The sequence below is a fragment of the Phodopus roborovskii genome, unplaced genomic scaffold, assembly GCF_943737965.1.
Source record: "Phodopus roborovskii unplaced genomic scaffold, PHOROB, whole genome shotgun sequence".
Taxonomy (NCBI): domain Eukaryota; kingdom Metazoa; phylum Chordata; class Mammalia; order Rodentia; family Cricetidae; genus Phodopus; species Phodopus roborovskii.
In genome coordinates this window covers 5,418,875-5,707,232 of record NW_026126648.1, presented here as the reverse complement: position 1 = coordinate 5,707,232, position 288,358 = coordinate 5,418,875, and the positions used below count along the sequence as shown (strand labels likewise).

The 288,358-nt window shown below is 46.0% G+C and overlaps 4 protein-coding genes and 1 pseudogene across 5 annotated transcripts; 3 read left to right on the top strand and 2 right to left on the bottom strand.

Moving 5' to 3' along the window:
• Nucleotides 1-19,785: 19,785 nt before the first annotated feature.
• Nucleotides 19,786-46,581, bottom strand: Sepsecs (Sep (O-phosphoserine) tRNA:Sec (selenocysteine) tRNA synthase). The gene is made up of 11 exons (XM_051174083.1): nt 46,417-46,581; nt 45,942-46,096; nt 42,947-43,065; nt 42,493-42,651; nt 41,199-41,352; nt 36,552-36,654; nt 32,201-32,330; nt 31,988-32,079; nt 25,770-25,863; nt 23,583-23,673; nt 19,786-20,404 (listed from the first exon to the last, which is right to left on the bottom strand). The coding sequence occupies exons 1-11, from the start codon at nt 46,528-46,530 to the stop codon at nt 20,098-20,100; spliced, it is 1,518 nt and encodes a 505-aa protein (XP_051030040.1). The 5' UTR covers nt 46,531-46,581; the 3' UTR covers nt 19,786-20,097.
• A 50,513-nt stretch (nt 46,582-97,094) lies between these two features.
• Pi4k2b (phosphatidylinositol 4-kinase type 2 beta) lies at nt 97,095-125,854 on the top strand. The gene is made up of 10 exons (XM_051174079.1): nt 97,095-97,385; nt 105,343-105,479; nt 107,789-107,989; nt 108,592-108,723; nt 110,033-110,186; nt 111,805-111,872; nt 113,655-113,754; nt 116,992-117,125; nt 118,761-118,820; nt 125,527-125,854. The coding sequence occupies exons 1-10, from the start codon at nt 97,139-97,141 to the stop codon at nt 125,698-125,700; spliced, it is 1,407 nt and encodes a 468-aa protein (XP_051030036.1). The 5' UTR covers nt 97,095-97,138; the 3' UTR covers nt 125,701-125,854.
• A 6,882-nt stretch (nt 125,855-132,736) lies between these two features.
• LOC127213627 (proteasome subunit beta type-3-like) lies at nt 132,737-133,379 on the bottom strand (annotated as a pseudogene).
• Nucleotides 133,380-135,017: 1,638 nt separating this feature from the next.
• Nucleotides 135,018-171,573, top strand: Zcchc4 (zinc finger CCHC-type containing 4). Its single transcript, XM_051174097.1, has 13 exons — nt 135,018-135,138; nt 135,309-135,427; nt 137,320-137,402; nt 146,066-146,341; nt 146,741-146,818; nt 154,240-154,312; nt 155,189-155,339; nt 156,588-156,688; nt 163,890-164,011; nt 164,233-164,308; nt 166,627-166,678; nt 167,122-167,266; nt 170,461-171,573. Exons 1-13 carry the CDS (start codon nt 135,018-135,020, stop codon nt 170,528-170,530), a joined length of 1,467 nt encoding a protein of 488 aa, XP_051030054.1. The 3' UTR covers nt 170,531-171,573.
• Nucleotides 171,574-177,020: 5,447 nt separating this feature from the next.
• On the top strand, nt 177,021-205,299 carry Anapc4 (anaphase promoting complex subunit 4). Of its 2 annotated transcripts, none has more exons than XM_051174096.1 (28): nt 177,021-177,230; nt 178,248-178,353; nt 182,584-182,716; nt 184,371-184,445; nt 184,561-184,587; nt 184,680-184,724; nt 185,303-185,387; nt 186,003-186,107; nt 187,423-187,506; nt 188,586-188,672; nt 189,544-189,608; nt 190,066-190,108; nt 190,226-190,302; nt 191,867-191,967; nt 192,046-192,097; nt 194,814-194,869; nt 195,069-195,115; nt 196,044-196,100; nt 196,402-196,458; nt 198,276-198,369; nt 200,285-200,382; nt 200,935-200,996; nt 201,077-201,115; nt 201,210-201,311; nt 202,443-202,517; nt 203,199-203,372; nt 204,395-204,518; nt 204,914-205,299. In XM_051174096.1, exons 1-28 carry the CDS (start codon nt 177,102-177,104, stop codon nt 205,187-205,189), a joined length of 2,475 nt encoding a protein of 824 aa, XP_051030053.1. In that variant the 5' UTR covers nt 177,021-177,101; the 3' UTR covers nt 205,190-205,299. The 2 variants fall into 2 exon arrangements, with proteins under 2 accessions (XP_051030053.1, XP_051030052.1); XM_051174095.1 differs by having other exon boundaries at nt 203,181-203,372.
• Nucleotides 205,300-288,358: the final 83,059 nt, after the last annotated feature.

The window sequence follows — 288,358 nt, the reverse complement described above, 5'->3', positions numbered from 1 at the left end:
AGTCACAAGACATGGTGGGGAAGACTACTCCACCGGAACGGGTCTCATCCTCAGGGGTCCCTCAAGAGTCGGCAGCGGGACAAGAAGATAGCTTGGTGTGCGGGAGTGTTTGATATACAAGCAGGAGGACCTGAGTTCAAATCCCCACATCCCATGCAACAACGGCAAGACTTGCAGCCTATCGCTGCAGGTGCGAGGCAGATTCACTGGCCCACCAACCTGGTTGATATGGTAAGCTTTTGGTGAGAGAGCCCGTCTCGAGGGAATGAAGCTACAGGATGCTCTTCACCATAGTAGGATACTGACGCTCTGGTCTGCAGTACAAGTCGCACTATCCAGGGCTCGCAGCCTCAGTAGTTGAGGAGCACCAGGAAAGGCTTTCGGGAACTAGAGGTCTCAGGCCAGACCTTGGAGGCCCAGGCCACTGGCTGTACAATGACATCCTTCCAGCACCCCCAAGATACTCCTAACAGGCCGCCAGGGTCAGGCGCTACAGGGCAAGGCCATGTGGATGAAGCACAGTGGCACACACCTGTAACCCCTGTAACTTGGCTCTGGCTAAGATAGGGACTGGGTGTGGCTTGGGCTCTAGTGACTCGGGGAGCAGAGGTCCCCAGGCCCCCGGCAGAGGTGATCAAGTGTACTTTTCCTTCAGAATTCCTTCCTGACCATTCTTCCTCGGAAAACAAAAGCAACACCTACCATGTCCAGAGGGCTCAGTTCCAGAGCACCTGCTCTCCCAGCATGATGGGGAAAGGCGGCTCTGATTCTGCTCAAAACGCAGGCTCCTCCTCATCTCAGGACGCCGAAGCCTCCCGCGGCTAGCTAGCTCCGCGCCTGGCATGTGGCTGACATTATGCAAAGGCACATATTTCGAAACATATGGATGCATGCATATGTGCTTAAGTAAATACATACGTATACATGCATATTTGTGCTAATAACATATAGACATATCTGCTCTAGTAAGTACATATGCATATTTGTGTGTATTCATACATACACACACACATAAACACGGGCAGAAAGATTGCCTGCCGGCCAACTAGCTTTCTTCGTCAGCAAGACTCCATGAAACCTTCAATATTATGCAAAGCACGAACTGATTACCAAACTGAATTTTGATGAAATATCTCACCATTAGTGGGGGGAAGATATGAAGGGAAACAAAAAAGCAAATACAAAACCACTCTCCATTTGTTGTCAATATTTGAATCTGTGAGTCCAACCAAGCGGGGAAACTTCCCATTTGAGGTGGGGTTGGGGAGGGGTGAGGGAGGGGTGAGGTGGGGTGGGGGGAGGGGCGGGGGATGGGGAGGGGAGGGGTGGGGGAGGGGTGGGGGAGGGGTGGGTGGGGTGGGGGAGGGGACCTGAAAGAGGACCATGGAGCGCATTTGTGTGGAAGCAGGTTGGAGCAGCAGAGAGATGGTTCTGCATTCCTTCTCCACCGGAAGAAAGCTACCCACACATCCTGCTTCTAAAGAGAAAGTGCCCCACCCTGTGACCCCAGCTCCTTCCTGTCTATCATGAGGGTCTCGGACAGACTCCCACAAGGTGGAAGTTTCACCGAGCCATGAGCATTTCCCTAACCCAGTGTGCCTACTCTCAAGAGAGGTGTGGTGGGACCTGGCTTGGCTCCAAGTGAGTGAGCCGTAGTTCCCAGGGCTCCTCCCCCTTCTTCTAAACTCGGGAGCCAATGGCCTAACAACTTGACAAGGGGTTGTCACCACACCAGGCTGCAGTTTCCACAATTTACCCCCTTCTTCTCCTCCAAAAAGAACTGGGGGCGTGCAGTGGTGGGGCACGCCTTTAATCCCAGTACTCAGGAGGCAGAAGCAGGTAGGCTTCTGAGTTCAAGGTAAGCCTGGTCTACAGAAAGAGAGAGAGTTTCAGGACAGCCAGGGTGACACAGAGAAACCCTGTCTCAAACAAACAAACAAAATAAAATAAAAACAAAACAACACACACACAAAACAAACAACTAAGAAGAACCTTAGCACCCCTGACTTCTTTCAACCCCAGCTTCCCATGCCCCTCTCAAGAATGTAGCTGTGCTTCTGGCTGAATTAGCAAGATTCTCAGCGTCCTGGAGATGAGCTACCCAAGCCTTGGGTACTAGTTTAAACTATACCTCAAGGGTCAGTGAGTTCGATCCCTGAAGGAAACAGAAGCAAAACTAATGTGGTCGGGTCTCTCCCGGCTTCATGCTCGCAAGCTGCTCATGGTCGGAAACATTCTCTGAAGAGCACACTCGGGCCAGGGCTCAGCAAATCAGCCTTGCTGATCAACCCTCCTGGGCAGAGGCGCGCACTGAAGCACAGGTAAGGCAGGTAACTTCCTTCTCCAAGGCCACGCGGCTAACATGGCACCCACATTCCTAGCACCCACATCCTAGACCGTGGCGCTCTCACAGAACTACCCGTTCCGTCTATTTTCCCGGGCTTAGCTCAGCCCTCTGTGATGGGGGATGAGGCGATGGGGAATGGTGTCTTTTCTGTTCATTTTCCCTGCTGAGTGATTTAGTTGTCTTTAAAACCTTCATAGTTGCAGATGACAACTGAGTCCCCATTTCTTAGCGTCTGTGGGCTCATCCTGGTAAAGAGTCCCCCTTGACTCTTCTTAACCCAGAAATCAGCCTTATACCCCTCCCACACCCCGGTGCCTACAGAGGCCACAGGCCCTGTGAGCTAGTGGACAGCCGAGGTTAAGTCGCTTCCCACAACAAAAGGATCTGTGTGAGGGTTGATGCCTCTCCCAGGAACACACAGAGTGCCCCGAGCCTTAGCATCTCAGAACATGACTTCTCTCTGACAGACTGCAGGTACCGTTAGCTGCATTACTAGCTGCCTTATAAAAGGGGAGCTTTAGACCTGGGTGCACATATAGGAAAATCACAGGAACCTGAAGGCGGATGTGGTGAGACCCACCTACAGGCCCAGGGCCCCCAAAGATGGCCAGTAAGCTATGAATAACAGACAGGCCTGCAGGAACCAGCCTGTAGCATCTTGTACTTTCTCCCAGAACTACAGGATGATATATCTTCTCCCTCCAACCCACCCAGTCTGAGGCCTTACAGGAATCTCTTGTCAGGTAATAAAGGAAAGAGAAAGCTCAGCAAGGGACAACTGTCAACTTTCCCCTCTCTCCCGGGAAAGTTGTCCTGGCCCTTGGCCAAGGCCTGGCGGAGAGAGTGAGAGGTAGTAGGAGCCCTGGGGCGGAAGGTATCCCATGAGCTTGTCTGTTTCAAACCTCTCCCGCCCAGAGTTCTCAACTCACAGGCACCGTCCCCAGAGTGGACAGACCTCAGAGGAGAGGCCAGGCTGAGTGACTCTCAGGAAGACACCTGACTTCCAGCCTGGCCCAGGTCCCACAGCCCAGCAGAGCAAACCACAGTTGACTGTGACAGTGCTGGGCTTGATGTTAGCAGGGGAAAAAGGGAGGGGGCATATGATTGGGTGAGGGTATGATTGCTGCCCAAGGAAAAGAAGGGGACCAGGTAGGGGAAGCCATTATCGCTCCAAAGCCATTGCCAGAGCGAGCGGCCCAAGACCTCGGAATGGAGGGCAGATGAGGGCGTTGTCCAGTGGTGAGGACAGCTGGGACAAGGCTGTCATGATTGATGGATTTCCCACACTTGGCCTCCGATGGCTTGTCACCAACCACCCCCCATGGGATGCAAACTGTCATCTTGCAGCTATGTTTCTTGGTGAGGATGTCAGCAGCCTCTGGGCAGGTGCAGAATCCTGCTGACCACAAGACTCCAGGCTGGGGCAGTGCTCACGGGCTGCTTGGGTCCCCTGGGTCCCTTTCTAACCTCCAGGTCCACGGACCCAGAGGTTTGAGCATGAAGAATCTCCTGAGACAGCTGGGAACCTGGGCTCCAGAAGCAGGTGCCACGCCACAGCCTCTACCTCCGAAAGGTGAACAAGAACAGGAGGCCAGCTGAGTGCCCATTTTCAGAGGGGATAGACAGACCCTGAGCTGGCAGCTTCCTGTGCACAGTCTGGGTCTGGGCCTTCTCTGCCTAGCAAAGATGGCCTGTGAACTGGATCCTGGTCTGAGGCTGAGTTCCCTGGGAGCTGGGAGTCGGGATGTCTCCAGTTCCCAGCCTCTTCAATCTTGAGGAATGGGAGATGTGCTGTGTGTGTCTCCACGGTAACTCCCCCACCAGCAGTCTGTCCAAAAGCTGAGAGATGAGCTGAGTTGAATACCAGAAGCACACATTTGCTGTGGAAGCACGTCGCTGCACCCAGCTCCTCGCCATCCCCTTGGTAGGTCACTGTAGATGCTGTGGGCATTCCCATCGAGGTATAAAATGTCTTTCTGCTGGGGATGACCCCCATCCCACCCCCGCATGGAAGCTGATGCTCGCAGAAGGGGAGGAGGCGCCTCTGGCTGGCCTGGCAAAAGCAAGGCAGATGTGAACTTGGCTGAGGTCTCTCAGGGACTTCCTTGGTGCATGGGTGTTAGGGGTGGGTCATTCTTGGAAGAACTGAATCTTGCTTTCACAGTTGGGAACAGTGGGACCAGACTCGCTCCTTCCAAGTTGGCAGGTGCAATGTGCCTCCTCCCCGGGGCCTCTCGCGTCCCTCTTGTCTTCAGTTTAGGAAAAGGCGATCGTTTCTGTGGTGGGGACATGTGTCTTCCCATCAGCATCAGAATGGAGTGGCCTGGGTGGCCAGAAGAGTCAGGGTGCCCACTCTGTGGATTTGAGGAGGACAAATGATTCTGAGGAATTAAGTGTGATCTAATCACTACCCGCTCCCCCCGTCTCCCTGGGGCCACATCTGAGTCACTGCCTTTGTTTGTCCTGTAGCAGAAGGCTGCAACAACCTGTCGAACCTCATGGCTAAACCATGGGACTCTGCTCAGGATGACACGCTGGACCAGCCACCCAACCAGCTTAGCCCACTGGCAAGATGCAACAAGATCTACTTTTAGACGGCCCCAGAGCTGAGGACAGACTTGATGCTTTTAGTGACTGGAAAAGGAAATCAAGAGGACCATTCTGTGACTTGTGGGAATCATAGGAGATTATGTTGTGGGACTAACTTTTCCTGCGGAAATGTAACACACACACACACTCACACTCACTCACACATGCACACATGCACACTCACACACACACTCACAAAGCTCACACACACTCACACGCACACTCACACACTCACACACGAGCTCACACACTCACACACACTCACTCACACACTCATACTCACACACACTCACTCACTCACACATGCATACATGCACACTCACACACACTCACACAAGCTCACACACTCACACAAGCTCACACGCACACGCACACTCACACTCACACACTCACACACTCACACAAGCTCACGCACACTCACACTCGAGCTCACACACTCACACACACTCATACTCACACTCACTCACACTCACTCACACATACACACGCACACTCACACACGCACACTCACACACAAGCTCACACACTCACACACACTCATACTCACACACTCACACACGCTCACACTCACTCCTACTCACCCCAGACAGAGAGCACATGACAGATAAAACCATGGCCACCACCATAGTCCAACTGAGTGAGCCAATGAGTTTTATTGGGATTACAGGAATATGGGTGAGGGGCCATTTACAGGAGCAGAAATGACTCAGTGACGGCTCCGTCACAAAAGCCACCCTAGCATGGGTGACCGCTCACAAAGGTGGGCACCTGGAGCACACTGCAGACTGCTCAGCAGGTTGGAGAGGGTCCTTTCGGGTGGCTTGTCTCCTTTGCAGCTTGGCTCACAGAGACTGCCTGGGATACTACTCTATTACTATGAAGGAGTGCATGGCCGAGGCAGCTCGTTTTCAAGAAAAACATGTGATTGCAGGTTTGCTTATGGTTTCCCAGGTTAGTCTATAACCATCACGGGGGGGGGGGGGGAGCAGTAGCGGGGAGGCAGGCTTGGCACCGGAAAGTGGCTGAGAACTCACATCTGACCTGGAAGTGGCAGGGGCCTGGAAAGGGCTTTTGAAGCCCTCCTCCAACAAAGCCGCACCTCCAAACTCTTCCTAAACAGTTCCATCAACTAGGGTTGGAGCGTTCAAACATAGGAGCCAATGGCGGCCATTCTCATTTAAACCACCAGAGGGCGTTTTGCATCAGTCTCTGCTGCTTACACACCTGGGGCCCGGGGTAGTGAATCTATCAGTTTCAGGGACTTCCTGAAGCTACTTTGTGTTGTTTACTTCCTAGCTTCCTGGAGATTTCCTGAAAGATGGGGTTTTTCCCCTTCCCCTTCTAGGACATCCTGTTTCAACTCCTCGTAAGCAAGCTGTCCTAAAATAGCCTGTCAAATTTAACTTTCCCTCCGCATCCTGTCTTAAGAAGTTTCCCTCCAAGATGCATGGTTAACCTTAGAGGAGACTGGTACATAGCAAGCCCTTTCTTCAGCACCCACATGTAAAGTGGGCCCCTGCATTTCTAGATTGTGGCTCTCAGGTGGCTACAGCAGAGAGGCCTCCAATCTGCCACCTGGCCCTCCAGAGATAACATCTTCACACAGTACTGCCCTAAAGCACTGGCTCCCAATCCTGTGAGCTTCTAAGGAAGCTCCAAGGCCAGAGCTGGTCTGAACCTAGGCTTTGTTGCTCATCACGGCACGAGTGGCCTCTGGGAATCCCAGCTGGGTCTGATAGCGTCTAGCGATGCTGAGATGAGGTGGGAATGTTGCCTTCAAGAGGGGTTGTTGCCTGGGAGTGCAGTCTTGGCCTCTAGGCCTGGGTTAGAGAACACAGAGGCAATTGTTGTAAAGCACGCTGCATGTTGTAAAGCACGCTGCTTGTTGTAAAGCACGCTGCATGTTGTAAAGCACGCTGCATGTTGTCTCTCTGGTAAATGCTTCCCACCTTGGAAGTGATGCTGGTGCAACTCTTAAACACCCCCGCCTTTAAGGCTGTCAGGTCTAGAAATAATTAGAACACTGTTTCTAATGAATTACCGAGTCTCGAGTCTTGGGTATTCCCTTCCAGCAACAGGAAAGAAGACAGTGCGGCCTTTACCCTGAACAAGCCGTCTCCGTCACCCAACATCTCTGGTACCTGGCTACAAAATTAAGATGATAATCCCAGGCCAGCCCATGACAGGTCACAAGCCGTCGAGAGATGCAAATGAGATATCGTGTGAGGCACTTTTATAATCTGGTGGAGAAATAAGCCAGTCGGAGGAGACCAGGCGATCAGGGCCCGGCTTTGTATGATTTGTCAGTCAAATGGGCTGTGGCAGCTGGTATCACCAGCTAGACGGGATACAGATTCACTGAGGAGACAAACGTCTAGGCATGACTACGGGAAGTCTCTAGAGTAGGTTGAGATGGGAAGACCCACGCTAATACATTCACTCCATGGGTTGTGGGTCCCAAACCTGAATGTAGAAACATTGGTCACTTTCCTGTTGCTGTTATAGAACGTCATGGCCAAGGCAACTTAGAGAGGGAAGAGTTTATTTGGGCTTACAGGTCCAGAGGGTTAGAGTCCATGATGGCAGAGCGAAGGCGTGAAGCTGAGAGCTCACGTCTTGTGCCCTAAGCATGGTCTTTTCTCTCTCTCTCTCTCTCTCTCTCTCTCTCTCTCTGTTTGAGATTGCACAAGCCTTGAAACTCCCCAAACCTATCCCCAGTGACCCCGTGACCCCGTGACATGCTCCTAAACCTACCTGAACAGTTACACCAACTGGGTCTCTAGACGATGAGAACGTCTCATTGAAACTGCACCAGCTGAGCATCAGCATGCACTTCCATTTTCCCACCATGCTGGATTGCTTCTTCAACACTAACACCGCAATCAGTGTCGCTGTCCCCAGCCCGGAAGCCACCTGGAGAGTGTTCCCGGCCTTGGCCTTCTTCAAGGGTGTGGGCTTCCTCATTTGGGTGATTTTTTTTTAAAAGTAGAGTTGGAATTCATTAAGATATTTAGCTGGGCAGTGGTGGCTCACGCTTTTAATCCCAGAATTCGGGAGGCAGAGGCAGGTGGATCTCTGTGAGTTCGAGACCAGCCTGCTCTACAGCTAGTTCCAGGACAGGCTCCAAAGCCACAGAGAAACCCTGTCTCGAAAAACAAAACAAGCAAACAAACATTTAAATATAGACTCAAGTACCAGGTTACTATATGTAAAGTAGCTAAGGTTGGGAGAAGGATATAAAGAGACACCCACATGGGTGTGGGCTTCTCGGGGGACAGTTACTCCTGAGATGAGTTAAGGGACTAGGGAGGGTCTCTGACTCTGGAGTCACGCTGCTCTTTCTACTCAGATTCACAAAATGAGATTCTATTGTTTCAAACCTGGTAAAAGTTACTTCCGGAGTGAGCCTTGGTGTCAAGCTTCTGGGAACAGCATGGAGAATATAGTTAGTTAATTGCTAAGGTTCCACAAAATGTAGCGAAGCAGTGGGCTCCAGAAAGGCAGCAACCTGAGGGGCGTGGTGGGCACGCCCATGCTTCAAGACCTAGAAAGAAAGAAGCACATCCCACGTTCCCAGGAGACGCTGGGGTGGGGTCGTTTTGCAAGGGGGGGGCAGAACCCTTGAGTGGTGTGTCATGGAGGCAGGCTTTGATCCTGCGAAGGGGGCTCACAGAAGCTGCAGTGAACCCTCCCTCCTCACGGGGGGGGGGGGGCAGCGCCACCTCCCCTCCTTCCCTCGGAACAGAGCTAGTCTGGAAGGACAGTGACAGAGAGATGCTCACTGTCCCCACTCCCCAGGCTGGCGCCGTGCTATGGATGCCAGCACGGTGTGACACTCAGCTCATCTTTGAAGAGCGAGACAAACAGAACTGGGCCTGCCGAATTGAGTGTTTATTCCTGCCATGTGCGTGGCAGTGCCGGTTCAGGATGTAACGGCATCTGCTCTCCATCAGTGTTAGGGACCATTTAAACTTCCGCAGCCATTTACTGGTTATGAACACGGGGGGGGGGGGGGAGGCACCAAGTGGCATGTGGCCCCACACCGGCCCCCTCCCATGTCAGTCACCGCCATGCTTAGGAAGCACGGGCTCCATGGGGTGGCTCTGTAAGCAGTGGCGTTGGGGTTGGTTGTAAGTCCTACTTTATTTTCCCTTTCTCCCCCCTGTAGGAACTGGCAGAAACCAGCTTGGCCCCAAAACACGGTGGCTGCAAATAAATGGAAATAAACAGAAAATAGACAATGATCATAAACACACACCAAAAACTGCTGAATTTCCCAGCGTTAAAAGGTCCATTTGCTTGGAGTTAGTAAATAAACCGAGGCGTATTTTCACTAGCCTTCAATCACAGCAGAAGTCATGCCCTACCCTGTCCGAGCGCCTCCAGCCCCCGGGAAGAAGGGACGTGTCCAGGCAGTGGACAGGACAGTGGGCTGGACACATGCAGACATCAGAAGCTGAAGCCACTAGGATCCTACCCAACACAGGCAGCTTTGAGCAGTTCTCCAAGTCCAGTGTCTTACCCAGGAAATTCTGGCCGGCTCTCAAATGCCCAAGGGTCCAGAACTCAGATTTCCAGGCAAACTCTTCCAAAGGGGGGTCTGATTTAGTTTTCTTTTGGTTGTTCTCTCCACAACCTCTCTCCTGTGTGTGTGTGAGAGAGAGAGAGAATGTGAGTGTGTGTAAGAGTGACTGTGTGTGAGAGTGTGTGTGTAACTGTGTATGTGTGAGAGTATGTGAATGTGTGTGTGAGTGTGTGTGTGTGAGAGTATGTGAATGTGTGTATGAGTGTGTGTGTGTGAGTGTGTGGGTGTGTGTGGGGGTGTGTATGTGTGTCTGTATCTAAGACAAGTACTGCCACCCCACCTTAACGGCCTAGTGTACAGGGTTCTTTTAGGAGAGTTGGCATTGGAATTCTACTGTTATCCAGGAGCGTGGATCCACATTCAAGGTCCCCTTGGGGTATAGAATAAGTTCAAGTCCAGCCTGGGCAACTTAGCAAGACCCTGCCTCAACAGGTTTCAACCTCCAGTATGGGGGTAGGCAATATCCCCTCACCTTGGGGCTATGTCTGGGTGGGGCCGTGAGCCGCACCCACAAATCAGAGAGGTGTGGCTAGCGGGACCGGTGACACAAAGCGGGACTCGTAAGAGCCACTCCCGTGGCTGGGGCGCACTGGTGGGCGCTGTGAGCGATAGGCACTAGACAGCTTGCTAGCACAAAGTTTCTATGCTAAAGTTTGGGTTATTTTTTCACTTTTTAAAAAACCTATTCAGGAACATCTGATAAACTCTCCCCACTAAGAAGTCCTTAACTGATAAGGGTGAACAGTTAGCTATTTCCAGAGGCACCTGCATTTCTCACAGCACAACAATGCCTTTTAAGACAAAGAAGAGAATCCAGCAGCAGCAGGAGGCAAGGCGTGGGAGGGAGCGTGGGAGGGAGCGAGGCCAGCTCCCAGACTGGGGCTTGTCTCCCACAGCTGCAGGCCAGTTAGCACGTGACAAATGCCAAGCCAACACAGCCGCACTGCATAAGACCCAATTCCGATGCTGTGTCATTAAAGATTCCGTGTGTTAACAGCCATTCACTAATAGCTACCATCGGACCAGGGGCTACATATCCACCCTCCCCTAGCTACTTCACACGCAGCAAATTTCACTGGATGCTTATCCCGGGAGGTCTTGTTACCCTTTCAGATGAGTCGAGAGTTAGCTTTCGGAAGGTCGGTCGCCCAGTGTTCTAGTTTGCTTTTTTGCTGTGGTGATAAAACAGACTGCCCTAAAGCAGTGCAGAGGGAGAGCTTATTTCCAGACCGTAGTCTATCACGGAGGGCAGACAGGGCAGGGACTGACACAGAAACTGTAGAGGAGTTACTGGCTCACTCTCTGCTAACTTTCTGAGGTAGCCCAGGCCCACCTGCCTAGTGATGGCGCCACCCACAGTGGCCTGCGCCCTGCAACATCAATCACCTCTCAAGACAATGCCTCACGGATGTGGCCACAAGCCAACCTGATGGAGACAGTCCCACAATTAAAGGTGCATCAAGTTGACAATAAAACCTAAGCAGGCCAACTGTCATTTGAGGCGGGGTAAGGCTGAAGGTGACCTCTCACTTAGTAGTCATTTCTGGAGATGCTTCACTGGAAGATTTGCCGTTTATTCAGGGTCTTTGGGTAACTTTGTCAAAAAAACGTGCTAACCCTGAAGTCACAGGACACAAGTTTAAAAATAGCAACTGGGGCCAGGTAGTGGTCCTGCACACCTTTAATCCCAGCACTCGGAGGCAGAGGCAGATGGATCTCTGTGAGTTCAAAGGCAGCCTGGTCTACAGAGTGAGTTCCAGCACAGGCTCCAAAGCAACACAGAAACCCAAACTCAAAAACAAACAAACAAACAAACAAACACAAGCAATGGGGATGCAAACCCACAACTTAGAAGATGAAGCCAGTCTAGGTGCTGAGCGGCGGCTCAGTGGGTGATGTGTTTGGTGTGCAGGCTCCAGGATCTGAGTTCAGATCCCAGAACCAACATAAAAACCAGCACAGCAGTTGTGAGGCGGAGGACAGGCAGGGTACCAAGGGCTAGCTACTCAACCAGTCTGGTCAAATTAGCAAGTTACAGATTCAGTGAGAGGCGCTGTCTCAAAACACAGCATGGAGAGTGACAGAGAAAGCTATCCAGAGTCAATCTCTGGAGGGCTTGCACCCCTCACACACACACACACACACACACACACACGCGCGCGCACACACACACACACACTGCACACATGCAGGCACAGGAGACTAAAACATGTCACGTCTGTGATGGCTGCCAAGTGAGACGCATCGGCTGAAGAACTATATAGATTAGTGGGGGGGAGGGGGGAGAGGGAGAGAGGGAGGGAGGGGGGAGGGGAGGGAGAGGGAGAGGGAGAGACAGAGAGCGTGCACACAAGCGCAGCCAAGGCAGAGGAGTCACCAGACGGATATGGCGTGCTTGCCAGCCAGGTGGAAATCCCCAGGCAATGTCCTCTGCCCGTTAGAGGACACAGCAAGCAGCAGGAGGCCGTGTGGCCCGGCCATGCTCCGACGCTGGCCATGACCGTGACTTTGATTTGACGGGCTACAGCCGACCCTGTAACAGCCAAGGAGACTGTCAGGTGAGGCCACTGCTTGCAGCTGGAGGGGAGAGGGCGAGGCCCCTTGCAGGAGGAGAGCTGAGCAGGACCCCTGCATCCGCACCTCAAGGCAAGATTCTGGGATGTATTGGAGATGGAGCTACTGGAGAGTTTCAATCAGACACGATGGGCTTCGCAGCTGCATAAATATTTAATCCCTCTTCAATCTTTCATACAATAAATAGCAGACTGTCGTGTGGCAGCTGCTGCTTAGAATATGAGCGAAGAGAACGCTATTCTGGTGGGGCTGAGGGCCGAGCCAGGGTCATAGGGGAAACAGGCTTTCACAAACCTGTAAATTACATGCTGTGTCAGAGCTTTGCTCCTCAGCAGGAGGCATGGTCAACAGGCTGGGACCACAAGGTCAGCGACCACAGAGGTTTGTGCCACACACAGCACAAGCCGTGACCTACTGAGTCAGAGTCTGCCATCCACAGAGCTCCAGGGGGCTCGAAGCCAAAACCACAAGGAAAGGGAGTTAACCAGGAGCCTGGGCTGACATTCCCAAGCAGAGAGGATGCAGAGCAGAAGCTCTGAGACAAGGTGTTCTGGGGGATTGAGAAGCAGCAGGCAGACCAGATTGGCTGGGCAGTGGTAAGCACGCAGGGAGGGGTCAGAAAGATGGAGGGTCTGGGGACACGATGGTTAGATGTGGCAGGGCCTCTGTGAACAGTGGGTACCTTCACCTTACTAAGTGATGCCGGCAATTGCAGCAAAAGTCTGAGCCATGAGTGACAGTGTGCTTCTAAAGGGCCACAGGGGCTGCAGAGCAGAGTAAGGAAAAAGTCTGTCTCTGTCTCTCCTCTCTGGTTTGGTTTTTCAAGACAGGGTTTCTCTGTGTACATCTCTGGTTGTCCTGAAACTCACGCTATAGAAAAGGCTGGCCTTGAACTCACAGAGCTCTGCCTGCCTCTGCATCTGTAGGGCTAGGATTAACGGTGTAAACCGCCACTGCCTGGTTTAAGAAGACGTCTCTTTAGGGGAGCAGGAAGTAGGTTCTGTAGTAACATAAGCAAACCCACAGACAGTTCAAACCCGTTACAGAGAAGGACACGGGATGATTCTAGGGAAGTCTTAAAAGTAGGTACAATACAATATTCCATATGGATTTGATTGGCAAGAGTGGCATCACTTTGTTGCTCAGGGTGGTCTTGAACCCACAATCCTCCTGCCTCAGTCTCCTGATTGCCAGGATTGCAAGAATGTGAGACCGTGCCCAGCTTTACATGACTTCTTGATGTACATATAAAATACGAGACAGTCAAGGTTAGCTCCCAGACTTCCGGCCTCCACAGTGGGAAGGAGACTAACTGAGGTGGGAAGGGTGAAGGTGAGCACATTTTGCGGAGAAAGAACCAAGAATTGCCTTAAAAGAACTACTATATATATCCAAAATATATGCACTGGGGTTGGGTTCAGCATGGCCGGTTACAGGTGAAAACATAGGAACCATGACCAACTGCCTTCCACAATGAAGTCATACAGAAACAGTTATGCTGGTAAGCCGGCTGCCTCCACCAAAACACATCTCCGCAGAAGTCACCTTGACGTGAACTTGCTCTGAACGCCTTCTGTGGAACCACTGTTTAATGATGCAAAGATGCGTAGCATCCTTTCATGTTGAATTTGTTTAACTCTGTGAAGCTGTGTTACTTTGCCTGCCTAAAACACCTGATTGGTCTAATAAAGAGCTGAACAGCCAATAGCAAGGCAAGAGAAAGGATAGATGGGGCCATCAGGCAGAGAGAATAAACAGGAGGAGAAAAACAGAGAAAAAAGATCTAGGAAGAGCACTCCCGGGGCGGGCCAGCCACCCAGCTACAGAGCAAACCATGGAGGGAGAAGTAAAAAAGTATGTAGAAACGAGAAAGATGAAAGCCCAGAGGCAAAAGGTAGACGGGATAATTTAAGAAAAGCTGGCTAGAAACAAGCCATGCTAAGGCTGGGCATGTATAAGTAATAATAAGCCTCCACGGGTGATTTATTTGAGAGCCCCCTAAAAGAGTAAACGACAACTACAGACTCCCCTAGGTTATAATATGTAACTCCAGGTGCAAAAAATAGTCAATACGCTTTAATATGTTTTTCAGTTCTCAAATGAAACTGCAAAACCAAAGAAAACTCTCTCTCACACACACAAACACACACAGACACACACCACACACACACACACAGACACGAACACACACGCACACACACATACACACACACACCACACACACACAGACACACACAGACACGAACACACACGTACACACACATACACATACACACACAAACACAGACACACACAGACACACATGTTTTGGAATGGATTTTCATTTATTGCTACAATTTAAGGTCAATTTTGTGACGTGTATATTTCTCCTTTTGTTTAAGTATCATTCAGAAATGTAATGTATAATGTAGTACAGATTATAGATAATTACCTATGATAGTCAAAGCTTAAGAGTTAAGATAGCTAGTTTTTCAAGATACACAGAGATGTATTTAAGATAGATAGGAATTCTTCAAACCTTTCAAAGACCTGCAGAATATGGCATTTAAAATGGTTTAGGGTTTTTCTTGACAATGAGACATAATTGTTCCTGGCAACACCACCTACGTCAGAAAGGAAGATGGACATTGAAGAAACTCATTATGGAGTTTGCTTCCAATATGGCAAGACTAGCCATTTGGACAAGATACTGCTCTTGTATGGACTGTTTGACTTTATGCTGTATAAACTGGACATGCAGGACCCACAGAAAAGTGACTGCTGATTCAAGATGGGCATTGCTACAGAGTTCCTGCTTCATGGAAGAGTCTGCCAGACAGTCTGCAGGACACAGAAAAAAGTGACTGACAAACTGCCAATACAAGAAGACAATTTAAAGTTTCCTGCTTTGCTGAAGAGTCTGCCAGACACACTATGGCCTATGGGCTGAAGATGGAAGATTACAGAAGAACTTCAGGTGACTGACAAAGGCAAGATGTCTCTGTCATTTCTAGAGTTTATATATTATCCTTCTGTGGTCTTTGAAGGAGTTAAAGACAGATAGTTATGGTTATAGTTTTCCTTAGTTAAGCTTAAAGATAAGTTACATATAGGACTTTAGACTCACAAATATAGGATAGATAATAAAATAGTTTTTTAATCTTGCTAAATGTTAATGAACTAAATATTGTTAACTGTGATTCTTATTTGATAACTGTTATGTGATATATTTTGCTATGTTAAGGTTAAAACCCTTCTTTTTATTTTAGACAGAAAAGAGATGATGGGAGATGTCATTCTGTATATGTTTCTCATACTGGTTAATAAATAAAGCACTGTTGGCCAATAGAAAGCTAGATAGGAGGGACTAGGAGACAAGGAGGAAATAGGAAGTAGTAAGGAGGAGCCAAGATGGAGAGTCCGGAGAAAGCAGTATGCTGGCCGGCTCCCCGGTAAGAGAAATACATAGATCAGCAGAAATGGGTTAATACTTAAGATAGAGCTAGCCGATAAGAAACTAGTACCTGGCCAACAGGATTATATCAAATACAGAGTCTCTGTGCGTTATTTGGGGCTGGCACAGCGGCAGGACAAGACCAGCGGTGGGCGAAAAAACCATACTCCATTACACACACACACACACACACACACATTAGGAGATCCTGGAAAACTAAAAGAAGTCACCTAAAAATCAAATCATTTTTGGACTTCCCACTGAGAATGGGTAAGATTCCCCAATAACCCACCTTAGAACACATTTTCATTAAATCTAGCACAATTTAGTACAATACAGCTTCAAGCAGAATGTTGGTCCTTACGGTTCATGCTGTTTCAGCCTCTGAAACATTTATTAATATTATGTGCATTTATTATCCATCTGATCCCCAGTCTTTAGGGAGGTCTCCATTCTACATCTGATCTGAGCAAGATCTGGAAATGGTCTACCATGAGTCCATGGTGAAGTAACAGGGAGACTCATACTCCCTACTAATGGGAAGTGCCTAATTTAAAAGTGCACAGGTCAACAATAAAATCTGAAGTTGATCGACTCTCTTACTTCAAATAATGAGTTCTTCAAGTGTATGAGCTTTACTGTGTGCGCACATGCACAATGGTCTGTGTATGTGGTCAAAGACAACTTGCAGCGGTCAGGTCTGCCACTGGGCCATCTTGTAAGTCCTTGATTAAATACCGCTAAGTGCCAACCTTCTACAGTCAATAACCATGACACGTGACTTCCTTTCCAAGCCAGACTTTTCCTGCTGACTTCTGGGCAAGCTGATACTGATGACAGAATTAAAAAGAGAGCACTCTTTTTCAGATTTTATCTGTAGTAATGCTCCTGTGAGATAATATAAAGTACTGTTGGTGATTTATTAAAAATTTAGTTCATGTAATAAATTATACAATTTATTTTTAAACAGTCTATACCGAAATATTTCTAGAAGTGTTTCTCCCTTTTGGTAATATTCAGGTGTGCATCATAGTCTCGTAGCCCTACCCCAGTTACTCACTCAACTCAGCCTTTCCTACCTTTCTCCCAAAGCTCTCAGCTCTTGCTGGCACCACTTGGGAACAAAAAAAGATGGTATAAATACAATCTGCAGAATATTAGCTGGAAAATTACAAAGACACATTAATTAGCTGTAAAATCATCATCTTATGTCACATAGACCGTGAGGGCATAATGAAAGTAAAACGTAAGGCGATTTACTAAAGGAGGCAGCGAGTCAGACCTAAGGACCAAGGCTGTCTGAGGAGCAGAACCAACAGACAGGCAAGGAAACACCCAGCACCTGTCTGGGCGACCCCTATCACGTACACACATGCACACACGCGTGCACACATGAATGCCCGCGAGTGTGCACACACACCTGTTCCTAGCATAGCCAATTGGTTCTTATCAAATTATTGAGATTGTGAAATTTCTAAAATTAACCAACTTCTGTGCATATAAAACTGGGTATTTTTCAACTCAATGTAAGGTCAATTTCACCAATGTAAAACACCAACCCATTTTGGGCTTGGCAGAAATTAGTGCATCTTAAATTTCTAGGCAAAGCAAACCTGATTTTGTAAGTACCACATATACATATATATATATTTAATTTTTTTTCTGAGAACAATATGAGATTCATGAATGTCTTTCAAAGCTATTTTCAAATGTTAGTCACCTACTTCATAGAAAAGATGTAAAATCGAACTTGTCGGGAGGAGGCACTAATTCAGTATTATCAGGGGTTTAAAAGGTAAGCACAATTGCATAATGCATAATTACGGGCTGGGACACGCTAGAAAAAAATTAATTTAAATCATATTTTAATTTACCATTTGTATACCAAGGGCCTATTGGTGGGGCAGAACTGTTTACATAGCTCATCTTGCATAACTTGGTTTAACTGTTAGCAGAAGCCAAAGGGAAGCTTGTCCCCTATCAGACAGCGAAATGCCCCAGCAGACTCTTTCTCCCCTGTGGTGTGAGTAAGCCAAATCAGTGATGGAACATTCTGTGATTCAGCAGACTAGTCCAGCCCAACCACTTTAAAGACGCCTTACTCACAAAAGGAGCTGGGCCAGGAGGACCGTGGTGGTGTCTGAGGCAACGCCTGTCCCTCACTGCCACAGCCTGACGGCACCAGAGGCAGACCATGACGCAGTGTGAATCAACGGGAGGGAATTAGGTAAGCTATACGGCGCTGAGGGAGAAGGCAAATCTGGTGACTAAGATCTAGTCTACCCTTTTAAAAAACAGTTCTGTGACCCTAGGGTCAAGCTTGGAGCGGAGGGGGGAGGACAGCTGGAATTTAAAACTACTTAAAAAGGAAAGGGTTAATAAGCAAGCTGCAGCAGATTTTATGCACCAGGAATAAATGTTATACCATATCTATCATTCACATGTGGGCTCAAGTGATTTATCTTCAATTGGAATTATTATCCATTCAGCAGCTGAAGCCAAGAACTGCTGATACTCGGCAGATGAGGAAGCATCTTCAGTCTCTGGACGCTGGCCTTTCTTGAGCAAAATGATGACCACACAATATAGATCACTTGTTCTAGAAAAACATTTTGGCCCGATGCGTAGGAAGCTGCGCCGTCAGCGTTCCCATCGGAGGCATGGCCTGACCCTCGGGCTCCTTGGAGACTGGGCTTCCGTAGCTTTATGAGGTCTACAGAGCAGTGCCGCATCCACCACGAAAACAGCACACACCTTTTCAATCCAGGATTTACTGCCGTCTAACGAGTCACGGCCCACAGAGTGTAGAATACATTCAGGGATCACTTAGGTATCTGGAAGTGAGCTCTTTATCTCCAGCCAGCCAGCCTTGACTTCCATGGGCATCAGTGGCTCCCACTGCCCAATTTACACACTCAGCATCTGGCTGGACTCACCGTTACAAACCCTCTAAGATCATAGATCATGCCCAAGAAAGACCCCTCTTCACACACAGCACAAGCAGTGGAGCCTTGAGGTCAGTGCACTTGGCCCTTTGTTTGAAAAGTATGTTTCAGGAGACGCTGATGAGTGCTTCACTTCAGAAAACTGGCCTCTTAGAAAAGCAGGCCAACCTTTACTAGAGGAACCCTCTTCCAGCATAATGCACTATGAGCAAATCTACAAAGGCATTTCCCCAAATCATTTCCCCGTGGACCTTCCCCGTGAGTGTGTCTTGGGTGGAATGATGCTGCACAGAGCTGGTCTGAGAGGCAGCTTTGACATCGGGCGTTGTCAAGAGGCTGCACTAATCCCTCAGTCTGCTTTTCATTTCAGATTAACAAAAGTCACTGTCAGAGCATCGGGCTCTGGAACTCTCTCTCTCTCTCTCACACACACACACACACACACAACACATACACACACAACACACACACACACACACCACTGCAAACCTACATATTCCCTTTCTGCCTGTATATAAAACAGAGCTTGCAGGACTGTTTAATTATATATAAAACAGAGCTTGCATCCCTGAGCCCCCTGGCAAGCACATGTCGTGAAGGTGTCTGAGCACACTACCTCGGGGAACTAGCAGTTCATAGAGGCTGCTTAAAGCCAAGACAATGGGACAGTTTTCAGTTGCCCGATGGACACGAGCAGGTTCTGTATGAAACAATTTATAACCACCTGTGTAGTCCTAGCGGTTATGGCTGTCTCTATGCAGTGGACTTGGTGACAGTCCCAGAGCTGCTTTTGGAATGCAGTCACACGTCACTGAGATATGATCTACAATGTATAATGTGGACAGCATGACATCATACGTAACAAGAGAGCCACCGTGTCACCAGGTGCTGTGTGTCACGGGGCCACTGACTCCCACGCAGCCTGTCACCAATAATGACGCCGGCGGGCAGCGCACGGACGAGGCGCTGCCCACAGCAAGTACCGAGGGGCTCACGCCCCGACCCACACCACTGCTGACAACTGGGAGAATCCTTTTGTGGAAAGCATGTGTTGGGCAACAGGTAACACGTTGAGCAAAACTGCTGGCTTCTACCATTTACCAGCTTCACTTTGGGACTGTATGGTGCTTATATAAAATCAAACCACGCTGCCCTTAGGTTTACATTAAGCATACGCCCTGGCTCTGCTTCCTTGAGGAATCCCTTTTATGAGCACAGAGCAGCTAAACAAACATCTAGTATTTAGCAGCACCAGAAACATCTTTCTCAATTCCATGTGATCAGAAACAAAAGAAATCTTTGAATGCCAGAGAATGGTTAAGAAGAACTCTGTATTTCAGTAAGAATTACATGTAACTTTACAGCTTATATCAGTAAGAATCATCTGAATTGTGTTACTTAACTAACATAACAATCAGAAAACATTCACTGTAATTGCATGTTATAACCTGTTAAGAATCATAAGGACTGAGGTATTAATCTACGGATAAAAACAGCAATCACCAGCAGCTAACCTCAGACCAGTCTCTTCCTTGAGAGAACATTCGCTATAAAATTCTCAATTCAAAAACTTTACATATATCCTTTAAAGTGCTTGTACGAAGTGTGGCAGAAAGAAACAGTATTATGAAGAAGGCCGCTGGTCCTTGTCACCAAGCACACTGTCCAGTTTCAAAGCCATTTCCTCAATGTCCACACCTCCAGCTCTGCTGTAATCATCGACTTCAGACGGGACACTTGCTTTACTTTGTTCTTTTCTTACTGTGTTTAAGCACTTCTCGAGTCTCTTTATGAACAAGTCCACATCCTGTGTCTTCATCCCGATGGCGGCTGCCGCATTGAGGTACGCACAAGGGTAGTTATCTGTGTGGGACATGAAGCCTTGGAAAGTGTGGCCACTCACAGTTTGCACAGACCCAACAGGCACTGCCCTGAAAGGGAAAAGATTTATCAACCCAGTGTGTCTGGTGATGTTATGAGATGCCACCCGGAAACAAGGCACCCACCTCACTAAGCCATATAACCACTGATTGAGAAGCTGAGAAACAACATAAACCATGACCCATGCAAACGAACAGTCAGCTGAAAATGAGATTGTAAAATATGACTGAAAAGCCCTGCCTAGTGATGGCTGCTTCTATAATAGGGAGCAAGAAGCTCAAGGAATATTTACCTCTTCTTCACAGAAGTGGTAAGTGGTAAGAAATCTAGTTTTGTGCCAAATCTAGAATCTGAATCAACTGTGTAAGCCAAACTGCTTTGTTTACTGTTGTCTCACCATCAACAAACAATTCCAATCATGAATTAGCACTATGTAATGAAAGGGCTCACAGTGAGACCTAGAAACTATGTAACTGCTTCAATGGGTGGAGGTCAGCAGCCAACAGCCACCAACAGCAAATGCATTATTTAAGGGTGACTTCCACAGCACCCGTAGACACAAGCAGATTGTTGCTGATCTTCTACTTTTTAAGAAACCAATTAAAGGCCAGAGGTGGTAGCCCACACCTTTACTCCCAGCTCTCAGGAGGCAGAGGCAAGCAGATCTCTGTGAGTTGGAGGTCAGCCTGGTCTACAGAGTGAGTTCCAGGACAGCCAGGAATATTATGCAGAGAAACCCTGTCTCAACACACACACACACACACACACACACACACACACACACACACACACGAAAAGAAGGGAGGGAGGGAGGGAGGGAGAGAGGGAGGAAGAAAGAAAGGAAGGAAGGGGAGAAGGAAGGAAGGAGGGAAGGAAGGAACCAATCAAGGTCAACAATCCACATATAAAGACAAATGGTGGCCTCTTACAAACCCTTTTTAAAAGCATCAAAATTGTGCAGCATACAGACAGTTTCTCAAGTTAAAAGCTGAATTGACCTAAGATTTACTTTCCTTTGAACAAGATGTCATTTAGCCAGCTGTGGTTACACAGGAAGAGACAGGAGGATCCTGAGCCAGCCAGAGTATATGCAAGACACTAGATCAAACAACACAAGGGTGGCTCAGTGGTTAAGAGCTCATACTCTTCTTGCACAAGACCCAGAGGATCCAAATTCCACTGCTGTAACCCCATCAGCTAGCTCACAACCTGCCTATGACTCCAGCTCCTCAAAGCCCGAACAAAAACCAAGTCCTTTAACACAGGCATTCTATCCTCTGCAAATATGGTGGTTTGAATAAGAATGGTCCCACAGGCTCGTATGTCTGAATGCTTGTCATCAGAGAGTGATACTTAGAAGGATTAGGAGGTGTGGTCTTGCTGGAGTGGGTGTGGCCTTGTAGGAGGAAGTGTGTGCATGGGGTGGGTTTTTGAGGCTTCAGAAGCCCAAGCCAGGCCCCGTGTCTCTCCCTTCCTGCTGCCTGTAGATCCAGATGTAGAGCTCTCTGCTCCTTCTCCAGCACCGCGTCTGCCTGCACGCCACCGTGCTGAAAATGGACTAAACCTCTGAAGCTATAAGCAAGCCCAAATTAAATGCTTTGCTTTCTAAAAATTGTCATGGCCATAGTGTCTCTTCACAGCAATAGAACACTGACTGAGTCAGCTAATCAGAGTAAAATGCTTTTATAGAGATGTAATGAAAGCATTTGGAGCAAGATATATCATTCTCCTCTAATGTGAAATAGCTGATTTTGATGCCCACGTACACGTGGGGAAAGCACGCTTCTCAGAAAGGCACAATTCTCTTAGTTCAGGGTTCTAATTAATTTTTATGGTCAACCTAACACAATCTAAAGTCAACTGGAAGAGGAAACCTCAGGTCAGGTGGGCTCATATGTGGGTTATTACCATGACTGCTAATTAACGTACGAGGGCCCAGCTCACTGTGGGCAGTATTATCCCCAGGCAGGTGGTCCCGAACTATTTAAGAAAGCTAGCTGAACATAAGGGAATGAACAAGGCAGAAAGCATCTTTCCTCTATGGTTCCTACTTCAGTTCCTGCCTGAGTTGCTACCCTGACTTCACTCGATGATGGTCTATGACCTAGAGTACAAGCTAAATCAACACGTTCCTTCCCAATTTGCTTTTAGTCAGTGTTTTAATCACAGCAACAGAGATCTAACTAGAACAATCAGAGTACAGTGTTTCCTTAGCCAGCTTTCCACCTGAAAGCGATAGCAAAGACGACTTATTTCTATCCTACTATTATAACATGACAGTTCTGAAGATCGTCTAAGAAAGAATTGGACAAAAATCTACACAGAAGCTGGGCCTTGCAAGATAGGAGGCTTGCAAGTTCTAGGCCTGGCTAGGCCATATACAAAGTTCAAGTTCAGCCTAGACAACTCAGTGAGACACTGAAAAGAAAGAGCTGGGGATGTGTCGGTGGGTAGGTGTTCACCACGCATGCCTTGCTGGGGATGCATCCGTGGTTAGGTGCTTACCACGCATGCCTTGGGGCCTAGGTTCAAGCCCTAGAACTGCAGCAGCAAAATCAGCAGCTGCAATGACTCCTCACCCACACAGGTACTGTGAGCAGAGTCCCGATTGGGGAGGTAGCAGCCTCACAGGTCTGCTACCTCCCTGCTCTTTGGCCACAGCGGAAGTCTCAGGCACAGCTCAGCACACAATGAAGGACTACGGATGAGAAGTCCTTGATTAAATTTTTTTATTTTAAAGAAAAGCCAACATAAGCACTTTCATTTTAATAAAACCTGAAACTCATTAAGTGGTGTGAGTGAGACTAAGGACTCAGATAAAAGAATATTTATCTCACCAAATCACCACGCAGCACAGAAAAGACAAGAAAAGTTGAAGAAGGAAAAGCCAAGAAAGTGGAATCTGCAGAGAGGTGAGCAACAAACCCAGGGGTACTAAGGCCTAACTGACAGCATCGTCGTCGTGGACAACTCTGTCTCCAGGCTGTCATTTGCTGCCATGAACGTAAACAGTGCCTTCCATTTGGACTTTCAAGTTCTTAGGACTCAGGAAGCGAAGCTTAGAAGGTATTAAGATTACAGTAGTCTTGAAAATCCACTAGGAAAACCAGAGGATGAAACCAAAACAGGTCACAAAAGCTGCAGATGTCCCTGCTGGCTGAGAACAGACACATACTGTGCCTCGAGGTGACAGCAAAAGCAATAAACTCATCTCTTCGATCTACTTACCTGGCTCCTGAAACTTGTCTGGTAAAAAGCATTGAGCCAAGCTGAGTGACAGCTCTGTCATGCTGTCCATCTAATGTCCTAAGTGTCATTGCTAGGAGAAAACAAAAGCAAGAACAACTCAACAAGCTTTTGGATTACAAAGACCACCAAAGACAAATAAAGATTAAGACACTACTTTCACCCATAACATAACAGCACTTCATGTACTCAATAAACTATAACAAGGACTGTTTCCACACAAACAATGCTAAGCAAACATGTTCACAAATCACGGACAAAATTTCCATATATCACCATGATCAATGGAGCTGCTAAATGAATCCAACTAAGCTCTAAGAACTTAAGCAATATGCATGCATTATATGTGTATCTCGGTACATATATGCCCAAGATCATACACAAATGTACAACTGTCCCTCTGAGACCTCATGCTTTCCAAGCTAGACACTATACAAGCACTGCTGTAAAACACCGGCTGGTTTTATGTCAACTTGACACAAGCTAGACTCGTCAGAGAGGAAGAAGCCTCAATTGAGGACATGCTTCCATGAGATCCAGATATAAGGCGTTTTCTCATTCAGTGATCAATGACGGAGGGCCCAGCCCATAGTGGGTGGTGCCATCCCTGGGCTGCTGGTCCTGGTTTCTATAAGGTGGGCTGAGCAAGGCATGGAAAGCAAGCCAGTAAGCAGCTCCTGCCTCCAGGATCCTGCCCTGTTTGAGTTCCTGTCCTGACTTTCTTCAGTGACAAACAGCAATTCTCAAGTGTAAGCCAAAAAAAAAAAAAAAAAAAATTCCTTTCTCCTCAACTTGCTTTTTTGGCCATGGTGTTTCATTGCAGTAATAGAAGAAACCCTAAGACAACCATTCGTAAGGAATTGCATGAAAGATTATAATCTCTATTTTAGAGATAGGGAAAAGGGATTGGCGGCTAAAGCATGGTAGAACTCATATTACCAACATGCTATATGGGCAAAGGATTAGGGACTTTGTACCAGGGTATTGGTGCCCACATAGGTCCTCCATGAATGCACATTCCAAAAAAGGCTTCAGTTATAAATGATTCCTTTTCCTCAACTAGATGAGAAGTATAAAACATATTCTACGTCACATATTCACAAACTAATTACGAAGCATTTAAATACTGAAGTATGTAAAGGTCAATTATTCACTTTTAAAAAATGCTTTTTTATTTGCCTGTTTGTGGGCATGTGCATGTATGTTTGCGTGCTTCAGAAGCCAAAACACCGTGTTAGGTTCCCTAGAGTTCAAGGCAGCTGTGAGCTGACCTCTTCATAGCTGGGACTGAACTCAAATCCTCTGGAAGAGCAGTAAGTATTCTTAACCGGGTATCTCTCCTTATTCACTTCAATAATCCCTGAAGTACTTAACAGAACTTAGTCCTTGTATCAGCAGATCAGCTCATGATACAGTTCTTCCTAACACACAGAGGCTGAGGAAAATAAGCACAGGCACCAAAAACACTATGATGGTGCTTCGTTAACTGAGAAAATTTTCATTATAAGATGCAAGCCCTAAATTACTGCCTGTATATTCATTCTGTTTACTATTGACTGATTCCTTCACTAGATAGGTTTTACTTAGAAAAAACTAAAGCATTTCTAAAGGCTAAGTAAACCTGAAGCTATCAATTAAAACTGGGGTGGATTTAGAAATATCCACATCATAGACCTGAACAAGGGGGAGCTCATGAACTCCAGTCTGATAGCTGGGAAAGCAGCATAGGACCCACTCAGACCCTCAGAACGTGGGTGTCAGTTAGGAGGACTGGGCAGTCTGTGGGCCTCTGGTAGTGGATCAGTATTTATCCCTAGTATACGAATGGACTTTGGAAGCCCATTCCACATAGAGGGATGCTCCCTCAGCCTAGACACATGGGGGAGGGCTCCAAATGATAAGACAGACTTTGAAGATCCCCATAGAAGGCCTCACCCTCCCTGGAGAGCAGAAAGGGGATGGGATGGGGACTGGTGGGGGGAACAGGGGGGGAGGGGAGGGAGAGGGAACTGGGATTGACATGTAAAACAAGCTTGTTTCAAATTAAAAAAAAAAATCATAAAAAAAGAAAGAATAGCATAATTAAAACAAGTCCACCATTTCTATAAATGACAACTTGCACCTGAGGGTATCTCAGAAATACTTTGTTTTATCAAGGAAGAAAATTACCTAAAGATATAGGGTTGTGAGGTGTCTGTAGCAGTCTCTCACTGTGGGCCTCTGCCAGCTTCTTCAGTTGAGTGGACAAATATACAAACATTTCCTGAAATAAAAATACCACATTTAAAAGTCAAATAAACACAACTCAACCTTGATAGAAGCTGACTGGTATGAAATGTATGCTATTTACCATCTCCCATGTAAGAGACTGCAAACAGCAGGCCGGAGGAAGGGCAGCTCAGCCCATTTCTAGTCTATGATACATCCCATCTTTGCAGAATGTTCATAGTTGATTCTTCAGAAGAGTTATTTTTTGTTTGTTTATTTGTTTTGTTTGGTTTTTGTTTTTGAAGACAGGGTTTCTCTGTATTGATTTGGAGCCTGTCCTGGAACTTGCTCTGCAGACCAGGCTGGCTTCAAACACACAGAAACCCATCTGCCTCTGCCTCCCCAGTGCTGAGGTTAAAGGCGTTGCCCCCACCACCTGGCTCTTCAGCATTATTTTGATGGGAAAGGCAGCATATTGTTATGTTGCCCAAGGTAGAGGTGACCTTCTGGTCCTCCAGTCTAAACTTCCCAAGTATGGGATTAAGTATACACTGACACGTCTGGAAGACGTGTCCATTTCTGGACACAACATCAGCACAACAGATGACTTCCTTCCAACTCTGCAGCCAGCTGCACTGTTCTACAGAGGTCCTTCCATACCATAATTAGTTCCCATCCTTCTCAGATGACCTCCTCCAGTAACCACTAAAAAAATCTCTTCGGTCCATTTAGTATGCAAGTTACACAGTAAGTGGAGGAAGTTTAGAAAGTATACTGCCTTGTGTTTGCTTTATGTGTTGAAACCTGGTCTCATCATGAAGCCTAGACTGCCCTTCTGAGTGCTGGGATTATAGATTCATGTCTCTACCTACAGCCAGAATTCAGTTTTAACTGTAACTAACATAAGGAGAGATATCTTTGTTATAAAGATAATCCCGAGGCAACTAAATCTCAAATATCATTAGTGTTAAAGTAACTCAATTTTTAAAAATTATTTTCAAATGCAGTTCATATTGAACAAATATTTCAGATTCTTTACTGAATGTAGACAGATGTTGTAACAGGTAAGCTAATACCACAAGTGCAATGTAGCAAACCTTACCCAGGCCATGTATTAGAGTACTAAATGTCCTATTACTGTCACCATGCTTTAAAGCCATCTTCCAGAAGATCGTGTGGCAATCCTACAGTAACACTGAGCTACTAAATGTCCTATTACTGTCGCCATGCTTTAAAGCCATCTTCCAGAAGATCGTGTGGCAATCCTACAGTAACACTGAGCTACTAAATGTCCTATTACTGTCACCATGCTTTAAAGCCATCTTCCAGAAGATTGTGTGGCAATCCTACAGTAACACTGAGCTACTAAATGTCCTATTACTGTCACCATGCTTTAAAGCCATCTTCCAGAAGATTGTGTGGCAATCCTACAGTAACACTGAGCTACTAAATGTCCTATTACTGTCACCATGCTTTAAAGCCATCTTCCAGAAGGTCGTGTGGCAACCCTACAGTAACACTGAGCTACTAAATGTCCTATTACTGTCACCATGCTTTAAAGCCATCTTCCAGAAGGTCGTGTGGCAATCCTACAGTAACACTGAGCTACTAAATGTCCTATTACTATCGCCATGCTTTAAAGCCATCTTCCAGAAGATCGTGTGGCAACCCTACAGTAACACTGAGCTCAGCAGGTTTCAGCTGACACAAAAAGGTGCTACAGAGCTTGTACTATTTTCTGCTACAGTTGAATCTATAACTGACATTTATTATAAAACACTTCTGTAATGGGAGAAATTTATAAGCAGCCCAAGAAAATGTGTATAGAAAGATCTTACAAGAAATGAAATAATATTGATTTTCTGTGTCCTTTGTGCTGTATTTAACTTAATTTTAAAAGACTCTCACTACAGATAAACGGAACCGTATACCTGAATGCTAATGTCAGCTATATTTCTAGAATAAAAATACAAAACCTTATACTTTTAATGAAAAAGAGCTGAATTATATCAAGCATTATCTTTTGTATGGTCTTTGGATTACAGAGTGATCTTCAGTCAAGAAACCCAACATCCAGACCATCCCTCACGAGAATGCAGATGTACACAGTTCATCAAACTTCCAAGAAAATGTCTTAGGCTATGTCTGTGAAAGGTGCTGTCAAGTGATGGGATAGGAGAAAACTGCGTTCCATGTCTGTCTCAGAAGGTAAAGAACCAAAGCACGAATACATACACAGCCACACACAGATGCCCACAGCTGAAGATCATGGTACTAATGGATACATAGATACCCACACACAGATGCCCACAGCTGAAGATCATGGTACTAATGGATACATACATACATATCCCCACACACAGATGTCCACAGCTGAAGACCATGGTACTAATGGATACATACATAGCCACACACACAGATGTCTGCAGCTGAAGATCATGGTACTAATGGATACATACATAGCCACACACACAGATGTCCCCAGCTGAAGATCATGATACTAAATATTGTGGTCTCCACTGTGGCTGCCACAAAGGGCCTACACACATTCAGCGAGGCTTGCCTCAGTGGCAAAAACACTGCTTTCAAGAAGCCGAGACCTCACATCTAGGCCCCAAATCGGACATTGACAAGAGATTCAAGAATTCCACTTTTAGGGCACAAATGTACTACTTCTTCCAAATTTAGCTCTGTTATAAGCACTGACAAATCTAGTGATCCTCTAGAACGTGGTTTGTCCTTTAAGCTTCAGCTCACAAGTTCTAGCCCGGGTCAGCCGTTCTAAACATCCCTCTTCTGTACCCGTCCAATCCAGCAGACGCTTGCCACAGTAAATGACGGTCCACCACCCCTGTCAGCAAAGTATTCTTCTACAGGGAGAGCTGGGCAGAATAACGGGCTTCTGTGAATTCAAGGCAGAAAAGAGGACAAGCTCCTAAGGCTGATCTTTCTTTTTGCATAAAAATCTCAAAGAAAACAGCCTCTTGTATTTTAGCCTCTCTTCTTCAATGGCCCTTCGTCTAACTCCTGGCCATTCTTCCCGCCACGAAGCAGATGCACTGATCAGGATGGGTTAGGGCAAAGAGGCTCAGTTCACATACAAAGTTCCACTCTCTGACCCTTTCACCCTTCAAAAGGCAAAGCTTGAGAAAGGGAACGGCTTCAAGCTGAGCTCTTGTCTGCCTCTCCATGACAAAGGTAAACCCTTCTCTGAAGAGATATAGCTCGGAGAAATAACCTCTAAAAATACCATTGTGGGGAATAAGGGCACAGAATAAAAAGAAATCCCAAGTTCTCCTTTAACACTCCTTTTTTTAGCTCACAGAACAGCAATAACATAAAAAGGCGCTCTCAATGATGGTTTATAAATAGCTCTGGCTGGCACAAAATAGCTTTGCCTCAGCTTCTGCACAGCTGAGGCAATAAACTACCGTGATGAACGTTCACAGCACAGAGAAGTCCATTTAGACATTAAAAAAAAAAAAGGCTTCATTTCTGCACCAAATCCAATAATAATAATAAAAAGGAGTATATAAGCTACATATACACAATTGTCATTATGGAGAACATCCACATTTCCACAGGAAGACCTACTGTGTGAAGACATTAAACAACAATTTCTTCACATGCAACATCTGGGTTCTCAGACCAGTACTTTAGTATTCTGTAAATTACTCCATTAGACATCCTTTGTTCTAAGTAATTCCATACAAAGAATTTTAAATAAGATCAATTAGTGCATTTGAGAGCCTCTGGGGTTTTAAATCCCTCCACTAGGTAGAATGGGAGGGCCACTGGATCAATCATCATCTTTAGGGCTCAAATGCCTAGCAAGAAGGACCGATCACTCCCTCGGTGCTGTATCAGTAACTGCAAACATGAGAAGACAGTGGTAAAACCCAACACACACAGGAGCCTGAGCAGCAATTCTGGGACTTGAAAGCGGCCAGCCAGTGCTTGCGCCAGGTCATCTTCTCATATCCCAATTTCACATGCAAACTGGACACAATCCCTACTGAGCCTGATGGACACTACATCAAAGAATGGATACAATGAACCAGAGAGGGCCAGTGACATGGCTGCACAGGCCGAGCAAGCCTGACCACCCGAGAATCCACAGTGGAAGTTCCCTGGAACTCACAGTGGGAGAGAGAACCAACTCCCGCCCCACAAGCATGAACCCACCACCTTAGGATCATGATGATGTGAATAAGGCTTCTCTAAAGACTTGTCTTCCCTGAGCCATAACAATATGTAATAGTGACTACTTTCATGAGCGAATAAAACTATAGTTTTATCCTTACCATATAAAAGTTTGTTGTCTGGGTTAGCAAAGTACAATTTATACATGGTAAAACTTCAAGTGTCCACTTTTCAAATGTTCACATCTCTGAATTTTAACAAACATACACAGCCACAAAGCCACGTCAACTAAAGACATGACTGTAAGACACCTCATCCCCCCCCCAACCTCCAGAACCCACCTGTTTTCTGTGCCTGTCTTCTACCTCTCCCAAGGTGACATTGATGAAACCACATGAGTCTTGTGAGTCGGGGTTCAGTTGTTACCACTTGCTCTTGTGTTACATTTGTTGTGTATCTGTAGTTGGATCTGTCTACTGCTAAGGACAGATGCACCAGTGTGTCCCCCGTCCATCAGATAGATGAAGGATACTTGCTTCTGGTTTGGGCAATTATGAACTGATTCATTATAAGCATTTACCTACAGTCTTTTATACAAACTCAAGCTTTTATTCTCTCAAGCAAACAACTAGAAGCAGATGAGCTGATCTGTGTATGCAGGTTCCACAGCTGCGCTGCATTTTATGTTCTCATCAGCAGTCTTAAGAGTTCCGACTGCTTCAGATCTTTGACTGGATTCAGGGCTGTCTGGTTTCTGGTGTATTAGTTTTGTTTTTGTTATTGCACTAGCCACTTGTGGTAAGTATGTAATGGTTGCTCACTGCAGTTTTAATTTGCATTTCTCTAATGAATGATCATGCAAATCTTAAGGAACATCCTTACAATTTAAAAAGTAAACAACTACTTTTCCATGGATTAATAGGGAAAGGAAGATTGGAGTAAAATGCCACAAAAATGTTAAACATCAAATCTATTTGAGGAGTAAAACTGTTAAGTCCATGCTTCAACATATGTGAAGTACACCAAAGGGTTACAATCGCTAGTTGGTGCCATTAGGCTAATATAAACACAGATGCCAGAGCTGGGGCTTCTAAGTATTCCTTGACTGGAGAAGGGTACTCTTTAATCTGACCCGACCCATCAACAATTACAGAACTGTCCCAAATGAAGCTTTCTGTTAGTTTGTTTTAAAAGATTGTATCTCACTACGTTGGCCAAAATTCCTGGGCTCCTAGTGATCCATCCTTCTGTCTCGGCTTCCTGAGTGGCAGGAACTAACTACTACAGGCCCACACCACCAAGCTTGTCCCTTTTCCCCCACAGCCAACATAAGTAATGAATCCAACATTTCAAAAATGATGGAGAGATTGATTATTCTAGTATAAGAAGGCGTCCGACTCCTATAGCTTACATCTAGACTAACCCTTCACACCACAACAAGCCTTCAGGCTTCCAAATCACTCCAACGAAAACTTTCCCATTAGTCTTTAAAGAGCCTCTGTGCAGAAGTGGTGATGGGTGCCTACAGCCCAACACTTAGGATACAGAGGCACGAGGACTGCCCAGTGGTTGAGGCCTGCCTTGTCGACATAAGCAAGCTCCAGGACAGTTGGGGCCACACAAGACCCTGTGCCGGGAAGACTGCGATGTAGGGAGAAGGCACGCAAGGCAGCTCCTCTTACTGCACCTGACCTGAGTGCAACCCCGCTCCCACGGACTGTCTCGACCTCCACATGCCACAGCACAGGACACGAGCGAGCACACAAACAAGTGTAAAAGGAAATCACTTAGTAAACACCAGTCACATAAAAAGGAAAGCCCCGCTACATTTAGGTGATAAATGAACAAATAATTCCCAATACAGACGTTTCTGAATTATAGCTGCTAATAGTGAAATAATGCACCTGAGTGATTCTTCAGCGTATCTGGACACAGGGTGGTTAGCTTCTATAGGACAGTTGGAGATGAGGAGCGCAGCAGCAGCTCCTATGAGTAGTGCACGGGTAAACAGCGGCACTCTCAAAGAGCAGACTCACCTTTCTCTCCTTTAACAGGCTCTTGTAGCCACTGCAGCCCAGGGACAACAAGGTGATGAGGACGTCTAAGGACGGCGAAGCTGAAGCTCTCCCTGAAAACAGACGGGCAGGACACGTGAGGGAGGACTGATGGGGAAGGTTCTGGAAATGAGTTCAGCACAGCAGGCTGTGTGTGCGCGCACGCACTTTTGTCTGTTAGTCATTCCCACTTACCTGGGTACATCTTGCTGATTTCCTGAATGAAGGAGTCATCGAAGCCAGCAATTATAGCGCCACCCACTGGAACCATGAAATTTTTGTCCAAGCTCTGAACGAAAACGTCGATTCTACCAACCCGAGCCCCCTAGAATCAAGTAACACGTGAGTCACATGTTGGTCACAAGGACAGGCAACAACTGCCGTTAACAAGCAAAGGTCACAGCAAAAATGATGTTGTACACAACGATACATACCATTTAATTTCCCTCCTACATTTACAAAGGCTAATTTTACATTCATTAAAAAGGGAGAATGATTACCCTAGGACAGTGCATAGATCCTTCTTAAAAAGCAGGGGAAGGGTGGCAACCTTGTTTGTGGCAGTGCAGCCCAGGTTTACACAGCTGAACCCCAGCTTGGGCTGGGTGCCCACACCCAGCAGTGTGCTGGGCTTTCACAGACCAACCACCCAACTCACCTCCATGAGGCAGGAGGGGTTTGATTGCCAGTGCAAGAGGCAAGCCCTCTGAAACAGCTTTCTACCTTACAGCTGAGGAAGAGACAGAGCATCCCTCCCTCCACGCCCCACACCTGTGACTTTTATCTGACAAGGCCTATGGTGATTAAACGGTTTTAAATACTAGCATCACAAGCTAACATACTACAGCTGCCCACAATGCCAGGAACTTAGTGCCTCTCTCCGGTGCTTGGGACAGTCTGCTATCTTCTTTCTGTTTTAGGCTTGTCTGTCTGTGCTATAGTGCTGGAGACTGCCCACAGCAGCTCCAAGCTCTGATCACAAAAGACAAAAGCCCAACCTTACGTTTATCATCATTCAATGGCAATTTCATCTGCATATTCCGGGCAGCACCAAAATCGATGCTTCTCCATAACGTGTGACCCTTGATGTTGTGATATCTTAGATGCTCTCATTCCACTGCAAATGAACTCCAAATGGAAGTCTAATACCCCAGCACAGAGCCGAACACAGACCTACAAGAAATGTGGAACCAAGTTCCGCTTCCCAGCCGACACACTATGACCTTCTGTCTAATGTGCTGCAATTTTCTCCTCTTAAAAAATGGAGATACCATCTAAATTTTAACTCAGAGTTTTTTTCTTTATCTGCAGCCACAGATTCTCAATCTGTATTCACAATCGACATTTCCATTAATATTATAGCCACATCTGACCTTCATTTTCACCCTTACTCGGCACTTTGGTATCTCAGGGAGAGTGGAGATCACAGATAGCTGGCCTAATCTGACAGACCACAGGTAGAGGCGAGGCGGCAGAGGCTGCAAGGGGGCAGACTACTCAGAGAGCGTCACCCGACTGTCTCTGCCTTACCCTTGCCATGATCCTCATTTCCTAACAAACTGTGAAGAGAAACCCACCTACCTCAGGAGGAGGGAGCAGCGTAAACACCAACAGAATAAATGATGGAAAGCACAGCGAGTGGTTTGGTGAAACGCTGCCTCAGCCTTCTGAGAGGAGCCTGAACCTCATCAGGAGCGGGGAGAGGAGCGGGGAGGCTGGGAAGGAGGGGTCAGGGCTCCAGAGTGCTACACCCGGCCTCTCCCCAGCAGACCACACACGCCACTGCAAGAAAACCCTACATCTCAGGGCTGCCCAAGGGCTGCAGGCCCACACTAACAAAGCTGCTACTAAGAGGGAAATGGAGAAACCTTGCAGGGCGGAGACTGATGGGGAATAGGAACTCAAAAACTACTGAATGCAGTAACAGTCAGGCATGTGGCTAGGGAGCAGCAACACTCGCTGCTGCAATTGTTAGTAACTGAAGTTACTGCTTCCCACACTGTGAACAGCACACTCCACTTTAAACGGCCGATCCCACACACACATTTTATAGCTCTACTATGTACCTCTCTATTAATCACTCCTAACAATCAAATGAGGCATTTCGGTCAACAGAACCAGAAGTGTCTTCTTCAGACCTCGTGTACGCAACAGAGTATCTCGTGTACTCAGAACCAAGTCATTCTGGAGCCTTTTGAAAATGCTAAGACCTTTCAATGATAACTGTTTTCTTCACTACTTATGACTACCGTGATACTGCTTTCTCGGGACTTGTGGTTTTAATGTATTGTATTTTCGGGAAATGTGGAGCCCTGATGTCAGGCTGCTACACAAGCTATTCTGAAGCTGTAAGACCTCGCTCAGGCCAATCACGTAAACCACTGAGCGCATTTCCTCATATACAAACAAGAACAATGAAAAGCACACCTCAAATTATTAGGACTAGTTTAAAAACATTAAACTAATCGGATGCCTAACACACATGGTGGGTCCTTGGTAAACAGTATTATCACAGCTGTGAGTCAAAGTTAAGTCTAGAATGTCATGAAATAGCAGTTAGAACTCAGTATGTATTTATGTTGTTTAAACCAACAACACCATGACTGCTCCTCATATAGGCCAACCTGCAGAAATATTTATCTACTACTTAAAGACTAGCTGATTTTCAAAGGTATTATAATACCTACAAGACAGCACGTGCATTTGGAAACACACACACACGCACGCACACACACACACACAGGTGACAAAGCTGGGTCCAGGAAGGGTGGCCCAGGGACACCTTTCACATCAGTGCCTCCCTTCGCCTTGCCCTCCGTAAGCATCCATCCCACCGCCCCCCCTCCGTAAGCATCCATCCCACCGCCCCCCCTCCGTAAGCATCCATCCCACCCCCCCTCCGTAAGCATCCATCCCACCCCCCCTCCGTAAGCATCCATCCCACCGCCCTCCGGTATTCAAAAGTAAGCTTCGAGTCCCAGAACCCTGGGCATTTCTCAATTAGGAATACCATCTGAGAGAATGACTTATCTGAGGCTGCAGAGATACCCCAGCAATTAGAGCAATTGCTGCTCTAGCATCAAGACCAGAATCCCAGCTCAGGAAACCCCTTTAACCCCAGCTCTTCTGATCTCCTCAGGCCATCTCTCTCTCTCTCTCTCTCTCTCTCTCTCTCTCTCTCTCTCTATCTCTCTCTCTCACATACATTAAATCAATCAAAATAAATCTTTAAAATAATGTGCGTGAAGACAATACAGGCATGTGGAAAGTATAAACATGAAGTAACAAGTTTTAAGTACTTGGTTAAATATTCATGTATATTTATATACACAATGACTACAACTGTGTGAAAAATAGAGCATTTGCAGAAACAGAAAAGTTAATTATAAATGATAGAGGTACTGATTTATAAGATAACTATGGTAACAGTTGCTCTCTGATCTCTGTGTGCAAGGTATGGCACACACGTGTATGCATGGACACACACATAAATACAGTAGTGTTTTTAAGTATTAGAAAATAAAGAACAAGGGGAAGGAGGCAATAAAAGTAAGTCATCCGTGTAAAGTGCCTTCACAAGTTCCAGCACAGAGCCCTGTAGACCTTTCTTCTGCTCCATTCACATCATACATGACCCACCTAACCTGTGAGGCACCCTCGGAAAGTTAAGGGACGATGAAAAGACCGAAGAGAAGGTCAGCGTGAGTGAGTAAAGATCATACAGCAGCAGCTACTAACACACTCTTCAGATCTTGCAAAATATTTAAACGTTTGTGTTGTTTTCTAAGATTTGAAAATCTCCATGTATTTACATGGTTCGTTCTTACTCTTCCTGTTTTCTTTTTCTTCTATGTAATATATAATCATTAATAAAGTTTTTGAAATACTACAATTCAATACATTAGAAAAGCGAGTATCCAAAAAAAAAAAAACAAAAAAACAAATCCCAGGAAGAATGCTACTGAAATATTCCTATGTTGATTTGGGGCCATCCAAAGCTATTTCTCAGGGGCAGGAGAAATGCTATTTCCCAGGGGCAGTAAGAATATTTGCTGTGCAACCATGAGGATCCCATGAACCTTCATGACAAGTCAGACATTTCAGACACACCTAAAACCCCAGTTCCAACAAGGGTGAAGACAGGACTACTGGGGCTTACTGGCTTCTAGCCTAGATGAGAAAATTTAACCCACAGGTTCGGAAGACACTCTGCCTCAGTGGGACAGGAGAACAATGGAAGGACACTCAGCACCCTGTCCTGGCCCCCAACTGCACAAACAAGCACACACGCATGCAGACACACAGGTGTGCATACCCTTACACACACAGACACAAGTACACCCATAAAATATATCCATAAACAAATCTTTAAAAGCTACTATCCGATTGCCACCATACTAACTAGGAATAATGGCTTTGACTAAGAGAGTACTGGATACAAGTTTCTAATGCTCCCCAAAGTAGAGAGCTAAATAACTTTCACTGTATTCGTTTGTAGGGAGAAAGTCATAATCCTATAGTATATAATATTAATATAATAATTCACCTGCTGAATGAGATGCATGCACTTGGAAGACTGTAATCCATAAGCGTTGTTGACTACATGCGGAATGTCATAATTAGCACAAATCACAGCCAGTTCTTCTAATCTATAAACATAAACATTTACAGAAAGACATACTCATACTGTGCTTTATAAAGAATTAGGGAAAGTTTCTGTTAACAGTCTAAAGGTATATCGAGGGGAGGAAGAGGAGGGTGACAAACTGAATTCCCTCTGTAGTATCTTCACATGTAATTCATCAGCCTGGAAATACACAGCAAGCACTTTCAAAAAACTTAGAAAACCTCTTAATGTTTCCAATAAATAAATGAGGGAAAGCTATTTACAAAAGCTTATGACTTGGCAGGCAGAGGCAGGAGGCTCTCTTCGAGTTTGAGACTAGACTAGTCTACACAGCAAGTTCCAGGCCAGCCAGGCTACATAATGAGACCCTGTCTCAAAGAAAAAAAACGAAACAAAAAGTTTACGATGGTAACTTCTTACATACAAAGCACAGAGATTAAATGACGCCCCACAAAGCTGGAACCCCCCTCTTCCTGCTTTTGAGTGCTCACCACACTGAACCCAGTACTGACAAATAATAAGCATATCCAAAACTTAAATCTTAAATCTTAAAAAATCCACTTTCAAGGAGACCTTAATCTTGGAAGGGGGGATAAGCAGGGTAAGACCATAACATTTCCATACCGAAACTCACTGACATTGCCTAACAACTTGCACTTGTCATTTTAAAAGTTGCTGGCTTTAAATCTACCCTTCTTCACTCTTTCGTCTGACACCTCTCCTATAAGACAATCTGAATGTCTAATTTATGTTAAGCATGAGGTTCCTTCTCGAAACCCTGAACTACTTGTGACTAAAGCCACCTATAAAAAAGTCACATCCTGCAAGACTATAACTAAATCCTGTGAAGCAATTATACTGACTTTAAAAAAAAAAAAAATTTTTTTTTCAGAAATAGAATTTAGTAGCAAAGCATTTTTATGTTTCTTTCCAAAAGGTATGCAATACATGGCACAGGGAGGCAGAAACAAATGGATCTCCGTGAGTTCAAGACTAGCCAGTTCTACATGGTAAATCCCAGGCCAGTCAGAGATACACAGAGACCTGTCACAAGTAAGGAAATAAATGAGTGGTATGCATGATGTATCCTAGATGTGAACAAGTATGTTTTAAAACTGTACATGGGAATAAGATCATGTCCACTTGTCAGACTTCCAATTCCCTTCCTTTAAGTATCATGAATTGTGGTTTGGATAATAATGGCCCCACAGACTCATAAATGGAGCGCTTAGTCATCAGGGAGTCACATTACTTGAGAAGGAATGGGAGATGTGTCTCTGGGGATGGGCTCTGAGGTTTCCGAAGCTCTAGCCAGGCCGAGTCTCTTCCTGCCGCCTGCGGATCTCGACATAGACCTTGTAGCTACTGTTTCAGCACCAGGTCCCTGCCTGCCACCATGCTCCCTGCCACGACAATAAACTCAGCCTGACTCCGTAAGCAGGCGTCTTTGTAAGAGTTGTCATGTCACAGCGTCTCCTCAGTCAGCGAAGTGCTTGCCTTGCAAGCTGAGGACCTGAGTTCAATTCCACATTTACAAGTCAGGCGTGGCAAAGTGTGCCTATAATCCTAGCACCAGGCAGGCAGAGACAGGACGATCTCTGGGGCTTGAGCGCTGGCCATTCTAACCAAAGCAGGAAGCTCTGGGTGCAGTGAGAGACCCTGTCTCAGAGAATGAAGTGGACAGTGATAAAGGGAGACACCCAAAATCAACCATTGGAACACACACACACACACACACACACACACACACACCATACACACACACCATACACACACACCACACACACCATACACACACACACCACACACACTATACACACACACCACATACACACCACATACACACCACACACACACACATACACCACACACACACCACATACACACACACACACACACCATACACACATACACACCACACACACACCACACACACTATACACACACACCACATACACACCACATACACACCACACACACACACATACACCACACACACACACCACATACACACACACACACCACATACACACACACACACACCACACACACACACCACATACACACACACCACACACACATACACACACACACACACCACAACCACACACACACACACACACCACACACACCACACACACACACACCACACACACACCACACACACACCACACCACACACACACCACACCACACACACACATACACACCACACATACACACCACACACACCACACACACACACCACACACACACCACACACACACCACACACACACAACACACATACACCACACACACCACACACACCACACACACCACACACACATACCACACACACAACACACACCCACACACATACAACCACACACACACTCACACACACACACACACACCACACACACACACAACACACACCCACATACACACCACACACACATACACACAACACCACACACACACACACACCACACACACACAACACACACAACACAACACACACATACACATACACCACACACACACCACACACACATATACACACACACATACACACCACACACACCACACACACACATACAACCACACACACACTCACACACACCACACACTCACACACCACACACACACATACACACCACACATACACACCACACACACACATACACACACACCACACACACACACCCAACCACACACACACCACACACACATACACACACACAAATACACACCACACACACCACCCACACACACACAACCACACACTCACACACACACCACACACACACCACACACACATACACACACACCACACACACATACACACACATACACACACACCACACACACACCCAACCACACACACACACCACACACACACACACCACACACACACACACACCTGCCTCACGCTCAATACCAAAATTTCCTCTGTTACTAACAAACTAGACTCGGGACACACACAATTCTTCAGAAGATAAAAGACACTTTTTTCACATGTGCTCTACTGAAAGAATTCTCTGAAAACTTCTTCCTTGAAAATAAGATAGCATAATATTAAAATTATTTTTAAAAACAACAAACTTGTAAGTAACTTTTAAATGATCTACATTAATCAGATGTGTTAATAGGTCATAAAAAAAGGTATTACATGCAAGGCAAAGCAGAAAATCGTTTTCTATGTGAATCCCCCTGTATTCTAAATCAGAAGCTAATTTAATAGCCACCAGAAGTGACACTCCTTTAATATTTCTTTTACATGGGTTTCATATTCAATACTTCCCAATAATTGACCAATAAAAACAAAGTAAATGCTCTGCCGTGCCACTAAAATTAAGACTATAAAATCAGAAAATCAAGTATACCAACTTTACACAGACATTTTCATAAACCTCACTCATCAAAAGCATTCATTACATCACACGACTGATGAATAACAAATGACAACTTGCTTACTACTAAATCCTCCTGATTCTTTTCTAACAGGCCTATGTGGAAAACAGTGTATCACTACACACACTGAAAGCATGCCTCAAAATGAAATGAAACTCCCCAGAGAAAAACCATTCAACTAACACAACAGCCACACACTTGCTGTTTTGGGAAATGAGGTTTACTTCTATTCCATTAAAATTTTCTAGTTAATAACATTATCAATATCTTTAATATTTCGATAGAATTTTAAAATGATTGGTCATTAATAAACTACTATAGAATATGCAATGTAATTTTAAACAACATTCATAGGCTCATGAATGACCCAAGGCAAATTTTCAAGAGCAAGGCTTCAATATGATCTTTTAAAATTTGCCTGTAAGATAACAAAAACTAACATGTGATTATCACTGCCAAACCCTGAGTCTGTAAATACAAAAGCTTAGCAACCAGAGTCCAAAGTCAACACAACCCTTGTAATTATTAGCACTTCTGTTAAAGATGTTGAAATAAGAGCAAACCAGAGTTCTGGCAAAAACAGAAATTTCTGTTAATAAACTTAAGCCCTATGACATTTCAAAATCAAAATAATCTGCGGCTATCCTTTAGAAAATGGAACATCTGCCACCCCATGGTTTTAATTTTCTAATTTACATTATCTTCAAAATGTGGACAACCACTATACACATGTAGTTTAATCTCCCAGTCAAAGAAATATAAATAATCCTAAAATATTTTATTTATAATCTGTTCGTGGTGGTAGTTCCTACTTAGCAAAATGAATTGCAAAGCCAAAGAAATAGAGATAAGGAAAACTATTAAGCCGGCAATTCACTTGGAAAAGCTTAAGCAATGAGGAAAATGACTTACAACGGCAAGAGCAGGCGAGTTACACAGACTAAGGTTTGGCTAAGCAGACCTCCACCTCCACATCAGCTGTCTTTCCTTGAGAATCAAACTTCTCCAGCACACTACAGTAATTCTCCCTACAGTCAACCTATTCCCTTAGGCCAATATATTCACTACTTACTACCAAATGCTATCCCCACATGCTTGAGAATTGATGGGCATAACTTATTCCACAGACCGGTGAGCGAGCATCTAAAGACCAATGTTCACAAGTCAGTTACCTATCAGGCACCCTCGGAGCAAAACAGGATGTCGTGGAATGAATGCACAGAATATGGTCAGGCCCGAGTTCCCGGATTTTAGCCTCCACAGCATTCAGGTCAGTACGCAGCTCGTCGCCTTCCAAAACATTTTCTATCACCACGGGTTCAAAACCTAACCAAATCAACCAGAAATCTAAGCATTAGTGCCAATTAAGTGCAAGATGACTCTAGAACTCTAAGAGGCAATGCAACTGCATATAAGAACTGTAAATATTTATTTGAATGACAAGCTTTTCCTCTAGAAATAAAGGCGGTGGCACAGTGTGGTAGTCTGAATACAGCTGGCTCCCATAGGCCCATAGGTAGTGGCACTGTTAGGCTTTATGGGAGTCGGTGTGGTCTCGCAGGAGGAAGTGCGTCACTGTGGGGAGGGCTTTGAGGTCTCATTATGCTCCAGCCTCACCCAGTGTCTCAGAACACTCTCTCTTGCCTGGACACCAAGGTGTAGAGCTCTCAGCTACTCTCCAGCACCTCGTCTGCCTACATGTCACCATGCTGGTAATGGACTGACCCTCGGAAAGTGTAAACCACCCCCAATGAGTCATGGTGTCCCTTCATAGCAATAGAAACCCTGAGACAACCAAGGCTGGCATTAGTCAGAAACAAGTCGAAAGGGTGTGAGGGGCAACTAGACACCAGACTGCAGCTGTAGCACTTAGAAAGGACAGGGGCCAACCGATTCTCTAAGTAAGGAAAGCACATGTTAACCAGAGGTCTACAGACGCTAACTGCTCAAGTGTTAGTAACCAAAAAGACTACTACTCGAGTTCAAGTTCTTCGGAAAAAAAAAAAAAAAAAAAAAAAAAAAAAACTATGAAGCCTACTTATTATCCAGGAACATATCAGTTTCACTTGAGTTTACTTTATTCAGAGATAGATAATAAAACCCATGTATTGAATAGATCACACACATAAACGTTGTTTTACCACCAAAGAAAATTAATTTCAGTTGCCAGGAGAGCACTGATCCATCTCATGGCCCAAGAGTCCTTCAGATTTTTAATTAAAATATTGTGCTTAACTAGCACATAATTAAAGATCACCTCACAAATAATTATGTTAATTTTAACAGTAAATAAGTATACATAATCTTACAAGTTGCTAAAACAGAATGTGTGCTAAATTTTATGAGTACAATTTCTTTAAAGTATGAATATGGTGCATTTAATTTTTCATTTACCTATCTCTATATAAAAATCTTAAGTTTTCCCATTGGGTGTTTAAAACATTACAGATACTGAATGTCTTTTACCTGCAGTGACCATGGACTTAAAGCAGGACTTCTGGTCTATTCGTGGCCATATGATATACTTGGCCTTTGGTCTTTTGTGTCGCAATGTTAAGAAACACAAGGTTAGACTCATACCGGTTGCCATAGGAACTACAAAGCAATTGGCCACTGAGTGAACACCTACAAATAAGAAATAAAAGCAATTTATAATAATAAAACCAAACCAAACCAAACCAAACAAACAAAACAAAAAAAACAAACACCCTTTTGGAAGAAACCATACACTTCTTTTATAAAATAACAGGGACTGTAACCCTGGTGTCTCTTCCTCGGTTGTTATTTTCTGTCTTGTTCTGAAATAGGTTTACACGTGTGCCCTCTCAGAAGCCACTCATACTGTTTCTGATGAGATACAAATGGCAGAAACTGTGTGCTGTCTACTCATAAGTCACATTATAATCGACACGACACATACCAGCCAGCTTTATGACATTAAGCACCAAAGAATTGGTAATTTTGTTCAATAGGCTAGAGCCTGCGGCTTTCGGTTGCACAGCAGAAATATCACCAGATCGTCCAATTCCATGGATGAACCTAAGCAAATTAAAAAAAAAAAAAAAAAAAAAAAAAAAGGATCAAAAACTTAACAAATACATTCAGTGTTCAAGTAATCAATGCACAGGTTTGCAAATAAGCAACCAAAACCTAGCAGAGGCAATTTTCTGATGCTCTACGTATACTTCAATTATGAGCCAATGTGGAATAACCTCCAAAGACAACCGTATCAATTTATTTTCTCCTGTTGGTCCACACCTAGAGATAACCTAATCCTCTCATGTATCTGAATCCCTCTGTGGGGTGTCCTTACTGATGTGACTGACCGGGAAGAACATAAAAAGTGAAAGTGATTGCCTGGGGACTCTAGGTTCTAGAAGGTGGTAAGAAGCACTAAAGTTCATCAGATTTCTTGGAGAGTTTGCTAGTGTGCACTGTCTCTCAAAATCCAGCTGCCATGTTGGGAGGCGCTCTCATCACAAGAAGAGGCAAGCTGAGCTCCCAGTCATGGAACCAAGTCATCTTTAATAGACTGCTGGCTCTAAACATCAACAATGTCAAATGTCTTAGCCGACACTTGACAACCACACCAGAAACCCAAAACACTCAGCTGATGAGCTCAGTTAACACACCAAACGGGGAGAAACGGTGATGGTTTTAAGCCATTTAACCTTTGGAGTGACCCTTTTAAAACCACGGTACAGGGAAGATCTTATTCCCTCTTTCCTTCTCTGACCCCAGCAGTGGGACAGATTCGAACCTGAATGAACTGAAGCTTCAGAAACGGTCCTCATTTGCTGCTGGCGGAGACAGTGGTCTTTTGAGATGGATCTCACTGGGCAGCACTGGCCAGCCCTACACTGTGGGCCCTCCCTGTTTCTGGTAAGTGCTGGGATTGCAGGCAGTATCACCATCCCTGGCAAAAACTGTCCCAATTTTTTTTTAAATTATGTTTCTTGAAATTGAGTGTACAAACCCACTTGTCTTCAATGGCTCTATACACTTACAGATGCCTCCGAATGCTCTTTAAAATAAAGAACTAATCTGTAAACTCCATCTCGTATATTCGTTTAGGTGAGAAACTATATAAGGACAGGATCACAGCGCACTAGTGATGAGCTTCCTAACGAGCACACCTTACGCATGAGTCTTCTACACACATTATACACGGACCATGTTAACGGGGCACTGTTAGACAAGAAACCTACATCCAAACTCATTATCATCAGTTCAAACTGCCAATGTTTCTATTAAAACAAAAAATCTTAGTATGCCTCAAAAGCTGCACCTTGATTTAAAAATCAAAAGGTTTTTAAGAGTTCATATTTCTCACAGAAAGGGTAGTAGATGGAAATAAGCAATAATATCCAAAAGCACTACCAATAATAACTAAATCATTTTTGTCAGGCAGTAGTGGCTCATGTCTTTACTCCTAGCACTCAGGATGCAGAGGAATGCCTTGAAGAAAATAAATAAATAAATAAATAAATCGCTTTTCAGAATGGATTAAAAAAAACTTTTCAAAGCTAATGCAAATAAATAATGTAATTATCTAATACACTTGTTCCTCTATGGATTGCAACAACAACAAAAAGGCACTTATAAAATGGAATTTGGATAATGATCAACCAAGCTTTCAAGTTCATTGCTCTCTAATAAAACCTGCAAGTTAAAAAGGAAATATGAGCTGGGCATTGGTGAAGCACACCTTTAGTCCCAGCACGCGGGAGGCAGAGGCAGGTGGATCTCTGTGAGTTTGAGTTCAGCCTGGGCTACAGAGTGAGTTCCAGAACAGGCTCCAAATCAATACAGAGAAACCCTGTCTCGAAAAACAAAAACAAAAAAAAAAGGGGTGGGTGGGTGGGGTGAGTGGATTTATGGCTAGGTGTGGTGGCACACATCTTTAATTCTGCCAATTTCAGAGACAGGAGCAGGTAGATCTCTATAAACCCAAGGCCAGCATGATCTATATACTGAATTCCAGAGTCTTTTAAAACTAAAAAAAGAAACTTTAAAAAAAAGACCCCCCCATTAAACATTCTACAGGGCTGTCTGAACTTCTACGATTCCAGAACCAGAGTGTCTTCCCTATGTGTGACATGTCACCTCCGTGACTATTAGGTAAATCCTTGTGGAATGGATGAGACTCTGTAATGGATCTCACCTACCCAAAGCCTATCCGGGGCTTCCAACAGGACTTCCTTGCTTTGCTGTAACTGGGCCTACCTCCATATTTCTACGAGTGTATTTTAAAAGTGTCTTAGTCTATTTTATTATAAGAATTTCATGAAATTTTTACCCCAGAACATATTTGTGTCACCTGTCACATGTATCTCTAGAGTAACTCTTACTCCTTCCGAAGTAAACTGTGGTTTTGGGGTTTTTTGGTTTGTTTTGTTTTTTCTATTGACAATATTAACCTTTTAGAACCAAACAGATCTACTAGTTTAAACATTATCAAGGCACAGCGCTGTTGATCATCAAGCGTCCCAAAGGGAAACTGACACCGCACGTCGGAACCTCAACTCTGTCACGAAAAAGCACCTGCTCGGAGTTCCCGTCTCCCAGTTCCAACTGGCTTCCATGCCCACTTGCAGAGGGAGGAACTTATTTACGAGTGAAAACTTCCTAAGGTCCTCCCACACCCACAAGGTAGGTGTGTGTGAGTGTGTGTATGTGTATGTGTGAGTGTGTGTGTGTGTGTGTGTAAGGTCCTCCCACCCCACAAGGTAGGTGTGTGTGAGTGTGTGTGTGTGAGTGAGTGTGTGTGTGAGTGTGTGTGAGTGTGTGTGAGTGAGTGTGTGTTTGTGAGTGAGTGTGTGAGTGAGTGTGTGTGTGTGAGTGTGTGTATGTGTGTGTGTGAGTGTGTGTGTGTGTGTGTGCGCGCGCGCAGGGGGTTTCAGAAACCAACGTACCTGTAATGACGACGAGCAACCAAAGCAGAGGCCACTCTCCCTTCCCTCTCTCCCACACCACAATTACCCAAGAAATTGTTGCTGTCCATGATCGCGAGCTCATGGAGAAAGAGCTCAAGCGTACTTTCGTCCCAGCCATCGTCTGGACACTTGCCCTTAAAGAAATAATAATAATAATGATAACAACAACAACAATACTAAACAAACCGCAATGCTATTTATACTCAGGCAAAGCACCGTTCCCCAAAAGCCCTCCTCAGTGGACGTGAACTTTTATTTTACTTTAGTGGGTTTGGCTCAGGTCGCACACACACCCAGCAGCTACGGATCGCTGGCAGCCGAGCGACCTCGCGGGGACGCGGCGAGCACAGGCGATCGAGCGCTACAAACCCAAGTCTCGGCGACGCCCGGGCGGCCTGTGGGTCGGGGCGCGTGCGGCGGCGTCCCCGGGCCGGGCGCCGAGGCAGGGGCATACCTGCTCCAGGAGCTGCTGCACCAGGTGCTCGTGCGCGCGCCGAGCCTCCCGGCCCTGCCTCACGTACGCCGGCGACACCCGCCGCTCGCCCGCCGCGAAGCTCTCGGGGTTCATCCCGGCGCCCGCCAAACCCACGCCCGCCGGGGCGACCCAGGATGCAGCGCGCCGCCCGCGCGGGACGGGGCGGCCGAGGGCCCAAAACACCGCAGGCCGCCGTCCTCCTCCGGCTCCCGCTTCCGCGCCTGCGCAGACGTCCCCCGCGCACCGGGCACACGCAGCGCGCGCACACCGCAGCTCAGCATCACCTGGGAAGACGTCGCAGGCCTTGAGCATTCCTGAGGGAGTTGGCGGGCTCCGTGGAGGAGAGCGTTGCCAAACGCAGCTTTCCGATCTGCTCCGGTCCCGCTCTTTCAGTCTAACCCACACTGTGTCTGACTGCAGAAGCTAACACCCACACCTTGATGCGTTTCTGCGTTTAGAGGAAGCCCTGCACTCCTGTGGCGAACTTGTCTCATGATACTCACTTTTTCTATTTTTTAACCCCCCATTTCAAATCGTGCAATAATCTGTGATAACTGCATCCTTCACCCTACTGTTGGAGGATGAGCCAAGTCCTGGAGCTTTCTGTACTTCATTTGGGTCTACACAATCTCTTTGGGAACCCTGTAACTACTATTACTTGATTATGAACATTGTATCTTTAGATGGAACAATTCACAGTATACACACACACACACACGCACGCACACGCGCGTGCACACACACACAACACACATCAGCAAGAGAGCAAACACGGCCTACAAATGCTACGTGACTGTGCTGTGTTTGAGGGGAGAAAACTTCCTCATCTCTGTTGGAACCCACAACCAAAATGGACGCGAAGTTAAGGGGCTCTGTGATGCACCCCTACCTCTTAGGCTGGTAGCCATATAAAAACAAAGGCTCGTGTGAAAAGAAAGGGTACGTGGAAAATAAGGAAAATGTTCTGAGAGATCACTGTGCCAAACCAGACTCCTTGCCCCTTAATAATCCTTGACCATATAAAGGTCACAGCTCTTCGGCCACTCAAAGACTCCATTGTACAATACCACTGCTGAGTCCCTTGCCCTTGGAAAGAAAGAATGGGGGGATGTGATTGGACCTTTAACTGAGTTAATCTCTGACCCCCTCCCAGGACAGTTGCTTGGGGCTATTAGATAACTTCAAAGGATGTCACATGTCTTTATGAAGCCACTCATTGTAACATAGACAAGCTGCTTACTCTCCCAAGTCAACATTAGCTGTGCAGCTTTACAAATATCACTGAGGTTAACTGAGAATCATGTGTAATCTGCCTAAATATAGTCTAGGAAAAATCTAAATAGTGCCCTGAGCCATGACCTCAGTAGCCTTTTTTACCATTTTTTTAGACTAATTTTTTTAAAAACAGCTTTTAGTCATTGTATGTCTGTTTTCAGGGTGGTCTACAATATTTCCTTGCCAAAATCTACAGCCTTTGAAGTCACTGAAAGGTATTTGATTTTGTTTTAACCTGGGTCAAAAGAAAAAGAAGAAAGGAAGGAAGGAAGGAAGGAGGAGGAAGGAAGGAAGAAAGAAAGGAAGGAAGGAAGGAAGGAAGGAAGGAAGGAAGGAAGGAAGAAAGAAAGAAAGAAAGAGAAAGAAAGAGGAAATCCTGCTGGGCAATGATGGGACACACCTTAAATCCCAGCATTCAGGAGGGCAGAGGCAAGCAGATCTCTGTGAGTTTGAGGCCACCCTGGTCTACAGAATAAGTTCCAGAGACAGCTAGGGCTACATACAGAGAAACCCTGTCTTGAAAATAAAAATAAAATAAATCTCAATAGTGACCAAGGCACATACTTTATGCAATTACTATTGTAAGGCATTGTCCCTTACTTAACTGCAATTCTGAATAATATATAATCTTTATGGAAAACTACACTGCCTTTGAGCTGAAAGGACCAAGAACATCCTCATATTTAAATTAGTGAAACTTTAAGATTCCTTGGCCAAAGGTACTTCCATTTCCACAAATCTGTATGGCTGTGTACTCCCTTACCTTAGGGACACATGGGTTATTTCCTATGAATCATTGGCTGAAAAATCTGTGAATTAGAGATTTCACCTCTAGTAATAAAATCTGCCCTGCCACAGTATATATAATGAAATATTGCCATGCTCAATACCTAGTCCTATTGCCAGACCACTGCCCTAGTATTCCCACAACACCTTCCCATGCAGGCTCTTCATCCTGTTCCTCAACGAAGACAGTTCATCTCTTGGAAGAGAGGAGAGACTGTTCTCGGGCCTCACTGGAAGGAATCTCGCTTAGTACAGTTAACATCAAATACAACAGTGGAATTCCAGAGTCAGTCTTTCACAGCCAGAGAAGCAATGCGGAGCAGCTACTGCAGAAGTCAGCAGAAAGGTTCCCCCAAAACATTAAAAATAGATAGAGGCTGGGCCAAGGAGCGCATGTCTTTGATTCCAAGCACTGGAAGGCAGAAAGAGGCAGATACCTGTGAGTTCGAAGCTAGCATGGTCTATATGGTAAATTCTAGACCAACCAGAGCTGTGTTGTGAAATCCTGTCTCCAAAAACAAAGAAAGGCTAAGAAGTAGTACTGTAAACCTGCCACAAAGACACCGCACATCACACCGATAACTGCACCAGCCGGAATATTTAAGAAAGTAAGAACAAGTGTATATGTCCATCAAGAAATGAGTGGGTAAAATAAATGAGTGTATATATATATACCTAGTAGAATTTTATGTGGGCATACAGGAAAGCTAAATTATAACATTTTCATGAAGATATATGGGGTTGAAAACTATTGTTGGGGGGAAGACAGATTCAGAAAGATAAATATTCATGTCTCTCTCCTTTTTAGATCATAGATTTTAATTTTTACAGCTATGCATATGTATGTATGTATATATATGTATATATGGAGGGGGTAAATATGGAACAAAGAAAGAGATCATGAAAACAATAACAACGAAAGAACTCTTAAGAGGGAGGTGTTATGGGGAGACCACTAGAGAAGACAGTTTATAGAAAGTCTTTATTCCAGCTGACTGGGACTACACTCAGGTATGGGACCCACGTGTAGCCCCAAGTGTATAGAAAAAACACCTTCTAAAGCTAAAACCACATTGTGTTATTTTGCTCAGCAGCTGCAGGGGAGGTTTTGCACATGCAAGCAGTTTAACAGAAGCCAAGGTAAATTTGCCAGGACGTCTTGGCCTCAAGTACCTAAAATAGACTCAGGTAATTTTCCATAGGATTTTCCATCAAGGAGATCAAATTCTAGCCAAACCCAAAATGGCCTCCTCAGTAAGAGTAGGAGATGGAGGAACCTTTGCACTCTTTCCCTGGCACAGAGGTAGAAAAGTGGGTAACAGAATGCATGCACCATGAAGCAAAGAAGGCTCTTGGAGGAAGGGAAGGAACACCGAGGCGGGGAGGCGAGGGATGGAGGAAAGGGGAGAGGAGGGAGCTCAAGAACAAAGTATGTATGGAAATACCAGAATGAAACCCACTTGTTCGTGTACTAGTGTGTATTTTTTAAACTCATGGAAGAAAGCAGAGCAGAATTCTGTCAGAATGAACGGTTAACCTGACAAGATACTTCGAACAGGATTTTAACGAGCTCCTTCAGAAACAGCCCATCTTCTAGAGCTATAGGCTACACAGGACCTTCAGAACGAGCTAAGGACCTCAAAGCAGATAGCTCCCTTTCCAGGCCTTAAACCAAGGTCCCCATCTGCTTGCTTTAGCTATAAGAGCTGCTCACCTCCTTCCCTTCTCATTCTAGATAGACCTTGGCTTTTGGCTTCTTTCCCTTTTATTCTCGTATTGGTCTGGGCCAGAACATTATTATTCTAATGCCATTCACTCCCCTAAGTCACAGGGAATGCCACATGGGCCATCTATTACTAGCCCCAATGATTGAAACACCCAAGCAGTTTCTGCCTCATCACAGGAGAGGGGAGGGAGTCCCAGCCACTGGCGATCACACTTGCAATGCCATGAACAAGTGGCCATAAACGATTCAGCATAATCGCCTCTCTATGTCCATCACTCCCTGAAAAGAGAAGATATCATCACAAGACCGATCAGACCAAGGGTGCCTCTGAATTTGAAGTCAACAACCTTAACAGGGCCAACTGGATCAAATCCCTGCCACCGGGAAGTGACTGGCTGAGAGCCAAATGTGGCTCTGGGCTGATATGAAGCCTTGGTTTCGACCTTGGGTCATGAGCCCCCACTTCCCCCATCCCTGACTCTCCCTGTGTCCCGGACTGAAACCGCTTTCTATTTGGAGAGGACCCTGAAGGGCTCTAGCAGGCCCAAGCATGGCAAATGTGGCTCTGGCCGGTCTTACCCTCCCCGATTCCCTCTTCCTTGCTAAACCGTGAGATTACATTCCAACGCTAGCCACCAAGGTCTGTGCATTTGGCCACTTCCTCTTCCTGAGGCCGACCACCAAGGTCTGTGCATTTGGCCACTTCCTCTTCCTGAGGCCGACCACCAAGGTCCAACCGTCAAGCCACCCAACCAAAATTAACCAACTCACCCAACACAGGGGTTTACTCTTCATAAACTGCCATTTGTCTGTGGGCCTTTTCTGGCTTCTCTCTATTTGGAGACAGTCCTCTGAATTTGCCCCTCCCGGGACAAATACCACTTCCCTCCCTCCCCTTTTTCTCTTCTCTCCCTTGCCCGCTGTTCCCTTATTTGTCCCTCTCGAGACGCCTTCGTGCTGAAAACGTGGCCTTGGTTGTCCTGTGCCGACTGCTCAGACACCCAACCCTATTTGCTTCATGACCATACTCCTTGCACGGTAGAAACGCTACTCCAAGGTATGTCTGTAATATTTTCCTCCTGTTCCAAATCAGAATCGGTCCCAAACCTAGCACGTAAGACGCCGCACTTCTGGGTGGAGCTGGGGAGGAAGGATTGTAGCAGCTGGAGGGGTTGAGGACAGGGGAACACAGCCTGTAGAACCAAGCGGGACTCAGGGGCTCACAGAGATTGGAACAAAAGCACGGACCCTGTAAGGGCCTGAGCCAGGTCCTCTGCGTATACCTTATGGCTGCGCAGCCTGGTGTTCTGTGGGGCTCCCAGCAATGGGAGTTGTTTTTACCTGCACTTGCGATCCTTTTCTTCTTGCAAGGCTGCCTCATCCAGCCTTGATGTGAGGCTCATTGCATCTTTTCTTTTTTATCCTTTCTTTTTTTCTTTCTAAAGGGACTAGAGGAGGTGCGGATCCAGGGATGGGGGGGGGGCGGGCTGGGAGGGCTGGAGGGTGGGAAAACTGCTCTCTTCCCCATTGGCTGGGTGCTTGCCCAGCACATAGTGTAACCCCATCCCAAACACCCCATCCTCCTGGGGCTTGAGATCCCTCCCCGTCTCTCAGTCACAGAGCAGGCTGCAATTTATTTTTATGATTTGTTTTTATTTGTGTGTATATGTATTTGTCTGTGTGAAGGTAGGGCATGTGTGGATGGGTGCCCCCAGAGGCCAGAAGAACGTGTTGAACCTACCAAGTTGGGCCCTGGTAACCAAAGTAGGTTCCTCTGCAAGAGCAATGAGCACTCTACCACTGAGTCCCACTTGGGCTAACCTAACAGTGCACAGGGCAGGCACCAGCTAGGGAGGGGCCGGGGACCAGAGGTGCCCAGCTTGCTTCCCATGAGGTAAACTTGTCTATTAAGGCACCTTTGGTATTAGAATAGACCACTTCTGTTTTATTTCTTGCATTAACTGCTAGCTCTCTGTTTTCTTTTTGAGCCCTTTGTAATGCCCGTTGTAAAGCCTTGGGATCTCTAAGGAAAATGTGTGACTCTGTTGTCCCCTGACAACTGGACAATCTCTTCAATCCTCAGGTGAAGTGGCTTAAGATTGGGGGCACCTGCCCTCGAGCACAAATCGTCAGGGGAACTAGAAGATTGAGGGACCCTCTAATGAAGCCAGAGCTGGCGAAAATGATAATGTCCCATACAAGAAGGGACGAGCCAGTGAGCCGGGGGAGGACTAAGGACGAGCCACCTTAAAAAAATTAGTAAAAAGAGCGATCCACTTGGAGTCTTGGTCCATTGAGGCATTTATTAAAACTAAAACTGTGCAATGGATATGGGCAAAAATGGTGTCCGGCCATCTCCAACCAACCGAGGAAGAAGAATTCAACTACTTCATTTCTGCTGCTGTCAGCTAAAGGCTGTTCCCTGTGGTGCCCATCTAGGGTTAGGTGTTTGAGATAAGAGAGCTGTGTGCACAACTTCACCTTTCTGTTTCGGTGGCCTTGGCCAGCAAGGACAGATAAGTGTATTTCTGCCATGAGTTTTTCTTTTAGCTTCGTGACCAGTTTAAAATCTTAAGCTGTGTCTTTTTTTGCCTTGTGGTTTGTTTGCTTGTTATTGTGTTGTTGTTGTTGTTGTTGGTCTGGAATTCACTATGTAGGCCAGGCTGTCCTGGAACTCAGAGATAGACACACCTGCCTCTGCCTCCTGAGTGCTGAGTGCCCCATCCAGCCCAAGCTGCTTGCTTTTAACTAAGCAGTGGCAGGCAGTTTGAGAAATGCTTGTTAGCTTTTGAAAAGTTTCAGCTGCCTTTTGGCGAATCCGTCTCCTGTACCCCGATACACCCTATAAAGCTAAATTCAAAATCTGAGGTTGAGGTGGGAATTCACTAACCCTCTAATTGTCTTCTACTCCCACAAAGCCTGACCAGCCGTCAAAACATGGACAGAAGCACACTCCAGGGTCAGTTCTGCATGGGGCTTATTCAAAAGCAATTATTTTCATTCGGGTCAGTGCCTCACTGAAACAGCCAGGCTCAAGATCAAAAGGCGGAGGGTTCAGAGCATGCCTTGATGTCCTAACTTTGTGATCTTGGGTAAGTGACTTCACTTCTCTGTACTTCAGTCCCCTGCCCTTTAAAGGAATCAGTGGGAATACCTTCTTTATACGGAGGTTTAAAACGCACAAAATTAACCGGCCTAAATAAATAGTAGGAATTGTTCTTGACTGCTTTAGCGGGGTCAGGTTTGGGTTCCATCTTGCAGAGTGGGCCTTGAATTCAAGTAAAAATATTTGGTTACTGTTATGGAGTTTGTGATGGGGGGGGGTATAAACTCAAAACAATCATTACGAAAGGATTTATTGATTAGCTGCTAGCAGGATGAACACTCCCTGAGCCAAATTTGAGATCGCTGTGAAAAGAAGGGCAAGCAAAGAACGATCTGTTCTGCCAAGTTAAGCGGCCCAAAACAGTTACAGAAGCCAAAAAGCAGTTAGTCATATCATAAGAAGTGGATGGTCATGACTGTACCTTTTGGGGGGTAAGGCCACTGAGTCAGGGTTCCTGGGAATTTATCTCCCAGGGACTGGAGTCAGAGGTGAGGATTGACTGTCGGGTACCAAGATCGATGCTTAGAATAAAACAGCTTCTTTAGCCATCACTGTACCTGATATCTTGCAGGCAGGTTTTGCACTGATGATTGCATGCCTCCTCTGGTAGCGGGCATCGTTCCTTCCAGCACCCTGAACGGTAAGTCAGCAGGACCCTAATGGGGCACCAGCTCTACTTTACCATGCTTGATGACGTAAGCAAGCGTTGTCTTCAGCGATTGGACCTAACTGTAAGACCCAGAGCCTAAAACCCATCAGGTCATAGGCCTTGGGTGAAGACCTAATACTATCTTTCTGCCAAGGAACATAGCAATAAAATGACTCCTAAAGACTCCTAAAGACACTGCTATGCTCACAGATCAGTGACTGACTCAGCCCTCAGGGGAGAAGCTTCTTCTTGAAGTAGATGGAAATTCACAGGGAGCCCCTCACCTGTTCAGTGTGTGGAGAGGGAGACACTTTGGAGTATTCAGTCTTAAACGGGATGTCTTCATCAAACAGCTCCCCTTGAAGCTCAAAGAGCAGAGTGGAGAAGGAGGCAGAAAGATTGTAAGGGTTAGAGGTGATGGAAATGGTGTCTTCCATACACAGCAAGACTGTATATGAACTCACCGAGACTGAGGTTAGCATGCACATCTGCAGAGGTCCACGGCAGACAGCTCACCGAGGAGACTGAGGCAGCATGCACATCTGCAGAGGTCCACGGCAGACAGCTCACCGAGGAGACTGAGGCAGCATGCACATTTGCAGAGGTCCACGGCAGACAGCTCACCGAGGAGACTGAGGCAGCATGCACATCTGCAGAGGTCCACGGCAGACAGCTCACCGAGGAGACTGAGGCAGCATGCACATCTGCAGAGGTCCACGGCAGACAGCTCACCGAGGAGACTGAGGCAGCATGCACATCTGCAGAGGTCCACGGCAGACAGCTCACCGAGGAGACTGAGGCAGCATGCACATCTGCAGAGGTCCACGGCAGACAACTCACCGAGGAGACTGAGGCAGCATGCACATCTCCTGCAGACATTCACGGCAGACAGCTCACCAAGACTGAGGCAGCATGCACATCTCCTGCAGAGGTCCACGGCAGACAACTCACCGAGGAGACTGAGGCAGCATGCACATCTCCTGCAGACGTTCACGGCAGACAACTCACCAAAGAGACTGAGGCAGCATGCACATCTCCTGCAGAGGTCCACGGCAGACAGAGAGGAATGGACATGGAGTCCCACTCCTAACCAAGATGCTATTTGCAATTGTCATCTGCCAGCCAAGAGAAAACCCATTTTCCTTTACGGAGCTCCACTGGGCATCTCAACCACATTCCAGCAGCGGTCCCAGCCGTGCTCAGGAGTAGGGTCAACACACAGAACCAACTCCCATGGTGGCTTTGTTTGTGTTTGTTGTGGTTTTGTGGACTTTCCATTTTTGTTTTGTCATTTCTTCTTACTGGTTTTTTTGTTTGTTTCCATTTCACTCTTTGTTTTTTGTTTGTTTTGTTTTGTTTTCTGAGACGGACTTTCTCTGTGTAGCCTTGTCCTGGAACTCACTCTGTACACCAGATTGGGCTCACTGGACTTCAAAGATTCAACTTCCTCTGCCTCTGAAATGCTGGGATTAAAGGTGTTTGCTACCACACCCTGTTGGTTGTGGGTTTTGTTTGCTTGTTGCTTGTTGCTTGTGTTATTTTGTCTTTTTTTTTTAGAACTAGAGAAGTCAAAAGCAGAGGAGGTGCATGCTCTTAATCCTACCACAGATGCAAGCAGATCTCTGTGAATTGGGGGCCAGTTGGTATACAGAGCTCCAGGACAGCCAGAGATGTTACACAGAGAAACCCAGTCTTGAAAAGCAAAACAAAAAGAAACTAAGAGCTAGAAGACATAAAGTTGGGTGGGTAAGGAGGTGAGGAGGTAAAACTTGATCAAAACGCATTGTCTGAAAGGAATAAAAGTGAGACAGTTTGCTTCATCTCATAGGCATGCAAGAATGAGCAAAGCCCTTTTGAAACAGCTGGTTTCCTGAAGGAGAATAAATGCAGGTAGTTCACAAGGCCTGAGTAAGGAGCTGTGCCTCATCGGGCAATGAAGAAAGCGTTTCAAAACACACTAGGGTCCTGGCCAAGGACAGGGAAAAAGAAAGTTCCGGGAGGAGGGTAAGTGAAAGAAAGAGTCATTGTGTGTGATGAAGTGTGTGATGAAGACAAGCCTGCCAGACCTTTCTGGGCCAGCATCAGACGCCAGCTTGAACTTCAAAAGTACCGTCAAACGCATCCTGCTTGTGGCATCAGCGTCCGTTCCCTGTCCCACCCTGACCCTGGCATTGACCATGCCACTGTGTCTGACCAACCAGATGAAAGCGGAATTGAACAAGGAGCTTGCACATAAGGGCTGGCGCTGCCCTTCCAGTAGGAATCTTTCTGCCACCTTGGGAACAACCCTGCTCCAGACTGCTGAATGGTGGGAAGCATGGGACTCTGACATGGGTCATGGCTCAGTCAACAGTCAGCACCCACAGCTAAAAACAACCTAGATTGAGCCTGGTCGGGGCAGGAAAAGCTGCTCAACTGAGTGCAAGCCAGAACGGTGGCCAGAATTAATGCCTGTATTTCAGGGTACCTTTGGATAAAGTTGAAAGCTTGCTGAAGGGGATTGGGTGATGGCTCAAGTACTAAAGAGCTTGCCATGCAAACTTGAGGACGTAAATCCAGATCTCTAGCTGAAAAGCTAGGTGTGGTGGCTAGCCTTTGTAGCCTCAGAGCTAGGGAGCAGGAGACTGGAATTCCTGGGGCCAGAGGCCGTCTAGATGAGTTCCTGGAAGTCACAGGTTCTCAGAACCAATAAAAGCTAGCAGAGATGGGGGGAAACACTCACATTTGGCCTCTGACCTTTACACACCTGCATAGACAGCGAGAGCACCCACACGTGAGTGTGCACACACACATACCAAACACACTCATACGCATTCATCTGTAGAGCTTGCTAGAAACAGGGAACTGTTAAAAGGCATGGGCGGGGAGCAACCAGAGCACGTGTAAAACGCTAGCTATCCTGATGACTGTGGATTTAAGAAACTCGAGACAGATCCTATGGGGTTCATCAAGGTGATTACCAATGTAGATTTGCCTTAAACAAGCTGACAAGTGCTTACTGGGGACAAGAGACAGAAATTTGTATCTCTGCCTTCTACTCAAGGGGTCTGCATCACTAAGATCTTATGTAGGAGCTGGGCCCCGTTCCAGAGCTCAGGATCCTCACTGATTATTTAATTAAATGTTTATTTAAGATTCACACATGCACGTAATATGTTTGGATCCATTCCATCCTTCATTCCCCACCTTCCAATGCCTCCATTATTCTCCCCCATACTTCCCCCCCCCCAAGCTCACGTTCTCTGTCTTTCACATTTAACTGAGTCCATGCAATGCTGCCTGTGTGTGCATGGGTGGGACCATTCACCAGAGCATGCACAGCACCCCAGGACCTTCACTCGGAAGAAACTGACTCTCTCTTTCTCCTAGTAGTCATTGCCAGCCAATGGCTGTTCAGCTAGGGATAGGACTCCGGGAGCCCCTCGCCCATCCACTCTGGGATGTTGGCTGGCTTGATCTTTTTCATGAAGTCTGTGAGTTCATGTGTGGAACTGTGCTGTTATGCTCAGCAAACACTGTTTTGCTGCAGACATCCTCTCTGGCTTACTCTCTTGCCTCTCGTCTTTTGTGATGACTTCATGGGTTTATTTGCCATTATTACAGCTTGACAAGCAATGTTTAACCTCTAAAACACCACCAGTGTCACACTGAGTACTTCATCTCATCCCTTTTCTCATGAGACGCCTCTGCCTTGATGCTTAGGCGTCTCCTTCTTCCTTGCTCCTGACCACAATTTTAATTTTTAAAAAAATCAAAAAGCAACCAAAAAAGCTGTGTATGGCAGTGCACACCTTTAACCCAAGAACAAAGGAGGCAGAGGCAGGAGGATCCAGCCTGGTCTACATAGACAGCCGGAGCAACAGTTATTTGTTTGTATCTTAAACAAATAAACAAATACATAAACAACGCAAACAAAATAGCTACATTTTCTTTGTAAAGGTGTGTGTGTGTGTGTGTGTGTGTGTGTGTGTGTGTGTGTGTTAGGAACTTTTACTAGAAACCAATGAGTACAGTTGCTTTTCCTGTGCAGGATTTTAAGCAATTAAAATTATCATATCATTTGTAGGGGTGAGGGCGGGAAGTGCACTTGCAATAGAACACATAGCCAGAGGACAGCTTTGTGGGGTCACTTTTCTCTTTCCATGTTTAGGTTGGTTCTGGGGATCAAGCTGAGGTTGTTTAGCCTGTATCCTCATCCGTAGACAGCATCTCTACCCAACAAGCCACCTCACCAGCCCTAGGCCTTTTGATTTGTTTTATTGTTTTGTTTTTCAAGACAGGATTTGACTGTGTATCCCCGGCTGTCCTAAAACTCACTGTAGACCAGGCTGGCCTCAGACTCACAGAGATCCACCTGCCTCTGCCTCCCAAGTGCTGGGATTAAAGGTGTGCGCCACCAGCGCCTGGCTAGAAATACTCTTGTAACACAAATAATAAAAACCCAGAGACAGATATTTGGGTTAAAGCTGAAGATCAGCAAAGCCAAACAGCCAGCCACTAGAGAGTTCTCTACCAATGCCCGGACCTAAGGGGTGATCCACCAAACCTCAGACTCACCAAGCTCCTGTCTCCTCCCATCTCATATTCCTGTCTAGTGCTGGGATTAAAGGCATGGGATCCCAAGAGCTGAGATCACCTTTGTGTGAGCTCTGTTACTCTTTTAGACTGGATCAATCAATTTCGTGTAGCTCAGGGTGACCTTGAACTCACAGAGATCCATCTGCTTCTGTCTTCCAAGTGCTAGGATTAAACATATGTGCAGCCACTGCTGTGGTCTAAATGCCCCCCCCCCACCACATTCATATTTAAATGGGATCCCTGTTGTTGTTGTTAGGAATTAAGAGAGGATTAGGTTGAGAGAGCTCTGCCCCTCCGTTAATGAATTACTCCATCTGAAGATTGATGGATTAATGGGCCAGTGGGTTACCTGTGTGGGGGTCTAGTTTTAAGAGCAATCAGCTCTACGCATGCCTTCCACCGCCCATGTGATACTGTTTACCGTGTCTGGACATGGCAGTGTGTCAACGTCAGTCCCTGCTTCTCAGCCGTCGACCTCCCAGCTCCCAGAGTCACATCAGAAACAATCCTCGTTCATATATGACTGGTACTCTGTTACTGTGACAAAAATGGACTACATCAATAGCAAAGAACATGTCTGGAAGTTTATGAAGAACAGAGATTTAAAATAAATGCTTGCCTTGACTGGGCACAGTGATGCACACCTGTAAATCCGGCACATAGGAGATGGAAGCAGGAGAAAATCAAGAGTTCAAGGCCAGCCCCAGCTACTTACTCAAATACCACATACGATCCTGACTTAGAAAAAAAAGAAAAGAAAAAAAAAAAAAAGACAAAATGCTTGTTAAACATCTTCCTTCAACTCTTCTGTGAGTAAAACTAAATTTCTGTTATTTCGGATGCTATGCAAATATTTCTCCCACGACACAGAATTGATATTGTAGGAAACCACACACTCAGCAAAAATCATACATTAAAAAGAACATTAAAAGGAATATTAGGGTTATAGTTTGACCACTAAAATTTTATTCCACTTTGTAACTAGAGTGTTAACCCAAACAGGAATTGGTATCTTGAGAGATGCTTGGATGGTCCAGGCAAGCAGCACTGCTCGGTTGGAGTTTGCCTCAAGGCTATTAAAATGCTATTAAAATGATTGTATGAAGTTACAGGGGATGGAAAACAGACTATCATTGCTAGGACTAAGCATGAGGGTGGGAAAGGATGGGCATGATGATGAGGGAGACCTTCTGGTGGCTCTCCTGATCCACACCTTCTATAAAACGTACACCAAATTACACACCGCACATACACCGTGCACACAAAACGGATCACTCTAATGACCAGTATCTGAGTCCAGACTTTGACATTATACTCTCTCCGCACTGATTTCCATTGAGGAAGATGGATGCAGGGTATATGAAATCTCTCTATACACTATTGCTTTTGTGGTTTAGAGATTCCCTGAAAACCTATAATTATTCAAAATCAGAAGATGAAAAGAGCATCTGAGGACTCTAGGATGATAGCTCGTTCAGCAGCTATCAGTGGTCCCTTTGCAAGCATGAGGACCTAGATTAGTCCCTCAGAATGTATATAAAAAGCCCCCCAAGGTAGCATAGGGTGAAGCTCCAACACTGAGGGGCTGAGGAGGCAGCGGCAGGTGGAGATGTAGACTCGCTAGGCAGCCAAGAGGCCCTGACCAAAACCCAGACAAACAAAACAAAACAACAGAGCACGTCTGGAGACTGACAGCCACAACTGTCAGCCCACTTCCATGTGTACGTACACGTATGTACACGTATGTACACACACACACACACACACACACACACACACACACACACACACTGGTTGAATAGAATCGTGGCTGGGAGTAACCCAGCAGGATGGTATCTAAGAAACCAGAAGGCAGAGTAATGTGCCCTGGCTGGACCTGTAACTGACTTGTCTCAGAAGGAAGATCCCAGCCTGTCCTTGTTTGTGTTTTCTTAAAGTATACCAGAAAGGCTTCCATCTATCAGCGAGATTGGAGGCTTTTTCTCTTGCTGCTGAAGACTACAAATAATTCAACTCCCACTATTCAAACCCGTCTCCTCTCAGAATACATTTGCATGATGAATCTGGTTGTTTTCTTTGTGCAGGAGCTACCCGGTCACTTAGGAAGACATTACTTGACTGTACAGGTACAGGATTTTATTCAAAGGGTTTGGAAGGCAGGCGTACATCAGATGAACGCACCTCCCCTGCAGAGACACGTTGAGAAGTAGCTTCTGCAAATAGTTGACGGCCCACGTGTAAGCAAAGACAGGTGAGTGAACCGAGCGTGGGTGCTGAGTGTGGAACCCTTCAACTCAGACATCAAATCCATCAGCATATAGGGGTCACCATGAGATACTGTTTAACACACAGTTTACCTGAGTCTATTCCCAGACTTTCTAAGTCTATTGGTCTGAAGACGAGATACAGGAATCTACTGCGTGCTGGAACCCCCCAGGAGATGTTGATGCTGCCTCTCTGAGAAACGCTTTAAAAAAGCACAGACTTAAATCCTCCACAAGGAAAGGCCTGTCCCGCTAGCTTTTAAGTGTTTAGCTGACTTCCTGCTGCAATTGTGCAATTCGGCTGAAGAGCGGAAGAGACTGCCCAGCGATGCTTCAAAGACATGCTGAGCAAACACAAAGCCCGATGACGTTGCTTGCAACGCTGCAGACGGACAGCAGCTGACAGTCCTGCTGATACCAGTGCCACCTTCGAATGCAAAGAACACTGGGTGTTTTGACTTAACTTCAGCAGGCACCAAACGTTAGGGGCAGAACATTCCCCTAAGCTGCTTCCTCCTCAGAAGCAGCTCTGTGGGATGACAATGTCATGGACTCGTAAACCGGCTTTCCAGTCACTCACGCATCACGCGAGAGATAGTTACATCATCTGTCCCGAGGCCAATGGCAAGGTTCATGAAATGCCTTCCATGTTGGAAAATGTGCTTTTGAAAGATACATTCCAAGTTCTTTATAGCTTAGAAGCATCTCCCGATGTAAGGGGAGTGCAGTTGATGTACAGAGGAGTATGAATGTGGCAAAAGCTCACTGGCAGGTGAGAAAAACATCAAAGGAAGCGTTCTAAGCCTGCGTGGAGCGGTGTTACATTTGGATTTTTTTAAAGATTAATTTGTTATTATTATTATTTTTTATGTATACAGCATTCTGCCTGCATGTACGCCTGTAGGCCATAAGAGGGCGCCAGATCTCACTACAGATGGTTGGAAGCCACCATGTAGGTGCTGGGAATTGAACTCAGGACCTTTGGAAGGACAGCCAGTGTTGTTACCTGCTGAGCCATCTCTCCAGACCCTGCATGTGGATTGTTTTTAAACTTGGACATCAGAACGGTACATAGCCACAGGTACTGTGTCCTCAGGAAAACATTATATAACACCTGTATCAAGTAAGTTTTTCTAGCCGTACATATATAGCGCCGGTGGAGAGAAGGCACAGCAGACAGGAAGGATGCCTGAGCTAACCTGAAAGGAGAAGAAGCAATTGTGTGCGCGTTTAAATCTCCTAAGACTTGGGGCTAGGGAGATGGCTCCATGGTCAAGGGCATTGGCTGTACTTGCAGGGTTCAATTCCAGCATCCTCATGAAGGCTTACAAGCAGTTTCAAGGGCAGGCAGACACACACACAGACACAGAAACAAAGCATTCATACACAGAAGATAAATCATGTAAAAAAAATTATAAGCATGTGATCTAGATAATGGTACCCCAAACCTAATGAGGAACAGCTTTCTTCCGAGAGACTTTGAGGTCTGTCTGGCCCAGGTGTAGAGTTAGAGTTTGGAATTTATTTGAGTCTTAAGGACACCAGTCCCTTGTCTTTGAATGTTCTAGGTTAACCACATTATCCAACATGTAGATGATAGCCAGTAACGCCAAGACAAGCCAATTCTCCTGGGATGCACTAACCGGGAGGCAGCCAGCATAGGATGGAAAGACAGAGTGTCACGACCTCTTCCTTCGTTTTGTCTTGAAAATCCAGGGAAAGATGTGAAGAGTTACCTAAGCTAGGTGATAACAGAAAAAATAACAAATAACAGACTGTAGAAACCAATAGTCCCTCAGCCACCTCCAAGCTGGAGATCTCCAACAGATAGGGTAAGACCAGATGCTAAACATCCAGCTGTCATTAGACATTTGGATCTGACAGAACTTAAGGCTAGTAATAATGCCACGACTACTAAAGGAGACCCTTTATTTGAATTAGTGCCTTCTACCCCTACAACAGTCCAACAAAAGGGATTAATAACTGGAAGGGACCGTGGTCCTGCTGGCTAGCCATTGTGTTCCCAGCTGCTTTTACCCAGAGGAGGAGCGAATACCAGTGTCCCAGCGAATGAAGGAATGCGCGAGTCCCCCCACCTTGACAGGTCGTATGCTGAGGCCCAAGGCTGAAAAGGAGCTGTACCCACACAGTCCCTTATGCTGCTGTATGTGCTGGCAGGTGCCACGAGCTCCAATTTATTTTGTAGGCTGCTCTGTCTTTTTCCGCATTCCGAGCTGCCTCTAAGCGCTGCCATGCAGTACTCGTAGCAACCAGTAGGTGGCGTGTGTATTTATTATACTACTTGATTCAGAACACTCTTTCAAGAAAGTCGGGTGGCTCTTCGCGGTTAAGGGAAAACACTAAGGCAAACTGGCACCGTCGTCGGCAAACACATAATACTGAAAACAAATAGTGTTTTCCAGGTGCGGTGGCATACATACACTGCAATTCCAGAACCTGAGTAGAAAAAGGAGGGTCAGAAGCTTAAGCCATCCTCAGATATGTGGGGAGTTCAAGGTCAGCCCGGGCTATGAAGCATGCCTCAAAAACAAACACACAAAAGATGACCACTGTTGGTAGAGTGGCCCTCAAAATACGTTCACATGCTGATTCCTGTCAATGCGACCTCACTTGGAAAAAAAAAAAAAAAAAGAAAATTTTGCAGGTGTAATTAAGCGTTTCTAGATGATGTCACTCTGGATTATTCAGGTAATTACCTTAGTCCATGCCAAGCATCCCTGTAAAAGCAGAAGAGAGAGTTCTGTAAAGACATAGTCAGAAACCAGGCGATGCCGTCATAGGCCAAAGGCTTCCTGAAGTCACCAAAGCTGGAAGACACAAGGAAACTTTCTGTCTTGGATCCTGTGTGTGTGGGAAAAGACAGATGGACAGCTCCTTGATCTTGGGTCTCTGGCCTCCAGAATTGTGGCTGTTTGAGTGTGTACACACATGTGCATGTGTGAATGCCTGCTGTGTGTGTGTGTGGGGGGGGTGCCCCAGGAGCTGGAGGGTATTGGGATCCCCTTGAAGAACAGCCGTGCCGTCTCTACAGCTCCAGAGAATAGGTTTTTAACTTACCAAATTTGTGGCATTTTTTTTTTATAGAAGCCCCTGGAAATTGATAAATAACTTGTTAAGCAAAACTGAGTCAAAATAAGGCAAATTGTTTAATAAAACCACAAAGTTTTGATTTCCTCACAGATAATGAGCCTTGTCTCCTTTCTGAGAACAAACCACTCCCATCCGTCAGTCAGAAACGATGAGGTATTCAATTGCCCGTGACAATTTTTCTAAGCGCAGTATTAGGAGCAGAGCAGAGATTACACAGAAATAGATGCACACTGCAGTTGTCCCTGAATGAGCCATTCTTGCCTTATTTACGATGACCTTGCAGACGCACCCCTTCGAGTACAGCCAGCAAACACCGTGCATCTACCAGGTGCTGAGTGGGCAAAGAGGGATCGGAGTCCTTGCAGTTCTGGGATAGAGATGGTTGACTGAGAGACACAGGTGGGCCTCAGGTGTGTGTGACAGGCAGGAGGCACCTTCAGCCAGGATGCAGTAGGAGCAGATGGGGGTGGGGTGGGGTGTCTTGAGAGCGAGGCCAGCAGGATGAGGGGGAGCGGCTGCTTGGAACACAGAGGTCTGGTGTGGTGTTAGTCTCTGTTGCCAACCTCATGAGATCTGGAATCACCTGGGAGATGAACTTGCAGACGTGCCCGTGGTGGGTTATCTTGGTTAGGATAACTGACACAGTTTGGCTCGCTGCCACTGCAGGCGACGCCATTCCCTGGGCTGTATACAAAGGAGAAGGCGAGCTGCACGCCTCAAGTTCCCGCACCTGGGACTTCTCCGCCATGATGGTCTGTGACCTCCAACTGTGATCCAGAATAGACTCTTTAGTTGTGTTTGTCGGGGTGTTTGATCATCACGGCAACAGGAACAGTAGCTAAGACATCTGGAAAACAGCAAGAGGAAGTCTGCATTAGAGAATTCCACTAAGCGAAGGCTGGGGAAGCCAGCAGGGCCAGGAAGGGGAAGGAAGGGCCTTGGTAAGGAGCTGGAGTTTCTTCCTTAAAACGAGAGGGAGCTGGGAAAGACTCCCTGCCAGTTACAGGGACTTGACCATATTGCCTTTGGGGAAAGGGAACACGTTGGCGTTCTCTTCTAGATAAGAATGGTGCAGGAAGACCAGGGGTACAGCTCGGAGGTAAAGTGTACGCGCAATGTGTGCAAGGTCCTGGCTCCACCCCCAGTGCCGAAAACCAAAAACAAAGGAACACAACAGCGAACGAACGGGGCAGGACTAGTCAGCCAAAGAGTTGAGAGGCCGCTGCAGCCATCTTCCAGGTGTCAGGGAAGAGGCACCAGCCGGGCATGATGGAGGTCTGGAGGGTGTATTCAGGGCTGCTGCTTCTTAGGACGGGCTGGGAGCAAAGCAAGGGAAGGCAGAACTTGAGACTTCTCGCCAGTTTTGAACCCCTGAAATGTCAGCCCATCTCTCTATTCATCCCCATGCCAGCCCAGTCACTCGTGTAAAGCATGTCCTCAATTTAGCAGCAGTTGAAGCGAATTTCCCAGATTCCTATTAGGGACTGGGATTCTGGGTGCTTTCCACATACTCCCGAGGCATCCTTCACTTGCAAGTGAATAAAGGTGCTAGGAGAGATGATTGACAGCTCTGGGAGGGCCCTCCTGATTTTGTTCATCTGCCCATCATGGCTCCTTACTGGATTAATGGCCTGGTGCATGAATCACAGTGACTGTCAGAGCAGAATGAAGTGCTGGCCAGGGGTTTGTTCCTGCTCTCTCCGACTCTGTCACTATCCTGAGCCCCAGGCAAGGGGCAGCCGCCAGGGAAGAGCCGCGCTCCACCTCCCCTGTCCCCAGCTCTCTCGAAGGCATCTGTAGCATACATATTTATACTCAGCCTAACAGAAAAGCCTCTGTCATTTCCCTCTCCACACAAGCTCTAAAGAAACACTGATAGCTCTACTGATTGGGGCCTTTTTAAGTCATTTTTTTTTTTTTTTTTTTGACTGAGTGGCTCAGCAGATGAAGAATTGTGCTTGTGGAGACCTGGATAGAGTTCACTAGCAGACCTGCTTCCTGAGGCCAGAGTACCTCCAATGTTCCTTGACGGGCTTTCACAGCAAGAAGAGACGGATGGCAGGCATGCCATCCACAGAGAGGGGAGTTGAAATGGGCCTAGGCATAATCAGGATTCTGTCAGTATTCTGCAGGGAGAACTCTTGGCACCCAGGATTTATCCTGAGGGTCTTCAGTGACATTTTTAGCCTCATTGAGTCTTGACCACCAAGACCACACATTCACACACTCACACTCACACACACACTCACACACACAGACACACACATTCACACTCACACACATTGACGTCACTCACAAACACACTCACACACACTCACACACAGACACACACATTCACACATACACACACACTCACACACAGACACACACATTCACACATACACACACACACTCACACACAGACACACACACACACTCACTCACTTTTGAGTAATACTTCAGCCAAACTCAAAACAGGAAGACAGGGTCTTTGTACACATCTGCATCTGTACGGATCTTGACAGACCCCTCAAAAGTCCATGTATTAAATGCTTGGTCCCTAGCTATTGGAAAGTGCTAGAAGTTGTGCTGGGGACCAGCCCAAGGCACAGGAATAAGAGTATTTACCAGACCAGAACTGACATAAAAGGTTTAAGAAAGGATAGACAGTGTGGACATAAATGGAGGTGGAGAATACTGAGAGGAAGAAGAGACAGGAAGAAGGGGAGAGGGAGGGAGGGAGAGAGAGATCCCTGCCTGGGGGGGGGATGGGGGTGGGGTCCTTTCTAAAGCAGTTAAAGGAAGCTACCTGCCATTGACTCCTGGGCTTTTTGCCTGAATAGAGAAGATGTGGGAAGCTTGCTATCTTGTCAGGTAGTAAATGTTATGACACCATTTGTCTTTCCAGAGACTGGCCATTTGGGGCGAGGCACTAGGGACAATTGGAAGCTAGGCTTTAATTGATTGTGTCACTGGGTCAGGCTCACGCTGTTAAGGCGTGGCTAAGGTCAGAGAGTGGATGGTTTTGCTCTTACTTTTGGTTTTTTGTTTTCTTCAGAACCGTTAAAATATGAAGCCTAGTAAGAGGTTTTAGGTCACTGGGGGAATGCGCTCAAAGGGAATTGTGGGACACCAGTCACTTCATCTTCTTTGTTCTTTCTTGCTTCCCAGACATACGCAACGGGGCCAGCTGATCGTGGACTGGACCCCTCAAGTCTATGAGTCACACGTTCACTCTTGATTAAATTATGTCAGGCACCTGTTACATAAGCCCGACTAGAACACATTTCATCCCTGTCACTTGGCTGTAGACAACTCTTGACCTGCTTTTTGTTATTTTAAGGTTTTTATTTGCTTGTTTTGGGTCTTAATGTAACTTTGAGACAGGGTCTTTTGTAGCCAGGCAGCCCTCAAAGTCACTTTGTAGCTGAATGCCTTAGGGTTTTTATTGCTGTGAGGAGACACCATGAGCATGGCCACACTTACAAGGACTATATTTAATTGGGGTGACTCGATACAGTTTCAGAGGTTCAGTCCATTGTCATCATGATGGGGAGCATGGCAGCGTGCAGGCAGCCACAGTGCTGGAGGAGAGTCCTACACCCCGCAGGCCACAGGAAGTCGACTGAGACACTGGGTGTTATCCTGAGCATAGGAAACCTCAAAGCCCGCCCCCGCCTGCAGTGACACACTTCCTCCAACAAGGCCACACTCAACAAAGCCACACCTCCTAATAGTGCCACTTCCTATGAGATTATGGGGGCCAAATACATTCAAACTGCCACAGTAAGGATGGCCTTTAACTTCTGATTCTCCTGCCTCTATCTCCAGAATGCTGGGATTACAAGCATGCACCACCGATGTGCATTTTTGCTCTTTTGGGTTTTCAAGGGGCCCACCACCCAGCTCCCAAATAAACCTCCCATCGAGGCTTATTCTTAGTTATGGATGCCTGGCCTTAGCTTGGCTTGTTTAAATTAACCCAACTACCTTTTCCCTCTGGGCTTTTATCTTTCTTATGCTTACTTTCCTTATTGCTCCATGGCTGTCTGTCTGTCTGTCTGTCTGTCTGGGTGTCTGTCTGTCTGTCTGGGTGGCTGTCTGTCTGGGTGGCTGTCTGTCTGTCTTTCTGTCTGTCTGTCTGGGTGTCTGTCTGTCTGTCTGGGTGGTTGTCTGTCTGTCTTTCTGTCTGTCTGTCTGTCTGTCTGTCTGGGTGGCTGTCTGTCTGGGTGGCTGTCTTCTGTCTGTCTGTCTGGGTGGCTGTCTTCTGTCTGGCTGCTGTCTGTCTGCCTGTCTGTCTGTCTGTCTGTCCAGCCCCTGGCACCCTCCCCTCCTTTTCTCTTTACTCCTCTTTTCTTTCTTCCTCCTTTCTCCTTCCATTAGTCCTCTCTGCCTGCCAGGCCTGCCTCCCCTTGCTCCTGCCTGGCTGTTGGACAGTTCAGCTCTGTATTAGACCATCAGGTGTTTTAGGCAGGCAGAGTGACACAGCCTCACAGAGTTAAACAAATGCAGCATAAAGGAAAGCCACACCCCTGGCAACAATGTCCTACCACACCCACCACCACACCCAGCTACTATGGTTTTACATATGAGTGGATTTATATTGTATGGAGGTTTTTGGTGATTGACTTTTCTCTTAAAACCATATCTTTGAGATGTATCCCCATGATGGGGAAACCCACAGAACCAGCTGACCCTAGCTAGTGAGAGATCACTGACTCCATCTGACAAATAGGGAACCTGCATGAGACTGAACTAAACTCTCTTAATACAGGTGACAATGGTGTGACTGGGACAATATTTGAGGCCACTGGCAGTGTGTGCAAGATCTAACACAAATGCTCAAACTGACTTAGTGGAGCCCAGTCTCTATGGAGAGACACCTTGCTCAGCCCAGACACAGGGGTGTGGGGGTGGAGAGGAGCCTTGGTCCTGCCTCAACGAGATGATGGGACAGACTTAATAGACTTCCTAGGGGAGGCCTCACCCTCTCCGAGGAGCAGATGGGATGGGGGGAAAGAGAAGGAGGAGAGGAGGGAGGGGGAACTGGGATTGGAATGTAAATAAATTAATTTAAAAATTCCTTCCAGGTGTATTGATTTTATCTATGTCAATATAGCATTTATTTGTTTGTTTGTTTGCTTGCTTGTTTGTTGCTGTAATTTTATTTGCAGTTCTGCTGTACTTTTTCTCCCCCTGCTCAGCCACTGAGATGCTCTCTGCTTGTGATGGGTGCTTTTCTGTGGCATGAATCTATTACACTCAGGTTACTCACTTAACAGTGATGGACTGTTTGTTTTGCTTTGTTTTTTTGAGACAGGGTTTCTCCGAGTAGCCTTGGCTGTCCTGGAACTGATTACACAGACCAGAGATCTGATCTGCCCACCTCTGCCTCCCGAGTGCTGGAATGAAATGTGTGTGCCACCATTGCCCAGGGAGTGGTGGACATTTGATTGTTCCCACTTGAGGCTGTTATGGAAAGCTGCTATGCATGCCTTCTTGTTTAGACATATGTTTTCATCTCCCTTGCTTAAGTACCTGGAAGTAGAATTTCCAGATTGGATAGCAACAAATCTAGTTTTAAAGGATAATGTCAAGGCTGGGGACATAGCTCAGTTCTTCATGACTGCATGTGAGGCTCTGGGCTCAAGCCCCAGGCCAAAAAAAAAAAAACCAAAAAACAAAAAAACAACCCATCATGCAGTTTGCCAGTCACCACAACTGTTACATTCTCATCAGCAATATGACAAACTTCCAGTTGTGTTACATGTCAACAGTTAGTGGTTTCCATCTTCATGACTTATCCACCCTACTGTGTATCGATATTGTGAATTTCAGTGGTCATTTTCCTGTTAAGAAATAGAATTCAACATCTCTTCCTACAAATTACTCAGCACACAAAGTGCCAAAATAGTCAATGAAGCATGACTGGTAAATAGGGAAACTTGAACTTGGCCTTGGTGATACAGCTCACTAGTACAGCGCTTACCTAGAACGCTCAAGGCATCATCCAAAAATGAAAACAAAATAAATGAGCCCAGGCTTGCCCAATATAGGTGCAGGAATTACCAAGCAAATGAAATGATGCCTCTTCAACCGGTGCACACGGTAACGGAGCCGTCACGTGACTGCATGTCTCAGCTTCAAGGGTGAATCAGTCTCTGACTTAAGCACCTGTTTTTAATTGAATAAAGGTATGTCTTGAAACGGAAGGGCGTGACATGGAGGAGACATGTAATTCCATCAAAGAACAGAACAGAGGCAGTTTTGCCTAGGAGATACTTGTTGGAAAACAGTATTCAGAATGAAGGAGAGACCATTTGTGACGATGACTAGCTGAAGTATTTCCACGTTTTTCAGACAAACGTGACCTATGTCCTAGAACAACTGTAACAAAATATAGCCCAGGTGGCTTTAACAACAGAAGTATACTTCCTATGTTCTCCAGGCTTGGGAGCCAAGGTCAAGGTGTCATCCTGCTTAACATCCTCTCTTGGCTTATAGATGTCTTATCCTCATGGTCTCCAATGGCCTTGTTCTCTACGAGGACACTTTGGGGCTTTTTGTCTATCTGAACTTCTTATAGAAGTGCTTGTCAGATTGGATGAGGTGTTGTTCTCATGAGTGTTAACACCTCTTTAAAAGTCTGTCTCCTGGGCTGGAGAGATAGCTACAGTTAAGAGCATTTACTAGCCATGAATGGTGGTGTATACCTTTAATCCCAGCACTCAAGAGACAGAGGCAGGCATATCCTTAGTTCCAGGCCAGCCTTGTCTACACAAAGAAAACAAGCAAAAAACCATTTGGTGTTTTTCTAGAAGACTCATTGGGCAGCTCACAACTGCCTTAAACTCTAGCTTTTGGGGAAATTCATTTCCCCTTCTGATCTCTGCAAGCTCATATACACACACATAAATAAATAATCTATCTCCAAACAGATGCAAATAAGTAAGTAAACAAATCAGTAAACAATCTATCTCCAAATAGAATCACAGTCTGAAGGGAGTGTGGGGCTCGGGTTGAGGAAAAGAGCCCCTAACAATCCAATAGGCAAGGCAGGCCTACTTTTACAGAACTTTTACAGAACATGTAACCAGCGCAAGCATCTAGCTAGGTCAATCAGAACAGGAAGTAAACACTGTTGCCCTGCTGTCTGGGATAACCTTTGTGCTATATGACTTCCCCGTGTCACAGATAACCTACTACCATGCTCCAAAGTCCATATCTTGAGACTGATCACATTTCTGGATCCTTTAAAACCAGCATCAAAGAGAGTTTGGTTCTTCTGTTCATAAACGTAATACACACCCATTGCAGAGAAAAAAACAAATATTAAATGACATATGAAGGAGAAACCAAGTATCTCTGCAAGCACCTTCAGTGAGAAATACCCTGTTATTACCCTTTACATGGAACTATCGAAATGCTCTCTCTATGCAAATACTGCACCTTTAGAAATGAACCAGGTGTGTTCAGTCTACTGATATTGCAATGCAACATCATCTAAAAAGTTCATGCACAATCAAACAGCAAAACAAAACAAGACAAAACACAACACCAAGTTTTGTTTGCTCTTTTTAACTTCATAAACTTATTTATTTTATTTTTAAAAGTTTTATCTAAATTAGAAACAATCTCATTTTACATATAACATCATATCAATGTTTTAAATAAGCTTACAATTTTTTTTAGACAGGGTTTCTCTGTATTGCTTTGGAGCCTGTCCTGGAACTTGCTCTGTAGACCAGGCTGGCCCTGAACTCAGAGATCCGCCTGCCTCTGCCTTCCGAGTTCTGGGACTAAGGACATGTGCCACCAACACCTGGAGCTATATATAGTATTTTTAGCTTCTGCAGTTGTAAATGGTTTAGAAGTACAATGGAATGTTTTAAGAAATATTAAACATAGAAAAATAATTGCTATAATCAAGCAAATTAAGATCACGCATCTCCTATTGTCATACTTACTGAAGACATCTGTCCCTTTCTACAGATGTTCTGTGTTAGCCTGTGTGATGCTGCTATAGCAAACTTCCAGAGGCTAGGTACTGTGTAAACGAAAGGATCTGGAGGCCAAGAAGCATGGCCGTGCATTTATTTGATTCTGGCGAGGATCTCATTGAAGACAGCATCACAGAGCAGGGACACATGTAAGAGTCTAGGGAGGAGCCAGGCTTGCTGTCTGTCCATCCTCTCAGTACCTGACCCAGTTCCCTGAGAAAGCATCATCCCCTTCTAGAAGGTTCGGCCCCCTGGCTGACATACCCTCCACTTTGACGATCTCCTAAAGATCTCAGCACCTCCTCGCCGCTATCCCCAGAGGCAAGTGTCCAGCCTCATGAGACTGCAGACGACAAACTACAGCACAGACAAATCAGTGTATATAAGGTTCTCCCTGGCCACTTCCACACTGACCACAACGCTACTTTCCTTAGACTCGCTGCAATGCACACATTTCAGGACCAACATTCAATTCTAAGCAGAATACAAACAGCCTTTTCCAGAAGAGTTTCAAGCCTTTGCCTCAATTCAGAGACCCCCCCCCCGCCCCCGTGATTCGTGGGGTGTTTTAGGAGGAGATCCCTGCTGTCCTATCGGTCTGTTTCTGAACACCTTGGCGGCCGCCTCTCCAGGGTGAAACTGAAGTCCCTCGCCCTGATCCCTGTTCCCTCTCACTTAGGACACCTAGGGACACATTTGCGCCCTCAGCTTCACAGAGAAACATCCCAGCAACCCAGCACAGTCTCTGACAAACAAGCGCCGAGTAGACAGAAAGTGTAACATCACACATCCTTCCTCTGTTACTTCCAAGTGCACGCTCATCTTCTGTAGCTAAACCAACCACACCCACCCCAGGCAGCAGCACCTCTCACCCGGACAGCACCCACCCCAGGCAGCAGCACCTCTCACCCGGACACTACTTGAGAGTTTCCAGGGTCAGCGAAGGGAAATGAAGGTGGGGATGGACAGGATGCTCGTAAGAGCCAACAGGATCAGGCATTTGCTACTTCTCCCCTCCAAACGGATAGCAAGAATGAGACACAGCGCTCCAGTCTGATGCCAGCTGTCAATCACTGCCTCCAGTCTGATGCCAGCTGTCAGTCACTGCCCTTCTACACTGGCAGTGGGTGGCTCACTGCCTCCTTTTCCTGAGGGACTTGTTAAGACTAAAGGCCTGTCGGAAGAAGGAATTGGCTTCTCTGGGGACAAAATAGAGGAAGCCAGGCCAGACAGGAGACATGCAACCTAACCCTTCTAGGTCAGTGGTTCTCAGTCTGTGGGTTGCGACTGACTCCTCTGGGGGTGGAACAGCCCTTTCAGAGGGGTCACCATCGGAAAACACAGATATTTATTTACATTATGATTCATAACTAGCAAAATTACAGATATGAAGTAGCAATAAAAATAATTTTACGTTTGGAGGTCGACACAACATGAGGGACTGTATTAGAGGGTCTCAGCGTTAGGAAGGTTGAGAACCTCTGCTATAGATCTAGCCATATCTAAGTCGTGTGACATATATTTTTGGTTGTTGGGACCAATCAATTTATATATAGTCAAGATGTTAAGCTGAGTCTCTGATACTGAAACCTAAGAGAGGCAGTGTTTTCAATGACCTAACGCCCGCCATGCCTCTCTTAAAGAGACAATCACCTCCAAGCTGCCAGCACATGAATCTCCGCTCTATAACCCAGATCGATGACTGTAACATTTCAAATGTGTGCCTTCCTAGAGGAGAAAGGACTTAGCTACCAGTGCTAAACATTCACCTACCCTGTGACCCACATATCGTCTGCCCTTGAAACATTCCAAAATCAAAACAGCCAACATGTGCCTTACACAGGAGAGACTTGCATAGATGACTCAGCCCAACGAAAGCCAATTAAACTCATTAGGGATGGGCCTATTATTCCCCAGGGCCCTGAGTTCTGAACCAATCACCCCTTCCATGCACACTCACGCCCTGCAGAGTTCAGAAGCAAGAGGGATCAGCAGCCAGGAGGGACAGAGTGACAACTGCACACTGTCGCCTATTGCTCCGCTAAAAGGATTTAGCACTAGAGAGCCACCGTGAAGTCTCATAGGCCCAAAATTCATGACAGTCATAAAAAGCGCCGCCGTATTTTCACAAACCATTAAAACAAACAGTTAAAAGTAAAGCCCGTTTGGTATCTGATATCCTTTGCCCGATCATATTCTTTATGTGTATATGGAGCAGCACAATTTGGTTAACTGCAATCCATCTCCCTGTAACTGACTCAAATTTCCACATTCTCTCTGGCATCCTGGACTAATAAACTACGATTTCTTCTGCCATGTCATCCGTAAATTGCACAGGCTTGTATCGTAACATGAAAGGCATTCTCCCTCTCTCTCTCTCTGCTTCCCCCCTCCCCCGCCTCTTGCTTAGCTGATTCTTAGTGAAATCTCTACAAAGGTATGATGGGAGATGTCATTCTGTAAATATGTTTCTCATACTGGTTAATGAATAAAGCATTGTTGGCCAATAGGAAAGCAAGATGGGCGGGACTAGGAGTCAAGGAGGATTCGAGGAAGTAGTAAGGAGGAGTCAAGATGGAGAGTCTGGAGAGAGCAGGACACCAGCCAGCTCTCTGGTAAGATGAGACCACGTGGAAATACATAGATTAACAGAAATGGGTTAATACTTAAGACAGAGCTAGCCGATAAGAAGCAAGTAACTGGCCAACAGAACTATATCAAATACAGCATCTCTGTGCATTAATTGGGGCTGGCGCGGCGGCGGGACCAGAGCAGCAGCGGGCAGAAAAAACCTACTCCTTACAAAGGTAGAACACCATGGACATAGGACCAGCACCAAGAAAAAGCGTTAGCATTTACCGATACCCATTACGTGACTCCACACCCAGTGTCACTCATTTCACTTAGTACCAACTCTGGACTTCAAAGCAAGTGCTAACTGCTTCAGGTTTTTCTGCCAGGAAAGCTGCAGCAGGAGAGGATTACTAACCCAAGTTTAAAACCTGCCAGCGGTTGTGGCAGGAGCTGTAGGTGTGGGCTGGTAACATCGTTCCTGCAGGCTTCACGTGCTTCTCACTCAGAACGTCCAAGATACTGGTCCACTGTCTCAGACGCCCTTGCTGGGTCTCCTGAGCTGATCACTCCAGCCAACTAATGGGCACAGAGGGAAGGCATGCTGGGAATTTGGGAAATTATTTCTTCCATATTAAACAACAAAATAAAATGCGTGGCCACAAGGAGAACCTGTCCAGTCTCCTTTTTCTTATTCTCGGGTGCAGTCATGTAATTACATACGGGAGCCGCGGAAGTTATCTTGAGACCGACCGTAGGGGTGTAATCCTAACGGGAAAGGTCACTATCCCACTGAACATCATGAGAAGTGAATCTTAATGACACCTTTGACCCTCTTGGTTAACTGACCTCGGGACCCTTCCAGCTCAGGACTAATGCCTGGTGCCGTCTTAGTTTCATTCCTGCTGCTGTGGAAAAAAAAAAAAAAAAACATCCGGACAAAAACTACGTAAGGGGGTGGGTGGGATTTACTTGGCTCAGGGTTCCAGGTTACAGCTGATCATCACAGGAAAGCTACGTGGCAGGAACCGGAAGGGCTGATCGTGTCGAGTATGAAGTCAGAAGAAGGGACAGATGAGCGTTTGCTTGTTGGTGCTCAGCTCCGTCTAGCCTCTTCATTTGGTCCAGGTGAGATGCAGCTTCCCCCATTCGGAGTGGATCGTCCCACCTTAATTAACCCTCACTGGCATGCCGACAGGCCCACCCAGTCTAGACAATTCCTCACTTAGGCGCCCTTTCCAAGCCATTCTAGATTGTGTCAAGTTAAAGCATCACACACACCCAACACTTATCCAATAAGTAGATGGCCGTATCCATCCATTGTCTGTTGCTGTTACAAAGTGGGAGAGGCCGAGTTTCATAGAGGAAAGCGGTTTATTCATTTCACTGTTTTGGAGGCTGAGGGTCAAAAGTTGAGTAGTCCAACTGTTCAGCCTTGGAGAAAGTCTCCCACAGCTGTGTTACAACGCAGGGGATGGCAATACGGAAGGGGTGTGTGAGTGAGAGGGTCCCGTGGTGAAAAAGGGAGCCACAGAGTCTCAGGAGCAGGCTTCTTCTAACCCTGCTCTCTCAGGAGCTCCCCTTAATCTATGCAAGGCCAATGCTCCCGAAGGCCCAATCGTCTCCCACTTGTCGCCACATGTCCAAGGGCCTGCCTCTTCCAACACGGCCACACTGGGAACACGCTTCTGCCACGTGGAGCGAGCCACGTCCCAACCATAGCAATAACTTTCAAACCTCTGTCTTCCTAGAAGAGGTACCAAGGCTAAGTAAGTATACACACTCAAGGGAGGGAAACTCTGTGCCAGCTAGAGACACGTACAATGTCCAGGGTGACTATAAGCCAGAGAGAGCTCACAAGTCTGTAAACATCCTCTCCTGGAGTGTGAACTTAGGCACAGAGCTTGCTTACATAGACAAGAATGGATATGCAAAGACAGTAATTGCGGAAGTCATAACAGTGAAAAACAGGCTTGTGATATATATATGAAATCCCAGCACTCTGAGTCAAGAGAGTCAGAAGTTCGAGGTCGTTTTTGGCTACATAGAAGTTCAAGGACATCTTGGACTAAGTGAGCCCCTGCGCAGTGGTGAGTTTTTGTTTTTATGTTCACTTGTCAAAAACCACTTGAGTCTTCAGAGAGGAAAAAGCGAGAAAATGTTTACATAAGACTTGGCTGTAGGCAAACCCACCCACCCACCCCAAGACAGGGTTTCTCTGTGTGGCCCTGCCTGTCCGAGAACTCTCTTTGTAGACCAGGCTGGCCATGAACTCAGAAACTCTGCCTGCCTCTGCTTGCCAAGTTGTGGGATCAAAGGCGTGCGCCACCACTATCCAGCTTGGTATTTTCTTAATTATTGACTGATGTGGAAGGTCCCCATCTATTGCCAGTGGGACAAACCTCTGGGCTGGTGGTCCTGGGTAATACAGGAAAACAGGTTACAGGCCAGGTATGAGGGCAGCCTGGTCTACATGGCAAACTCAGGGTCAACCAAGAATACATACAGAAAAGGAAGGGAGGAATTCTGAGACGTCCCCTGAGCCTTCTAGAGTGTGACAGAGATGTCTCTTTTAGAGATGAGTGTTTTATCTGGGTGTGTTTACCAGTTACGAATCTCTGCACTGACTAGTGCCCACTGTAAAAGAGGTTTCTCTGGCCAAGGCTGAAAGCAGCACTTGTCTATGATTTAGACACACATAGAATATCACAACATGCCCACTTAGCAAATCAGCACTAATAGGGCCTTCTAGGGCCTGCACCCTCCTTAGCCACGTACTTTGGACAGTTTTTACAGTACCAGGCATGAATTCCCTACTGTTCAACTGGCCTCTAGTCTAATTAGGAAGTGGTTGGTTATCCCCATAACCCTTGTGACAATATTGCACCAGTGGATTCGACTTACCCTGTAGGTCAATATTGCAGCATTCAGGGTCCACTGCTGGGTAGGAGGATTGATGACTTTTCTTCCCAGGTGGGTCTTCCTAACACCGTCCGGCACCAGCTGCCAAGCAAGGAGGAAGCTTCCCCGTGTTAGTTCCAGCTTGATTTCTCTATGTTCTGCCACCAAGTATGTGTGTCTTTGGTAATGTGTGTTTGGATTTTGTTTTACAATGAACACATAGTTTTATGACAATATTTTTTACTCATTATAAATATTTGGAATAGTATAAACTACTAAGTATGGTCGCTTTCGAGGAATAAGATTTGAGAATTTCTTTCTTAAAATTAGTGTGCTTTGGCGGGTTGTTCTTTTTTGCGGGGAGGTGTTGGAACAGGGTTTCTTGTGTAGACCTGGCTGTCCCCGGACTGGATGTGGAGACCAGGTTGGCCTCAAACTCTGACTGCTGGTTTTTTGTTTTGCTTTTTAATGACACGGTTCTCTGTGTATCACCGGGCTGGTCCTGAACTCCTGAGCTCAGTGCTTCATTCTGTCAGCCTCCTGCTGGGATACTGCTGGTCTTGAAAGTCCTCTTTAAGCTTCTCTGTGCTTTCTACTGTCTCTACAATAAGCACATGCTGCTTATCTACATTTGCCCGTACAGCTCTTTCAAGGAGACAGTGCTCTTGAAGACACTCTGTACCCTGGGACACACTCAATTACGAAGGCGCTTTTATTACAACTGTAAAAGATATTAAATGCTGGCCATGCCATTTCTCAGAGGCAGAGGGCGGATCGGCTATGCAGCTGCCAGAGCACTCAGCTCTCGCACGGCCAGCCCCGGAAAGGGCGGGAAGAGCCGTGAACCCCCTCCACCCACGCCGGGCAACCGTCATGTTCGCCTGGCAGATCTCCAGGTGCCCTGCTGGAAAAGCCTTTCTCCAGGCTCTGCTTTTCAGTCCTGGCTATGCTTCCGAATCCCAGAGGGAGTGTCACTCTTTGAAGCCCCGCCCCAAAGGTTACAACTCAATGGCCTCAGGTGAGACCCACGCCTGGGAACTTTTTAAATGCTTCTCCTCAGCCAGTGCCAATGCGTTCCTGTGGCGGACGATGAAACTTGGCTTGATGCTGTGAACAGGTGCTCTAGGTCAGCTACACAGAAGGGCTGCAAAACTTCTCTGGGTTTAACTCTTTAATCAAGAACCCCGCCCCCTTCCTTCCTTCCTTCCTTCCTTCCTTCCTTCCTTCCTTCCTTCCTTCCTTCTTTTCCTTCTTCTTTTGAATAAAAAGAATGTTGCTGAGATGGTGGCAAACACCTTTAATCCCAGTGCTTGGCAGGCAGAGGCAGGTGAATATGAGTTCCAGACCAGCCTAGTCAGGCCAGCCAGAACTACATGGAGAGACTCTGTCTTTAAAAAAAAAAAAGAAAGAAAGAAAAGAAAAAGAAAGAAAAAAAGAAAGGAGGAAAGAATTTTAAGTGTACTCAAGAAACAATGTCATATATATATATATTAGTTTTTCAAGACAGGGTTTCTCTGTGCAGCTTTGGAGCCTGTCTTGGAACTAGCTCTGTAGACCAGTCTGGTCTCAAACTCACAGATATCCGCCTGCCTCTGCCTCCCAAGCGATGGGACTAAAGACATGCACCACCAGCACCCGGTGAGACAATGTCTTTTGATGGCTTTGTTTATTTGAGATGATGGATGTAAACTGTGAACAAGTGTTAATGCCTACACAGTTCTGGACAGTAACCTAGACAGCATTCCAGTCATACACCACACTGTGACATTTTATAAGGAGAAACCCATGTACCATGGGTGTACCATAAGATTATAATGAAGCTGAAAATTCCCTACCTAGTGATGTGGTTGTCATGGTAATGTCACAGTGTCTGTGCTGATGTTGGAGTGAACAGACCTACTGCTCTGCCAATCACGTAAAAGTATAGCACATGCACTCGGTACATAACACTGCAAATGGTTATTTTGCTACTGGTTTATATGTTTGTTATAAAATACGTCACAGTATACTGGCATCAGGCTGTGTAGCCATGGAATGGAAGTCAGTATGTATGTAGACCAGGTCTACTGATGCCTGCTGAAGGTTGGGATTAAAGGTGTGTGCCACCATGCCTAGCTCCACCGTGCCAGGCTAACTCATATCTCTGTAGCCCAGGCTGGCCTCAGACTGAGAGAGAGCCACCTGCCTTTGCCTCCTGAGCACTGGGATTAAGGGTGTGTGCCACCACACCTGGCTCTTATATCTTTTGATTGCGTCATTTTTCCTGTGACCCTATCCCTGACACTGTGCCCATCACAGAAACAGCTGAGGGGAAGAAAGAGTTGACTTGTATTGCGGTAAATAAGGATCAGGATAAACAAATAGGCCGAATAGATGTTTATTTAGGGAGAAATAACTTACAACCTAGACAGATGAACACCAGGAAATTCAACCCGATCCTCTCCTGTCCGAGTCACGCCTGAAAGAGAGCGCCTTTCCTGGCCCCCTCCGACCTCCTTCCACAGGTCACTTCCGCCCATGGCTCCACTCCCAATGGGCGTGGTCAGTGCCACAAGGACTATCTCACTACAGACTTGTGATTTCAGAGATGGTTGTCCATCATGGAGAAGAATGAGATGAGGAGTCAACGTGTCCATCTCATGGCAGCCAATAAGCAGAGAGAGAGAGAAAGGAAAGCCAGGGAGGGATCAGGGTGAGGGACAGGGACCGGCTCCAGGGACATGTGCTCAGTGGCCTATTTACTCTGAGTGGGGTCATTCCTACTCAGATCACTCCCCAATAATACTATCATGTTATGACTCTATTAACCCTCTTTCACATCAGAACCCTCTAGACCCAATCGTCTCTGGAGATGGCCTTGCAGACACACCCAGAGGTCTGCATCACTAATATGTCCTCGGGCCCTCTCAGTCCAGTGAAAACTGACTATCACAGAGGCCTCAGAGCAATGAGTTACAGAACCTGTGCGTGCAATACTCTTACCATCAAGGCCTATGACGATTGTACAAGGGTGAAATCACCAACACCACAGTCCTCAGAACACAGCCCCACCCTGTTGAGACAGGGTTTCTCTGTACCGCTTTGGAGTCTGTCCTGGGACTGGCTCTGTAGACCAGCACAGCCCCATCCCTCGGCGACACATGACTGTGTTCACATTCTCCTTAATTGAGAAGGAAGAGTTCAGCGTCCCCCAGACCAGGTTAGCATAGCCCTAAACCCAGATGCTTCTTTCTTCAACTATTGGGAGTGGCCTGTGTCTTCAGTCTCCTGTGTTGTCCCAGAGAAGATGCAGCAAAGCCTGGGCCGCTGCCTTTCCCAGTGCAACCACGGAGCCTCAAAGACAAGGGAACATCCCGTGCATGGGTCTGTGTCACCCAACAGCAGGCACTGGGGACATCTGTGAGTGTTGGATGAAGCAAAGGATGCTGAGGGAGACAATGAATGACTATCCAGAATCACTACCTCCCCATCTAATAGAGGTGGTACCAAGGTACCAGCAGGGGAGGTGACACAAAGACAGACCTGGAATCCCGGCGAAGCCAGTGTGGCTGACTACTCCTATACACCTTCCACTGCCAGCCATAGCTTTTTAAGAACCACGGCGAGAGGCCACAGCTTTAGAAGTGATTCACGTGGCAACTCTTGATATTGTACACACACACTGTCATAGGAAGCGTTTTGATAGGGCCTGGCACAAGTGATTAGCTATTATGTAGTTTATTGAAAACGTTTTATTTTAACGTGATTCACTTGAAAATGCTAGTCTAACTAATCACAACCTTCTGAAATGGCTTTAAAAAAAAAAAAAGACGTTTTTCTTCCTGAAGATTCCACGCTATGTAGCAAGTGACAGGTCACCATAGTCACACAGATCAACAGTGACTAGCTACAAATGCAAAATGGCTGGGGAGAAGATACCATATATGGGTTTGTTTGTTTTGTTTTGCTTTTATTGCTGTGTGTCTGTGTGTGTGTGTGTTTCACATCATGTATTCTTATCCCACTTAGCTCCCTGTTCCCTTGAATCTGCCCTCTGCCCTTGCAACCTCCCCTTCCATATGCCCCCCCAAATTAAAAGAAAACCCAAAAAACAAAGCAAAAACAACAACAAAAAGGGAAAGAAAGAAAGGGAGGGAGGGAGGAAGAAGAATCTTGTCACAGAAGCTGTAGTGTGGCCCATTGGGTTTACCCTTTAGTCCATTCTCCTTTACTTATAAGTATTTGGTGTTATTAGGAATTGGTCTGGCTGCAGGCCTCTGGCTTCTGCCATGTGCCACTGACAATGGCTCTCACCGGGCCCCTCTTGGAGATCCTATTGTCCTGTGCTGTGGAGATTCTGCTGTTTTGGATCTGTAGGTTCATCCCCTTCACGTGCTCTAACAGTCCATAGATGGGGTGGATGTTGGGGTGGACCAAGTCACAGCCCTGGGTCTGGGCCTGGATGGTAGCTGGAGTGGTCAGCCACCAGCTCTTCCTCATCATCACTGTCTGGACAAGCCGTCCAGCACTGCCTTGGCGAGCTCACCCAATGCAGCCTGTAGCAAGGAACGGTCCTTAGATCTGGTCATCCACACGCACACCACACTCTACTGTTCTGCCCGGTTGGGATGCAGTGCCCTCTCTCCAAAGTGCTGTAGGGGGGCATAGGAGGGTGGGTGTCAGCCCTCCTGCTCTCTTGACCTCAGGACTGGCTTACCTGTGCCCCGACAACAAGGTCAGCTCTCGTGCGCTGCCCAGAGAGGGTGCAGGATCTGCCTGCCACACATGTTTTTAACCAGGAAAGAAAAAGGCATCCTAGTGTCCTGCAAAACTATTAATCAAAGTCCTAAAGTGAAACTCACACAATTGAAAAACGACAACGACTCATCCATTCACTGCAGAGACTGTTGTTTCGTAAGACAGTTTATGAGCACATGAGTAAAAAGGACCCACAATGTCGTGTGGCAATCGGCTAAATAAGTCACGAGTGAACGGAAGACATAACTAAGTTGAGAGAAGAAGTCAGATATTTTCCCCTTCTAGTGAAAAGGCCACACACATTACTCAGAGCCTTGATGCTTAAATCATTGTAGTTACAAAGAACAGAACTGACAGTTAAAGGCATTACAGTCCCTCCCTCCCCCTCCCACATTAAAGGCATTACAGTCCCTCCCCCTCCTCTGTCTCCCTCCCATCCACACACACACACACACACACACACACACACACACACACACACACACACGGTTCAGCTTTACAAACTTCCCATTATTTGATCGGTTTTGACCTTAACAAAAGCTAGCTTCCTGTGATTCAATATAAAATATTAAATTAGTGGGTAATCAAGCTGATATGCTAAACACACCATGGGAGCTTTGGGGGGTAAGGGTTGGATGAAAAATGCTTTTCCTTTCTGCAAACCCTTGATGGGTGGGATGCAAACACACACACTGACACTGTTTATAGGCGAGTTCCGAATATACAAAGCACTTGGGGTCACACAGAAAAAAGCCGCTTGTCAGCAGGGACATACATGCCTGGTGGGAGCTCAAGAGACTGCTTCCTTTTGCTTAACTCTATTTTATACATTTTGTTTAACAATGGCTGGGGAGATGTTGCCATGCAAATGGGAAAACCAGGGTTCAGTTCCCCGGCACCCATATAAATGCCCAGCATGGGAGAGATGGAGAAAAAGAGTTCCCCGTGGGGCAAGCTGGTTAAATAAACTAGCCGAATTGGTGAGCTCTGGGTTCATCAAGAGATAATTCTGCCTTGATATATCAGGCAGAATCATGGAGGAGGACATGAGCATCAACCTCTGGCCTTCATACGAATGTATCCACGTATACGTGACCATGCATATAAGCACACACACCCACCCAACATCCCAACTTTTTATTAAAGCCTGTGCAATGTTTTGTAATGAAAGGTTTGAGATGATGTACTGTGAAGGTTGCAGAATTACTGGCTGTTAGGTGTAAGATAGAGGACTTCAAAATTGATACATTCAAAAACAACTAGAGAAAAAAAAAATGAGAGACTAAGTAAGCAATCCAACATGACCACACCACAAGAGACAGTGAACACAGTCTGTAAAAGCAACCCATTAATCCTAGCAAACAGCCTCCAAAGCCAACCTCTGCAGACAAACAGCCACGATGCTATCAATACCTCACATCTTCCCTGACTTTTTTGTCTGCCATCAGAGAAAGTCAGTTGTGTCCCCTAAACCCTCCCTGCCTGGGAGTCAGCCACCTGAGCTTCTGCTGGCCAGCACCTCCCATCCTGACTGCTTCTGCTGGCCTTCTGTTACCATGACACTTTCCAGTCCCAGGCTGCCACCAAGTCTCCGTCAAGCAAGCCTAAGTGGCAGCGTCATACTCCCTCACTGGAGCATCATCAGTTCAGTTAGTAGACGGCCCTGTCTCATTTTTATTGGCTGGTCTTGTTCGTTTCCGCAGGAATGAGAGAGAGGGAGGACGAAGGGATGGGGTTAACATAAAGGATGCCATGCTAAGGTTGTTTCATGTATGAGAACTGAAGAAAGTTGCTCTGCAGATCCCCACTGCAGGCTTCTGACGGAGCCACAGGCAGAGGAAGTCATTTCTCCACTCTCTGATTCAGTTATTAACCCCTTTTCCAGTGTATGTGATTCAGCCACCACACACATCTGTTTTGTCTGTGCTTTGAAATCTGTGTGTATCAGGCCAGGTTCTCCAGGCCTCAACCACAAGCTCAACCAGGGGGAGGGATATATTAATCTGCTCACTCTGGGTCCAATGCAAGGGTTGAAATAAACACGAAGATGAATCTAGCTAGCTCATAAGCACAAGCTGCTTGCATGAACACAGCTCCGACTCTCATGATGAAAACCCTCTTTGTGACCCTGAAGTCTCTAACCCACCACAGTCTGAGAAAAACCAGATAGGGGCCACCAAGTGAGGCCCAAGGGGAGTCCCAGAGCAGGAGTCAGAGTCCGGGTGCTGCTCTGATTTCTCCATGGTACTCTGTGCTGACTGTGGTTTCGATGCATTTCCAAGCTCCATCTTTCTCTTATGCTCACTGGATAGTAAACATGAATCACCATTAATAATAATTTTCCACTGCACGTCCAGAACAATCCATCCAGAGAAAATTGGAACTTCTTCTTTACTGAGGTCCGGTCCCATCAATTTGATGCTCATTTTATAGAAAGGCCATTGAGCAAAATTAATGTACCCAAACAAATAGAGTTTGTCCTTGTAACTGATTCAGAGTATGACAGGAAACAAAGGGCTGCCTTAATGGCCTCCTTGGGGAAATTTATTTTCCCGAACATTGAGTTATTTTCTTCTACTCTCCGAGATTAGATTAAAATCTTTTTAAGAACGAGGAGAGGGAGGAAAACTTAGTTGTCCGTTTTCATAGCCATCACTTGAGAGGGCTCCTTTTGTTCTCTCGTTTGTCAGCGTCCAAGTCAGATCAGGCTGCGTGCGATCTTGCTTCTGCTTCATTTCCGGCCATTTTCAGGTTCTCCTATTTTCTTCTTCCCACTCAAACGTGGCTTACCCCCAACCCTTTAACACGAAGAGGAACATCGGGAACTCCCGAAAGCCAGACATGAGGGGGCTCCAGCCCTTTGAAAAATATCACTATGCCTGCCTAAGATACTGCTTTGGGCAGTGCAATGATTTGAGTGTGCCTCCCAAAGTTCAGGTGTTAGAAGTTTAATCCCTAACTGCGTGTTAATGGGATGTGAACTTGGAGTTTTTGGAAGGTAGTTCGGATTAGATGAGGTCACAATGGGGCTCCCATGACATATTAGTGGCTTGATAAGATGACAAAGACTCTACTTGTATTGCCATCCATCATGCCCTCGACCATGCTATGACGTAGCAAGAAAGTTGTCACCAAATGTTCTCTAATGTCTCAATCGCCGGAACCACACATAATGAATTAATCACTCTATGGTGTTCTATTACAGGAATGGAACATGGCCTAAGAATATTATCAAAAAAAAAAAAAAAAAAAAAAAAAAAAAAAACTCTGGCTGTCTTTTTCTACTGTTCTGGATAGGTCAATGATATTATCTACCTTACACTCAGGAACAAGGAACCCCCCCCCAAGCCTTTATTATTTACTACAGCAGTAGTAATTAATATTTTAGGTACCAACTAACCAGAATTAACTTCTGATGGCGGAAAACTTGCTTTGCAAAGTCTGCAAGAAATACAGACTCCAGAATATCTGTTGCTATGAATTTGGCTGCATGATCTTGATATATAGCATACATACTGAGTGTTTTATATTCTCAAAAAGGCCCGGAGAAAGGAAATTCCTTCTCACCGGGGCATCAGTGGTGTGCAGCCTCCAGATCCCACATAGCCCCTTACTTCATTTAACCCTTCCCCCACCAGATACTTAACAAGTCACATTTCCTCTCTGAGACATGCGTGGAGTTGCTTTGTCAAGACCTTATGTGCCTTCCTGGCTCCGAGAGATATGCATGCCTGGTATCTCTGCTATTGTCAGAGAATTGCTAAGTGTGTCTGTGGATATATAAACTGGGTAGAGGAGACAGAATTTTTAAAAAGAAGAATCTCTAAAGAGAACTGTAAGAGAGAGCTTTTAGAGAAATAACTTTTGAGGAGAAATCTTGAGAGTTTGTTGAGAGAACATTTAGAAGCTTTTCAAGAGAACTTAAGGGGAAGGATAAACTGATTCATTCTCCCTCAGACCATTTTAGCCAAGCCCTGCCTGCCTGTTGTGAGCCTCCTGTCTGAACCCTCCTTACTCCCTCTCCCAGTCTCCACTCAGAAAACACATGCTACTCTGTGTGGTCCCTGCTTCCTGCCTTCCCCTCTCGTTAACAATTAACAGGGAAGATAGCCAGTTTGGGTACAGGGAGATGGCCCAGGCGGAAAGTACTTATCAAGCATGGGGACCTAATGAAATCCCTAGGACACGGTTAGAAAGCCCGATTCAGAAGCGAGTACCCATGACCCTGGTGCAGAGAGGCAGACAGGTGGATGGATCCCAAGGGCTTGCTGGCAAGTCGCCCTAGCCAAATTGTCAATGTTCAGCTTTAAGAGTGAGAGACCTTGTCTCAAAAAGGAAGGTGGAGATCGACTGAAGAAGACACGCAAGGTTGTCCTGCACACACATAAATGTGTACACACACACACACACACACACACACACACACACACACACACACACGTCTATGGGCTAATTTATGAAGTAATCAGGCACGACAAGTTTTACTCAAAAAAAGGAAGCCTAGTGATGAAAGAAGGCAGCCAGTTCCTCCTGGACAGAAACTAGACCTAGAAAATATAAAGAATCAGTTGAGTAGCAGGAAGAGAGGTTGAAACTTGCAGAGAGAAGGCGTGAATGACCCCTTACAGTTAAGCAACTGCCATAGTGCAAGGAGCCCTGTGGGGGAGGGGCGCTGGGAGAGGACAGACTGGGCCACGCCAGCTTGCTCTTCTTCTTATGCTGGGCCTACATCAAGGCAAACAGCTGGGCATGTGAGAGTCTTGTCTGGCATATGTGAAGCCTTGAGTGTGATCCTTTGCACTGCATATATTGGGTGTGGTGGTGTGAAGTTCACAAGTTCAAGGCCATCTTCAGTTGCCTAGTGAGTTCCAGACCATCTGGGGTACATGAGACCCTGCATGACTGCAGAGGGAGAGAAAATTACCTTTGGGGGGCGGGGGGCGAGGGATGTGGCCACTGGTGCCTCCCTGGATGACTCCATAGACAAGTGCGTGTGGGTAGCACTAACTAGACTCCGTAGGTTAAATAAATAATTGATTATAAAAGGAGGACGTGGCCAGGCAGTGGTGGTGCATGCCTGTAATCCCAGCACTTGGGAGGAACAGGTAGGCAGATCTCTGTGGGTTTGAGGCCAGCCTGGTCTACAAAGCAAGTTCTAGGACAGCCAAGGCTCTATAGAGAAACCCTGCTTTAAAAAAAGAAAGAAACAGAAAGGAAGACGTAAAGGAGGACCTGAAGGGGGAAGGGGAGGGAAGAATAAGGGATGGGTGTGATTGAGATACAAAGTTTCAAAAAGATTTAGAGAATCGAAACAAGCACAGCAACAGTAAGATTCCACAAACTGAGTGCGCTGTCCACACTCGTCAACCCAGCACATGAGGACTATACATTCTAGGGCATTCTAGACTACAACCAATAAGAAAATACCCTGTGACCTGGCCCTGAATCCCCATCCCTAAAGCACGCTCTATGAAGAAGATGCTCAGGGTGGAGAGGAGCTGAATGTCAGGGACCAGCTCTGCTCCTGTCTAGAGAGTAATTATGAGTAAAGGGTTTAACGTGGCTAAGCCCACTACTTCAACCACAAAGTGGAGCTGTGTGAGATGTATTACGTTGCTGTGTAGTGAGAACCCTGTATGTGATAGGTCTTGTCCTGGCTCATGGGTTAGAGCAGGGAACTAAGCAGATTTTGGTTCCCAGGATCCTGTTGGCAATATGGATAGGTAAGTAGGTTATTCTACAACTGTGTCGTGTTAACTCGTCTTAGACTCTTTTCCTATTGCTGTGGTGCTCTGACCAAAGCACCTCAAGGGAGAAAGGGTTCATTCTGGCTCATAGTTCAACTGTGTGGTCTATCATGGTGGGGAAATCAAGGCCAGAAGAACCCATGTAGAGGTAGGAGGGAGCCTACTCCATACACTCTACTCTTGCCGGGTGGAAAGCACAGCTTATCTCCATTAATAACACTGAATGTTAAGAAGAAGGCGGGGGGGGGGGGGGATGGGGAGGGAAGCTTCTGCTCCTATCCCTTTCTCCATTTACATAGCTCAGGTTCACAGCCAAGGAGTGGGCTCACGTAGAGTGGACCTAAATTCCCCACTGGCGAGTCCAGGGGTCCATCTCCAAGATGACTCTAGATTCTATCACATTGACAATTAACACCATCACACTTATGTTCGAGGTAGAGGAGTTTAGCCAAAAGAAGGACGTCTAGCCTGGTGTGGGCAGAAGTAAAGGCTCCTGGAGAACACTGAGGTCTGATGAGTAAGGCTGGTCCATCATGCTGAGAGTAGGTGTGTTCCAGCTGAAGAAGGGAAAAGAAGTCCATGCAGCAGTTGGTTTATAGGCCTAATTGGCTGGCTTCAGTGTTCCTTTGATAAAGGGACAATACAGATGTTTCTCTGCAGTTACTGTGCAAATGATTACCATCTGCAGTCAGTTAGTTTGGAAGCAATGGAGATTATTCTCAACAGGTTGAGCGGGCCTCATGCCATTAGCTGAAGGGTCACAAGAGCAACTGATATTTCCCAAGGAAATGATTGTGCCTCTCGATGAGGCATCTACTCCTGCCCAAATGTCCAGCCTGCAGGTCTTTTCTAGAAACTACACACTTTCCAGGCCCTCTCACCTACATAGCCAAGTTTTAAAAACCATTCTGTTTACCTTACCGTTCTGTTTCTTTGGAGCGTTTGGCTGATGCGGGTGCAGAAGTCCTAAGATGAACAAGAGGCCAGAGGGACTGACTTCACTAGTGAAGGGCAAAGGCCACACAAGGTCTTGTATGTCTAATAAGTCTAGGAAGTTCAGACTCCTCCTGAGCGTTTGTGGGCGGGGGGAGTGTGCTGAAAGGCACAAGGGTGTGTTAATATGAACATGTGCACGGACACTCACATGGAGGGGCCAAATGGTTGAGGCTTAAACACCCTCTCCATAAGATAAAGAGGAGCCAGGCACAGGAGCCAGGTATGGTGGCACATGCTTATGGTGCCAGTGCTTGGGAGGTGAAGGCAGGAAAGTGAGAAGTTCAAGGCTATCTTCAGTTATATGCAGAACCCAAGGCCAAATGAGCCACAGGAGTTGCGCGCTCTCTCGCTCTCTCTCTCTCTCCCTTCTCTCTCTATCCCTCTCCTCTCTCTCTCTCTATCCCTCTCTCCCTCTCCTCTCTCTCTCTCTCTCTCTCTCTCTCTCTCTCTCATACACAGACACACTCGAGTGTATGTGTGCGTGTGCTCGGGGGAGTGGATTGCTCTAAGCACTTGTATAATGATAATAAATGACTCTTAGGGAACACGACGGTGGAGACGACGGTGAAAGAGGTACAAAAGAAGAAGAAGAGTGGATGATTTAAGAGCCACTTCAGAAGTAGAGCTAATGAGGTGAAGGATGGAGTAATGGAAGGATGTGTAGACTAAATCATTAGCAAACTCAAGTACACGTTGACAATTACTTAATAGCCTAACATGACATTTGCAATTTTCTTGCAAGCAGGAAGGATTGTGGCTGCACTCCTGATGCTCTTTTGCATCTCATTTATTGCCCAGCAGCCCCGGCTCGAGATTAGAAGTTAAAAATAGCATCAGCATGTGAGGCTTTTAAAAGTTATTATACTATTACTAGAGTTCAAAAGTCGAACTCGGGGACTAGAAACTACTATTCACCCATGCTCAAGTATCTCCACAGAGTCAGAACTGATACCTTCCAATTGGCAGAACTTCCTTGGACCAATGAAATGCCTTGACATTGAGGCCAGCTTGAGCAAGTCTGGCAATTCCAGGAAGGTGTCGTGCTGGGCATGTTACTGTCATTGGGGCATCTCTCCATGTGGTTCAGAGAGGTCAGGACATGTGGACAAATTTGTACACTGCATTTTTGTGCCTAGTCCGGGTGGACCTGGCACACACTCTGAGGAAGGGACTCTGCCAAAGAGGCTAGGACATTCAAGTGTGAATTCAATATATTCGGTATATGGTGTTCTGTGGGCAGGTTTTTAACAAAGAACTTTGACAGTTAGAGATTTGGAACATTTTAATTAGGTGTGTGTGTGTGTGTGTGTGTGTGTGTGTGTGTGTGTAGAACTCCCACTGCTACACATCAGTCAGATAACATACCAAGTAGCAGCTTGTCCCAACATTTACCACAAGTGGACTTCAAAATGGGGCCTGTTAGTGACAGATTTTTGTTCTTCAAAAAAAAGGAAAGTCATAAAATTGTTTTTTAAAATTGAGAGTTTTATACAGGCATGCGATGTATTTTGACCACATTCTCTCCTCCAAGACCCAGTCCTCTTCCCGCTGCTCCAACTTCAAGTCCTCTCTCTCTCTCTCTCTCTCTCTCTCTCTCTCTCTCTCTCTCTCCTTTTTTAATGGCTCACTGAGTCCAATTCATGCTACACATATATTTACACGTATAGGGCCATCCATTCACGAGGACCTAACTCACTCTCCCTCCCCAGACACCATTACTATCGATAAACAGTCCCTCGCCTAGGGGTGGGGGCTCATGGGTTACGTTGTTGATCTGCGTCTTGCTCTTGTGCCATCTACCACAGCTGCTGTGAGTTCCTGAGGAACGCTGGGATGTCACGTTCAGAAGGAGCTGTTTTCTCAATCTCGTCGATTTCAGTGGGAAAGCTCATGCTCAATACAGGTGTCTGGTACTTTGGCTATAGCAATGCAAAGGTAACTACTTCAGGTCACAATGCATCGCAGAATGAGGTTGCAGGAGTAGGGGATATGCAAAGGTGTTAGAATTTATAGAGTTCAAACATTAGAATTTGACACAGTGAGCTAGACAGATACGGGTTTGTGTGTGTGTGTGTGTGTGTGTTGCTAAAGATTGAACTTAGGTCTTCATGCAATCTAAGCAAGTGCCCTATCACCAGGATATATCCTTATCCTGACACTGGGTTATGTTTATACTATGTTTATACTATTATATATATATATAGTATTATATATATATAAAATAGTGTGTGTATATATACATACATATATATATGTATGTATGTTTTTTAACATGTTTATTTGAACAGAAAGCAAGTCTGTCCTGGGTGACTAGTTTGACAGCACAGACCGGACCCGCTAATTTACTTAAAAATTAGATGTTTTACTTACAGGGAATGAGACAAATCTGAGATTCCAAAGGCTTTGACAGAAATGGGTGTAAGATGCTGAATGAGGGGCTGGAGGATGCTCACCGGGTAAGGAATACCTCGAGGATGGCTCAGCAGTTAAGAGCACTGGCTGCTCTTCCAGAAGAGCTGGGCTTGCTTCCCAACACCCATCAACATGGCAGCTCACAACCAACTATAACTCCCATCCCGTTCCCTGGGATCCCTAGGTACCAGGCACACATGTGATGTACCCACACACATGCAGGCAAAACATCATATACATTAAATACACATTTAAATGTAAAATACTGAATGAGTGATGTTAAAATTTTTATTTCTCAACTCAGTGTTAAAAAGTATCTTGAGAGAAATTATAGCATAATTATTAATCATTTGATAAATTTTGTTGCTTGATAAGTAGTTTAAAAGTGTCTTGGTATACATCCAAGAAATTGAGCAAATAAATAAACAAAACAAAGAGGAAGTAGATAAAGTGCCTGATGATAGATCATAAATTTCTCTTTGTAACAAATCGCTGCAATTTTTAGCATATATCTGGAGGTTTTTCTTACAAAGATTGTGAATCTTACAATGATTTGTTTGTCTGTTTGAGTTTTAGTTTTTTTCGAGACAAGGTTTCTCTGTGTAGCCCTGGCTGTCCTGGAACTCACCCTGTGTGTAGCCCAGGCTGGCCTCAAACTCAGAGCTCCACCTGTCTCTGCCTCCCAGGTGCTGGGATCAAAGATGTGTGCCACTGCTGCCTGGCTGACCGTCGTGATTTTGCTAATAAAAACATTTTTCATGATCCATCTATTTATTTGGAAAGATTTTTTTTTCTGCGTATAAGTCTATAAAAACAAAATGGTAAGCAGAATTGATACTGAATCTTATCTCATAAAAGAGGTAATATTTCTCTACTAACCCACGAACTGAGGAAACTACAACACTATTCATTTCACTAAAAGACGCATTGGTAATAAAACATGTCATAGGAGATTATATTAGACTAACCCTCTAATGGATCAAAATTATAAACTTTGGACAAAAATCTAAAAACAATTGTTTGAAGATGCTGGCAGCCGGCCAGAAGCAGGCAAACAAAAACGGAAGGGATGGATACTCTTCAAAGGATGTTAACATAATGAGTGAGATTTATGTTCAAACATTGTGCCTGAGGGCACTTTCTACTATGCACTGTGCAAGGCAGCTGGCACTCAGTCAGAAAGCTACCGTCTTACTGGGTTAAGGACTTGTGGGAAGAAGTTCTTGCTTTCAAAGCAGCTAGAGACAGAGGAGGGGAGTTCTGGAAAGGACTCGTCGAGGTTCAGGGCCCTTAAATTTGCACATATACTCTACCAGAATCCTTGTTGCATGGGTGAGAGTTTGCAAGGAGTCCAAGAAAAAACAAACAAACAAACAAACAAAAAAAAAAAACCACTTGGATTATTGAGAGATAATTTCGGAAGTTTGACTCCAGACAAGTCAAGTACTTGCTAGAACAACACTCCTTAAAGGGGATGATAGAATGTAGAGGCTCAGTAACACATCACCCACTAGGGCCCATATCTAAATCTGCAGCTATATCTTGACAGATTCACAAAAGAACGTGAAATAAAATTTGCTTGCAGTCAAGAAGTAGAAGTGAGTGGAAGAAGCTGACTCCAATCTGGCCCAGATGCCATGTAAACAGTCATTACATGTTTTCAAAGACCTAAGAAAATCCATGGGTGTGGTGAATTAATAATATGGGGATCTCAGTAGAGAAATAGAGCTAATGTGTGCTAAGTGGAAATTCTAGAACTAAAAAATAAGTTTTGGAATTAAAAAATGTGCTAAGTGAGTGGAAGGGTTATTTTACTGGCTAACTAAAAGGTCACTGGACATGAAATACATTAAGAGACATTTCCAAAATAAAGGGAAGTGATTGACAACTATTTAAAAAAAAATAGGTAGGCAGAGCCTTGGAGCAATGTTGATAAGTCTGACACACACACACACACACACACACACACACACACAGTATTTCAGAAACACACACACATTGGAGCAATGTTCATAAGTCTGACACACACACACACACAGTATTTCAGAAACACACACACACATTGGAGCAATGTTCATAAGTCTGACACACACACACACACACACACACACACACAGTATTTCAGAAAGAAAAGGGAAAATGAGACAGAAAAAAGTAAAACCCAACTGAAATTGACACCACCCCCTTAAGTTTTTAAACACAAATCTACAGATTAAAAAAAAAAAAAATCTCACCGAGGCTGGAGAGGTGGCTCAGTAATTAAGAGCACTAGCTACTCTTTCGGAGGAGCTGGGTTTGATTCCCAGCACCCACACTGTGGGTCACAAAAGACCTTAGCGAGACCCAAGCAGGGTATAGCTAAAGAGAAACCACAGCACGATGTCGAAAGACAAAGGTGAAAGCCAGCCACAAAAATAGTGACATAGTACAGAATAGACAGGTGGGCGGACTCAGAGACAGGGAAGGCCATGGAATCATGGTGCGACACTTTTAGATCTGAACTTGGATAGGGACAGCAACATCAGCTGTTGTGGTTGACTGGTGGCATTGATTGGAGAGGCGATGGACCCTTTCGGGGGGTGGGCTCGGCTGGCAGAAGCAAGGGCTCCTGTAGGTGATGGTGCTGTTGCTATGGGCCATGGTTTGCTGCCTCCCATGTCTCCCCTGCTGAAGATCCCTGCCTCACGCACCACCTGTCAGCTCTTTTTCCACTATGATGGTTAAAACTCCCGAAACCATATTCCAAAATGGTCCTTTCCTCTCACGTCGTTTCTGTCCCGTGGGTGTTCACAGCGGTGAGAAAGATGAGCCATCCACCAACTTACAATCCACTACCTACCTATAGGAAATACCAATGGAAAGTGATGGTGAATAAAACTTAGACATTATCCCCAGATCTGCATCGTAACTCATTTTGTTAAGTTCCTCACTGGGAAGGAACATGGTACTACACAGAAAATTAGACCCATAAGAAGGCATGAAGAACACTAAAAATAGTATGAAGTACCAGAAATAATGTCCTTAATTTGTTTAAAATATATTACTGCTAAAAGCAAAAAAAAAAAAAAAAAATAGTACATTGTGTTTAATATATGCAGGTCTATTTCACATGGCAATAAAAACATTAAAGATGGCAGATAAACGGAGCTACACTTTTTGCAGGTTCTTGTGTTTTATGACAATTAGTATAATATAAGCTCTTAATACATTAAGGTAATTTAAGGATGTGTACTATAAGTCCCAGAAAAACCACTAAAAATTAAGTACTAGAAGAAAAGAGATACTAGATTAACACCCCAAAAAAAAGGAGACTAAAAAAAGGATGATGCAAACAAGATAAAAATTTAAAATGGTAGACTTTAATCCATCTGTGTCATCATTACATTTTATGTAAATGAACTAAAAACTCCAACTGAAGCATAGAGATTATCTGACTGGATTTAAAAACTATGAACGAACTGAAAACTATATGTAAGAGACATCAAAAATTTAAAGATGCTGTGGAATAATCATTATGTACACTGCGAATATGCATTACTCTCATTGGTTAATATAAAAAAAGCTGACTAGCCAATAGCTAAACAGGTCTAGGTTAGATGGGAGAGCCAAACAGAATACTGGGAGAAAGAAGGCAGAGTCTAAGAAGTTGCCAGCAGATGCAGAGAGAAACAAGATGGGCACGCCGTGCTGAGAAAAGGCACCATGCCACGTGCAGAGCACAGATAAGAAATATGGCTTAATTCATATGTAAGAGCTAGCTAGTAACAAGCCTGAGCTATTGGCCTAGCATTCATAATTAATGTTAAGACTGTGAGTGGTTATTTGGGGGCTGCCGCAGGCAGAAAATTCCACCTCCATCAAGACCTACATATAAGATGAGGAGTGGGAAAAATATTTACCTAAGACAAACAGTAAGCCTGAGAAAAGGTGGGACAGTTACATTAGGGCAGGACTTCAAGGCAGAAAGATAACTAGAGATAAGATAATTATTTCAAAAAGGCCCGGATCAGGACTGGTACAAGGCTTGCTGATGATCTTGTGTTTTATTCTCCAGGACCTATAGGCTGGAAAGAGAACTCTAACTTCCATGAGTTGCCCTCTGACCTTCACTCACACATGCACACACACACACACACACACACACACACACACACACACACACACACACCTTTTTAAATTAGAAAAGTAAAATTACTAGGAAGTCATAAAAGCCAACAAGATGAAAAGGACAAATTACACAATAATAAGACTGTAACAACCTCTTCTCAGAACTAGACCCAGATGAAAAAGTCAGTGGCATGTGGGTGACGTTAACGACACTGGCAGTACTTTGAAATTATCTATAGAGCAACCGAGAGATTAAAAACCACTCAACGTTAGAATATATGTTCTTGGTGAAAGTGCGCAGCAAGCTGGGCTGTGGAATGTCACACTTTAGCATCTCTGTTGGTCACAGTGGGTGCACTGGTCCTAGTGTGCATTTTCTTCCTGCTGCCGCTGTGACAGACCCCATGGCCCAAAGGACATTGGATTTATCTGGCTTACATTCCCACATCACAACACTTCAGGGAGAGAAGTCGGGGTAGGAACTCAAAACAGGAATCTGAAGGCAGGAACTCCAGCCAGGACCATAAAGGAATACTGCTTGCCCTCTACGCCTTCTTCCCGTTTCTTATACAAGATCACCTGTCCAGGGATGATGTCAGTCACAGTGGGTAGGACCCTTCCTTATCAATCATTAATCAGGGAATGCCCCAAAGATACGCACACAGGCTAATCTGAGGGAGTCAACTCCTCAATTGAGGGTCCTTCCAGGAGATTCCATTTTGTGTCAAGTTGACAAAAACTGGCTGGCACAATACTTAAACAAGAAATAATTCCCAGAAAGCCCTTAAGTACTTGAAAATAACACATGTCAAAGAAGTAGGCCAAAGGAGAAATCCTAAGAGTAATTAAAAATTATTTCAAAAATAAAAGTACAATGCATCAAAAACAGTGGAACGCAGGTAAAACAAAGATATGAGGGCAACTCGTAGCTTTAAAGGCTTTGTATTTATAAGGTAGGAGCCTGCTCAGTGTTTTAATCTTTACTAAACAAGTAGTAAAAAGGAAACAAATAAGTACTAAGCAGAAGAAGAAAAAAGTCAGCGATCTAGAAAACAAAAATTTAACACAACAAACACGGACTTTAAAAAAGATTTTTGAAACAGTGATATACCTTAGTTAAGATTAGTCAAAGCAAAAGAAAACTACATCATTTCCACTGCCAAGAAACTCTAAATAGAAATCCCCAGCTCGATGTTAGTACCAAATACATGTCTATAACGTACAACTTACGGTAACGTTACTTAGTCCAGGTTCTGTCTAAAGAGAAACTTCCCGCGCTCACGGACTTCTATTGCAAGACGTTAGTCAAGTATAGACAACACATGGACTTATTGTAACAGCACAGGACTATTCAGGTTCTGTCCGAGGAGAAGCTCCCAGTCCTCACGAACTTTTAGTGCAAAGAGTTGGTGAAATAAACGTATATAACGTATAACGTATATCATAACGATAAGGGGCTGCACCTTCGTGCACACTACACCTGCCCGGGGCAGACACAGGCGGCCCGCCCCGCCCCGCCCCGCCCTCATTTGCTCCGCCCCGCCATTCTGCGCAGGCGTGTGGCCGGCGGCTCGAGGGGCGGGGCGTGCCGGGGCGTGGCCGGGCGGGGCGTGGCCGGGCGGGGCGGGGCGGGGCGGGCGGTGGACTGGTGAGGTGGCGTCGGTGCGGTCCGGCCGGCCGCCGCGGTTGGGCGCGATGCCGAGGCTCCAGCCGGGCGCCCGTCCGCTCTGAGCGCCCCGGGCCACCCGCGGAGGCCATGGCGGAGGACTGCCAGCCCCGCCGGCCGTCGGAGGACGAGGACGAGGAGCGGGAGCCGCTGCTGCCGCGGGTCGCCTGGGCCCAGCCGCGGAGGGGCGCGCCCGGGAGCGCCATGCGGCTGCAGGGGGACCAGGGCGCGGCCGCGCCCCGCGAGCCCGCCGCCGAGCCGCCCCTAGCGTCCGGGGACGCGTCCGCCTCCACGAGTCTGTCCATCGAGCTGGACCGCGCCCGCATCGCGGGCTCAGGTGCGCCCCGCGCAGCCCGCCCCGCCCCGCCCCGTTGCCCCCACCTCCCCCTCCGGGGCAGGCGGGCCGGGGCCGCTCTCGAGGCTCCCCCGTGGGAGTCAGCCCTAGGGGTGCCCAGGCCCCGAGGGGAGCTTCGCCCCAGGCCCAGGTGACGTAAGTTGTTTGTTCAAATTGGGCCTGAAGTTCTGAACTAGGAACTCGCACGGCGATCCAGAAAGTTCTCCGCCGAGTCCGTGAGTGGGTTTTTGCTTTGCAGGGCGGCCCGGGGCGGCAGCCCAGAGAGGTGACGAATGACGACCGGCCGCCGCCGAGAAGAGTTTCCAAACTTTTCTATTAAATGTTGCTGCTATTGTGACGTTAGCCAGAGGGGGCAGAGGCTGGCGAAACCTTGTCTCTCTGCAAAGCCTGCGTTCGGGCCTTTTAAAAGAAAACAGCTTCTCATTATCATGTGGACTTGATTTTAAGTGACCTTTGAAAGAGGGGCTAACAGGCGATGTTTAAACTAAACTTGAGGCGTGCTGTTGCAGGCCTGGATGTCTGTGTGGTGAGTTTGGGGCGGTGGAGTGTGGTTTGGCTAACTTAGCTGAAATGGGATCCGGATCTAGACAGGCTTGTTTCCATAACACAAACAAACGGAACTCCTACTCGTTGGTGTTAGGATGGATCCAAAGAAGTGGTTTATGCACTGCTGAAGAGCATCATTCCATGCGACCGTTTATGGAAAAGCCACAGGGAAGGTAGTTTTTTATTAATACTGCTTATTCTAGAAGTTGCTAAGTTTTACTTGACCTGCTATTATGCTAATGCTGCTCGAAAGGAGTTTGGATAGAGCAAGTCAAGAGTTCTAACTGAAATTTCATTCAAACACAAATACTGTAGGAGTCCTAGAGGAAACAGTTTTGAAATGCCGTTAAGGACTTGCCTGCCGTCACCACGGCCTTATCTGATGGGTGGGTTTGCATTTCAACACTGAAAGGAATACTAAGTTTCCCGCTTCACAAGTGAACCCCACTTCAGCCACAGTGGACACACACTGACCACAGTCCGGTCTGTGAGGTTACCGAGGTCGTTCGGCTGCTACTTGCCTTTTCTTGCGCCGGAGTTACCTTGTGTGTTACACTTAAATAGAGCTTAAGGTCTTAAAAGTACATTTATTGCTTTTCATGGGGTTGGGTCTGTTTTGTTTTTTTTTTTTTTTTTTTTTTTTTTTTTCCCTGTTGTTTGTGGCAAACACGGTCAAGGCTAGAAAAAGCCAAAAGAGGCTAAGACTGTGACAGAGTGCAAGTGAGCTATTAGAATTCTTACCTTCTCAGTGGCGATACTTTATCAGTTTTTAGGGTTTATCAAGATGGATTTTTGACATTTCATTAGTTCTCACAGCAGTACGGTAGGTCAGCTGTCATTGGCCCTGTCCTCTGTTGTGAGAGTTGAAAATTAATAAAACCACAATAACGGGGCGGCTCCTAGAACTTCTGGAGTAAGTAGTTTGCACAAAGTCAAATATCCAGGAAATGGTAATGTTAACACGGAGCCCACCTCTTTTGTTCTGAACTCTGTCCATTCTGCTGTAGAGCTTTGTGTTATTAAAGAGCTGCTACTTTGGGGTGTTATGTGGGGTTTCTTTTAAACAGGATTTTAGAATAGTTTCAGACCATTAGAAAACTACTTACAATGTCTAAAACTCCTACAAGGTTTATGATTGGATAATTTAACAAGTTTTTAAAAATTTAATATTTAAAAAAAAAAACTGTTCATTAACGCCTTTGCCCTCTTTTCTACCTTCCATTCAGTTGTCATGAAACCACCTTTGATTTCAAGATATCCCTGCTTTTAGATCAGTATGGACCTTTGTGGTGTTTAACCATTTTGTTTATGTAAACAGGAACTTTATATACTTGAGCCAGTGGCAAATGTCATGCACCTATTATCTTTATATTAACAACATAGTCAGCAAAGTCTAGATGTCACATAACTATAGTGTTGTTACGTCAGTGTTCAGTCATCCTAATCAGTGAATCAGGTTGTAATAAAAATGGTAGTTAATACCTGCGTACCAGTTGTACATGCTGGACATAGTTCTCTGCACTTTACATGTAACAGAGCATCACTAGCCCTATGAAATGAGTGCTACTTTGGATCCCACATAAGCAAGCAAGCTTGATCCCCACACTTAGGTGGGCAAAGCAAAAGACATTTAAGGCTATCCTGAGCGGTGCAGTAAGTGCCGGGCTAGCCGGGGTCACATAGCAAGACTCTTAAAAAAAAAAAAAAAAAAAAAATAGGAAAAGAAAGGAAAAAGAAAAAGGGAAAAATAAATACAAGGGCTTTAAGCAGCACAGGGCTGAAGGTCCAGCAGTTAGGACCCACATGGAGGATCACAGATCCCAGCTTTTTGTAAGTCCAGTTCCACCATGCTACACATGCATATGCACAGGCAAAACATTCACACACATAAAGTAAAATAAATACACCTAAAAAGTAAATAAAGAGTCACCATGTAACGTTCCGGAGCCTATTTCAGCTGGTGGTAATGTTGGTGCCTGGTCAAGGAATAAGAAGCTAATTATGAAGTATTTTAGGGCAAGTTTTACAGGGATACATGTTTCCTGGGGCTTGTCAGTCCACCCATAACTGAGATTTGAAAGTAAGCAATCACGGTACTAAAGCTCATTGCTCAGTTGGTGCTTAAAATACGCTGTTACAAGTTGAGTGTGTTGACCCACTCCTGTAATAACAGCATGGATGAGGCTGAGGCAGGGAGGATCAAGCATTGGATTAAGGCCAGCCTGGGCTTGGTGAGTTCGAGTCTGTCTTCACCTAATACAGCAAGACTCTTACTACAAAACAAAACAAAATATGCAGCCATTAATACCCATTTATTTGTTGCAGAAATGGACAACATTCTTCAATTACCTGAGTATCTATTGGGCAGTAGTAGAAAGCAGGCTTTGAGAAAACAGTAGTAGCCTTTACCAAATGGTGGTCTGCATAGCTTTGCAGCCTGTAGCCACTGAACAGTTTTTCCGGGCTCTGTATGTGGCCTGAGAGTTCCTGGGGGCCTGGGACACTGTCTCTGTTAAGAGGACTAGGGTTGTGGCATCAGTTGGAACTCCTGAGGTATGTTTAATCACCAAACTGATTAGCACTTTTTCTAGAAGGAATTCTGGTGAGTGGGTAAGATGTAGGAAAGAGGAATAAGATGAGTGTTTGTTGGTTTACTTAAATGAAACCATGTTATCATGCCTGTTTATTTTCATCTAACCATACAAGGTTACACAGTAGCTTTTTAGAATCTGTACTTTCCAGAGCACCCATAATAGTCTTTGGTGTGGTCAAATGAATACTTTGTTAACTTTTTAGACAGATTTGTAGAGGGCCTTCCACTTGCTAGCCTTTGTTCCAGGTACATGTGATACATCAGAAATCGGAAGAAAGGTCTGTGTTTTCCCAGAATTTAGGTTATTTTGTTACAGTTTTAAACAACAGACAGTGAATGGGAGTTGTCGGAAGGAAGCTCGGTTTTCTGTGAGAATAGTAAAGACAGTTCAGAGCTTAAGCTGCACCTCTGAAAATTAGAAATCTGAATAAGGCCAGAACTTGATTGACTACATAGAGGTGACCCACATGGTGTTGCAACTGTAAAACCGAGATTCTCCTTTAAAAAATATATTTTGAGGACGAAAGTGACGCCAGACAGGAGGTTAAGAAGGCTCACTCCTCTTGTAGCAGACCCAAGTCCAGTTCTTAGTTCCCAGGTAGGGCAGTTCATGGCACTAGGGCTCTGTTGCCCTCCTGTGAACTCCAAAGGCATCTCTACTCACACATACGCATAACTCCCCAGCAGGCACATATACAATTAATTTTAAAAAGTTTAAAGAAAAACTTTTGAAATTTTTCTGACATGGACACAAATAAAAGTAACAGTTTATCCCTTAAAAATATGAACGTAAGTTTAATTTTAAAAGAATTACAAGGGGAATTACAAGGGCTAGGAGTATAATGTTATAGTACAGTGGTACTCAAGGGGCTGTAGGTTCAGTCCCTCAGATACCTCTTCCCCCAAAGAAAATACAATTAACGATGTCTTTTACTACTGAAACTCAACCCAGACGCCAGTAACAAGCCTTGTGACCAAACCATCCATAGCACATTAGGACAAAGCAGTGTGATACCTGTCGGTGTTCTTCCAGTTAAACCCATCACCAATGTGTATTTAAACTGCTAGAATGTGGGGAGTTGTAGGATGTAATTGCCAAGGACACAGTTGATGAAAAACTGGCTATTGAAAACCAGTTGCTTTGATTTGAAAATAGTTGAGATGTAGCCTTTTTAAAATAATAATTAGGACCAGCTATTATTATTATTTTTATTACATTTTTAACAAAGTACCTTTGTAGATCGTGTTATAAATCCAGCCATCTTCACGTAAGAGAATGACCATTTCTAGTGGGAAGGATACTATCTTATTTATTAAGAGGCTGAGACTATCCTGGCTTATTGTACAGAAATAAATGCCTTTTGATTGATCTGATTTTGGGTGAAGCCAAATTACTAGATATTTAGAGAGTGGTTGTAAGTTTCATAACATCAAGGAAGAGAGTATGTGTGATAAACTCTATAAAGTGTAAACAATGTATCAGTTCAGTAACATTTAATAGTAACAATATTAAATTATACATGTTGTATCCAAAGGACTGTTGAGGATGGGAGAGACGGGGTGATCTAAGAGTTGAATCATTTTAATATAAATTAGTAATGTATGGCGGGATCCTAAGTAACTAATGCAGTATTAGAAGGCCTCCTTTTTAAGTTGGTATCAAGAAGAGTGTGTCTGTTCTGCAATAGATTTGTTAGTTCTAGAAGCCCTGTTTTATGGAGGAATCCTGGAAAACTGAAGTATGGGATTGGGGAGATGGCTCGGTGGTTAAGAGCATTTGCTGCTCTTTTGAAGGACATGGTTTGGTTCCCAATGTTAAACTCATTGCCAACTGTAACTCCTGTTCCAGGGGCTCCAATGTACTCTGCAGGCACCAGGCACTTGGTGCACATACATACACACACACACACACACACACACACACACACACACATGCAAACAGTAAGCAGTACACATAAAATAAATACAACTTTTTTTTTTTTTTTTTTTTTTTTTTTTTTTTTTCCTGACTGGGTTTCTCTCTGTAGCTTTGGAGCCTGTCCTGGAACTCCCTCTGTAGACCAGGCTGGCTTCGAACTCACAGAGTTCCTCCTGCCTCTGCTTCCCAAGTGCTGGGATTAAAGGTGTGCGTCACCACCACTCACAAGACAACATTTTTTTTTTTAATCTCAAAGGAAAAACGAGGCATGAAACAGGCAGGAAAGTAGGCTATGGAAAGCACGAGCACTTTGGTGTGGAAGGTAGAGAGGGAAGGGATTAGCTAGGGGAATGTGAAGGAATTCTTGTCTGTGTGAAGAACTATTACAGAAAGGGATAAATAGACTCAGTGTCTGCTGCAGATGGCAGGTCTAGATAGCAAGCTACAATAGGCTTCATTTCTGCAAAAAGAGGTTTGTGTTTGTTTTCATGCATACAAAAAAAAAAAAAAATCAGAAAAAGATATATCTCTTTGAGATCGTTTAGTTTATACTCCCTCTCAGGATTACTTGCTGGTATCCCAGCACTGAAAACAAAAAATAACTTTGCAGGATAGTTCTGTCATTAAGAACTGGTCCACTGGGGCTGGAAAGATAGTTCTGCTGGGTACAGTTCCCAGCACCCCCATGGCGGCTCACAACCACATAAACTCCAAGGCGGCTCACAACCACATAAACTGCAGTTCCTAGTCAAGGAGATCCAGCACTTGCTTCTGCACCTTTCAGCAGCAGACATGCATCTTTTGTGCATATATACATGCAGGCAAGCACTCATGCTCAGGGAGTAAAAATATATAAACCTCTAAAGTATAAGAAATGTCATTTGACAAATGATAATGGTTACTGGTGCCTGTATTATTCAAATAAATAAATGCCCACTACCTACTGAGTTCCATCCAAAGCCACCAAGGTTAGTGTCCTCACTTCATTCCTCAGGAATTTCAAGGGACAGACAAGGATTGTTTTAGAATGGGCACCCTGGTATAGACATGCATAAAATTCTTTGCATATTCTTTTGAGTATGTAAAATATGTCCAAATAGCCCTTTTTATAACGTTTTTCTCATCGAAGACTTTAAAAAATAGTAAATAACAGTTTTATTTGCCTGGATTAAAGAAAGTTGATTGTGTTTTGAAATTTCATAATAATTCACATAGAGAATTGAAGTACCTTCCAAATTAAAATGATTCATTATGAATTCATCAGCAGGTGATTATTGAATGCAAGCTCTGGGGACCCATCAGTGAAAGGGATCCTTGCCCGCTCAGAGCTCACAGACAAGTCAGGAGATAATGCTCAAATAAAGTGGAGATTAGCAGTTGGGCCAGGGAAAGTGGAGGCCAGAAGGACTTGGCCTTTTGCTTAGAGGGACACGGGACACCCTTGGGCTGTTAAGTACAAAGGAGTGGTATGATTGAGTTGGTTTGATATAATTCAGGAAAGAGTTGATAGGGCTGATTTCATTGTAGGAGTAGAGGTTATAAGCGTTTGTGTTTGGATGCGTACACGGCTTGCTTGTCAGAGGTCAAATGTGGAGATTGATAGTGTGAGGTTGTAGAGGAATCCAAAGTCTTGGGCCCACGCAACTGGAAGATACAGAACTGGCAACACCTGGCATGGAATAACCAGGGCAGAGGGGCTGTGTTTGGGAGAGCTGGTAGAGATAACGGATGGAGTTTTGAGAGTAGTGAACCTTGAGCTGTCTTTTAGCAGCCAAGACGTTGGGTGCAGTAATGGAATTTCGGTGCTGGAGCTGGGAATGGTTGACAAAGGGCGGGGAGCATGGTCTAGACCTGGGTAACTCGGCTACTGCTTCCCATCATCTGCTCAGGGGTGGGGAGGGCTGCAGAGAATCGAGGGTAGCTTGGTGTAAGCGCATTTGTAATCCCAGAGCTGGAGAGATAGAGTCAGAAGATCCCTGGGGCCGACCGGCAGGCTAGCCTCGGCTAATTGGCAGGCCCCGGTTCCCAATCAAAGACTGTCCATTTTTCCAAACAAAGTTGTGGTTAGGGAGGTGGTTCAGAGCATGTAAGAGTCCAATCCCCAAGACCCATGTGGAGGAAACAGAAAAGATTGCCAAACTTGTCCTCTGGCTTCCATGCGTGAGAACACACACACACACACACACAACAAATACATCAATCAGTCAGTCAATCAATACTTAAGGGCACGGAGCTAGAGAGATGGTTTGGCAGTTAGGAGTACTGACTGACCTTCCAGAAAACCTGAGTTCGGTTCCCAGCACCCACGTAGTGGCTCACAACTGTGTGTAACCCTGGTCCCAGAGAATCTAATGCCCTCTCCTAGTCTCCCAGAGTACCAGGTACAGACATATGTGTAGGCAAAATACCCATACACATTTAAAGGAAAAAAGCCTAAATATTTTTTATTTGTTTGTTTTTGTTTTTCAAGACAGTGTTTCTCTGTGTAACAGCCCTGGCTATCCTGGAAGTCGCTCTGTAGACCAGGCTGGCCTCGAACTCACAGAAAGCCATTGCCTGGCTACAACTAAATATTTTTAGAAGGAGGGCATGTGCACCAGTCTTGAGGAACACCCAGGGTTTACCTTTGACCTCCAAGTGTGTATACCTGAATGCATACACGTGTACCTCCACAGGAAAACACACACACAACACGCATGCACACACAACACGCATGCACACACAACACGCATGCACACACATGAGGATGAGGTCAGCCATGAGGGTCAAGGCTGACTATCAGATGTTTGATTTCCTTTTCAGCCCCGCTAAAGCCACTCCCACAGGGCCATAGTGTGTGCATACACACAGCTGGTCTAATGCAGTGATTGCTGTTATTTCAGAGATAAACACATTCTTGGAAGATCCTGAGTTTGCTGATATTATACTGAGAGCAGAGCAAGCAATAGAAACTGGAATTTTCCCAGAAAGAATCTCCCAAGGGTCCAGTGGAAGTTACTTTGTGAAGGATTCTAAAAGGGTGAGAACTTCACATGCATTACACACGTTTTTGGAAGACACCGCTTTAAAAGGGAAGTGTCCGAGTTCCTGAAAATATTTTCCTACTACATCTGTTTGGTCCTTCTTTTCCAAAATAAAGGTTGATAGTTTCTCTTTTGTTTTACTAAGAACTCGATAGCATAGAAATGGAGCTGGTAGTTTCCAGTTGTCGTTTGCTGTTCTGATGTTTTCTGTTTGGTTTCAAGCATACCCATATTTATTTGTGTATTTATTAAACACATATTCATAGTCCCTTCTTTATAGCTCTGCTACCGTATTTACCGAGTACAAATGGAAGTTGAAACTCTCAAACCTGTCCAGTGTCATTTCCCAATGTTTGGTATATATGTTTTTTCAAGGTATATTTTTTTATGCCTCAGAAATCATTTCCTGGCATCATGCCAAAGAAAAGAGGCATCGGAGTGTAACAAAGCAGAAATGACCTCCGATTCTGGAGTGGAAAAGACAAACGACAGTTTGAGTTTCTCAGGAATGGTGCTGTCTTTTCTAAAAGCTTTCTAAGGGTGGTGGTCGTGGTCTTTAATCCCAGCTCTTGGGAGACAGGGGCAGGCAGATCTCTGGGTTTGGAGCCAGCCAGGGCTACACAGAGAATCCCCGTCTTAAAAAAAAAAAAAAAAAAAAAAAAAAAAAGTGATTTTTAAAGCATAATCCTATTTGTTTAAAAAACAAAACAAAAACCCTGGGCATAGGCGTATGTATAGGCGTATGCGCCATGGCCAGACCCACATTTCTTTTATGGGGCGTAGGAAATTGGGAGAAAAGGATCTTGTGCATCTCAGGCTGGTGAACACCTGCTCTTCCTGCCTAAGTGCTGGGCTTACAGGTGTGTATTGCCTGCTTTCATGTGGTTCTGGGTGTAGAACCCAAGGCTGCAGGCATGCTAGGCAATTCTACCAAGTGGGCTGCACCCAGCCGCAGCCCCCATTTCTTAGACAATAAAATGTACTTTTTGTCATTTGTAGGCACTGTCAGTCTTTACCCCAAGTTTTTGTTGTTGACCTCTGGTTTTGAGACAGTCTTCCTGTGTAGCCCATGCTGCCTTAGAACTCAGTGTGTAGCAGCAACCCTCTCAAGCACTAGGGGCCATAGGTGTGGAAGGCTTGAGTTCTTAACTTGTTCTTGTTTTACTTGTTAATTGTTTAGAATTTATTGCATTATAAAGAAATCGCATTTTTATTTCTTGTCTGAGATGATTGAGCCATGAGTGTTTTATTAGATCAGTACTAACAATTGTAGGAACTTTTGGACCCTATAAACATCTCTCCTCCTCCTCCGTCTCTGTCTCCATCTCCTCCTTCTTTTCTTCTTCCCCTCTTACAACAAGAGTTTTACTACATGTCTCAGGTTAGCCCACTCAGTATCCTCCTACCTTAGCTAACCCACTAAGTGCTAGGATTATGGGTATGTGCCACCACCCATGGCCAATTTTTCTCTTGCTGAGAGAGAGTTAAGATGGGTCATAAAAAGTGTAATGGGAGAAAATTTAGATGAGAGCTGCTGATAGTATAGCTGTTCAATTTATGTTATTTGTGTTTTAAGAATTACTTGAGCTGGTGGTGCACACCTTTAATCCTAGCACTCAGAAGGCAGACGCAGGTAGATCTCCGTGAGTTCGAGGCCGGCCTGGTCTACAGAGCAAGTACCAGGATAGGCTCCAAAGCTACACAGATAAACCCTGTCTTGAAAAACCACAAAAGAAAAAAAAAATTACGTGAGCACCTACTATGTGCCGAGCCCTGTTCTGAGTACTGGAGTTAGACTGTAATGGATTCCTTGTCTCTTTAGAATATTTGGCACACCAGGGAAAGGAGACAGTGTATATTTGAATATTTAGTAGATCATAAGAATTACACAACATTGCTTACATTAGGTGTAGTCTGAGGCAGGAGAAACTCTTAGGCTTGTGCGTTTGAAATCAGCATGGATAACCTAGCCATAAAGAGAGGGGAGAGGGTGATGGCGGAGGGGCTGGGGCAGACTCGAGGGTTAATTTGGAAGTGCTGCAGTTCCAAATGGGCACAGTTAATCTGGTTAAATGGCACGGAGCCTCGCCCCACTTTCTGAGGTTTGTTAGAGCAAAGTTTGAAAAATGCTGACACAGGGGAATGTTGATTTTTAAGTTGAAAGTAATTCTTACAATGTGATTAGAATCAGTCACCTTAGCACTTGCAAGTTGTTTGTAAATCTTACTTAGTGCAATGCATGTTGTAGACTGTTACCCACCCGTCCATTAGAGTCTAATAGGGTTTCTACTTTTCTCCCCCCTAGAATATTGTCGGCGTCTTTAAACCCAAATCAGAGGAGCCTTACGGCCAGCTCAACCCAAAGTGGACCAAGTATGTCCATAAGGTTTGCTGTCCCTGCTGCTTTGGCCGAGGCTGCCTGCTTCCCAACCAGGGGTACCTTTCCGAAGCTGGCGCCTACTTGGTGGATGCAAAGCTTCAGCTGGGCGTTGTACCTAAAACAAAGGTAAAGGAGGGTTTGCTTTCAGGCTGTACCTGTACTTAGACTTCACTTATTTGTGCACACTCCAGGGATAAATCTCAGTGATAGAGTCTAAGGTGGAATTCCTTTTGTGATAATTAAGGAGCCCAGAGCAGCTGGCTCCAGGCACTGTGGTATAGATCCCTCTAGTAGCCAATGGGATGTCTCTTGTTCCCGTGAGGACGCAGGATGCTGACAGAGATGGGAAAGGACTAGTATTTAGAAAGCAGGGTATAGCTAGAAGCCCCTTTGATCCTGACGATAGGTTACTGGAGTGCCCACACTTCTACTGCCCTTGGCTTCCTTTGGACCTTTTTCTAATCTTATTTAATGCCTTCTTTAAAATGTTCATTCTTAGTTCTGTATTTCAAAGCTCTTATTTTGTTGGAAATTTAGGCTGCTTTTGTATCTTTTTTTCTGAAAGAAATATGGGCCATTTAAAATTCTCCGACCTTTGTGAAGGCTTCAGATTCACGAGGAGCTTTGTCATAGGGGTAGATAGACCTCAGTGGTTTACAGCGCTACAGTGAATTTGATGGTCCATGTGAATAGAAATACCATAATCCAAACTCTAACCATTTTTCTAGGTGGTTTGGCTTGTCAGTGAGACATTCAACTACAGTGCGATTGACCGTGCAAAATCAAGAGGCAAGAAGTATGCCTTAGAGATAGTGCCAAAAGTAGGTAGAAAGTTCCATCGGATAGGACTTCCTCCTAAGGTAAGTTACTCTAATAAGCTTTGCACTTATTTATTTCCTAAGCACCTGGGAAGAATGTAGCTAGATATTGGGCATCCTGCTGTGGACTGTGGAAATAATTTTGAGAGAGAGAGAACACATTTTTCTCTTGAGCTCAGAGTAACAAGCAGTTCCAATGCAGTTTGATAAAGCTGTTTAGGAGGAGGTGTTAAGTTCACGGAGCTCTGAGCCACTTGGCACATGTAAAGACTTAGTAAATGGTAGTTCTGCGTGTGTTCACTCTGCCACAGCTATCATTTTGTACAAACCTAAGCTAGCTTGGCAACTAGCTAAGCAAGGATACAGAGGACTAATGGAAAAGACATCTAGAAAAATCTCTAGGACTTATTTTTAAATATATTTGACTTACGGTTTTATTGTTGCTATGCAAGTTTCTAAAGAATTTGAGTAGAAATTCACAATTAACTTATTATTTTCTACTTAATTACATTCCAAGTAGTCAGCTTCGAACATTTTTACCATTTTCTTGGATATGCTAAAATAAGTGTGGCAAAAGGAGGCTGCTCAAAGGAAGGAAACCTTTAGGATTGTTAAAATTTCTAACAAGCATATGAAACGTTAAGCCAGGGAACAGACTTCTTTATGGTAATTTGTTTGCTTGCATTTGTGAGGCAGGATAGGTTGCTCATTACCTGTATGTCTTCTGCTGATGAAATTTGTATTCTGGCATCAACTTATTCAGGACTAACTAGTAATTTTAATAACAAAAATGCATTTTCAAATGGGCATATCTTCAAGTGGAAGACTCTTTAAAAAGCCATTAGAAAGGCTACAATCACTTGATTAAATCTTTAAAATTTATGATATGATCTTTGATCTGCCTAAAGAGCCCATTGTATTTTAAATTTTATTTATTTTTTTTTTTGTACTTGATGTTATGAGAAGACTCGAAATGCAGCTTCGGCGAGAAAATTGCACTGCCATGAAATAACCAAGACGGGTTGCCATTTGGCCTCTCAGTTAATGTCACCTTGATGCCCGCTCTTAGGAAGTAGCATTTTTAAGGTGTCACCTTCAGGGCGTATGTTTATTCTCTTTTTCACTTTCTGAAATAGCCCCCTAAAAGTCTTGGGTTGAGCCTTTTTTAGTTGTTTGCTGTGTGCTCTTGTGATTACTTGAGCTAGTAAGTTAAATGCTCTTAATAAATCTGGACCGGTGTTAAATGCTGTCTCCCTTATGTACTCCGTGGTGGCACCGCGGAGGAATTTGAAAAGTAAAGCCTTTGTGTCCCTGCTGCTTTCCTTTCTAATCGTAGTTCTTGAAATTATAGATTGGTTCCTTTCAGCTGTTTGTGGAAGATTACAAGGAGGCCGAGTATTGGCTTAGGAGGTTTGAAGCTGAGCCTCTGCCTGAAAACATTAGGAAACAATTTCAGTCACAGTTTGAAAGATTAGTGATTTTGGATTACATCATCAGAAACACAGGTATCGACGTTCTCTCGTTTGTTCAGTCCCTTTAGTTGTAAACCGGATTCTCGTTACTGAAATCAAAGCCATAAATGTTGGTCTAAGAGTCTCAAGGCTGAGTCCTCCTCAGTGTTGGGAAACAGAGGAAGCCCCGACCCTCCTGGGCAGGTCGTCCTGCTCGAGGGCCTGACTCATACTGGGCCACAGAGAATTCTTCCTGTCGCCTCAGGTGGAATTGCCAAAGAGCAGCACAAAGCCAGAGACTAGAAATGCTGCCCGTGTATATGGAAAGGTTCTTATTTTTAATATTGCATTATGTCGTCTGTGAAACGTTAAGCTTTCTTCGTGTGCTGTACTTGGAGGGAAGAGCGGCACAGATGGGACAAAGCTGAGGTTCCCTAAAAGACCCTCAGGTCAGCGTTCCATGAGAACTTGTCTAACACCTGTCTTCTCAGATAACACTCTCTACAGACATTACAGGTTGGGGCTAGGCCTGTGCTTACCCCCCCCCCCCCATCCGAATGCATTCTGCAGCTTGGGAACTACTGCTTCCAAGTTTGTTTCTTACTACTTATATTAGTTTCTGGAAAGCATCATATAATTTTCTCAAGTTGACTCTCTTAATTAAATGGTCTTAGGTTAATATTAAAACTGGTCCAGAGTACTCAGATGTTGACACTGGGTGAGGCAACTTTGGTTGTGCATAGCAGCCAGGGTGAGCGTGCTTCCGTCTTCAAGCAAACAAGACGTTATCTTGGTTTGAGTTCACCTTGATCTAGCCGTGGCCCTTACCTTACAGGGTGGTTCTGGGTTCAGATCAGTTCATATAGGTGAAGCACTTAGAACCATGATCTGGCACAGAGAAAAGTTTAGTCAGTGTCAGCTTATGTTGAGCAGGTTTTTAAAGTTGTAAATCAGAGCTTCTCAGTTAGGGTTTTTATTGCTGCGATGAAACTCTGACCAAAAAGCAAGCTTGGGAGGAAAGGGGTTTCTTTTGGCTTATATACCCATGTACTATTCATCACTGAAGGAAGCTACGGCAGGGACTCAAACAGGACAGGACCCTGGAGCTAGGAGAGACCAGACTGGCTTGCTCAGTCAGCTTTACTATGGAACCCAGGACCACCCAGGACCACCAGCCCAGGGTTGGCCCCACCCACAATCGACTGGGCCCTTCCCATCAAGCACTAATTAAGAAAGTGTCCTACAGTCAGACCTTTTTTGGTTTTTTGAGACGAGTTTTCTCGGTGTAACAGCTCTGGCTGTTATGGAACTCACTCTGTAGACCAGGCTGGCCTCGAACTCAGGGAGATCTGCCTGCGTCTCTCTCTGCCTCTGCCTCTGCCTCTGCCTCCCAGGTGCTGGAACTGAAGGCGTGCACCATCATGGCTACCCAGCCCTACAGTCAGATCTTGTGGAGGCATTTTCTCAATTGAGAGTCCTTCCGTTCAGATGACTGTAGCTTGTGTGTCAAGTTGACATAAGACTAGCTGGTACACCCTAGCTGGCACAGTGGTGAATCTGTGCTACAGGACACCAACAAAAATCCCCAAACTGGGGGCTTAGCTGTCTCCCCTTAGTACGAAGCCACAATATCTGTAAATATCAACTAACAGACTTTTGTTTCTTTTGAAAGACAGGGGAAATGATAATTGGCTAATCAAATATGAAAAGACAAAATATTCAAAGAAAACTGAAAATGAGGTGAGGAAAATGTGGTGGGTGAAAGCATGTGTTAGCTTCTTCGACAGATTTCCTGGACTTGCTTCTTCACCTCGTCTGAGGCATGTTTCTTTGGAGCTTGCCGAGTAAGCCAGGCTGGCTGGCTGCTGAGTTCTCTGCCCCCTAAGCACTAATGTTATCAGTGTGACTGTCATACCTGACTGTTCACATGGGTCCCGGGGATGAACCTCAGGCTCGCGCTGCAAGCATTTTGCCAACAGAGCCATGTCCCTAGCTCTGGGTTATACTTCTGGATTATACTTTCCTTTCCTTCCTGACTCTTTGTGATTTGTATTGGAGACCAAGTATGTCATCGACTCAGCTTTTGTAAAGCTTTTAGCATTTGTAGGAATACCATTTTTACCTTCCCTCTATGCAGTTAAGGCTTCTCCTATCTAGGGACATGTTCGTCTTTACCAGTTCTATTTCTTCTGAGTGTTTTCATTCAATGATAGGTTATACAGCACTGAATAATAAAATGGCTGTGTGTTTTACTTGTGAATCATACCCTCTGAACTTTTTAAAAAGTTCTTCTACTTAAAACAAACTGGTTTACACTTCCACTACAGACTATGTAGATGCTCCACACTATGAGCATTACGTATTTCAGACTCATTGCTCTTAGCCTTGGCTCCCTGACTCATTTCCTTTTCTATTGCTGTGAAGAGACACCACGACCAAAGCAACTTATAAAAAGAACATTTACCAGAGGCTTCCCGGGGATTAGCATCCAAGACTGTTGTGGGGAGCATGGCCGCACGCAGGCGTGGTGCTGGAACAGTAGCTGGGAGCCCACGTCTTGGTCCACAAGCACAAGGCAGAGGGAACTGCCTGAGGACGCCATGGACTTTTGAAATCTCAAAGCCCAGAGACACACCTCCTCCAAGGCTCCACCTCCTAACCCTTCCCAGATAGTTCCATCAACGGGGCACCCAAGTATCCAAACAGAGCCCACAGGGGACCTTTCTCACTCAAACCCCACAAGATACGTTTTTAGGATAGTGTTTTTAATTTTAAAAAGTATACATTGTAGAATGTGTAAGGTAACTTCAGTATTTAATCTCATTTCCTCAAGTTTCCATTTAAACTGTTGCATCACTCACTTTGAAATGTCTGTACTTTTAAGCACTTATCTAGGTAATTCGAAAATTATGTTTGCACAGTACTTAGCAATATCAAAAAAATAAAGTTTAGTCATAAAGTAACATGGGTAGATCTCAAAGGTATGCTAAGCAAAAGAGGCTGGAGATGGCTCAGTGGTTAAGATGGCCAGCTGCTTTTCCAGAGAACGTGGGTTCAATCCCGGCACCCACAGGGTACCTCATCCCTCTAACTCCAGTTCCAGGAGATCTGCTGCCCTCTTCTGGTCTCTGAGTGCACCAGGCATGCAAGCAGGCAAATACCCATACACATAAAATCAAACTGTGTTTCTAAGAAAGTGGCAGTAGGCAGATATCAAACATTAAGCAATTGGTTGTCTAGACTCTTTCTCTAAAGTTAGTATTTTCAAACTGTCTTCTCCAGGGTGGAAAAAAAATTAAATCACTTACATAGTAAATATATAATTCCAGTTTTTAAAAATACCAATTATGAAATGTTTACTGTTTATAAAGGTTGTCACTGCCTTGTATGATTTTTTTTTTCTTTCTGGAAATGCAATTTTATAGCTTTTCAATTAAGCCTCAATAATAATTGTGAGTAACTAATCCTTTGGAAATATTTTTGTAGAATCTATTATGAATAGGTCCTTTTCCTCCCCTTTAGGAATCAAACTGGATTGATGATAAAGAATTGCTCATTAAAATAGCTGCAATTGATAATGGCCTAGCGTTTCCTTTTAAGCACCCGGATGAATGGAGAGCTTGTAAGTAGTTCGCGTTCTCCCACTGGAAAGGTACAGAGTTGACAGAGATGGGAAATGTGATAGGGACACCCTTCTAGCCCCCGGGGCTTTGAAGGTGCCTTGGGTCTTGCTACGTGTTGTTTGTATACTTTTGGATGACCTTGTTTGCTTTTAGTCTTGGAAATGGGTTTGGTAACTTCTGATTTCTAAGGTATTAACATAGGAATGATGCATATGTCTTGGCAGAGCTGTGTGTTGATGCTTTGGGCTCCACCCCCTTAGCAAGATTCAGCCTTCCCAGGTCGCTTCCATGGTGTTTCCGTTACCCTTCCTGCCTTTTCTGCCACACGTGATTGCTTTTGATACATTTGGAGCTGGTTTGGGACATTTCTGTTGTTTTTAAAATTGTTCGTGTCTTGAATTTCTTCTTCTCTCTTTCCCCTGAGATAAACTTTCTCTGTGTAGCCTTGGCTGTCCTGGAACTCACTCTGTAGACATTTAGAACTATTTTAATCTAAAGATTTCTATATGAAATATTTCTTGCTGGAAGGTGGTGGTAGCGCACACCTTTAGTCTCATCATTCAGGAGGCCGATGCAGGCAGAACTCTGAGTTTGCGGCCAGCCCAGTCTACAGAGCGAGTTCCAGAACAGCCAGGGCTACACAGAAAAACTATGTCTTGAAAACAAAATAAAAAGTCCTAAATCAGTGGATTTTTTTAAAAAAAAAGTGTTCATTCTTGGCACTTTCAAAGTATTAGTGCTGCTCATTAAAATTTGTTAGTATTAGCCCTATGTAAACAGTCATTTCCTGTCCCGACCACCAAGTCCCAAATAAGCAACTCAGCGGTTGAATTTGGCTAGTAGCTCTGGTGTGTTATTAGCTAACTCTTACGCTTAAATTAACCAATATTTCTATGTACGCTTCGTCACATGTCTCATGGCGTGTTACCTTACTTTTTACACATCCTGCGCTCAGCGGCTGGCTGGCTGGCGGCTGCTTTGACTCCACCCCTCTCATCCCAGCATGCTCTCTGAGGCTTGACTGTACTTCCTGTCTGGCTACTGGGCTGTTGGCTTTCAGGTTTCTTCTCCCATCTCTTGGCTTTGTGTTTTATATGCAAAAGGCCCAGTGTTTAATATTCCTGGGTTCATTTGTGTGAAATGCAATATGCTTTATTGTTCTGTTCTGTTTTTTTTTTTTTTCCTGTTGTGGTGTTGCTATACTGCCTTTCATTTTATTAGCATTTACTTGGTATTTATTCTATACTTTTTTTTTTTTTTTTTTAACTTCCACCATTTTGTTTTAGGTGTAAGACATAAAGCAACAGATGATCTCTTTGAACCCAGTCTGAGTCTTTCCGTGGGTAGTTTAAAGTGTTGGTAAATTCTAATTTGTTTCTTCTTTCTTTTCCCATGTTTTGTGGAACTGATTTGAAATGCCTTGGTTGCATTTTATTTTTCCCACTAACCATTTGAAACCTATATGCAAATTGCTTTTTTTTAAGTGTTAAGTTTGTAAACTTCCTATAAAACATCTGGAAAGTTGTGCCAAATATGCAGTTGGGGATCAGCGGTTTGGAGCTTACAGAAGAATTGGTATTAAGGGTGTGGGGACATTTTAGCTGTAGTCTTTATAGCGACAGCTATGGCTTTATTTACAGTCATCCAGGGAAATCATGGAGGACAAATACAATCACCTAACACAATGCCAGGAATATAAATACTCAATAAAAGTTTGATGAGTGCCTAATGAATGAAGGAAAGACGGGACTAATCGAGTCTTGGGGAACAGTAACATTAAAAGCGGGAGAGAAAGCCAGCAGAGGTGGGGAGTGCCTTCCTTCCAAGACAGACAGAAAACTTTGGAAGAGTGGTACCCACAGAGCCGCAGTGGGAGAGTTCCAGAAAAGAGATGAGGGACATGCCTTGCTGGTTAAGTCATCTGGGCTGTGAGAGGCCATCAGGCAGGCGTGGGGGCATGGAGTGGTCACGGTGGATGGCGATAGTGAAAGTCGAGGGCAGGGATTAGAGGCAGAAATAGACGAAGAAGAAGAGCTTTTTAAATGAAATTGTTAGGAGAATGGAGGGAAGACACTCCATGCCGCCACCCTGATTGCAGACTCCCAGCCCCGACAGCAGTTTGAGTCTCACGCTGTGTTGCGAGGCGGATAGAAATCAGGGATGAGTCTAAGGGCGGTGGGTTCTCCTCAGTGCCCTGGCCAGATGACTAGCGAAGCAGTCTCAGGGAGCAGGGATGTGTGCTGGCTCGTGGTCAAGGGGATTCAGCACATCCGTGATAGGGAATGGATGGTGGAGGAAACATTAGAAACAGAGGCAGATCTGTGTGGTGGTGCTCCTCTGTAATCGCAACACTCCAGAGGCAGAAGCAAGCAGATCTCTGAGTTCAAGGCTAGCCTGCTCTGTGTAACATTGTTCCAGCCTAGGTAAAGGCCATATAGCTCAAAATTGTTGTGGGGGAGGGGAGCGGAAGCATGAGGTAGGTGCTTCACATTTTAATCCATCAAAAAGCCACAAACTATAATTGCCTAGCCCAACTCCCGTAGCCCTGCAGCCACTTCATAAGCCCTATGTCCAGAAGGTTCCATGACTTCCCAAGCATCACAAACACGACTTTGTGATGGGCATTTCACATTCCTCAGACAAGTAGAGTTATCCAGTTGGTGATTCTGGAATGTACCTATGTCTCCTCCCTTTCTAGAAGATTCTACTGGTCTACTAATCTTCTTAATCTATTGCTAAGCTACCTCCCATTCCTAGACTCATGAGTGATTTTTTTTTTTTTATCCTTTGAAGCCATTCATTTACTTCCTAATTATTTAAAGTTTTAGAGCTTTCCCTGTGTACACGTTCCTCAGTTCCTGCTCATTTGTAGCTGTGGAAGACAGGAAGACAGGAGCTGTGATCCATAAGACTTGACCTGGGTGTGTGAACAATTACAAGTTTCCACCATTTTTTTTTTTAACCCTGAAAGTAATGTGTTCTGACATAGGTTTTTAAGATGGGGAGTGTTTGAATTAGACTCACTATCAACTCCCACCTCTTGACTGTGTGAAGCTCAGAAACAGAACAACTTCAGATAAGCCCTTCTCTGTGCTCTGCCTACCTGATTGGCCATATTGTATTCTGAGAATGTCTTTTCCTTTATTTAGGAGAAGCTGGGGACTGTAAGGAAGACTAGGATAAATGTGAATCTGAACACATTAACATCTGCATCATTAACATCTATTTTCCACTAGATCCGTTTCACTGGGCTTGGCTTCCTCAAGCTAAAGTTCCTTTTTCTGAAGAAATCCGAAACTTGATTCTCCCCTATATTTCCGACATGAACTTTGTGCAGGATTTGTGTGAAGATCTTTATGAACTCTTTAAGGTAAAAGGGTTAATTTGGAGTGTGTTTTGACTTCCTGGGCATGCAGCTACTGTTTTCCATGTTAATTTTACTTTCATTCTTATTTCTGTAGTTAAGGATAGAACTGAGGGCCTTCTGCATGCTATGCTAGAATCTGACCACTGAGCTACATCCTCAGCCCCCATATTGCTTGGAATCAATGTTGGGGCGGTAGGTCAGGCTGCTTTAAGAAGGGGCACAGACTGGGCCACTCATGCAGTTCTAGGGGCTGAGATCAGGGCGGGGTCATGGCTAGCTTCTGGGTGGCTTTCTTCCAGCTTGCATTCATTACACTCTCAAGTGTTGTAAGAAAGCAAGCTAGCTCTGGGACTGAGGCCCACCTTCATGACTTGATAACCATTCAGAGACCTCAGGTCCAAATGCTTTAACAGCAGAGATGGGATTTCATCATATTGGGGACACATGAGCCTTTTGTCCATAATAAACACTGTACTTTCTTATTTAGATTTAACTTTAAACTTATCCCTACACCACGATTTTTATCATTTAACTGTTGGTGAAATTAATGTTGAGGAAAGTCAAATTCATTGCCCAGATTTGGAATATAAACATAGTTCTGTCTTATGCCAGCATTTAAAAAATATTTATCTTTTCTGTGTATGGTGGTTTTGTCTGCATGCAAGTCTGTGCACACCGTGTGTGTGGGGGGTGGGGGGGTACCTACAGAGTCTGGAGGAGGCCAGAAGAGGGTGTTGGATCCCCTGGGGTGGATTGGACTGTTGGTGTTAGAAATCAAACTGCAAGCACACCTAATACTCTTTCACAAGTGAGTCATATCTCCAGCCCTAGCATTATTTGCATTTCATGCCAATAACTTACTGTTGACTGCAGAAGTACGGGTGTATGCATAGTTCTTAGAGGAAAAAAGTAAGCAAACGTTTGTCCATATGCTAATTTTTATAACATTTCATTGTGATTGTCAAAGAAAATACAGTGTTTAAAATACACCCTCATTTCTTGTGTTACTTACAGCACACTTGACACACCAGGAGGAATTAGCAATATTTTATGATACATACATCTGTAAAGTTATGTTTACTATTAAGGCAAGACTTTCTTTTCAAGTTGGATTTTTACAAAATTACTCTTTAAATTGTAATGTATGTTTTGTGACTTGATAGGATTTAATTCTTATAAAGCCTAAACCCACTGACTCACATTAAATCCTTTCTGGAAGAAATTGGGGTATAAGCAAATAAAACTTCTCTAGTTGTCCTGAGGCTTTCCAACAGTACATCAGAGTAAAACACTTTTCTCACCTTTCAGAGGTAGCAAACGCCTTTAATCCCAGCATTTGGGAGGCAGAGGCAGGCAGATCTCTGTGAGTTCGAAGGCAGAGGCAGGCAGATCTCTGTGAGTTCGAGGCCAGCCTGGGCTACACAGTGAGTTCCAGGACAGCCAGGGCTACACACACACAGAAACCCTGTCTCAAAGCAAACAAAGCAACTCATCTTTTCTCATTTGTTACCCATTGAAAAGCTTTCTTATGGCCTTGTTTGCTACACAGAAGGGTTTGTTTTAGAATTTAGTGTTTGTTTCAAAGCTGTTGGTGTTTGGAACTGTATTAACTAACCTCCTCCCCCATTTCTGTAACAGACTGACAAAGGATTTGACAAAGCTGCTTTTGAAAGTCAGATGTCTGTGATGAGAGGCCAGGTAGGTCACTGTTTGACACTGTTTGTTAAGAAGAATGTCTGCTTCCCTCACTGTGACACCAAAGTGTCCCTCCTGATGCTACCTGTAATGCTGAACCTAGACAGCTCACATGGTTCTTGATGTCGGTTCAAGTCGTATATCTTGTGTTTCCCTATAAATTAGCTGTTTTCCCCTTGTGTGCTGTTTGTTTACCCAGCTGTTTGCTGAGCATAAATTCGTGCCTCCTGGCCCTTTAAGTACTCCAAGTGGAATCAGGGTTGCACAATGCATGTAGGCAAACATTCTCCCACTGAATCACGCCCTCAGCCCCGTTCGTCCCATTTTGATGACTATTTTCTGAGTGTCCTACCTCTCTTCCTCACAACACTTGCACAAACATTTCCATACCAGATTCTTCTGCCAGGAGGTAATTTTCCATCTGGGACACACTTAGCTTTTCTAGAGCAGTTATATCAGCAAGGTTATGTGCTGAGCTCAGTCCTCTTACTCTCCTCCCCAGCACCTGGCCCTGAGAGAAAGGCTCTAGGTCTGTGGGTGTGGGCCTGAAGGTCATGCTCACTCACAAGCAATACCGCCCGACGCGGCTCTGTTCCAGAAGGAAGATTTGAGATGAAAACTGCCGTTAGTGACTCCAAACTAATGTCCCCATTCTCAGCGCATACATTTAATACAGTCAAAGATGAGTCTAGTTTTTGCACTGACTATTGAATTATACTCAGTGGTACATTGGTAAATATTATGAAGTCAGATCTAATTAGTAAAATAGAGCTAAAGTGCTGAGCCCCTTAAGAGCTAGAGTATGAATTCCACCTGGAAGGAAATACAGACATTATGAGTTGAGCATTAAAGAGGTTTCGTGTACAGTGCACATCATGCATGTGTGTCATATGTTTCTATCTTTGTGTGTGTGTGTGTGTGTGTGTGTGTGTGTGTGTGTGTGTGTGTGTGTGTGGCCAGGACGCCCAGTTAGGAAGCTGTCCTGTAAGTAGACGGGAGTAGGAACCCATGCTTATACTTACATATTGAGTGTTACCATCCCCCAATGGATTTAAGTACATTTTTGGGTGGAAGGAATTAAGGCACAATTTGACTTTGTGTTTGAAACAAACTAACTTGACATATGCTATGGTTCATCTCCTAGACTTTTGTCCTGAAGGGTGCATATTCCCAGGCAATCTGTTCCAAGGTCTCAAGCAGCACCTGAAACCAAGCAAGCATTGTAGACAAGTAACTTATGATGAAACTTGATTATCAATGACTATTTTTTTTTAAATTGAGATAATTATAATAATATACTAAAACTTACAAATTGCTTTTTAAAAAATTTTCCCTTTCAGTAATTTCAAATTGATGTTGACTGTGATAGGTAACTGAAACTGATAGGAGACAAGAGGGAACTTCCCTGTGTTTATCTTGGGAATAGCATTTTAAATTTAAAACATTACAAACAATTGTGTTTCATTTATAGAGTGAAATTCACACATGACTAATTTAAAATAAAACAAAACAAAACTACCTGCCTGAGAAGGTGATGACATTGAACTCTGAAGTTAGATAAGACATGCCAGTGGGTACCTGCTGTCTAGTGTTCATGTACTCATGTACTCACAAACAAGTTATGTATTCATTACAAAAATAGATGGAGTAGAGGTGGGCATGGTAATTACTGCACATTCATAATCCCAGTGCTCTGGAAGTGGAGGCAGAAATATCCTCTCTCTCCACAAGAGAAAGAAAAAAGTGCATGACAGGGTCAAGATCTGAACAGAGAAAGGAATAAAATGATAGTGTCTTGAAGGTGAAATTTGATTTGAGGTGCTAACTTTAATTTGAATATGTGTATGGTTTATGTGTGCGTGTGTAGGTTGAATTTTTCTGTCCTACCAGCTAGTTCCCAAATAACCACACAGAGGCTCCTTATTAATTATGAAAGTTCAGTGGATAGCTTAGACTTGATTCTGACTAGTTCATATAGCTTAAATTAACCTGTTTCTATTAATTTACTGTTATGAGCAATTTTTCCACCAGCCTGGTTCCAAAGACCCATCAAACCCAAATAACACACAGAGACGCTGTATTAGATATAAAGCTGTTGGCCTGTTACTAGCATTTCTTGTTGGCTAACTCTGTCTTACATATTAACCCATTTCTATTCATATAAGTGTTTCCACCTCTGACCTCTTCCTCTCCAGTCTCTCCATATTGACTCCTCCACTACATCTCCCCGAATCCTCCTTGTCTCCTAGTCCCACCTATCTTGCTTTCCTATTGGCCAACAGTGCTTTATTCATTAACCAATACGAGAAACATATTTACAGAATGACATCTCCCATCATCTCTTTTCTGTTTAAAAATAAAAGAAGGGTTTTAACCATAGCATAGCAAAATATATCATATAACAGTTATCAAATAAGAACAGTTAACAATATTTAGTCTATTAACATTTGGCAATATTTAAAGAAAATATTCCATCATCTATCCTATCTTTGTGAGTCTAAAGTCTGTGTAACTTATCTTTAATCCTAACTAAGGAAAACTATAACCCTAACTATCTGTCTTCAACTCCTTCAAAGACCACAGAAGGATAATATATAAACTCTAGAAATGACAGAGACATCTTGCTACCTGGTCAGTCACCTGAAGTTCTTCTGTAATCTTCCATCTTCAGCCCATAGGCCATAGTGTGTCCGTCAGACTCTTCAGCAAAGCAGGAAACTTTAAACTGTCTCCTTGTATTGGCAGTTTGTCAGTCACTTTTTTCTGTGTCCTGCAGACTGTCTGGCAGACTCTTCCATGAAGCAGGAACCCTGCAGCTCTGTCCATCATGTATCAGCAGTCACTTTCCTGTGGGTCCTGAATGTCCAGTTTATACAGCATAAAGTCAAACAGTCCATACAAGAGCAGTATCTTGCCCAAATGGCTAGTCTTGTCATTTTGAAAATAAACTCCATGACCAGGTTCTTCGATGTCCATCTTCCTTTCTGATACAGGTGGTGTTGCCAGGAGCAGTTATGTCTCATTGCCAAGAAAAAACCCTAAACCATTTTAAATGCCATATTCTGTAGGTCTTTGAAAGGTTTGAAGAATGCCTATCCATTTGAAATATATCTCTGTATAGCTAGAAAATCTAACTAACTATAAGTTTTGACTATTATAGGTAACTATCTACAATCAGTACTTAATTATACATTAAATTTTAAAACGAGCTACATAAACACAATACTTAAACAAGAGGAGAAATATAGATATCACAAGATTGACCTTAAATTGTATCAATAAAAGAAAATCCATTCAAAGACCAAGTATTCATTTCTATACCTTAATTCCCTTTTTAATCTTTAAAAAGAGATTGGTTGTGATCTTTAACCATTTATAACCAATCCCATTTAAATGAAAACAAGCATTTATAAACAATATTTGGGAATTTGGGTGTTGTTCTTTCCAAACTACTTCCTGCTTATAGGGGGCGCTGTCATGGGGGAATCCTAAGAAGATGAAGAAATCCTGGCTGTAGTCTGCAAGGCTGCCTTGTCGCATCTGTTTTGAATGTTGGATCACCAGCGACTCTGTTTCAGGGGGTCTGGCTTGATCAAACCACATTAGTCTGGAAGGAATCCACAGCTTTTCATTTACTGTGGAAACAAAAATAGAAATTCTTTTCCCCAGTAACCTGTTCTTAGACTTAAATTTTGAAGTCAAAGCATTTTTTAAATATATAAATTGGATTGATCCATCAGCATTGATAATCAAATGTATTGTAGAAATTGTCTCCTTCACGATTGAGCAATTTAAAGACAACACAATAGCATATAATATCCAGACTCTCTGTGTATTTTCCATTTTTAGGTGACTTTTTTGTTACTTATTCTTTTACATCTGTTTTCTTTATTTTTTGAGACAGGGTTTCTCTGTCTAACTTTTGCCTGTCCTGGAATTAACTCTGTATACCAGGTTTGCTTTGAACTCACAGAGATCTGCTTGCCTCTGCCTCCTGAGTGCTGGAATTAAAGGTGTGTGCCTCCACACCCAGCTACTCTCTTTCTATTTTATTTTAAACCACTTTATCCTTTGTCTTTTTCTCTCCCAAGCCTACATATATTTTAAAACACACTGTAATCCTTTAGAGGTTTTTCTTTATCCGAATCTGTTTTTACTGTAAATCTTTATCCTTTTCTGTCCACAGAGTCTTTTTATCTGTTAAACAACATTGCTAAAATGTAAGGCACAGCTGTAAGCCACCGTATATTCAAGATGGTGGGGGTATGTTTACCACCAGCACTGAGAGCTGTGCTCACTGCCTTGGTCTATGCTTCTGATTTGGAGATGTGGTCACTGCCATTGCCAGCTCTGATACACACCATTAAGTTGTTAGCAGGGTTTGCTGCTTATGCTGAGTCAGGAAATATCCCTTAAAGGAGCTCTACAAATCTCTGCTTGTCTCTAGCAAAACAGCCCACTCAAGAAAAATGCTGCTTCCAAGAAGACTTGTCTCTGTTATTTTGTTATTTTGTTTTTAAAATCCTTTTTTAAGCTTTTGTCAAGTTTTAAGTGGAAATTCTTAGTCCCCAAGTTGCAGGTGCCATTTTGTTACGAGCAATTTTTCTACCAGCCTGGTCCCACAGCCCCATCAGCCCCAAATAACACACAGAGACGCTGTATTAGATATAAAGCTGTTGGCCAGTTACTACTGTTTCTTATTGGCTAGCTCTGTCTTTTCTATTCATCTAAGTGTTTCTACCTCTGACCTCTTCCTCTCAAGTCTCTAAATCTTGATACTCTTCCACTACATCTCCCAGAATCATCCTTGTCTCCTAGTCCCTCCTATCTTGTTTTCCTATTGGCCAACAGTGCTTTATTCATTAACCAATACGAGAAACATATTTACAGAGTGACATCTCCCGTCGATTTACTTTTTGCCTTGTGGATTTATCACCTCTGCTCTGTGCTGCCCCTGCTACTACTTTCCTACTTGCCCTGTGCCTGGCTTGTGACTCTTCCCAGCCTTCTCTCTCCCCCAAACCCTGCCTAGATATTGGCTATTTAACCTTTTATTAAACCAATCACAATGACAAGTCTTCATGTAAAGCAAAGGAATATTCCACATGTTGAGATAGACAGCAGATGTCTGCCTCGGTTGCTTTCCTCCTTCCGGTTTGCTCTGGAGATCTCCTGTCTCTGTTTTTCCTGCATGTGCATGTGGGCGGCCCCCTGCCCTGCTTGTATGTGGATTCTGGGAATCCAGACTCTTTCTGGCCCTCATGCTTTGGTGGCAAGTGCTATACCAGTGAGCCATCTCCGAGGCTCAGTTTTCTAGTTTTAATTTGAGTTTGAGCTTTTTTGGTAGCCAAAAAGCATAATGTACCTTGACCATGTGTACCTCTCTGATTTTAGCTTTTTTTTTTTTTTTAATGTCCTAAAAAGGAATTATCCTAGCCTAGTTTGGTGGTGCATACCTTTTATCCCAGCATTTGAGAGGCAGGCAGTTCAAGCAGTTCAAGACCAGCCTGGTCAACAGGGTGAATTTGTGGGGTCGTTTTTGTTTTGTTTTTTTTTTGTTTTGAGACCATCTTTTTATGTAGCCCTGACTGTCTTGTAACTCATTATTTAGACCAGCCTTACCTCTGCCTCCATGAACTACTGCAATTGTATCTGTAATGCCAGACATGGCGGCACAAACCTTTAATCCTAACACATGGGAGGCAGAGGCAGGCAGATCTCTGAGTTGGAGACCAACCTGGTCTACATAGCTGAATTCCAGCATAGCCAGAGCTACATAAAGAATGAAAAAGAATTTTTAAAGAACTGTAGCTGCCATAGTGACAAACACCTTTAGTTCTAGCACTCAGAAGGCAGAGGCAGGAGGAAGATCTTTCCAGTTTAGAAGCCAGCCTGATCTGCATGACAGGTTGCAGGCCAGCCAGAGCTACAGAAAGAGACACTGACACAGAGTCCCCTCCCCAAACACATGAACAAAGGCTAGAATTAGCTATTAGCTGTGGATTGAAGTTCACAGACTTACTTACATGCCCCAAAATACAGCATCTAAGACATTTTTGAATGAGCACAGACCATGTGTATGAATTTATTTTTTAAAAAAAAACAAAAAACTCTGTGTATAGTGTGTGTAGTGTGTGTGTGTGTGTGGTGTGCGCGTGCATGCATGCGTAGTGTGTATGCGCACATGTATGTAAGTATGTAACTTTTCCTGATTTTTGTTTTTCCTATTTGAAGGGCTTTTAAAATTTCTGTTTTAAGTGATGACTTCTTGAATTCTCTCATCTCCTTTGGGCCTGCTTCCTGTTTTCTCCCTCTAATTCGCAGATTACCTGTTAGTGTTTACTGTCCCCTGTCCCCTGCTAAATGAAGGCAGAAATCATGCGTGTTTATTTTAGTAGTCATGCCTCTCACAGGAAAAAAGCCTTAGAAATGGTAGAAAGGCAGTAGCTTGTTGAGTACTGGAGTTGTAAGGCAAACATTTAAAAGAGCATTTAATTTCTCTATCAGTAGAATGCATAAAACCTCTTGATTCCTTTAATATCTGATTTCACCGCCGCTGGACGTTGGCATGTTCCGCAGTAGTTTACGGGCTGGCAAAAGCGATTTAGATTCTAATCTCGTGCACCCACGTATATTTAAATGTGCATACATGTGGTGCATACTTACAGCACTTACTCCAGATTGACGAGAGCCTCTCCCCTTCCCACAGATCTTAAATCTCACCCAGGCCCTGAGGGACGGGAAGAGCCCCGTGCAGCTGGTGCAGATGCCCTGTGTGATCGTGGAGTGCAGCAGAAGCGGCGGCCAGGGCCGGGTTGTACACCTGGGCAGCTCCTTCACCCAGACGGTCCACTGCAGGAAGCCGTTCTTTTCCTCCTGGTAGCAGATGTAGGGGGGACAGCTGTGTGGTGTTACTGTGCTGATAAAATATTACCCTGATGTCAGTCTCCTCCTGAGAGCACCAGTTGCCAAAACCTCAAATAACTCAAGTCTTTAAATAGATACAAAATAATACTATATTTTGAATGCAATCAAAAGTTTACTATTTTTTGTCCAAATGTTATAAATTTCAGGGAAGAAGCGATATATCGCCTATATTGTATTTTTATAGAAAAATTGTATCTCGTGGTTTACACATGCTAGCATGACTATAGCTATTTTATCAAATTCCAAATGGAAGAGATAAAGTTGACTTTGAATACTGTAACATTTTATGTATTTTTTTAAATACGAGAAGAACCTTCTTGCGTTCATTCCAAAAGACCTTTGAGGGTGGCCAAGCCAGAAACTACTAGTGTGGACTCTTAACAGAGTAGCCAGTAGAAAAAAAACAGTAAGAATAAAGCTTCCTTTTAAAAAGCTGCTACTTTAAAACTGGAATAAGTGCCCAAAGGCGGTCATTACCGGGGACCTGAAAGTTAAATTCTGCTTAAGTGACAGTCATATGACCATATTATTTTTCTACTTTGGTGTATTTGTTGGTGTACTGTTCTAGTTTAGTCAAAGAGAAATGACATCTCCTTTTTTTAAAAAAGGAAATAACTGAGACTTAAATAAAATAATGTGAAATTAAGGATAGATCTCCAATATTTTAAAATTACAACATAGCCTTAAAAATCCCCTTTTGTTTCTCATATGGGATAAAATAATTGAAAATCAGTACCTTCAAAATACTAATTATAACCAGCTCAGTACTTCAGCTAGTGTTGAACATCACTGCAAGGTAAACGACACCCCAGGTGTACCCTGAGCTTCAGGTGTGGTCCAGCGGCAGAGAGCCTCGGAAACAGTAGGCCCGATCTGACTGGGAAGGGAACGTAACTCAGACCATCCACACTGGTCTCAAACTCCTGTGCTCTGTTGCGTCTTGAGCATCTGTGTGCTCTTTGGAGTCTGTAGCACTGTTAGTCACCAAGACATGGAAATGGAAATGAGCCCACTAGGAAAAGGCGACTGCAGAGGAGGAAGCATCACTGTCTTGATGCGGGCCCAAAACCTTCGTTTGTCAGCTTGCTGTCTTAGGGTTTTTAAATGAGCCATTCTTGTATGAAAGGTGTGTCCAGGTGGTTAAATCGGGGTGGGCCAGACTCAGAGCCTCCCTGCCCCATCTTCACCTTGGTCCGGGCGATGTAATGAGTGAGCACACCACCGCCCGAGTGGTCAGTCGGAAACCTGTGTCCTACCTCTTCTGACCTTCCGTTAGCTCAGGTCTGAGGCGGTGGAAACTTGAGTGGAACATCAAATTATACCCCAGCTGTTGGTAGATGCTAGTCATTAAAGTGTGTCTTTCGAAGATGTCTCCCTCGAGAGAGGGCTTTGGCAAAATGATCTTCTTCCAGTATTTTGAGAATTGCTATATTAATTTTTATAACAAAGAACTTAGTAAATTGCTAGTGTTCTATAGTCTAAAATTAAAATAGTTCAAGAATATTTTTAAATGTCTGACCATGTTAGAAATGTTGAGATGTTTAAAGATTGTAAGTGAAAGTACTTAGGCTGTGCTTTGTAAACATTCGAGAGCTCAATTCTTATTTAAATATTGTGGAATTTTTTTTTAAATGACTATATTTATACTGTCAAATATGATAAGCAAAAGGAATAAAAATCATTGTCTTGAGGCTATTGCTCCTGTATATTAAATTTCTGGAATGCATGTACTTAACGTTTATAAATGGCGGCATACGTATACGTTACATTTGTGTTGCTCTGGTCAAACCCCTGACAGGAAGTGGCTAGGGGTGAAAAGACTTGTGTTGATTTGCCCTTCCAGGGTAGCCAGCCCATCACTGCGGAAAGCAGAGAGTGGGACACTCGGTCACACCACACCTACACATAGTAAGGAGGCAGAGACTGGCTAGGAAGGGGGCTGTCCAAATGACCGTCCTCAAGACACACACACACACACACACACTCACTCACACAAGCACTCACACGCACGCACTCACACACACACGCACACTCACACAAGCACTCACACACACGCACACACACTTACACTCACTCACTCACACAAGCATTCACACACACGCACACGCACGCACACTCACACACGCACTCACTCACACACACACTCTCACACACGCACACACTTACATACTCACACGCACTCACACACACACTCTCACACATGCACACACTTACATACTCACACGCACTCACACACTCACACACACACATGCTCACACACACACGCTCACTCACACACTCACTCACACTCACACATACCCCGTGAGGCACACTGAGCCCGTGGGGTAGCACTGTCACTGAAGCACAACAGTACATTTTTTTTTTTTTTTTAATTCACTTTGGACCTTGTGGTGCTGAGTGTGGAACCCAGGGCCTTGCACGTGCTAGACTGGACCACTAAATTCTGAGAATCATTACTTTTCATATAAGTTATGGGGTTTAATCCCTTATTATGCCAAAAGGTAGAGGGGTGTGTGTGTGTGCGCGCAAGCAACTGGAAGTTTTAAATTTGAAACATGTTAACGAAAATTATATGATTCTTCTTAAGTTGATTGTCTGTGCTCTGGAGAGCCTGACCCGCAGAGAAGGACATCAGGTACCAAGGAAAAGGAGTAAAGGTCAGGGAAGAAGCAGTGATTTGAAGATGACTTAATGATGTAGGAAACTCAAGAATCTACATAGATAAATATTAGGGTTAGAATGAGTATTTTTAATTAAGTTTAAAACATTAATTAGAAAAATAAAAATACACTGGGTGCGGTGGGTGCACATCTCTAATCTCAGTAATTGGGAGGCAGAGGCAGAGAGTTTGAGACCAGCCAGGTCTACCAAACTGTTAAACAGAGAAACCCTGCCTGAGAAGAAAAAAGCAAAGCAAAGCAAAACACTATTTGTCAATATGCATCAAAACACATTAGACTTTAGGAATAAACTGAACTGAAGATACCCTGCATCTCAACACTGGGCTGTGGAAGAGTGCTGAAGATAAGGATACAGGGGTCTATTATAGCTCAGGGCCACAGCTTTGCTTTACATGATCAAGGCTCTGGATTAAATCCCTAGTATTGTCAAAATAAGATATACTCACATGAAGAGAGGGCTTATACTTAAAAATATTGAAGACCACTTCTCAAATTTATCGATTGGACACAATATACTGAGAAATTTTGGCTAACATTGCAAATACGGTTGTGAAATGCATATGAAAACATATTGGCCAAAATAACCCAGAAAGAACAGTTGGAGGAAGTATTTTACTGTGTCTCAAAACTTTGAAAGCTCCAGGCAATGTTGGTGCACACCTTTAGTCCCAGCACTTAGGAGGCAGAGGCAGGTGGTTCGAAGCAGCCTGGTCTGCAGAGTGAGTTCCAGGACAGTCAAGGTTACACAAAGAAACCCTGTCTCAAAATAAATAAATAAATAAATAAAAAAGCCTTGGCAGCTGTTACTAAGCAGTGTGGTACGGACAGAAAGATCAGTATTCTCAGTAGAGGGTTAAAAGGAGACTATAGCTATGTGGTAAACTGGTGTTTAACAAAGATACCGAGGTAATTCAGAGGGGCAACCCTGTAACCCCAGCCCTGCAAGCCAAAGGCGGGATCCCAAGTTCAAAGCGCCTGGTAAAAGAGAGCAGAAAGCTCTAGAAGCAAATAGCAGATCTTGTTCACCGTCTTAGTTAGGTTTGTTTCTATTGCAGTGGTAAAACACCAGGACCAAACACAGCTTAGGGCGGAAAGGGCTCATTTCATCTTACATATCCACATCACAGTCTGTCACTGACGGAACTCAGGGCAGGAAAGCATCCATGCTTAAGGCTTTGATTATTGCATAAAAGGAATATGTGTACAGGTGGATTCCTTGGAGTCAGTAGATTTCTTGGAGCATGGTGACAAACATAGTAAAGCTATTGCAAACTTGTTCTCTGCAAGAGTTCTCTGTCGGAGAGTTAACCTGGGATTTTGAAGAGAAGGCCCCTGTGGTCAGTGGGAAGAGATGCATTCAGGAAAGATGCCACATTTCAAAAGGCATTGGTTCAGGCTCCTGATACCTGGGTCTGGTCTGTGAAAAAAACTGGCTGCTGCTCTTGGGAGCCCTCTCGTTGGTATTTTAGAGCTGGACTTCGAGAGCGCACGGTTTCAGTGAGCAGGAGCTAATTCCTGTAAGCTGCCCGCTTTCGTTTGACACCTGCAGCAGAAGTCTCCCCTGAAGGCTTCAGAAGCTCCAGACAGTAAGTAGCAGCAAAGAACTTCCTCAGGGGAGAGTTATGTAAACATGCAGGGAACCGGGCCCGGGAAACTGGTCTAGCCAGATGTGGGTGCCCAGTGGCATTGTGGTGAATAGCACTGCCTTTCATCTTAGTGTGGCTCAGGGGGCATTCTGTAGCACTTGGAAAAGGGGAAGTGCTCTGAACCCACATGCTGTCTCAGGCCAGCATGGCCTGGCAGCTGCCTAGCTTGGTTACTAAACAGTTTAGCATCTGGCGACCCCTGTTCTCTGCTCCATTGGAGGGGATGGGAATGCGTGCTGCCGCGGACCACTAACTTAAAATGCCGTTATCTTCCCGGGACACTCTGTGCTTGTCTGCACAGCAGGTATGACACCACCACCACCCCACCACCCCCGCCCCTACCCCCATGTCAAATCTCAAGAGCCTACAGTGCAGGCTGAGTTGTCAGCATTGGCACAGGAGTTTGGTGTACGTCCTGGAGGACTGCCAATGAGAACGCTTCTGACTGAGCAATGAAGCGGGAACAATGCTGGGTGTGGCCAGGGAGTTTGGGTCTGCAGTGCATACGGCGGTATGTGGGCTAAAACTGCCCACGGTGTGGAAAATTCACTTTTACTGTCTGTTGCCATTTATTATCTATTCTGAGTGCTACCTGCCGTAGAGCTTTTATTTTCCCACATGCTGTGCTCACGTTTTCCAGGCCGCACAGGGCGGTGTCCATTCTCCTGTAGATCCTTTCTGCCCTGCTTTGTGCCTGGTTGGGCTCAACATTATGGCAGTGTTGACAGCCTTGATACTCCTCAGTGTCCATCGCTTTCTGCAGAAGAAAGACGTGAGGGCCAAAGGGGAGCAGGGGTGGGAATCTTTACCCTCCAACCTCCGCAGACCACTTTGGAGAGCATGCATATTTTAGCGATACTCATTTGTGTGCCTGTGTGTCCCCATTACAAATTCCTATTTACCCCAAACTTCTGCCTTGGTGGCTGGTCGTGGTTTCCTGAGTCCTATGGAAGACTGTTATGAGCATGTTTGTCCACCAGCCTGGCGCCAGCCCCAAATAACACACAGAGACACTGTATTAGATATAAAGCTGTTGTCCTGTTACTAGCGTTTCTGTGTTACTAGCTCTGTCTTAAATATTAACCCATTTCTATTAATCTAAATATTTCCACGTGGTCTATCTTACTGGAGAGAGGATCTGGACCTCTGCTCTCTCAAGTCTTCTCCTCTATCTATGCCTGAATCCTCCTTGTCTCCTAGTCCCGCCTATCTTGCTCTCCCATTGGCCAACAATGCTTTATTCATTAGCCAATATGAGAAACATATTTATAGAATGACATCTCCCATTATCTCCTCTTTTCTGTCTGAAATAAAAAGAACGGTTTTAACCTTAGCATAGCAAATTATATGACAAAACAGTTATCAAACAAGAATCGCAGTTAACAATATTTAGTCCATTAACATTTAGCAAGATGTAAAGAAAATATTACATTATCTACTCTATATTTGTGAGTCTAAAGTCTATGTAACTTATCTTTAATCCTAACTATGGAAAACTATAACCATAACTATTTGTCTTCAACTCCCTCAAAGACCACAGAAGGATAGTATATAAACTCTAGAAATGACAGAGACAACTCATTGCCTAGTCGGTCACCCGAAGTTCTTCTGTAATGTTCCATCTTCAGCCCATAGGCCATAATGTGTCTGGCAGACTCCTCAGCAAACCAGGAAATTTCAAACTGTCCACCTGTATTGGCAGTTTGTCAGTCACTTTTCTCTGTGTCCTGCAGACTGTCTGGCAGACTCTTCCATGAAGCAGAAACCCTGTAGCAATGTCCCTCTTGTATCAGCAGTCACTTTCCTGTGGGTCCTGCATGATAGAAGACCTCATATCTTTTTAGGACTACCCTTGCTATAGATTCTGTTTTGTTGCGGAGAGCCCACCAGACAAGACCACTCAGCCACAAACCTGGGATTACACTCAGGAATTTCAAACCCAAGTGTAGCACTGTTTCAATAAGGGGCTTTAAAGGCAGATCATCTTGTTATCTCAAGTAGCAGTTACAGAGGGAGATTGTACACAAGCAAGCAGTTTAACAGAAGCTAAGATAAAGTTAGCATCTGGACTTTCCATTCCTGGAATAGAGTTGGGTAATTTTCCAGGGGGCTTTCCATTAAGGAAGTCAAGTTCTAGTTAAAGTGATCTCAGCAAGAATACAAGGTGGAGGAATATCTGCACTGTCTTACCATGCTACAGTTTACCGAAACTGTAGTCCCCCCCTTGGCTCTGTGTGATGGCTAATTTATATTTTAAGTTTAATTCACTGTGCTTAAAAGATCAATAAAACAAGAATGCCTCTAACTTGTGAGCCCCACTTGCCCAAGGACAATAACTCCCTGGAATGCGGGGGATTGTTCATATAAGGTAACAAGCTCCGATTTCAGTTCTGCCTGTAAACAAGCATGGTGTACAGTCTCACACGTAGGCAGGAGGGCCATAGGAAATATGTAAGGGTGTATGCTTGCCCCTGAATGGATGGAGGTGCAAAGGGCATAAACTTGTGGGTTTGGTCTTTCTTTTCCTTCCTTCCTTTTTTTTTGGGGGGGGGAGGGTTGGTTTGGTTTTCTTCTTTCTTCTTTCTTTCTTCCTTTCTTTTTTTTTTTTTTTTGAAAGAAAAGCAATTTTATTAAGAAAAAACAACAAAAGGAAACCAGGACCAGATTACAGAGTTGGTCCATCCGGGCCTTTCAGTGTCCTGATGGTAATCTTGTCCTTTTCAATGATGTGGACAATGACGCCATGCAATGACTCCGGTCCACAGCATTCAGCATGGCTTGGGAAATGGTTTCAAACAGGTGTTCTGGGTCCATGTTGGGTTCCCAGAGAGACTCCGCATCCCATGCATTTGTTCGGAGTAGGGTACCACTAACTACAAAGTCATCAGTCACCGTGGGGCAGCCGATGAGGTCTAGAGAGCAAATGAAGGTCTTAAAGGCCTTCGGGTCCAACCCAGCAAGGACAGGCTCTGTATAGTAGGGACCAAACCGTTTCTCATACGAAGGTTGGCCACCATGCTCATGAGGGTGTAAGGCTTGATCTGCCTACCTTCCTTCAGCTCATACAGGTTCAGCCGGAACTTGAGGCACTGGGCAACTGTCTGGACATTGGTAGCCAACCCGGCAAGGCCTATGTAGAGCCTGTCACCCATGGGAAAGCTTCTGGAAGTTCGTGGTCGCCATCTGAGCCTGGATCCCAAAATGCCTGTCCACACCGATGGCCACACAGTTTTTTCCCTTCATGGCCATGACGGCCCCTCTGTTATAGGACATAATAAACATGATTGCGCTCTAATAGGACTCCGATCGCCCCTTGGTTTGGTTTTCTAGACAGTTTTTCTATGTAGCCCTGGCTGTCCTGAAACTCACTCTGTAGACCAGGCTGGCCTCAAACTCAGAGATCCATCTGCCTCTTGAGTAGTGGGATTAAGGGTGTGTGCCACCACCACCTGACTCAGTTTGTTTTTGTGAACCCTTGAATAATGTAATTTGGCATAATACTCTGGGACTCCTCTGAGTATGGACCTGATCAGCATCTATAGTCCTGGCTCGTATTTAAAAGAGCTTGCGTTAAATTTGCTTCCAAAATTGTGGTTGTGGTCTTTTTCTCATGCCGTGGGATTAACATCTGTAGACTAGGAAGGAAATGGCACTCACTGTCGATGTCCCAAGGTCAGTCAGGCTTCTTGGTGGTTTAGATTAACTTCACCCACAATTTAGAAAACAGCCGCCCTATGAAACCTCCCTCAATACCCACTTGAGCATGCCTTGTGATTCCAGCTAGGGTCCCGCATGCCACACGAGTGATGTCATTGGATTCTTACTTTTCCCAGAAGAGCTGTGTGTAATTACCTCACACACATCATGGAGGCTAGAGAGGTAGCTCAAGAGGTTAAGTGCACTGGCTGTTTTCCCAAAGGACCAGGGTTCAAGTCCCAGCACCCACATGGCAGCTTTTAACTGTAATTCTAGTCCCAGGGGATCTGACACCTTCACACAGGCAAAACACAAATAAAAAACACTGCACACACTCACACTCACACAATGCACACACAGGCAACTCACATGCACATGCTCGCACATTCACACAAGGCACACACTTGCACACACATTATTTGTTATTTTCACCGTAAAACTGTCACTGGCAAATGGGGACCCTCTTTTACTGAGGTGCAAATATCAATGGGAATTCAGTAACGAGTTACAAAAGTGAACGTTAGATGAGCTCCAGGCATGGTGATACACGCTGGTAATCCCAGTATCTGGGCGGTGGAGACAGAAGGTCAGGAGTTCGAGGTCATATTCTGCTGCTCAGGAGTTGGAAGGCTAGCCTGGGCTACATGAGACCCCCACCCCCACCCTGCACAAAACAAAACCAGAGTCTAGCCGGTACCGTGGCTTTGTAAAACCCAGCAAAGCTGCTGAGCTGCTAGCTACTTCAGCTACTGTCTCAGCTCTTTGTTGGCCTTTTGGCTCTATAATCGGATCAAATTTTTGTTCTAAAGATTCATCGTGTGTGTGTGTGTGCGCGCGCGTGCGTGCGTGTGTGTATGTGTGTGAATGGCGCACACCTTTAATCTCAGCACCGGGGAGGCAGAGGCAGGCGGGTCTCCGTGAGTTCGAGGCCAGCAGCGAGTGCCAGGACAGTGGTGGCTGTTACACAGAGAAACGCTGACTTGAAAAACCGAAACCAACAACAACAACAACAACAACAAAAACCCAAAAAAAGCAAAACATCCCTTGTCCAGGTTACACAGGCTGGGGTCTATCCGCCCCGCCCCGCCCCGCCCCGCCCCGCCCCGCAGGCGCTCGGGCTCCCAGGGCCGACGCCGTGGCTCCTCCCGGCCACGCGGGGCGCTGTGGCTCCCCGGCGCCGCGGCGCCGCTCTTTCTCCGCCTCGTCGGTCGCTCTGTTGGGGCGGAGGCCGTCGGGACGGCGGCGGGAAGATGGCGGCGCCCGTGGGCGGCCTGGAGGCAGAGGAGGGAGGCGGCGCCGGGCGCCGGGCGTCCGCCGTGGAGGTGTCGGCGCCCTCGGACCCCGCGGCTCCCGCCCCGCGGTGCCCACACGGTACTGTCCGCCTTCGCAGCGCAGGTGTCAGGGCTGCCAGCGCCTGCAGGCAGCGAAGTTCATCCGTGACGGCAGTGCATGCCGTGGCGGTTACTTCAGTGCGCTACGCTGCGTGCTCGGACCAGCGCCTGACGCCTTCCCTTTTCCCTCCCTTCCTCTTGTGGATCTAGGGCCCACTCTCCTGTTTGTAAAAGTGAGCCAAGGGAAGGAGGAGCCGCGGAAGTTCTATGCCTGCTCAGCCTGCAGAGATAGAAAGGACTGCAATTTCTTTCAGTGGGAGGATGAAAAGGTACGCGAGCATTTGGGGCCGGGTTTTTAATCGAGAATGAACCGGTAAGCACGCGGTTTAAACACAGCACGTAAGACGCTGTCTTTGATTTATTTTAGTACACTGGTATTTGTAAGATCGGTTTATGTGTGTGTGAGTGTGAGTGAGTGTGTGTGTGTGCGTGTGTGAGTGTGTATGTGTGAGTGTGTGTATGTGTGTGTGTGTGTGTGACTGTGTGTGCATGTGTGTGTCTGAGTGTGTATGTATGTGTGTGAGTGTATGTGTGTGAGTGTGTGTGTCTGAGTGTGTATGTATGTGTGTGAGTGTATGTGTGTGTGAGTGTCTGTGTGAGTGTGTGTGTGAGTGTGTGTGTGAGTGTGTGTGTGTGTGAGTGTGTGTGTGCGTGAGTATGTATATGAATGTGTGTGAGTGTGTGTATGTGTGAGTGTGTGTATGGGTGTGTGAGTGTGTATGTGTGTGTGAGTGTGTGCATGTGTGTGCGTGTGAGTGTGTGAGAGAGTGAGTGAGTGTGCCCGTGTGAGAGTGTGTGTGAGTGTGTGTGTGTATGTATGTGTGTGAGTGTGTGCATGTGTGTCTGAGTGTGTATGTATGTGTGTGAGTGTATGTGTGTGTGAGTGTCTGTGAGAGTGTGTGTGAGTGTATGTGTGAGTGTGTGTGTGCGTGTGAGTATGTATATGAATGTGTGTGAGTGTGTGCATGTGTGTGAGTGTGAGTGTATGTGTGTGTGAGTGTATGTGTGAGTGTGTGTATGGGTGTGTGTGTGAGTGTGTATGGGTGTGTGTGTGAGTGTGTGCGTGCGTGTGTGTATGAGTGTGAGAGAGAGTGAGTGTGTGAGAGTGTGTGTGTGAGTGTATGTGTGTGTATGTATGTGTGTGCGCATGTGTGAGTGTGAGTGTGTATGTATGTGTGTGAGTGTATGTGTGTGTGAGTGTGTGTCTGAGTGTGTGTGTGAGAGAGAGCGAGTGTGTGCGTGTGTGAGTGTGTGTGTGAGTGTCTGTGAGAGAGTGTGTGTGAGTGTATGTGTGTGAGTGTGTATGTGTGTGTATGTATGTGTGTGAGAGTGTGTGTGTGCGTGTGAGTATGTATATGAATGTGTGTGAGTGTGTGTATGAATGTGTGTGAGTGTGTGAGAGTGTATGTGTGTGAGTGTGTGTGTGTATGTGTGTGTGTGCCTTTTTATGGGTGCGTGCAGCGCCTGTGGGTATCAGAACTGGAGTTACAGGCGGTTCTGAGCCTCCTGGTGTTGGTGTTTTGAATGGATATGGGTCTTAGGGTAGTATTTCACCTCAACGGCTGAGCCCCAAGACAAATACCTTAACAGGGATGAAATCCCAAGCTATGGATTTTTTTTTTTTTTTTTTTAATTCTGGGGAATAGAGTTATTACTTAACTCTGAACTTTGGTGTTTTGTGTTACTGTCTCAAAAGATAATTTGTGTAGGAACTTCTGTGTTTTAACTTCAAATTCATTGTTTAATTGAATTTTAGTGTTTTGACAGCCCTAGCTGTTGGGGAACTCATGCTGTATACCATGCTGGCCTCAGACTCACAGAGATCTGCCTGCCTCTGCTTCCCGAGTGCTGGGATTAAAGGCGTGCACCATTGACCAGCAACTTATTAGTTCTTTTTGGTTTATTTTTGGTCTCTCACTATTTACCCCTGGGTAATTTATGATATAGACCAGGTTGGCCTCCAACTCACAGTGCCTGCCTCTGTTTCCCAAACTCACACCGCTACTCCCAGCAACCTTTTTGTAACGAGAATATTATAAAACAACAATCATTTATTTCTCGAGAGCCGTCGAGACTGAAAAGTCCAAGATGGGGGGGGGGGTTGTCCCACCCGCCTGATAATAAGTAAATAAGTGACTGAATGAGGTTTGCTGTTTTTCAGTTGTCGGAAGCTAGACTTGCTGCCAGAGAAGCTTATAACCAGAGACACCAGCCCCCTCTATCCCGAGCACAGTGCATAGAAAGGTGTGATGTCTTTTTTCTTTATTATTTAACAGTAATGTTTCTTTTCTTTCTTGTTCCTTTAAGCTTACTTTCATTTATTTGTTTTTATCACAAGGCTTTCCATTTTAATCATTTGTAATGTATACAGTTCACTGACTTTGATTACATTTACAGTGTGTGCAACCATTACTGCTATTTCCTAAACGTCTTTATCCGGTCAAACAGAAATTCTGTCACCATGAAGTAATAACTCCTCATTCTACCTCCCCCAAACCCTTACCTACTTTTTGTTGCTATGAATTTTATTATTCTGGGCACACATGAGTGGAATGATATACTGGCTATTCTTGATAGCTGTGAGTTTTTACAGTTAGCATGTTTGCAAGGCACATCCACGTTAGAGCACATGACAAAGCTTTCTTTTTTCAGTAATAGTTCATTGTGTGTATGAACCACATTCTGAAAATCCATCCATCCGTTGATGGGCTTTGGGTTTGCTTGTTGTGAATAAAGAATGCTGCAGTGATCACAGACATATAAAGTAGGTGTTTTCCTGTCTTTCCAGTGGACACAGAGGGGGTTTTGCTTGGTCATGTGGTAACTGGTTTTTTTGTTTGTTTGTTTTTGTTTTTTTTTTTTTTTTTTGAGGAGTTGACAAACATTTCCACTGTGGCTGAATACAAGTCCCTGCCAGCAATGGATAGAGGTTCTCTACGTTTTTGCTAACATTTACTTTTTTATTTTATTTATTTATTTATTTTTTTGTGAGACAGGGTTTCTCTGTGTACTCCTAGCTGTTCTGGAACTTACTTTGTCGGCCTGGCTGCCTTTGAACTCACAGAGATCCCCTGCCTCTGCCTCCCAAGTGCTGGGATTAAAGGTGTGCACCTACACTGCCCGGCTAACATTTACTCTTTTGTATATAGAGCAAGAGATTAAACACCATAGGTGTTGCGTATGGTAGGCAAGCGATGTAGCTCTAAACTACATCTTAGCTATGTTATTATGATTTTTTAATGTGTGCACGTGTGTCTCATGCTCTACCGACTGAGCTAGCCACGCATGCTGTGAATGCAGGTGTGCGCGTGCACGTTCTGCCGCAGCATACACCTTGAGGTCATAGGGCATCTTCCAGAGGTGTCCCTCAGCTTACTTGAGATGGGGTCTGCTGTGTTTACTGCTGTGTGAACCAGGCTAGTTTGTGTGCAAGCTTCCAGGGAATCTGCTTTCCCCGCCCACCCACTACCTTCCCACGGGGCCACTGTGAGTGCGTATGATGTGACACGTGCCCAGCTTATGTGTCATCAGGCTTGGACCACAGACACCACTCCCTTTTTTTTTTTCCTTTGGTATTGTCATCTTAGTAGTTAGAATGTTGTGGTTTTGATATTTATTTCCCTATTAGTGCTGATGTTGGTCATTATTTCATGTATATATTGGCATCTGTGATTTCTTTGGAGAATTACTTATTCAACTACTTTTGTCCTGTGTGTGTGTGTGTGTGTGTGTGTGTGTGTGCGCGCGCCTGTGTGGTAAGGTTTACTGAGGGAGGAGACAGCCGAGTGGGCTCATTCCTTGGCTTCTGCTTCCCTCACGACCTCCAGTTAGTTGCACAACTCCTGACTGTGTTGGCATCCATGTGTGTCCTCTTGCTCTTCTCATTGAGCTCGAGTGCTCCGTGGCTGAATTGCAGAGATCTGTCTAGCCATGGGCTTGCAGAATTGATTTACTTTTATTTTGTGAGTCTGTGCCTTCATGTGTGTCTGTGGGCCATATTCATGCCTGGTGCCTGCAGAGCCACAGAAGGGCATTGGATTCCCTGGAACTGGAATTGGAGCTTATTATGAGCTACCATGTTCATTCTGGGAACTGGAACTGAGTACACTGGAAGAATGTGTCCTTTCTTAACAGATGAGCCATCTTTCCAGTAACACCCCTCCCCTATTTTTTATGTTTTTTGCTTTTTATTTTGAGATAGGATCTCACTATATAGCTCTCTCTGGCTAGATTTGATCTTACAATCTGCATGCTTCTGCCTCTCAAGGGCAGGATTATAGGTGAAAGCTGTAAACATTTTAAACTGGCATTATTAAAATGTTATTGGATGTATTGGAATTTGTACATTTCTTTTGGTAGGAAATCTGACAAGAATTCGTTTCTGCCCTGACTCTTAGGAATAGGTCTCCATGTGCTGGGCGAAGCTGTCCAGGAAGCCTCATCTGATTGACAGTTTACTGATGGCAGATATTTTCTTTTATAGTTCTTGTTTCTGCTGCCCATGCTTCAGCATTCAGCACTGTGAGGCCTTATTTTGACCAACTAAAAAGGAGTCCAGCCTGTTTAAAATGTCTTGCTTGAATCTGAGTGTGGTTGTGGATTCCTTTAGTCCTTTAATCTTTTAATCAGTCAGAGGTAGGTGCTTCTGTCTGTGAGTTCCAGGCCAGCCAGGACTAGGAAGACAGATCCTGTCTTGAACAAAATAAAACAAACAACCCAAACTACTGTAAGTGAATAAGTAAATAAAATATCTTGCCGGAGCCTTCTTAGAGGTTAAAACTTGTGATAGAGGATGCTTTTCTAAAGATAACTTGATTGCCCCTTCGCTTTAGTTCTTAACTCAGTCAACAGTGAAAAATGTTGAGAAGTTAGTGAGTGCGAGCAAGCACTCTGCTAGCTGCTTTACCTGAGGTGACACTCAGTCCTGCCAGGGCTGCTGGCTTGGGTGGGAAATGGAGGCTTGGAGCGCTGAAGGAGCTTGAAGGCCTCCCTGTTAGGAAGTGGCTGCACTGGGGCTTATGCTCCTGGCCTCTGATCCACAGCATCATGTTAGCAAGAAGGCAGATAGTCAACAGTGGCCAATATTGGTTCACTGTATGTGGACAGGAGATAAAGATACATCAGGACATGATTATCACCACTGCAAGCGACAGAATATCAGTGCTTTGAGAAGTAGGAAAGCATGGCCCGCGCTTTCTGCCCAGCAGCTCATCCCTTTTGCAGTCATATAGGATTTGCTATTGGGTTTTTTTTTTTCTCCTCTGCATATTAAACTTCTAGTCTGGAAGTAGAGCTCTGTTCTCATCCCGTACTACCAGAGTGTGGGAGTTATTTTTCACACTTGTATTCGAGGCAGACACCCACCATTGAATTATGTTTCCAGACCAGATAAAGTATATTTTATTTTGGATTTTTGAGACAGGGTGTCTATGTGTATGTGTGTGTGTGTGTGTGTGCGCGCGCGCGTGCGCACACACACACACATAAACCTGTATAGTTACAAAGATGTAGAGTATGAAGAATGTGTTGTGAGCTTCAGCTCACTTTGTTGAGATGACTTAGATGCTCGGGGAGGCGAGGACATTACTGCTGACTTGTGCATTAGCTGACCTGCACACTGTGAGGGCGTGCCATCTGATCGGGTTTGGGAAAGTCATAGAGGCTGAATTGATTTCACTGCTTTGCTTCCTAGTCAGTGCCCCTATGTTTTGTTATATGCTGTGTGGAGTAAGCATTCTAGGTGGGTCATTCTTCTAAGATTTACCTTAAGGGAAATCACGTTGAGATCTTGGCGTTTTTCAAGTCAAAGCTCGTTGGATTGTCTGTTCCCTTAATGTCCCTTCATGTTGAGAGTAGGAGTTCATTTTCGTGTGTGTATGAACCTAAGGGTGATATATTCTTTAGATTATGATTATTATTTTCTAATTTAGGTAGTTTAATTATGTCAGCTCAACTGCAAGTTAGCTTATTAAAGAACTATATTGCAAGTATAAATTGTATTTAAACTTGATACTCAGGGTAGACAGCAACCATGGTCTCAGTGTAGTAGGAAGAGCTTTTTTTCTTTTTTTTAGATAAGGTGTTGGTATGTAGCCTAGGCTAGCCTCAAACTTGCAATCTTCCTGCCTCAATCTCCCCTCCCCCCAACTGCTGGGCTTAGAGGCATGGACCATGCATGATTCCCATTTGGCTTGTGTTGTTTTGAAATTGTTAGGAAAGAATAATGCAGTAGGATTAATAGATCTTTGTCACCCAGTTTTTGTTTTGGCCTGGGAATGTTGCACAGATTTCTGGTTTATGGAGTGGAATTTGATAAGCATTTTTTTCTAATGTGGTCTTTGAATCGTGTTATATTTCATAGATGCTCGGCTGACAGGTTTATCTTTTGTGCCTGAGATTTGCTCTTCCTTATAGTTCTTAACTGCCTGTTATGCTTTAAAATGTGTTAATATTCTATTATATGGCGTGCTTCCATCCTTATTGTGACCTATGAAGTCTGCATGGAAGATAAATTGGAATGTGGAGATCAGTGTTAATTTATGTGCATTCGGATAATTTTGCTTGGTTGATATTTCATTTGGTTATTTTTTTTTCAGAACTCATTTAAACTTAGATTTTCAAGGTCTGCTGTTAGACAAATGCCATAAACATAATTTGTGTACTCCAAGAAAGGCAAATGGAACATCAAATGGAGATCAATAAAAATGACATTTCAAAATGCTAGCCTGCAGTTTGTGAATCATGCTGAGCCATGCTGCAGAATGAAATTTCCTCTCCCTCAGGGCGTGTGCAGTAATCCTGAGAGCTTCCTTCCCCTGTTCCTTCATTCTCTCAAACTTCAAAAGCCTGTCAGAGTGCTGGATTTAAAGCAGTGTAGGTGAATGCTGATGTGGTGGTCATGAGATAGGAAAGAAACGTAAGATCTGTTTATCTTCCATCAAGGAAGGCGGAACGAGCTGGTGATGGAGGTCTCGGAAGAGTAGCTTGGAAGTCCCGAAAGGAAGGGAGCAATCAGGGTCTGATAGTAGTGTTCTCTGCTCTTTTGGTCTTAGTTACTCTCAGGTGGGTGAATGGCCCTGCCTGCCCACTATCGCTCTGTGTTAGTTGCTTTTCTGTTGTTGGGATAAAACACTGAGACCAAGGCACCGTGGTAAAAGGGAGCATTTAGTTGGGCATGGTGAGTGTAGCGGGAACACCGGAGGGTTCACATCCTGAATGAACCACAGCAGGGATAGAGAAAACCAACTGGCATCAGCTTTGAAACCTCAGAGCCGCCCCGCAGTGACGTACTCCTCCAGCAGGGCCACACCCACGGCCACCATCTGGGTACCAAGTACTCAGATACCTGAGACACACGGAGAACGTTTCATCCAAACCACCACACTTAATTCCTCGAGACGAGACTGCGTGGCTTCTGCCTTCAGCTTCCTTTGTGAGGGCCCACTGCCGCTGCTCATTTGTGATGTGGCAAAGTCACGTCTAAGCACCTCTGACACATGAAGTGAGCCGCTGTATTGTGACTGCCACAGCCCATTCTCACCCTGCTGCAGCAGGCGGCGTGCCCTGGGGTTTGGTGTCTGCCTTTGCTTCTCCTTTGTCCTCTTACGTTGTTCTATCACGACTTGTGTGAATGTGTGTGAGGTTGGTGCGCGTGGGGCACAGCGCAGACAGAGAGGGCGGGGCCAGCTTCTGGGCGCTGTCCCTCCCACTGTGCTTTCCTGAGCCCTGGGATCGGGCTCTCATGGCCGTGCTTAGCGGGAGTCCCCTTGCGAGCCCTCCTTGGTACCTTTCTCCCTGTAAAACGGGGACAGACCCTTCCTTGCGCTTGCCACTTTCATTTTAGCTGATTTTTTCTTTAGCTCACGCTTTTGAATATGTCTTAGAGTTCTAATACCTGACTCTTGGGTGTAGGTGTGTGTGGGCCTATGTGCCATCCCACAGCAACCCTCTCCACCCCAGCTGGCCCCCAGCCTCTCTCTCCTTCTATGCCTTCCTCTTGCGTTGTGTTGCAGCTGTGGTCCTAACCTTTGTTCTGATTCTGTGACTTGCATTAGTGCCCATAATAACCCTTTGCCTGGACTTGTTTATGTGTCTATTTGGCTACAAGACAAGGCAGTTTCCATTTAAAAGTTCTACATAAGAATCTCTGTGTAGCTACTCTGTGAGTCCGTTTATGCGACATGTCTAGAGTTGGCAAACTCCCGGAGGAGACTAGGAATGGATCAGTAGTGGCCAAGGCTGAGGGTCGGGTACCGGGGAGCAGCTGCCCATGGGGTGAGGTTCCTTTTGGTGGTGAGAAAATGATCTGGAATTAGGCAATGGCATGACTTTGTAAACATCCTATCTACCATTGACGAACACAGCAACTGTTGAATTGTGTGGTATGTGAATTAGGTCTCAATTTAAAAGATCTGTCTTAGGCAGTAGGAGCAACTAGTCCCGAGGCTCTGAGAAGAACTGTCCTGGCTTGTAGTAGCTGCAGCTCTTTTGGATGAGTCTTTTAGAATTAGCCTTCCGACTGTTGCGTCTTTTTGTGTTTTGTGAGGGAGACTGGTTAACTGTTCGCTTTTATTATGTGTTAAATGGATGTTAGCTACCCACGTAAACTCTGCCAGCCTTTCAGCTGGTGATGAGTAGCAGTAATTGGTAACTGCCCAGAGCTTAGGGAGGGCCACAGAATCCGATCACTACTTAGTGCATAGAGCAGTAGAAACACCCACTGCCGACTGCCTCATTGAGGCTCACGTGGGGCAAACCAAGATGTCTTCCATTCTTCCACCGCCTGCTCGCTTTGTTTTCCCTCCCTCCCTCCCTCCCTCCCTCCCTCCCTCCCTCCCTCCCTCCCTTCCTCCCTGCACTGGAGACTAACCCTGTAACAGTACTGTCGATTTTCCACACAAGTGTTTGCTTGGCAACCTGGGTACATTTGCTTACTAGTTCAGCAGCCTTTCTGAGGATTTCCTTAGGGCGTCATACATATATGACAATGTTGACGGCGATTGGCGACATTTTAATGTTCCCTGTCCATTCATTATTTTGTCTGATTAGGTTGGCTGGGAAGTCTAGCAGATGAAATCTGAGACTAGCTTGTGTCAGGCTTAGGGGACAGCTTCGAGTCTCCTCAGTAAGATGTCAGCCTCGGGGTTTCTCAGGCTGTGGAAGTTGGTTGCCGCTTTCGTAAGGGATCTGTCTGTCTTTGCTGCTGCCCCTGCCCGGTCGCTGCCAGAGTTATTAGCACGTGTAGCTGTGCTCAGCTTGTGAGTAGGGGCCGGGATGTGTCCAGTCCTAATGCTTTCAGAGCTCATGCTCTCACCCATTACAATGCCGTCTTTCCAGCACACCAGCGAGCCGGCCTTTCTGAGTGCTGCCCCGGGACTTGGACACAGCAGGGTTTCCTGCTCTGGTTTTGGTACAAAGCTCTTTTGGGGTCCTTGTGGATAGTCAGTCATGATCCGTTCATTCCTTCCAGGTGATGTGTGGCCAGCTGCCCACCCCCCCTCCAGTCTCTGTTTTGAGTGACCTGTTGTACAGTATCTGAAACTTACTCTGTACGTTTTGTAGGGGTCTGAGGGTCAGAATGGTAAGTGTGCACTCAGTCCATCCCGGGGTGGAGAGGCAGCCATGGTGATTCGGCGTCGGGCTGCAGAAGGCCCTGCTTCTCTTCCCACTGGCCTTCTGTGTCTGGAGCCCTTCCTGCTGACCTTCCTGGGTGTCACTATGAAGTTTCCTCCTCTCTTTTTCCCTTGAGGCCTTGAGTAAAGCTATCAGAGGGGCACTTACGGGGCAAGGGACACCAGTCGTGGGCAGGCAGCTGATTTCTTGCTGGAGCAGTTTAGAATATTTGTCACTGCCTTGGGACCTCTGCAGTGAAACTGTGTAGGCAAAGTTCTAGTGCTCTAGATTCCGCTCTCACAGCTTCTGCCGTGCAGCTCCCCACATTGGCTGGGCTGACCCCGTTGACTTGCCAGGCTGCAGGGACCCTATAGCACAGTGCTGTGTGCCACGCCAGTGTTTCACACCTCTGCCCGCGTCTGTCCCCAGTGGGCCCCGTTCTTCCCTTTAGTGTCCCCCTCTGACTTTGTAACATGACACATACGTGAAAACCATCACATACGTGAAAGAAAGCCTTCAAGACATAATGACTGTGTTTTCTTCAGTAATCTCTACTACACTGAAAAAAAGAGAAGAAATGAAACTGAGATGTAGTAACTCTGAGATCAGGCGTGAGGGCAAACAAAATGGCTGCCCCACACTGACCCAGGCTGGCCTGGGGCTCATGAGCATCCTGCTTCAGTTTATGGGTGCTGGGGCTGCAGACGTAAGCTGCCACACCTGGCTCGCAATAGTCCTTTAAAGGCTCTCGGCACTGCCTTGCTGGCCTGGGGAGGGGCTGCTCACAGCTAAGGGCAGAGAGCTCGGTCGGAATATCTTTCCTTTCAGGAGGTCATTTTTCTTGCTAAATATGTCATAAGAACTTGAAGAATGATTTTGATTTCTCATTTTAAAGTGACTGCCAGCTGAGCCAGACTGTTTAACATGTCCAAGTTAGAGCACATGGGTTTGTCAATAAATTTAAATGTGCTGGTAGTTGCCATTAACTACTAAATTGTTTGAGTAATATATTATATTCACATTTTAAATGGATATTGATCTTCATTCAGTGACTAAATTGGAGCATCTCAATTCTTATGAAATTGCTGACTCTTTTCCACTTTGTAGGTATACAGCCAGACATAAATTCTAGCACATTCCGTACATCCTTTTTCTTACTTTTGCTTCTCTCTGCAATACTCTTCGGGAAGTAAGAATACTCTGTGGGGACTAAAAATAGCAAAGTACATTGTCTTAATAAATAAACAAAAACAAAGTTAAAACGCACTACCTGTGTCCTTCGTTGTATCTTGAAGGTACCTGAGTTTTGTTCAGTTGCCCCTGACTCAAAGAAAGTTCTGTCAAAGTTGCCAGCAATTGCTGTTACCTGCGGATTGGAGGGAGCACAGTGAGCATCAGCTGTTGTCTGACATCTCCATCACCCAGCTCCGAAAACCCAGTCAGCTGCTCTACCCACTGGAGAACAAGAAGACGCACGCCCAGTTCCTGTTTGCTGACAGGAGCTGCCGGTTTCTGGCCGGCCTCCTTGCCACCCTTGGGTTTAGAAGAGTCCTGTGTGTTGGGACACCAAGGTATGGCCTTGACACCGTAGAACGTTCTCCTTGCTGTGCTACTTTACGCTTACAGACCTTTCTTTCTATGAAGCGGGTCTGAATCTGTGCAGAGCGAGGCCTGAGGCTCTGGATGCAAGAGGAAATGGGAAGAAGTACAGCTCTCAGAGTTCGCAGCCCACATCCCTTTGAGAGAAGCCTGGATGTAGGGTGGATGCTTTCTGATCTGAGACTGGGTTTTTCATGTTAGATTCTCTGTTAAGCCCTGCTCTAAATAATATCTGCCAAGCTAAGCCGGGCCTGGTTCTCTGCAGTGTTTGTGGGATTATCTGAGGCGGGAGGTGAGCGGTGGGTTTTGTTTGCCGGTTGTCTGTGGCATTTGTAGTTTCTTATTAACTTTGCTTCCATTCCTTGCTGCAGGCTACACGAGCAGATCAGACTGACAGCAGCAGGCGACAGGTCCAACACTAAAAGCCTTTTATTGGATATTGATTTTCGGTAGGTTTGTATATCGTATCTCTCCTTTATTGTCTCATTTCTTTCTGTGTTTTTCTCTCCTTAGCCATTCCTACCCTGTCACACTCTTTACCAACATTCAGTAGTCGTAGGTTGTGAGCGCCTTGTTTGTTGGTCATGCAGCCTCAACACACAGCCTTTGGGATCTCAAATAAGCTGACAGCTGGTTTCTTTTAATGTGCCAGTGCTTCCAAGTGCACTGTGATTGATCATCGTGATCAGAGTTGTGGGACTTTGTCTCAACTTCGGGTCTTGGTCATGCGATGAGATGTTTTAAAAATGCCGTCTTCCCAGATGACGTGCACGCTGCTCCCCAGGTGCAGGGGACGTGGTGAGAGGGAGTGCTAGCTTGGAATCGGCAGGCCTCAGGCTGAGGGTTCCAGAGCAGGTGTGTTGCTGGGAGATAGCTCTGTGTGAGGCTGCAAGGAACTGCTCCTGCTGGGCTGTCCCTCCAGGGGTGTAATGGCACAGGCACCGCCTCTCCAGGGCCGCCGTGGGGTGTAATGGCACAGGCACCGCCTCTCCAGGGCCGCCGTGGGGTGTAATGGCGCAGGCATCCGCCTCTCCAGGGCCGCCGTGGGGTGTAATGGCGCAGGCATCCGCCTCTCCAGGGCCGCCGTGGGGTGTAATGACGCAGGCACCGCCTCTCCAGGGCCGCCGTGGGGTGTAATGGCGCAGGCATCCGCCTCTCCAGGGCCGCCGTGGGGTGTAATGGCACAGGCATCCGCCCACTGCCCGAGTGAGCAGAGTTGAAATGTTCCTCTTGGTTTTCATAATGGTCATAGAGACTTTATGGGACAATTACTCTTAGAAACTTTTACATGTTGCTGAATGTATTAAAGGGATCAGGCCCTGTGTCTTTCTAGTAGATCTGGTAGTAGCTGTTTGATCAGCGCTACAGAATTTGTTAGAATGTGTGACATTAAATGTGCTTTCCCTGCAGATAGGACAGGCTTAGAAAAACTATTGTGTGTATGTGTTTTACCTGCATGTAATGTGGGGCACCACATGTGTGCTTGGTACCTGCGGAGTCACAAAAGGGCGTCGGATCCCTTGGGACTGGAGTTAAGGGTGGCTGTGAGCCACTATGAGGGTGCTGGGAACTGAACCTGGGTCCTCTGGAAGAGCAACATGCGCTCCTAAACACTGTCAGTCTGCGAAGCCCCAGAGCAGAGTGGTTTTTACAGTTTGTTTTCTGTCGTGTGCACTGGTGTTCTGCCTGCGTGTGTGTCTGTGTGAGGGTGTCGGGTCCTCTGGAATCAGAGTTACAGACAGTTGGGAGCTGCCACGTGGGTGCTGGGAATTGAACCCGGGTCCTCCGGAAGAGCAGTTAGTGCTCTTTACCACTGAGCCATCTCTCCAGTCCCCCAAACAGATTCATAAAGAGTAAAATGTCGCCTGAAACAGCGCAGCTTTGGGGCTGGGAAGTTGGTGCAGGGTAAAGAGTGGAAAATGGGGGGAGGCGCACACGAGCGCCTGCGCTCTGGTAAAAAGGCGTGTGCGATGGAATGAGCTGCTCACCCTGGCTCTCTGAGGACTTGCTGGCCTCGCTGCAAAGGTGACCTTCAGATGGAGGGGACCATTTCTCAAAAAATAAAATGGAGAAACGATTGAGGAAGATTGCCGATGCTTACCCCTGACTTCTCCACATAATCACATGCCTGTCACCTCTGAAAGCACAAATCTTAGGATGCATTTTTCCTGTGCTTCCAGTCAGCTTTATACTGTCTACAGCAGTAATCCTTGGCTCCTCACCCTCGTAGCCATAGGGACAGGACTGGCCCATTAACCACTTGTCCCTTGTCGACAGAACCTGTCGAGTTTAACAGGGAATACAGATTTAAAGGAATACAGGTTTAAAGGAAATACAGATTTCCTTTATGAAGATTTATTGAAAATTAGGTGTCTGGTGTCTGCTTGTGGATGTGTGTGCTGGTTCCCAGCTGAGCCATCTCTCCAGCCCTCCGCTGCATTTTTAAATCGAGATGTAATTATTCTCGTTTACCAGTTTGAGATGTGTGTTTCCCTGGTTTCCAGAGCGGTCATACATTGTGCAGACAGACACACCGCTGTCTACTCTCAGGACATCTTATCTATTTCTTTATTGGGATTTTTGATACAGGGTCACCCATAGTCCACTGTGGCCTTGAACATGTGGCCTTAAACTCCCCGTCTGCCTCTCAGGTGCTGGATTACAGGTGTGGCCCACTGTGCTTGTGTTAGAGTGTCACCATCACCCAGGAAAGAAACAATGGTCATTGCTCCTGACATTTTATACAAATGGTCCCATTCACTGTTGTGATCCTGTGTCTGGCTTTTAGTTAGCATTGTGTTTGCAAGGCTTATACACATGGTGTGCAACAGCATTTCCTTTCTTTTAGTTAGCATTGTGTTTGCAAGGCTTACACACATGGTGTGCAACAGCATTTCCTTTCTTTTAGTTAGCATTGTGTTTGCAAGGCTTACACACATGGTGTGCAACAGCATTTCCTTTCTTTTAGTGACTGTTTAATATCCATTGCATAGAGACGTCGATTTCGTTTTAAAAACTCTGTATTCCATTCTTTCCTAAAGCATCAGTCACTATAAATGTATTATTTTATATGTAGAAGTTTAACGTTGGGATTTTTATCGTGCATCAACAGTACCTGGTATTTCTGAGTTCTTGGACTGTGTCAGGTACTGTGTAAGTCAGTACCCAAAATAGCCCTGTGTAGCAGGAGGTACAGTCATTCTTGTCTCCCATATGAAAACTGAGCTACGAAGAGGTGAGTGACTGGGCCAGAACCCTGGTCTGTGAGTGACCAAACCAGAATCAAAGCCAGGCATTCTCGGCTCCAAGTGGGACTCGTCGCTCCTCTGAATTTGTGGACGGCCTTTCTGAGGCTGCCCCGTTCCTCTGCCAGCCTTCCCTCCCTGCATTCCTCATGCTGTCTTGCCTTGTTTCATGAAGGTGTTCCTGTGAACCGGTAACTTCCACCAAGTTACTTATATATTCAGTACGAGACACTCGGTGCTTGCAAGCTCTTCCTGGGTGGCCCAGCAGTCTGCTCGTGTGAAAGCATCTCTTGCTTCGTACTCCTGACGTCCAGGCCACCTCCAGCTTTGCTCCAGTCACTGTCTGGGCCTCACACTATGTTGTTAAACTTCCATCTCTGTGTGTTAGATGGTGCCTTTAACTTCCTTCGCACTTCTGGGGAACTTGGATGGCAGCAGTTTCAAACTTACCCTGCCCCGGCTTGCCCAGCAGTAGGAAGAGGGGGTGGTCTTCCCTGAGAGCCTTGCTGACAACTCCAAGAGTGCTCTGACTACATTGATGGAGCCGTGCGCCAATTCCCATGCTAGAAGCCGTCCCAGAAGGCGGCCCTGATCTGGACGATGGAATGTGCTCGATGCACGACGACGACGGACATGACTGAGAACGGGAGACAGAAGTACAAGAGAGAGAGAGAGAGTGATAGAGAGACAGTGAGAGAGACAGAGAGGAGAGAGAGGGGAGACAGAGTGATAGAGAGACAGAGAGTGATAGAGAGACAGTAAGAGAGACAGAGACAGAGAGTGATAGAGAGACAGAGAGATAGTGAGACAGAGACAGAGAGGAGAGAGAGGGGAGACAGAGAGTGATAGACAGAGAGGGGGAGGGAGGGAGCTGGTGCCTGTGACCGAGTCATTCACGACAAAGGCGGCGGGCCTCCCTGGCTGGGTTTCCTCCGGCAGGGATGGTGCCGTCCAGACTCAGTATCGGGGCCTCCTTGAGTTCACACACCTTACTTGACTCTGGCTTCATCCAGAGCTCTGTGACAGTAGCTGTGGGATAACTCAGGCAGAGAGGAACTGGAACGCCACACTTTGTCACCCGAGGAACTCGGAGCGCAAGGATCTCAGGTGTGCTTTGTAAAGGAAAGTGGGTGTGGATCCTGCTACCCCAAATCCAGATTATTGGCTTTTCAAATCTTAACATTGTTTAGAATATTAAAAAAAAAAAATAGGTTCACAGTAGCGTTTCCTCCATTTGCTGTATTTCAGGTGTGTTCCTTTTTAATTGAGATATATTTCACACACACAAAACAATGCTCCCAGGTATGTTCATAAGACTATGGTACCACGTCACTGTCTTTGAAAAGAAACTCTCCCAGTGAGAATTAGCTCCCTGCCCCCTCCCCAGCCTTTGGCCATCATTTCTGCCTTCTTTATAGATTTGCCTGTTCCGGTACCTCTGTACATGGGGTCACAGAGTAGGCAGCCTTTCAAGGTCCATCCATGTGGGAGCATGTACCAGTACACCTCTTTTGCATGGATAAGTAATATTCCAAAGTGTGGGTTATGCATGTTTTATTTATACTGTATTTTTCCAGTGGCCTGTGTGTTAAAGGCTTGCTTCCCAGTGTCCCCCAGCTGTGGGGTAGAAGAACCTTTAGTGTTAGTTGGGACCTGATGTGAGGTCCTTGGTGGAAGGGTATGCACTTGGAAGGTAATTCCCATAGGTCACATTGGTAGCTGGGCCTGATGGCTCATGCCTGTAATCCTACCACTTGGGAAGCTGAAGCAGGAGGATTGCCGCAAGTTGAAGGCACAGCAGTTTCCTGTTGCCCTACAAAAGGCCTGTCTAAGGCTGTACAAATAAATACCTCAGCAGCAGTGTTTTCTGTTGTGGGCTATAGATAGTCGGGGCTGAGTGATATGAAGTTAGCATTTGCTAAGATAACTGGTTTCTATACGCTCTAATTTTAGCATGAAAGATGTGAGACTCTATTTGGCAAACTATTATCCAAATAAAGTTAGAGCAAAAAATGAATTTCTTAGGTTCATTTATGAAGTAATTTTATTCAGCTCTTGATTACATTTCCTGTGGAAGAGCGTGCTCCACACTTGGTGACTGGCTCTCATGTGAAGAGAATGAATGGTCAAATTAAGCGCATGTCCTTTTGAGCGGCTTTCTAATGTATGCTTTTCTGATTGGTTTTGTTTGCCTTGTTCAGTGGAGAGAATAATTCTTTGTGGCCAATTTCATTTTAAGAGGGCAGTGCTGGGTGATTTTTTAAAAATATAATTTAAAGTATGAGTAATTATGTTCTCTTGTTTGTGTTTGGCGGAACTTAGAACTGAATTCTTGGCCTTTCCCCGCTCTGGCTCAGCACACTGCTGCCCAGAGCGCTTTGGACAGGTGTGTTGTGCTGGAGTTTGTATAAATCAAATCCTCTTTTTAAGTTTTAAAAATTACTCTGCCTTTGTGAAGCAATGAGAGAGAGAGAGAGAGAGAGAGAGAGAGAGAGAGAGAGACTAAATTGAAAGGGGATGTGATTTTCTTTTTTAAAGCTAGAGCATCCTCAAGTGATAGTAGGCCAACAGCTGTCTGTGCTAGTATTGATGAAAAGATAAAAAAATAGAGCACGGTGATGTGTATGTATAATCCTATCACTTTGGAACCTGAAGCAGGAGGACCACCGTGAGTTCCAGGACAGCCTGAGTTACAGAATGTCATCCTGTGTAAGAAGATGAAAACAAATAATCAGAAGATCCTTTGTGGGGGAGGGAAGCCTTGAAATTTAATTAAACCCGGGGATGTTTGCTTTCGATAGTAATTGTCTTTGCCCCACAGTTTGTGAATGGCTGTTAAGCCCAAATGCGGTTAATATTTTCAGGATCCAGCAGATATGCTGACTGCATCTTAAACAACACTAAGGAATGATGAACAGCTGTTACTCCCTCTCCACAGAGCAAGGAGAAACGGGTTTAGATTATGAAAACATGGTTTTCTAGTATTGGTGGCATTAAGACAAAGGACTTAATAGCTAATATTCATTAAAGCAAACACACGTTAATGTGTGCTACACACCATTCTTACTTGCTCTGTGGAGCCCTGGGAAACTTACTTTCCCATTTGTTGATGAAGAACCCGGGGCTCAGAAAGGTTGAGTGATTTACTTCCCAAGGTTATGTCGTACACCAGGGATGGAGAGCTTGAGCCACACTTTCTGACCTCTGAGCCCGTGTTCTCACCACAGTGTGAAAATCAGAAGCAGCTGACCCGGAGCTGCCCGATGTAAGCAACTCACCCTGGTGGCCAATCCACATGCACATCGAGGGAGTTGCTTCCCAAGCATTGCCACTACCGTGGCTGTTACCAGAGGTTCTGGAAGTAAGGCAGTGTTCCTGATGGTTTTTTTTTTTTTCAGTCTTTCTAACAAGGATGGCATGGTCCATATGTGAATTATTTATAAGAGAGAAAAAGCTCAAGATTTTTTGACTTACCAAAAGTTTCTGTGACTCAGGAGATAGCAGATAGGACAGCTGGGAAAAAAAAGAGTCAGCCTTCCACATAATTAAGTAAATATAAACTTGAGCTGTTATGCAGTATGTTTTCTTAACAGATTAGTTAAAAAAAAAAATAAAATGTTCATTCCCAGAGCAGGTACTCTGATTCATTTTTGCTGCAGTTTTACAGTATGGCTAGAGTAGAATAATTCATTCAGTAAATAAGTATGCTTCTCTCTTGACACAAATTCAGCCAACCCTAAATGCTCATACCTTTTCAATATTATATTGTGAAGTATATCTTATTAAACTAATCTGCATTAGACAAGGAAGTTTTGCAATAAGTGCCTTTTTTGTTAATCCTAGGAGAAATAATAGTTGTTGAACAGAAATGTTGACTTAATATTTCCTTAAATTTATTAACCGGGAGGGACTGGAGAGATGGCTTAGAAGAACATACCGCCCTTGCCAAGGACCCACATCAGGCACCTCACACACACCTCTAATGCTAGCTCCCTTAGATACCATCTGCCTCTGCAGGCATCTTGTACTCATGTGTGCAAACCCATACGTAGACACACACATATTCAGATAATTAAAAATAAAAATAAGATCTCAAGAAACTATTAACCAAGAAAGATATGTTTTAATTGAAAACACACTGCAAAGTTAAGTTGCATAACGTGTCTAGCCCAGATGTTTGTGTGCTGTTCTGGTCCATAAGAAAATGTGTGTTTCATCTGCTGGTTTTGTAGTTCAGAGGGTTGAACATAGGACCTGAGGAATGTCGATTAGGCAAGTGCCCTTGAGCTCTGCAGCCCAGGCTGGCTTTGAACTTGCAGTCCTCCTTCCTCAGCTCCCCAAATAGCTGGGCTTTAAAGGTCCGCACCATCAGCCTTCTTGGAACCTGTATCTTTTATGTATGATTATTCTTTGGTTTTGCCACCAACCTAAATACATAAATTCAATATGTAACATTACAGATTCACTTAAATTTTTATAAAAATTCTTTATTTTTCAAAAACCAAAGGATGATGGAATTTATTTAATCAAAATGTGATTTTGGAGTTTAAAAATACACTTTAGTGTTTGTTTATTTACTGTATTATGTACCTGGGCCCATCACTTGGTAATGAATTATTTTACAGATACTCGCAGTTTTATCTGGAAGATAGCTTTTGCCACTACAACATGTTCAACCATCATTTCTTTGATGGAAAGGTAAGATTTATGACCATCATCTCTTTTCTCTGTTATTATTGATTAACATATTCAAGAGTACCTTTTTGTTACTATTTTTAAATCATTTTTTAGTGTATTTTTCCTGTCTAGTGGTGCTGGGGATTGAATTGAGGGCTCATGCGTGCTGGTAGACAAGTGTTCTACTGCTGAGATGCTCAGTGGCTGCAGCTGAGGACGCATCCTGTCAGAACCCCAAGTGCAGGCCAGTGCAGATGCCTGAATGCTAACACTAGTGATACTAAGATAGATGCACCTCTGCTAACTGCACTCAAAGCAGAAACTGGTAAATCTCTTAGCTGTTGCTAGTCTGGCAGCTGCTGGAAACGCTAGCAGCCTGATGGGCAAGTGTTACTGGCAGTTTCCAGGACCAGATGGGTTTTGCCATTTGTAGACTTCCTCTGCTTGCTCAGATAAGTCTGCTGCTCACCTAGTCCTCAGTATGTGCACGCTACCTGCTGCCTCGAGGCCGGTCCTAAGATAACTCGTGGCAGTAGACAAGACAGTCCCCGAGCGAGGTTCAGCAATGCCTCTGCTCCTGTGTGTTGAATTGAATGTGTAGGTTGTTTTCACGGCTGATGGCTTTCTCTTTTTGGGGTTACTAAATTTAGTTTTTAATTTAACTATTTGAAATGTGTAGTTGTCTGATAGTGATGGTATTTGAATTTGTAATTTAAAATCCTGCTGATCGAGGAACCCAAAGATAAAATCGGACATGAATGGCTGAGAGACTTTGGATGTCACAGAGGGTGACTTGGTGATGTTTCCCTCCCTGACAGAGACCACGCTTAATGCGCTCTCCAGTAGGATAAAAGGCCGCTCTCTGGTTCTAATTTAGAGACATTTTATTTGTTACAGGCTGCCCTTGAAGTATGCAGGGCGTTCTTACAGGAGGAGGAAGGTGAAGGCGTGATTATGGTGACAGACCCTCCTTTTGGTGGCTTGGTTGAACCTCTGGCCATTACATTCAAGAAGTTAATTGCTATGTGGAAAGAGGGTCAAAGCCAAGGTACATTTTTTTTTTTTTAATTACTGCAAAACGAGCATGTGTCTATTATGTGTCTGCCTCCTGCCAATGCTAGCCAAGCCCAGCGCAGATGGAATGTGCAGCTCTTGCTCAGGCTCTTTTTAAAAGCACGTTGATTTGCTCATGGCAAACTTCATGATCACGGGACACTTCCTCTTTTTAAACCGGTTCCTCCGTAACATGGTTGTAAGATTATGGAGCAGTGTGAAGCACAATGGCGAACATACTGTCATTTGTTTAGTGCTCGGTGAGTGGCTGCCATGTGCAGGTGTCCTTCAGATGCTAAGACTAGATCAGGGAGCTCTGTGGCCCCTACGTCTCCTGTGATAAAGCCCTTGACCAGAAGCAACTTGGGCAGGAAGGGGTTTATTTTGCTTATACATCCTGAGTCACAGTCCAGTGAGGGAAGCCAGGGCAGGAGCCTAGGGGCGGGAGCTGATGCAGAGGCCATGGAGGATGCAGCCTACTGCTTCCCCCCCCGCCCCCACACACACGGCTTGCACAGCTTGCTTTCTTTACATCGGAGGACCTCCTGCCCAGGGACACTGCCTCACAGTGGGTCTCCCATACTCCCGTATCAGTTAATAACTAGGAGGGTACCCCCCTTTACTAAACTGAGGTTCCCTCTTTCCAAAGTACCTTAGCTCATGCCAAGTCGACAAAACAACTAACCAGGACATTATCCAACCTCAGGCCCAGAGCCTTGAATTTCACCATGATTTGTTGATGTGGAGGTTAGACACCCAGTAGGCCAGTGGCCATAAACAGTAACGGGACTCACAGACTTCCAACTGCAGAGGTGGGTTAGCAAATGGGGAAAATTTCTCGATTCAGTTTTATATGGAGCTTCTAGCCTGCGTGCTGATAAATTACTCAAGTGCGCAGAGGCACGTGGTCAGGCGTCTCCACTCACCGAGCTGTGTCAGTAGTGTGTTTCAGGGACAGAATCTAGAGGGATTCTGAAACGTGGCTCATCGTTACATATCACATTATTTGCTGCTCTTAAGGTCGCTAATCAGAACAATAAAGTCTGTGTACTGTTTTAGTAGGTAACATTTCCATTAACCATTGGTCAAGGTGGATTGGAACCACCGAAACATTGTTTGTGTGACACATACATGTATTGAACACCTGAAATTTCTACTGAAACTTTAATTTGCCTTTAGAATCAATGTCTTATTTTCTTTACTTACCCAATTATTTCTTTTTTCTTCCTGTGTGATCCGTCAGAAGACAGTCACAAAGAACTGCCCATTTTCTGGATTTTCCCTTATTTTTTTGAGTCGAGGATTTGTCAGTTTTTCCCAAGCTTCCACATGCTGGATTACCAGGTATAGTAACCCTGTGTCTCCTGGCTTGGTTGGGGAATGGATGTGCTGCTGGGAAATTCTGGGTAAGACTAGCCTTTGATTTTAGTAAATGGAAGTGGTTTGAACTGTGTCAACAACCAAGTTATTCTGTGTGTAGGCTAGGCCCTGGTTCCTAATGTTTGCGACTTCTAGGGTACTTGTTAAAAGACAGATTCTCGTATACACACTCAACCTCCCCCCACCACCACCAAAGAAACTAACCAACCAAGCAAACAAACAAACCAAAGTGCAGCTAGGGTTTTAGGTCAGCGGATCTATTCTGTCACCAGCCCCCGCCTCCCGGACCGCCAGGGTGAACGTTGGTTTGCTCTGTTCATGGGCTGTGTATAGGAAAGTAAATCGCCTCTTCTGGGTGATGGGAAGACACGTGGCCTGTCTGTGTGTCACTCAAGGATGCTGAGAGCTTTAAAGGGGCACGCTGCCAGCGGTGGGGTGTGGAGGGCAGCCGAGATGGCTGTGTGTGAGTGAGTGAGTGTGCTGGCCCAGCGTGGGCGTCCTTCCCCCACCGCCACACCTTACCACACTCCAAGGCCCAGGCCCTTCCACTCCGCCCTCAGCTCTCTCTCTGCTCGGCTTCCACAGTTAACCGTGTTGTTGTCGTTACTTGGTGTGGTCGCCCAGTTCGCTAGCAAGGCGTCTTCTTGCAAAGGCAGTTTTCCTGTGGGGTTTCTGAATAATTGACTGGCCATTAAATTGTAAGCATCTTTACCAGCTGTTGCAAGATAGCACTTGCTCTCATCTGTCTGCTCGCAACGGCCCGTGCCATCGCGATGATCATGCTGAAGGGGTGGTAGTTACCCAAAGCGAGGGCGCCTGCAATGGCGCCACAGAAAGCAGATGTTACCGTTTTTATTTTTCACTTCATTTGGTTTGCTTTCAGTGCCAAGAATCAAACACTTCCAGCCAGTTTTAAAAGACTTTTTGGAAATACACACACACACACACACACACACACACACACACACACACACACACACCACATGTATACACTTTTAAAGGCAGCTACATAATCGTTATATAATCGTTTCCAGTCACTTCCTTAACTGGCTGATCTGTCATTTTCTTCTTTTGTTTCTTCTGTACTATAAATGAAACTGCTGTAAGAATTTCTAATGCATAGAATTTTTCCATAGTTTCCATAGTGCGGACTTGGAAAGCTGGATTGTTTTCTCAGGTGTGAGGGGCATTTCTATGGCTTTGAGCCATATTAGTAGGGTACTTTCCAAAACAAGCTGCTCCCACCCTGACTTGTAGATGAAATACAGCCTATATCATGATTCCCTCCACAGCTGTGTACCTCCTTTTCAAGCTAGGAGGTTCTGTTTCTTGCTTGAGGGAGGGCTGCTTCTGGAATCGACATTTGCAATGCAGACACAGCTGCCTCCATCTAAAGATGTTTGCTAACTAAACTGGTTGCAGCCTCAGTGGCTCCTGCTGCCTTTGGAGGAAGGTGGTGCATGCGGGTGATGGTTGGACAGTAGGTGGCCCATATATTCCAAATGATTGAATGGAAAAGAGCACAGACTAGCACCGAGACAGACGATCTGGGTCTTAGTCTTCGCTTGGCTACTCAGCCTCTCTGAAGCTCTCCCTATCTGTTAAATGAATATGATGGTTGGGATAGCACTAGTAATAATAATAGCAACGATAACAGCTATGTCTCCTGAAATAATGTATGAAAAGGTGTGGCCGGCCAGTCTCTACACTTGTATAGTTCAGGCTGTCACCAGCACGGTCATAACGCGGATAGTCCCGAGCTGGGAAGAACCCTTGCATCTGAGAACTTAAGACTGGATAGCATAGGTCTCCTGGAAGGTGGTTGCATCTCCATATACACAAGTACAAGCATTTGAAATGGTGATAGGGCAGAAGAAGGCAGCTGTTTAACAGGGTAGGCAAATGGTGCTGATGGAAACTTCTTTGCCTGCCCGTGTCAGGCTAAGAACAGTTGACAGCGTAAGTTTACTGGAAATAACTGTCCAGGTTAGATCACGTGTGTAACCGTGCAGGAGCAAAGCAGTGTTTTTGATAAAACACCAGGCAACTGCTGAGAAGAAGATCCGTAAAACAAAATAGCATGCCTGAGGCCGCAGGTTCAATCCCCAGTGCCTCGGACAGACCTAAACCAAACGAAACCTCATGTCTCCTGTCCTCCATTACAGATCTTTTCACATAGCTCCTACCCCAACCATCACCAAAGTCACAGCAAGACTCCAAGCCACAGTGTAGCAAAGAAGTAAAAACAGCAACAAGACCATAATCACTGAATCTTTTTAGGGGCAGGGAGGATACTTTTCAGATAAATGGCTGTCTGAAATGCTACAGCTTTTCATGAAATACAAGCCATGTAGCAATGTTCATGTGGCTGTCACATCCCAGTGAGATGGTTTCTGCTGCGCCCGCACGCACGGCCAGAGTTCTGAGCTGGCGGAGGGTGCCGGGACTGAAGCACTTAACAGACCACCATGAGAAGTGAAGAGGAAGCTGCTGCCCTTTATTACAGAGAGTAATGGGCTTATGCACCCAAGCCAGGGGATGGGCTAAGCACAGGAGGAAGTCATGCACCACCCACACCTGGGGTCAAGGCTCGGGCACTGCACACCGGAAGTTCTGAGAACAACCTTGTTTGATCATCCTTGAGAGCGCGGGAGTTCTCCAGCTGGGTGGGGAGGAAGAGAGCTGTAAGGGACAGGTACTTAAATTTCCCAACAGGTTTCCTGTCTCAGCCCTCCTGGAAAGGTCCCTGGTGTCTCTTCATGTCTGTCCGTGAAGAGCCTCTTACACGTTGAAAGCAGAGCTGCCTGCTTTGCCAGAGAGCTCTTTTCTAGTCGGCCGGTGCAGGAAGCCACTTCTAGCTTATCTCTCACAGTGGAGAAGAAGGCATTTTGAAAAGAATTTTGAGAAATTATTGAATATTAAAAGGTGTCAACTTGCATTCACGCCTTTAATCCCAGCACTTGGGAGGCAGAGGCAGGTGGATCTCCGTGAGTTCAAGGCCAGCCTGATCTACATAGTGAGTTCCAGGACAGCCTGATCTGCACAGTGAGAACCTATTTTGAAAAAAACAAGGGGGAAAAAAAAAAGGCAACCAGATTCTTGAAACTCGGTGTATAATAAAGACTGAGCAGGGTGGGGTCTGTGTGGGAACTTTAAATTGGGGTTCGAAGGGTGTGAGGTCATGACTGCTGACTGTGGCCGGGGAGCTGAGGCGTGGCTTTGAGACCCTCGTGAAACGACCCAGAGCGTAGTCGTCAGGGCGTTGTGCAGATGCTAGTGTGGCTGGCACTCTGCCTGGGACGTAGTAGGTACCAAGTCAGTGCTGCGATGCCCGCCTCACTGCTCGCGCGCCCCGCAGAACTACTTCCGGTCTTGCGCCGCAGAAGGCATTTGCCTGGGGCTCAAATTAAGAGTTGGGAATTGCAGAGATTGTGTGCGTACCCTCATTTCTATACAGTACCTCATCACATTAATCAGTTCTGTGGGAGAGGTTTTCCGTTTGAAAATGCCTCTCATCATCATTGTGAGCGAGGTGTCAGAGATAATGACGGGAACATGGTGGATCAGCGCTAGCACGAGCGATAGGCAATTTGCAAAATTGTGTTTGCTTTACTGCATTTCCACGGGAGGTTTATTTGTGTGGATGAAGCTATGAAATATGGATGTATGTTAGAGGTACATTAATTTACTCTAGCAGCATGCGTTTTACATACCATATGTTTATAGTTAATTAGCACAACAAACCCGCATTTAAAAATAATAATAATCTCAATTAGGTTATGCAAAACCGAGCAATCAGCCACCTTCCTGACACACGCATTCTCCAGCTCCTTGGGAGCCCATGAAGACACTGCCCCTCCATCTGCTGTGGCAGTGCACAGAATGTCCCACACAATAGAAGTCTCCCACACTATGACTCTCCAGCCTTTGAAAGTTTTCATAAGATTCTCATGGGAAGAATGGCTTTCCTTACGACACTCGTAAGTTTACAAGCAAAACATCTTTTGTTGGATTTAATAAGGTACCACATATATTCAAGTCCACAGAGGAGCGCACTGGGGAAACGTTATACATTTAAAGCCCTTTCAAAGGAAACTACTTACACTTCTATTTTAGGTTGATTTTTTTTTTTTTTAAAGTGAAATCTATTTTTGTGTCTTGCCTCTGCTAGGTAACCTCTATTCATAGGATTTTGGAAGTTGGAAAGAGCTGCAGAGGTAACCTGGGCTGACTTCCCAGTGTGATAATCCTCTCCGCTAAATTCATGACAAGCACTCATCTACCTTCATTTGAATGCTTTTGGGGCACAGAGTCCCACAGCCTTACAAGGCAACTCAATTTATTTAATAGCTCTAATCGTTAGAGAAATTTCTCATATTGAGATAAAATATGCTCCCCATTAACTTCTAACCATTGCTCCTGGTTCTGTTCTCCGAGGCAATAAGGGATAAGTCTAATTTCTATTCCATATGACACCCCTTCAGTTATGAACTAGCTGTCAGTTCCTCCCGGTCTTTTCTGAACAAACACCCCCAATTTGTTAAACTATAAATCCTGTTGATTGCTATTATTTTCAGTAGAAGTGAGCCGGTTTTATCAGTGTCTCTTAAAATGTGGGGACTGAACTCAGGGCTGCCAGTGGGATCTCACCTCGGCTTCCCTTGTTGGGGAAACTGCTCATAGGTAGAGAACAAACTCCACCCGGCCTACATGAACCACAAGTGACTGAAGTCACCCCTGCAGGCAGCCTTCCAGAAACCCTTGGGGCTTTCCACATGCCCCTTGCCTTCTCTGTCTCATCTGCTCAGCTTTTACTCACTGTTGAAGCTTGCTGGTGAGCCTTAGGGAGTGCATTTACTTGTAAACCTGGTAACACAGAGTTAAACCAGAGCTGTGGAGAGAGGCAACCAATCTATCTTCTGTTTTTCCTTCTGTTTTAAAAAGCTTTATTTTCACCTTGTCCAAGACTCAGGGGCCTCCAAGGTGGTTACCAAGCTGCCTGGTTCGGGTAGAAATCCTGAGTCTGGCTGGTGCAGAGCAGAGGAGAGAGAGCCCCTTGGAAGGCGAGGCCTCCTGTCATTGAGAGTGAACCGCTCTAAGACACACTTGCCCAGAGATGGCTGAGGCACGCCAGTCTGCATTTCTGGCTGGGGCCCAGCCAGCCTACGGAGGTTGGTTAGGTGGTTGCCCATCTTCTTGATGAGCTTCACCTCCTCATCCAGGAAGTGGTTTTCCAACAGGTCACAGGGATGAGGGTCTGTGTAGGCAGAACCCAGGGAAGGAAGATCCAAGAGGGCCTGGTTCAGGTTCTTCTCCCGGGCCAAGGCAGCTTCCATGGCCTCCTGGCCTTTACCCACTCATCTTGAGATGGCTGCTGCACACCCTGGAAAAGCACATCCCCACGGGTGTTCTGCAACTTGAGGAGGTGCCCTTGCCCTTCTCCTTGGCCCGTCCAGGAAAGAAGTGGCCTACGCCCTCCAGAGCCACGTCATCCTCCTGATCAAAATAGTAGCCCAGAGAGAGGAAGGTGTAGGAGGCGGTTCACGCAGCTTCCATTTCGGAGGAATGATTCTGATGACCCTGCGAGGGTGTGGCAGATCTAAAATATGGAGGTAACCCACAAAGAGACGGTGCTGGCAACTGATGGCTGCTGGAGGATGGGGAGTCATTTTCCTTCTAGTGTAGTTGCTGGTAGGCTGTCCATGCTGAGTGATGACCTCTCACCCACACACATGCAGGTAGTTCTAATTGGACTCAGAGGGTTAGTGTGTGTGTGTGTGTGTGTGTGTGTGTGTGTGTGTGTATTTAAAGGACACAAACATGGGAGAAAGCATTGGGGTGTGGTCAGGGGAATGGGAAAGCGAGTTTCCCTTCGGATAGAATATGATTAAGTTATAGTGTGTACGTGCGTGTAATCTAAGAATACATTTTAAAAGTTGTTCTTAAAAGCACCTGTCTCCCTGTCATGGTTTCCCTCCGTGTTTGTGCAAAATAGCTAGCTGCAAGCCCAGTCGGTCCCGATTCCTAAGTGTACTCCTGTTTCTAATGAAAACAGTTCACTGCAGCTCACGCGGTAGTTGGGATCCACCCGTCCTGATCCGTCCATGGCACTCTTGGGGGGTAACGTCCTGAGTTCGTAACCGTCCATGGCACTCTTGGGGGGTAAAAACAGCGCTTGTCAAATTGAGTGTGCAGGGAGGGCTTGCTAAAACCAGAGCGTCTGATGCAGTAGGGTGCTGGGTGGGAGAACATTTGCATTTCTAACAGGGCCCAGGTACTGTTGCTGTTGCTCAAACACTCTGAGTACTACTGAGCTAAAGAAAAACAGATTTAGTAGCCAGGTGGACCCACAGCAGACCAGAGGCCAAACTGAGGGCACGGAGGACCGGGAATGGCCTCTCCGTCAGGATAGTCAGCTGACATGACAAGTTCGGATGCTGAGGGGAGGTCAGTGTTTGTGGGGGGCGGAAGCCAGGTGGACACACAGGTGGTCTCCATCTTCCTTCCCCCTAAGCACTCTGGACTCTTAAGGTCACGACCCGTGACCTCCTTTTACGGTTTAAAAACATCCACAAGGTTGTCTAAGGTCATCTAACAAGTAAGTGACAGTCATCGTCTGACCCCCAACGTCTGTTCCATCGGAGGGCAAGAGGGCAGACGGAACGGGAGTGGAAGGCCAGACTGAGCATGCTCCTTTATTTGGTGAAGGCCAGACTGAGCATGCTCCTTTATTTGGTGAAGGCCAGACTGAGCATGCTCCTTTATTTGGTGAAGGCCAGACTGAGCATGCTCCTTTATTTGGTGACTGGCAAACGTCCCCAGGAAGTGGGGCATCTTACTTCGTACACTAGCATACATCTTCAAACAAACGCCTTGTGTTTAGCATCCTCAGTAAAGCTCTTAATTACAAAACAGACTTCCTTATGGAGCCTATAAAGTCATTCCTGTGACCAACATATGTGAATGTTGTAACACATCTTACCCTTGTTGCAATGTGACTCCACCGCCATGGAGGCCTCTGGAAGCTGGCTGTGAGTAAACGTGCTTTTAGGAGTTGATTATTCACTACTTGCTTCAGCCTGCATCTTGGCATCAGTTTGTTTATTGGTTCAAGGGGCTTAGAGAGTATTGACTCATTTGAATGACTTTTCTTTTTACTTTCTAGGTAGATTATGATAATCACACACTTTACAAACATGGAAAGACAGGTCGAAAACAGTCTCCTGTTCGGATTTTCACCAATATCCCACCCGACAGAATAACCCTTCCTATAGAAGAAGGGTACAGGTGAGACCACTGTGAACTTCAGGTCGTCTGCAAATGCCGTTCTATGTAAATGCTTTCAATATTGAATCAGGTGCTTCTTGTATTGCTTGTAGATTTGATCTATAATTTCACATTGAATTGAATTCTGTTTACCTCCAATTTTTGGAGCAAGTTCCTTGTTTGCCTTTGTTCTATGAATCTCAATGAATCCTTGCAGCTCATTTTCCTGTTTCTCTCTTTAGATTTTGTTCCCTCTGTCAGAGATATGTTTCTCTTGAGAATCAGCACTGTGTGCATTGTAATTCTTGCACATCCAAGGTATAGTTCTCTTACGTAATACATTTTTATGCAAGTGTTCGTTATATGTTAGTTTGATAGATTTATTACTCTTGAAATGTTTTGCTGCCTGCTGGTGGTGCCGCACACCTTTGGTCCCAGCACTGGGGGCGCAGAGGCAAGTGGATCTCTGTGAGTTCAAGGCCAGCCTGGTCTACAGAGTGAGTTTTAGGACAGAGAAACCCTGTCTGGAAAAACAAAAACAAACAAACAAAAAGTTTTGTTAATACTTGAATTCATGTGTATTATCACCTTCTATATCTTAATGTAGTAGTACCTAATTTTTAATTATAGACTTAGCAGGCTTTAAAAACTCTTGTGTGTGGAAGGTGTGTGTGTGTGTGTGTAGGCACATGTGTGCACACACGTGTGGAAGTCAGAGAACTCCTTACAGGAGTTTCTCTCCTTCTACCGTGTGAGTCCCATGAATCGAATTCAGGTCATCATGTTTGATGATGAGTGCCTTTACTACTGAGCCTTCTCCAGCCCTATTACAGGCCTTTTTAAAGCACTTAATTCCTTTCATCATTGTAAACAGCTATTTCAGTCATTTTCATACGGTACTTACCAAGAGTGTTTCCAATAAGGCACTAAGTGCTGAATTTATATATAGTCTGTTAAGGGTAAGATTATGATGTTCCAAATCAGGCATGGGACCATTAGGTACCATTGCTGTTCTGATGCAGTGATGATTAGTAACATGTACCGTGCACTTTTTATGTGCTAGGCTTGTGCCTCAGAGCCTTGCACGGGTTAACACATTTAGTCCTCAGAATAGCCCCTGTTCTCTTACAGCTGCCACAGAACATGAGACCTGTCTGCTGTTTATGGGTTTAGCTCTTTGCTTTTGAAATGCTTTTAAAAGCATTTTAGATTTGGTGCCCAGTGAAGCGGAAGGTACTGAGATTTGTCTAGACTTCCTACCCCCACTCAGCCCTTCTTGTTACTGTCTGGGACTGGAGTATACCTTCTGTGACGGTTGATGGACACACTTGTCCTTAAAGCCCGGGCCCATGCTTTACTTTGAGGTTCACTTTTGGTGCTGTGTGTTCTTTGAGTTGGATGAGTATCTACTGACCTGCTTCTGCCACTGTAGGGTCATATAGAGGGACTTCACCGTGTTCCCTGGAAATCCATCGTCTGTGCGCTGCGTGCTCACCCTCCCCTTCCCCAACCTCGGGCAACTGATCTGTAGTTTTGCCTTTTCCAGAAAGTCATAAAATTGGAATCACACAGCATGTGTAACTGCTTTTCAGACTGGCTTCTCATCTGAAATGGCCGTTTAAAGCGGTGTCTTTCTTTCCCTGGCCAAGTAGCCCGTTCTTGTTAATGACTTCCATTGTCTGGGTGTGGCACAGCTTGAAACTGTGCACCGACTGAAGGACCTCTTGCCCAGCCCCACCTTTGAACAATAACAAATAAGCTCCTGCTTATTTTTTTAAGGAGATAGGACAACTTTTCAGCCACTTGGTGCATTTTTATTGTCTAGTCAGAAAGAGCATATGGAGTTTAGCTTTTCTAAACAGCACAAATTATTTTCCAAAGAACAGCTTAGTTCAAATAACTATTTCCACTTGGTTTAGAATGGTCTGAATTACGTCCAGGTTTATAAAGTTTAAAATCGAGAGGGAAAAACTTAATTAGCAATAAGCACACGGGTGGTAAAAATAAACAATTATAGGGAAATGAGGGTCAGAAAAGTTAGAGCTGCACTGTCCAGTGAGAGAGAGGAACGCTGGACTGGCAGCCCGTGTCAGGAGGGCTCTGGGGTCCAGGGGGCCCAATTCTCGACAGGCAGTTGCTTTAATATTTGTAAAGTGCATGTATATATATGTTGAATGTACTTTTCTAGGTATGTTTTACTTCACACTTAAAAAAAAAAAGTTACTCAAGAAGTAACCTGTAATCTCTCTCTCTCTAAATTACACGACGCTCTCAAATATGAATTTCATTAAGGGCTATGTAGTATAGAGCACATAAAATTATGGAATCATTAATTCTCTTGAAATTTTCATTTGGGTCCTTCTTTGTGAAGATTGGATGGCTTGAAGCAGAGTGGATTTTCAAGATCATTTGGATAAATCTAGTTTCATAGTTAAGGAAATTGAGGCCCATCAAGGAGGCATTTGAGTTAAGTGGAGAAATGCATAAATTAAAATCAGAGTATTTAATTGTGAAGCCCAGGAAAGGAAGAAATAAGGAATGAATAATTTACACACATTTTAATAAGGCATTTTAATTTTTAATTGTGGAACTTGGCTGTTATAACGAATTGAACATTTTAAAATTTGTTTCTGTAGGATGGCAGGAAATGGAGTCATTGCTTTCTCTGCAGAAAGTGTGTGAAGCCTTGTAAGTGTTTGAGATCCCCAGGAGACACGCTTAGCTCTCCCCACGTGCATAAGACTTTAATTACATTCGTAACGGAAAATAATGTAGAGGCCCACATTGACTTTTATGACTACTGACACACGTCTTTCGTAGTGCGAGCTGACGCTAGCCCGTGTCAGTGTGGTACCCGGCGCTGTCCCTCTCCGCCAGCCTCTGTTGTGGCAGCGGCCGTCAGGTCATGACGTATTGGGCAAGGCTGAGTTTGTTTGCATTATAGCAGAACTTGCCGGGTCATGTGGGATTCAGACACTTCACCATGATCTCTTTAGCCAAAGTAAAATGAGTTACGCCCACCGGCCACACTATCTGAAGTAAACATTATTCATAGACCCTACCTCAGAGGTTACTGAAATGAAAAATCATGTCAAATGAGCCTCTTCTGAAACTTAAGTTTTCCTTCACAGCCTGGATCCACTGCAGCACTTGCAATCGCTGTGCACTCCCGGACCATTCCTGTGCGGGCCCCAAAGATGGCTGCTTTATTTGTGGCGCGTTGGATCACAAACGCAGCAATTGTCCCAACATTGGCATCGCTAAGAGACCTAACAAGTCAGTGGAATTCTCTTTCTCTCTAGAAAAAAAAAAAAAAAAGATTGCTGGTGTCAAGGTTCCTAGCTCAGTCTGTGGACTCAGGAGTGACAGTCGCCATTGTCACCATTGTGTCTTATTACCTGGTCTGAGGGGGGACACAGAGGCTAGCAAAGCATGCTTCAGGGAACTCAGGCTGGCAGGTGAGACACAAGACAGCCAAAACCAGAGGAGGAAGCGCGTAACTTTCCATCTCCCGTGGCTCATACGGAATGCTAATTTTAGGATGAAAGTGCAGACTTCACCGAAGGTAATGATCCTCGCTCGGGTCAGGCTGCATGGGAAGACCGGGGCAGACGCCTGGTGGCAGGAGGGGACAGGGAAGGCATTTCGGATGGGATGGAGCAAACCCTTCCATAGCAGGAAAGTGTGCATCCCAAAGCAGCAAAGAGCTGAGTTCATGTGGGACTCAAACAGTACAGCTTGCTCCTTTAGCCAATTAAAATGAGCTAAGCAAACCTAGCCACAATATTTAAAGTAAACTTTATTTATATTAGTACTAGTTAGTTGTATACATTTTTAGAACACATTTACACATGCCTTTTACTTAAATATTTAAATTGTTATTTTTTTTCCCTATGATTATTTTGACACCTCCCCCCACCAACATTTGGCATCGATAACTCAGAGTAAAATGATTCCAGTTGTTGGGTAGTGGCGGCCCATGCCCTTAATCCTAGCACTCGGAAGGCAGAGACAGAGCGGGTGGATCTCTGTGAGTTCAGGCCAGTCTGCTCTACAGAGCAAGTTCCACGACAGCCATGGCTGTCACACACAGAAACCCTGTCTCAAAACAAAGAAAGATTCTAGTAATTATAGCATGTTTAGGAAAAAAACTACTTCTGTATATACCAACTGGGTTAATGCACAGGAGTGACCCCTCTAAAGATAAATTTTTACTTTAACTGTGTTTGGGTGATTTGCCTGCGTGTATGTCTGTATATCACATGAATGCTGATCTGTTGATTGTAGTAGTTACACACATTCTGTTTCCTTTGGCGAGGGGGGGGGGCAATCACTATCTTTCAGTATTGGGTTTTATCAACTTTTATTCAAAGGGTAAATAAATCCTCTGAGTTGCAGTGTACCTGGTGATGTTAGTGGCATTGCTTCAGAAAACTCCTTTAGACTCTGCTACTGTCTTCCAGAAAAGCCCACATAGTGAAGTTGACAGAAATACTTACTGCACGTGTGTGTGTGTGTGTGTGTGTGTGTGTGTGTGTGTGTGTGTGTGTGTGTGTTATAGGGGCCGCCCGCCTGGGTGCTGAGAATCAAACCTGGGTCCTGTGCAAAGGCATCAAGTCCTCTTAGCCACTGGGTCACAAGCATCTCCAGCCCTGACAGAATGCGCTTTCTTTACAAATAGCAAGTGTTTTAATATATACCTGAGCATACCGTGTTGTGCAATATCTTTCAGTCCTAAGCACTTTACAGCTGACTTTTGTATTTTGTTTTTTTGTTGTTACATTTTCCTGTGGATGTGAACTAAAATGATGCTGGCTCCCTCTTGTGGTGAAAGCTTATTCTGTCAGTTACATAAATCCCCGAGGCTAGAGGACAAATGCTAGGTCAGTGTAATTTCAAGGCAAACTAAAATGGTAAATTTTACTCATCCAGTTCACCAGCATGTGCGTACTTAGCTCTAGAAAGTTTTGTTTATACATTACAAGTGAATGATTTTAAATTCTCTTCCTTCTGCTTATTCCCCGGTGAAATCTGGTTCATTTTTAATCCTGCTTATGAGTAGATGAACCAAAGAGAACTTTAAAATTTAAATAGAGACACACGGCTTCATTGACTTTCCTATTTGGGGTCATGCTTGACTTCACTAACTTTGCTAAGTCCTTGCTTATCAGGGGACCATCCCACTTTAAGAGAAGGAGGTTTACGTAACACGCAAAGAGACAGTAAGAATTGAGGTTGAGGGACTGGGCACTCTCAGCCGGTAGCACGGAGTATTGAAGGCGCATATCATCGAGTAGAGGTCTGCTGAGTGAGTGGCCAAGAACCCGCTAAGCGCCGGTGTTTCCCAGCGACCCTGGGGGCGGCCTTTTACTAGTTGAGTAGTCCCTGTCCCGTGAGTGTGGAAACAGAGTCTAGAGTCAGGCTGGCCCCGTCACTCTGTCCTTAGATGATTCTAGGACTTAAGAGCCTCGAGTTCTTCACCTGAGAAACACCAGGGGAGAGAGACGTCTGCCTGCCCAGTGAATTTGAAGACTCTGCCCACTAGTTTTCATTTCCCACACCCGATGCACACTATACTGACTGAACGAGAGCTGAGGCCCAGCTTTGACCGGCTCAAGGGTAGCCTGCTGTTCAGGAAGCCTTAACCAAGGAAGGGAGGCCCAGAAGGGCCTGCTTCTTATGGCTTAGGAGGGCTGTGGCTTCTGACTCTCAGAAACTGATGTTGCCGGGTAGCCAGGCCATTTCCAGGCAATGCCCAGTGCTGCGTGCCCAGTGCTCGGTGGGTAAATGGCATGACCCTGCCGGCGTGGGGGAGTGCATCAACAGTTGTCTTGCCTCAGCGAAGCAGAGGCTCTGTTCTATCTTCTGTAGCGCGCTGCAGAGGGGCAGCTCTGGCCTGTTCATTCAGAGGCTTGTTTTCAAAACGCTTGGGACACAAAAGCTGGGCATCCTCTGAGGAAGCTGGCACTTTCACGCCTGTGAGGGAGAGGAAGGTTAGCTTGGGGCTTTAGGATTGGGCTCTCTTCAGTGTGCTCGATTTTTCTTTTCCGGTTGTGCTGTTTCATCTTTCTGCCCCTGCTGACTGCCGCATGTATGAATCCATTTCAAGGGGGAAAATGTAATCCAGGGATCAGGTACGGAAGTGCTGAGCTGAGCAGTCTATACGTAGCAAAGAGACAAGTTTACTGGTGTGGCTGCTCACTTCTGTGGCGGGTCTGTCCTAAATAGCTTGTTCTAAATCTGCAGTAACCATCTTTTAAAGAAATGTCTTTGGGGACATTCTGCTTGATCAGGCCTCTGTCTGTTTCTCTGTCATCATGGTTAGGACACTGGAGGTTTATGCTTCCTACACAGTAAAGTCTTTCATGTCTCCTATTTCCCTATTTGGTTAGCCAGTTAATTAAACTTCAACACAATTACATAATTCACTGTGCTCATTCCATGAAATAATTTAGCACCTTGCTTTTCAGAGCTGTCAGAAAGCAGAAGCAAAGAAAAAGTAATAAGATAAAAGCGGAGCCACTAAAGGACAACCCATGAATCACACATCTGCTCCACGAAGGAAGAGGAGGACAGGGCCCATCAATACCCTCGCTCTTAAATGCCCAGTGACTGGAGAATAAGGAAGATTTACAGTCCAGCCTTGGATGCCATTTTCTCCAAGTGCCACACTTCAAAGGTGTGCACCTTCCTGAGCTCGGTCGCTAACAGGCAAGTGGCATTTGTTGGCTTCGAACCTGAGTCCTTTCACTGCCTCTGCAGACCTGGGAGCTTCCAGCCCTGAGCTGGTTCTCGGCTCTGCATGTTTTCCCACTCTTTAAATTCCACCAGGCTTCCTTTTGTCCAAAAAGTGAACGTGCAGCCTACATTTACATACAATACCAGAGATTAATGCAAATGAAAATCTATGGTTTTCCTTACGTCAGGCCTTTGTTTTAATTTAGAAATGAAATTGTTTTGTTAAATGACCAAGCACTACAAGGACACTAAGGCACATCCAGTCCAAGACCCATGGGGCCACCTGTGCTGTAATTGAAAAAGTGGCTCGAGAGAAAAAATGCCATGGGACAGAACTCACGTGGAGGCATTTTTATTAGAGGAAAGGGAATAGGGAAAAGAGGAGAGGAGGGATAGACCGATCGAGAAAAAAGGCAGAGAAGTGCAGAGAGAGGTGGGGGGAGGGGCGGGGCCCTTTGAAAAGAACACAGTGAATGTGCACAGGTGATGCTCAGTGGCTGCAGCTGAGGGCGTGTCCTGTCAGAACCCCAAGGGCAGGCCAGTACAGATGTCTGAGTATTAACAATGTATACCCCAGGGTAGCTATGCGTGTGGCCCAACAGAAGCATAAACACATTTAATCATTATGAGGCTTTGTGTGGCTTTCTTCATAACTCAAATCACATAGTCCTTGAGTGGAACATTGTAGATGATATCTTGTTGCAATGTCCAAAGGTTGGACATGCCCGGACTCTTTTCAACAAATTATTTGAAGATTAGATCTGAAGATGATGGGGTAAATTGATATTAAAGCACTGTAAAGATAAGAGGATTGTACTTGTTTTATTATTAAACCTTTATTTTTTCAGTACTTTCTCCAGTTGTCCTTATTATTACCATTTTTATTTACGGAGTGATATATTGTATGTGTGCCTGTGTGTACCCATATATGCCACAGCAGTCACGTGTGAGTCTGTGCTCTCCACCGTGTGGATTCTAGGGACTGGCCTGATGTCATGAGGCTTGGTGGCGCAGTCCTCACCATCTCACCGGCCACAGTTGTCTTCTGATGGTATGGAATCCCTCAGGCGTTGGAAGGGTGTGTCCCAACTTGTGCTGTGAGGCAGGGTAGTGACTAACCGCTATTCGCGTACCGAGGAGCATCCCTGGCTGTGTGGCCTTGACCAGATCCCCTTTACGCGTACCGAGGAGCATCCCTGGCTGTGTGGCCTTGACCAGATCCCCTTTATTAGCCCGTGTCTTCAGTATGGCCTTGGGAGCCTTTCATATATGCCAGCTTCAGTTTCCTGCAGGAAGTGAGCTGTGTGACCACAGAGGCCAGGTGGACACTGTCACTGCAGAGTGTGTCCCCCTCCACGAATAAGCAGTTCATCACTCCATTTGTCCGCCAGGCACCTGGCGCCATCTCTTTGACTGCGTCATTGTAAATGGATTAATCTGCATAATGACTTTTCTCTTGTTTCCAAACAGCTGCTCTGGAGCTCATAGTGAAGCCTCTTGGCTTTGGTGTTAGCTGGAGTGCTGCACTCACTCCCTGTGAGCCAGGCCTGCTAAAGTCCTATGTGAGATGTTTAAGCCTGGGGCAGACTAAAAGGGTAATAGTGAACATCAGGTGACATTAAAAGACAAGTTTCAGGTCCACAGAAAAAGGCAGATGAGATGTATAACCCACTACCCTATAGCATTATGGGAGGCAGAGCCGTGAATTCCCAGAAGCTCTGTGTGAGCTAGCCTACGTACCAGTGCAGTGGCAGAAATAAGAGAGACGGATGTGGGATGCCCCTCTGCATGCTATGAATATGCTTTATTACCATTGGTTAATAAAGACACTGATTTGGACGATAGCCAGGCAGGAAATCCAAACAGACATACAGAGAGAAGGTGAAGTCAGAGGAACACCAGCAGCTGCCAGAGAAGCAAGATGTGAGGTAACAAGCCATGAGCCTGCGACGATGCACGATGAATAGAAATGGGTTAATTTGATTGTAAGAGCTAGTTAATAGTAAGCCTGAGCTGATAGGTCAAACAGTTTGTAATTAATATCAAGCCCCTGAAGGCTTATTCGGGAACTGAAGGGTGGGAGAGAAATGTCTGGTTACAAGAGGACCTGATTGAAAACGCAGAGGAGGGAGAGGGCTGACTTGCACACGTATCTTGGCACACATTCCCCACATGCGTGTGCATCCATACACATATGCCAAGAAGAAGATTCTTTGCTTTAAGGCTAGTTCAGCAGCGCTGGGACTTAATAAGCTCCCACGGACTCTTCTTCGACCCCTTGCTTTCTGTGCTCTTGCATTCTGCGCTCACATGTCTGTGTCCTTTGACGAAACCCAGGTGCACATGAATGTGTTGTCAGAGTTTCCTTGCCCTTACCACCTGCTCCCCGCACATAGCCAGCAGCTGCTTCCCAACTAACTGACTTGGAGACAGTTTAAATTATAAATGCTCAGCCAACAGCTCAGGCTTGTTATTACCTAGTTCTTACATGTAGATTAACCCACGCTTTGCCACGTGGCTCATGACTTGTTACCTCTTTTCCACACACCCTGCTTCCTCGGTGGCTGGCTGGCATCTCCTCTGACTCCGCCCATATTCTCCTATCATTCTTGATTGTTTGTCCCTCCTGTAATTCCTGCCTGGCTTCCAGCTAATCAGCTTTCTACTAAAACGATCTGAATGACAAATCTTAACAGTGTATGAAAGGATTATTGTACTGTGTGCGTGTGTGCAATGTGTGTGTGTTGTGTGCAATGTGTGTGTGTGTGTGTGTTGGGCAAGTGTTGCATCCCTGAGCTTCATACACAGATGGCTTTGATGACAGGAGGGACTCAGCTGAGACAGGAACTGGAGATCACTGAGTTCACCTCTCTGTTTCCATTTTGGGAAGGGACATTGCCAGACTTTACTGTGTCTACCATACCATGATCAGATGTATGGAATTCTCCAAAACTCAGACACCTGAGGGACCACGACCTCTGAAGAGTTGGGTCCTGGTGACCAAGGATCATTTTTATCTCCATATTCCTTAATTCTAAGATAATATCAATTATAAATTACATCACTTAGCTAGGTGCTATGGAATATACCTCCAGTCTGGCTACTCTAGAGGCTGAGGACGGAGGATTGCTAGAACTTGTGTTTAGGCCTAGCCCACTCAACACAAAGAATTCAACATTAATTTTACCATAGCCTTCCCTGGGGTAAAGGAACAGTACTTTACTAATTACACCTACTAGCTTTTAGGTTTTTTCTGATTTTGGAAATATTGAAAAGTAGACAAATTACATCTTAGAATTAAGGAACCTGAGCCTTAGTTTTAGTCAAGAATAATGTACCTTTTAAATCTCTGTGGCATGGTGATACATGCTTGTAATCCCAAATGTCTGAGAGGTTAAGATCAGAAGCTTAAGAACAGCTTGGGCAACCAAGTCACCCTGCCTCAAGATAAAAGCAATAAAACAAGGGCTAGGGATGTGGCTTAGTTAATGGTAGAGCACTTGCATGGGTTTAACCCCCAGAGCTGCTAAAATGAAAACGAGCTTTCAAAAACCACTTCTGGGGCTGGAGTGCCTGTTGAGTTCCCAGTACACATCAGGCTGTTCACAACTGCCTGTAATGCCAGGTCCGGGGGAGCCCACATTCCCTTCTGGATCCTGCAAAGAGCCCCCCCACACACACACTTTAACAACAAAGTTACTTTCTTAGAAAATTAAAAATAAATTATTTAGTGAATCCGTTCTTACATTCAGTGCATACTAATTGTAGGGACATAACGTGTTCTCAGAATACACTAATGAGAAAATGTCATTTGTGTCTCTGGGAGGTAGTATGTGAATTGAGAGAGGGAGGAATTGGTTGTTCTTACCAGAAATTTGAATATCTGAATATTAAAATGCACGCTTGAGGCAGCAGCAGGAGATCTCTCAGCCTTGAAAGGGGAATGTTAAACAAATGGTATCCTAGTTTGCTTTCTGTTGCTATGATAAAGAAAGCAACTTGGAGAGCAAAGGGCCTGTGTGGTCCCGGTCACAAATCATCAGCTGATCAAGCAGGGCAGGAACATGAAGGCAGGGGCTGATGCCCAGGCCATGGAGCGGCTCTGCTTACTGGCTGGCTCGGTTTGCTTTCTTAGAAAACCCAGGATAGTCTCCCCTACTACTTTACTTGCTGTTTGGAAAGAAATTCAGACACTAACTCATGCGATTCTAGTTTGAAGTCTCTTGCCTTCCTTGAGTTCTACCAGATCCCCATCTGATTCACATATGATCTCCATTCATGGGACACTGACATACAGAATAATATGTTTTCCTGCCAGCCAGTGCACATAAATGCCAACTTCAGGAATGAAAATGCCATGTAACAGAACACTTTCTGCCTCAGATCCTTAACCATGTTCCTCAAGAGGCTAGCACACTTGGAGCTGCACGGGTAAGGGCGATCTCCACCAAATGCAAAGGAAAAATCCAATTTCACTTATTTGATGTAATTTTAATTGGAACATTAAGACTCGGGTTAAATTACTTGAGGGTTAGCTAAGAAGGTCATTGCAATAAATTTAAGGTCACTACTGTTTGGTTTCAGGCATTTTCAGTATAAATGTTAACTCAGCAAGATTGAGGAAAATAGAGCCAGAGTGACTGGGAAGACCTCAGAACTCTGGGAGGTGGCTCTTAGCCCATTAGTCACTTCCAAGATTCCTAGCGTTTGCTTTCATGCTACTCTGTAAACTAGCAGAGCTACAATGTTAGATGTGATCTCTGAGGAACTAAGCCTGAAACTGCCTGTGAGCTTGCATGCCTGGATTCCCAGCCACTCTGAGATACTAAGGCTGGATTGTGAGTTCGAAGCCTGCCTGGGTAACATAATGAGATTCCCATTTGGAGTCAAAGAGAAACAGCCTGAGGAGATGGGCCTGTTTCTTCATCTGCAAATAGGAATAGCAAGGGTGCACAAACATCCTAGGCTACTCAGTAACTGTGTGCACCATGAGAATGCTGAAGTTAAAAGTATCAAACTACAATCCCGAGAAAGCCAGTTACAACCCCTTAATTTCTTCAATTAGATTCTCTTATAAGTAGGAATATGAAACATGCTAGAGCTGCCCCTCCTCTGAAACTTAATTGGAAATGTTTAGTGGTCTGTACCTTTTCATAAACATGAGAATTAATGTCTATAAAATTTTTAAAACTGTCCTATGGTTGGACATTTGGTTTACATTTTTTCACTATTTTGAGCAAGGCTATGTTAATAATTTCTTAGCAAATCTGGAGTTTGCTTAGGGTAAGTAAATGTGTCGTGTTAATAACTATCATACATTGCTTACTACACAGTGTGCTGTTTATGCTTCATATGTAACAATCATCACACTGATAAATGCATGTTTCCTACAACTGAAAATACCGTAGTTCTCCAGATGTCTTTAGAACGTCAAACTAGAATCGCATGAGTTAGTCTCCGAGTTTCTTTCCAAGAACAGCAAGTGAAGTAGTATAGGAGACAGTTAGCAGAAAAAAGTACTACAGATGTTGAAGCGTGCTCTCTCCGCTTGCAGAATGGGTTTGATAACTTGAAAGTGCCCGAGAGCAGTTGTGATCAACATACTGACCATTGAGGTTGCCCCCACGTTCACTCACATAACGAACGCTTAGGTAGCTGTAGAATAAATTCGGATTCCTCAGCTGTGGTGGATTAGCTACAAACTGCGAAGTGCTCATTTAAAATAGTGTGAGGAATCAAACTATTACATGCCCTGTGTCATGGAGGGTGTAAACACTTTGATATTAGTCTTTATCGCAATCATTTACTTTTTAAACAATGGTTAATTCTCTTTTAACTTGCTAAAATGCTGCCTGATAGGGGTGTTTCTCGTTGTTTTGTTTTCCTCTGTCCAGTTCTGCGGGCTGCAAACTACCAAGAGGGTGTCAAAGGCGGATCCCGTGTGTGTGTGTGTGTGTGTGTGTGTGTGTGTGTGTGTGTGTGTAGATGCGGCGTATTGACAAGAGCGTAAACCTGTGACAATCGCTTTTTTGCATTTGCACGGCAGAGAATCCCCGAGCAAGCGGGAGCCCTGGAGGGGTTTGCACAGACTCACACTAACACCCCAGGGGTGTTCTCAGCGACCCCGGGACCTCAGAGCGCGCCCCGCCCCGGCCCCGCCCCTCTTGCCCCGCCCCCTGGCCCCGGCCCCGCCCCCGAGCCACTCACTTCCTCTCGAGGGCCGCCCCGGCTGGCGTGGGCGCCGGAAGCGTCGTGAGCGGGCGCGGAGGGCGGAGGGCGGAGGGCGGGCCCGGGAGGCGGCTGGCGAGGCGCGGGCCGAGGTCGGTGCTGTGCGGGCCGCGCCGGGCTGTGCGCCCGCTGCAGGGCCGCCCCGATGCTGCGCTTTCCGACCTGTTTCCCATCCTTCCGGGTGGTGGGGGAGAAGCAGCTGCCGCAGGAGATCGTCTTCCTGTGCTGGTCCCCGAAGCGGGACCTCATCGCCCTGGCCAACACCACGGGCGAGGTGAGCGGGCCGGGGAGCGCCCTGCACGCCCGCCTCGGGCCTCAGTCTCCCCTCCTGCGGGCGGGCGCGGGCCCGCGTCTTACCCCGCCCCTGCACCCCTTTGTGGCGGTTGCCTTGGGCGGGAGGGTGGAAGGGGCCGATTCTGCCACACGCGGCCTGTGTTTCCTCTTCCCGTGTGGCTGGGAGGACAAACGCCCCCGAAAGTTGTGCGCACCCGGCCGGGCCCGGGCCTCCACCACGTCCGACCCCGCCCACGGTTGGCTTTCAGATTGGCAGGAGAATGAAGGTGCTGCCAACTGTTGCCAAGTGCAGCCTGAAGTGTGTGTGCGTGCAAGTGTGTGTGTGTGCGTGCAAGACTGTGTGCGTGCAAGTGTGTGTGTATGTGTGTCTGTGTTGGTGATTCCGAGTAGTTTTCCAGGCACTAGCCAGGTAATTTGCGTGCAGCCTAGCATGGAAGACTGGCCGGTAAGGAAATCCTAGCATCCAGGCAAGCCTAGTGTGCCAGCTTGCATTATCCGTGCTGTCTGCCGCGACTGCCTGTATGATCCATGCCTAGAAAGTGGCGTGGCCCAATGGACGCATGGAGGAAGATCAAGTTTAAAGGGGGCTGGAGACGTGGCCTAGCCATCGAGAGCATTTGGTGGTCTCGTAGGGGACCCGGGTTTGGTTCGTAGTACCAGTATAGCTGCTTGCAACTGTCCGTAACCCAGTTCCAGGGAGATCTGATGCCCTCCTCTGGCCTCCTCAGGCACTGACTGCACAGATGTAGGCAAAATACTCATACATGTACTTAAAAAAAAAAATGATACGAAAATGTTTGGGGTGCGAGGCCCAGCTGGGCCTCCTCAGTTCACCCCTGTCTTTAGAACTACTTTATATTCATTCAGACACTGTTCCCTTTTGTCCTGTGGATAGCTGAGTACTCAAAATTTTTTGTTGTTGTTCTGTGGAGCTAGGTTCATTTTATTTCTGCAAGCGAGTTTGCAAGTTTCTGCTATTACATCTTTTTTGTCTTAGGTTTTACTTCATCGTCTTGCAAGTTTTCATCGAGTTTGGAGTTTTCCACCAAATGAAAATACAGGAAAAGAAGTAACCTGTTTGGCCTGGAGACCAGATGGCAAACGTAATGATAATGCTATAAGTATAATTTTCATTTTCATAAAGTATATTCTAAAGGGAAGCATCTTTTTTAAAAGGATAATTTTTCCTTGGTATATCTTAGTTATGTTTTTCTTTCTGTTATTTAGGTCTTACTGTACAACCCTGCCTGGCCTGGGATTAGAACTTAGAGAGATCCACTGGCCTCTGCCTCCCAAGTGTTGGGATTAAAGAAGTGTTACCACACCTGCCTGGCCTTATATTAGAACTATAAATACTAGTTTGAAATTCTCTCTTCTTTCTAGAACTTTCACTGAAGTGTGCTGTTGGGGAAGATGAGTCTGTAATGTGCCTGGCTTTGCGGCAGAGAATGGAATTCTGACACATTTACAGACTACTTGGCTTACGCTCTCTCTATTCCTTTGTCCCACACCATTTGATCCAAGTGCTGGCCACCACTCACCAGTCCACAAAATGCCATCATAGCCTTTTCTGCTCCAAATTCATCTAGAACTGGATGTGAGGTCCATAAATACTCTGCACGCAAGCAACTTGCCACACCAGGGGCGCCATACACTGTGACTCTTCATTTCCTAAGGCCTCCCTTGCTGTGGCCCCTGTCATTCTTATGCACGTGTGTGTTTTTGTTGTGACTTTTACAATGATAGTTTCTCGAGCTGTTGTTCACAGCGTCCCAACAGTAAAATGCTAGGCTGTAGCCTGAAGTCATCACAGTGCCCAGCCTATGGTCTTTAGGCTGCATGTGGCTGTGGATAACGATGAATGTGGCCCAACACAAAATTATTAACATGCTTAAAACTTTTCTTTTGCAAATGTGATTGCAAAGTTTTCCATTGTGAACTGGGTAGATGACAACATTGTATCACCATGTCAAAAGGTTGAACAAGCCTGAACATACTTTTAAAAAAGAAAGGAATGGCCTTTGTAATGAGTATGTTTTAGCTAGGTGTTGGTGGCACACATCTTTAGTTCCAGCACTTGGGAGGCAGAGACAGGTGGATCTCTGTGAGTTTGAGCCAGCCTGGTCTACAGAACTAGTTCCAGGACAGACTCCAAAGCAATACACAGAAACCCTGTCTCAAAAACCAAAACAAAACAAAAAATGAGTATGTCTTCCAGCTTTTTTTTTTTTTTTTTTTTTTTTTAAGATAACTAAGTAGGTAAAACTGTTTTAAAAGCATACCACCTAGTAGTAACTGTTTTGGTGAAGCACTTTGGCAACATTCCTTGATAAAATATGTGTGGAGATCTTTGTGCACTTTCACTAAAGTTCACTGGGTACATGCTATTTCAGTAGGTTTTGTTCATAATAGCTTTGCTGTGGTGGTGCATGCCTTTAATACCAGCAGAGGCAGGTGGATCTCTGTGAGTTGGAGGCCAGCCTGGTCTACAGAGTGAGTTCCAGGACAGCCTCCAATGCTACAAAGATAAACTCTGTCTCGCCAAAAAAACAAAAAAAAACAAAACAAAACAAAAAAAAAAAAAAAAACAAATTATTTCAAGGGTTTTAAGTTTTTTGAGAATGGTGGCTGGAGCCTGCCTGGAATCCAGCTATTTGGATTGACTTGAGTGAGGTTGAAGATAGCCTCGGCAATGTAGTGAGAACCTTTCTCAAATTAAAAGTAAAACAGGCTGGATTTAAAGGACAGCTAGGTCATTTCCATTTGCTAGCTATCACAAGTAAAGCTACTGATAATATCCAGGTGGAAAGGGAGAGGGCCGGGGCTATCACTTAGTGGTAGAATGTGTGGGAGAACCTAGGTTCCGTTCCCAGTACAGCAAGAAATGAAACAAGATGGGGGGGGCTGGTCTAGCCCCTCCCCAGGCAAAGTGGCTGCAGGAGTGTGAGGTGAAGGTCACGCTCTGCTTTGAAGCTCTGAAATTGTGTGTGTTAGGAAGACAATGGCTTACAGAGAGGAACTACACGAGGTAATTGAGCTGCAGTCAGAGGTTCCTGGCATCTGCTCATCTTCCTCATAGAGTGGCATGGATTACAGAATAAAAAGGCTTCAAGCAAATGACACCACGTTCTGTCTCTAGGCTTGTGAATGGAGGTGTGTGTGGGGATATATCTCTAGGCTTGTGAATGGAGGTGTGTGTGTGGGGATATATCTCCCGTTAATAAAGGTGTAATCTCTAGGCTTGTGAATGGAGGTGTGTGTGGGGGGGGGATATATCTCTAGGCTTGTGAATGGAGGTGTGTGTGTGGGGATATATCTTCCATTAATAAAGGTGTAATCTCTAGGCTTGTGAATGGAGGTGTGTGTGGGGGGGATATATCTTCCATTAATAAAGGTGTAATCTCTAGGCTTGTGAATGGAGGTGTGTGTGTGGGGATATATCTCCCGTTAATAAAGGTGTAATCTCTAGGCTTGTGAATGGAGGTGTGTGGGGATATATCTCCCGTTAATAAAGGTGTAATCTCTAGGCTTGTGAATGGAGGTGTGTGGGGATATATCTCCCGTTAATAAAGGTGTAATCTCTAGGCTTGTGAATGGAGGTGTGTGTGTGTGGGGGTATATCTCCTGTTAATAAAGGTGTAATCTCTAGGCTTGTGAATGAAGGTGTGTGTGTGTGGGGGGGGTATATCTCCTGTTAATAAAGGTGTAATCTCTAGGCTTGTGAATGGAGGTGTGTGTGTGTGGGGGGTATATCTCCTGTTAATAAAGGTGTAATCTCTAGGCTTGTGAATGGAGGTGTGTGTGTGGGGGGGGGGGTATATCTCCTGTTAATAAAGGTGTAATCTCTAGGCTTGTGAATGGAGGTGTGTGTGTGTGTGGGGGGGTATATCTCCTGTTAATAAAGGTGTAATCTCTAGGCTTGTGAATGGAGGTGTGTGTGTGGGGGGGGTATATCTCCTGTTAATAAAGGTGTAATCTCTAGGCTTGTGAATGGAGGTGTGTGGGGGATATATCTCCCGTTAATAAAGGTGTAATCTCTAGGCTTGTGAATGGAGGTGTGTGGGGATATATCTCCTGTTAATAAAGGTGTAATCTCTAGGCTTGTGAATGGAGGTGTGTGTGGGGGGATATATCTCCTGTTAATAAAGGTGTAATCTCTAGGCTTGTGAATGGAGGTGTGTGTGGGGGGGGGATATATCTCCTGTTAATAAAGGTGTAATCTCTAGGCTTGTGAATGGAGGTGTGTGTGTGGGGGGATATATCTCCTGTTAATAAAGGTGTAATCTCTAGGCTTGTGAATGGAGGTGTGTGTGGGGGGGGGATATATCTCCTGTTAATAAAGGTGTAATCTCTAGGCTTGTGAATGGAGGTGTGTGTGGGGGGATATATCTCCTGTTAATAAAGGTGTAATCTCTAGGCTTGTGAATGGAGGTGTGTGTGGGGGGGGGATATATCTCCCCTTAATAAAGGTGTAATCTCCTGGGGCCTGTTAGACAAAAGTCCCAGGCTACAGACTTTGTTGTGTGAATTAATAAATTGAGTATGTGGGAAGATAGTAGATAGCTCAAGTAGTTTGAATACGTGGCAGTAAGCTCAAGTAATAGGCATAGCCACATTCAAGAATCTCTTTAGTTTTTAAAATATTACCTAAAGGGATAGGTAAACCCATAAAAGTCTCAGCAAACATGGCTGTTTAAACAGAGCTGCACAGAGGCAACAATAGAAATGTTCGTGTGGACAGAGAAAGCCCAGGGGCCTCAACCCTGCACAAAGAGCTGCGGGCAGCCAAGGAATGTCTTCCCCGGGAAGAGTCCTGAAAGCGCACATACGAGTAACACTGTCGACTGAGGTCACATGTATGCATGCATGCATGTATGCATGCATGCATGTATGTATGTACAGTTATTAAAGGAGACAGAGCAGGTAGGGTGTATGGGATGGTTTAGAGGGAGGAAAGGGAAGGGGAGATGATGTAATTGTATTACAGTCTCAAAAAAAAAAAAAATAAAAGCTGCTAAGCTAAAAAAAACAATAGTTTTAACTCCATTCTCTTCTGATGTGTGTGGGGTGGGGTGCCTGTGCGCTAACACGTGTGTTGAGGCTGAGGACGGCTTGTAGGAGTCAGCTTGTTGTACCGTGTGGGGCCTGGGTACTGATCTCAGGTAGTCAGGCCAGAGACAAGGCTTTTCACCTGCTGAGCCGCCCTGCTGGCCCTCAGAACAGGCTTTATAGGCGATTAGAATTGTTGGAAATAGTAAAGTTGGACGTGAAATGCCTGTTTATTTTCTGAAATGTCATGCTAGTTTACTCTGCTTGTTTTCTTACTCTTTTAGTTTTGGCCTTTGCGCTCGCCGATACCAAGAAAATTATTTTGTGTGACGTAGAAAAGCCTGAGAGCTTACACTCTTTCTCTGTGGAGGCTCCGGTCTCTTGTATGCATTGGATGGAAGTGACTGTGGAAAGCAGGTAAAATACCAGGGGACGACTGGGGATGCTTCCAGAGCTCACTTTCATGCTATCAGAGACGTGACCTTGCCATCTGACCAGTATACCCTCAAACTTGAGACCCTTCTGCCTCTCATTCTGCCCAGTGTTATGGGATTGTGGACATATTACAGGCACTGCCAGCTGAAATTTTCATTGTTTAAATGGAAGTGGCTGTCAGTGTGTATACATGGCAGTTTTTTGTTTAAATTCTTGAGGCAGAGTGGTTGCATTATTTTATTACTTTTATTTATTTGTGTGTGTGCCGTTTGTTTTGTGAGCAGCTTTGTCCTGTGTTGATGGATGTTCTTGGGGCATGAACAGCGCAGTGGGGCAGACAGCCTGAGAGGTTCCTTCTGTGTCCTTGGCCCGGGCCTTTCCCCTGCCCTCTAGAACGGTTTTTCCCTAGTCTGTGGGCCAGGGAATGTCTGGGCTGTAGTGAGGAAGGGCCAGGGTGTCGGTGGCACTGGCTCATGTTAGGGACACAAGGGTTTTTGAAACTGAGTTCCCTTTTTCTTAGTAGTTTTTTTCTCCCTGATTTTCACTAAATTACTGTCCAATGAACTTATAAATCCTGAATGTCAGTTGACAGCCTCCTTAGGTGGAACATAAAGGAAACAGGCGACAAGGATTGAAATCCATTAGGAAGCCAGAGTGACTGACACATGTTCAGGTTCTCAAGGACTACAGACAGTTATACGAGTTTCTGGGAGGGGGGGAACAAAGCATGTCATGTGTGATCTGTGTCCCCCCCCCCCCCCAGATACCTGCTACTCAACCATTGCTTCTCTAAAGGGACTCCACACTGTGTGTCCCAGGGTGAAAACCACAGTTTCCAGGTCTCTGCATTTTCACGGTCTCAGCCATTTATTTCCGATTGTGTGTGGACATAGAATTGAAGAGCATAATAAAGGTATTCCTGAGCCATACGTGCTGGTACACACCTATAATCCCAGGTGGGAAGAATGTTTCAGGAAGCTGGACAGATGGCTCAGCACATAACAACATTTGCTGCTCTTGCAGAGGACCTGGGTTTGGTTCCCAGCATCTACATGATGGCTCAGAACCATCCAGAACCCTAGATCCAGGGGTCTGCTGCCCTCTTATGACCTCCTCAGGCACCAGGCACATGTGGTATACATACATTCATACAGGCAGGCAGAACACACGTGCACATAAACACATGTAAAAAGAACGAAAAAAATATGGACTACTCAGAATTAGTGGCATAGTTTTATATACCCACCAGACTGCCACATCCCCAAGTCTGCATAAGCCATGGAACCAGTCATTAAATGATGCTGTAACTTCAGTTGCTTTAAATTATTCTTAGTACTTTGTTTACTGTGCTTTCTTAGGTCAAATTTGGAAATCATGTTCAAGTCTATCTGAATATTAAATACATACAAGTATATTTCATATGGTGACAAAATTATTTTTTGATATTCCTCTATATGTACAATGTGTAGACCAGTTTGCCAGTTTGTTTCAAAAACAAAACAAAAATGCAAATTCTCACACAGCTGCTACCAGTGCTTGTTTTATATGTACCTCTGGGGTAAAGAGGCAAGAGGAACTAGGAAAGAGAAATAGAATCTCTGCCGTCATGTGATGTCTGGCTCGCCCTCTCTTTTAGTGTCTTAACGTCATTTTATAATGCTGAGGATGAATCCAACCTTCTCTTGCCTAAGCTGCCCACGTTGCCAAAAAAGTATGTATCAGTTTTACTTCTTTGGAATGGAACCTGCCATTTCTCTCCTGCTTTTAACACGGTACCAGTTTCCATGCATTTCTCACGAGTACACCTTATCTCTCTTTTCTTCTAGTTACAGCAACACTTCAAAAATATTTAGGTAAGCAGACCTTTCTTATTTTCAAGCTGGGTGGTCTTTTATTGTTTGAAAGATAATATTGAGGGATGACCCAATTTATGTTTTTGTTTTAGTGAAGAAAATTCTGATGAAATCATTAAGCTCTTGGGAGATGTCAGGTAAATCTTACAGCTCTCTGATCTGATTCCCTGAAGTGATGTTTTGTATCTGGGCAGCTTTCAGAACTGAACAACTGAGCCCTCATCATGCTTCCTCACTGTTGACAGTGAGATCTCTGAACAGCATGTGGATAGCGTGTCTGTTGTATGGCCATTAGTTTTCTTCCTAAAGCTTAGTAATGTTATAGTGCATCTTAAGGGGATAAAAGTACTAGGGTTTCTAGATTTAATTTGAATTTTCCAAGTTTTAAAAGCCTATTTAATCACCTTCATAACGAAACTGATGGCACTGTGTGTTAGCTGGCAGAAGGATTGTTTCATTACTAATTGTGTATAAGTACAGTTGGTGCCATGTAATTTCACCGTAAACAGATTCTTTTAAGGCTGCTGGGAATCCGTTGTTCTTTTTTGAAAATAACGGAAAAACAAGTAACAGGTCTTAGCAGTGGTGGGTTTGCTGTGGTCCCAGCAGGCGTCAAGCGGCTGTAAGCGGAGATCGGCAGTTTCTGTCTTGGTTTAAGAAAGCAGCCAGTGCTGCTGTTGGTTGGGCCTGAGCATATTGCATTGTTCTCAACTAGGCTGAACATCCTTGTCCTTGGAGGAAGCTCTGGATTTATTGAGCTTTATGCTTATGGGATGTTCAAAATTGCCCGAGTAACAGGGGTAAGTTCTTCAAGTTTTTCTGTTTCTCTTACTTAGAAAGTAGCAGCTTATCACTTAAAGAATGAGGAGAGCAGGTTGGGTTTGTTTTGGTGGTGGTGTTTCCAGCTTGAGTTGACGTTGAAATGTTCAGAGGTTCATTTTAGTGTTCTTGTGGCAGGAGCAGTCAGGAGCTACTGGTGGCACTCGTGAAACTTTTTCCTTTTACAGAATGATTGATGGGTCCACTCGATGATGTTTGGTTGGTTTTTCAGCCTGCATTGGACAAGAGTTAAAGAGGGTGGTTGACATGTAAAAGCTCAGTACCAAGTCTCCCTGTGTTGTGAAGTCTTCATTTTCTCTGTAGCTCTTTCTCCTGACTCACGGAGGGAGAGAGTAGCGCAGATTCTATGGAACATGGTCCTCCAGTATTTGGTGTGGGTCCCTCATAGGAGGAGGATAGGCAGAGGGTGGTGGTGTGTACTTGGGCCACTCTGTGGGAATATCAGGGACCAGGGTTGTACATTCCTGCTTTGTAAAGCTGTGTGAATTTCTGCTCCCACTGTTGTGAGCAGACGGAGGCAGCCTGTCTGTCAGAAACAGCAAATGTATCGGGCCTGGCGATAACTGTTTTTGCAGATTGCTGGGACTTGCCTTGCTCTGTGTTTATCGAGCGATTTGAAGTCATTATCAGTGGTCACAGAGGTTTCCAGTGGTGGTGAAGCAGAAGTTTCTTATTTCCAGGTGAGTACTAGAACCTTCTAGCAGTAGCAGGTGCATGGTTTACAGAGTTTTTGCGCCTGGTGCTAGGACAGGATGGCCCTCGCCATTGAGCCATGCCACACCCCTTACGGGGTTTAATTACTCGTCATTGGCGTCTAGTAATCAGTAAAACATAAATGTCTGTTTAAGATTTCTGAATCTCGTATATTGAATGCTGTTGTAGCGAATATTATCTTTTGCACACTGCAATTTCGTTTTCATAGTTAAGACTGTTTTGATAGTCTGTTATGGCCTTACTGATTGGTTACTTCACCAGTTTGACTTTATACTGAATATTTTTTAGGACTTTGTCTTTGCTGGTGATGAAAGCTTATATTTATTGGTCACTAAATATGTGACAGGTAGGTAGTGCTTCAAACACAGCATTGTGATGGTAGGCGCTGCTGCTGTCCTCATCTGCAGGTACAACCACATTTGCTCAGGAGGGCAGCGCTACTCAGTGCTGTCAAGTGATCACTCAGGACGGACGGGGACAATCTCTTCCACCGTGGCTCATGTTAGAGCCTCCATTATAGCTTTGCGTTGTCAAGAGGTCTTCCCGAGTGTCTCTTCTGAGCCGTCCAGTGGTTTATCCTAAGTATGTCTGAACTGTCGGAAGTGGGACCAAAAGAATTTAGGTGTGGTATTTGCAGCTGTAGTTCAGAGCATTAAAGAGCCCGCCACTGTGGCTGTTAGCATCCGCTCTTCTTTGTGAGGCTGAGAAACTATTGGTTAACAAGTTTGTATCTGAGCTCTAATAAAATAGCATTGTTCCCCCTGCAGGTTTGCGGTAGATTTGTTTTGTGTTCTTTGAGGTTAGATCTCCTGTGGCCTCCCACTCATTGTGTGTAGCTGAAGTTGATTGACTTCTTGTCCCCCTGCCTGTACCTACCAAGTGCTGTAATGACAGATTTGTCCCACCAAGCCCAGACACCTCACTGAAATATGACTCACACTGTGATATTTGTTTTAGTCCATATCCTTTAGTTATTTTACTTGCATTAAATTTTTACATTAATCTGAGGACATTTTAAATATTCTCATAATGGTGATCTAGGTTATTGCATCTATATCTACACAGAAGAGAGAGATGACTCAGCTGTGCCCCAGTTGGAAATCTTGAGGTAGTCACTTACTGGTTTCCAAGATATGTTGTGCATACAGGGCAGAATTCTGATAAGAGGTTTTCCAGGCCTTTCTCAAAGCTAGGGCTTGTTTTTGAGCTGGGAGAGAATAATTGTCTTCAAAAGAAGCAAATGCTCCTGTAACTTACTTTATTTATTGTTTTGTTTTGTAGCTTGAAACCAATCTGCTATATTCCTTCTTACCCGAAGTAACTCGGATGGCCAGAAAGTTTACTCACATTTCAGCTCTGTTACAGGTAGGCATCCGTAACCTGTTTTATATTAGCATTTTACTGGAAGCTTCTAACTTTCCATAAAGAAAAACCATCAAAAGTAATGTAAAAATACCTGAAATGGGAGTGCTATAGGTTAATCTTACAATATTTGTTACAGCAAAAGTAGAAATTTAGTTGACCTGTCCAGTCCTGTTATCTGCTGTCAGAAGAAAAGGGGAAGTCCTGTAAATCTTCCAAACATGTCATAATGAGGATGCAACTTTACAAAAATTATAGATAAATTACTCTGGAAAAAGAGTCTTCATGTGACTCAGCTTTTGTTCATAATAAATCCACCCTAAATTAGCTCATAGTTTTGTAGGTGAGCAGTTTGGGCTAGGTTGATCTGGAAAGCGCTGTAGATCTGTGCCTGGTGTAGCTCACTTCAAAGAAGCTGGCCGTGCAAACAGAAGGTGTGTGTCCTGAGGCTGGGATGGCTTTGTCTCTGCTCTGCACCCTCATCCTCTAGCAGCTGCCCATGCCATTCACATGGCGATGGCCGCAGAAGTCTCAACAGTGTGAGTCTGAGGGTGCAAAGACTTTTGAGACTTTGGCCTTGGCTGTGCTGTTTCTGATGTGCTCTGTTAGGGACAAGGCACAGGCCAGGCTGGGCAGTGTCTGTGGAATTGATCTTTTGTTTGCTTTACGGCGGTTCTCACTTTGATTGATATTGGTGTTTTCTCGGGACCTGTCTGACAGTTGAGTAGCTGAACAAAGCAGCATGTGACAATGTACATATAAAGCATGTGACAGTGTACATAACATATAAAGCATGTGACAGTGTACATAACATATAAAGCATGTGACAGTGTGCATAACATATAAAGGCACAAGAATCCCTGTTTTCCCAGACTCAAACTTGGGAAGTGTGATTGTAAATTTGTAAGAATCGCTGGATAATTTAGTTTTTTAGCTAAGTGATTACCAAAGCTTAGCCATGTTCTTTTTCCCTGTAGCTTTAATAAATTAGAAGAGTACTTGAAAGTAAATTCTAGATACTTAGCCAAAGGATAATGAAATTGCTTTGGTATTTTTAAGTCTATTTTTCTTCTTGTCGATAGTATATAAACTTGTCACTGACTTGTATGTGTGAGGCATGGGAGGAGATACTGATGCAGATGGACTCTCGTCTCACTAAGTTTGTGCAGGTAATGCTCTCATAGCTGACCTTTCCGGTGGCCATACTGAGTGAATTTGCCATCCTGTCCGTATTTGCTTTATGAGCGAGGATCAGAACGGGGCATGGTGGTTCACACTATAATCCCAGCAGGCAGAAGGACAAGACAGACAGTTTGCCATGAGTTCAGTGTTGATGAAGAGAGGAGACAGATACAGCATGTGGGAAAATGGTGGTTTATGAAGATAAAAGGGAAAACCCCGTTGTAGGATGAGGTGTTTAATTTTATTTAATTGGGCGTGTTAATTAGGTGAGGCAAAGAGGAAGTCTGATTACTAGACTAATGATAGCTGGAACTTGGTAGTCAGCCTCAGGAAGAAGTGGCCAAATGAGGGGGTGGACCTTGGCGGCTAGCTGTAGGAAGGTAATCTAACGGTTTTTAGCAAGGCAGAGGGACTGGGGGGGGGGGGAGGACCAGGCCTGCCCGAGCCATGTGCACGTGTAACAAAGGAAGCCAGGCAGTGTGGCTGGGAGGTCCCTTCTGAACAGTCACTCTTAGAAGAAGTGACCAGGGTCCTCTGGGAATCCCCTTCAGTTAGTTCTTCCTTGTGCTTAGCCCTTTCCATCCCCAATTTAAATGTCATCACACCGAGGGCAAGCCTCTACCCAATGAGCTCTTGGGGGACAAACCACATTCAAACCATGGCCGACTCTTCCCCTCGGTACAGCTGGGCGGGCAGATCTGTGAGAGGAGGGGCAGGTGTTAGGGGACTGGCCATCCCCAGTCACTGGTGCCCAGGAGGTGAGTTTCATATGTGAGGAAAGGTGGATGTGAAGGAAGAAGATTGCATTCCTGATAGGATGCTACAGTATGTGTCACCTGTGTTTTTCATTTTGCTTAGGAAAAAACTACCACGACATCAGTGCAGGATGAGTTCATGCACTTACTGCTGTGGGGGAAAGCTAGGTGAGTGCATACCAGGTGCTCCAGACCTGACCCTGTGCCCCCTTCTTTCCCCTCTAAAATAAAATACAAAATTCCGGTATAAGACCCCCCCCCCATGTGTGAACTTTTTACATAAATATGATAACTTTGTTTGTATGTGTGTATATTGGGTGTATAAATGTCTCAGAACCTTTATGTAGCCAAGCTAATCTTTTCTTTCCTTGTACCTTGGTAGATAACTGTCCACGTGATAATTAGTATCCCCTCTGCATGTTTGGAAGTGTATAGTTCATTCATTTCTGAATTCTGCTGTGTCATTTCTGTGTCTTTGTGGATGAAACAAAATCCTTGTTTTGATGTGTGCTATTTCTTCATGTTTATTTTGTTTCAAAATCATATTTGTCCTTTGAAATTCAGGTTTAAATGGTACATCCAGAGTTTGAAAGAAGTTACTAAAATACTTTCTTTTCTGTTCCAGTGCTGAGCTTCAGACTCTCCTGATGAACCAGTTAACAGTGAAGGTGCTGTTACAGTGTATACGTACAAATAGCTGTTAACACAGTCTTAACTGTTTTCTTTTTTGGAATGGGATATAATATCCTAGTTACATGCTAAGTGTATTTTATTCTCTTTATTAGGGCTTAAAAAAGCTTGGCCAGTCGATAGAGTCATCATATTCCAGTATACAAAAATTGGTTATAAGTCACTTGCAGAGGTATGGAAGCGATGTAGAATTTTCGATATTGCATTCATGCATACATGGCGTTGGTCATCTTTCTGTTCCCTTCTCTCCGTCGTCTGACATTCTCTTTTCAAGCCTTCTCTAGCTGTTTGCACTAGCGTGTTAGGGAACTTGGCATTCCCAAGATTGAAGTCGGTAATGACAATTACTATTATTTTTTTTTTAACCAGGCTGGATTCCATTTGGGCTTCTTTTCGTTTTTTTCCTTCTTTTTTTCTAAACTATGAAATAGGCCACATAGCTTCTAATATGTTATGCACTTTTTCCTTTAATATCTTGGCAGTTTGTTCTTGTTATCTTCATTTCACACAAGAGTTAGTTATGAGGCTGGCCCGGTGTTCTTCAATATTAGCCCAGGGCTTACTCCTGAGTTTTCCAGGCCCCCTGCTGTTTCTGAGTGTAGAAACTTGAATGAAAGCGGTTGTAAGTTACTGCTGAGTGTTTGGCGCTCATCATGAGGTAGCTAGCACACCCGCAGTGCCCTGAGGTCCCTGAGTACCTTCAGCATCGGTCTCTTCCAGACCACACTGCCTGTTGACTTCACCTTTCCTCGTGAGTCTAATGTTGCTACTTAAAACATACACTACATTTGCTTTGCTCTTAAAAGCCAGGCCTTTCCAGGCTTGAGCATGCCGGCCTCTCTGCTCCACCCACACTAGGAGTCTTTTGGTTTTCTACCCAAGCCCCCCCCCCACTTTTAAATAAACACCTTTCCTTTGATTTGTTTGTTCATGTATTTATAATGGTGCTGGGAATGGAACCCAGCGTCTTAGGCATGTTTGGTAGACATTCTACTATTGGATTACATCCCCAGCTCCACTTAGGGTTTTTATGTAACCTCCTTCTTTTTAAAACACCCCCCACCTCCCCTTTATTCGATTCTTTAGCTCTTGGCTCCATTTGCTCCTTCAGAAAAGCCTTCAGCAGTTTCTGGAGCAGATCAGGGTCTCCTGCTTCACCTATGCGTTCCCCTCAAGCCCCTTAGGGTAGTTGAGAAGATGTACTGTGTGACTTGTGACCGTCTCATCCATGACACTGAACGCGGTGAGGGTCTTGCCATCGTTTTCCACTGTGTCTCCAGCATCTCATGTCTGACATGTCTGACATGAAGTCAGAGCTTATTTGTAAGGGCAGCCTAGTGTCGCACGCCTCTAGTCCCAGCACTCAGGAGGTAGAAGCAGGTGAATTTCTGTGAGTTGGAGGCCAGCCTGGTTTGCATAGTTCCAGGCCAGTCAGGGCTACATATTAAGAGCCTGTCCTTGAAACAAACGTGTCTGTCGTTGAACAACAGGACGTGCAAATCAACATAGTCTGATCATATTAGAAAATCTGATCTGGTGGTCTTGTGTTTTATCTCTGTTGTCATGATGGACAAGTGATTCTTGTAGTTCTTAGAAACAGTTGGGGCAAATAACTCTTTCCTGTAGAAAGATGGTCAGGGTGTGTTTGGTTTTATCTCTGAAGTGAAGCAGTGTTCGGCAGGTTATTGCTGACCTTGGTGATGGCAGTAATGCCAGGTGTCTCTGCTCTCTGTTAGTGGGTCCGAGTCCTTACTGTATCATTTGAGTGAACTGAAAGGAATGGCTTCGTGGAAACAAAAGTATGAGCCTCTAGGACTGGACGCTACAGGCATTGAAGGTACCGACTGACTTTCTCAGTAGACTGCATTAGGTACAGTTTACTACTCAGCAGCTGATGCTTGTTTGTTTTCTTTAGATGCTATTACTGCTGTGGGCTCTTTCATCCTCAAGGCAAATGAACTTCTCCAGTAAGTAATGGGTTACCGAGGAGCATGATGTGAGAATATTTACTTCTTACTTAAATAAGAACCTACCAAGCTGACCTGATTCTCCTAAGATAATCTTTAATTGGAATTATGCCAGTAGCACAGAGATCATTTTAAAGAAAAAAATTTATTTCCCGTTGCCTTGATTCTCGTCCCAAGTCATCTTCACAAAGGGCCTCTTTCTGTGTTTGCTTCATTCTCGTAAGCCGTAGCTGTATTTTGTTTCTTGTACCTACCTACCATTATTCTCTGCATAATACAGGAGGACAGCTAGCTATTTACACAACACTTGTTTACATTGTAATAGCCATTGCAACTGCTCTAGAGATGATCACTCATGTGCAGACACTGCACATCCTTGGGTGTGGGTATCCTATCCAGGTGTTTCTGTTGCTTTTCTGCTGCTGTGGTAAAACACCATGACCAAAGAAACTTAAAAAAGGGTTAGAGTCTGTTGATGGGAAAATAAATGCAGGATGGCAGCAGCCCCTGAGAGCTCACATCGTGATCTGCAAGCACATTAGGAATATGGCAGGGGTCTTGTGAAACCGCAAAGCCTGCCCTCAGTGACAATCGCCAACAAGGCCACACCTTCTAATCCCTCCCAGACAGTTCATCACACAGGGCCCCGGTATCCAAGCACGAGTCTGTGGGGACCCTTCTCATTGAAGCCCCTCCAGCTGGTACGGAACAGGAGTCCTGGGACTAGCCCCCGTCAGTATGAACACCGCTGTGGCAGGCCTCATGGAGGAGATGACGTTAGGGGGAGTAGGGGGCTCCTGTTGATGTTTGGGACTTCTTTGTCCTGGTCATGGAGCTTCCAGGAGCGGTGTAGGTCAAGTGAATCGAGTAAGGTCAACAAGTGGATGAAATGATGGAGAAGAGCACTGGAGGGTGGACAGGGTATGGAGAACCCGCAGGCAGTGTAGAAGCAGCCTTTTCCCTGGGTGTCAGAGAGGCCCTTGGGGAATTGGAAGCCACGGGGTAATGCTTGAAAATAAATTGTAGTTAGGCAGGGGCAGACACTAACTGGTATGACTAATTTATTGTCCTTAAATATTTTCTTACATTTCTTATATCCTACCTAGTACCTACTCTTCATAGACACTTGAGTGTATTGTGTATATTTTGTGCCCTTTTCTTAGAAGACATTTGCATGTGTTTTTTAAGAATATAGTTGTTTTCCTACATACTGGAATGCATTTGCCAGGACTTCAGCGTTGACGCAGGACCTCAGTTCAGTTTGGATTTGCAGGGTCCTAAGAAGGCCTCCTGTCTCAGGCGTGGGTGCTTCGGTGGACGTGTTTCTGGGCCTGAGCCCATTCACCCCTCCTCATGCTTCCTCTTGGCCTCTGCTGGCCTCCAGCTCTGTGCTCCGCACTCACCAGTCCCCATATCTGAATTTGTGTTCATTTCTTCTTTTTTTGTGTGAGTTTATGATCTTTATAGCCCTCATCACCCACTGTGCCTTTAGTGTGGCGTCAGAAGATAGAGGCCGCGAACCCCAGTACTCCGCGAACACACGGCAGAAATGGCATTGCTTGTGTCTGTTTATAATAGCTCACAGATGGAGGAAGCAGTGGGCACTTTGGTGTTAGGCTGATGGCCTGGGGTGGAGCTTAGCTGTTGGAAAAGACAAAGAAGTTTTGTGCATTCGTTGTTGCTGCCAACGGCTTTTGCTTCATAACTTGTGAGAGACGGTATAGTCTTCAGTCAGGTGTCTTTACACAGGGCTAGGGTTAGTAAGATGATGGCTTAGTTTAATTCCTGTTGTGATAGAACACCCTGACAGAGCAGCGTGGGGAAGAAAGGGCTTATGTTACCGTTCATTGTAGCAGAGAAGTCAGGGAAGTGGAACTTATAACTGCTGGTTACTTCACCTCCACACTCTGGAGGAGAGAGAACTCATTCCCACTGCTAGATAGCCCAGGGTTCAAGCCCAGGGAATGGCGTTGCCTACAGTGGGCTGGGTCTTCCCACGTAAATTAGCACAGTCGAGGTGATCCCCAGAGACAAGCCCAATCTAAATGCTCCATCTTGGAGACTCTTCCCAGTGGCTGTGAATTGTGTCTTGTTGGTTGTCCGCACAAACCGCTGCAGATGCTAAGTCACTTCCGAGCTGATAGGCAGCCTAGTGCTAGGTGAGAGTTTGAAAGCGCTCAGAAGTGATTTCTTTAAGGTAAAGATTTACAGGACTAAATCTGGTGATACATGTTTGTAATGCCTAGCTAGGGAAATTCAATTTTTGAGAGATCTCATTGTCAGAATAAAAAATCAACTTAGCGTGTCTGTTGATGTTGGAGGTGGTGACACCATACAAATTTGTAATGATTTCCTTGGAGTTAATGTTTTTCTTTTTACTGACCAGTAAATACGTTTTTTTAACTGAAAATAATGTTGAAAACATTTCTTCCTGGTTTGTTTCCAAATACTGAACGAGAGTGTTGTACAGTTTGTAGCATGGCAGTTAGTAAGTTATAAACTAAATTACTTGCTTTATTATTTAAAAGAACCACTTTGCCTTTTAAAAAATGTTTTGAGGACTATGTTTAATTGTAAAATGCTGTTCCAGTGCTTAAATGTCGTCCAGACAGGATAAAATACAACAGTAGGGTGTATTGTGTGTCGTGACAGTTGAACAATGATAGATGAACTGCACATGATGAACTTTTTCTGGTTTATTTTTTTACCTTTTTAGAGTCATAGATAGTAGTATGAAAAACTTCAAGGCATTTTTCCGATGGCTATATGTAGGTAAGTTGAGTGCAAATATAAATCAGATTTAAATTCTTTATGGTTTAATTTTTGGGGAGAAATGTTTTCCTTAGTGAAAAGGAACTTTGCAAAATAAGAGATGTAGCCCATTAAAGCACATTTAGCCTTGCGATGTGTCCGTAGTTAAAACTGCGTCTCTGGCGGCCGTTACAGATGGCTTCCCCGTGTTTCTTTGCAGCAATGCTAAGAATGACCGAAGACCACGTGCTCCCCGAGCTGAACAAGGTAGGGTGTGGGCTGGGGTGTGGCTTCCCTGCGCGTCCAACTGTGAACAAGTGTGCTTACACTGCAGCAGCTACCACACGGTCTCTCTGTATAAGCCTGGCTGTCCTGGGGCTCTCTCTGCAGACCAGGCTGGCCTCAAACTTAGAGAGCCACCTGCCTCTGCCTCCTGAGTGCTGGGGTCAGAAGTGTACAACACCACTGCCCAGCTTTTCTTTCTTTCTAGCTTTTTGTGTTTTATATCTTCTAATAATCTGTTTCATAACGTTCTGTGACTTGTGACAAGACATCTTTTTAGTCCCTACTTTAATTCCCTTAAATCTTAAATGCTAAAAAAAACTATAGCATTTAAGTCAAAACTTGATAAACAATAATTTCTAGTTGTCAGGATGTGACGGGTATCTGTGGTCTGTCCTAGGGAGATGTGTGGAATAGGAATAAGCCTGTGTGAGCATGCAAGCCCTCCCGCTCTGACCTGTGTCCTGTAGGAGTCTCTGACCTGTGTCCTGTAGCAGTCTCTGACCTGTGTCCTGTAGGAGTCTCTGACCTGTGTCCTGTAGCAGTCTCTGACCTGTGTCCTGTAGGAGTCTCTGACCTGTGTCCTGTAGCAGTCTCTGACCTGTGTCCTGTAGCAGTCTCTGACCTGTGTCCTGTAGGAGTCTCTGACCTGTGTCCTGGAGGGGTCTCTGACCTGTGTCCTGGAGGGGTCTCTGACCTGTGTCCTGGAGGAGTCTCTGACCTGTGTCCTGGAGGGGTCTCTGACCTGTGTCCTGGAGGGGTCTCTGACCTGTGTGCTGGAGGAGTCTCTGACCTGTGTCCTGTAGGAGTCTCTGACCTGTGTCCTGTAGGAGTCTCTGACCTGTGTCCTGGAGGAGTCTTACTGGGCACTTTCATAGTCTTGATTTGCTTTTTTTGTCTCATTTTGTTATAGATGACTCAGAAAGATATAACATTTGTTGCTGAATTTCTCACTGAACATTTCAATGAGGTAAGAAATTTATATTTCTGTAGTTTTTAAGAATGATTTCACTAACCCTCAGCAGTGGTAAGAGATAATTGCATTTAATCCAATTTAGTTCAGGACCTTAGCTATTTCTTTAAAAAACCATTGAGCTAATCAGTGGCTGCGCTTACTTAGCACACTCAGTCTACCTCCCTTTGTGTGTGTCTCAGTCTTCAAAAGAGTAGCTGCAGCAGCAGCTTTCTTGTAAAATACATATTTGTGTTTAAATTTATGATTGCCTTCTTTTTATTTTAAACGTTAGAATTAACCTGTGTTCATCCTCCAGGCTCCAGACCTTTATAATCGGAAAGGAAAATACTTCAATGTTGAAAGAGTTGGTCAGGTATGAACACTGAATTAAACTTGTTTGATTTTTAAGAACTAACTTTTAGACTGAATAATGTTCATTTTAGAGCAAGTGGGAGGGAGTTAGGATGATTCAGAGGGAGAAAGGGAGGGATGAAATGATTATATTTTAATTAGAATGAAATGTAGAAACAGTGTTAATCTGTATTACCTAAAGTCTATGGGAATTACTATCAACTGTATTGCAGGTCTGTCTTTTTAGTGAAATGACCAAAACTAAATGTTACTGAAATAGTTGACTCAGAGCCCTTTTATACTCTGAACAGTTATTCAGGACCCCAGGCACTTCTAAGTCAAACATTAACTGTCCCGTGTGGGTATTATTGTTAGTATAAAAAGTATTTATTCATTAGAAATAACCCACTTGTCACTAATGTTTTAAAGGAGATTTACAGCGGCCTGGCCTTGCTTTATCCGTTAGCAAGTCTTGTTGCTGTCCAGCCAGTAGAGGACAGTTTAGGTCCCCGTTCACTTGTGTGCCCAGTCTTTGCTGATTTGGTTAACGCAGTTGAAGGATATCTGGACGCATACTCACTTATTCTCGGGACAGCAGGTGTGACAGCTTTGTCTGTGTCCTTTGATACAGTAATGCCAACCCCAGCAAGTGTTAGTGTGGAGTCTGAGAGTCTGTCAGTGAATCTTCCTCAGTGGGGAATGATCTTTCATCCATGCATGGCTTTATAAAATCATGTCTGTGGTTCTGTGAGGCCATAGATCTCCGCGGTGCTGACATCTTACAGTGAGGGAGTCTCCAGAAATTCCATTTCATTGGTCACAAGCTTAGTCAGAGATCTCTTTAATACCAAAGCTGGCAGACATAGCAGTGACAGGTACAATTTCTCAACTTTTAGTTCTTGCGTAAAAGTTTGCTTCTTTCTTAAGACAAAAGCTCACCATAACCCTTGTCTTGCCTTGAGCCTGTAGTCTTCCTGCTTGGATTGTGTCTGTGACATCACACCCAGCTCCTTGTTGTTTGGCTCACTTTATTTTCCAGAAGACATCTTCCTAATACCCAAGACGAATAGTTTTTCCTCCAACCACTCTTTCAAGTTGTCTTGTCTAACTTAAAACTGAAACAGTTCCACAAGTGCCTCTCGGTAGAGTAACTTTCATGTTCAGCAAAAGTGTTGTGTGCCTTCTTCCCAGTGCTGGCACATAGAATACTAAAGATCTGCACTCAGAGCCTGAGATTCAATAAAATCAGCACTTTTTAAACAGCGAATATGTAGGGCTGGGACTGCAGGGAGTGCCCGTTTATCTCGGCACAGAAGCCATGGCGATGAGAAGGGCATGTGATCTTGGGATTGACCACGCTGCTGTCGGTCTGTTGGATCCCGGAAGTGTCCTGAGAACTCCCGGGCAGGGGGTCTGTGGCCACACTCTAGAGTACATTGATAGCTGGCACCTATTTTAAAATATTTAAAATATGCTGGTGGAGATGAAGTGCAAACTTAAACTGTGATCTCTAACTTCATTGTGTCCTTTCTAGTTTACAGTTTGTTTGCTTGGCGTTGAGCAGATTTTTGTGCTCCTACTTTGTTTTTTGTCAAGACAGGGTTTCTCTGTGTAGCTCTGTCTGTCCTGAAACACACTCGGTAGACCAGGCTGGCCCTTGAACTCTCAGAGATTGCCTCCCGAGTGCTGGGATTAAAGGTGTGCACCAGCAGCACCTGGGTCCCCTCTCTTTAACATGGACTTGGAGAGTGTGGCGGTAAAGCGGCAATGCACTAAATAGAAAACACGTGACCTGGGAAGCTTCGTTCTGTACTGAATTTCAATGCTCAACTCTTACAGTACTTGAAAGATGAAGACGATGACCTCGTATCACCCCCTAACACGGAAGGAAACCAGTGGTACGACTTCCTCCAGAACAGCAGCCACCTGAAAGGTACGGCCCGAGCTTGCTGGTGGTCAGCTGGGACCGAGGCCTTAGTGCACCCGTTGGTGCTGGAGTGCAGATCTGCTGAGCGCTCTGCCTTGTTCGGGATGGTTCTTTATGTCCACTGTCTGATTGCAGAGACAGCAAAGTGACAGATAGAGTGTGATACGCCATGATGCATAGAAAACTGTGTGACACAGAGTAGATAGATGTGTTTCCTTTTCATGAGCCTGTCACAGTTCTACTTGAGGGCGTCAAAGTCTGGAGTAGGAGAGCTTACTATCCCCACCAGACTTTCCAGAAAGGCCAGGCCCCGGGTTGCCTGTGCCTCTGCCTGGCAGCTGCAGCTGCCTTCCTCTCTTCAGCTTGGAAAAACTCAGGTTTCCTAACTAAAAAAAAAAAAAATGCAACGTAGGAGCAGCCATGCAGGAGGTGAATGGGGTAGGGGATGAGAAACTGAGATTCTAGGCTCCCAGCACTCCGTGTTCCGAGTCCGGAGTCTCTGTAAGCCCCAGCCCGTGGGTTCCTTTGATGGAGATGCTATGCCATTGGTGATTGAACTCAGCCTCCGCCCCATCCCCTCCACCGGGGCTGGCGGGTTGAAAGTACAGCTTCCGATGAGTGTGCCTGCCCTATTGTGAGGCAGTCAGGAGCCTTCCATAACACCCTCAGGGTCTGAAGATTGATTGATTGATTGATTGATTTTAGGTATGTGAGTGCTCTGTCTGCATGTACACCTTTATGCCAGAAGAGGGCACCAGATCTCATTTCAGATGGTTGTGAGCTGCCATGTGGGCGCTGGGACTTGAACTCAGGACCTCTGGAAGAGCAGCCAGTGCTCTTAACTGCTGAGCCATCTCTCCCCCGCCCCCATTTAAGCATTTATTTATTTATTTTTAAATGTTTAGAGTACCTTTTACTAGCTGGGGTGTAAGGCCGTGTAAGGGTTGCCTGCAGAGCTGCTGAACCTTCAGAGTCAGGCTATTTATAGCTCTAGGAAGACCCTTCTGTTGCAGGCGGTTGTCTGAGCCTGCCAGCCCTGTTCTGTTTAATCTGTAAACTGAGAATGTGATGCTTGCTTACTTCATACAGTATTGTAAGCAACATTGACAAGAGAAAAAGCACCTCCCAGGGGCTGAGAGTATGGCTCAGCAGTTAAGAACTACTGCCCTTCCCACCCGGGTACCCACCCCAGGGCCCACAACTGCCTGTGACTCCAGCTCTGGCCAATCTGGTGATGCATGCAGTAGCACTCACATGTACAGACACATACGTGTAGACGTAATTAAAATAAACAGCAGGCGGTTTTGCAGAGCAAGAAGGAGAAAAAGCTATATCATATATCACTTTTTTGGTTTGGTTTTTTGAGACAGGGTTTGTCTGTGTGGCAGTCTAGGCTGTCCTGGAACTTTCTTTGTAGACCAGGCTGGCCTCAAACTCAGAGATCGCCTGTCTCTGCCTCCTGGGTGCCGGAATTAAAGGCGTGAACCACCACAGCCTGGCCGTATATCACTTTACTGATAAAGTAGACTTTAAAAAGTTAAAAAAAAATTATTTGTGTAGAGTGGTTTCATATTTCTCATTTCTGTTTTAACATCATAGTCTTTAAGATAACACTGGCTGCCCGTCGTCACCACAGAGCAAAGTGAGCTCTGTTCCTCCCTTGTTAGGTCAGCAGGAAAGCCGTTGGGCTTAGGTGAGGAAAGAAGTGGGTTTAGTAGCTGGCGGGGTGGGGTGGATGATGGGATGCAGAGGCTGTGATGGTTCTTAATGATACATACGCACACATATGTACATATTTGTATACATATCATAGCGGTGTAATAATTGCACCATGAGAGTCTCGGGCTGGTTCTGTTTTCTCCTAATCACTGCTTGACTACAGCTTGCTTTGGGTTTTGTCTCTGTTTTTGTTTGAAACCAGAAAGTCCTTTGTTGTTTCCTTATCACCCTCGAAAATCACTGCACTTTGTGAAAAGGCGGATGGAGAACATTATTGATCAGTGTTTGCAAATGCCGGCAGTAAGTCTGGAAGGAATGCATGTCTTATGTGGGAGACTGCACTATCTGGCCCACTTACGTAAAGTACCATAATAATAGCTGTTTGTTTGTATGTTACGATGGGAAGTTTCTTGTCGTTCATCTTGCTAACTCCTTAAATGAATTCTAGAAATGGGTTGGTGAGCGTGTTGGGATCTTTAGGAATTTGTTCACAGAAGGAGGCTTAGTTGTTTTTGAAGTTTTAGTCCCAGAGCAGGCATGTCTTGTTTTCAGTGCTGACTGAGGGATCGAGAATGTAGTGAGAGGTGAACTTTGATGTCCTTGTAAACCCTGTGTCTTTCTTTCCCATCGGTCATTACGGTTTATTACCTGGCAGGGTTTTTAAACAAGCTTTAATAGCGGTGGTCATATTTTCTGTATATAATTGTACTGATTGTGTCCTTTTTCTTCTTCCTTTCTGTCTCCTGTTGGGGGTGGGATCAGCGTTTTGGAGCATGCTGGCTAGACGCTCTTATCAATGAACTGCATGCATCCCACCCTTGGTAATTTGTTTTTAAATCTTACTCTATATAGGATGTAATTGGAAGATCGATGAATCAAGCAATTTGCATTCCGTTATATAAAGATGCTAGGAGGTAATTCTCTCTACCCATTGTGTACTGTAAGTTTAGCAGTGGTTATAGGTGTTCCTCATTTTCTTTTCTTGTTGTTCTAGTGTGGAATCTGCCCGTAGATTGCTAAAATTCCCATTTCTGTAAGTTTCTTCCCCATCCTGTGTTAACAGTATAACTGTGTTTTAACTTTAGGCAGCTTGATACCATATCCTGACATTAAATTTTGTTCCTTAGGTGGAATAATAAAACTTCAAATCTACATTATCTTCTTTTTACAATTTTAGAAGATTCAGTTTATAAAATGTGCATCTTAAGGAGACATACTGATATTTCCCAGTAAGTATTAATCTGAAGTTTGAAATTGCAGAGATAAGATTTTATCATTTTTTTTTTTAACAATTAACACACAGCATCCCTTCCAGTGGGTTTGTCTTTTTGATTCTGAAAGATTTGTCTGTGTTTCCCCCCTCCCCCACCCATGTGTTTATGTGCCTGTGTGCACAAAGGCCAGAAGAGGCCGTTGGACCCAGCTCGGACCCCTGGAGCTGGAGTTAGGGGCGGTTGTAAACTGCCCGGTGTGGGTGTTGGGAGCTCAACCAGGCTGCTCTGGAAGAGCGTTGATTGCTCTTAACTGCCAGCGGAGCCATCTTTAACCTGTCCCTTCATGACCTGATGTTTGTTTCTTAACTGTCCTCGTTGTAGTTTTCATATCATTTAGATAATAATACTGATTTAGAAACCTGTGTGATTCCTTCTAGATTGTAATGATACATAGATATTATATGCTGACCTTTTTTAGGGTCAGAACAAAAAGGGTGACAATAGAATCGGGATCCTATTGGAAGAACTTTTTGACATTCACAGCCATGTTTCTAGGTACTTTATAGACAGCTTTTCCTCCTGTGATAATAATGCCTTTCAGTGAATGGAGCCTCTGTCCACAGAAACTTACTTCGAAATTCTAAAGAAAAATCAAGTTCACAGCTCATTAGCATCTTAAATGGTGTTAAATCTCAGTTTAAAGGAAAGTTTTGAGGTTGAGATATAGCCATAGAGAAACAGTTTGGCCTTTCCAGATATCCTTAGTTAAGTGTCTGACTCCTTTTTTTTCTTGTTTGTTTGTTTGTTTATTTGTTTGTTTGTTTTGAGACAGAGTCTTACTATGTAGCTCAGGCTGTCCTGTAACACACTATGTAGATCAAACTGGCCTGGAAAGCAAGAGATCCGCCTGTCTCTGCCTCCCCAGTGCTGAGATCAAAGGTGTGCACCACCTCGCCCGGCAAATATCTAAATACTCTAACTATGAGATTTTTAAACAGGTGATTTATCCTGGGATATATAGCTCAATAGCAGCATTCTGTAGCAAAGTATGATGTTTTCCATCTGCGACTGCATCCCTTCAAGTGTTTAGGTTGCTGACTATCTAGTTGTTCCATAAATTCTTCTTTATTCCATCCTTTCTTGAAGATCTGTGAATAATGGGCTGATTGGTATTAAATTTGGGAGCTTCACATATGCTGCAGCTGAAAAAGTCAGGAGAAGGTGAGTCTTAACCTTGCTTTAGATGACAACATGGGTCCTGGGTGGGGTTTGTATATCCTAGTTATTGGGTAGGAGAGAACGTTCCAACCCCGCGGGAGTTTGTGTGTCCTTCTATGCTGTGTTTCCCTGAAATTCTTGTAAACCAAGGAAGTGATGTGGTTCAGGGAGTAGCTATCCTGTGAGACTGAAGCCTTTGAAACAGAACGGAGTGGAGTGATGTTCGTCTCTGGGGTTTTCTTAGGGTTCAGAACCACAGTAGCGAGCAAGCCACTGTTTTCCTTACCCGTTGTTTTTAGTGATACTTTGGAGATAGGTTTTTCCCCACATGTGAAGTCTTATTTTTCTCTTCAGAGTATGGCATGAGTGCCCTTCATGAAATCTTAGTAGACGTAAGGCCTGGCCATTGATGTCAGGTATTCTAGAACCGTGAACCAACTTCACAGATCTGTTTCCTTCTTTTCTCACGATTATCTGCTTTTAAGATTTGGTTATATCGGGGGAAATTAGTACAGAAGGTAAACTTTTAATAAAAAGAGACTAATGGGGTAATTACGGCGAGGGCCCTGTAGAGAATGTCAGTGTCTTAACTTACTTTTGACTTTGTTGCCAGCATGAACTGATCCATGTAATGTTTTCTTAGTAGTCACGATCATTTTGTTTTAGCAGAACATTTTCTTCTAGCACTTACAGTTGTCTAGACGCCCAGTTTTATGATGATGAAACTGTAACAGTCATCCTTAAAGACTCCATGGGACGAGAAGGAAGGGACAGGATTTTGGTTCAGTTGCCGTTGCCCTTGGTGTATAACAGTGAAGATTCCGCAGAATATCAGTTCACTGGGACTTACTCCACAAGGTAACTGGCGCACTAGTGGGCCGTCAGCCTCATGGGACGGAAGCCTCTCTGTTGTTTTGAGACAAAGTCTTGATATGTAGACCAAGATGGTCTTGAACTCACAAAGACACGCCTGCCCCTAGGATTAAAGGTGTGAACTACCATGCTTAGCAACTATATTTTGGTATATGTCAAACAAAGATTCTTACTGTTTAGGCATGCCAGGTAATAGATTTTTAGTTGGTGGGGATAACTATTAAGGCAGCTGAATGTAAATATTCCTACTTGATTTTTGTTTTGTTTTTTGTTTTTTTGTTTTTTTTTAAAGACAGAGTCTCACTATGTACATTTGTCTAGCTTAGAACTCACCACATAGACCAGGCTGGCCTTGAACTCATAGGGCTCTGTCTGCCTCTGCCTCCTGAGTGATGGCATTAAAGGCCTGTGCCATACCCCTCTTCTTATTTGAGACAGTCTCACTAAATTGCCCAGGCTGGTCTTGAACTCCTGTGTTATTCAGTAACTCGTGACCCTCTCATCTCACACGGCTCCACATTGCTGGGCTTACAGACCTGCGCGCTAGGCCCAGCTCACGCTGTGTGTGGTTTGTTTGTGTCGATGCAGACTTTGCTAGCTCCCCTGTTGCTTCTGTTTAACAGTTAATGAAGAAGGATCTCTGAGACTGTGGTACCTTTGTTCTATTTTCAAGGGCATTGTTAGCCTTAGTTTGTAGTGGATTTGATTTAGATTTGTATGTAGTGTTTTCCAGAATTAGGGCTTCAGTGTCCATTTTGAGAGTACATGGCCTGTTAAAGAGTTTAGTTGGCTCTGACTTTTTAAGTAGCCAGGTCCACTCTAATTTTAAAATGCACGTATTTTCTTTCTCTGAAAGAAAGTCAAACCCTAACCAGGGTGGTATTCTGTGTGTTTGGCATTGCACTGTTTTTACAGCCTGTCTTGTTATAGCTGTTTTGTGGTGGCTGCTAGAATTCTGTTGAGGAGGGAGGAGAGACGCCTTTTGACTTGCGGTTGTTTTCCTGTAGGCTAGATGAGCAGGGCAGCATCATCCCCACACGCACCATGCACTTGGAGAAGCACTGGAGGCTCCTGGAAAGCATGAAAGCCCAGTATGTTGCTGGGAATGGCCTTCGGAAAGTATCCTGTGTGGTGAGTATGCAGGCAGCTGGGGCGGGCGAGGGGGCACAGGGCGTCTGTGGAGCCTTCGTCAGATACGTGGTGCATAGGCCCTTTCTTTGAGCCATTATTGCTACTAATTGTAAGTATGTAGTAGCCTTGACCATTAGTTCTTATTCTAAGAAAGCTTACTGAATAGGTAAGGTAAAAATAACTCCGGGTTTTGCTAATCTTACAAACTGTTTTATGTAGAGGTCATTTTACATAGAGCAAAAGCTGAGTTGATTGGCTTATGTAGTAAATGACTAGGAATATAACTCCTGTAAAACCATCCTTTGATTTAAGCTTCTGATTTGAATTCTTTGGCGCAGAATGTATTTGTTAAGCCATTCATTTAAGCCCTATTCATGTGGTCTTGTTTGCATTAGTTAAGTTCAAACCTCCGGCATGTGAGGGTGTTTGAGATGGACATCGACGATGAATGGGAGCTTGACGAGTCTTCAGATGATGAGGATGATGATGAGGATGATGAGGATGAGGATGAGGAGGAAGATGAGGAGGAGGAGGAGGCCGGTGGGAAGCCCGTGAAGATCAAGGAGGAAGTGTTGTCAGAGTCAGAGACAGAGGCTCACCAAGACGCTGCTGCCCTAGACCCAGACATAGCTGTCAAAGTGGAGAAACTTGACCCTGAGTTGGACTCATGACCCAATGTGATTGCATGTGTTACTATGGCAACAAAAACATAGTGGGTGGACCAAGATGGTGTGGGTCACACTGAATTATCTGTGTAACAAAGAAATAAATGGTAAATTTTCATTTCCTTACTCCATTTCACCCTTCTGGAGGGTAGTCACTGTGGTAGATTTATTTCTTGCTGAGATTTCTCTTTCATACTGGGCAAAGCTAGCGTTTAAAGAAAACGCAAATTTGATCTGAAGAAAAAAGGACTTCTGTCAAAAGTTATCCTCATTATTCCTGTGAGGGAGCATTACCTTTGAATAGCCAGGGTGCGTATTCCTGTAATCTCAGCACTTTGGACACTGAGGCAGGAGGCTGAAGAAAGTTGAAGGTGAGCTGAACTAAACGTAAATAGCTGTTTATCCCTATATTGCTGCATTACATATGTTTTATTTAAATATTTCTTTGTATTATTGGGGGGGCGGGAGAGGGTTATGTAGAAATATGTATGGGAGCTCTCAAAGGCCAAAGGTGTCAGATCCCCTGGAGCTGGAGTTCTGAGCCTCCCAGCCTGTGCTGAGAACTGAGCCCAGGTCCTCCGGAATAGCAGAGGGCATTTTCAATTTCTGAGCCATCTCTCCTGCACGCGTATTTCATATTTAAAACCTAGACCTAATCTTTATATTCCCTTTCTAAAGTTTCAGGATACTTTCTAAAGCTTCTGAGATACTTGGAAAGTTTTAAAGTAAATTGTGTTGATTTACTGTAATGCTAAGCGAAAAGGGAAATGCTGCCTTATGATTTTAAATAACAAAACCCTGCTTGATGGCCATGTGCTCATCTTTCTTGGTGGTGTCCCCATTAGAGTTTAGTTCTCTCTGTGTCGACCTGGGTAGGGACACACAAGGTAGCTGTTCGGCCACTGGGAACATGAGATGTGCAGGCCAACTACACATGACTTGGCTTTGGTGAAAATAGGTGTGTCCTTCCTAGTGCTCATGCCTCTAACAGAATTGTATTCTCGCTTGACTTTTCAAGAGATTCACTGATAAACCAAAGGGCTGCCTTAAACAGCTGTAGGCAAGATGTGTTGATAACCAGATGAGAGAGGGCTGCTATGTCGTTTAATAGGTTGGTAGCTCACAATGGGCGTAGAGTACTGCTAAATAGGAGATACAGCAGCTCTTTGTTTTCAGGCTTCTGTATAGCCTGAGCAGGGGAGTTACCTGTGCTGAAGTCCCCAGTCCTCAAAAAGAAACCGAGTCCTTTAATACGAACTTGAGAGAAATGAGAAGAGAGGCAGTAACCCAGATTCCCTGAGCAGCCCCTTTTCACTCAGCATGACAGTAAGTAAAGTTCCTTCCTTCCCTCTGCCTTAATCCTCACAAAAAAGGTTCCCGCTGCTCCCCCTGTCTCTCACTTCCAAGTGATTGATTAGTTATTTGTCCTTTGCTTCTGCTGTCATCAGCCTCGCCTGAGCTCATCAGGACACTTGCGCTCTTACGGGATTAGGTATCTCAAAATGGAAGCGATTAGGATCTTTTTAGTTGTATTTGGGTGCTCTCATGGCTCTGACCCGTGCACTTTGAAAGGAGAGCGGATCGGAAGCCAGGTGCAGCACACTCCAGGCTGGGAACTTCAGAAGACACCCTCCCATACCACACCGCACACGAGGCAGCCTTGAAACTGGCCAGCTTCTACATAAATGTCTTGATGGCCAGTCAGGGTTTATAGTAGAATGCAGAATGTTTTCAAGTAGATTTTACAAACAGTAAAAGTTAACTGTCAGACAATGTGCAGAAACAGCCGACTGCAGGTGTGTGAGGCATTATACAGGGAATCCATTGCTCACATTTAGGTAAATGTGTCCCCTTGGAAGGACCGAGGGGACAAATAATCAGATTATTTTCAGAAAGAATTGTTCTTTCAAAGAAGCAGCTGGTTCCTTACTAGCCGGGAATCTTCCCACACGATCTCAGTGTCAGTTTGTAAAGACCTTGGTACATGCACAGCCGATTGATTCCTCTGCTTCCCGCAGATGTGCTGAAATCCCCAGGCTTCCCTAGAGCCAGGATCGCTTCACATCTGTGGGCATCTATCCAGCTGCCCTTTGAACTCGACTTCCTAACTGGGGGAAATGGTTGCTGTTAATGCTTTCCCCATGCATAACCAATTTGAACTACTGTATCCAAGTGAAAAAATGTAAACTGAAGCAGATTATTTTTACCATTACTTCGCTTTTTAAATTTTTCTTGGGATTGAAGATCAGCATTTGACCACTGAGCTACATCAGCAGTTCAAGTATTTTGACTTTTAATATCAAGAATAATAACTTCAGCATTGCAGACTGTCACTTCCTTAGTATACAGAGCTGCAAATGCTGAATCGCACCTAGAATTCGGTGAACGAAACTGGAGTGGGAGGAAGGGAAGGGTTTACCAAGTACCATGACTCTACTGCTCCAGGCTGTTCCGGTGCGGCCTTGGAGCTTGAGGAGGGGTAGGTCCTGGTGCCACCGGCAGCCGCCCTCAACAGATCAAGTCACATAACGCACCCACACTCAGAGGATCTGGTTCCGTCCCGTGCAGGTTCCCCAGCTGTCAGTCCAGAGTCCGTGATCTCACACTAGCTCGAGTCAGCCGTCCCTGATCCTCCTCCCTCTCTTCTACTCAACTCCAGGAGCTCAGCCCAGTGCCTGGCTGTGGGTCCCTGCTTCTGCTTCGATGGTGACAATTAGGGTAGTCACTGATCTGATTAGAGGGGAAGGCCCTTTCCAAAGTATCCTTTTAAAGTATTATATATGCATGTATATGTGTATAGATATTGCTGGGTGGTGGTAGCGCACGCCTTTAATTCCAGCACTAGGGAGGCAGAGGCAGGAAGATCTCTGTGAGTTCAAGGCCAGCCTGATCTTCTGCGTTAGTTCCAGGACAGCTTCCAAAGCAATACAGAAGAACCTTGTCTCTAAAAATAAGCAAACACACACAGCACACGTCACTGTACCCAGTATTGGTGGCTTCCTCGTTCTTGTGACATCATACCCCAGAGAAACACCTGGCTGGAGCACACACTGCGTGCAGACAGCCTGCAGAGAGCTGACACTAGCCCCAGACACCCACCTCCGGGGCCCACTTCACAGTTTCTTGCCATGAGGGTCCTACAACCTCACTGGCCAGCATCACTAGCTAGGGTCTAAGTGTTGAAACTCTCGCTGACCAGAAGGACATTTCACGTCTAGACTAAAGTACCCAACTAGAAATGTGTCAAGTAGTTAATTCTAGGAAATGCACTGTTAATATTGTAGGGTGATCATAGGTGTCTTTACGTTGCACTTTATTTTCTTATTTCTTCCCAGACCAGGATTTCTCAAGCAAACGCTGGCTGCTCACTTCAGAATTGCCCCAGTTAGTGAATCCAGCTGCAAATATGGATTCTACTTTGATCCTACACACTCAGCATATATGAGCGTAGGGCCCAGGGCTACGCCATGATAAATTCTGGCTTTTGAGGTTGAGAACTACTTTCTTTGAAAGCTGTCTTTTTAGAAATTAAGTTTTGTAGTTATAAGAGCACGAAGTCGCCTTTAATCTCAGCACTCAGGAGGCAGAGGCAGGTGGATCTCTGTGGGTGCAAAGCCAGCCTGGCCTACAGAGCTAGTTCCAGGATAAGCTCTAAAGCAATACAGAGAAACCCTGTCTCAAAAAACAAAACAAAACAGAAAGCATGAACGGCTTCCTTGCAGACACTGAAAATTATTTTTTTCTTCTTAAGAAATGATCCTAACTGGAAGTTAATTACGTATGCAAGATGCTCACACATCTATAAATCTGTTTAAATGACTGAGGTGTAATTGTACCTCAGCGCTCTCTATGCATTGCAGCATGTAGAAACGAACCCCTGAGGGCCCCATTTCAGTCCTAACAAGATTATGTTCTGATGAGTAGTGGATGCTGAGCTGGATATGTATGGTCATGCTGGTAATAAGCCATTACAGTTCATAAATGTCACCTTTCCTCTGGTGTGTGCAGTCAGACTGAACTTGGCGCCTCAAGACGCAAAGTGTAATGTGTACTTATTGTTGTAGGGATGATAAATCTGCCCCACGACAAGACGAGATGAATGTTTACTGGCTTGTTGTGGTTTCAGCGCTAAAACACGGAAGCAGGCCTGTTATTTGCATGGCCGGCCATCAAATTTACAAGGTGCGCCTATCATCTAAGCCTAAAAACTTTAGGGACAATTTTTCTTCGTTTCTGCATTCCTGACTCCTGTTAGCGAGTGAGCATTATTGTTACATTAAGTTGTACTTCTTTCCACGGCTTAGATGGTAAAACCGGGTACTTGGGAGGTGGAATGAGATGAGTGGGCAGTGGCTATAAACCATACTTGTCTCCGCAGACATCGCAGGACGCCTGTAAAACTTGCAACAAGGCGGGCGCCTCCTCCTTTTCTCTGCGTGTGACAGGAAGACGTGTGAGGGTCAGGTGCATGGGGGTAAGGTCAGCATCTCCGCTCATCTGTGGGTAGCAAAGGGATGGATGCTCTGTAGCCCTATACACTGCGGGACCGTTTTCTCCTCTGCAAGAGGAGAGATGGAAAGAGACCCAAGTGACTGGTCGATAGGTTCCATCAGGCTAGAGAAGTCAGGCATGCGAAATGCTACTGGGCCATGAAGAAAGTAAAGGTCAGCGGGCTTTTACCTCAGGACAGTTACACAAAGTGGTAACGTGGATAACATGCGCAGGAGTGCTGTGGGCAGATTGAGATGAGGGAACGGGACTGTGGGCGGGTGGGCAGCTCTTGCTATGGGAGGGAGACAAGCAGAATTGTGGCCAGGCACGACCGTGGGCGTTAGGGAGCGTTTTGTTAAAAGATGGATGATGTTAACACCTGTATCTCCACCAATGGAAGGGACTCTCCGAATGGAGACAGTGGCCACTCTCGGGAAAGGGGACTCCTAGTTTCCAGAAGGGTTAACACTGACAACGATGAGTTCAGTCTCATGGCAAACCATGGGGTCTCTTCCTCTTGGCAGGAAGGACTCATGAGGACAGATGCTGGCACGTGGTTCTCGAGTGGTGAGTGCAGTTTCCTCCGTGACATACTGTGGTCTCACTGGGAGGTTGCTGTGTTATAACACTGTCCCCAGAGCCAAAAGCCCAGCTGTACCTCCCTGCAACAGACTCCCAGCTTGTTGACTGTTGATGTCCCTCCATGGGAGGCAGTGGAGAGGGGCGTGGGTCCTTCACCTGAGCATCCAGCTGTGCCTCTCCACAAGTTGTTCAAATGTCTGCCCTAATAGCACGAGGTCTGATGAGGTACTAGAGTATATTAGGCTAGGAAGCGGTGAGGAGGCCTTCCTCTGGGCAGCGATGGGGACAGCATTAACGCTGGGCGAATTTTTCCAGTGGCTGCTTTGATGGTCACCCACACTCCGGTCATCCATGCTCTGTAAATAAGCTGAAGGAACTCATCGGTAACCCAGAGGAGAGTTGGTCAGAATCAAACTTCAGTGTGTCCCTGGGACCTCAGGAGGGGGAAAAATGGATGGCCCAAAGTCCCCTCCTCCCCCCACCTCCAGGACAAAAGTTCTCACAGCAGGGGTGGAGAGGACAGGTGTGAGAGTCACGTTAGAAAGGTGACATAAATTCCCCGAGGTGTGTTAGGTCCACCAACAAGCAAGAGAGTTAAGATCACTCCTTACAGCTGCTCAGTCTTGGGGGTGGCTTGGACGAGAGTTCGGTTTAAGCTGAGATGGGACTTACCCAATTTACTAAGAAGGAGTATTTGCAAGAGATCCAGGGAGGGTAGGTGGGAGAGTGTGGGGGTTACCATCAGACGGGTGGAAGACGGGCCAGCCTGGGGTAGGGTGACAGCGGTGAACATCACAGAGATGACCCTGATGGCAAGGGTAACCAGTGACAGCTGGGGTGGCGAAGGGACGCTGTTCATAGCTCAGGAACACACAGTGGAGCTCAGAGAGCACAAACCAAAATGCCAGTCCTGGCTTCAGCTGGAAAGTATCGCTGTCAAGGATCGAACCTTCAGGAAGAGCTCTTTCAAGTACGGCTGTGATGACCCATTTAACCCTGGCCTGCATCCCACAAAGAGAGTGCTGTTATTAGCCTCATTTCTCAATGAAGAAGCTAAGACACAGGGACCCTGACTAACTTGCCCTTGGGCATTCTGTCGCCCTGGGGCAGGATGCTCAGCCACGCAGTCCATCTGTAGTCTGCTGGCCCATCTAGCTTCGGCAGGCACCCGGGTTCCTGGATCCCCTGTGCTCTCCTCCCCTGCTAACTGCCGGACCCTGGCCATTGTCCTCCCTGAGCACAGCTGTGATGGGCAAGGCTGATCTGGATGTCTTCAATGTGCGGCGTTCCCGCCCTCAGCCCTGCAGAAAAGCCGCCCACTAACAAACGCCTTTGCTTTGGGTCCCTGCAGGCCAGAAATGGAGAATTTGTTGAGTCTGGCTTCTGGCCTCAGTTGGATATAGATCCCTTCCATGACAACACTGTGCATGCCCCCGGGTTGCCGTAGTCTCCTGTGGAGATCTCTCCTGTCAGGTCTCACAGAGACACGATTGCTCAGTCCCCAGACAGACCACCTGCTCATGAGGTCGAAAGAAGGGCAACGGGCCCTGTCTTCTCTCCAGTCCATTTCCTGGTTTGCCAAGATAATGCTGCATCTTGCTGGTGTGCAGACTTCAGTGTTTCAAAGTCCCAGGGAAGGCAGCAGCTCAGGGAGAGGAGAAGGGACGCTTTAGAATAAGTGAGTGAGCAAGTGAGTGAGCGAAGCTGAAGGCGGACTTGGCGCTTCCAACGGGAACTTAAACTGTGTGACTTGGTGAAACGTAGGCCAGGAAGGCTCACATCCTTTTGACCCATCAAATGAAAACTTCGGAGCACGATAACGCAGCATCTGGGAAATAATTGGGCTTTGGTTTGGTTTGCATGTGTGTGGGAGATGTGTGTGTGTGTGCGTGTGTGTGTGTGTGTGTGTGTGTGTGTGTGTATGTGCTTCTGGCTCTGTGAGTGCATTCTACTTCAGATGTTGAAGAAGGGCCTCTCTCTTGAACCCAGGGCTCTAGGTAGCTGGCTCTCTCCAGGGTCCCCTGCATCCACTCCCTGAGCACTGGGATTCCAGGTGACAGCATGCTATCCTGGCATTTATGTACGTGCAGGGGATCCACACTCTGGCCCTTATGTTTTCAAAGCTGGCCCATTTCACCAGCCCTAACCTGTAGGATATAATAACTTTCTCCACCAAATAAGACCTCACAGGCCAATTACCATCTTCATTCAATATACAAAGAGGCTGGTGGGAAAGACTGTCTTGGGAATCAGAAAAGGCATGCCATTTTAGAAATGGTCACCAGAGGAAAGACTCGTCTTGCGTGGGAGTGGCCCTGTCCCATAGGCTGGTGTCCCGTAGGCTGTTGGGAGAAAGCAAGCTGAGTACCAGCCTCATCTCTCTGCTCTTTGACCACGGATGCTTTGTGACCAGCCGCCTCAAGCTCCTGCCCTCCCTGCCGTGATGGACTGTTCCTTCCAACTGTGAGCCACAGTAAATGGACGCCCCCCTTCAATTGCTTTAGTCGGGTAGCTTGTCATAGCGACGGTAGCTAATGCAGTAAAGGACAGCTCTTGCTTACGTAAACAGTCCTTGTTGCCTGGTTAAATAATTACTCCGATTAAAGAAAATTTCCCCATTTAAATGTCCTTCCTTTGGCTTTGAATCCCATAAAGAATTTCAAATGACTTTTTTTTTTTTTCCTTGCTAGAAGTATCAGGGAAATGCCATGGCTGTGGCCAAGGAGGGCGCATTTCTGAGTTTTGGAGAAGCTGGTATCTGTGTTGCCTCCCAAGGTAGCCATTTACAAGGGGAAGGCTCACTTGAATGCACAGGTCTAAAAGATAGTTTTAGAAGAAATCCCTTTACTCTTAGGTCATGTCTTTAAAGCAGAGTGTAGGGGAATAGCCACAGACACAAATGTCCTTGAATAGGGAGTGACCAGTGACCATAGGCAGCTGGCCACTACCTCAATAGACAGGAAGAGGAGAGCTACGAGCGTTTGTGAATTCTCAGCTTCTCCAGCGACATGTCTGCCTGCCTGCCTGCCACCGTGTCCCACCATGATGATAACAGGCTGAACCTTTGAGCCGTAAAGACACCCACTTAAATGTTTTCCTTTATAAGAGTTGCCATGGTCATGGTGTCTCTTTATAGCAATAGAAACCCTAGCTAAGACACCGCATCAAATATGTGAGCCTATGCTCTGTGCGCCTCTGTGTGCTACTGTGGTGAGTCCTGCTCACTGACCTGTCCTCACATCCTTAGCGTGGACCCCACCTAACTGTGGTGAATAATGTGTTTAATGTGCTGTTAGATTTGATTTGCTGTGACTTTGATGAGCATTTTCCATCTATGTCCCCGGTGGATAACGGCCTACAGTCTTCCCTTTTTGTGATATCAGAGTCTTGGTGTGAAATATGTGTCCAGGAATTTGTCCATCTCATCTGTGTTATCAAATTTATTGGCTGCAGTTCATAAATGCTCCTTTGTATTTCCATAAATCTGTTGTCTTCTTGCCTTCCTCATATCTGATTTAAATGATTTTTTTCTTTTAAAGTTAGATTAGCTAAGGGTGTGCCAATTTTATCCTTTGAAGAATTCTTTGTTTTAAAATTTTGTATTTTTTTTTCAATCTCTTGGTTACTTCTGCTTTGATAGTTATTGTTGTTTATATTATTTTTTTTTCCAAGACAGAGTTTCTCTGTGGCTTTGGAGGCTGTCCTGGAACTAGCTCTTGTAGACCAGGCTGGCCTTGAACTCACAGAGATCCACCTGCTTCTGCCCCCCGTTTGCTGGGACTACAGATGTGTGCCACAAAGCCCGGATGATTTTGCTTTGTTTTCATGAGATGGTGTGGTGCTTTAAGTAGAAAAGGCCCCATACCCTCATATGTTTCAATGCTTGTCTGTCAGGGAGTGGTGCTACTTGACAGGGAGTAGGAGGCGTGGCCTTGCTGGAGGAAGTGTCACTGGGGGTGGGCTTTGGAGTTTCAGATGCTCAAGCCAGGCCCAGTGTCTCTCTCTTCCTGCTGCCTGCCGATCTGGTTGTAGAACTCTCAGGGACGTCTCGAGCGCCAGGTCTGCCTGTCGGCTGCCATGCTTCCCGCCATGACCATCACGGACTAAACCTGTGAATCTAAACAAGCCCTAATTAAATGCTTTCTTTTATAAGAGTTGCCGTGGTCATGGTGTCTCTTCACAGCAACAGAGCACCGACTAAGGCAGGAGTGGTCTCCTTGCGCCTCTCGGGCTAACCCCAGATTTGAGATGCCCCTGCCTCTGCCTCCCAAGTGCCAGCAGCTAACTTTCAGAGTTCAGAGCCTTCTAGAGTCCTTTTTAAAGGCTTTGAGGACATAGAGATTCTGGAAGTAGAGGGCATTAAAGGGGACCAGAAGCAAGACCCCTGATACACAGATTCACATGCTGGCAGTGCTCAGCAGCATAAGCCAAGAACAGCCACGGGGCTGGACCACGCTGGGGCACCCTTCCCGCAGTGCCCTCGGGACTGGGTCCCAGCCTGGTTTACAGGAAGGTGTCCCAAGTCCAGCTTCCGCCTGTTGCACAGCCGCACTTTACAAGTCCTGTAAACCACTAACCACAGCACTGCTGAAGCCATGGGACTCAGCCCACGCCACACAGCGGACAGAGGCCTGTGTGACCTTCTCCACTTACCTGCCACTCAAGCTCATCCCCACCCCACCCCCAGCGACATTTACAAGAATGGCACAATATAACCCCTCTCTTATTCCTGCCCGGATTTCAGGTTAACCGACGACACCCCTCTTCCAGCGGCCACAGCAGTGTGAATGGGAAAGATTGAGACTCAGAGTGAGGGTGTCCAAGTTTAGCCCCAATCACGTCACGTGTGCTGTCTTGGGTCAGTCACTGGACTTTTCTGAGATTCAGTGTTATTGACTCGGGTAGAGCTGCCTTCCAAGGACAGGCTCAGATAACCAGCACAGACCCAAAATGCAGACTTGACACGTGATCGTGTTAAAATTCGGAAGATCGAGGTCAGGGGACACAGGGAGGTAACGGTGAGGAAAAGTCGACCTTGGAAGGCAAAGCGGCAAGGTCGGGCAGGCTTGTGACAGGCAACGGAGGAGAAACCCTTGTGCCTAACAAAGGGGCTGGTGCAGAAACGAAGCTGACCACTGGAGGGCGACATAACTTCAGCTGCATAGCCGACTCTTCCCTGTGCTTGAGGATGTGAGGTAACATTTGCTCCTTCTACCTCTTCAACAACCACAACAACAACAAAAATCTTTTAACTTCACCCTTATCATTCGTCCTGATTTTTGCCAACTACCTATCTGTCTTGTTATCTCACTTGCCACCTTTCATTAGTAAGGGAACGGTCTCTAAGATAAACGTGTGCTTGCCTAGCATCCATGGGTCCTGGTTAAATCCCGACTACTGCTAACTAGGGAGGGAAATGTTGAATAAATAAGTCACAGTTTACAAAGAGAATTCTCCTCAATGTGAAGCCGTGTCTGCCAACCAAGCCCTGTTCCCTGATAATGACGCTTACGGAGATACCGGCTCTGACCCCAGTGTAGACTGACGCCCCCTACAGCAAAGCAACTTCTGCTGCCACATCTGTGTCTTCCGAAGGGAAAAACCAAGGCCATAAGGAAGGGCCCACCGCAGACAGAGTGTTTATTTGGTCTCTATGATAAGGTCAACACACAAATAATAAACAAAAATCCCCAAAGGTTGAGCATCCAACAGATTCACTATAGTGCTATTAATGTAATCTGGGAAATGCTAGGACAGCACCCAGGCCCTGACCTCTCTGCAAACTCTTGGCTTACCTTCCCACAGTCCTGGTGTCACAGTGTGGCCCCTCGCTTGAAGAAAGACGTATTTGCCCCTCAAGCCTGATGCCTGAGTTTGGATCTCTGGAACCCATGGAGGAAGGTAACCCCCCATGGTCACCCTGACCCCACATATATGCCACGATTTCTCTTGTCCTTTGTAGCAAATGGCAGGGTCCTCAAAAGGGCCTTTCACCCCCAAACTGACCAGCTGCCTAGCCCTGCTCTTTCTGCACAGAGCTCACTGGTAGAGTGCTCTTTCTGCACAGAGCTCACTGGTTGGACCCTTGCAGAGGCTGCAGGCACAGCGCAGCAGTAAAACAAACAAACCACCACAGCAGGTCTTCTTTTGGATTAACTTTTCATTTCATTTTCTATGCGTGAGTGCTTTGGTTGCTTGTGTGTTTGTACGTGTGTGTGCGCGCATGCGTGCGTGTGTGTGTGTGTGTGTGTGTGTGTGTGTGTGTGTGTGTGTGTGTGTGTGTGTGTAGGCTAAAGGTTGACTTCAGTGTTGTTCCTTAGGAGCTGTTCACCTTGTCCTCTGAGACGGGGTCTGTCACCAGGTCCACCAGCCCTGCCTGGGTAACAAACTTCAGGGCCCTCACCAGGCACCAAGGATAGCTCCGATCCGATGCTTGCACAGAAGCCCCTGGTGAAACTAAATGAGTCACAAAGGTAAAACTGGTGAATGTATACAGCTCAGCATGTTCAGGGAGTCCGGTCCCTGGATCCCTACTCTGTCCACACCCAACTGTTAGGAGGCTCCATTCTGGTAGACTCAGTGCAGACACCGCAGCTGCTCTCTCTCGTCTCTCTCTCTCTCTCTCTGTCTGGCTCTTTCTTCCTCTCTCAGAGACGACGGAGGCAGACACACACCCAGAGACAGAGAGAGACAGAGACACAGGGAGACTGAAAGATATACACACAGAGACAGAGTGACAGAGACCCAGAGAAACAGAAACACACACGCACACGCACACACGCACGCACACACACATGCACACATAGGCACGCACACGTTCACACATACACGCACACATATACACACACACCAGAGGGCACTCCCCTGTCACCCTACCTTACCCTTTTAGTGACCCTGGACAGTTATTTCTGTCCAAAGCTGGAGAGCAGCGGGCCTCCCTCCCCCCCCCCCCCAATCACTATTGAGCCCATCCCAAAGCTGTCACATGGTGGCTTTGGAAGGCAAGGATTGGAAGAGTCGGAGGAAGCTTTGGGGACAGCCCTCAAGGTCTAGGGCCTCGTGGTTTGCCGTTTGTTATTGTTGTTTGTTAGTTTGTATGAGGCTAGATCTCTGTAGCCCAGGCTGGCCTCAGAGCTCAAGATACTCCTCCGCATCAGCTTCCCAGTTTGGGATGTAAGCACGAGCCACCATGTATACCGTGCCTGGTCTAGGGCTACCTTGGGCCTCACTATGATTCCGCCTCTCAACCGAGGGGAAATACTGGCTTGGAAAGCACATCCTTGGGCTGGGCTGCTCCTTGGGCGACACTGGTTTACCTCGTCCTTCAGGAGAAACCCTCAAACAGGAAACTGTCACCAGTGAGACTCCTTTACTGCATACCTCTGTGCAGCAGGTAGGAGACGCCACGGCGAGCAGATCTGGATTCGGGGCCAGAAGTCCTGTGCACGAACAGCAGGGGCTTCAGGCTAGGCATAGCTCAGGACTGCCAGGCCTATCTGGGGCTGTGCATTCCTGTGTGTGTCATTGACTCTGAGAGCTCAGACCGGCTGGAGGGGACGCTTCAATGGTGAGCAGGCAGAGGGCTCCTTTCCATGGAGGTGACCACTCGGTCCTCTGTCTTTCGTTAGCTTTTTGTTATCATAGGACTGGACTCCATCGCACATGCTCAGTAAATAGTTAACGAGTGGCTTGCATAAACTTCCGGTGCCTTCTCTGTTAAAATTAATAGATGAAGGAAGCCCAGGCTCTGACTTCAGGGCTCCTGTTCTGGCAGGGAGATGGCCCGGCGCACAGGGGTTCACATCCCTGTATCCCCAGCCTCAGGGCAGAGGACAGAGGAGCCATGCCCCCTGAGACCTGGAGGACTTCCTGGAGGAGGAGCCCCGACTTCAGTTCTGAGGAATGGCTTGGGGATTTGGGTAGAAAAGAGGACAAGAGGCTTTTTAGGCAGAAGGAGCAGCAAATGCAGGCATTCAGAGGCCCAGGACGGCACTGGCCTGTAGGGAGCCCAGGTACTGTGTGTGTGGGGAGGGGCATGGAAGTTTGAGTTCAGAGAGGAAGGCTGGCTGGCCGGTTAGGGGACCCAGGAAGGATGGAGCAGTGTTTCTACCGCCTTGCCTCTCCTGATTCTCAAGTTCAAGAGGATGCTTTTGGCTGTGTCAAACAGGCCACCAGCTTAGCTTTGCCTGCAATAGCGCAAGTGTATTGTAAACACCCCGGAGAAAGATGGCTGCTGAGGTGGGTCCTTCCACTTCCTGGGTGCCTCACACTCAGTTCCTGTTAACCGTGGACTCCCTACAAACACCCTGAGTGGTGATCATGCCCATTTGAGAGGCTGGAACACTGAGGCTCAGGCAGGTTAGGTCACTCCTCAAAAAGCACAAACTAGTAGCGCATGCTGCTGAACCCAGCCCATTCATTCCAGAGCCTTGGTTGGTGTCTGACTAGTGAGGACAGACAGGTCTCATGCGTTCTTGCTCTGGCTCCCTGAGAGGCACTTTGTCCTGCAGAACATGCTGAGTGGTAACAGCAGAACCTCCTTCAAGCACTGGTACAGGACATCGTCATCAGAGATGCCTGCAAGACTAGCTCTTCTCTCCGAAGTCTCCCAGGAGATCACCGCCCATGCGGACACCCTCCCTTTGCTCTCGCCGGATCACCACGAGGTTAAGAGGACATCCGGGCTTCACTGATAGAACCAGGAACTTGGCAGTCTTCCTGCAGCCCCGGGAGGGGCTGTCTTATTCTCGGAGGTGTTTATGGGTTTTCTTTAGCAGGGCCTGGCTAAAGAAGGGCTGCAAATATTTAGATAGTGAAAACCCTCAGCTGTAGGGTGTGGGCAGAGGATGGGATGGGCATTAAAAACTTAGAAGTGGATGGGACCACATCCCATCTTTATGCATGACGGATCTGCGTAAACAGCACTAGACCAGCACTAGATGGTGTTTCTTGTCCTCAGTTCTGGCAGCTCTCTGGTCACCTGGGCTGGGAGGTCCCAGCCTGCCCACCCCACCCAGGAAGGGGGGGAGAGAGAGGGAGGGAGAGAGAGAGGGAGAGAGAGAGTCCCAGGCACGTGTCTGACTGAGATGTTTCTCTGCAGGGATGCTCCCTTTGCATGGGGTGGGGAGGGGAGGCTCCTTCTGCATGGTGGCATTCCCTCTTTCAGAAGGATGGAGGAACCAAGTCTTGGCGTTCCTGGGGAGCGAGAGAGAGGTCATGATTTAGGGCTGGTGAGATGGTTCGTGGCTAAGGGCTCTTGCAGCCAAGCCAGTGGTCCTCAGAGCACGCACACATGCAGAAGACATAAATGGAGGAGATAAGGAACGCTGTGGTTCACTTTGGAATAAGTTCTTGCTCATGCTTAGACTGAGAAAGAGAAATAACACTGTATGTATGACACAGTATCTACCCCCTTGGTAATTTCCTCATCCATCCATCCATTAATTCATTCATTCCATCCACTCAACAAATCTGTTTGCTTTGGATGCAAAGCCGGGTAGGAGAGTATGTGCTCCATGAACCGGAGTGGAACCTTCTGGTGACTTCCTCATGACTGCCGCGATCTGATGTCTCCGATGGTCCCTTGCTTCTTGACCTCCTCCCTCACATGGAAACCAGGTTCTCACTTTCCCTGGAAACTTTCCCTAAACGCAGAGGCTGCATTCTCATGCCCGCTCAGAGTGAGGGGGTGCGTGTTGGAATTTTCCGTCCCGCCGAGGTCTTCCCGTCTCCTCATTACCCCACTTCGCCCTCCTGGTCACTCCAGCCTGCACCCGCGGACACTCTAGGTGCCCGACTCACCCAAAACTCCCCTCCCCCAGCTTGATCCCCAGTGGCCTCCAGCTAGGGCTCTGCCTCAGTTTCCCTCAAGAGCAACCACCCCCCCTCCCCGTGCTACAGCTCCCCGTGAGACTCTGCTTCCGCCACTACCTAGAAGCTGCCCCTTGCCACACTTCTCTCTGAGCACACGTGGTCATGTCCGGGGTCTCCGTCCAGGCTGTTGCTGTCCCCATTTCCAACGAACCACCCAATTCTGCCGTCTCTGCTCCTTCAGCCCCTGTCCCGTGTGTCCCCTCTTCTCCGTCGTCACCATGACCTGGCCATGGTTCATGCCCCAGCCCCTCTCAACCTTCTGTCCCCCTGTGGTAGCCTTTCTCCTCCCCAAATGCTCCTTCCTCGTCCTCCTCCACAGATGCCCAAATAACCAAGTGTGACCTCTGCTCTATAAATGTGATGTGCAGGGATTTTAAAGCCGTTTCTTTATTTCACTTATTACAAAGTTACTTATTGATTTTTTTTTTTTTTTAGAAGGGTCTTGCTGTGTGTCATGCATGAGCTTTTTTCAAACTTGAGATCCCCCTGGCTCAGCTTCAGCGCTGGAGTTACAGACTTGAACCATCGTCAGGTCTGGCTTTCATTTCATTTCTTTATTGTAGGTCTTTCTTTTTTTTCTTTCTTCCTTCCTTCCTTCCTTCCTTCCTTCCTTCCTTTCTTTCTTTTTTTTTCCATGCTGGACATGATGATCAGTGCCTTGGGAACACCAAGCAAGGGTTCCACCAACAAGTTGTGGTCTTGGCTGTTTTTGTTGTTGTTGTTTTGTTCTTATTTTATTTTGGTTTTCTGAGACAGGGTTTCTCCGTGGCTTTCCTGGAACTAGCTCTGTAGACCAGGCTGGCCTCAAACTCACAGAGATCCGGCTGCCTCTGCCTCCCCGAGTGCTGGGACTAAAGGCTTGGGCTACCAATGCCCGGCTTGTTCTTTTTTTTTTTTTTTTTGACAGCTTTATTTTCTTGACCTTCCTGTCCCAGAGTTCACTACGCAGTCCAGGTTGACCTCGGACTTGTAGCAATCCTCCTGCCTCAGCTTCCTGAGTCCTGGGATGGCAGACATATGCCCTCACACCAGACTTCATTCAGCGTCTCCCAGCTTGGACGGCCCGCCCCCTCACCTCAAGTGATTCAGTGACTTCAGCATCTGGGGACTCGGTACAGTAGCTTTCACACATGCACCAGGCGTGTGGAGAGCCGGCCCTGAGTCCCAGTGAGGCACCTCCCCCCACTCCCTGCCTGCAGGGTTCTTTTGGCTCTTGGCTCTCTGGCCTCTCCCACCTGCTCTGCCTGCCTCTGCCGGCTGTTTTCGCTTCCCTTCTTCCAAGACACTTACTCATGTGTCCCGGTCGATGTTTATCTATCGCTGTCCTCCACGCTGACTCAGAGGCTTGGCACCCCTCTATTATAGAGTCCAACATCTGCTCCCATAGGTTTTCCAGACTGCGTAAATGTTTGCTTCGATTCACTCTTGCTGCTGACCACAGCTTTTCATGTGTGGGCCCCACCCCAGGCCCGTTCTGGCCCACGGTAAACACTTAATTGTCAAAAAGGATGAGTGAGCGGAGAGCCTGGAGTTGAGTCCCTCTAAGAGTCGGGGTTGAGGTGTCTGAGCAATCTACCTGCAGGGACAAGTCAACTGCCATGTTCGCCTCGAAGAGCTTAACTGAGTCCTCAAACCCAGCAAGGACACTTCTAGAGCTCCTTGGTCAAGAAGGCCCAGCTTCTGGGGCTGGAGTGTTGGCTCTGTGCGTAATAGTAAGAGGACCCAAGTTTGGTTTCCAGCACGTGCATCCAGCAACTCAAAATCGCCCGTGATTCTAACTCTAGGGGACATGAGCACCCTCTTCTGCACACGTGCGGTATACACTCGCACAGACACATGAAAATAACACTTTTTCCTTTGGTGTTTTGCTCGCATAGGTAACTGTGCGCCAGGGCCTGAAGAGGGTGCTGGATGGATCCTGGGGCTGGAGTTAGCGACATTTATCAGCCATCCTGTAGGGGCTGGGACTCAAACCGCTACCCCTAACCACTGAGTCCTTTCTCCAGTCCCTATAAAAATTAAAAAAGAAAATCTAAAGTAATAAAAAGGGTTGCCACGCTTCCTCTCCTATCCTGACGGTTCTCACTGAAAGATAGGGCCCAGCCTGTAGAACAGCAAGGGCCGTGAGTAGGCTTGGATTAGAATTTGTTGAATTGGGTTTTGTATTTATTTATTTATTTTGAGACAGGGTCTCATGTAGCTCAGGCTGGCTATCACCAGGAATGACTTGAGATAGTTAATATTTTCAACTTGACAGGCTCTGGGATTACTTAGGAGTAATCTTCTCTTGCATGTGAGGGGGTTTCTAGATTAGTCTCTGAGCATACCCACAAAGGATTATCTAGTGGGAAGATACATTATGAAGTGGTAGTCCCTTTCCCCAGGATTGGGTCCTGGACTCACTAAAAGGGGGGAATGAGCTGAGGGTTAACGCTCTCTGCTTGCTGGGTGTAGATCCTGCTGCTGTATCTTCTTGCCACAGTGGACAGACCGCCTACAACTGTGAGTAAAAAAAAAAAAAAAATCCTCCCATTCTTAAATAGCTTTGGTCAAATATTTTGTTGCGGCGACATGGCGAGTCTCTGTCTCTACCTCTTGAGTGCTGGGGTCGCTGGGGTCTGCTACCATACACTGTTCTGTGCAAGCCTCTACCAACCCCATCAGATCAGTTTTCCCACAAGTATGGGAGGAGGTGGGAGAATCTTTCCCCAGAGCCCACGCTCTGCTCTTCATTTCCCAGGAGCTTAGTGAATGGGCAGCATGCAATGCATCCCCCAGCATAGGTTTGCTGGATGAATGGTGACACTCCTAAGAGAGAGCACAGGGACTAAAATGACTAAGAAACAGTACCTCTCTCAAAGATGCCACAGTCTACTGGAAAACACATTTGCCGGTTTAAAGCCAAGATAAAAACAAAACAAAACAAACAAACAAAAACCCAACTCATTGAAGCCAGTTTTCTTGGGGCCTAGAGAGGTAGCTGGCTCAGCCGTTAGGAGTGATTGCTACTGTTCCAGAGGTTCTGAGTTCAGGTCTCAGCGCCCATGTTTGCTGACGCACAGCTACTTGTAGCTCAAGCGCCAGGGGATCGGATGATGGCCTTCCTGCCTTTACAGGCATCTGAACACTGCACACACTCACACTCACACACACTTTTAAAAGCAAACTGAAATGCACACACACAAAAAGCTGTCTCCAATGTAATTTAGAACCGTACCAAGGACAAATGCAAACGCATATTGAAATCACTTTTATTGCCTCATCCTCCTCGACAATGAAAAGGAGTCTGGATGAAAAGGAAGTAGACTCACACAGCTCCAGGCTCTTGGCTCTGGCTGGACTTTGGAAACTCTCCTGAGATATGCCAGGTGTGACAGGGTGGGCTGTGGGAACCGATATACAAAGAAGACTTCATTTTCCCTGCCTCTCATGGCGTCCCTTTTGAACACAGAGATGGGCAAAAGAAAACAGTAACACACAACCCTACCCAAGCCTAACCATTCAGGGATATGATGACGCTACAGTCCAGGTAACTCTGTCATTGATTTACTTACTTATTTAATTTTTGATCTTCTTTAAGACAGGGTGTCTGTCTCCATGTAGCCCTGGCTGTTCTGGACTATGCATGTCACTCTGTAGCCCAGGCTGGCCTCGAACTCACAGAGATCTGCCTGCCTCTGCCTCCCGAGCGAGGCGATGAAAGACGTGCACCACCATAACTGGCTCTTTTCTATTTACTTCAAACAACACATTGCAGCTCTTCGCTTTATATTTAGGGAGTTTTGTTTAAAAACAAAGCGTGGGAGGAGTAGAAAACGTAATTGAGGAAAAGACGTGAGAAGAAAAATTGCCCACGAGCTCCCTGAGCAAACTCTAGTTAAAACGTGTCCTTCCTTCAGGCCTTATCACTTCCCTAAGATAAAACGACAACAGCGACAACAACCTCCACTGCTTTCCAATTGGTACCAAAGTGCAAATAAAAGGACAAGGAGGGACTTGGAGTCCACGCCCAGCACCGAGGTGGTGAAGTGTGGAACCCCTGCTCCAGACAACGGCTGTCCAGACTTCGGCTTCTCTGAGTCACACTGGACAAAGGAGAATTGCCCTGGGTCACATGTTAAATCCACGGGGCAAATCTTACGATGTTTTAAGGAGCTTTAGGGTTTTGTGTTGGCTCTCACTCAATTAGCTGTCTTGGACTGCGTATAGTCTGTAGGCCGTGTGTAGGACAAGCCCTGAATTCCACCTCACCCCCATCTGTCTGTCTGGTCTTTGTTTGTTTCCTTTCTTCCTTTTTCTTTAACAGAAACAGCCCCGTCTGGTTAGCAGGTCAATACAGCAACAGTCATGCCTACTATTTTGCAGCATAATTTTCCTGTAATTAGCTGGGCTAAGGGAGGCCGAGAAAGAGCGTTGTACCCTGTAGAGTAAGAACAGATTCTGAACACACCATCCTTCCCCTTCCTAAGATTCCCTGTGCCTCAGTGAAGGGCAAGGTCTCCCTGGGAGCTTGGTGTGGGCAAAGAGGAGGAGAGAAGCTCCCTCCGGCATCCTAACCTCAAATAGCACACCTCACGTAGACGGAAGTGGAGAAGGATGTGGGAGTTGCAGGGACCCAGTTTATGATGGTTCTATGTTTACTGAGTGAAGAGGTTCCAGGTCATTTCAAGAGACTCAAAGGATCCCAGGATGGCATTAGAGTCCTAGAACTCCGGCCTACCTGTGCCACTCACCCCAAGCCTTCCTAGCATCTTCTAAGTCCTATGCTGAAACCACTCTGAACTCCAGGGCATCAGGAAGAAACATACACCTGGTTCCAGAGTCAGACATGTGGTTTATTTACCGTCCTCATTCCTTCCTGCCTCCCACCTCCATTATTCAGGGACAACTACTTTTGTTTCAATTAAATATATAAATGATCCCACTTTCTAGAAGTTTAAAAACACATTAGTTTAATTAAAAACTTTTTTTTTTTCACGGTCCTATAAAGTCCATAACATGTGAAGCCACAGGACACGTTGTTTCTTCTCTGTTTCTACAGAATATTAAGGGAGTGGCCGTAACAATTATGGCAGAGCTACAAGCCAGATGAAACTGGCAAGCAAAGGTCCTGCCAAGTCCAGAAGGGGCCAGTGGAGGAAAGATCTTCCTGGAGCCCAGAGCTAGGTAGTTCTGACATATATTCCAGATGCAGGATGCAGGGAGATGTGCAATGGCCCCCTTATCCATGGGGACCGTAGGGAGCCATGCAGTGGTCTCCCTTATCCATGGGGACTCTAGGGAGCCATGCAGTGGTCCCCTTATCCATGGGGACTCTAGGGAGCCATGCAGTGGTCTCCCTTATCCATGGGGACTGTAGGGAGCCATGCAGTGGTCCCCTTATCCATGGGGACCGTAGGGAGCCATGCAGTGGTCTCCCTTATCCATGGGGACTGTAGGGAGCCATGCAATGGTCTCCCTTATCCATGGGGACTCTAGGGAGCCATGCAGTGGTCCCCTTATCCATGGGCCCTTCCTAGGCTTATGGTGTATGCTTGAAGCACATTAGCAAATTCTATAGATAGTTTTTTCCCAAAGTACATAACTATGATTTTAAAAAAAAATCTCAACTGATAAATTAGACAGGGTAAGAGATTCACAACTGCAACTGTAAATGAAATAAGACAATTAGAGCAACATACTAAAATAAGAGTCATATGAAATTTATCTCATATTATCTTGTACATTCATCTCTTCACGTAAAATCGTTACAGCTCCTTGTCAGTATATCCCAGTCGCCAACGACTTACACTCCTACTGTCTGGACTGTTATAAGATTCATGTTGCTTGACTTTGATGGCTGCGGTACTGTGCCCATCAATCTGACAACTGAGATGGCTGTTAAGTGACTAGCAAGAGGGTAGTTTATACTGAGTGGGCACTTTGGAGAAAAGGACAATCCCTATCCTAAGCAGGACAGTAAGAAAGAGATTTCATCCAATGCTCAAAATGCAGCGTAGGTGGAAACTTCTGACTACAGCCTGGGCACTGAAACACACACCTGTGTGCAGACAGAGGTTAAGGCAGAGGGACAGACAAGAGTAAAAGGCCGTCCTGGTTTACATAGCGAGTTTCGAGCCAACCTTGTCTACACAGCAAGACCCTCTTAAGAAATCAGACCAGAATTTTTTTTTTTCATTTAATAATTTTGGACTGCAGTTGACACAGTGTACTGAAACAGTGGATGAGGAATGATTACCGTCTTTCTGTGGACAAGGATGCTGTCCAAGGGGTAACCGGGTAACCATGCACTGCTATGCTCAGCTTGTGCTTATGGGGGGTCAAACCCAGGGCTTCCTGCACATTAGGTGATAACTTGAACAGATTATCTCTTCAGCGTGGAAGCTTCCTATTTCAGTATCTTCTCCCCTCAGTCCCCTGCCAGCGCCTTCTCCCACCCAAGCCAATGTTTCTCAACAATGGTTCACTGTTGTCCCCTAAGGAACCCTTTCTGGCCTCTTTTTCTTAGCTGCTCAGTGGGCTGGAATGTTCCCTACTCTTTCAGAGGGATGGTGATGCCTCCAGAAGTGCCTTTATTGTACAGGGTTGTTTTGGCTATCCTGGGTCTTTTGTTTTTCCATATACAGTTGAGTATTGTTCTTGCAAGGTCAGTGAAGCATTGTTCTGGGGTTTTGATGGGGATTGCATTGAATCTGTAGGTTGCTTTTGGCAAGATGGCCATTTTTACTATGTTGATCCTGCCTATCCAAGAGCATGGGAGATCTTTCCATTTCCTGGTGTCTTTAATCTCTTTCTTGAAAGTTCCTGCTATACAGGTCTTTCACTTGTTGGGTTAGCGTTATCCCAAGACATCTTATGTTGCTTGTGGCTATTGTAAAGGGTGATGCTTCTCTGATTTCTTTCTCAGTCCCTTTATCGTCTGTATGTAGTAGGGCTACTGATTTATTTGACTTAATCTTGTATCCTGCTAGTTTCCTGCCCCACTTTCCCCCCAAACTCTCCCAGCTCGCAGGCTTCTGTTCCTCCAGCTTCTCAGTCCTACACAACCCTGCCATTTCAGCCACGTTCTCGCCGGACTCTCTTGGCTCCTGGTCCCCTCCCTCTCCGTCCTCCCCCAGAGCCCCATGGCCCAGTTCATTTTGCTGGCCATGCTCAGTGCTCCTTTTAGGACTCTTCTGGTGCCTCTGGCTCTACTCTCCCGCATCCCTGCAATAACAACCTTTCCATCAACCACACCTTGGAGGGGTCATGCCCTCAGTATATACATCCGGAGCCCAAACCCCTACTTATTTTTATTACTTTCTATTATTTTATTTAAATGACTTTCCTTTTCATGTATTTTGCACACCAACCATGGTTTCCCCTCCTTCCTCTCCTCCCATTTGTCCCCCACCCCCTCCTCCATCTCCATTCACAAATGGACAGGCCTCCCATGGGCTCCTCCAAAGCAAGGCACAGCAAGCAGAGGTAAGACTGAGCTCCTTGGCTTGCATCAAGGCTGCAGGTAACCCAGCATGAGGAACAGGTGCCCCACAGCCAGCTAAGTGCCAGGGACAGGCCCTGATCCCACCGTTAGGAGCCCCAGAAAGAAATCAAGCTACACAACTGTCACACATACATGCAGAAGGCCTAGTCCCATGAAGGCCCCCCAACTGTTGGTTCAGAATCTGTGAGCTCTCAAGAGCCAAGGCCAGCCACCGCTGTGGAAAACACCTACTTTATATATAACCCTCATGCTCTGACATTTCATGAACATGAGAGTGTATGTTTTTGTTTGTTTGTTTGTTTTGTTCTGCTTGTCAGGTCCTTGGAGAACTTTTAAAATCCAAAAAATATTCTTCAGTTTGGGGATCCCCCCCCCCAATGCAGGGTTTCTCTGTGTAACAGTCCTGGCTGTCCTGGAACTCACTCTGTAGATCAGGCTGGCCTTGAACTCAGAGGTCCACCTGCCTCTGCCTCCCGAGTGATGGGATTAAAGATGTGCACCACTACTGCTCAGATTATATGTGTGTGTGTGTGTGTGTGTGTGTGTGTGTGTGTGTGTGTGTGTTCTGCATGTATGCCTTTATGCCACAAGAGGGCATTGTGTCATACTATAGATGGTTGTGAGCCACCATGTGGTTGCTGAGAATTGAACTCGGGACCTCGGGAATCTTCCGTTTTCCTGCTTTCTTCCTACTTCCTGATGAACTCCCTTGTGAGATGTGTTTATGCTCTGTCCCCAAATGCCTGGAGTTCGTTGACTGCTTGTCCATCATTTAAAAACAAGGAACAGAGGTACAGAGGCGTGGAGCTTTTGACCAGTAGGCATCACTGTAGAACATCTGGGCCGTGCCTGGGATTTCTTCCTTCCTAAAATCTCCAAATGTGTTTCCTCTTGGTGTGTTTTCTCAGTTTGGTTTCTGCAGAAAAAACATTCCCCCAGGTTTCAGCCTAGAAAGTATAAGCCTAGCCACCAACCTTACAACAGAGGACATGTGTCTATGGAGGGCTAGGGAAGGGCTGTTCACCACGCACACATACTTCTGCAGGAAAGACTCAAACTAACAAAGGAATGAGATGGAGCCCAAAGGAGGGAACTCCCCCAATTGAAATGCAGGGCAGTCTGATCCAGAAAGCTGACCAAGGCCACTGTGACTTAGTTCCTGGAATTTGCTAACCACCTGGAACCTTTCCCTCACAAGGCCCTAAGATAGCCAGATACCAAGAATTTCCAGAAGGTCACCCTCCCCCAGGGAACTCAAGGGGGAACCAACTGCCCCTCCGGTCAGTGTGTCTGCAGATGACAAATAGGGTCCTAGAGAAACAAAGAGATAGCTGCAATTCCCGTTTGCTTAGGCAAGATCGATTAGCACACCCTGAGGTCTGCTGACCCAAACAGTGAGAACATCTGGCCTCAAAAAGATAAGGAGCATGCTAGAGCCCATGACTCTGGTCAGGATCAATGGCCAGAGGGTCACGGCCCCTCTCTAAGCTTGTGGTTTTTGCCTTTAAAAATGCCCATGCCCGGAGATCGATGCTTCTCTCTAGCCTGCGTCCTGAGGGGGCCCGTTTGCGCAAACGCTTCCCTTTCATTAAAGCCTCTTGCTTGTTGCATCAACTGGACTGGACACTGAGTTCTTGGGGGTCTAACGCTGCGTTGGACATGGCTTCCCAGCTGTCTGCTGTGACCCAGGCGAGGCATCTCTGTGTCTTGACCCAACTTCTTCATTTCTCTATGACACATGACTAAAGCAGAGTTCTCACCTGGCTGGAGCTAATGCACAGATGCAGACAGCGGGCATGGCCGCAGCCATCTGGGTCTCTGTGATCTGAATGCAGGGGCTAGTCAAACCAGCCTGCTGTGTAACCGGGTCAGGGAGCGCTTCCTGGAAAGGGGCCTCTTGGGCCCTGCAGGAAAGTAGTGATAACCTGGACTCCCCAGAGAAACGCAATCTGTGGTCAGAAGGAAGGGAGGAGGTCTGCTTAGCTGCTAACCCTAGATGTGGAGTGGGCAGGTGGCGGGTGGGTGCTCAGGTTCCTAGAAGCCTTCCTGTTACACGTGCACTTTCCCGCCAGCCTGGTCCCACAGCCATGCCAACCCCAAATAACACACAGGGACACTGTATTAATTATGAAACTGTTGGCTGGTTACTAGTATTTCTTATTGGCTAGCTCTGTCTAAATTAATAGGCAATAATAGTATTTCTGCTTGGTCTTATCTTACAGAGAACGCCAGACTCACGTGCCCTCTACTCCTGAGATCACATCTCTACTCCTGTCCTACGTTTCCCAGAATCCTCCACTTCTCCTAGTCCCACCTATCTTGCTTTCCTATTGGCCACCAGTGCTTTATCCATTAACCAGTATGAGAAACATATACAGAATGACATCTCCTATCATCTCCTCTTTTCTGTCTAAATAAAAAGAAGGGTTTTAACTTTAACCTAGTAAAATTACATATGACAAAACAGTTATCAAATAAGAACTATAGTTAACAATATTTAGTCCATTAACATCAGGAATTAAAGAAAATATTTCATCATCTATCCTATCTTTGTGAGTCCAAAGTCTTATATGTAACTTATCTTTTATCATAACTAAAGAAAACTATAACCATGACTATCTGTCTTCAACTCCATCAAAGACCACAGAAGGATAGTATATAAACTCTAGAAATGACAGAAACATCTCGATACCTGGTCAGTCACCCGAAGTCCTTCTGTAATGTTCCATCTTCAGCCCATAGGCCATAGTGTGTCTGGCAGTTTCTTCAGCAAAGCAGGAAACTTTAAACTGACTTCTTGATTTGGCAGTTTGTCAGTCACTTTCCTCTGTGTCCTGCAGACTGTCTGGCAGACTCTTCCATGAAGCAGGAACCCTGTAGCAATGTCCATCTTGTATCAGCTGTCACTTGCCTGTGGGTCCTGCATGTCCATTTTATACCACATAAAGTCAGTCAGACAAGAGCCATTTCTTGCTGAAATGGCTTGTCTTGTCATATTGGAAATAAACTCCATAACATGTTTCTTCAATGTCCATCTTCCTTTCGGATGCAGGTGGTGTTGCCAGGATCATTTATGTCTCACTGTCAAGAAAAACCCTAAGCCATTTTAAATGCCATATTCTTTGGTCTTTGAAAGGTTTGGAGAATGCCTATTCATTTGAAATCTCTCTCTCTCTCTCTCTCTCTCTCTCTCTCTCTCTATATATATATATATATATATATATATATATATATATAATTAAGATATATATATCTTAATTAACTGTGTATCAGGCTGGCCTTGAAATCACAGAGATTTGCTTGCCTCTGCACCCTGAGTGCTGAGGTTAAAGATGTGTGCCACCACACTCAACTCTACTCTTTCTTTCAACACTTTATCCTGTTTCCTTTTCTCTTCCAAGCCTATGTATGTTTTTAAACACACTGTAAATTTTTAGAGGTTATTCTTCATCTCAATCTGTCTTTATTGTAAATCTCTACTTTTTTCTAGCCACACATCTTTTATCTGCTCAACAACATTGTGTAAAATGAAAACCACAGCTGTTTTAGCCACCGTCCATCCAAGATGGCAGGGGTATGTTTACCGCCAGCCCTGAGAGCTGAGCTCACCGCTTTGGTCTGTGTTGCCAGCTTACAGATGTGGTCACGGCCATTGCCAGCTCTCATTGTTAGCAGGGCCTCTTAAAAGAGCCCTGGGGGGGGGAGCCCTGTGGTTTTTTTCTGCTTATGCTGAGTCAGGAAACCTCCCTTAAAGGATCCACCTGAGTCTCTGCTTATCTCTAGCAAAACAGAGCCTTGCTTGTCTCTGTTCTTTTGTTTCTAAAATCCCTTTTTAAGCTTTTGTCAAGTTTTAAGTGGAAGTTCTTAGTAGTCACGTTGCAGGAGCCATTTTGTTACAATCAGCTTTCTGGCTTAGCGGGTCCCGCCTCTCTTCACAGCCCCAAAGAAACAAGTGGACGCTATATTAATTATGAAACTATTGTTCATTGGCTATGGTTTCTTATTGGCTAGCTTTGACTTAACTATTCACAATTTTCTATTGATCTAAGTATTTCCACGTGGTCTTGGCTTACTGGGAATGCCGGGCCTGCATCTCCTTTGCCAGCTACGTCTCTGCAGAGAAGAGAGAGATTTCCTGTTTGTCTCTGCTTATAGTCTGATTCTGCCCAGCTACATCACTTCCTGCCTGTCTGTACAGACCTCCAGACCTCTATGGTTAGCTAGTGGCAGTATGTCATTTCCTGCCTGGCCAATCAGTGTTTTATTCATCAACCAATAAGACAATCATATATTCAGAAGAACACTCCCCATCAGCTTCCTCTCTTCTCCATTTGCCCCTCCCTCTTTAGGCACAGAACAGTGACGGTAGATCTTTAGTGCTCTTCCAGAGCTGACGTTGATGCCCAGAGGCCACTGTAAGAGCAGATGAGCCCCCTAGCAGAACCTGAGGCATTCATGGCCATCCAGTGAAAGACTTCATCCCTGGTTTTCACCTGCCTCCTGTACCCCAACTTCCTGGGGAGTGTGCTTGGACAGGGTAGAAGGAATACCCCCACCCCCTCAAGACTCGGTCTCTGCTGCAATGATAAACGGCCACAGGCAGAACTTACTTCTTCCGGGGACATCCCCAGGCTTTGGTTGTTGTTTTCAGTAAGCTATCAACCCAGGCGTCACTGCGCTCCGTGGCTCTCGCCGCCTGCCTGGGGCAGTGCATTCTCATGGTGACCCAGTCTGTGGGCCCTCAAAGGCTGCCCAGTGGCCACTTGAGCTTTGCCGATGGTCATGACTTTCTCTGAATGTATTTAAGAGTTACAGCAAGGAGTCAGGCATGGCGGCACACATCTTTAATCCCAGCATTTGGAAGGCAGGTGGATCTCTAAAGTCAAGGCTAGCCAGCCTGGTCTACAGACCAAGTTACAGGACAGCTAGGGTTATACAGGAAAATCATGTCCACACCCCTCAAAAAAAAAAAAAAAAAAAAAAAAAAAAAAAAGAGTTCCATAAGGGTCTGAACAATGGTTACATAAAAAGGACATCTTCATGAGCATATTTGGGATGTGGCTGAGAAGAAGGTTTGCTGCGGATATGCGGCAGAACACAGCCAGAGGCATGTGGGAGGGGCCAGACCGAATGATGCCGTGAGAGGAGACAGAGGAGGGGAGGGTGACAGGGAAGAGATCGGACCAAAAGAGTTCCAGGAGGGCACACAGCCAAAATGGGAACCACTGCTGGGGGAAGAAGCTGAGGCCCAGCCCCTGGAGGGACAGGGTTAGGGTAGGGGTCCGGTGAGACGTGCTTGGGGGACCCAATGTCCTGAGTGAGTCTTTACCGGGTTCCTTTGAGGCCTAACAGGGTCTACCACTAACTGCTGGCTTAAGCTTTTGTTTGTCCTGGAGGGATAATAGTATGAGGGACAAACCACACTTGGTGGGTGTCTCTGAAAGATCACTTGTCACAGACTCAGGCTTGTCTGCCGAGATAAAGCCGAGCTCACCTTGCATTCACAGGCCACAATCCCTCGGGATCCATAGGGTTTGCCCAAGGCCTACAGAAAGTTGTAGTCGAAGTACAAACCCAGGTCTCTTGACTTTTAATCCTGCCTTCTAGACAAATTGAAATGTCACGCTACTGCCGTCGTCTGTAACATCCAAGCGTCATGGCAACACACGGTAATGCTGTTGTGGTAACTGCCTTGTGCGTCACGTACGTGACCGTCAGACCCTGCATTCTCGTCTTTATGACCGTTTAAGTGTGTGTTTCTTGGGGTCCCGGAATACATCAGGGAGCGAGGTAGACCAGACCCCAGCCTACCGGTAGTCGATTTCTTCTGAAAATATCTCTATGAATTTTGCTGCTGTGTGGGGATAACTCAATGGAGAGTTGAGCTGTGGTTCATGAAGGGACCACTTACTTCTCTCCCTGCAGACTGACTCTGAGCCAGGGAAGAGTCATTGAGACCTCCTAGAGACCGAGCCTTTAGCCAGTACCCACCCCACATGGACAGAGGGAAGACAGACAGACCCAAGCCAGGCAAGCCCCGGACCTCCCGGTCACCTTGCCGGGACTCTGGTTGAAACGGTCAGAGGCAGTAGGGTGATCTGATGCTGTGTGTGGGTTTTGGAGATATAACTCATACTCTTGTGCTTTCTTGCATGACAAGCAACTTAGTGGCTGAGCTGTCTGCCCAGCTCGTGATCCCACGCTTTTTAAAAACAGTCCTTTGACATAAAGTAGATGTCTTGTTGACAGGGTTGGGAATCAGTCCAAACTGGGCACACTGTGGATGCAACGCCTAGACAGATTTCCTCATACCACTGCCCTGATATGGATTTGATACTCTCCCTTAGAAAAGTCCTCCTTCAAAGCCCTTTGATCTTTTCAATAGTGCAGCGAAGCCACAAGTACACAGTCGCCAGTCAGCCTGTTATTTCAAACACAGACCGACATTTCAGGGTGCGTAGTGTGGGTGTGTAAACGTGGGCCGGGGAAATGGCTCCATAGTTAGTGTGCTCGCTGTGCAAACACGAGGCCCTGCAACTCCAGCGCGGCAAAGCTGGGCAGGCAGATCCCTGGGGTTCGCTGGCCAGCCAGCCTAGCTGATTTGGTAAAATCTAGGTTCAACAGGAGAGCCTGTCACGGACAAATAAAGAGGAGAAGCTCCTGAAGGAGACACAGAATGTCAGCCTTTGCCCTCAACACGCCTGTGCATGTGTGTCCATGTGCACACACACAAAAGCCAATCACGGTTGAAATATCAAGTCTGCAAAGTACTGTCCCATCACAGGTGGTAAGAACTGAGCGGCTGTCCTCAGGGCCTCCTGCAGCATCCGATTGGTTTGGAAATAAGGGCGCTTTGGCGCAACGCAGCCTGAGGGGTGACAGTGTGGGAGGCCGGAATGACCTGGCTTGAGCAGCCACTGCTTCTGTCCAGGCTGCGTCTGCTCCTGCCACTGGCACCGCACAAAGGTGTGTGGGACACTGGTTCCTCTTAGCCAGTTTTGCTGAGTGTCCCAGGCACCTGGAGGACAGGGTTTCCATTCTGGCTTTTGGTCTGGGGAGTGGAGGGATGGGGAAGGTGAAGGTCTTTGTTGTCATAACTTGTCGTTTTCCTGGGATGAAGGAGCTGGCTCATGGCAGCTGATGCTGAGCCCAGAGTTCCCACTCTATGCAGAGTACAGGCAGAGGGGGCTGGGTGGTGCCTTTGCTTCTTCATCCGATGAGACAGGGCAACGGCACCTCTGGGTTGAGGGGCAGGTTCAACGCACCATGAAGCAAGTGTGTTGCACACTCGCCTCAGTGTTACACAAACAGCAGGTACTGTTGTTTGGGTGGGGGTGGGGGCTCGTGTTAGGGGATGTTGTCCAGGATCATATTCTTGTCTGGACTCTAAAAACAAGAGCAGGAAGACAGGCTACAGGGCGTGGAAGAGTGTGGTGGGGTTGGGTAGGGTTGAGTAGAGCTGAGTAGGGCTGTGTTGGGCTGTGTAGTGTTGGGTAGGGCTGGGTAGAGTTGGGTAGGGCTGTGTAGGGCTGTGTAGGGCTGGGTAGGGTTGGAAAGGGCTATGTAGGGCTGGGTAGGACTGGGTAGGCTGGTATCATTGTTGGTGAGGTTAGCGGTCACAGACCACTAGGGTTGAACAACCCCCAACCCCAGAGGCTTTGTTTCTATGGTCTGATCTCCTTGCTCTTCAAGGATTCCAGACTGATGGCTTAGCCAGACACTGTCACACTTGGAACCTCGGCATTCAGGAGGTAGTGACAGGATTAGGTTCATGAGTTTGAGGTCAACCTGTGCTCTAAATGAGACTCTGCCTTAAAACTAAGACAAATGAAAGTTAAGCAAGCCCCCAGACATGTATCTGCTCTGTTCTGAGAGAAAGGGATTGGCAAGACTGACCCCTCCTCAGGGCCTTGACAGCATCCAGCAGAGCCTCCCTCCCTCCCTCCCTCCCTCCCTCCCTCCCTCCCTCCCTCCCTCCCTTCCTCTCTCTGACTCATGGATGACTGCCTTCTTGCTATCTTTACATATCTTCCCTCTGGGCTTGCTTGGGCTAAATATTCATCTTCATCTCATAAGGATGCCGGTCGGAGTGAGTGAGGGGCTGCCAAGTTCCACTAAGGTCCATGCTTCTAATGGGATTCCCTTTAGAGACTGTGTGGCAGCGTGGGCCACTGGTGTGGGGCTCTAACATCTTGTGAACCGGTGAACGGAGAGACACACTTCAGTCCACAGCAGGGACTTGACGGCTCTTGGAGCAGGGTTGATGCCAATGCCTCTTGGCTCACCTGAAACACCAGAAGACTGGTGTTTATGTGGGTGCTTCCTGTCACTCTTGGGGTCCCTTTTCAGTGAGCTAGCCTTCTACTTTCAATCTCCTTCCCTGGCTGAGCCTGAGGCAACCCTAGGTTGGTAGGTGCCATTCTTACCGGCAGGGAAGGTCCACTTGGTAGGTGCCATTCTTACCGGCAGGGAAGGTCCACTTGGTAGGTGCCACTCTTACCGGCAGGGAAGGTCCATGAAGGCTTCATATGTCTTTGCCCTCAGGGTTTTCACAGGCCGTCCAGGGAGGCCCCTGGGCAAAGCTGATAATGGGGAGCGTGAGAAAGCTCGTGTGTTCTGTGAGCTTTGCGTGCTCCGCTGTCTGAGGGTCAACATTATCCCACTTCATTTTCTCTGTTGCTCTTGGCCGTGAAAGAGCAAATGTTCTACTGTGGGGAGGCTCAGTGTGCAATGAGTAACAGGGCAGCATCCACAGGGCTGTCATCTTTCCTTCTTCACTTTCTTTTGCTTCAGGGAGGGGCATGGACCCATTAGATAATGATTGCACTGCACACCACCCTGTTCTCTGGCAGCCACTGATGAGGTGGCTATTCTTTTTTTTTTTTTTTTTTTTTTTTTTTTTTTTTTTTTTTATTCCCCTTTGAATCTGAGGCTCAGGAAGGTGAGGTGGCTTCTTAAGGCCAGACAGCGAGCAGGAATTTCCTCCAGGGCCCTGAAGTTTCTACTCTGCGTTTCCTTTCCTTGTCTGGCCCAGGGGTGTGGAATCATCTGGGTTATGATGGCTGGTGCTGCAGAGGTGAGAGGTCACTGTGAGGGCCAAAGGGGGAAGCATGACTCACTCGGAAGCCTCCTAATATGCGTGGCCATGCAAAGCATACAGAGACCATGTCAGAAAGAAAAGGAAAGAAAAGAAAGGAAGGAGAAAGAAATGTGCTGGAGAGTGGCTAAGAGCAGCTGGTGTTCTTGCAGAGGACCCGGGTTTGGTTCCGAGAATGGGCGTGGCCGCTCACAACTGTCTGTGACTCCAGTTCCAGGGTTTCTGACACTCTCTTCTGATCTTTGTGGGCCCCTGCACACACACACACACACACACACACACACACACACACACACACTTTAAAAAGAACTGAGTTAAATTGGCATTATTCACAGGAGCATGTTTGAGGGGTTTTGTGGAGGAACATGGGAAAGTTACACCACAGAAGAGCCTCCCCAGCTTGTGCTAACCATGCACATCCCGGGGGAAGGAGATAGCTTTGTGAAACTCATGAGCTCCCAAGACCTCCCCACCCCAGCTCCATGATAAAGTGCTAGTGGGCCCAATCTTTGAGAGTCTGGGGCAAGTTATGTCAGCTACTCTAATCAGATGACAGCAGCCATGTCCCGGTCATACCATTCTGGCCTTTTCTGTGGCTGTTACATTCTTCCTACCCACTCTTCGGCAATGTTCCCCGAGGCTGTGTGCGTGTGTGAGTGTGTGAGTGTGTGTGAGTGTGTGTGTGTGTGTGTGTGTGTGTTTCAAGACATGGTTTCTCTGTGTAGCCTTGGCTGTTTTGGAACTCGCTCTGTAGACCAGGCTGGCCTTGTACTCACAGAGAACCACGTGCCTCTGCCTCCCGAGTGCTGGGACTAATGACGTGCATCACCAACTGCCCAAATTCATATTAATGTACGCTGTACCATGTGTCTCTACCTCTCCTCCACTCTGTACATTCTGTATGTCCGACTCCTCCATGTCTGGCTAGCAAATCCCAAGTTTCTCTGTTTCCCTCTGTCCTTTCCTGCCTAGCTATAGGCCATTCAGCCTTTTATTAAACCAATCAGAAGGTGCCTTAGGCACAGACACATCTTCATCCAGTGTAAATAGATATCCTGCAACAGGCCAGACCCCGTTCTGAGGTCCCTGCTGAGTTCGCCTCTTTCTTCACTCTTTGGCAAACACAGCCTGACCCAACCTGGTGAACGGGGCACCAAACACCACGTCTCTCATGCCCAGTTCCATCGTCTTCATCTCTACCTCATCCTCTTCAGCCAGCGGCCGACTGGCTGTGCCTCTGGTTTACAGACTGACCCAGATGTGATATTTATACAGACTGGAATAGGTATGCTTTAGTCCACCAACCCCCCCCCCCCAGGGCCATCCCTGTAAACCACTGAAGAGGAGGTAACTGTAACTGCTTACACATCCTTGTGGAGGGGAGGGATCTCCTGCAGCCCCAGAGCCCATGTCCTTCACGAACCCTCCCGATTTCCCATAAGGGGATGTTAGTGGGCCTGACCCTATGAGCTCCTGGTGTGTGACACACGGCTGCTCCAATTACAAGAATGAGATGGCCGTGTAACATCTGGAGAACAGCGCTCCAAAATCAGTCATACTCCAAGATTCCGGGTGGACAAATTGGGGGTGGGGTGAGGGTTGCTACACTATGCAAGAGTAAGTTTTTTAAAAAGAGGAACTGAGCTGGGCGTTGGTGTCGCACGCCTTTATGCCCAGCACTCGGAAGATAGAGGAAAGTGGATCTCTGTGAGTTCAAGGCCAGCCTGGTCTACAGAGCTAGTGCCAGGACAGGCTCCAAAACAATACAGAGAAACCCTGTTTCAAAAAAAAAAAAAAAAAAAAAAAAAAAAACACAAAGAGAGGGAGAGACAGAGAGAGAGAGAGAGAGAGAGAGAGAGAGAGGAGACGGTGGCATACCACTCTAGAGAGAGAGAGAGAGAGAGAGAGAGAGAGAGAGAGAGAGAGAGGAGACGGTGGCATACCACTCTAATCCCAGCACTCAGAACATGGAAGCAGGCTAGAGCTCTGTGAGTTCGAGTCCAGTCTGGTTTACATAGAGAGCTCCAGGCCAGCCAGAGCTGCACAGTGGGATCCTGTCTCAGTCTCGAAAAAGTAAATAAACAAAACCAGCAACGGTGGTGACATAATCCTTTTAAAGTTTGTCTTTCTGGCCTGAGCCAGCACTGAAGTTGGACTCTGGTGACAATTCACAATTTTATAAATCAGAGGGAGCAGCTCAGCTCCACTTAACTGCTGCAGAGGAAGGGCGAGAGCTGGGAAGGAATGAGAAGGTGAGCAGTTGACAAGGCCACTAGTCAATCCGATTTGTGCTTGCTTTGTGTTGTGTGTTTCCGTGTAATGATTTCTAAGCTCGTCTCCAAGGGTCGAGACTGCATTGTGGTGATGTCACACTCCAGGAGGGATGTGGCGCCTGTGGCGACTAATCCTGTCAAATTGAGAAGATCTAGGATCCCCTGGGACACAACCCCACAGGCACGTCCCTGAGGGACTTCCTGGATAGGCTTAGAGGTGAAAAGACCTACTGTGCACATGGGTGGTGCCACCCCTGTGCTGGAGACCCAGGGTGAATTACAAAGAGAGAGTGAGCTGAGCATAGCACTTGATTCTTCTGCTTCCTCCCTGAGGATGCAGCGTGACCTGCTGTCTTTCGTCACCACCCTTCTGCACCGTGATGACTGCACTCTTGAACCGGAAGCCAGCACCGAGAGAAGCGGTTAATATTTCGTCTTACACGGAATGCCTGAGAAGGGGTGTTGGGCTTCCCCAGCCCTCTCTGGTAGCCATGACAACATCCAACTGGCCTGTCTCCAAAACGTTGGAAAGGTTTTTAGATTCCACATTTTCCCCGCATAAATGATGGAGTGTCTTGGGTGTGAGATCCAAACAAGCACAAATACTCATGTTTCATAGATATCTTGTGCACACAGACAATGGTGATTCTATATACTATTTTTAAGTGGCCTTTTGCATGCAACAAATTTTCATGGCACAGAATTTTCTCATTGTGGGGTCAAGTCAACTCAGAAAAGTTGCAGATTTTGGAGCATTCCAACCTCTACAATAGAATCTGTGGCTTAGGAAATAGAATCTATTACTCATGGCTCCTGGGGTAAGTCCAAGAATAAGGTACCTGTCATTTCTGGGCATGTGGGTCACAGGATTGTGGTATGGAATATTTGTTTAAACTGTGTGAAAATGTGTCACTGTGATTGGTTTAACGACGAGCTGAATGGCCAATGGGGAGGCAGGAGAGAATAGTCGGGACTTTCCAGGACAGCAGACACTCAGGATGAATCTAGGCATGGGCAAGATGCCAGCAAGACGTTGAAGAAGTCAGACATCCGGTAGGGAGGACAGATAACTGAGCATGTGGCAGAATACAGGTTAACTTAAACAAGTTAATTTAAGTTATAAGAGGTAGTTGAGAAAAAGCTTTCATAATTAATAGTAAGTCTCCATGTCATTATTTGGGAGCTGGCAGCTGACAAGAAAGTCTAGCTACAGGAATGCGCTCTGATGCCACTACTTACAAAAATGATAGTCTTGTAGGATGGAGACTCCATCTTTAAAACAAAACTATTTATTTAAGCCAGAGTCACACTATGTAAATCAGGCTGACCTCAAACTCACAGAGGTCTGTCTTCTTGTGCCTCCCAAGTACTGGGATTAAAGTCACACACTACTGGGACAGGCTATTATTTCTTTTTAAATTTAATTTTTAATTATGCATCTGGGCACCCGAATATGGGTTTGTGCACTTGAGAGCAGTGCCCTCAGAGGCTGGAAGAGTGCAGTGAGCCCCTGGAGCTGAACTGGAAGGTGATTTTGCTGGAAACCAAACTCAAGTCCTTGGGAAGCAGTGCATTCTCCTAACTGCTAAGTTGTCTCTCCAGCCCCCTTAAAGAGTTTTTTTTTTTTTTTTAAATATCACATTAACTTGTGTGTGTGTGTGTGTGTGTGTGTGTGTGTGTGTGTGTGTGTGTGATGTATGCTAATGGTATGTTTGTGGAAGTCAGAGAATAACTTGGAGGAGTCAATACTCTTCCCATACTGGGTCTGAACATTGAACTTGGGTCATCAGGCTTGGTGCCAGATGACTTTACCCACTGAGCTGTCCTGCCTGGCAACCTTCATTTTTATTCCAAATGTAGCTGCCCTGAGGCTTAGGCTCCCATGCACAAATATTGTAAAAGACATGATTTAGTTTCAGTAGTTACCATGAATTAACTTGAACATCTTTAACAGAGGCAAAGCTAAGGGGCAGGATACATTACAGGACTCAAGTGTGGGTTATAAATCGACAGAAACTGTGGTATTTTAGATCCAGTCAAGGAGAATCCTATTTTATCATATAGCGAACTATGTCCTGGCTTGGGGACAAAGGATGAATGACAAGATACACTTTAATGTGGTCAGAAAGTGCTTCCTGTCAAAGTCCAGGGGATTAAAAAACCCATTCACTTAAGAATACTACTTCCAGCTGGGGACCTAGACACTCACTTCTCTAGGTGAGGACAGGTCCAAGGCTCTGATGGTTGCAGATGCCATGGTGGTGGTTTGGAGTGTGGAGAGGCTGCTCCCAGGTCTCTGGGAATACCAACTTATATTTGTCAGAATGGCTAAGATCAAAAACACTAATGAAACCTTATGCTGGAAAGGATGTGGAGAAAGGGGAACACTCCTCCACTGCTGGTGGGAGTGCAAAACAAAAACAATGACATCTTGACATTCGAGGGCAAATGGATGGATCTAGAAGAAAACATCCTGAGTGAGGAAACCCAGACACAGAACGTCAAGCACAGTATATACTCACTCATAGTTATATTAGATATAAAGCAAAGGATAACCAGTTTACAGTTCACAACCCCAGAGAATCCAGGAAACAAGGAGGACCCTAAGAGATACAGACACACATGGACCCCTGCCCCAAGGGAAAATGGACAAGATCTCCTGAGTAAACTGGGAGCATGGTGGGGAGGGTAGTAAGAGAATAGGGAGGGGAGAAAGGGATGGGGGAGGAGAAGATGAGGGATTGGGAAGGTTGAGTTGGGGGAAGAACAGAGAAAGACAGCAAATAAAGAGATACCTTGATAGAGGGAGCCATTATGGGGTTAATGAGAAACCTAGAACTAGGGAAATTCCCAGGAATCCACAAGGATGACTCCAACCAAGAATCTAAGCAGTAGTGGAGAGGCTACCTTAACTGCCCTTCCCCTAGAATCAGATTGCCATCACAGAGCCTTCATGTAGTAACTGATGGAAGCAGAAGCAGAAATCCACAGCTGAGCACTGAGCTAAACTCCTGGAATCCAGTTGTAGAGGGAGGAGCAATAATATGAGCACAGGGGTCAAGACCATGTTGGGGAAACCCACAGACACAGCTGACTTGAGTAAGTGGGAGCTCACTGACTCCAGACTGACAGGTAGGGGGCCTGCATAAGACCAAACTAAGCCCCCCGAATGTGGGTGACGGTTGGGGGCTTAAGCAGTTTATGGAGCCACTGGCAATGGAACCAGTATCTATCCCCAGTTCAAGAACTGGCTCTTTGGAGCCCATTCCCTATGGAGGGATGCTCCCTCAGCCTAGACACAGCGGGGAGGGCTACTTCCAAATGAAAGGGTTTGAGTCAGGCAGCCTGACTGTCCAGCCCAGGGCAGCACTTACTTGTCCTGGCCTTTTGGGTTGCCTCATGTGTGTGTGAGCTGGCTTCTGTACACACACACACAAACACACACACACACACACACACACACACACACACACACACACAGAGAGAGAGAGAGAGAGAGAGAGAGAGAGAGAGAGAGTCTCATCAAATGCTCAGCAAACTCTAAGAAGAATGTTTAAGCGTTAGGTTTGTGCCATGATTCCCTGAAGGCAGATTTGCTCAACTGAGGAGCAATAACAAGCTGACTCTGCTGAAGCGTGAGAACAGGAATCCCAAAATTAGCATCTGGAAGTTACAGGTTCTGAATGGGAGATTGGGAGGCAGTTATTCCCATTGAGAAAATGAATGAGTCGGGACTTTGGGTGGTGAGGCGTCAATAAACGGTCACAATTCTAACACTTGTACAGCTCCCATTGAGGCATGTCGACAGTGAGAGGTATTGGGAAATCTATGAACCATTCTCAATTTTGTTACAGGTCTCAAATTACTCTTTAGAAAAAGCAGCAAATTAAGAATGAGGAGGCAAAAAGTAGAAAGTTGGGTGTAATATGCTGGAAGCCCCAGCACTTAAAAGGCTATGGCAGAGGGATAATGAGTTTGATACCAACCTGGATTACACAGTGAGACTTTGTCTCCAAAAAAAAAGCCAAGAAAAATTAATAAGCCATAACTAAGATCCTGTATCCAACCTGTCCTTAGAGCTTGCTCATAGGACACTTGTCTGAACAGCCCCTGCACCTTGAGATGGGCTCAGAATAGTCACATTAAGAACTTCACATTTTCTAATAAGAATTGTGATGGATGTCTCACTTAATGGACTCATCAAAGTCATCTGAGACGGGAGAAAAAGAGGAACGAGAAGCATCTTGGTTAACCACTGTCTTAGAACCCTGAAGTCACTGAAAAATAGACTCGAAGCTAGATTTCCTCAATAGCAGGACAGATAATTCTGATTTTTGATTCTCAGTGTCCTTGTGTTGTAGTAAAAGAATGGCCTTTCTGGTTTTTGTTTGTTTTGTTTTCTAGTGGTTGTACCAAACCCAGGGCCTTATACGTGCTAGTCAAGTGCTCTGCCACTAACCTGAATTCCCAGCCCTCTGTCATTCTGGTCTCTTGTCCCTACTCCCCATTTTCCCTTTGCTTAGAACCTGTTAAAGGACATTTGCTGGTTAGGACTAAGCAGTGCTGGGAAGACTGACCAAAACCAAACCCGTGAAGACCCTCAAACACTAGTGAGGGCCATCTCCCTCGTTCTACGTGTGATGGCAAACCCGGGCTCCACTCACTGGGTGGCAGGCTGCGTTGCCCCAGAAGAAGTTTAGAACCACACCTGTTGTGGCTTTTGTCGGAAACCAGACTCCTCTGTAAGATGAGAGCAGTACGTGTATTTCTAGGTGTTTGGCACAGAAGACTTAGACCATGTGCACGGTCATGGAATTACACCAAAAATGAAGCCACAACAGCAGAGGCCACCACTCAAGACTGCACTTGAAGGCCCTGGGTCTATACTTGCCTTTGTGAGGTATATGGTTGTGTTTCCATGCATACCGCCATCAGCTCCCTCTGCACTGACGGCTCCCGCCCTCCCCGTCCCCACCTTCCTGAGTCACGTCTCAAGGTACCTTCAGCTCAACACAGACAGTTTCCTATGGGTACATTATGTTTGCCTCAGGACCTGATGCTCTTTATCCCATGTCTGGCACCGAGACTCAGAATCACCATGAGCCTCCTGAAGGAGCCTGGGGAGTCTGCTGCCTGCTTCATTCCATGTCCTTGAGATGTGGGGTGTAGAGGTCAATGCCAGGTATCCTTCTCAACTGCTAGCCACCTTAGCTTTTGACATAGGGGCTCTCAGTGCACCAGTAGCTCAGCAATTAGACTGGCCAGCAAGCCCAGAGGGTCGTCCTGTTCCCTTCTGGCTGAGGATACAGGTGCACACTGTGATGCTTTGCCTTCAAATGGGTCTGGGGATCCAAATGCAGGTCCTCATGCTTGTGTGACAAATACTTTACTGACTGAGCTGTGTCTTTAGCACATGCACATCTACAAACATACATGTCTACACGCATACTCAAAAGAACTCCATTGAATAGACAGAATTGCATCAGACATCATCTGAGGCTGACAGGGAAGATTCCCCACATTGCTGCAGCCTGTTTACCTAGTATTCCCAACAAAGACTTCAAAAATCCCTTGGGTTTTCTGTCCTTATTAAAACCTCAGGCTACTCTTACCACTTTAGAACATGGTATAATGAGTAACTTCAATCTGTGTTTCTATGCCTTGATCACTCCTATTTGGCTCTAGAATATACCCCCTTACTCCCTTCCAAGTGAGAGCTGGATTTTCCTCTTCAATGAATGGAGTAGACAGCAGCCTCTCCAGGCTTCAGAAGGCTTATTGAGATTTTAAAACTCAATGCGGGACATAGGATATAGAGTACCAGCTTGTAGTGATACTTTGTTTGTAATCACACATATAAAGCTTGCCTGAAGATCAGAGTGCAGAGCTAAGTCTCTAGTTTGCCACACACCCAAGCCACTAGTTAGCCATAATCCCAGCACTTGGGAGACAGAAGCAGATGGGTTTTGGGGAGTGCAAGGCCACCTTGGGCTACACGAGAGTGAATCAGTCTAAAAGAGAAACAGAGCTCACACATTTGACCCCAGCACTTGGGATGACATGCCTTTAATCCCAGCATTAGAGAGGAATGTAAGGCAGGAGCTCAGTGCAATCTTGGGCAGTCTGAGGTTGGTGGAGAGCATTGCAGTCTGCACTCTCACTGAGGACAATATGGCCTCCTCTTTGGTCTTAGCCTTGGTAAAGGTAAGAACTCTCTAGTGGCTTGGCTGCTTTGCTTTTCTGATCTTAAGCTTGAACCCCAATATCTGTCTCTGGGTTTTTATTACTAAGGCCAACTGAAACTCGTGCTCTCCCAGCTGTTCTCTGGCAAGGGTGATTTTCCCACTGGGGGCTGCCAGAGTTGAGCTGAAGGTGTCTTGAGATGTTTGTGACTCAGTAAGATGGGAACCGGAAGAGTGTGGGGGTAGTCAGTGTACCTGGAGCAGGCGCTGATGGTGGCATGCTTGGAGACACAGCCATCGTCCCCAAGAAAGACAAGGGTAGCCGTGGCCTTGCCTTCCGTGGCTTGGTTTAGTCTAATTCCATGACCCTGAACGCAGTGTCTAACTTTTCTGCATCTCACTTTCCTCCCTTGTGTAAACGAGGACAGGAAAGCCGGAATCAGGTCGAGTACAGGTAGAGTCCTCTCCTGCCATGCAGGAGGCCCTGTGAAGAGAGACAGAGAGGGATGGAGAGGGCTGCCTCCTCAGAGAAATGGCAGGAAGAGCCTGGGACACAAGAGATGCTGTTGAAAAACAAGCAAGACAACACCAGAAGGAACAGACCAGTCCCTCCAGTGGGCAAACTCAAGATGCCCACATCCCCACTTCCTTCCTGGCCATAGGGCAGGTCGTCACCTCCCTGTGGGGGTGAGCGCTGGATCTGCTGCCCTCATTACCTTAGCTGCTCCGCTTGCTTGTGGGTTCATTCGAATGAAGCTTCTAGCAACGTTGGCCTTTCCAGTCTTCATTGTCATTGGAGCACTCTTGGGAATTCCTTTATACTCCTTAATTCTGCTTCTTCGAAGGCTTCTCTCTCTTCCCCCCCCCCCCTTCTACTACAGTTGGGCCAAGTATATAATTCACCGAGTGAACGAAGCTCCTATTTGGGACCCACTGTGTATTTAGTTTCGTATGCCTTACCCTGCCTGACCAGTAGGAAAAATAAACACTCTTCCTGAGTTACAGGGTGAGTTTGAATTCGAATGTGGCAGTGGACATGAGCTGAAAATGTATCATAATTTTTAATGACTCATTAATGTCACAATGTATATTGACTTCCCGGAAGTTGCAGTTTTGGAAAGAAAGCAAGCATACACTTGCACTCACAAGTCGCTGGGTGTGGCTTTAGTTCGAGCAGTTACCCGAGCAATGACCTAGGACCTCCAACGTAGGGCAGAGAGCTGTCCTTGGGCACTCTGGGAAACTTCCTAGAGGAGGTGGCTTTTGACTGGGAGGGCCAGCTCAAAGTCATCACAAATTATATAGTGAGTTTGAGGCTAGCGCCTGGGCTATGCAACCCTATCTCAAAAAAAAAAAAAAAAAAAAAAAAAAGTCAAAACCTTTTGAAGTGGGAAGCAATTTCATGTCTGACCATCTTGTCAGATGGCAGCATGGGCAGTGATAACTGTAAGGAGTAAGGTTTTTCCGCCCGCCGCTGGTCTTGTCCGGCCGCCGCGCCTGCCCCAATTAACACACAGAGACTCTGCATTGATATAATGCTGTTGGCCAGGTACTAGTTTCTTATTGGCTAACTCTGTCTTAATTATTAACCCATTTCTATGTATTTCCACGTGGTCTCCTTACGGGTAGCAGGCCGGCATTCTGCTTTCTCCAGACTCTCCATCCTGGCTCCTGCTTACCACTTCCTCTTTCCTCCTTGTCTCCTAGTCCCTCCTATCTTCCTTTCCTATTGGCCAACAGTGCTTTATTCGTTAACCAGTATGAGAAACATATACAGAATGACATCTCCCATCAGATAACACGAGGAGTCCTCGGTAGACAGTACTTTATGTAGAGCCCTCCTCCCATTTCAGGGCTAGAAGCTGACTCCGAAGCTTTAGCTTCTGTGCTCTGTAACGACAGGCCACTTGGTAATGTTAAGAATATGACTTGAGGTGGGGCGGGGCAGATCCCGTGGCTGGGGGAGCAAAAACAAACAAACAAAAAAACGCCATCAGGCAGAATTTACATAAGGAAATTTTACTGGGAAGGGAAGGGGGATGGTGGAAGAGAAAGAGAGAGGGGACAGAGAGAAAGGGGGGGGGGGGACAGAGACCAGTCTGCCTCCTCAGAGCGATGGTGGAAAGACAGAGAGCAGAGGTGGGCAGAGTTTGCCTCTTAAACAAACTTTGCACCTGCGTGCAGACTCCATAGTGAAGTGGGAGCCAGAGGGCCCTGGGCTGGCCAGGATACTGCCTGAGTGATCCTGCCAGGGGATGGGGGCAGGCCCGCATCATGCCAGAGTCCTGACAGGTAGGCTCCTAGCCATGGCAGTTGGGAGCTCTGTCCTGTGTTAGGTGTTTGGCCTTACTCATTAGCACGAGGTGACTGGTGATCCAACCAACCCAGAAGCATCTAGAGTTCGAGCCTCTGCAGATTAAGAGATACTCACCCAAGGGCAAGCCTGGGTGGGGAGAGGATGTAAACACTTCCGGTCCCTCTCATCTGTAGAACTTGTGTCAACCTTGAGGAGACTTATCTCCCAGATAAGGAGGAAAGTCACGCAGGCAACTGGCAAAGGTCAGCGAAACCTGGACCGACTGTTTGCTTCTCTTCCTTGGAGTTACTCAAGTTCCTTTGAAGCTCAGCTTAAGCAAGAGGCTGAAGTGGGCTGACAGTGTATTTTCAAGAGACACGAGGTAAGAAGGAAAGAGGAAGCTGTGTTGCCAAATGATTAAAGGGTGGTTCTGGTTAAGTATGGTGTTCTACTTTTTAAAATGTTTAAAAAGACTCTTGAGAAACTGACTTGTCCACAGGAGAGCGATCTCAAACAGGGCAAAAAGCAAATTGGAATTGCCACTTTTGTGCATACATTTTTTTACATTTATATGTACACACAGGAAACGCTGTGTAACCAGGTGCGGTACTGGCAGCATTCCCTCTTACTTTATAGTAACGAACCTGGGGGACATTCCTGTCTACATCCTTGCAGAGAAACTGTGTTCTCTCTTTTTTTAATGACAGCTGGGTTCCATTACACAAGTGTCCCACTATTGAGGCCGAAGCATCTGCTTCGTTAGTGAGACTCTTATAATTTGCTTTTAGAAACAACACCTTGATAAAAAACCGCTGGGGTTGGGTCTGCATCTGAGGACGCAGAGGATCTGGAGAGAGACAGCACGAAACTCCCAAACTCACCACACAAGTTCAGACGAGGAGACTGTTGGGAAGGCACAGGAAGGGCGAAGCAGGAAGTCGTCACGTTCACCTGAGGGGAAAGTGGCCCGAATGGAGCCCAGGAACTGTGTGCACAGGGCTGTGAATTACCCTTCTCTGTTTCACTCAGAACCAGATGAGGAGAACGTTTACCTATTTTAAATTTAAGAATAAAGTCTTACAAAAGGGTCGGGGACACTACCTAATGGCAATTCGATTGCCTAACTCTGGCTGCCTCTGCCTGTGCTCTCCCATCATTCCTAGGAACAGTCTTTCCCTTTTATTTCTTTTTAAATTTCCAGTCAGTCTCCAGCACCAAAAACAAAACAAAGGAAACACAAAAGTCAAAACCCAATACCACCACCACCAAAATAAAATTAAAAAAAAAAAAAAAGTAGAAAACAGTGACTATAACCATTTAAAAGACTCCAGAAGCTATCTGTAGGTCCATTTCTATTGTTGTGTCGTGAGCCCCCCATGCCCACCCCCACCCCGGACTAGTTGGACTCTGTGCTGCATGGTTTTAGGTCAAGTTGACACAAACTAAAGTCACTAGAGAGGAGGGAGCCACAATTAAGAAAATGCCTCTGTGAGATCCGCCTGTAGACAAGCCTGTATGACATTTTCTTAATTAGTGATTGACTTGGGAGAGCCTGGTCCGTTGTGGGTGGTTCCATCCCTGGGCTGGTGACCCTGGGCTCCTTTAGAAAGTAGGTTCAGGGCCAGGTGGTGGCAGCACATGCCTTTAATCCAGCAGTTGGGAGACAGGGGGAGGTAGACCTCTGTGAAGTCGAGGCCAGCCTGGTCTACAGAGTGAGTTCCAGGACAGCCAGGGCTACACAGAAAAAAAACCTGTCTCAAACCCCTACCCTCAAAGAAAAGGCAGGTTGAGCAAGCCATGAGGAGCAAGCCAATAAACAGCTCTCCTCTGAGGACTCTGCATCAGCTCCTGCCTCCAGGTTTCTGCCCTGTTCCTGTCCTGACTTCCTTTGACGCTGAACAGTGATGAGGAAGTGTGAGCCAAATCAACCCTTTCCTCTCCAATGTGGTTTTGGTCATGGTGTTTCAGTAGTAACTAAGACAGACTCCCTTCTATATGTCTGGTGGCTTTTATGTAGATTCCCCCAGGGGCTCGTTTTGAGAATCGGGAATGTTAAACATGACTCTTGAGCTGCAATGCTGGTATCCCCATTACTGTGAGATTATGTACACATTGGTTTTGAGTGTTTTGTTTTTTGCTTTGGCAGTACCGGGGATTGAACCCAGGACTTCACACGCACTGGGTGAATGCACGGAATCCCACCCTCAGCTGCTTTCTTTATGGCTTAGCTTCCAGCCCACACAGCTGCAGGTGACAGGAAACACACATTCCCAAGAGAAAAAAAAAAAAAAAAAAAGATAGTTCGGGCCTCAGCTTTTTGCTGAGACAGGGTTTCAGGGTTTCTCTGTGTAGCTTTGGAGCCTATCCTGGAACTCGCTCTGTGGACCAGGCTGGCCTCGAACTCACAGAGGTTCACCTGCCTCTGCCTCCAGAGTGCTGGGACTTTTGTGTTTGTTTTTAATTGAATATTTTATTGACATCTTGAGATGACCTTGCAATGTCTTTTCATCTTTATCCATTTGTCTGTGCTCATGCGTGTGGCTGCTGCCCCTGAAGGACAGAGAGGGTGCGGGTCCCCCTGGAGCTGGAGTTACAGGTGGCTATGGGGAACCTGGTGTCATTGCTGAGAACTGATCTCTGGTCCCCTGGAAGGGCAGCAAGCTCCTCTAACCCTCAGCCCATCCCTCCGGCCCCATGTTGAACTAGTCTTGTGTTCCTCAGGTAAATCCCACTTGGCCATAGTCAAAACCAAAAATAAGAGACATTCAGATTGGAAAGGAGGAAGCCAAGTTGTCTTCGTTAGCAGATGGATGTCGTTTGACTTCGTCAGTTAGTGGCTGCCTAGGACGGGAGAATGGGGAAATGAAGGGGAAATGAAGGGGAAACAGAGGGGAAATGAAGGGGAAACTTGGTGACTGCGCTAATGGTTTTTTTGAATGATTGATGGGGATGTTCTAAAATTGATGGTTTCATAACTCTGAGTATTATAAAAACTATTGAATTGTAAACTTCAGATGAGTGAGCTGTATGCTGCTTGAGTCAAATTCCAGTTAAAATGTTCTTTATGTGATTACGTGGTCAGTTTCCAGGAAAATTTAAAAAATTAACTGAGGAAGAAATTGAAAATCTGAATGATTGAGGAATCCTAGAAGAAGTGTAAAAGATATTTGAAAAGTATCTTCCCTCATCTTCTTCCTTTGGTTTGAGAGGGAGATGCTGGGCCAGACTATTCTAGAATCAAGTTATGGGAAGGTCTAACCATTCCCATATGTTTTATTTCCTGCATTTGGAGCATAGTAACAAAGAAGAGCCTTTCAGTTCATTTGACATAGTTAAGCACCATTTGATAATTCAGCAAAACAGGGTGTGTGGGCAACATAAGAGAGTAAGAGAGGAAAGTGTAATCCAATATGTTTATGAGCTCAGATGCAGATATCCTAGATAAACCATAATAAACCGAATTATCGATGTAATAAAAAAAAAAACTCATCAGAGTTTCTAACAAATCTATCGAGATAGTTCAACACAGGGAAATCTATCAATAAAATCATTTTTCAGTGATATCTAATTACATTTAACACCAAGGACGCATTTTTAAATTCTATTTAAAATATATTTTAGCTTCAGAAAGGGTATCTTGAAAAAGTTTGTCCAAAATATCTCATAGATACTCAGTGTGCTAGGGCCCAGCTACAGGAAGCGAGGTCCTTGCCATAGTAGTAAAACCAAAAAAACAAGGCAAATAAGGGGAGGGGTAGAGTTATTAAATTCCCAGATGAGGTGTTTCTCTGCTAAGAGCCCCAGGTACTCAACTCTAAAGACTTTGTCCAAACTAGTTAATGTCGGTGCCGTGGCTGGCCCCGCATTTGACCTCAACATCCCAACTAGCAAAGAAACACGTTCTACTTTTTTGTTTGTCTGTTTCTTTTAAGATATTTCATTACAAATTTTACATGATATATTCTGATCATATTTTCCCCTCCCCCAAGTCCTCCCAGATCCTCCCAGCAAACACCCAAAGCAGCTGGCTTCATCAGACTGGCTCGATGACCTGTGGCATGTCAGGTGCCCAGCGGTGGGCGGGGCATGCGGCTCTAACAGCTGTATTTAGCAACCTGGTGAGGCCCAGCTTAGTTCTTGAAAAGACAACTCCTTGGAGTTCTCACTACTTCAAGGTGGATCACTTTAGGGTAGAAAGAAACCCCGGGACCACAAGTTGAGTTCAGAGCTGCGGCTTTGCGCTACGGGCAGAGGCCTGGAGCTTCTGTTATCAGTTGGGTCCATCGGGACAGGATGAGGACTGACTGTGTGACCACAGGCACTTGCTGTAGGTTCCCAGGGTGGTGGAGACCTCACTGGCCTCTCATAGCTCAAGTCTCTCTCCTGCATCTCCAGGTAACTTTCCTTGAATTTGATATGTATCTTTTCAATAAGGGGCTTTGAGGAAAGCCATCACAGTCTACCTCTGAGAGTTTGGATTGGGAGGCCTGGATGGAGTCCCAGAGTCTACACCCTGCACACTGACCACACACCCAGCAGTGAGCTTGGGCTGAGCGCTGGATTGGGGTAAAAAGGCAAGAGGGCCAATCCTGGTGTTCCTCCGCATTGTGCGCCTAATGTGTGTCACCAGGCAAGGAGCATACTTCCCCCGAGTCTGCTTCCTCCTCTGAAGGAGGGGAGAAGGAAAGCAAGCTTGCTTGGCAGTTTTTGTGTGTGTATAAACCTGGAAGCCGCAAGTTGCTGGACTGACAGTTTCCTGCCCGGGCTCATCCTGTCCCGGGTTCTCAGCTCCATCCGCAAGGAGTTTATTATTGCTGGAGACAACCCCCTTAGCCCAGGAAGCTCCACAAGACAAAGATCCCGTCCAGACTCCCACTTCCTGTTGGGTGTTGAGGTGCTCACTTGGAAGTCCAACACTCAGTAACTGAGGCAGGAGGATCACTGCATTTCAGGCCAGTCCCACTGTGTAATAACACCCTGTCTCACACAAACAAATAAGGAAGTTAAGAAAGAATTCCATTTCCCTTAATTCTGTCCCCTTGGAATAAATCCCAACCTTTAAAACATGTAATTCGTGATCTGTAGGTGAGGCACTGGGTTAGACCCGGTCACGGTCCCCTGAAATCATCGTGTATTTGCCCTCCCTTTATCACTCTGACCTTCTCAATACACTGAGAATTCAGCTTCATGAGTAGGCATCATTCCCAAGATAGGCGGTCAGCTCAGCCACATTCCGGCGAAACCGGAGAGGTCATATTTGTAGGTTAATTATTCAGGAGGTAAACCATTTTTGCTCTAGTTTAGCTGGTCACCTAGTTCAGCTGAATTACTGAGTAAAGCCAATCACCCCAGGTATGGGGTATGGTACCTAAAGTCCTAACGTGAGTACTTAGTGAATGAGGCTCACCGATGGAGGCCCATCTATGCTAAAGAATGTGTACACACTTAGTTTTACACTAAACCCTCAAAAGCGAGTGCTAGTCTTCCTGCCTTACGTGTGGGGAGACTAGGACTCAAGGAGGTTAAGGCTGTCCCTAAGAGCACATAGCCAGCCAATGGGATTTGCGAGCAGGACCAGGACATTAGCTCCTAGGACTGCCATTCGAGAGAGATGTAAGAGGCCGGAGGGGCCTCGGAATTTCCCTCAGGGTAGACAAAGAGCCCAGTGCCATGCACACACACACACAGAAACTCCCCCGTGCTTAGCTCAGCTGGGTCCGACTGGACCCAGAGCTCCAGGTTCCTCCTGAGGAAGCCACGCCCCTCCCTCATCAGGACATTTTTGCCTTGCCTTCCTGTGAAGGCTGAGCTGCAGGCTTGGAGAGGGCCAATGGCAGAAACCGTTCCTGAACAAACTGGGGCCGTCTCCACTCACTTCCGCCTGATGCCATGTGGCTTCTCAGGCGCTCTCACTTGGCACAGGGTCCATCTTACCTGTGACAGTTCCCCGGACACGTGCTAATCACTCACACAATCTTGCTGGCCCAAGCGTCCTGCCTAGGTGCCCAAGATACTAATCTTTCTGGGAAGCTGAGGGCGTGCAGAACCATGCCCCTTTTACCCCACCAGAAAGCACAAGGGAGCTTACTGTCAGCCACAGGCAAGCTAGAGGCTAAGCTGATGCTGTTGCTCAGGAGGAGGACTGCATCCCAAGAGGAGGTCGACCACCTGAGGCCCCTCCAGACCTCCCTGCACAGCACAATTCTTGTAGGAATATGGATCCCACCGCTGAGCATAATCATCCGGGACTAAATCAAGGCTTTCTCCTCTGTTCCTTATGAGGTGTGGACAAGGCAAGGCCCAGGGGGGAAATGGTCCTATCAGAGGGGCCAAGTGACAGATTCAGGGCTAAGGAGGTCACATGTCCTCAGCCCGGAAGGAGAGAAAGAAGCCAGCACCGCTGGACTAAAGGAAGCCAGGTGTGGATGGGAGTGGGAAGGGGAGGAGGGTGGGGCAGTCTGTGGGGGGAGGAGCCCGATGGAGGCTCCCACGGGAAGCCAAGCATCTGACTTGCTTTCTTTACACTCACGAGGGCATTTGCTACATCAGCAGATGGAGTCACAGTGACCAACTGCAGGATGGAGGGCTGGGAAGCCTCAGAGCGCGCGAAGAGGCCCGGTTCATTGCCAAAGGCTTGAAAGCTCTCAAAGCTCTTTGCAAATTGCTGCTGCAAGTCCGTGGTTAGAGGCTGAAGCCTGCAGAGTCTGGGGGCAGCAGGAGAAAATGCAGTCCCTAGCAAAGGGGAAACCAGGGTGAGAGCCTGGTGTGTGTCAGGGAGGCCAGTGAGGAGGCTCCGAGGACCGAGGATCCTGTGAGAGAGTCAGGAGAGCACAGGGCTTTCAGCAGAGGCCTTGATTGACTGGAGGGCAGGGGGTGGGAGCCATGGCTGACTTCTAGGACTTACCATGGTTTTTTTTTTTTTTTTTTTTTTTTTTTTTTATTTCACGCTTTGGAGGCTGTCCTGGAATTCACTCTGTAGACCAGGCTGGCCTGGAACTCACAGAGATCCCCCTGCCTCTGCCTCCTGAGTGCTGGGACTAAACGTGGGTATCACCACCACCCGGGTGGACATGGCCATCATCTAAGTTTCAAAGTTGCGTTGGTGGAGGCTTGAGGTTTGGGAGGGAGTGGTCAAGGTGAGTTTTGGGTATTGAGAGTTCAGGGTCCTGCTTGATGTCCTGCAGTTAGTTGGAGTGCCAAGCGGGGCATCTGGTGCCACCTGAAACTCAGTGTAAAGACTGCAGCTAGTCACACACTCTGCATGTCCTTGGCATATGCTGGTCTTTAAGGCCTCAGAGAGGTGGCTTCAAGAAGGACTCCTGGTAAGGAAAGCCAAGCTGCCTAAGAGCCATGTGGAGTTTGTTTTGTTTTGTTTACTCACCCTGAAGCCCAGGCTGACCTCGGGGCTCTTGGTACTCCTGAGTGCTGGCGTTGTGAATTGCCACACTGGATAAATCCTGGCAATGTCACTGTCCTCTATGTCCTCCACACCCTGTCAAGGGCGGGAACCACACTACTACAGGCGTTTGCTGCAAGTTACTGGAAGTCAGTTTGGCCATTCTGCAAAGCCATTTGCAATTTTATCATCAGGGAAGGTGTTTGGGGTACAGTGAATTCATCCTCCCCAGAATGTGCACCGTTTATCTAGTGCCCATGGACTTCCCCCACCCCAATATTGTGACTTCAGCTTTCCAGAAGCATTCTAGGGTAAATTAGAAACATCATCTTGACGTTGGAACAATCGGCAGGCAGTCTGTGGTAATGGAAAAAAAAATCCTCGACTTGAAATAGCAGCGTAACAAACGTTGTTTACTAAATCCATCATCTTCACGTGGCAAGGAGCTAGCTCAGTTGTGTTCTCTGCATCGCCCAGGCTGGCCTTGAGTTGGAAGCCCCTCCTACCTCTGCAACCTGAGCTATAGGGCTATCGGCCTGGACCACCACGACTGGCCCGAATTCTTCATCCAAACCTCTTCATGGAAGTCCCACAATAGGCCTGTGGGTTAGGAAGCAACCCCTTTGGGTCAGACTTGAGGAAATGTGAAGTGCCAGGGTGATTGAGAGGTAACGGGTGACTTTGAACTTGTCCCTGTGCGACTCCAGGGCCGCTGTTGTGATCATAGCAAAGACAGCCTGAGTGCATGGCTGGGACTTGACGCTTGACCTTGGACGAGGAACGCCTTTCTCGGTGCCTCGGTTTCCACAGGCAGAACATGGTGAGTCACAATGCTTGAAGGAGCGTCACAAGCCACGGGAATGCTCTTGAGCAAACTGTCATCATTTGTACAACCTGCTCTTCCTCTCAGTCCTTCACTGGTGTCCTGACGGCAGGAGCCCTGTCCGGGTGTGTGCCTTGTGCAGGGTCAGACACACAGTCTTACCTTGGCTGATATACAGGCTGGACTTGAGCCCAGTGTTGTAGAGCCCGTGGCATGTTCCTGGAAGCTCTTGTGCAAACCACAGTCCCTCTCTGTTTCTTAGAAATGACCCCAGGCTATTCTTCAAGATGGCAAGCTTGTCCTCTAGCGATGGATGTGCCAATCACAGTCTTCTCGCTGGCAGGGGCCAGACCCCCGTTGGCAGCATGCTGGTGGCTTCTGAAAGAAGTCTGTGGCATGAGGAAGATGGGTTCAAGTCTCCCCGCGTTTATTCATTCATCCCCTGATCATTTAGCATCTTCGTGGAGGATGTGATGGGGAATGAGCAGGCCATTGAAATCAGCAGCCAAGGAAGAAGCTTCCTTGGTCCTGCCTTTCTGGGCTGGCAGCCCCTGGGGAGCCTGAAGAGCTGTTCCAAACACTCCTCCCCGGAGCCTGGCTCTAGCCCTTTCAGTCATTGCTGTGCATTTTTTTATCCCGTGTGTGCGTGTGTGTGTGTGTGTGTGTGTGCGCGCGCGCGCGCGCGCTGCCGGAGCATGTGCAGAGATGAAAACATAACTTGATTTCGACCTCTCTTTCTACCACGTGGACTCTGGTGTTCACACTCAGGTCATCAAGCTTGCTGGCCAGAACCTTCACATACTGAGTCATCTTGATGGCTCTTCTGTGACTGTGTGCACATGTGTGTATGCTTTCGTGCGTGGTGGGGATGGTGTGTTTGTGTGTGGGGTGGTGGTGATTAAATCTAGAACCTCAACCATACAAGGCACAGGCTCTAACCCTGTATCCTCAGGCCCTCAACTCCATGTCCTTTTCCTTTCCTGTGTTTTACCCCTTCCTTCCTCTTCCCCCCCCCCCCTTTCCTCTTTTACATTGCTGGGAAATGAGCCTGCTGCCTCATGCACGAGAGACAGACACAGGGCTGTATAATCTTGTCTGTTTTGAGACAAGGCCTATTTGTGAAATCGGCTAGCTAGACTCATGCTTACCATCCTCCTGCCTCAGCTTCCTGAGTGAAAAAATTATGGTGTGTAGTGGTTTCTCTCTGTCTCAGTCCTTCTGTGTCTCTCTCTGTCTCTGTCTCTCTCTGTCTCTGTCTCTCTCTGTCTCCTATCCTGCTCTGGAGCTAGCAATTAAACTCAGGGTCCCCTCCTCTGCGGGGCTCTCCTCTTCCCAGCAGTTACAATCTTGACAAGAGTTAGCCAATAAAACAGTGCGTGTCACCTTTGAATATTCAGTGCTGTGGTATCTGGGGCTGGTGAGATGGCGCAAGCCGCATGGGGACCCAAGTTTGATCCTCAGAACCCATGGCGGGGGCACCAAGTATGGCGGCATCTGAATCCTGGGGATGCAGAGACAGGCAGATCCCTGGGGATTACTGGCCAGCCTGACCTACTTGTTACATTCCACACCAGTAAGATATCCTGTGGAAAAGCCAGGTGGATGGCTGCTGAGGAACATCTGTGCTATCCTGTCCTGTAGATATGCACACACATACATGCACAGGAGTGTTCTAGTATTTACATTAGAAAGTGAGTGAAATAATTTTAATGCTATAGCTCATTTAATAGTACTCCAGGTAGTATCATTACAACATTTGTCTTAGAATTATAAATGAGATACTTTAAATAATTTTATATTAAGTCTGGGAAGGTTAGTGTTTACATTTTACTTACAGCAATGCTAATTCAAATGTAAAGTTTTTATTGAAATACTTCCTACATGTTAATTTTCATGAAACATGGTTGAAGATGTAGGTTTACATAAGATGGCTCAAAAGTTTTTACATACTAAGCCAGGCAGTGCTGGGACATGCCTTTAATCCCAGCAGAGGCAGGTGGATCTCTGAGTTCAAGGCCAGCCTGGTCTACAGAGTGAATTTCTGGATAGCCAGGGCTACACAGAGAAATCCTGTCTCAAAAACTGAAAAAAATTAAATATTTATTATTAACACCCCTCCCCAAGAAACCCAGCTCGATATAGTGGCACATCCCTGCTATTCCAACATTCAGGAGGATACAATGACAAGTTTGAGGGACATTTACCTGGACAGGGAGGAGGCTCAGCAGGTGAAAGCACCTGCATGAAAGCTTCACGATCTAGGCTGGATCCCAGAATCTAGGAGTCGGATGTAGTGGCATGCATATCTGTAATCCCAGAACTCCTGCCTTGATGTGGGGGCTGGAGACAGGAGAACATCCCGTCCATAGACACTCAGCAAACAGCAACAGAGACCTGTCTCACAAATGAAAGCTGGAAGGTGACGACTGACCTCTGACCTCTGCGCGTACGCCATGGCATTCAAGCGCTCTCATACATGAAAGTGTCCACATGCATAGTATACACATGTGCACAAAATCAATAAATGAAAATGTTAAAAATGTATCATCAAAGGAGAAATTTTCGTTACCGTTTACCTTCGCATTGGTGAAACTTCAAAGTCTTTCCTAGAGCAATGGGTTAGACTTTGGATAAAAAAGATGCAAAACTACCTCTGCCCGAGCTGAGGAAATTCACGACCCCTCAAGATAATTCATTGACCCCTCAGAAGACTAGCGTTCAGGTGAGAAACAAGTCAAGATTCTCTAGCAGTAACAAAGTATCCTCCACGACGGTCCTGTCTCCCGGCTGATTTATATACCCTGTTATAGAGACAGGGTAACTTGCATATTGGTTCTCATTAGAAAAGATGAACAAAGTCATTGCTAATGATTACCTGTGTTTCAAAGCTTCAGTTTCAACATCAATCTAATACCACCTGCGTCACAGCTGTGTATTCACTGTCCTTGGCAGGATACACAGCTCATGCTCTTCTCTGCCACTGTCTCACTTTGCTCGCTGGGTATTTGCCAAGCATCCCTTGTTTTAATAAAATTTTGAATTTGAGTTTCTTTAACTCTTCACGGCTCAAAGGAAGAACATTGGCAAAGAAGAAAAAGCCACTGGATTTCTCCTATTTCTTTTTATTATTGCATAAGATAAAGATGACACATAGCATTTGGATGGACAAATGAGTGGCTTTAACAGCTGTATCCACGATGCATTCCTAGCGCCTTTTAAAGAAAATTAACCATAGTGGTTGAGGAGGTGGCTCAGTTAACTCCTTGCTATGTTAAGTAATGAGGGCCTGAGTTTGGAGCCCCAACCCAAGTGAACAGCTGCCATGGTGATGAACACATCTGTAACCCAGGTCTGCTACGGAGATAGGTTGTGGTCATCTGAATGAAAAATGCTCCCCACAGGGACTGGTACTATGAAGAGGTGTGGCCTTGTTGGAGGAAGTGTGTCCCTGGGGGCGGGCTCTGAGGTGTCAGATGCACAAACCAGGTCCAGTGGCTCTTTCCCTCTGTCAGATGCCTACAGAGGAGGATGTGGAGTTCTCAGCTCCTTCACCATGTCTGCCTGTGTGCCCCCCTGCTTCCCGCCATGATGACAATGGACAGAACCTTTGAACTGTAAGCCAGCCCCGACTAAATGCCTTTCTTTATAAGAGGTTCTGTGTAGCCAGGTGGTGGTGGCGCACGCCTTTAATCCCAGTGACCAGGAGGCAGAGACAGGTGGATCTCTGTGAATTTGAGGCCAGCCTGGTCTACAGAGCAAGTTCCAGGACAGTCAAGACTACACAAGGAAACCCTGTATTGAACCGCCAGTCCACCCAAAGTTTCTGTGGTCATGATGTCCCATTACAGCAAAACCCTAACTAAGATTTGGTGAATTCCTGGGTGTCACTGGCTGGTCAGCCTTGCCAAATCAATAAACTTCACATTCAGTGACGGACCGTAAAATGAAAAAAAGATGCTTAATTGAGGAAGACACTTGCCATTGGTCTCTGGATTACACACCTACACACACACACACACACACACACACACACACACTTACATACCTACACACACATACACACCTACATACCTACACACACACTTACACACTCACACCTATGCAGTCCTCACACACCCACACACACGCCCTCACACACATTTACACACTCACACTCACACACCTCTACACACATTTACACAATACACACGTATGCACACTCACACACACCTACACAAGTCACACAGACACTCACACACATACACATACTCACACACCTACACACACAACACACATACACCTACACACACTCACAACACTCACACACCTGCACACACTCACACACATTTACACACTCACACACAATGCACTCACACACACTCATACATGCTCACACACCCCTACACACATTTACACACTCACACGTACACACACTCGCACACACACCTACACACAAAGTCACACAGACACACACCTACACAAGTCACACAGACACTCACACACATATGCACACTCACACACCTACACAAACACTCACACACACCTGCACACACTCACACACATTTACACACTCACACACACTCATACACACTCACACACCTGCACACACTCACAACACTCACACGCACCTGCACACACTCACACACATTTACATACTCACACACCTGCACACACTCACAACACTCACACACACACCTACACACACACACTTGCAAGCATCAGAGAGCATTGAGGAGATGGTGGGAAGACTATAAGAGCCACAGGATGGGAAGGCGCGCTGTGGAACGCTGTTCTCTGGGCGTGACAGTAGCTCCGGTTGCTTGTACAGGATGAAGTCAGGCATCAGTCAATAATCCCACCGTGGATGGGAGAGGGGCTCATGGACGTCCACTCCTACCCAGCGAGGTACTGGCAATTGATAGCTGCTGGAAGGAAGAGTCGTTTTTCTTCAGGGAGTGTAGCTGCCCTTGTCTAGGCAGGCAGTGATTACTAGACTCAGTGGGCTAGGAGAGAAAGGGCAGAGGCATGGAGGTGGAAGGCACATGTGTTGGGGGTGAGGGAAGGAGAGGAAGGGGGAGTCAGCGGAGTGAGTATGACCAAGATACATTGTATGTACATGTGGAATTGCCCAAGAATAAAGAAAGATTGAGAAGGAAAACAAACTCTACATCCAAATTTTCAACCTAGCATAGCAGAACTTCTGTCTGTGGTGAAGGGCATCTGGCTAGAACTCTTTGACAGAGGTAGTAAATTTAAAAAAATCTATACCATATGTTACATCTTTTCTTAAGGCCACAAGTGACACCATTTCTTCTTATATTGGAAGTCCCTCAAGACAAACTGTACCCAAGTATTAATTGGGCCTATTATACCACCTGGTTCATCTCCAGCTAAAAAGAACTACTTGTGATTTTTAAAGGGTATTGATTGGCTTTTGCTATTGTTAGAACTGTCTCTGTATTTTATGGGCAATTATTTTCTGGCCGATTTGACGAGATTTCAGTTTTTGTTAAATATCTCTTGCGCCTTTCTTCAGAATTTTCAACAATATGTCTCTTAATCTGGAAATGTCTTTCTTTTGTACAAGAATCCAGCCCTTTAAAATCCACAACTTTGTAACATAGCCTAGTTAAATTATTTTCAAATTAACTTTTCCAAACTTCTACGTAGCCCAGCCTGGCCTCAAACTCACCATCCTCCTGCCTCTACTTCCTGAGTTGCTGAGATTATAAGTCTGTGCCATCATGCCTGGCTATTCACACCTTTTTAAAACAAGAAAACAACTTTAATTGCATTATACCTAAGATAAAAATTTCTGCCAGCTGATGGTGGTGCATGCCTTTAACCTCGGAGGCAGATGGATCTCTGACTTTGAGGCAAGCCTGATCTATAGATACTGGATAGCAGTACTAAACAGAAAAATTCTGTATTGAAAAACAAACCAAAAAAGTAAAATAAAATAAGAATTTCAATTTACTTGTTAATGGAAGTTTATATAAAATCTGCGTACATCTAACTGGAAGCTGAAAATATTCAAATATCCTGTGTTATACAGGTGCATGGCAGGTGCTGAATTGAGATCATTTATTGATGAATTTATGTATAATTCTCCAGGTATGCTCCACAGTGCAGTATCTTATGTATTGTCACATCTTATGTATTGTCATAATCAAAAAGAAATACGGGGCTGGAGAGATGGCGCCCTGGAGGAGAGCACTTGTTCTTCTTGCAGTGGACCAGGGTTTGGTTTCTGGCACTCATGGTGGCTCACAACCTCCAATAACTCCAGCTCCAGAGATCCAGCTCTCTCTTCTGACCTCCAAGGACACCAGGCACACACATGGTTCACAGACATACATATGAACAAAACACTCATAAAAGCAAGCAAATCTTAAGAATATTTTAAGAGAAGAAACTCAATTTAAGCAAAACAGTAAAGATGTATTTGTGAGGAAATATTTTGCTCATCTTATGGGTCTGTGCGTGTGTGTCTGCCTGTCTGTGTGTGTGTGTATTCGTGTGTATGTTTGTGTGTGTGTCTGCAGTGTGTACATGCATGGAGGTCAAGGTCAGCCTCAGGCAGTGGTACTCAGGAACTGCCCACCTCATTTCATGAGACAAGACCTCTTCCTTAGATTCTGGGGCTTGCATTCACATCTTCACGCAAGCACTTTCCAGCCTCATGCTTCCATCCTTAAGTGAAGATTAAAGGGAATCCAGATGAGACATTCAGTTCTGCAGTGTCTCTAGCATCATTCCAGCCCGAGCCTGTGGCTCCCTCACGGGCAGACCGTGAGCCTCAATCACACAACCCTCCGCAGGGCAGGAGCTTGACCTGCAGCTTGGATGGAGAGAATATTCATGCACTTCTACATTGTAGGGAGTGAGGGGGTCCTTCAGTTTGCGAAGGTAAGATGGCACTAATATCCCTGATGACCAGGGTCAGGGACATCCCTGGGCTTGGGTTAATGATTAGAAACCAATGGAAACGAAAAATCCAGTTCCAGGTAGAAATGAGCCAGCAGGTCCTAGGAGGCTGGTGGTGAGGGACAGAAGTGTGGTAAAGTTCCTGGCCTGAAGGAGTGGGGGCACGGGGGAGGGTAGACTTCAGTCTGGGCTTCAGTTTCATGGGTCTTTTCAACTTTACAAAAAGTGAAACTAATTAATTAAGTGTCAGGGTCTTACGACCTGCATGCCTCCTGCCTCTGCCTCCCCAGTGCTGTGGTACTGCAGTCTTAGTCAACACCCTGTGTCCCTTTCAGCCTGCTTTTCCCGGTCTTTGGGGGATGTAGTGCTGACCCACTACAAGCCCAAAGGTGTAAGTATATGGGACACCTGCTACCCGACCTTCCTGGGCTTGGTTCTTGGGATGAATCTCAAAGACCGGAGGAAACATAGAATAAGGTCTTTGTTATCTTTGGTCTCGCCTGTCTGTGTGTCTGTAGAAAGTACTAATTATTATTATTATTTTAACAGTGTCTCAATATGTAGCCCTGGTTGGCCTGGAACTCACTATGTAAACTACACTGGCCTCGAACTCATAGAGATCTGCCTGCCTCAGCCTTCCTGTTTCAGCTATATAGCAAGCCTGAGGTTGTCCTGGATCCTTGAGACTGTCTGAAAACAAAACAAAGCGCAATGCGGGAAATGCATGCAGAGAATACAGAATAAATAACTAGAATCTGAAATTGCCCCTGAGACGTTAAACCTGAGAGACCGTGTCAGAGAGCCCTTAGTTCAGTGCGGTTCGGATTTCCTGGATGCTAACAGTGTGATGCACGGAGCTAACCTGGGACTTCTGTTTTCCTCTTTGAGCTTTGAAGAAGCTTCGTGTAAAAACTGAGAGGAAATGATGAGAAGTAAGCCAGCAACCAGAGAGCCACGTTCCATGGGTTGAGACCTCTCTCCAGCACCATAGTCCTCAGTGATGGAACTGTTGGCCACAGGCATCACTTAGGGTGTGCATGAGAGATGGGAGTTAAAGATCGGCCGAAGCACAGTACCTTGGAGACGAGGCTTGAGACAGGACAGAGGACAGCTGGCGGGTAAGGGGTGGGCAGACAAGATGGCTGAGGTTCAGCTGGGTCACCGTGGACTATCAGAAGAGGTATGAAGTCACATGATCAGAGTATCTGTCCCTAAGCCAGCAGTGGCTCCCAACCTCTGGGGAGGGTGCAGAACAATGTCCTGAACTGGGGGAGGCTTCGAGGAGAACAGGAAGAGGAGAATGCGAGGTGAGTGGGGTGAGGTTGCTTCTTATTGGAGAACAGCTGATCACGATGGTATCCTGAAGCCCTCGGTCCCCTAATGCGCACCTCTGTGTTTCTTGTTCAACATTCAATGCGAGAAGGGTGAAACATAGCCAAGCCCACACCACCAGCCAGCCTGTTTTACCTTTAGCTGAAGTTGAGCTTCTGTAACAAAATATCACAGACTAGGGGACTGGCATTCACTTCTCTGAAAGATGGGCCAGATTCCAGACTACTTCATCCCTGGTGAGATACCTGAAGAAGGGTGTCTCTTGTATCATTTTTTCTTGAGGGGAGGAGAAGGGGAAGAGGGAGGGGGGAGTTCATTTCCATACAGGGACGCAAGCCTCATCATGGGGCTCTACCTTCTGACCCATCTAAGCCTGTTCCCCTTGTTATATCTCCACCACAGTCCCCGGCCCCAAATACAATAATCCAGTGATGGATCCTAGAAGGAACCAAACCCTCATTCCTCAGCGCTCACATCTCTTCTGCTCCACGGAATGCTATCTCTTTCTTGTTCAGCCGTATTTCTGGTAGGATGGCAATCACCCTAAGGGCAGCTGGTGCTCTCTTCTCTTGTGTGGATATGACAGTCCCTGGAGCTTTTCTAGATCTGGAGGTAGAAGGAGCTTGATGCTCTCTCGCCTCAGCATCCACAGAAGGTCTGATCCCGTGCTTACGCCGGCTCCGTTGTGACTTTGTGGTTTTCAAGGTCCCTGCAATGAGCCTCTTGGCTGTTGTTTGGACTCCTGTGATTAATTGATCCGGGCGGGCATAATAAAATGTGCCCATTCTCCAATATTACTTCTTATAGCTCAGGAGAGCTAGGGGAACTCATAAAACCCGTGCGAACGAACTGCGAGGCAGAGCTGTGCCTGGAGGGCGGAGGTAAACGTTTCCCTTCAGTAATTCTGCTGTGTGCGGTGCGCCCCATCTCCCTCGTGGCCAGCCCCACGATTGCATTTAAAATTACCCCCTGCTCCTGAAGTCGTGGGTTTACATCTCACCATCAAAGTTTGTTTCAAGTCTGCTGGGAGCGGCTACAGCGCTCTTGGTCTCCTGTTGTCTCTTGGGAAAGACATCTCCTGACTCTTCACGTGTGTATGAAGGGTTTCCACGCTCATGGAGAGGCCAGAGGACAACTTTCAGGAGTCAGCAGTCACCTTCCACCTTGTTGAGCCTCTCTCGTGTCTGCTGCTGGCGGATGCACTCCAGCCTAGCTGGACCAGGAGCTTCCAGGCTGCTCTCCTGCACTGCACCCTGCCTCCTCGTAGGAGCGCTGCGACTACAAATGCGCACCGGCGCGCCTGGCTTTTTACTGGGGTCCTGGGACTTGAACCCAGGTTGATGGGCTCCCTCAGCAAGCCTTTTACCCACTGAGGCACCCCTCTACCCTCTCCTGGTTCTTTTGCCCTAGGCAAGCTGCCTAACTTACCTGTGCTTTAAACCTCTGTCACTGGTGATGAATACGGCGAAGAAAGTCGTCCCATCCCGTCCTTGGGCATTAGCGTCAGCACACCCTTACACGCACTCGAAGGAACATCTGGTACACACCAAGTCTCAGCACTCGCATTGCTTAATTTGGGGGATGATCGGGCTGGGGGTGGAAGGCGGGGCCTTGGGCACGGCAGGCAATGTCTCTACCCCTGAGTTACCCCGAGTTACCTCTGTGTCCTCCATCATGATTGCCTCTGAGCATGTGCTCTTAATCCCGGCTGCTCCTGTTCCTCCCACAGTAACAGTGCTACAGGAAAGCTGGAGGCTGGAAAACCAAGGAGCGTGTGTTGTTAGAGAGGGAGGGTGCTGGAAAGAAATAGTGTTTGTTTACCGTCTCCCTGTGGAGTGTTTTGTCTCGAGCTTCCAAGAGGCACCAAGGGTACAATTTATGGTTCCAGTTGGTGGCAAATCCTTAAAGGGCTGTTGTCTTATTCAGCTGGTTTCGGACGATAAAGAAAACATCCCCCGTGACAAGTCTCTTTGTGTCTTTTATAATGTAGGTGGGTCACAGTTCCGAGTCAGCAGATAATATGGTAGAAGGATCTGGAAGGGCCTGGCTGCTTAGGGTGAATTATTCCAAATGGTCTCAGTGTTCACAGACACTCTTTCCTAGGCTCTGAAGGCAGTTTATAGTACACTGTGAGAGTCACAAAAGCCATGTGTGCCCTCGTGGTGGCTTGAGTGAGCATGGTTCATATGTTTGAATGCTCCATCCTTAGTGGGTAGAAATGTTTGAAAAGGATTAGGAGGTGTGTCACTGGGGGTAGGCATCTAGGTTTCAAAGCCCCATGACTTTTCCAGTTGGTTCTCTCTCTGCCTTGTGCTTGTGGATCAAGTGGAAGCTCTCAGGAAGCCTCTGCCTGCCTGTTGCGTTCCCTACCATGATGATCAACGACCATCTAACTCTATGGAACTGTGAGTCTCCAAATGAAATGCTTTTCGTTTCCAAGTTGCCTCTGTCATGGTATGACTTTAAAGGAATAGAAAAACAGACAGAGCTTGAGTCAGGAATTCCTGAGTTTTGTGCACCGCTCTTAGCACTGGAACTAGCAAGGATATGTATATATTTACACTCAGCTACTCTCTCCCAAACCACTGTGCAAGTGCACATGTCATAGTTCGAGCATGCTCAGAGAGCGTGGACGTCTGCGTGGTCTCAGCAGGTGCACAGAACTTCAGGGCCCTCTGGGCCGACACCATGCTATTCCCCTCTATACGGGTGGGGAGAGGGTAAGGGAATGAGAAAAGAGGGAGGAAGAGGGGAAGAGAAGGAGAAAAGGAAGAAGCGGAGAAGGGAAGAGGAGGAAGGAGGAGAAGGAAGGGGAGAGGAGAGAAAGGATCCCGGAAGACGAGAGCCCCCCAGGAAGGCTGAGCGGAAAGGGCGCTCTCAGACTGCTGGGATCCATCACCACCACTCTCAGGAGGAGCCGGGCTCTGCTTTGCTTCCCGGGATCTGAACGCCACTCAATGCCCGCAGCCAAGGCCGCACAGTCCCGGTGGTACGGGTCTTTGGTTGGGGCTGAAGTCACAGAGTGAAGGGTGTGATCACAGATGCTGAGGAGCCCCTTGTCGCTACCAAACTATTGAGCGCAGGCAGCAGCATCCACCCGAATGAGTCCGTGGTCCAAGTGCTCTCGCTGTTGGCTGGAGTCCCTTCTGCAAGCTATTCTTCTCACTGGTCAAAGTCTGGTTCCCTGGTCCTCAAATCATCCACTGCTGTGTCCAGCTTTCTTGTGGGTGCTGAGGACTGCCCAGAAAATGCCTTCCTGGCCGAGCCATCCCTCAGTCCCTATCTTTAGAAACTCTTATTTGGTTAATTGGCGAGCTCGCTCAGCTTTGCACTGGCTGTTATGTGGAGATTTAGTGTCCCTACAAGACGATGGGCGTGGTGGCTCATGTCCACTCTCACCAGCATTTAGGGACTGAGCCAGGAGGATCGCCGTGGGTTCAAGACCAGCCTGGGCTGTATAGTGAGTTCCAGGACAATCTGAACTACAGAGTAAGAGCCTGTCTCGGCAAAAGCAAACCAACAAAAGAGAGGCTTTGGACCCTTGCTAACCCCTTATCTGTTACCAAAGGAGCTTTTGGGACCAGTGTGGTGATTCTGGAGGCCCAGGAAGTGCCAGAAACTGTCCCACAAGGACCCCAGGTGGCAGGAGCACCGATTGGAGGCTACTCAGGAGTCACTGCCACAGGCTTGAAGTTCTAGTCTCCTCTCCCTTTTTAGCCACGGCACTTGAAGAGTCATGCCACCCCTGGACCCTTGGTTTACTCAGACCAGTCAAGACAAGAGCTGTTGAGAACTCTTCAGAGCCCTGGGCTCTGAAGAGCTCTGTGACACAATGGGTGGGTTCCCATGAGAACACCCAAAGGCCAGTTCTGTGGGCAGCGTGGGAGGAGGCCTGGGCATTGTGATGTGGAGCAAGGCGTTCTGGGATTCTCAGGCAACCAGTAACTCCAGAGATCCTTCATGAGGCCTGCTAAAGCCTTTGCCCAGTCCAAGGCAGGGGGAAGACTGTGGTGCTCTGGATACTGGCTCCCTCCCAAACTCCTGTGGAAATATAACTGCCATGGTAACAGAGATTGGAGTGTGCTAGAGGAGACAGCACACACCTGTAGTCCCAGCATTTGAAAGGCCAAGGCAGGAGCATCAGCAGTTCCCTGTCAGCCTGTGCTATGTGAGACCGTGCCTCGAAAACAGAAGTAAGGCCAGGGAGACGGCTTCAAGGGTAAAAGCTGTCTCCCTGGACTGCCAATCTCCAGACCTGAAGTAAAAACCAGACGCACGGCAGGAGCATCTGTCACCCTCCTGCTTCCTCAAGGGGACAGGAGTGAGGACAAGAGAACGCTAGGAGACGGAAGGGACAGCTAGTGTGCAGTAGGCAAACAGCAGAGACCCTGCCCGGAACAAGCTGGACGGTAAGGGCCTGTCCTCAGATCTGCACAAGCGCTGTGGTGTGTACACACACACACACACACACACACACACACACACACACACACACACACTCCACTAAAACCTGAACAACGCAAACTAGGAATGCTCACCGAAGGAAAATTTTAGAGGCATAAGTATAAAAAAAAAAAAAAAAGGAGAAAAATACCTACAATCCCAGTTCCCAAATCGACTGTCATTAACAACGGCCACATATACACTTTCCCGGGCTCGTGTTATCACAGTCCCTGCTAAGTCTTTGTTATCATACTCTTTTAATGACTCCAGTGAGCCCATCTTGTGGTTAAAATATATTTAACCACAAAACGGTTTTCTTAAATTTTTTTTTTTTGCTATTTTATGGTTATTACAAGATTTGCAAATCTTATAGTTTATGGTGTACCGCAGAAGGTGAGCCAGAGTTTGCCTAGTTATCACTTTTTGAGCCCTAAATCTCTCCAGGAACATGGCTACTTGGCTAATAGTTGTTTATGAGTCCAGCCGTGCGTCTGAAAGCGGATGACGGAGCTCTGACAGACACGGTGCTTCTGGGTGGGTTCTGTTGCTCAGTTGTTACCTATCCTCTACCCGTGTGTCACTCATTCATTACTGCTTTCTTTTGATTTTCAGGAGCCTCGGGTCGTCCTCCCTTCTTTTCGAACCTTGCTGTGCGGTCTAGACTGGCCTTGAACTCAGGATTCTTCTGCCCCAGCTTCCCAAGCGTGGAATGGCAAGCGTGCTCCATGATGCCCCCTCATTCCCCAGGCCTCTGTTCTAGCTGCATTCTTGACTTAGAGCTGCCTCTTCTCAGAGAAAGGTAAGAACCTTACATTGTCAACTTGCTTTCTCTTGGCTTCTGTTTTCAACTGCAAAGTGGACAACAACGACTTTCAGGGTTGTTAAAAGATTTCATTTAGGAAAAATTAGCCAGGGTGCGTTTGTCTACCGTCTGTCTGTGGGTCGCGTGCTGTGGAGGATGCTGGTGAGTTTATGTGATGGCCTGTACGCCAGTTGCTGACAGAGGGGTGGAAGGAGAGATGAGTCCATCTGCAGACAGCAGGGGCTCCCCTAAGCAGGCCAGAGCCCAAAGGCCCTCATCCCTTGTGTGGTGTAGAGCGTTCCTTGCTGCTTTTAGCCTCACAGACTTCAGAAGGCTGAGCAATACCCCCCCCCCCTTACCTGTGCGGGGGATGGCCAGACAATCCGATGTTTACCTCTGCACTTAGCAAAATAACAATTCTGCATTTCCATTTCCCTATAACTTCTTGGGGGAATCTCTTGACTTCAGGGGTTTTTATTTTGCCCAGGATCCTTCTAGAACTTTCTCTGGTTCTAAGAAGGAGGCCTCCAACTCTTTGGGTGTAATGGACTTCCTCGGGTCGCAGTGACCTCTGTGGGCCATGAGGCAGCTCCTCGGCAGTGCTTGATGTCCAGCTTCTGTGGACTGTGGAAGAGCACGACTCACTTCTCTCCCAACGATACGATATTCGTTGATGCATTTGAGGCAAGGTGGCACTGTTAAGCCAGCTCCCACTGACTGCGCGGACTTTCCATGGAGACCTTCGCTCTCTTTCTTATGTAAAGTGAATGAACACAGGCACCTCGCCCTTCCAGCTTAGTGGGAAGCTTTTCTGTCAATCACAGCCCTTGCAGTGGCCTCCTCACTACTCAAGTACACCATCCCGGAACTGGCGAGTGCCTGTGGCTGCTGACTTCACTGTTCCCATCTCAACGCTCTTTTCTGGCTTCTGATCCACTGGGCTCAAAAAACAACCTGGATCCCTAAAGGTTCTAGCTGGTCTCTTCCCTCCTAGATTTTGTAGTCACTGTGTTGAGATGTGTCCTTTTGCTGAGTAGTGTCCATGGTACCCATCACCCCTCCCCGCCTACCACATGAAGTAGGTGTCCTCTTGAGTCTCCAAGATGTCTCTCAGGCTGCATCTGCCGCTTTACCATCATAGCTTAAGTTAACCCAGAGTAATGATCATGCACTATTGACTTGTGCATCCCAGTTCTGGACTGAGGGTGTGACATCCCTTACCTTGGTACCCTGGGCAAGAGATTTGGATGTGTACCTGCATGTCTCAATACATAGCATTTGTTTGTATGCTTTAGACACTGGATCTATCAGGAATTAATGGGGACAAATGGTGAAATTTTTCCATGAAGCCAGACCCCTCCAACCCAAGGTGAAGTACAAAGCTCAGGGAGAAGGAAACGTTTCTTCCTAAGGTTTTCTTTTTATCCTCCAAATGAAGGAGGTCATGCCTTTCATTCCTCAGTGTCTCTGTCAGAAAATCAATTGTTAAATTATTCATTGAGTCAGATCAGGTAATTTTGAAAGCAATCTTTACAGTGAGTGGAGCTCTATCAAAGTAGACATTATTCCTGATATCTGAACAGATGAGCTCCATAATTTAATGCCTAATCTATCTTCCAAACACAATGATGGAAAAGATACTTCTGTTTCCTGGGTAGTGACGGAGAGCAGAGCCTCCTAAATCTTTCCATTTTCTCATTACTTTATCAAGAGGAAAAAACTTGGATGTAATAAAAAGAGACAGGAAACAATGCTCATTTTAGTTCCTGTTCCTTTATTATTAATTCCTTAATTACCAGTGGCCTAGCTGCCTCATTGGACTTGCCCTTGACTTCATGCTGAAAGGTGGAAGTGTCTGTGTTGATTCAGAGATACTGGGCAGGACTAAGAGGCTCTCCTCGCAGAGAAGATAGAGCAGGAGGTTAGAGGTCAGAGGTCACAGAGGCTCTGACTTCTCTCTTTTGTGTCAGGGAGGCCTTCATCCTAGTTTTCCTCAGTAGTGACGGGGTGAGTCTGTCCGTTTTCATTATTGTTGGATGGGTAAAGGATGTCTGGACCCAAGGAGATGTTCAACAAAGTGCCCACTCAAAGCGGCACGCTCAGATCTTCCGGCAGCTTTCCTCTCTGAGATACCACTAAAAAGACCTCATTTCTCCTTGTTAGATCCCTCTGTCAGATTCAGTGTCTTCCTAGGAGGCCGCTAGAGTGGTAACTATCAGTCTCCGCAAGATGAGGGAAAAGTGGGTATGGATTGAAGAGTGGCAGGACAGGGTGAGATTTTCTTCCCTGAGACTTTTAGTGACTTGAGAACGTTGAAAGAAATAGGTCACTTATACAGAGGCCCCAGGCCCACTTACAACAGCCCGCCTAGCTCCGGAGCAGTCTGCTAACTTTTCTGTTGTTATTATTGTTGCCATTTGGGACTGGGTCTTGCCACATCGTCTAAATTGCCTTTAAACTTCTGGTGACCCTCCTACCTCAGTAGCGTGTTTGGTAATATAGAAGCCACTTGTAAAATTGCCCTGTACCTTAGGCCAGCAAGTCAGCTATAGCCTGTGATCTTTAACAAGACGGTGTCTGAGTCCACAGAGCTTTATCTCCAGGGCAGTGGCTGAAACTGAGTAGGAGCCCAAATCATAACCACGTGAAGGAATGAAGAACATCTTTTGCAGTCATAGGCCAGAGTGTAGCACTGATAGTAACCGGCTGCTTGGGAGTCCATAACTGGGTTAACATCCCCAAAGCCTTCTAGAGCCCAATGCTCTGTCTGTGTGCTGACCCAGAGGTGCAGAGGAAGTGACGTTACAAAGCACACTTCCGCGTTGGTGTGTTTCGCGGCTCGCCCTTGATGAGACAGTTAGAGGAGAGTCGGGAAGGAAGATTTGTGCCAGGGAGAAAGCCAATTAAGGTGCAAGCAGGCAGAATTTAATGGCTTGCAGATACTCTGTGGTCTGGGTGTGAAGTCTCAAATCTCTTACTCCCCGAAGCCAATGCTTGTTTCCCTACCCTTCTAGAAGCTTCCATAATGGGTTTTTGCTGTTGCTGTCGATGCTAGCGAAATGCCGGCTATTCAGATAGCTCCTCATAGCACTTGATTCAGCAAATGAGGAAATCAAGGAAATGTCTCCCTTAGTGTAAATTTCCCCGATTTATACGTTGGGAGTCACTGCGTAGAGCTGGAGTGGTTAGAAAATCAAATATACACTGGTTGGAGTAAGCTTATCATCCTTACAAGTTGGCTTAGTTACTGTTCTATCGCTGTAAAGAGACACCATGACCAAGACAGCAAGCATTTAATTGGGGGCTTGCTTACACTTTCAGAGGGTGAGTCTACGGCTATCATGGTGGGTGTTTAGCGGCAGGTAGGTGCGGTGCTGGAGCAGTAGCTGGGGTCTCACATCTGATCCAGAAGCTGCAGAGGGAGAGAGGGAGTGAGGCTGGGCTGGGTGTGGGCTTTTGAAACCTCAATACCCACCTCCAGTGACACATGTCCTCCATTAAGGCCATGCCTCCTAATCCTTCCCAAACAGTTCTACCAACTGTCAAACATATGAGCCCAAGGAAACATTCAAACCATCACACAAGCTCTAAGTTATCCTTTGAAATAATTGAATAAGCTTAGTTAACTGAGTTTAAGTGATGGGTGATGTCATTCTGTAAATATGTTTCTCTTATTGGTTGATGAATAAAGCACTGTTGGCCAATAGGGAAGCAAGATAGGCGGGACTAGGTGACAAGGAGGATTCTGGGAGATGTAGTAGAGAGAAGTCGAAATGTAGGACACAAGAGGAATAAGAGGTCCGGATCCTCTCTCCGGTAAGATAAGACCACGTGGAAACACTTTGATAGAAATGGGTTAATATTTAAGACAGAGCTAGCCAATAAGAAATGTAAGTCATAACTAATACAGCGTCTCTATGTTATTTGGGGCTGATGCAGCTGTGGGACCAGGCTGGCGGGAAAAGTGCTCGTAACACTTAAGGTTCTTACAGCTATGTTCCTTGTTTGATGCACGTCTGGTCTGCATTTACATGTTGCTAACATTAATGATCACTTGCTGTATTAAATGCCTGAGAAGTAAGGGTTTGGGGTCCAGCTCAGTGGTGGAGCTCAACCTCGGGTCCTGGATCTCTAACACCAACTCCCAAACCAAGCAACCAAAAGGAAGAAACCAGAAAAATGAAGCGTGACACATAATTTTGGTGGTCAGCTTGAGGGACGCCCCCCTCTCCCAAGGTGAGGAATTGCTTACATCAGATTAGCGGTGGGCTTGTCCATAAGGTAATTTTTCATCGTCAATGACATGGGGGGGGGGACCAGCCCACTGTGGGTGGTAGCATCCCTGGGCAGGTGGGCCTGAGCGAGCTGTGTAAGAAAGCTAGGGATGGTGGTGCACACTTTGATCTCAGCCCTCAGGAAGCAGAGACAGGTGGATCTCTGAGTCTGAGGCCAGCCTGGTCTACACAGAAAGGTCTTGTAGACACATGTTTCTGTCCTGCCCCGTCCTGTAGCTGTTCAGTCCCAAATAAACACACAGAGGCTTATATAACTGTTTGACCTATTGCTCAGGATTATTACTAACAAGCTCTTACAGCTTAAATTAACCCATAATTCTTATCTATGTTTAGCCACATGGCTTGGTACCTTTTCTCAGTAAGGGTTTCTCATGTTGCTTCCTCTGTATCTGGCTGCCTACTGTGTCTCTGCCTTCCTCTTCCCAGAATTCTCCTCATCTGGTCACCCTACCTATACTTCCTGCCTGGCGATTGGCCAGTCAGCATTTTACTAAACCAAATACGAATGACAATTCTTTACAGTGTACAAGAGCATTATCCCACATCAAGTTCTAGGACAGCCAGAGCTACATACTGGTAACCTTTAATCCCAGCACATGGAAGGCAGAGGCAGGCAGATCTCTGTGAGTTGGAGGCCATCATGATCTACCTGGACAGCCTGGTCTATACAGAGAAACCCTGTCTTGAAGTACCCTCCCCCCCAGCCCCCAAAAAAAGCTGTCTGGGCAAGCCAGCTTCAAGCTCCAGAGGGAGAGAGGGGGGAGAGGAGAGACAGAGAGAGAGACAGAGAGAGAGAGAGAATCAGTATATTCTTGCGGTTCTGTGAGTATCCATGGTGGTGGAAAACACCAAGGGGAAACTACTTGCCATCTGGCGCTACCAAGCACAAGAAAGGTGGCTAAAACGACCACGACCTGCACTTTAAGTTTAACTTAAATGACAATGCAATCAATTTAATTGCTAGACGTTCTACCTGAACAGTATTCTGAATCAAAAATATGTTTTTGTTTAAAATGTTTATGAAATATTTTGAACACCCAGAAAACATGCAGAGTGTATGATAAATCAATTTGAATGAACTTTTTTTTTAATTAACTGTTTTGTTGTGTATGCTAGAGGTATTTATTTATCTACTTATTGAGATGGGGTCTCAGCATGTAGTCCCGGCTGCACTGAAATTGTGAGACAGACCAGAATGGCCTTAACCTTGCAGTGATTTTCCTGCCTGTCTCCTGTGCCCTGGAATTACAGGAGTGAACTACTGTACCTGGACACAAGTGTGTGGGTGAGTGTGTGTATGAGAGAGAGTGTGCATGTGTGTGAGTGTGTGTGTTTGTGTGTGAGTGTGTGTTTGTGTGTAACTATGTGTGAGTGTGTGTGTGTGTGTGTGTGTGGAAACATTGTGGCTGGAGATCTGACTAAGTGGTTAAGAGCACTGAGTTCTCTTTCAGAGCATCTGAGTTCAATTCCCAGCACCTGGACGCTGGCTCACAACCATTGTGACTTCAGATTCAGGGGATTTGGTGCCTTCTTCCGGCCTCCAAAGGCATCAGGCATGCACACGGTACACAGACATGCCTGCAGACAAAACACATAAAGATGAAATTTATAAAGACATTCAAAATTGGAAGGAAGCAGGGAAAGGAAAAGGGAAGGAAGGAATTAAGGAGGGAGGGGGGAGTTAGGAATCAAGCTCAAAGATACAAATAGCCAAGGATGACCTCAGCTCGGCACTCTCCCGCCTACACCTCCTAAGGGTGGGATCCCAGGCTGCACCGGCACCCTGGCCCCACCCATTCCCAGGCTGTATAATTATATAGATGTAAGTGGTAGGAAACATTGTTCAAACAATTCAAGTCACTGTACTATATAGAACGTTCTGCAACTTCGTTTTTCTACTTGTAATTCTGGGAGCTCTTCATGTTGATGTATAAATTTCATGGCTAGGTGTGAAGGCATGCTCTTCTAATCACAGCCCTTGGGAGGCACAGACAGAAAGACCAGGAGTTCACAGCCAACTGTGGCTACACAGTGAGTTCAAGGGCAGCCTAGAAAAAAAAAAAGAAAGAAAGAAAAACTGATGTTACATATAATTCATTTCCACTTGCTTATCTCACTAGAGAACCCCCGATTATAAACAAACAAGCCACAATGTGTTTATGTATATTTGAAGCACTGTGATGAGTGTGAGGCTTATGCTTTCTCCAAGGGGGTGCGTGAGAGGGTGAGAGAATTGAGTATGGCTGCTTGTATTTATTTTTTTCTGGTACCCAGGGCATTGTTCCTCTCTGTGACTTATGAATGCTTTTCTTTTTTTTACTACGGTTTCTGATTGCATCTCTGCTTATCTCTTCTCCTGTCTTGGCTTAGAAGTTAAGCATTCAATGCCTACACATTTGGTGGTTAATTATTAGCATGTATAAATAAAGGCTTAGATGCAACCATTATTTCCCTGCACAAGTAGCCTGTTTGTGCTCCTGACCCCCTCCTGTTTGGGGGGTGATATTTTTGTTTTACCCTTTAAAACAGGCTCTCAGCTGGTCTTTGTAACATGAATAGTAAAAACTCAGAGACAGATACTGGGGTTCAAGCTTCAAGCTGAAGATCAGAAAAGCAAATTAGCTTCTTACCTCCGCCTCAGGCTGAAAGGGCTTTCCTCTCAAATCCTGGGGTTAAAGGCATGTGGTCCCAAGGGCTGAGATCACCTTTGTGTGAGCTGTTTCTCTTTAGGACTGGATCTGTAGCTCAGCGTGGCCTTGAACTAACAGAGATCCAGCTGCCTGTCTTCTGAGTTCTGGGATTAAAGGTATATGCTGCCACTGCCTGGCTCTAGAGTTTATGGCAAGCTTCGGTTTCTGATACTTCTGGCAAGCTTTATTAAGCCATAAATAACATATCCCCACAGGCCTTCATTGTTGTTTTCCAAGTCTTTAATATTGTTTAAAAAGGGTTTTACCCATTTTTTTATTGTACGTATTTATTCTGTATCTTTTACATGTATGTGTGTGGATAAGCATGCAGTAGTCAGAGGACAACTTCCACCATGTGGGTTCTGGGGATTGAACTCAGGTCTTCAGGCTTGGCAGCAAGCTCTTTTCCCCACTGATGAACACCATCAGTGACTTCTCAGTCTACCGTTTGCTTTTTCCCTCCCATGCCTTCTTTCTGAGTTTGTTTCCTTTCTTGCTAAAGGGGGAAAAAATAATAATCACGTTTGGCATTTTGTTTAGTAAGGTGATGTTAGCAATGAAATTCAAAGGCTTTTATATCTAAAGTATATTGTTCTGTTCTCTCTGCATAATAGCTTGGCTAGACTGCTCTGGTGCCGTCTCTGTCCCCGCTGTGGGACTCCTATTAAAGACTGGCTGTAGATTCTGCAGTTCCCGTCTGTATGAGCTGCATTCAGAATGACCTCAAAGCTGTGTGTTAGTTCATTTATTCTGCCTTCTGATTTGTGTGCCACGTAATGTGTGCATTGAATGTTTTATTTAAATGGCTATTATTTTATGTCTGGGAGCCCAGTTGAAGTTATTTTAAATCTTCCCATCTCCCCTTAATGTTTTCTCTACTGCTTTGCTTTAATGCATTTTGTTCCTTTGCTAAATGAGACGGTTGCAAGATCTCTTTAAGATTGCTTTTGGGTGGAGTTACTTTTTTTTTTTTAATTGCCGTGACAAAATGCTTGACAAAAACCGTGTAAGGAGAGCTGGGGAGATGGCCAGTGGGTAAGGGCCCTCACCTACATGCCTGATGATCCTGGGTACACATGGCAGAAAGAGGGAATCAACTCCTGAAAGTTGTACACGCGTGCGTATACACACACACACACACACACACACACGATAAACAAATACATAAGTGTAAAATTTTTAAAAGGCAATGTAAAGAGTTTATTTTGCACAATGGTTTGAGTGTACAATCCATCTTGGTGGGAAAGGTGTGGAGCTTGAGGCAGCTAGCCACCTCGTACCCTCCAGCAGGAGGCAGAGACTGATGATTGCTAGTGACCCTCTCTCAGTGGGTGTGCATGCATGTGCATGATCGTGTGTGCATGTGTGTGTGTGTGCATGATCGTGTGTGCACGTGTGTGTGTGTGCATGAGCGTGTGTGCACGTGTGTGTGTGTGTGCATGAGCCTGTGTGAATCCTCAGATTTCAGAGATGAACTCGGGCTGTCGGGCTTGCACGGGAAGCCCTCTGTCCTCCTCTGCCTGCTGAGACATCTTGCTGGCCCTTCACTTTCTCCCTTTCATTCAGCCCAGGCTCCCATTCCATGAGGCGTCCATATTTGCATGGGCTTTCCCACCTCATTTAACTCTGCATAAGTCAAGCTTGTTGACACTTGAGAGGTGGACAGAAGAGGGTCAGAAGTTCAAGGTCACCCTTTGCTATCTGACAAATTCCATATTGGTCCATGACACCAAAAGCCCTTGCTCAAAACAAACAAGCAAGCAAGCAAGCAAACAAACAAATGCTCCCCAACAGTTGCTTCTACTGGGCATGTAGGTCAGTTATAACCCGGCAACCTGAGGCAGCGGGTTCCATTCACAGTACAGCAAACAAATCCCAGTTATTTTTCTACCCCGTATCACCCTGTGCGAGGAAAACAGAACAAGACCAAGCAGATAAGCCACCCTCCTACAATACGGTAGGCTGTTGGCCTCTCTCTCTCTCAAATTTTATTTAGTTATATATATTTTAGGTATGAGTGTTTCCATGTGTACATATGCCTGCATGCCAGCAGAGAGCATCGCATCATCTTACAGATGGCTGTGAGCCACATGTGGGTGCTGGGAATTGAACTCGGGACCTCTGGAAGAGCAGCCAGCACTCCTAACCGCTGAGCCATCTCTCCAGGCCCCATGGGTTTTTGTTTGTTTTGTTTTTAGTTAGGTTGGGTTTTGAAGACAGGGTTTCTCTGTGTAATCACTCTGGCTATCCTGAAGCTCACTTTGTAGACCTGGTTGGATTGGAACTCACAGAGATCCACCTGTCTCTGCCTTCTAAGTGCTGGGATTAAAGTGCCACCATTCCAGAACGTGCGGTTGGATATATAACAGAGATGGGCAGATCCCCTCAGCAACCTGGGAAGCAGCCCCCTTCCTATATCCTGGCTCCACCTTAGTTCCCCCCTCCTCCTCCCCCCAAATTCCCAGGGCTCGGTATTTCCCTGTATTCTCAGGTCAGGTCAGAGCAATCCAATCTCTCCTTGTTAGACACTGATGCTGTCTAAACGCCTAGGAGCTTGCTAATTGGCAGGGCCTCCAGGTGAGAGACTGGCTGTTCTGAGCAGAAGGTTGCTATTTCCAACAGCCAGTCTCCTTCCATTCCTTTGCACATATAACATAGCAACCAGCACAGGAGACAGCTGACAGGTATGCGTGTTCATGGTCGATCCCTAATTCCATGGCTAAGCAGGGTAATGACTGACCAAGCAGACTTAATTTAGAGAGGCGAGTGTGAAGACAAAATGCCGACCATTCCAGAGCTTAAAGACATCGGGTTTTTGTTTGTCTGTCTGTTTGAGGCCAGGCAAGGGGGTTTAAGCCTCTCATCCCAGCACGCACATGGACATCTTACTTCAACTTTTCCCCGGGCCACTTAGGAAAGCGGGGTGGGTGGGAGAGTAAAGTGCCCTTCAAGGGTCAGGGAGCCTTGCAACCCTCTCCCATCACAGCCAGAACTGGGCTGGGGTGCCGCTCACCAGGAGACTTCTTGCCTAGCACCTGCCTTACTCTCTCTCCTAAGGGAAAACCAGAGAGAACGTTCCTTTATTATTATTATTTCTTATTTTACATATCGACCCCAGTTCCCTCTCCCTCCCACGCCCCCCACAGACCCCCCATCCCATCCCCCACCCACTCCCCATGGAGGGTGAGGCTTTCCACGAGGGATCATCAAAGCCAGTCAAATCATCCTTTTTTGTATTTTTGGTTGTGAGCCTAGCCTTTAACGGCTGAGTCATCTCTCCAGCCCCAAATCATCCTTTTCTAAAGCGTTCCAATTCTTGTGCCAGCCAATGCCAGCCAAAACCAGAACTCCCAGTCCGGTCTCTCGGGTTTAGATTCCCACCTTCTGTTATTGTTTCCCTTCTACTCACAACACCAAACACAGTTCCTCTCCAGTGGAGCTGCCTGAATCACCCTTGGGGCCTGCCTGGGGCTCACACACGGGTGCTGAAGGTTTGTTTTGATTTTTTTGTTTTTGTTTTGGTTTGGTTTTTGAGACAGGGTCTCACTATAGGGAAATGCTTTCCGAGCACTGTCTCTCGCACACCTTGGCAAGCTTCAGCGTTCCTCTGCCTTAAAAGTGAGGGAACAGGATCTCGCAGAGCTTAAGCAATGTTTCATAAATCATCAAGTATTTAAAAGTAGAGATAGCATCTCAACCCAAGACTGTGTCCCCAAACTCTTCTGTGATGCTGGACCTGATGCAAGCTACAGGAGGAGAATGACGTTCAGCAGTGACAAAGATAAGTCAGTTCAGCCCGAGGGACATCAGCCAGACCCTTAGCCTCACCATCTCCTCCTTGATGTCTAAACATAAGGGTGGCGTGGGCCAGAAACTAAGCCTCCCAAGTGAATGTGCATTTCAGAAACACAAGGAATACATTGTTGTGCTTTGGTTTTTGGTTTTTCAAGACGAGATTTCTCTGTATAGTCCTGCCTGTCCTGGAACTTGTCCTGTAGACCAGGCCAGCCTTGAAGTTAGAGATTCACCTGTCTCTGCCTCTCAAGTGCTGGGACTAAAGGCGTGTTCCATTATGACCTAGCTTCAAGGAATATTTTCAAAGTATATATATGTGTGTGTGTGTGTATATACACAAATACTACTCAAAGGTATAAAGACACACACACACATACACATATATAATATTTATTTCTTAATGGACTGGCCTCAAACTCAGAGATCCACCTGCCTCTGGCTCCCAAGGGCGCCACCACTGCCCAGCCTAGCAGTGCATCTTATGGAAGAGTTTCGTACTTCACTTGTAATTAGAAACGGAGCTGAGCAGAGACATGATTTTCCTTTCTCCAACAAGTAAGGGTTCCAATGCAAAACTGAGTGTCCGGGAGGAGTCGTCAGGCGGCATTAAACCTCAGCTGAAACCAATGGGCCTCTCCACAGCCGGCTTTTGTTTTGTTTCTGAGTCAGGGTCTTGCTCTGTGAGTATCTGAAGTTTAGCTATGCCACTCTGTGTGGATAAAGGCTTTGTCTTCCTGAGTATACGGAGATAAAATAATGCCCACCCACCGCTGAGTATTTGTGGAGGGGACGAGAGAAGCTCAAGTTCAAGTCTCCTTGGCTTTCAGCACGGTCTGAAATTGGCCTGCAGGTACAGCTCAGTGGTGGAATGATTGTCTAGACAGAGTACGGCAGCCAGGCCTTCACGCTGACTTGGTTTGTTCCTTGAGAGATCAAAGAGCCGCAGTTACATAATTTCAGGAAGTTTTCTTTTCTAGAAGAAGTATTTATTTTGTGTGCATGAGTGTTCTGTGGTGTATGTCTGTACCGCGTGCTTTTCTTTTGAGACAAATAACACCCTTGAGGGAAGCTTTTACAGATGGACTCCTTATGACCAAGCCTCCCCAGAAGCACTCAGGAGTGAGCCATTTGTAAATGTTTTCAGACCGGTGTACCCAGACCAGCCAGCCCCTTTCTCCTGTGTCCAGGAGACAAGGGTCCTCGTCAGTTTCCTGGAGTAGGTAGTCCATGGTGAAGTGGGCAGTGGTCTTCAATGGCCAGAGAAGTAACAGGGTTTCCCGGTCAGAGCCCTGTCATTAAAGGGCCGGTGTCTGCTGCTGGGTCCCTCCAAAGCATTTTTAAATCTATCTGCTCGACAAGGAGGACTAGGAACGTATCCCTCTTCTCTCTCCTAGTTTACGGCATGGGGAGGACCCTGTCCTTTCCTGGGGCAGGACATTGTCCCCAGAAAAAGCTAGAGTTAAAGGGCCATTCTGATTTCAGAGAGGGGGGATGAGTCGTGTCCCTGCAAACTTCTGGACCAGAAGATGTCACCATGTGTGAGAGGCAGAGGAGACTACTAAATACAGCCCCAACTTTGGTCTGTGACAATGCTGCCCTGAGTTTGGGGCTTTGCTTTTTTTATTCCCCCTGCTACAAGCATTTTCTTAAGAACAATGTAATAGTTAATTTAACCTTAAAAAAAAAAAAAAGACCTTAAGGCCAGATGTTGTGGCCTTTAATCTCAGCACGGTGGAGGCAGGAATAGACAGATATTGGTGAAGTTGAAGGCACCCAGGCTAACCAAGGCTACCTAGTGAGACCCTACGGGCTGTTCCTATGTTACCCAAGCTGTCCTTGAACCCACAATTCTGTTAGACCCTCACAAGTGTTGCCATTACAGGTGTACAGAAGTGTGCCTGGCCTGTGGATCGTCGCTTATTTTTATAACCAGCTGGGCTGTGATGCAGGGTCCACCCACACTGGTAGGAACCCCACTCTCTCACATTTGCGGCATCTCTAGTGACTCTATTGATTACGTCATCGTGTCTTGTGCTGATTAATTTCATGTTGTGTTATTCGTCGAGGCCTATCAGTAAACTGCGTTCCCAGCCCATGATCTCCATCTATAGGCGGCAGAGTGCTAGGAAGCTATTGACTTGCTTGAAGACTCAAGACGCTGAAGCCAAACATGAACACAGCCTGTCTGCTACTGACCCCTTACGTGTCTGGAAACACCACCTAGAAACCAGGTCCCAAGCCACCATGCCAAACACTGGCTCTTTGTCAGCTAGATTCACAAGGCTGGCATTGGCTTTCCTAGCCAGCAGACAGGTGGGTGCTCATAGAGGACCTGTGGATGGAGGAACCAAAGACCTACATGGAGATGCCAGAAACCCACCCGTTAAGCTGCTCTGCAGAGCCTGGCTAGGAACACGGAGCAGGGCGCTGCACCTTTGTCCATTCAGGGCATAGCCTCCAAGTGGGAGAATTCACTTCATCTCATTCTCCCAGTGAGGCCCCAGCTGCTCCAGTTTTGAGCAAAGGCATTCATACTGAGTTATTGACCAGAATATTCTACCTGCCTGGAGCCTCATGAATCCAACCCATTCCAAAAGCATGCAGTGCCTACTGGCCAAAAGGAGGTGGCCAGTGAAGATTTGGGCTTGTAGAGCCATCTGACAACCCCAAATGTGAAAATCAAAATGCACAAAATCTAGAACTTTCTGAGTGCCAATATGATAATAAAAAGGAAAATCTGTCCTCATGGGATGGTCACAGAACACAGGTGCACTCCAAACATTACCCAAAATTACCTTCCAAGTTGGAGAGCTGTGGGGACTCTCCCCCAGTGCAGAGGCTGAGGCAGAGCCAAGTGCTTCCAGATCCAACACTCCAGTTCTGGCCTCTCCCAACAGTGTGAAGAGCCCTTTGTGAACTCCCAAGGAGGATGCCATTCCTAAGATCAAAAGTGATCAAACAGTAGTTGCTTACAATGGCCCTAGGCAAGAGCCTGCAACTTCCTGGGTCCCTGCCTCCCTACTGAGGAGAGGTTGCCAAAGGGAACCCCTAAGCTTCTTTAGGCCTAAGATCCTATAATTCCCTGTAGACTTCGTATGATATGACCAGGCATTAACTCCTATGCTGAGTGCATTAATGCTGTCCATTGGGTTCAGGCCATGCATGTGTGTAAGGTTAGTTACCATTTATTTATTTATCTTATTTATTTATTTATTTTTCTTATTTTACACATTGATCCCAGTTCCCTTTCCCTCCCTACGTCTCTCCCTCCCATCCCATCCCCCCCCCACTCTCTATGTAGGGTGATGCCTTTCTGGAGGGGTCATCTAAATCTGTCAAGTCATTTGGAGTAGGGACTAGGCCCTCCATCCTGTCTCTAGGCTAAGGCAGTATCCCTCCATGGGGAAAGTGCTCCCAAAGTCCTCTGTGCACCAGGGATGCATCCTGGTTCCAGTGTCAGAGGTCCCCTAGACTGCCCAGGCCTCCTGACTGAGGCCCACGTTCAGAGGGTCAGTTACCTTTCTTGTAGCTATAACAAAATATATGACAAAGCAGTAGATTGGTGATTTTCTGTTTCTGTGATAAAACACCATGACCTAGGCGACGTAAAGACAAAAAGAAAAGTTTACTTGGGGCTTATCGTTTCAGAGGGTTAGGGTCTGCAATTGGGGTGAGGGAGGGCGGCAACGATGGTAGCCGTACAGGGGGACGCTGAGAGCTGGAACCACAAGCAGGAAACAGCGTGAACAGGAAATGATGTGTGGCTTTGGAAAACGCAAAGCTCCTCTCAGTGACATACTCCCTCTAGCGAGGCTACCCCCCCCAACCCGCCCACACGGCACCGCTGGAACAAATTACCCAAATGCCCTGTGCTGTGGGGGCATCTGATCCAGACCTCCACAAATAGTGTAAGGGAGGAAGGGTTTGCTCTGCCTCATGGTCTTGAGGGCCTGGTGCGTCATGGCTGTCTTAGTCAATATTCACCGAGTGTGTGTAAGAAAAGCCGGAGAGATGGCTTAGCATTTAAGAACGTGAGATGCTCTTCCAGAGGACCCAGATTCGAGCCCTAGCGCCCAGACGGCAGCTCAGAGTCCTCTCCTCTGTTACTCCAGCCCCAGGAATAAAACTCCCTTTTCTGTCCTCCTCAGGCATGCATGCAGGGCAAAAATTGCACCTAAAAATTGCTAGAAAAACAGAGAAAGGAGACAAAGCAATATTTTCCTGCCTGGTTTCCCCTGGGTCTTCTCCCGCACAATACACCCTGACTGAGTTTCCCCTCCTTTTATTCACCCAGGTTCCCCTCCCACCTCCCCTCTCCCCCACATCCACTTCTCTGGTTCCTTCCAGAAAGGAGCAGGCCTCCCAAGGGTACCAACCAAAGGTGGTATAGCAAGATACAGTAAGCCAGGCACAAACAGAGGAGCCAGGAATGCAGATGGGGAGACACACCGGAAGGCGTAGGGAGGGACTTGGAGTCTCTCAGTCTTTTTGGTTTGGGGTAATTGGAGAAAGCTCTCCAGCCGAAAATGAAGGTCAGCTGGTTGCTGTGGGGCCGGTCTGAGCTGCAGGCGTTCATTAGTTAGAAACAACGGCAAGGAAACCCAGGAGGAGGAAAAGGGTCCCAAGTGCAGGCAAAGGAGTCAGGGACACCCCCACCCCCACTGTTAGGACCCCTGCAGGAACACCAAGCTAACGACCAGAGCATCTTTGCAGAGGACCTAGAGCAGCCCCTTGGAGGCTGTGGTGGCTGCTTCAGTCTCTCTGAGCCCCTGTGAGCCCTGCCTCGTTGATTCTACGGCCGGCTGCACAGTTTAGAACCTACTGGACACCCTCCCTCAACCCACTCACAGCATTTAGCTCACACGGTCCATGCTCCCCAATCCCCTCTGCTACGCTCCAGCAGAATGGAAGCGCCTTGACGGGAGAGGGCTAAGTTTGCCCTCTGCCTGCCCTCAGATCTGGCAGGGGCTCATCTCTCTTTAAATATTTGTTGAAGGAATTCTTTGCTTGCTTGCTTGCTTGTTTGTTTTCCTAGACAGGATTTCTCTGCAATCTTGGCTGTCTTGTAGCTCACTCTAGAGATCTGCTGGCCTTTCTCTCCAGAGCACTGGGGTTAAAGGCATGTGACATCCCTGCCCAGCTGTTGGAGGGATTCTTAAAGAGACAATAGAAGCTAGGGTGTGTGTGTGTGTGTGGGGGTCATGCCCATCATCTCTGTCAGGAGGAGGCCAGCCTGGGCTACAAGCATCTTATCTGGACATCTCTATTGTTCTCAAAGAATATTTGCTTTGCTTGGGTTTTGGGTTTAGGCTCCTGGCTGTGTAGCCTAAGCTGGCCGGGGACTCAGGATCCTCCTGCCTCCCCGTCCAGGGTGCTGGAATTACAGATGTGAGCTGCCATGCCTGCCCGTGACATGACTCCTCACTCTCAAGAAAGGAAGGATGTTGGTATAGTGGCTAAGCGGACGGGAAGACGGGGTGTACACTGGCTGCTGTTGATGACTGTTGGGAAGGGCACTTAAGTCCCCAAGCTGGGAACACAGGGATAGGAGCAGGCTGGGCTGCCTGTGCTACTGTGAGTTTATTGTGATGAGAACGGGAGAGCTGTCTCAGCGGTTAAGAGCACTTGCTTTTCTTGCAGAGAATCTGACTCCGGTTCCCAGCATCCACTCCGGGTTGCTCACAACTATACGTAACCCCAGTTCCAGCACCTTCTTCTGGCTGCCACAGGTACCAGCACACATGTGGCCTCCACTCACATGCGCATACATGCAGCTAAAGGCAAAAAAACGGCAGCAACAAAAACCAGCAGACAATGGAAAGTGAACGGCATCTGGATGTGGTTAGCTCACATCCATAATCTCAGCACTGGGGAGACTGAGGCAGGAGGATTGCCTCCAGGCACAGGCCAATGGGGCTATAGTAGGGTGCTGAGGCAGGAAGGGAAGAAGGGAAGGGAGATGGCCGCGGAGAGGCTGGGGTGTAACTCAGAGGACAGAGTGCTTGCCTGGAAGGCAGGACCCCTGGGTGCGCTTCCTGACACGGCACGCTCCAAGGCATCACAGGGTTCATCTGCCACCCCAGCTCTTGAAAGGTGTCTCTCCTCCAGAGGGGGCGTTGGCAGGAAGTACCGGTGAGCTCTGGTCTTCGAAGGGGCTCAGAAAGCTCAAGGCTATCCTTGGCTACACAGCAAGTCTGAGGCCACCCGAGTCCCTGTCAAGAGAGGGATGAGGTGTGTGGGGGTCTGTAAACTATGCAGTGCACACGGGAGCAAAGGAAAGAACCCGTGCTCCCAGGCCAGGCCGGAAGAAACGGTATCTTCCAAGCCCCGAGACCCTGAGCAGGTCACCGGATCCCTTCGGGTCCCTGTTTCCTCCTTTGCATACCCTAGGCTTATCAGAGAATCCCAGAAGGCTTACCTAGACTAGCACTCTTCCTTATCTTAGTCTACTGCTGTGCAGAGTCCCTGATTCCCGGGACTCGGGAAATGGGCAAGAGGTCAGCACCTCCCCTGGTTAAACAGAGTCTCGATGTCCAGAGAGAGCTGGAGTTCTGCGTTTAAAGGGAGGCAGAGGAATCTCACTCGCTTGAAATCAGGAGAAATCCTGAGAACAGTGTTCCAGTCAAAAAGCGTGTGGCCCTTGGTTTGGTGAGATGGCTTAGCGGGTTGTCTGATAGTGACCTCCGTCCCGTCTCTGAAATCTACTTGGAAGGAGAGAACCAACTGCAGAAAGATTTACACACACACACACACACACACACACACACACACACACACACACACACCACTGGTGACATTTCTCTGTGGTAGAGGTGCTTGCCGCCAAACTTTAGTTGGATCCCCGGAACCCACATGGTAGAGAGAATTGACCCCCAAAAGTTTCATCTGACCTCCACACACGCACAGTGGTGTGTAGACTCCTCTCTCCCAAATAAATAAAATGTATTGAAAAAAACATTTTTTAAAATAAATTAGAAAACACGTGTTTTTGGTGCTATGATGTTCCTCCTCTTCTAATCAATGTCACAGCAGCCTGGGTGCCCCCCCCCCACGTCAGGGGAACCAGAATACATTGCTTTTTTTCTGCCAGAGCCTCTCTGTGCCTCATCTTGCAGAAGATCCTCCTGACTCTCTTTGCTTTCGACCCTTCAGCTCTTTCTGAAGTCTGTCCCCGATTTCCTCCTGCATCCTGTTTTCCCAGCCTTTTCTCTCTAACTCAGCTGGGCCTTTAGTCTTAATGATTACCCCCAAAGCTGGCGCTCTGACAGCACATCCAGTTCAGGCAAATCAATGCTAGTGTCCGTTTAACTTTAAAGATAAACCAAGAATTTAGCAAAACACCTGTGTGTGTGGTTTAATAGCATAGTATTCATCACTCCCGCGCCAGCCTGCTGTGTGAATCCGGAGAGTCCATGGCTCCACTACTAATGACGACAGTGATGTCCAGTTCTTCCTTTTAGTTAGAAGGTACTTCTAGAGAGCCTGTAAACTCGGTGCGCCTGAGGTTGAGGCAGGAGGATTGCCGTGAGTTTGTGACTGGTCTGAGTCGGCCATATACAGCAGTGCACATCTTGTGATGACGTCAGCACAGCTATGGCGTGACACGGTAGGTACAGACAGACGGACCGGAAGCTGGAGTGCACTGGACGGTGGCAAAAACAAGGGAGGCCCTGCTCTACTAGACAGTAGACAGAAGCCAATGCCTGGACTTTGTGCTGTGGTCTCACAGTGTGCATTAGTATTTATGTCCCCACATTTAATAATAATAATAATAATACCAACAACAACAATAAATTTCTCCTTTTCTTTCTTCTTCCTCTTCTTTTTTGTTTTTGTTTTTTGGGATATTTTTGTTTTGTTTTTGTGAGACAGGGTTTCTATGTGTAGCCTTGGCTGTCCTGGAGCTCACTCTGTAGACCAGGCTGCCACCACTGCCCTGTTTTTAGCAGAGTTTAGAACAAATTGCCCTTGCCCATTGCAAGACTCCTGGTGGCCTCTGCCTCCTGAGTGCTGGGATTAATAATTTATGTCTTAGTGGAGGCTATGGTGTATCAGATTTCCCAGAGCTGGAACATTCCATCCTGTGGAAAAGCTTCTTAAGACTTAGTTATAAAAGAGGCTTTTTAAGACTCGGGAGCTAGCTGGGAAATGGTGGCACATGCCTTTAGTCCCAGCACTTGGGAGGCAGAGGCAGGTGGATCTCTTTGAGTTCCAGGCCAGCCTGATCTACAGAGTGAGTTCCAGGACAGCCAGGGCTACAGGGAGAAACCCTGTCTTGAAAAACAAACAAACAAACAAACAAACAAACAAAAAGACTCGGCAACTAACTCAGAAGTCTCAGGGAGTCCCCGCTCCTTACCAGATTCATACGGCTGCCCCTCTCTGATGTTGTATTAGTAAGAGAGAACTCTCC

Bases quoted from the DNA above. Each gene is read 5' to 3' on its own strand.
- Zcchc4 (XM_051174097.1), top strand. From the start codon at position 135,018: ATGGCGGCGCCCGTGGGCGGCCTGGAGGCAGAGGAGGGAGGCGGCGCC. The intron at 146,342-146,740 runs GTATGGCCTTGA...TCCTTGCTGCAG, and splicing joins CTGTGTGTTGGGACACCAAG to GCTACACGAGCAGATCAGAC. The intron at 164,309-166,626 runs GTATAGTTCTCT...TTGTTTCTGTAG, and splicing joins GTAATTCTTGCACATCCAAG to GATGGCAGGAAATGGAGTCA.
- Anapc4 (XM_051174095.1), top strand. From the start codon at position 177,102: ATGCTGCGCTTTCCGACCTGTTTCCCATCCTTCCGGGTGGTGGGGGAG. The intron at 189,609-190,065 runs GTGAGTGCATAC...TTTCTGTTCCAG, and splicing joins CTGCTGTGGGGGAAAGCTAG to TGCTGAGCTTCAGACTCTCC. The intron at 190,303-191,866 runs GTATGGAAGCGA...GCTCTCTGTTAG, and splicing joins GTTATAAGTCACTTGCAGAG to TGGGTCCGAGTCCTTACTGT.
- Sepsecs (XM_051174083.1), bottom strand. From the start codon at position 46,530: ATGAACCCCGAGAGCTTCGCGGCGGGCGAGCGGCGGGTGTCGCCGGCG. The intron at 43,066-45,941 runs GTACGTTGGTTT...TAATTTGCTTAG, and splicing joins GTTGCTCGTCGTCATTACAG to GTTCATCCATGGAATTGGAC. The intron at 32,080-32,200 runs GTAAGTGGGAAT...GTCTGTTTTCAG, and splicing joins AATCAGCAAGATGTACCCAG to GGAGAGCTTCAGCTTCGCCG.
- Pi4k2b (XM_051174079.1), top strand. From the start codon at position 97,139: ATGGCGGAGGACTGCCAGCCCCGCCGGCCGTCGGAGGACGAGGACGAG. The intron at 97,386-105,342 runs GTGCGCCCCGCG...CTGTTATTTCAG, and splicing joins CGCCCGCATCGCGGGCTCAG to AGATAAACACATTCTTGGAA. The intron at 108,724-110,032 runs GTAAGTTACTCT...TTGAAATTATAG, and splicing joins GGATAGGACTTCCTCCTAAG to ATTGGTTCCTTTCAGCTGTT.